The sequence below is a fragment of the Phascolarctos cinereus genome, unplaced genomic scaffold, assembly GCF_003287225.1.
Source record: "Phascolarctos cinereus isolate Bilbo 61053 unplaced genomic scaffold, phaCin_HiC Scaffold_2;HRSCAF=192, whole genome shotgun sequence".
Classification (NCBI taxonomy): Eukaryota; Metazoa; Chordata; class Mammalia; order Diprotodontia; family Phascolarctidae; genus Phascolarctos; species Phascolarctos cinereus.
The window spans coordinates 44,667,613-44,920,661 of NW_027555625.1; the positions used below are offsets into that span (position 1 = coordinate 44,667,613).

Below are 253,049 nucleotides of genomic sequence, written 5' to 3' on the forward strand. Positions count from 1 at the left end.
TAAGTGACTGGACCAGAGTCATACAGTCAATATGTGTCAGAGGTGAGACTTGAACCCAGAACTTTCTGGTTTCTAGGCCACCTTTTTTTTAATATAATATTTTATTTCCCATCCAATTACATGTTAAAACAATTTTCCCCTTTTTTTAGACCAGCTCTTATCCACTATGTCTCACTGTTATTATCATTAATGATAATGCTTCACTTTTTTTTACTGCTTTGTATGGTTTGCTCTAATGACCCTATGAGGCACATAGTTAAAGTATTATTATTTCCATTTTGCAGATGAGTAAACTGAAGCTTAGAAGGTTAAGTGACATACTTGTCCAGTCACACAGCTAATGATGGTAGAACCAAGACTCAGGGTTAGGTCTCCCACTCCAAGTCCAGTGTTCTTTGTAATTCACCACCTTTCTTTTCCCCCGAAGATGTGGGAATATACAATCTCCGAGGCCAACATCGATCCAAATCCAATCCAACAAGCATTTATTTAAATTTTCATGAGTGCAAGACTTTGTGCTAGGTACTAGGCATTAGGCATGCAAAGACAAAAAGAAAAATATTACATGCCCTCAAGGAGTTTCAGCTCTCTTTGTGTGGGGGAAGGAATAAAAGAGGGAAGGACATGGCCTACATGGGAGCAGATTGATCAGCTGCTGAGCTTCCAATGGGCTTGAGTGGGATGAAAACTATAGAGTAAGAGGTCAATTCCATGTAGATGGAAGCACACTATTTGCTATTTTTTTCCTTCTGTTTTGTTTTGTTTTCTCTTTCTGGTGGTTCCTCCTATTGGTTCTAATTCATACTTACAACATCACTAATGTGAAAATATGTTTAATAGGAATGTATATGTATAGCCTATATCAGATTGTGTGCCATCTTGGGGAGGGTGGTGGGAGAAAAATTTTAAACTCAAAAGCATATGGAAGTGATTGTTGATAAATCAAAATAAATTAATAAAAAAAAAAAGAGGTCAATTCCAGATGGAAACTGTCTATAGGGGAAGAGAAAGAAAAACAATGAGTAGTGATGAGAAAGAATAAACAGGAAAGCTAATATGGATGGCAATTAACAGCCATTCCTTGGTGATCATTTATATACAAAGGACTTATGCTGAATAACTATTACCTGTATGTCAGGCATATATAAGTTGTAGATTGCTTCTATACAGTATATGCATATATACCTATGTGTATTTATAACTGAATATTTCCTCATGAGAAAACAATTCTATAAAAGTCATGATCCTTAAATGATCATCCTAAAGTACTGGTGGTGCCACATTAAGGAAAATGATTATGTCCTTCCAAAATATTTGCCTGAGTAACTTGGTTGAGACAGAACATGGTATTATACAGACTCTGCTTGGACCCACAAAGCAATCCTTGGGTTATGTCTGGGATGTAGCTTAGCCTCACCACCCCTGCCCCCCCAAAGGACAGGGTTTCAGTGTCCTAGGAGAAAATCCTAGTTGAAGTCCATTCTTTCTCTCTGTGGGCAGTCAGCTGACTCGAGGCGCAATGCATTTCAAGCTGGCTGTGGCACATCCTTTGCTCACACAGCTAGAGACCTGGCAAACTGTGGCACACTGGCTGACTCTCCTTTCTGTCTACAAGCTTGTATGAGAAGAGATGGAGCTGATGGGTTAGAGAGAAGATGGGTTTTCAGGGCAAGGGGTTACAATGCTACGGATGCTGTCCAGGAAGCTGTTGCAATCATCGATGCACAGAGCTTGTTCTGACAGTAATGTTAGATGTCTGGCTTGGATTGGGTCTCCTCCAATTTGCAAAGCAACCTGGTTGACACGAATATTAACTCAGTTTGAGTGTGAACGTGTGTGTGTATGTGTGCCTGCATGTACGTGTGTGTGTGTGTGTGTGTGTATATGTGTACATGTCTTACCATCTGCTGCCATTCTGGCAGCAAAACAACTCTATTTATCTGTGTTTGTTGGGATTTTTGTCATCATCGTTGCTGCTGTTTTAATTTCTCGCTTGCATCCCAGGCCTTAGTTATTTTGCTGTTCTTAGCACCAACTTGAAGGACATTCCAGCTAAGCTTTTTCTTGGAAGGTACACAGACTGTTGGAGGCTGAGACCAAGGGCCTGTTAAGAGACATTCAGCTACCTCTGCTTAAGGACAGAAGCAATTAGAACAGCTGAACTAGTTTTGAATCCAAATGCTTGTTAACTGACTGGCTAATTGACTTGCTCACTGTACTGGTCAAATGTTCCAGGGTTGGGTGGCCAGCAGAATAAAGTCCCCTGTTCCTCCTGGGTTGGAGGAATCTATGGATGATACCAAAAGTAAATGAAAGAAAATTTTTTTTCTAAATACACAAAAAGAGGAGAGATTTAGAGGTGAGTGATAGTAGTGGCATATAACGACTATTTTTTTGTGTATGTGTGAAAAAGCTGCATTAAAGAGTTTTCCTACAACAAAACAGGCCTTGGCCTTTGGATGAAGGCAACTGACACCACCCAGGAAACTTCCAGTGATTGGCTGAGAGAATCAGTCAGGCCCCTTGGGCTTGTATGAAAGAAAAACCAAAACAACTCAGCCAGGGGAGTCAGGTCTGGTAGTTTAGGCAGGAGACAGTCGTCGCTGAAGAACCCAGCTCTTTACCTCTTGGAGGGGAGGAGGAGGATATCCCATTGGACATGGCATATAGCAAAGGAGCTACTCCTCCAGAGCAGGACACCCCATCCAGCAGGGGAAGAACCAGTTTAAGAGAGTTTAAGGCACAGTTAAGGGAGTAGAAGCATCCACTCTAGACATATAGATTTGAAGAAGCAGTTAATTAAGGAAACTTCAAGGAGCATGATCTCTGAAAGCAAAGAACAGAGCTGACTATGGATGAGAGAGAGAGAGAGAGAGCCCTGGCAATCAAGAATTGAGCTATGGAAAGGAGCAGATCCTTGAAGGCTAGATGAGAAAACCACCCAGCAGAGAAACTGAGTTCAGGGGGAGCTTTGTGAGAACTCTCTAGGAGAGAAAGTATTTCTAGTCATGGTGGGTTGCTTTGACACATATATGTCTCTCTAACACTATACTTGAATTTATATCCACTCCTCTTATAGACTCTGTATATTGATAGAGGAGTGCACCTCAAGTTTATGAAGGAAATGTTTTATAGCTGCTGTTTTTACTATGCCATCTCAGTAAATACTTTTGCTAAGAGTTTATCATGTCTACTGACTGTTAATGTGAAGCATACCAGTGGGGGCTCATGAGCTACGTAGCTTTAGGAGTGAGTACCATAGGGTGGCAGCTAGGTGGCTTGAAGTCAGAAAAACTTATCTTTGTGAGTTTGAAACTAGCCTCAGATGCTTACTAGCTATGTGACCCCAGGCAAGTCACTTTGCCTCAGTTTCCTCATCTGTCAAATAAGCTGAGAAGGAAATGGCAAACCACTCTAGTATCTAGTGACCCAAATGGGGTCACAAAGAATCAGAAGTGACTGAATAACAACACACCGTAGGGCACCCTCAACAGCTACCCTCTGGGAATCCAGTCCCTTTATAGTGAAAGTGAAAGTTGGGGAGAATACCCTGGAGGGGGTACTATACCAGTAAAGTATCTTTTAAAGTCCCACAATGAAAGAGAAATTAACTGATACTATATAATAATCATGTAATACATATTTATATGTGTACAATATATAACATATAAGGGATTACCACCACTATATATTATAGACAAACAATATATTATCATACATCATATATGATGTATAAATTATATAATAAAATGAATTATATAATCTTCTATTTGTATTCCATATAAACATATAACATATAATATTATTTACATAACAATATACTAAGCTCAAATGTCCTACTATATCCCTATAAAGCTTATCACCATATGTGCCAAAGCTCCCATGTTAACAAAAAACTCATCCCTCTATTAAACTTCCCTATTTCTTTTGAGGTACCACTGTATTTCTAGCCATGCTGGTTTAGAACTAAGGCGTCATCCTTGACTCTTTCCTCTTCCATAGCTCCTCATATCCACTTAGTTGTCAACTTTTGATTCTGCCTCCACAGCCTTTCTTGTGCTGTCCCCTCATCACCCATGAACCACTTCTTTAGTTCAGAGCCTGGACTACTGAAATCACTTCCTAATTGGTCTCCCTTCTTCTGGTCGCTCTCTTCTCTAATCCATTCTCCCCATAGCTACCAAACTGTTATTCCTGCAAACAAAGCTCTGACTGATGTCACTGCTTCTACTTCCTCACTCAAAATCCTCACTGGGTCCCTATTGCCTCTGGTTAGCCATTCCTTGTATTTTGTTGTTCAGTCATTTTCAGTTGTGTCTGACTCTTAGTGACCCCATTTGGGGTTTTTTTGGCAAAAATACTGGAGTGGTTTACCATTTCCCTTTCCAGCTTGTTTTACAGATGAGGAAACAGAGGCAAACAGGGTGAAGCCCAGGGCAGTCATCTTCTACATGAGGCATTTTCCTCAAATTCCTTAAGTTATTTTGCATATTTTGATTCTATTCTAATAACATTTACGTGTGTATGTGTGTGTGTATGTGTGTGTGTGTTGTGTTTTCCCCACAGAGTGCAAGTTTCATGATGGCAGGGACTGTTTTGATTTTGTCTTTTCATCTCCAGCACTTAGCACAGTTCTTAGTAGGTTTTTATTTTTTTGTTAAATGGCATCTTTTGTTTTCACATTACCTTTATTTCCACATTCAAAAACCCTTGTAACAAAGAATTGAAAAGAGGAAAAAAATGAGCTCAGAAAAACTAACGGCCACACCAATCAAATCTGATAGTATATGCGGCATTCCAAACCCAGAGTCCCTGACCTGGGTTCATCTCTTCTCTGGGTGGCCCCAGAGCTTGGGCCATTATAATTACATATTGTTCAACTTCATTTTCTTGTTCTATTTACGTTATTGTCATTGTGTCTACTATTTTCCTGGTTCTGCCTACTTTATTCTTCATCAGTTTATATAAGTCTTCTTTCTCATGCTTCTCTGAATTTTTCATATTCATTGTTTTTTCTGGTCCAGTAGTAGTCCATTGCACTCATATATTACAATATATATGGCTAGCCCCTGATTATATGGGACTAAACTATATGCCCTAGAGCACCCTGTGCATGGGACTTTCAGGAAGCCAAGCCTGCAGTTCCTGAGAAGTTGATCAGTTTAACTCTGAACTCTCACCCCAGGCTGAGTCATCCTAAATGCATACAAACTTGCCTGGGTCATTATACTTAGCTGCCCCCAGACTAGTCCAGACTATGCTTCACATCCTGTCTAGCTGTTTATCCAGGCCATCTTGTCATCTGTCCCATCTCTATCTCCCTTTCTGACTCATGCTCTGGGTACAGTAATTAAGTTAACAGTACCATTTTTTGAGGGGACAGGGAGAAAGGTGTGTCAATGGATTGCTCCATGGATCAATTTACATCCCTTTGACTCCTCCTACTAAAACTCCTTTCCCTGTCCTCTACTCCCTTAAGTATCTCCCCCCCCCCCAGAGTGCAAGCCCCTTAAGGGAAGGGACTGTCTCACTTCTTATATCTGTAAACCCAGTGCCTGAGGGCATGCTGCCTAGCACTTAATGCTGAATATTTTTTTTTTCCATTCATTCACTCACATTCCCCACTGGGCTTAGTTCCTATTTCTTTGTTAACCAAAAACGTATCTATAGGCCCTTTCTGTTTTTGACCTTTGGGTATGTGCCTAGCAGTGGACTCTTTTGGGTCAAAGGGTATGGACACTTTATTATTTTTTTTAGTATAATTTCAAACTGCTTTCCAGAATGGTTGGACCAATTCTAATAATATTATTTTAGAAAAAAAATATTCTTAATGCCACATAATTACTTTTTTTCCCACGGCACACAGGGTATTTATGTTGTGATAAGTTACAGTAAAGACTCAAACCCTGGTGGAAAAGTAATACGCAGAGCGCAATTTAAAAAAGTTTTGCCTAATGCATACAAACTCCTGGCACTGCCTGTTCACTAATAGACTTACTCCTCTGAGTTAAAGGATCTCCAGAGGGCTCTTATTAAAAATGCAAATTGGTCTTCTAGGAGAGGCAATGTGTTAGGCCGTTAGAAAGACTGGTCAACCCAGAAGTCGGCGCTCTTGGGGAACAAAGGAGAGAGAAGCAGGGAAGGGGCAGTGGGGGCTGAGTGCACCTGGAGGCACAGGACCCCAAATCAATCTACACTCATTTCTTAGTTTTGTCTTCGGCTGCTCCTTCATCAAGGACAGCTCACTGGGAACTGAGATGTAGCTAAACAGGCAACAGAAAAGCGATCACTCGATGACTGGGTACATTTCTATCTCCTCCACCATATTGCCCTAACATCCGGGGGAGTTGATACAGTGAGAGTGCAGGCTTCTACAGACACCGCGCTCAATGGCCAGAAGGGAAATATGGTCACCAGCTGCAGCTCCTCTTCAGAGTGAATCCAAAGATACTTAATTCAAAGATCTACAAACCAAACGAACCATTATTTGTTTTGGCATCTTCAAATTTCAGGCTCACTGAACCAGGTTGATCATCATTTATTTTGCATCTAACAAGTCGGTTATTGCGGAGGCATCGATGAACATATGGTATGTGAGTGTACCGTCTCTGGGCATCTGCTGAGGGAGAGCCAGTGAGGGGAAGCGAGACGCATCAGGGTTCACGCCATCAGCTGGAGGTGGGCAGGCTGCCCAAGACAAACACTCCTGCTCCCCCAACATCAGTCAAATCAGAATCCTCCTGGAAGTGGCTGCCTTCCTGGTCAGTCTCTCTCCTTGTCCTCTACTTGGGTGAGAAGGTGTAACCTGGCTCCTGGGAAGACCTCAGGGGCCTTTCTTGAAAAGCCTGTGACCTGAATTCAGCCGCATAATAAGCAACGGCTGTGACCTCCTTTGTACCAGCAGACACTACCCACCCCTACCACTCCACCCACTATCAGAGTTTCTTACCCTAGAGCCTGTGAACTAATACTAAAACTTTTTTTTGATAACTGTATTTCAATATAATTGGTTTCCTTTGCAATCCTTACTTTATTTAATCATTTAAAAACATGACTCTGAGAAGGGATCTAGGCTTCACCCTACTGCTGAAGGGGCCCAGGACACAAAAAAGGTTGAGCTCCAGCCATAGAGGGAATGATGCATTCAAACACCTCAACTTTCCAGGAAGCAAGTGTTATCAGTCAATCAATCAACATTTATTAAGTGCCTACTATGCACCAGGCACAGTGTAAGCACTGAGGATACGGATACAAAATGAGGTAAAAGACAGTCCATGCCCTCGAGGAGCTTACAATCTACAGGGGAGAAAATGTGCCAACAAATATATACAAAGCGCGAAATACACAGGATAAACAGGAAACAATTAACAGAGGGGAGAAACTAGAAGGAAGAGGGGTTAGGGAAGGCCTCTTGAAGGAGGGATTTTATCTGGGAACTGAAGCCAGAGAGGTCTAAAAGGAGACCTAGACTTGGAAGTCAGAAGTCATGGGTTTAAGTCCTGGCTCCAGTAATTACTAGTATGTCCCTAGGCAATTTAGTTAAAGGGACCCAGCCTGTTCCTTGTAAATTTGTTCAGTCATGTCCAGCTCTTCGTGACCCCATTTGGGGTTTTCTTGGCAGTGATACTGGAGGAGTTTGCCATTTCCTTTTCAAGCTCATTTGACAGATGAGAAACTGAGGCAAACAGGATTAAGTGACTTGCCCAGGGTCACACAGCTAGGAAGTGTCTGAGGCTAGATTTGAACTCAGGTCTTCCTGACTCCAAGGCCCCATGCTCCATCCACTGCACCACTTAGCTGCCTTATAAATACACTAGGGTTAAAAATCACTCCCACCCACAGTGGTGAGGTACACAGGTACTTTATACACCATCTGGTGCAAAGGAAGCTGCTATTACTCCTTTGGAGAGGCATAATTAGAATTCTCAGGGATAGAGCTTTTCTGCTTCATCTTTGTGCGTTAACCCCTCCACCCTTTGACAACCAGATAATGAATGCTCCAAGGCATGGAAAGGAAACATTTTCCTGTAATACGGAGAATATGGAGTTCAGAAAGGGTTTTAGGATTTAAAAAAAAATTGTCCTTATACACATAAAGAACAGCTTATCAATGACTCTATATTCCTTTCTGACCCCTAAGAAAGGCATCTAGGTGGAGAGAGTCTGGGTCCACAGTCAGAAAGACATAAACTCAAATCCTGCCTCAAATGCTTACTAGCTATGTGACCTTGGGCAAGTCTCTTAACCTCAGTTTCCTCATCTGTAAAATGGGGATAATAATAGCACCCACCTCCCAGGTTTGTGGTAAGGATGAAATATTTGTAAAGCGCTTAGCACAGTGTGGGACACATAACAGCTGCTAGCCATTATTATTATTAACTATTAAGATCTAATAAGTCTTTTGCTCAACATATGAGTCACCCTCTACCGGCTTCTTACCCTGATGCCTCATTGTGGCATGGAGGTGACCCTGTGCTCAATGAAGCAATGTCAGCAAGGCACAAGCCCTGGAGGGTCCTCCCAAGCTGGAAAGGCTCAAAGTGTGGCCTCAGAAATGGAGTCACATGTCTGTCACCTAAGGACCAGCTTTCCTCAGTTCAGAAAGGCTTATTAACTAAAGGTTAGCTACAGGATAATCACATTTTTTTTTCAGCCATAGCAGCTCACAAACACCTACCAGAGGGAGAAGTTGCAACTTGCACCATAGGAAGGTCCCGCCCTGATTTAATCCTGGATCCTATATGCGACTGCCTCAGTCCTGTTCATATTATGTTTACTTTTCATTATCTCATTCACATGCAACAAGGGCCGAACTGCAGCTAAGCATGACATCTTGTTTTGCTTATAAATCAGTGGTTTTTAACTTGGGGTCCATGAGCTTGTTGTAAAATATATATTTGATTATGATAGGTTTCCTTGGTAATCCTATGTATCTTAATTTATGCATTTAAAAATATTCAAAGGGGGCCATAGGTTTCACCAGACTGTGAAAGGGGTCTCTGGTATAAAAAATGAAGGACCCCTCCTTATAAATATTGATCATCCCCAAGCTACATCCTCCTTTCAGCCCAGGTTGAGATGGCGGCTCAAGAAAGCTTGAGTGGGTTCTCCTGGAGCCCTGTTGCTCTTCAGACAGGAACCCTTCTCCCTCTTAGAATGGGCAGATCCCCTGGCTTCCTTACTCCTGGACATCAATCCCTATAAACATTTTACCTTCCTTCCTATACTTTGATCACCTGGCACTTAAATCTTTTCTTCAATTAGGAATCAACAAATAGGTCTTGTGATGGATGAGGCAATGGGGAAAAAGAGAACAGGGCCAAAAATGACTCACAAAGTCCTGCCTTGATTTCTGGTGCAAAGCTATCCTCCATATGCATTTTCTGCTTCCAGTTAAGAATGTCCTAAATTAGGGAATGGGTACCTAATGTGGATCTAGAATTCCATCGCACTGGTAGCTTGGGCTTCCAATTCTGGGAGTATCTTCCTTCGACATAATAATCTGTGTTGGTAGGAGTCGTCTTCTATTCTGTAGTTAAAATTTTTATGCTATCCTTATTAAACACCTTTGAACTAGACTGAACAATTCCTGGCTTGGCTCGGTGTTGCCACCGTTGAGGCAGCTAGGAGGTAGAGTGGATAGAGGTAAGAAGACTGACCTAAAACACTTACTAGCTGTGCGACCCTGGGCAAGTCACTTAATCTTTGCCTGCCTCAGTCTCCTTATTAATAAAATGAGGATAACTGTACCTACTTCTTGGGATTGTTGTGAGGATAAAATGGAATTATATTTGTAAAGCCTTAAAATGCTATATAGATGCTATACCCTGATGCCTCATTGTGGCATGGAGGTGACCCTGTGTGTTATTATTTTTATTATTGCTTTTCAGTTATCATAAAAAACTGCCATCCTGGATCAAAGCTATGTTCCATTTAGGGAAGGAAATAAGCATTTATTAAATACCGACTATATACTGGTACTGTGCACTTTACTGTACTGTACACTTTACAAATATTATCTCATTTGATTCTCATAACAACCCTTTGAAGTAGGTGCTATTATTATCCCCATTTTAAAGTTGAGAAAACTGAAGCAGAGGGTAATTGGTCACACAGTTAATAATGTCCCAGGCTGGATATGAACTTGGGTCTTCCTGATTCCAGACCCACTGCTCTATCTGCTGTATCACCTAACTGCCCAATTCTTTCTTTCGTATGGCAAAAGCAAGCAATATGTGAAGAAGCAGAGTAATCCTCCATGCCATCACCTTAAAAAATCAGAATCATGGCTTTATCTTCTATAGCAAAGGTTCTTTGCCTGGGGTCCAGACCTCCCTCCCACCCAAGGGGTCAGAAGATAGATCTCAAGGGGTTCACGAACTTGGATGGGAACAAAATGACATCTTTTCTTTTCTCTAACTTCTAATCGAAATCCTTCAATTACTTAAGAATATAATTCTGAAAAGGACCATCTATAGGTTTCACTGAACTGCCAGAGAGGACCATGGCACACCAAAGGTTAAGAAGACCTGGTGTACCGTAAGTCAGACTAGCTCTCCCTGAGCAGATCCTTAACTGTATCCTTGGCACCAACAGTCCTGAATCTGAATTCCACCTCCACTGGAGTTTCAACAAAGAGATGCTAAAAAGGCAGACGGCTTTCCCTCTCTGTAAGGATGACATAATTATCAGAGGATCTTTACTTTGCTAATATCAAATGGTGCATGCAACTTTCAGACAGCCTGCTGGATATGAACGAATTTTTTGCTTTCTTGCCCTTTATCAAGACATTGCTTGGACCCGCTCCTCAACTTTCTAAAGGGAACCTTATGTGCTTGCTATGGAATTCATTTTGGCCTTATTTGGCTAACTGGGGGCATAAAATTAGACTCTCATTATGCCTGTGAGATCCTGTAGCTAACGGGAAAGAGTGACTTTTTTCCTTCCCCTCAGAAGGCCCCCTAATTCATTCCACAACTAGCAATGCAGTTGCAACACAAATGCCCACCTTTTGGAGGAGAAAGCCATCCAGGTAAATGACCTCAATCAGTCAGCTCTATTAGCATAGTTACAGTTCCCTCTTTACAGCTGGGACAAACTAGTGCTCACTTAATACTTTGTCCTTATCAGGCACTTTTCATCTCCCTAGGGCCGTATGCAGATTTTCTAATTTAACCACCCAGCTCCTCAGGAAATAGGCTAGTGGGCCAGACAAAAGTGCCTATTTTACTATCTGACCTTGAACTGGTCGGGTATTGTTTATTCTCCAGAAGGAAGAAAGGAAGGGACTGGATGGAGGAGAGATGGAGGAGAGATGGGAGAGAAACGAAGTTAGCTATTCATCTCCAAAGTGGTATTGAACAGAGAAAATATTCATGCCTTTGGGATTAATAAAGAAGACCCAATTTTCAAGGATTCTAGTCTAGATCACATCAGGCAGCAAACATTAACATGTCCTTAGGGCACCTATTCTCAGTCATCCTTACTATAGCCAGAAATCCTCAGCTGCCGAACAGGAATCTATAGAGGAGTGGGCAGGGTTGCTTTGATCACTGGACACAAGCACTTGATTAGAAGAGGAAATCTTCAATCTCCTCTAAGCCCCTTTCCATTCCCCCTCCCAGCCTCCCTTACCTGGACAATTACTATTAGAAAAAGGAATGTTATTATTATTATTTTTTTTTTTTGGAGAGTTACGCCGTTAGCGTTCACTGCCTAAACCACAGTTTGATAACCCAGGGTTTGTCCAAGTGGTCACTTGTTATTTGTAAATGGTGGGCAGAATACTGGTTCAAAAGGAAAACAAGAAACTGAGTCATTGGTTAGGGGGCAGATGAATACACTGAGGGAAAAGGGAGTTTGGGTAGGTCAAGAGCCATCTCTAGGGGCAGAAATTGGAAGGCATGATGGTTGGAGTTGTCTGACAGGAGGATAACCAGGGAAGACAAATGCAATATGGGTCAGGTCCCAAGAATGGGAAGAAAGAAGGTTCACTGGTTAGTCCATTTCTGCCTTGGTCACTTTCAGGGGCTACCTGTCAATGACTCACTGAATTTCATTATTCATTGAATTCTATTGGCCAAGTTTCTCAGTCATCCCCTATTCCCCTTTCAATTCACTTGTTATTTTCACTTATTCTGCACTTTGCACTGTGTTTTCTGCTATTGACCTAATTTGATACTACTCTTAAAAACCTAAGGGGCTCCCCAAATCACTATCTGATTAGAGATCAAAAATCATCAAGTGTGCCTTGGGAACTAATTGGTTTGTGTTTAAGAGAAACAGTTTGTTTAAATTTGATGAGACCATTTACACATACCTGGAAATGCTTTAAAATGACGGGTGAAATAGTGGGAAGGTGTAATAAGCGAGAAGGTACAAAAAGAGCAGCAAATCACTTTTAAATGATTGAAAAACGAATTTACAAAAACCCCTTTGACTTGAAAAGCCCTTTAGAAGTTTAGTTTCATACTCTCCCTAACATAAGTATCTCCTCTGCAACACCTTTGGCAAACCTGGCTTAAATGCCCCCAGTGATAAAGAACTGATTCCTTTGTGAGGCTATCCCACTGTTGGGCAGATCCAATGGTGAGAAACTCCTTCTTTACACTGAGTTGAAATCTGCATCCTAATAGTAATTTTAAAGAATGAGAAAGCCAGAATCTGTTTTACCTGATCATTTATTTATTTATTTATCTATTTATTTATTCATTTATTTGTTTATTTATTTTTTAGGCAATTGCATGAAGTGACTTGCCCAGGGTCACACAGCTAGTAAGTATCAAGTGTTTGATCTGAGTCCGCATTTGAACTCAGGTCCTCCTGATTTCAGGGCCGTTGCTCTATCCACTGTACCACCTAACTGCCCCCTGATAATGTAGTTATTACAAGAGCTTTTTCCCTTTTTTTTCCCTCCCCACTGGAGGGCAGGGAAAGGAGGTAGGGTAGGAATGGAAGAAAGGAAGGAAGGAAGAAAAAAAGAAAGGAGGAAAGAGAAAAAGAAAAGCAGGCCATTGAGGCATTTATTTTAAAATGTAAAGAGAGTAGAAGGTCAGAAAACATGGACAAGCAGAACAGCTCGGGAAAGCTACAAGTGGAATTTACTACCAACTTGAAAAGCGATCTATAAATATTAGACACCTGCAGTTTCATGTACAAGCCCCCTTTTCTGTTCTACTGTGTATATAGCAATGCCACAGCAGACAGTGTTGGATTTGGGATCAGAAAGACCTGAGTTTGAATCTGGCCTCAGACATTAACTGTGATTCTGGGCAAGTTATTTAACCAGTCTCAGCCTCAGTGTTCTTGTCTGTAAGGAGCAGCACCTACTTTCCAAGATCAAATAAGATAGGTGAAGCACTTCGCAAACCTTAAAGTGTTAAATAAATGCTATATATTATAATCTTATTTGGTGTTAAATTCAGAATAAAAAAAAATTAAAAAAAAAAGAAAAACGCTTAGCTAGTTTGCTTTGAAATCTGGGGCTGGGTGTGAAACTGAAGGAAAAGTGACAAGGACTAATTTTTCCCTAATGGCCCAGAAATGACACTGAATCCTTTCAAAAAACAAATCAAGAACATCCAGTAAATGGTCATAGCTCCCTCAAACAACAGAAACCCAAGGGAAGACCTAGGGGTGAGGGGAATGAGAGAAGAGAAGAATATATATATATATATATATATATATATATATATACATATATATACATATATATATATTTACACATTGTGTGTGTGTGTGTGTGTGTGTGTGTGTGCGTGTGTGTGAACACATGCTACTTTTCTCCTGGGAATCTTGTATCTCAAATTTCCTAAGGGTAATTGAGGGGAGCTTTTAAAAATATTTTTAAAAATCACATGACTTCTATTAAAATGACTAACATTCCGCTGGGTAGCAGATGGCACAGGGCACTAAGAGTTGAATTTCCCTGACATATACATGAAGGAGAGAAGCCTTTTCATGTAATGCTTAGGCAGGAGCCCTGTCTTCTTCCTCTGGAATTCCTCAGTATTCAAGATGCTATGTATCCCAATGCTTCTGGTCATCTTGGGTAAAAGATCACATCTGTCTCTTTTTCCTATTGCTGACATCAAGTCTGGTGTTGAGAACTGCATAAGAAAGTTTATAACTGAAGATGGGGAATGACTCCTCCAAGTTTTGCACTCCCAGTATTTGGGATGTTAACAACCATTCAAAGTGACTTAGCTTTTCCTTAAGCTGGTGCTGTGAAGCATGACGGCTTGATGGCTGACAGGTCACTTACATGAGTGAGAATCTTCCCAGTGTGACCACTTTCCTCTTTAGGGGCCAAAATTATCTGAGAATTCCTGAAAACTGGCTGCCACATGAACAGGTGGGGGTGAGAGGGTGGACTCTTCTTCTTTTGTCTAAGTGGCTTGGGTCTTTCACCTGGGCAGGAGGCCCTGGGAGCCCGAAAGGAAGCTGGCTGAGAAGGGCCACATGCCACAGCTGCTTTGAGATGGAGATGTAATCAGGCAGATGATTTAAAACATTAATAACGAACTAGGTCCTAGAAAGATCAGAAGGGCAAAATCTTTCCTTCTTTTGGTATGTTGGGTAAGGATCGGGCCTTCTTCCTTTTGCCTATGATTTCAATCTTTTCAGGATGACTGCCAACTCCAGAGAGGACAAGTCAACTTTCCTTGACTTTGTCCAAACACCATCATTATGCGAGTCTCTGAAGTAAGAAAAGATCACAATTAATCATTTCGACTCAATTGTACAAGTCCCTCGAATTTCTTGGACTGCAGAGTGCTATCCTGCTGTTTGACAGTCTCATAAGATACTTCTCAGGGCATCTGTATATGGAGTAGCCAGAGGAAGTCGCTCATCGCCCTAGTGAGTAAAAATGAAAAGCTTAATCTGATCCAGGGGTGGTCTTTAAAGTGGTAACATATGGATCGAGCTGATCTGAGAGTAGGTGGATGCTGAAGCAGAGGGTCATGAAATATATCAGAATGCAAAGTCTAGGGAACACCAGGTCACGATGTTGGAAGGGAGCGCATCTGTGACAGGCAAGAGGCGAATCGCCACACGAAGCTCCCCGACGGGCCGCTAGAAAGATCAGCAGCAGCAGGGACACCAAGAGTTTTTAAAAATACTTGACAAATGTGTTAGGAGGCAATGAATGGGATCAGAATTGTGCTGCAAAGATGCCAGGAAAGGGAGTCACCGAATGAAAGAATAGAGCTTCGTGCTGCAACATTAATCTATTACAAAGAGGGTGTACTGTGGAGGGCTCTCAAATGGTGGGTACTAAACACCCAACAGGGCTCTGATCTGCACAGTAAACATATGGGATATTCAATGAGTTTATTAGTTCCTTCTCCTTCCCTTGGAAGAAATTGGGATAATGTGCCCTACTGAGCAAAAAACCAAGAGATCTCTTGAACCTGATGATCAGTCCCTTAGGGGCCAAAGTTGCCTGTGGACAGTGGGTGAAAATCTACTGAAAAAGAAAAAGCCACAACTTATATGGAGCTCAGCAGCTTCCATTCGGAAGGCCTCCAAGCCATGTCACAAAAATGGCAGTTGTGAGACAACATTCTCCAGCAGGAGTGGACTGCGTGATCAAACCCAATGCTATTGGAAGCTGCAAAGGGAAAGTGAAGTGACCAAAAGATGAGCCTGCTCTGTGCAGGGTCATGACGTCAGCTGGAGCCAAGCGGCATTCTTGGGGCCTTATGTCAACTCCTGCCAGCACACAAGCTCCTTGCTCCTCTGCTACTGCACTCAGGACTAGGCCATGAAATAAGGCCAGAACAGCACCTTGCTTCAAATGGGACAACTTTAGTTGTGGCCATCTTTTATTTATTTATTTGGACTGATACCCTACACTGTAGAAGTAAAGAGAGAAACATGCTCCTTTATCTCAAAAGGAACGGTCAGTGTAGACCACAGGAGGGACTATACCTCCCCCCTCCCAGCAGAGGAAAGGGACAACAGGAAAGAACTCTGTCAGATAAAGTACTAGGCTTTTGTTGATTTTTTGTTTTGTCTCAAGGAAAGGTTCAATTGCAGGATTGGGAAGGGGGAAAGGGTGCAGTTGGGGAAGAAAGGGAAGGGGATTATCTTTAAAAGTGACTATGTTGTAAAAATAAAAAGCATCAACAGAATTTTTAAAAATTGTCAAGGATGACTACAGCAGTTCAGATCATAGTACTGCAGCCTAAAGGTTTCCTTAAGTCAGCTTGTCCCCCTTTATCAAAGAACAAATGAGAACAGACAAGCCTGTATTAAAAGATGATTAAAAAAACCAGGACTTCATAGCTCTGAAGGCCACTAAAAAGCGGGACGATGCCTACCCAACACAATTTTATGGGAAACAATAACAGGAGAAACACAGACCTTGGCCGCTACTGGCTACAACAGCTCTGTAGGTGGATGATAAGCCATCCGGTCAATGTAGAACCTCCAGGAGCATTAGCAGGCACACTCGTTACATATGAAAACAAGGACACGTGGGAGGTCTAGGCTTTAATGCTTTTATTATTGCAAATGGTTTGGCCCCAGCTCCCTGTTCCCATCCCACCATTGGCCTATTACTGATACTGTTCCTTCTGGCTGCTCTCAAGAGAAATCCTGAAGCTGACCTGGGTTTGGGTGTCTTCACTGCCCATGAGGGATGGGAAAGAAAGTCTGAGGACATTCTCCGGCAAATGAATGTGACAAGAGATTTGGTGGTGGGGTTGAGTCTAGAAAAATTGGCTTTTACTTTGGAAAGAAGAAAATGCTAAAGGAAAACCAATTTTCAATCGAGCAACAATATATCCATAATTTCAGTTTCACATTATGCTAAAAGGAGTCCCATCCTGGAAGAGGGAGATGGGGGTGAGAGTTAGGGGGTGGGGGAAGAGACAGAGAGGAGGGAGATAAGGAGAGACACAGAGACAGAGAGAGTAAGAGAACACAGGAGAAAGCTGAATACAAAACTGTCCAGCGATCTGGCATCTGGCCAGCAGAAGTGGGCCTGTTTTTTTTCTTCTCAGCATTGGTATCAGAGCAAAGGATGTGCTCCAAGAGAGTCACGATAATTTCAGCAAACCTAGGCTAAGTGTCCATGTCAAGGTTGAGGTCTTCTCTCCACCACAGGCAGAATGAAGTTGGGAAAAAATCCCTGCCACCCGTTTGATCTGGATGAGACCACACACACACTCTCTGCCGTAAAGAAGGTGCCATCCTCTTCACCAGTCCCAGAACAGTTTCCCACAGAAACAACTTATAAAAATAAAATAAATGATACCATGTGAGATCAAGATATACAGACTGAGCTTCAACATGGAAAACAGAGCATTGGACTATCCTTTCCATGAAACAGTCGGGGAGCAGAACAGGAGAGATTTCACAGACACACAAGAGTTGAGCTCACACCATAAGCGGGGGTACGCTGCCAGAGCACCTTTCCAATGCCATCAAGGCTTCATTTTGCTCAGCCTGAGGTCCCGCTCAATTTCAAACTGCCTGTGATCCACTCGCTCCAGAAAAGCTTTCCTTTCAATGTACCTGCAAGGGGATAAGAAACAGTTGTGTCAACACAACCAAGGAGCCATATATGCTTGGATGAGAGAAAATTTGACTTAGAATTCAGCAATAAATAAGCATTTATTAAGCATCTAGTAGTCCCAGGCACTGAGGATACAGACAAAAACATAAAAGACATACAAAATAATGTCAGGGGACAGAGAGAGCCCTAACTCTTGGTGGGGGTGAGGAGAGACCCTCATCTAAGAGGAGGCACTTGTGCTGACTTTTAAAGGGGAGTGGAGGGATTCCAAGAGGAAGCATTGCAAGACCAAGTAAAGACATGGATGTGGAGGATGCAACGTCCTATACAGGGACAAGGAGTCCAGCTGGTCTGGAAGGTGGAATTCCTGAGGTGAAATCATCTAGAAATCCACTGCAGTCAGATTGGCTTTAATTATAATTAGACTTTAAGGGAACACACAGCTCCTACTTTCCTCACCTTCTCTGACAAAAATTCCTTTACATTTCAGAATGTGCTCCTGCTAACCTGAAACAGCTGGCTGGCCCACACTCTAACAACCTTTTAGAGAAATGGGTCCAACGCCAGTGTTCCCCTCCTCTGCCCCAGCTAAAAGGCTGGGGACTTTGGTTTCCCCAACCGGGGGGCAGTCCTGACAGTGTTTTTCTTCATTGTTCCAGGAAAGAGGGCAAGGCAGTCCTGGGACTGCGGCTGGCATGGTGAAGAAGTAGGCGTGTGTGCACACAAAATGCTAGGCTGGCTGCTTAATGAGATACAGCTGCATTATAATGTAGCTCCCTGTTGCAAAGTGTACCACGGCTGGCCTGGGGAAGGGGGGGAGGGGACGGCTATGCTACTAATTAACCTATTGAGAAAGCAAAATTGCCATTGAAAAAGGGAGATGTAATTGAATCATCTCACTAATTTTTCCTTTGTTCCACTGAAGAAAATGTGCATCTTTCATTATGAGGTCATCACATTTATGCTGAGAACAGTTGTACTATGCTCAGTAACCCAGATTCCTCTACTGAATTCACAGCCTTGGGTTCCATATATTGTAAAATCCAATCCCTAACATTTGTTTCCCTGCCAGACTTATTTCTACTAAACTTAAATGAAATAAAATTAAACAAAATAAATCCTGCCTACCCCAGGGAGCCTGCTCTCCTCAGGACAGCACAAACTGTCACCCACCCGCGTGGTCAGTGAAGGGGGAGCCTGCACCTCTCGGCTGCCCCAGTGCCACTTTCTGTGGGGCAAGGTCCAAGTCACTACTCCACTCTGAGAGCGGGGAAAGGCTGGTTTTGAAAAATAAGAAAATCTTTTTCCATTGAATGAGAGGATGAGATATGAGGCTGGGATGGAAACACATTGCATTGCTGTTTCTGGGCTGCTTCATCTGCAGAGAGGAAGTCTGTGGATGAGAACTTCTATGGACTACCAATGGAAAACGCTGGATCCTCTTCCACAACCGCTGGTTTGGAGGGCTTACAGACCACGGCCTTGGCAAAATTACTCTGCAAGTGACAAAGCTTCCATCTTTCTCTTGAGGGACCACACTGTTGTAGGTGTCTTTATTTCTTGGAATAGGACAACTCAAGGATGTTCCTTAGACAGGGCAGAAGAAGTCCACTGTCTTGAATGCTAGAGTTTCCACAGTGGGGAATGCTCATTCTTGACTTTGAAAGTGATCTAATTTTACCTTAGGTGATAACAGCCCACAACTTTACTCTAAGGGCTTTTTGGGAATACTTCCCCTACTGGCAGTCCTTCTCAGGAATAAGAACGTGTGTTTGTGTTGGGGAAGGACTTAGGGTGGTGGTGATGGGTAGAGAACAGCTCCCTGAGAGAATCTTAAAAGTGCTTCCCCAATGCAAACTAATTCATTTTCATTTACAATATCTTCTGAGGGACAGGGAAAGACTGGACAGCATGGTACAGTGGAAAGGGCATTGGTCAGAGGTCTGAGATTCAAATTCTAACTCTGCTCACTAGACGTGTTACTGTTGTTCAGCCATTTCAGTCATGTCTAACTCTTCATGACTCCATTTGGGGTTTTCTTGGCAAAGATACTGGAATGGTCTGCCATTTCTTTTTCCAACTCATTTTAGAGATGAAGAAACTAAGGCAAAAAAGGTTAAGTGACTTCCCCAGGGTCACATGGCTAATAAATGTTTGAGGTCAGATTTGAACTCAGGAAGATGAGTCTTCCTGACTCCAGGCCCGGCACTGTACCGCCTACCTAGATGTATAACCTTGGGTAAATAATTTAATTTCTCTGGCCCTCACTTTCCTCACTTGTAAAATTGAAGAGGCTGGGGGCAGCTAGGTAGTGCAGTGGATAGAGCACCAGCCCTGGATTCAGGAGGACCTGAGTTCAAATCTGGCCTCAGACACATAACACTTACTAGCTGCGTGACCCTGGGCAAGTCATTTAACCCCCACTGCCCAACCAAAAAAAAAAATTGAAGAGGCTGGACAAAGGTCCTTTCCTAATCTAGAGCTATGAGTCTGGCACCCTATGAGTAAAGTTAAAGTCCTCTCCTCCCCTTTAAGAATTTGTTTTACTGATAGCTTTTTAATACCACAATCATTCCTGGAAATTCCATACTCCCCCTCCCCTAAAAATGAGAACAACCCTCTATAATAAAGAAAATGTTATTAATTCACTTTCCAATTCTCTCTTCTATAGCTCAAATTTCTTTTCCAGTTTTTTCAAGTGCTCTCATTTTGTTTATAAAATATATTTTAAAACTTGTTTTTAAAAATCTTCTCTCTTAAAAAAACCCCAAACTTCTTTCTTCACCTCTCCCAGGAATTCTAGGTGAGTTTGTGCCCAAGCTGTGTTTTTCTCAGTCATTTTCTTCTGCATTTGTGTCTTGAGCATCCTTACCTCCATCAGAGCTCAGTAGTGGGGTTCTTTTGTTGTTTGCCCATTCTTCCAGCCTCCTTCCTGATTTCAGACTTGATGTTAAGGAGGGAAGGCTGGGCTGGCCTAGTGCTGCTTTCTTGGGGTACTGAAAGCCATGTTATTCTAAGGTCTTGGGGACAGGCTGGACACCGGTAAGCTTTCAAGTGCTCTCAAAGTCTGTTTTGCTGCCGCACTGCTCTGAGCTCTGAAGTTTCTCATCTGGGTTTGGGTCTGAGCAACAGCAGAGTGTTGCTAGAGTTAGCCCCAGTCAGCAGCTAGAAAGCTCTGTTAGGCCAGAATGACAGAATTGTAGGCTTCTCTTGGGTCATGTCTGGAATCAAACAGAGTTGAGAGAGTTCTTCTTTATGGTTAAATGTCAGGTCAGTCTGTGCCCTTAAGGGGACAAGTCTTGGCACTGTTATGACTATGTCCCTCCTTTTCCTTTCACAGCAAGTTTCTATAATCAGGGCAGGTGAGCAGCAGAAGTTTTGTAAGTACAATACTAAATCTATTAATTAATAGACTGATACTAGACTATCTCTGAATTACTATAATAGGATGCAAGTATGAAAAGTCTTACAATTTTAATCTGTATTTGTGGTCAAATTATAAGGAGGATAGCTTTCAAAAAGGGGGATTAGACAAAGCGATAATGCAAAGATGTGATGTAAAAGTTTTCTAAATAATTGGAATAGTAAATTTTGAGAAAGTAACCATATTTGTTTTTTTTTCTCTGTGAACTATATACACACGTATGTGACTGGCTTCCAAATGTATCTAGCAAGAAAATTCAGGTTTTTAGTAATAAGTTCTCAAAATTGGATTAAGGAGTTTACATATAAAATTATATTGATAATTGTAAAGAAAGTGAAATTATTTTCCCATTTTAAAAATATTTGTTTGAGAATATTAAAAATCAGAACAGTTCATTTTACAAGTTAGACTCATGAATTTTTTAAAAGATTCTTATATCAGGTAGAGGATTTAGGTAAAAATAACATCAAGTGATATATGAAAACTGAAAATCTCTGAAGTTTCAGGTGAATTATGGGTTCCTAATTTGATGTTATTCTTGTATCTCTGTTGTTAATAGGATTAGTTTCATAAGATTTGAGCTTGTTTTATCAGATGAACTAGTTATTGGAAAATGAAATTTAAGAGGTTGTACTAAATTGTGTTAAGTCTTGTTACTATCAGATTTTATCAGAATTGTCTAGGAATCTCTACAGTGATTTGGAACCAGAGAAGCAGAGCCTCCTTCAGAGCAGCCCTAAGAATGAAGCCTATTCCAGAATGTCTAAAAGAAGACATGCAAGGACTACATGACTACCTAGGACATCTGGGACTCAAAAGGTGCTGATTAAATGGACATTGTGAGTGGGTTACTGGGATACAAGGAGACCTCATGTTAGTCACTGTATTGCTTTGGCCTTTTGTTTCATGGTGTTTACGTTTATATTTTTCTTAGTTACCTTGGTGGCATGCAAATCCCTCTTGTCAAAATTAGTCCATTGTGAGCTCTGTAACCGGACTTATGTAATCCTGATTAAGAATATATGAAAAACTTAATAGATTTATCTTATAGATAAGTGATCCATGAATCAAAAGGGGCAACTGAGGTAAACTGAAGGAACTGAGGAGATGAGAACACCAAGTGACAGTGGGAATTGAATGAACCACACTGACTCCATCTGGTGACTCAATTCTGGAGCTAGCTCAGTTCCCTTTTTATTCAATTATAGGTCTAGTCCAATTTCTGTCTTGTGAAAAACACTTTCTTCAATGGTCAGAATTGTCGAGAGGACTTTGTTGCACTGTTTGAACCTAGCCCTTCATGGCTGGGAAGCTGGATCACCTCTCAGAGATCCTTAACTAAGGATCTTGGTCATGCTGACCAGAAACTCAGTCAGATCCAAAGACCAATGCAACAAGTTTTCTCACAATTGTACATCTCAAGCAACCCCTAAGTCTTATCTGAAAACTGGCCCCATACTGATCAATCAGTTATTGTTTCCACTTCCTTTGTTCACAGACACCTGGGGGAAGCGAGACACCTCTTCTTCTGATTTCAGGGACTTGTACCTGTTCAGTCTCCCCTTCCCAACTTAGAAAATCCCTAGTCTTTCCTCAATTAGAAATCAGATTCTCTAATGCTCTTTTCTTGGTTGTTTTCTTTTAATTAACTGGTCTTATCTGATTGCTTTTAACGTATAAAAATTTGTCTCCCCCTGTATTCTGGGTCCAGTGCCAAAGGTGAAGAAGCTGACTGGTCCAGATTTGCTATGCAATTAGCATGCACTATTTAATACATCGATGTGCTTGGAAGCTTGGACCTTTGTTTCCTCAGTCATTTCATCTTTCACTCACCACACTTTCTGAATTTCCCCGTTAGGATTTGGCCTGGTGCATCTTCTAGATCTGGGTGGAGTTTACGGACTATAGCTCACACACTGCTTCCTACCACTCTACTATTTTGACTCTGCCCTCGTCAGGAGGTATGATTCGATATCTGTTTTTGACACCCTGCACTGGTTTCTTAGAAATCCAGAGTTCATTCTTCTTCTGATGAGTCCTTCATGTACTCCAGTCTCTGATGATGAGGTGGCCCTTTAAGGTTCCCCTTTTATAAATGGGGAAGTTAAGTCAAAAAAGGGAAATTATCTTATCTATGATTATACAGCAAACCAAGGACCTGAGTCACCTCATTGCCAATCCACTGTTCTGCCTACTGGACCATATTGTGTCTTCTGCATTTACCCAGAGACAAAATATGTGGCTTGGAAAAGAAATGCAGTGGTGTGTTTCGAAAGAGTGCTTTGAACAACACGCCCCTTCCCTGCCACCCGTCTGGTGGTGGTAGGAGCGTGTAGGAGTAAGTGGTCTTGAGTGCTCTGTGGTTTGTACTCCTGGATCTCACTTAAGGAAAAGGAAGTGGCGCCTGAATTAGGATGCTCCATTGGGCAAGAATAACCTTGCTGCAGGTTTGTGAAGCAATGCTAAATCAGGCTGACCTTGGGAATACTAAGGGCAAAGTCTATGCCCTGGGGGCATTAAGGCAGCAAGAAGAAGGAGAAACCAGTCTCATTAGCTAGCTCAGGAGGCTTCAAAGAAACACCTTGAATGGAGTGGTATTTCAAAGGGCAACCCAGATAAACAGTGAGGCAGGGGTGAGGTGCCCACAGCCTGAAGAGTTCATTTATATCCTTGACACTTAGCTGGAAACAAATGCTGTGGTTAATAGGATCTTTGTGATGGCTCCAGTTTGGTGCCAAGAGTCAACCATCAACAAAACCACTATTGAGTGAGGAGGTCTCAGACTCAAAGACTGCAGACAGCACTGACTGGCCTGACAGAAGAGACTCTATTACTGGCTTACGGGTTCCTCCATCAGCTGATTATAACACATACGCAGCCTCACAATTTGGTGCAGGGACCTTGAAGCAGAATGTACTTGGGAGCCTACGAAGATGTGACAAAACAAGTCCTAAATGGGATAGGGTTTAATGTGCAGGGTAACAGTTCAGAAGGGAACTTCACACATAAGCTTGGCTCACGTGAATCGGCCATTTAAAATGGGCCTTGAGAGTTTTCAAAGGCATGAGTATAATCGTGTTGCCCTATAAGGTAGTACGAGTATACTATAGACAGTGCACTGGAAGAGTTTATTTTACATTTGTCTTCTATGTTGCTGATTTCCCACACTGTTTCAGTTATTCAATGACTCAGCAAGACACTTCCAGACATGTGGAATGCTAAAGGATTCTCAATGCAAAATCTCCAAGAGTGCCTATTCCTTCCTCACTAAAACTGACTATAAAATGCATCCCAGTTAAAAGACGGCTACTCATCCAGGCTGCATTTGATAAAGTATGTCAACCAGAACCATAGTATGTATCAAAAACTAAAGTGATTTATTTAGCATCTCCATTCAAAATCAGGACAGATCCACTAGGATCTGACATTATTTTGAATTCTAAACCCAAATAAGAATCTTGAAGTTAAAAAAAAAAGCCAGTTTTTCTGAGATCTAAGCCAAAAGTTTTTTTCCCCAGTAGTTTTCACGTGTGTCCAACTCTTCATGGCTCTATTTGTTTTATTTTGTTTTTTGGGTTTTCTTCGCAAAGATACTGGAGGGGTTTGCCGTTTCCTTCTCCAGCTCATTTGACAGAAGAAGAAACTGAGGCAAACAGGGTTAAATGACTCGCCCAGGGTCACACTGCTAGTGGATGTCTGAGGCCACATTTGAACTCGGGAAGATGAGTCTCCCTGACTCCAAGTCTGGAGCTCTGTGCACTGTGGTGCCACCTAGCTGCCCTCACAAAACCTAGACAACAACAGGTCATAGCAACATTGTAGGTCCAGAGCAAGGTTGCTGTAATAGCTCCCTTCATGCTAATCAGAATGGGATCAAACAAGACAACATGGAAGGACGTTAAAGGCCTAGGTAAATTGCAGCCATATCACTGCTGTTGCTGTACTTTCTTTATGCGATGAGTTTCAGATGAATGTGATATGGCAAACACTGGCTGAGGGTGGGGGTTTGGGGAAGGGAGAAAGGTGCTGCCATTGTCCCCTTCACAGCCTACACCACCTCCCCCCCCCCCGCAGAGGCTCACACCAGGTCTGTACCATGACGATGCCACCCACAGAGTCTGAAGCTGAGTGAATGGAATTTTAAATTTCATTTGCTCTCCATCGCTCTCCCCGCCACATCTTCCCTGAGTCTGGTTGTGTCTTGGGTTACTGTGGTAGAAACTTCAGAGTGAGAACAGTTCTTCTTTAGTTCTCACGTTTCCCCTTCCTCTGAACCAAAGGAAACAGTCACCTGCTCAGCAGTCACTGATCTCCACAAGCCTCCACTCTGACTGTACCTCAGCATCCAGACCCAAGGGAGCTTGTGGATGGTCTTCACACATCAGTCTGTTTTGAATCTGCTCAACGCAGTAATTCCTTCTTCTAACCTTCCTGCATTCTACATGAGTATTGCTGGAAAGACTTGTGTTTGATGATTAAAACCTCTGGGAAATTCACTTTAACTGAATTAGAGGGCTAGACAAAGTGTCCAAGAGCACAGTCTTCTCACACTGACATTTCAATAAGAAAGCAGAGCAACGCAAGGTTCTCCGGCACCAAGGACATTATACTTAGAACAAGTGTCAGTACTGTCAAGACACTATTTAGGAGACATCCCGTTTTCCAGCGCTAAGGCCCAGCAAGCAAGCTGTGCTCTGAGCTTGGCCTAACAACACTCCCTGGCACTCACTCTCTGGAACTGACAGTCCCTGAGCTCGGACAGGCACCGACAGGTCCGCACACGAGGCCCTGCTATGAACGGACTTTCAGGCGCTAGACAACCTCGCCTCACTGTTGCTGCTGTGCCCCACCACTGCTGCTATACTACACCGTGGGACTCTTGGTCTAGCTATAAGCGTGTAAATCAAGGCTTAGCTGCACTGAGGCGGATCCCCCCACTAGGGGTGGGGCCCCGGCACACATGTCTAATCTGCCTCCTTGTTTGCAAACTGTTTCCTTCACTTTGAAATTAAACTTCTGTTTGATTCCTGATTTTCCTGTCTCTAGCCTGCTCTGTTTGGCTCCAACCATCCACAGGCTAGAGGTTGGTTTGGTCCAGTTGACAGTACCAACTTTACTGATTGGGATTTGACTTTGAGATGAGGGTGATGGTTCCCCAAAGTTATATCCTTCATCTCTAGATGGCTAAATTCTAGAGGAACCAAAATTCCTAGCTGCCAGTTAGTGCGATAAAGGTTTAGCAATGTCAGTCTAGTCAGTTATGACAAGACGGCCCCACGTGGTGAACGCCACCATCATGGCAAATGTCACAATGATTGGTACGTTCCAGCAGGACAAGAAAAAACTACTAGCTTGTTAAGTCTTTTGGAGAAACCCTTTAATTCAGGCATAAGGCAGTTGGTAGCAGGAAGTGAGTGAGAACAAACATGAAGGAAAAACATTACTCTTTGACAGAGGCCCGCTCTGAAAATAATCAGTGGTGCCTTCAGAATCTCCAACTGCTCCTGTGACTCTGCCCCACCAGCCTGAGCCCTACCCTTCCAGGACAGGAGTCAGAAGCAATAGTTCTCACGGAAGTGTCAAAAAGCCCTTTTCTTCCTCCGCTCTGCAGAATCACAACAAAGATAAGACAAAAATCTGGTGCCGTAAGTACCTACTGAGTGAACACAAAACCAAAAAGTACAGAGTCCCTGCTCCTCAGGACGTTCAACTCTACCGGGGAATATATGCACACTGGCACATGCAGAGCAAGGAAAACTGAAAAGGGAAAGTTTATGGAAGATAGGGCAACTAAACGGGCCCTGGAAGAAAGATGGTGATTCTGAGAGGCAGAAATTGGAAAGCAGAGCATTCCAAAGATGAGGAATAGCTTCTCTGAATGCATGGAGGTGGCAGAAAGGGAGGGATACAGTATGAAATTAAGCTGGAAAGGTAGGTGAGAGCTAGATCATGGAGGGCCTTAAATGGTAGGCTAAGGAGTTTGCCTTTTATCCTCCAAGCAATGGGAAGTCACATGGTTAGGCTTGTGCCTTAGGAATAGTCTGTCAGCTCTGTGGGGATGGACTGGAGACAGAAGAGAGTAAAAGCAGAGAGACCAATAAAGAGGATCTTACAGTAGACTAGGTGAGCAGGAAGCACTAAAAGTGATGGCTGTGTGAATGGAGGGGACATAGGTGAGAGATCTTCCCAACAAGATTTGGGAACTGAGTGCCTATGATAGGTTGAGGAAAGGAAAGACTTCAGAAGGCATCTGAGGTTACAGACTGGGAAAGTGTGTTTGTTTTTCAGTGATTCAATATGCCCCCATTCAGGACTGTGTGTATCCTCTCCACAGATCACATCTGGCTATGTCTTCTTGTCCTTTGTGATCACTGCCCATGTTCTCCCAAGGATCTGTGACTTTTAAAAATTATAACTAAATGAAATGTGAACAACCATGGTCTTTCTCTTTACATAACGGATGCTCTAGGTACCAGATGATGGAATGTGGCTGTTAAGAACTAAGTTCTCCTTTCAAAATCCTCAACAAACACTTATGGTTGGATGAAAATAACTCTGTTCTGAGGCCCCAGGGCCAAGTTCTTTTCCCAGTGAGAACACGGAGATAGAGAGGTTATGTAATTGTTCTAAGTCACCAAAAGATCTTGGAAACAAAGGCTCTAGACAATCTGATGTTGGTGACCTTGCTGAGAGCTCCTGGTGCTGAGTCTGAGATCCTGACCCCTGTGGGACACTCCCTTGCATTGATTTCCTGGGGAGTCTAAGATATGTTCTGTGCTGGGACCCGGGCTCTTAGTCAGTGCTCTTGCCCGCAAATGGCTCAGTGGCCTGTGGCTGAGTCCCAGATCCTCTCTGGGGTGCCCCAGGCTGCTGGCCTAAGCTGTACATTGAGTTTGGGATCCTCGGTGTACTCTTGCTCCTTCCTATCCTGGTCACTTTCCTTTAGGCAGAATTTGTGATCTTGGGCTAGAAAGATGACCCACTATAATTTCTCCTTTGATTGCCTATCACTGCTGTATCCAACAAGCTTCTTCAGATTGCTGCTGGGGTAGCTGAACTGTACTGCTTCCTCTTCCTCTACCATCTTGGTTAATCTGCCCGGCCTCACAGTGTTTTTAGGGAGATCAAGCAAGATAACTCACAGTAAAGGACTTTGTCATTGTTTTTACTGCTGCTATTATTGTTATTCTCATTGTAATTAAGAGGCCTGCAGGGCTGATACGTCAAATTTAGATTTTTATAAGGTCTCTTCTTTCCTTCTTCTGCCATGACCCTATTGTCTTTCCCCCATCTGTGAGAGGATTCCTTCTAATCTCTAGTAGGTGTAGCTCCTAGAATGCTTTAAGAGCAAACTAAGGCTGCAGAACTACTCTAAAGCTCAATGGGAAATGGGCATGGAAGGCAGGTAAAGGCCACAGAAACTGGAGGTCATCAGATCTGCATCTGAAACAGATGATCAGATCTACTGGATAGAGGAGGAAGAAGAGCAGAGCATTGAAGGTCTATTTTATTAGCTGTTCACTAGTTGAGTTATGTTTTTTTCCAATGCTTAAAGAACTCTCTATGGCACGCAAGTCCCTTCTAATCTTGTTTTCTCCTTCCAGCCTACATTTTACTCATTATTCTTTGCTCCTTACTTTTGTGAGGCCTCTATTAATTCTGGCATCCTGAACAAGGCTCACTGGACAAGCTCAATACCTTAGCGGAGAGTGATAAAGCGGAGCCTGCTCTGTGTCTGAGACACTGGGAAAGAGAAGGAAGTGCCTGGGGCCCAAGACAGCAGTGGGGTGGGTTTGGGAAGTGAGGTCCAGAAGGCCCCGAATACGTCTACACTGCTACGGCTACGGGGTAGGCTTTTTGTCAATGCCCCTTGTTTTCACACTGCCTGAATCTTCCTTGATATTCCCACCTCATCTCCTTCCCAGAGAGCATCTCTTAGCACAAACAATTCTTTTTAAAAAAAAGAAAAAGAGGGAAAAAAACCTCATTAAAATCAATCCACATACCAACAAAAAAAGATCTGGTGTGACGTGCAGTGCTGCTTGCCCATTCCAGCCCTGCTTCCCCTGGCATGGGGGTAGGAATCTTCTCGGCTCTCTGCTTTGGGGCCAGGCCTGCTCATGTTGGACCGTTCTGCGTCTGCTGCAGTCATCATGTGTGCTGTTTTCTGGCTCTGCTTAGCTCACTGTGCACCAGCTTGTTTGTGCTCATGTGCTCATCATCTCTAATAGCATACTGAGATTCCTTGACCCTCACGTGCCACAATTTATTGAGCTACTCCCCAACTGTTGGGCACCCACTTTGTTCCTTCCAGTGAGGTGCATGTAGGTGCTCATTTCTATGACTATCTGATGACCCTGACTGTCACGCTCTCCTTGGGGAGAGCACAGAGCACTCTGAGGGCCCTTCCCCCGGTCAGTTATATTACCACACTTCTGGAAAGATGGCCTATTTTTCGTGAGTTAAATGTACGCTGTCAGCTGGGTGTGGCGGCACAGGTTTGTAATCCTTGCTGCTGGGAGAGGCATCCTGGACCTCCAGGCCTTTGCACAAGTTGTGTTCCCTATGCCTAGACTGATCTCATTCCTAGCTCCCTTGGAGACTCAGCTCCAACCCACATCCTTCATGAGGCCTTTCCTGATTCCTACTCCCACCCCCACCAAAACACTCTCTTTATATTTTGGATTAATGATCTGTGTATGTGTTTTTACCTCCAGAAGAATGCAAGTTCCTTGAAGGCAGGGATTATATGGTTTCCCCCTTTGTACTGCTACTCATTTCCTTGTACCATACTAGTCCTAGAATGGTGCCCAGCACACAGCAGGTGGTCACGGCCATCCCCTGCAAGATCTCTCTTCTGCTCATCTCACAACCCTCTGACAGCATCCTCCACTATCTCCTTCTTTATTCTGGGCCCTTTGTGCCAACCCTTCTACAAGTAGCCTTTATCTCATCCCCTCTGGTCTCTCTAGCAGACTGCCCTGGCACTCCTTTTTTAATCTTCCATCTGCTGCCTGGTTCCTTCCCTTCTGCCTACAAACACATTCAGAGCTTCCTCACAAGATCTTACTACTAATTACCATCTTACATCTCTCTGCTCTTTCTTAGCTAAAATCCTTGAAAAAGCCATCTATACTCATCGCCTTCCCTTCCTCTCCTCTCACTCTCTTCTAAACACTTTGCAATCTGGCTTCCAACCTCATCATGAAATGCACACTGCTCTCCCGTGACGGTCCCACGTAGTCTCCTAGGACTACTCGACTGGAATCAAACTTACCACCCAGACTAACTACTAATTGCTCCTAAATTAAGCACATTGTGGATCCTCCCCTAGCAAAAATGGAAAAGCTTCTTTGCATATGAGGTGGGGAAGAAATAGTACAATTATAGCCCTCTCCCTCCATTCCTCCTCTTTCACGGAGGTATCATCTAAAGATTCATCAAACTTCATTTCTTCACCTATTTTCAATGACAAGGAGAGGAATATGGAAAAGAAGTGACCCCTCCCTCCTTCTGACAAGTCGAGCAACCATACTGTGGCAGGTTTATACCCAGCCACAAAGAAGAAAGCGCTGCAGCTGATGACACAGGAGTGTTTTGTGATACCCCACAAAGCTGAAACCAAAGGGTTAGAAGAGTGCATCCATGAGGGCTGAGCTGCAGCCCAACCTGGGACCACAATGGCACAGATGAAAGAGGCTATGATTATGTGGCAACTCCTGTTTAAGTTACCTGTTCTAACTTTTAGGGTGGGGAGAAGCCATGACAGCAGCACAGAGGCAGCCACCCTGCTGAACTCTCTCAATATTCCCCTCTAAACAACGTTAACGTAATGCCTCAAATAAAATTTTGGAGCAGCAGAGCCAGCAAAAGGTTGAGGTGAGACATTTTCCTGGCCTAAGAAGACTTAACAGGTCATGAGAAGTCTGTGACACTAGGTGGAAACCTGTCTGTGACCACACAGGAGACTGAAGCAAGAGCAGCAGCAGTAGCAGCTTCAGGAGCTCTTAGCACAGAGATGGTAAGGTGTCAGACAACTGGTTAGAAAGGGATTACAGGTGACCCTTTGCTGGCACTCATCAGCAAACCTATTGCCCATAAGTAGTTCTAGGTCACAGTTCTGGGGCAAAAAAGGAATGCCAACGCTTATGGCTGCAGGGGAGCAGGGGCTCTTCTATGGTAAAGACCAGGAGAGCAGGAACCACACCTCACCCAGGATCACACCACTTTGGAGGCACTAAAAACTTGAGACCCCCAAAACTAGCTCTGAAAACAGCAGCACAAAAAAGCCTAAAGCTTGGGACAGTGGCTCGCCACCTTCAAGTGTGCACAGTCCAACTTTAAAATAAAACTGAAAGTCAAGAAATAGGCTTGAAAAATAAGCAAACAACAAAAAAAGAATCTGACCATAAAAAGCTACTACAGTGTCAGAGAAGACCAAGACATAAACTCAGAAGAAAACAACTATGTGAAAACAGCTAACAAAAAAAAAAAAGCTTTGAAGAATAATGGTATTTGGACCCAAGACCAATAAGAATTCCTGGAAGAGTTAAAGAAAGAGATGAATGGCAGAGGGAAAATTGGGAAAAGAAATGAATGGTACAAGAAAATTATGAAAAGAGAATTAACAGCTTGGTAAAAGAGGCACAAAAAATATTGAAGAGAATATGAACTTAAAAAACAGAATTGGCCTAATAGTAAAAGAGGCACAAAAATCCACTGAAGAGAAGAGCTCCTCAAAAAGCAGAACAGGCCAAATGGAAAAAGGAGTACAAAAATCTCACTGAAGAAAACAATTCCTTAAAAATTAGAACTGGGCAAGTGGACGCTTACGATTGCATGAGATATAAAGAAATAATAAAACAAAGTCAAAAGAATGAAAAAAAAAGTAGAAGAAAATGTGAACTATCTCATCAAAAAAACCAACCGATCTAGAAAACAGATCGAGGAGAGATAATTTAAGAATTATTGGACTACCTGAAAATCACGATCAAGGAAAGAGCCTGGACATTGTATTTCAAGAAATTATCAAGGAAAATTGCCCCAATATCTTAGATCCAGAGGGTAAAATAAAAATTGAAAGAATCTATCAATCACCTCCTCAAAGAGATACCAAAATGAAAACTCTTAGGAATAGTATAGCCAAATCCCAGAACTCCTAGGTCAAAGTAAAAAAAATGCTACAAGCAGTCAAAAAGAAACAATTCAAATAATATGAGGCCATAGTCAGGATTGCACAAGATTAAGTAGCTTCTGTGTTAAAGGAGCAAAAGGCTTGGAATACGACATTCTAGAAGGCAAAGAAACTAGAATTACAAGCAAGAATAATCTACCCAACAAAATGGAGTGTAATCCTTTAGGGGGAAAAATGGATATTTAATGAAATAGAGGACTTTGAAGTATTCCTGATGAAAAGACCAGAGCTGAATAGAAAATCTGACATTCAAATGCAAGACTGAAGAGAATTATAAAAAGGCAAACGTGAAAGAGTAACAATTAGAGACTCAATAAAGTTAATCCCTATATGAGAAGATGATACATATAACTCCTAAGTACTTTATCATTATTAGGGCAGTTAAAAGCAGTTTACATAGATAGAGGACATGGGTGTGAGTTGATTATGATTGGATGATCTAAAAAAAAAATGAAGAGCTAAGAAAAAGGGAAGGGGGAAGGGAGAGGAAGAATGGGGAAAATTTTCTCACATAAAAAGAAGCTTACAAGGAAGAGCTTTTACATTGGAGGGAAAAATGTGGGGGTGGGTGGAGTGGCAGGCCCTCTCTACTCTCATCAGAATTGATTTAAAGATATATACACATTTAGTTGTATATAGAAATGCAACTTACCCAATAGGGAAATAGGAGGGGAGGGGGATAAGAGAAAGGAGAGGGGCTGATAAAAGGGAGGACAGATTAAAGGAGGCAGTAGTTAGAAGTAAAATAGACTTTTTAGGAGAGACAGATAAAAAGACAGGGGAAGAAAAAGATGAAAATGGGATGGAGGAAAATACAGTTAATGATTACAACTGTGATTGTGCATGGGATGCGTTCACACATAAAATGGAAGCAGACAGCAGAACAGATTAGGAAACAGAATCCACCAACATGTTGTTTATAATATGTTTACATGCTTGATACAGAAAGACACACACAGAGTTAAAATAAAGGGCTGGAGCAGAATTTAATATGCTTCAGCTACAGTAAAAAAGAAAGAGGTAGCAATCATGATCTCAGACAAAGCAAAAGCAAAAACAAACCTAATTTAAAGAGATAATTAGGAAAACTACATTATGCTAAAAAGTACCATAGACAGTAAAGTAATACAAAAAAAATTTACAGCAAGTTTCTCTGATAAAGGCCTCATTTCCGAAATATATACTGAGTTTAGAACTGAGCCAAATTTATAAAAAATTTATCCAATTGATAAATGGTCAAAGGATATAAACAAGCAGTTTTCAGAAGAAGAAATCAAAGCCACAGTCAGATGAGAAAAATGCTCTAAATTACTATTGATTAGAGAAACACAAATTAAAACAAGCCTGAAGTACCACCTCACGCATGTCAGAAATGACAAATGCTGGAAGGGATGAGGTAAAAATAGGTACACCAATGACCTACTGTTGGAGTAGTGAACTTATCCACCCATTCTGGAGAACAATTTGGAACTATGCCCAAAGGGCTATAAAAACGTGCATACCCTTTGACCCAGCAATACCACTTCTAGGTCTGTATCCCAAAGAGATCAAAGTAAAAGGAAAAGGACTTATGTGTACAAAAATATTTATAGCAGCTCTTTTTGTGGTGGTAAAGAATTGAAAATTGAGGGGATGGCCATCAATTGGGGAATGGCTGAACAAGCTGTGGTACATGATTGTGATGGAGTACTACCGTGCTACAAGAAATGAGGAGGGGGATGGTTTCAGAAAAACATGGGAAGACCTCTATGCTTTCTTTCTTTCTTTTTTCTTTCTTTCTTTTTTTTTAATTTTTAGGCAGTTGGGATTAAGTGACTTGCCCAGGGTCACACAGCTAGTAAGTGTTAAGTGTTTTGGTCTGAGGCCAGATTTGAACTCAGGCCCTCCTGACTTCAGGGCTAGTGCTCTATCCACTGCACCACCTAGGTGCCCCTGGGAAGACCTCTATGAACTGATGCAAAATGAAGTTAGAAGAACCAAGAGATCACTGTGCACTGTAACAGCAATGTTGTAATGATGATCAACTGGGAAAGACTTCACTACTGTCATCCATACAGAGGTGCAAGACTGTTCCAGAGGACTCAAGATTAAAGAACTCTCTCCCCCTCTGGAGAGAGAGCACGGATGAACTGCATGCAAACTTGAGTGTCGCTTTCTCATTCTCTTTGTCTTGCCTTTTTTTTTTTAAACTATGGTTAATGGAAGAACGAAAGGTCCAGAATATCAAAGGAACTAATGAAAAGAAATGCAGGGGAAGGTGGCCTAGCCATTCCAGATCTTAAATTGTATTATAAAGCAGCAATCATCAAAACTGCTTGGTACTGGCTAAGAAATAGAGTGGTGGATCAGTGGAATAGGTTAAATATGCAAGACACAGTAGTCAATGACTATAGTAATCTATTATTTGATAAACCCAAAGACCCCAGCTTCTGGGACAAGAACCCACTCTTTGAAAAAAACTGCTGGGAAAACTGGAAAAGAGTATGGCAGAAACTAGGCATAAACCAAAATCTCACACCATATACCAAAATAAAGTCAAAATGGGTTCATGGCTTAGATATAAAGGCTGATACTATAAGTAAACTGGGAGAACAAGGAATAGTTTACCTATCAGATCTATGGAGAACAGAAGAATTCATGACCAAACAGGAGATAGAGAACATTACAAAAAGCAAAATAGATAATTTTGATTACATTAAATTGAAAAGTTTTTGCACAAACAAAGCCAATGCAACTAAGATTAGAAGGAAGGTAGAAAATTGGGAAAGAATTTTTACAACCAGTCTCTCTGATAAGGCCTCATTTCTAAAATATATAGAGAATTAAGACAAATTTATAAGACTACAAGCCATTGCCCAATTGATAAATGGTCAAAGGATATGAACAGTTCTCAGATGAAGAAATTAAAGCCATCTATAGTCATATGAAAAAATGCTCTAAATCATTATTGATTAGAGAAATGCAAATCAAAACAACTCTGAGGTACCACATCACACCTATCAGATTGGCCAACATGACAAAACAGGAAAATGATAAATGTTGGAGAAGATGTGGGAAAATTGGAACACTAATGCATTGTTGGTGGAGTTGTGAAATGATCCAACCATTTTGGAGAACAATTTGGAACTATGCCCAAAGGGCTATAAAAATGTGCATACCCTTTGACACAGCAATAGCACTTCTAGGGCTGTATCCCAAAGAGATCATACAAATGGGAAAAGGACCCACATGTACAAAAATATTCATAGCAGCTCTTTTTGTGGTGGCAAAGAATTGGAAATTGAGAGGATGCCCATCAATTGGGGAATGGCTGAGCAAGTTGTGGTATATGAATGTAATGGAATACTATTGTGCTATAAGAAATGATGAACAGGCTGACTTCAGAAAAACCTGGAAAGACTTGTATGGTCTGATGCTGAGTGAAGTGAGCAGAACCAAGAGAAGCTTGTACACAATAACAGCCACATTGTGTGATGACTAATATTGATAAACTCAACCCTTCTCAGCAGCACAAGGATCTAAGACACCTCCAGAGGCCTCGTGATGGAAAGTGCTGTCCACATCCAAAGAAAGAACTATGGAAGTTGAATCACTATCATTTTTTTCTCTTCTGTTGAGTTTTGTTTCCTCTTTCTAATGGTTCCTCCTATTGGTTTTAATTTTTACTTACAACTTCACTAATGTGAAAATATGTTTAATAGGAATGTAAATGTATAGCCTATATCAGATTGTGCGCCATCTTGGGGAGGGTGGTAGGGAGGAAGGGGGAGAAAAATTTTAAGCTTTTTTTTTAAAATTTAAAGCATATGGAAGTGACTGTTGATAAATCAAAATGAATTAATAAAATTTAAAAAAAACTATTGTTAATATGGAAATATAGTTGTATGATTCCACATGTATAATTGATGTCATATTGTTCACCTTCTCAATGGGTAAGGGAGGAGGAGGAAGGTAAGGAGAGAATTTGGAACTCAAATTTTAAGAATAAAAGAATGCTAAAAATAAATAGTAAATTGAAATATTTTTTAAAAAATCTTTCCTCTACTTTTGCCAGAACAACAGATACTAAAGGACTAGATTCTGCCAGATAAGTAAATGATGCTCTTTAGGAGATGCTATTTATTTTACTGGGTCTATAATTATAGTCTGAGCAAAACAAACAGCACTCTAGTACCTTGAGAGAGCTTGTGTGTCTCCTATCCACCCCCACCTCCCAACCCTGACAACCTCTTAAAATAGCCTATTCTCCCAACAGAATCTGGCCCAGGGCTTCATTAAGAAACAAAAAGCAGGGGCAGCTAGCTGGTGCAGTGGATAGAGCACTAGCCCTGAATTCAGGAGGACCTGAGTTCAAATCCCACCTCAGATATATACCACTTACTAGCTGTGTGACCTTGGGCAAGCCACTTAATCCCACTGCCTAACCAAATTTAAACAAACAAACAGAAATAAAAAGCAATCGCTGATTTTCTTATCACGCTCTGAGCCAAGTACAGCAGTCTCTTACCCCTCTTTTCCTCGATTATGGATAGCCAGCTCTTCACCAATGCCCTCCTCTTCCTTGAAGCTCTCCCAGTCCAGTTTGGATTTCTCTAGGGTGCTCATCTTCTGCTTCTTGGCTCCAATTTTCCCCAAAAGGCTGCTCATGCCACTTGGTCTCTTCAGCCTAAAGAAAAAGCCAACACAAAGAAGGTCCCAGTGAAGAAGCGAAGTCTCCTTCTTAACTCAACTCAAACACTTGTACAGATATTTGATCATGGACAGAGAATGGCATCTTGATGGGAACCACATTCACATTCTCTCCTAGGGTAGAAGAGATGAAAAGTAAATCTAGAATTCCAACAAGGTTTTCTTTTTTACAACTGTGACTAACTCTGACAAGCTGGGGAAAGGAAATCACTTTTTCTTAAAAGCAATGTGCTGGAATGTTCTTTGTAGCACCAGAGCTTGTATCAGTTGTAGCTATGAATGAGGACTGGGGGTCACAGGGGATACTTTTAGATACAAACAATGCCAAATCACAACATTAAGGAATATTTGCAATTATTTTTAAAAAGGTTCTTGAAATAATTTTCCCCCGAGTTTTCCCTTTAGGTGAAAGATATTCCTAATTCTGAAAGCAGAGAATGCTCAGCTTCTGTTCTGCATACTGATGATGCTATCATTTGCTGTAGGAGAAACACCAAATACTTTCATTTGAGTACTGGCAGGCAGGATGTTTTCTAGTCAAGTACAGCTGAAGCAAGGAAAAGAACCTATAATGCAATTAGATGGTAAAAATGGGAGAAATTCTGTACGGTCCTTGACTTTGCAATGTCAGCATATGAGTCACTTTTGTTCTGCATGAGCTTAAAATGACATGCACCCAGAATTTAAGAATAAGAGAAAAGTAAAAGTTGTTCTATGAAAGTGCTTCATAGGAAGAACCAAGAAAAAAATGTAAAGGGCACGGGGAAGATCTCCAAGGGCTTTGGATAAAGGTTCAGCCCCACTCCTGCAGGAAGCCTTTCTAGTCAATCCTGTTGTTCCACCCTGGTCACTCTTCTTATCTGTACCCCTCATTTGAATTAGATCTGGAAATTGGAGCAGACGGAGCTATTGTCCATTTCTGCGGCTGCCTCTCCTCTACTTCTAACCTCTACCCTCATTTTTCCTGTTACACTTCTTTTCCTCATGGGCCTCCCAGCCAGACTCACATAACTGCCTTAGTTCCCTCTTGCATACTACATATTTTCTAAAATTAAATTTTATTTTTTCAATGAATACAAATCTATTTTCTCTCCCTTCCATCCTTAATTGGAGGGGAGAAAAAAAGAAAAACAAAACCCTAATCTTACTACTTCTTTATCAGTTTCACTTCCAGTAGTTCAAAGGCAACTTCTGAGCTGCATGACCTTGGGTATGTCACTTAACCGCTTCAGTTTCCTTAACTGTAAAATGGGAATGATAACAGGGTTGTTACAGGATCAAATGAGATACTACTTGTAAAGCACTTAGCACAGTGCCTGCCACATAGTAGGTACTTAATAAAGGCTTATTTCTTTCCTTCCTTGCCTGGATGAAGCAGAGTCCTTAAAGAATGGGGAACAAGAGTGTCTTATATGTCATGCTCTGCTGACCACCGGTCCCCCCAACGTTTGCTTCATTCCTGTGATTTCATCAGTGTCAGGAACTTCCAGTCTACAAACACACCACCCCTCCCAAGCCCTCACACCGCTGCCCAGAGATGCAGATCCCCTGTAAGTAATACCGAAGAGCTGCCTGCTGAACTCAGGGGTTGAGTCACGAGGCTAGCTCATGGCACCACAGTTAGAATATCCCACAGGCAGGGCTTGGACACAGGGGTCTCTAACTCCAAACCTGGTTCTCTATCTATGAGGCCATGACACCTCAATCAGAAAGCACTTTTTACATGCTTCCCCTTCTGCCAATTCATTCAGATTTCAACATGGCTACTACACTCAGTCACGCCCACACACAGCCTGTAGTTTCCCCAAAATCCTTATACTATTATTGCACCTGCTAAGGAAACGACTTTTCAACAAATCACTGTGAAAAGCCCAGGAGAAAGTGATTTTGCTACAGAGCAGTGAGAAGGCTCCCAAGAAAGGGGAAAAAAATAACCCTCCTCCATTCACCCTACAAACTTCACCTTTTGGGGAAGGCTTCCAGATCTGTTTTCACTCGGTCATTAACATGGTTTATGCTTCCTTAATTTGCGAGTCTCCAAAGAAAAATAATCTGCCATTTATTTGAAGCTAAATCAAGGAAGATGACATGTTTATAGGATCAGCCAGGAAACTTACAACACGAATATCTCATCGTGACAAAGAGCTCAGCAGCTTCCTCTTAGAACATGGCACAGTGGTCCCTTGCAGGTTTTTGTGCACTCTTTCCCTTAAAGGTGAGTCCCAGATATTAGGTTCCAGCTCATATAATTTCCCACCTTAAGTTTTCAGGGGGATGCAGAATCAAGTTTTACATATTTTACGTTCTGGCTGCCTCAGTCTAGTAAGAGGATAGTTGTGACAAAGACATACATCTATTCCATCACATGTGGTGACAGTCATTTAAAGGGTATACGTTAAACATATCTCCCCCTCTGAGGCATCCCGCCTAAAGAACAGGCTCAGGGATAGGATCTCATTCGTTCAACAGTCGTGAGTGAACGGAAGGGGATAAATCATCATTGTTCTAACACAGATGGCAGACTCTCTGCTTCCAGCATCATTTACTAGCAGGAGAAACAAATGGTAATTGTGCTCAGGACATTAAGAGTCTGAGCAAGGAACGAGGGCTCAGACTTTGAGTTCCCGCTAGTCAGAACCCAAGCCGTGCCATGGCATCGCACCGACAAGACTGCTGACGTTTACTCGGTGATCGCCTCAGAAAAAATGGATTCTGTCCATTGAGAGCTGCTTCTGCTCCCGACCCTACACCTGGAATGACCTCAGCATCACTCCCAGCCCTCTCCTCCTCTGCTTCACTCTCCAAGGATGTGGCGGTCCTTCTTCCTGCGTAGCCCAGGTGCTCTTCTGGTGCTCTAAAACTGCTCTGGATTTGTCTGTTTTTGCTTTTTGGTGAGGCGATGGGGTTAAGTGACTTGCCCAGGGTCACACTGCTAGTAAGTGTTAAGTGTCTGAGGTCGGATACGAACTCAGGCCCTACTGGCTCCAAGGCTGGAGCTCTATCCACTGTGCCACCTAGCTGCCCCTACAACTGTTCTTGAATTCACCCCTTCCTGGCTCTCCTAGGAGTCTGTCCCTTTAATCAACCCTCTTAGTCTTTACATTTCAATCTCTTCTTATCCACTGCTGCTTTACCCGATGCCTATAAACATGCCCAGATCTTCCTCATCCTTAAAAAAAATCTTCACTCGACCCTTCCATCACTTCGGGTTATTATGATCTATATTCCATTTTTTCAAAGTGAAACTACTAGAAAAAGCTGTTTAAGCAATATTGTAATGATGACCAACTGTGAAAAACTTAGCTACTTTGATTAATACAATGATCTAAGACAATTCCAAAGGACTCATGATGAAAAATACCATCTATCTTCAGAGAGAGAGAGAACTGATGAAATGAGTGCAAACTGAAGTATAATTTTTCACTTTTTATTTTTCTTGCTTTTTTGTAACATGTTAATATAGAAATATGTTTTACATGATTTCATATACATAAATGATATATTGCTTTCTCAATAGGTGGGGGAGGGGTTGGAGGGAAGGAGAGAATTTGGAACTCAAAATTTAAAAAAAATGCTAAAAATAACTAATACATTTAAAAAAAGAGAAGAAAAAGGTCTCTATACTTGCCCCCACTTTCTCACCCTCGACTTACTTCTCAGCCCCTCGCAATCTGGCTTCCACTGCTACCACTTGACTGAAATTGTTCTCTCCAAAGCTACCACTGATCTTTTTTTCTTGAATTTTTCTTGATAGTTTTTGTAGTTACATCACATTGATTTCCAAGAATAGCCTTCCTTCCTCCACTCTATTTCTTTATTGAGTAATTCCTTCTGACAAAGAACTTAGAGGCTGACAGTGCGTGCAACGCTGCACACTCACAGTTCCAAACCCCTGTCTGGCCTTCTTTAGCCTTCCTGAAGAATGCCAACCACCAAAATAAAACAAACATGAGCTCCCAAACCACAAACAAGCAAAACCCACCCAACACTCCTAACAGATTTAGGAATTAAGAACAAGGTGCTAGTATCCCTTAATTGGTTAGGGCAAAGCCTGCTATTTCGCTAGTCTGGTCTATTTCTTTTTAAGTCCTGTAGGCAAGGAAAATGATTTGTAGCAACATATTTATTTTAAATAAATGCCATCATAACGAAAAACAAACCAAAAAAATTAACAGTTGTAGGTTGTAAGGGAGTTTTCCCCTGTTTGTTTACTTTACTGTCTACTGATTTGCAGCATTACCCAGACCCCACATTCCAACACAGTTATTTGCTGAAACAGCTCTATATTGCTCCATGGTCCTGAGAGATGTTCTGGCTCCTACTGTTTATACTATAGGGGGCACGAGACTGAGGAAAACAGTAATGATGTCAGGTGCTAAAAACCAATAATTTTACCGGTACAATATGGGGTAGCTAGGTGGTGCAGTGGATAGAGAGTGGATAGGGCCTGGAGTCAGGAAGATCTGAGTTCAAATCTAGTCTCTGACGATTACTAGCTGGGCAAGTCATTTAACCTCTATCTGCTTCCGTTCCCCAGTTGTAAAATGGGAAAACACTGGAGAAGGAAATGGCAAGCCATCAGAGTAACTGCTAAGAAAACCCCATGGAAAAAAGTCCATGGAGTTGGATTCGACTGAACTACACAACAACTCACTATAAGGATGCTGAAAGTGGCTGTTGACGAAGGGAAGGTTATGGAATTTCCTTTTCCTAATGTTTTTTAAAATGAAAGGAGACCTGTTTTAGATCCTAGACACACAGAGTATCCTAGTCAGAAGGATGAGAAGACTAGTGACCAGAGGCTAAGTGACTTGTCCAAATTCACAAGGCCAGTTAATGGCAGAGTCAACGCTAGAGCCCAGTCTTCCTGACTCCGTGTCTGACGTGTTCTTTTCCCTGTACAACACCACCTCCCCAGGCCTGCCTGATGCCATGAGGGGAAGGAGATGACCTCTGAGGGTCCCTTCTGGGCCTAAGATTCTATAGTAAGATGGTAACAGTGGGCTTGGCCCACTAAGGTGGAGTCTTCCTGACAAAAAAAGCTACCGTAATACAGACAAATAGTACTCAAAGATTATTTCTAAGAGCAGGCTAACAAGGATAGATATGAGTCATGGATGGACATATAGGCTAGATCATGAGACATTTTATTCAGCACTTATACTGTGCCTTCCTCAAGCACATGACATCAGACATATCAGTAGATGAATTGATAGACAGATAAAGAATTTATTAAGCACTTACTACATGTCAGGCAATATGCTAAAACTACAAATATTAGCAAAAAGTATGTTGGTCCCTAATCTCAAGGAGCTTACATTCTAATGGGAGAGCCAAAAGGGAGGGTGGGGAGGTACTTGTGTTGAGACAAGTTCCAGAAGCAGTCATGGGCTGAACCAGGTTTGAAGTAAGCATGTCCATAGTACGTGCTTCTTCAAATGGAGTTTCAGTGGCAAATTCACTGCTACTGGACAAGACCGTGGGGGTGGAGGAATTGCCAGTGTGAAGATGACCACAGGAGAATGGGCCCAGAAGCAGTCCCAAGAATCACAGGCTGAATCAGGTCTGGGGTCACATAACTGCTGTGACCACTACAATGTATGTATTTGGAACAAAAGTCCTTCGGCAAAGCAATGCAATCACCTTAGTATTTGTCCTGTTTGTGTGGCAGAGTGGTCCCTTTTTTGTAGCACAAGATTCAAAGAACCTTCCTTGAGAGTCAATGTTAGGGACTAGTCAGTACTATTGTCCTCTCAAGATATTTCTCTGTACAGCTTTATCTAGGAGAATAAAGAGTGAAACCCAAGCCAAAGCCTCTGTCCCACTCTGAGAAAGTTCTTACGTAATTCATTAAAGGCCCAAAGACTCTAGGGAGTGGATTGCCAATCAATCAATTAACCAATCAACAAGAATTTTTTAAGTGCCTTTTAAGGGCCAGGTGCTGTTATACAAATACAAAGGTTTGGCAGCCTCTGCCTTGTGAAAGTCAGCCCAGGAGTAACGGGAAATTCTTAATACTGAAATTCCAAAGATACAAAGGGAAACAATTCTAATGATGAGGAAGAATGGGATTTATGTGAAGAGAACAATGTAGATGCACAGTAAACTCATCAACCAATCTAGACCAAAAAAACCAAAAGCCAAACACATGTACAAAGGAAGAACAGAACAAAAGTGACTAATGGGGAGCTGACACCCAAGATAAGGAAGGGGAGAAAAGCATCCAGTTGCTCTTAATGAATTCAAGTCACTTGGCCCAGGTGACGACATCCTCAATTCCTGAAAGAGCTGGCAGATACTATTACAGCCACTGTGATATTTGAAAGGTGCAGAAAAGGGGAGAGGTCCCCCATAAGATCCAAGAAGGGCAAATGGACCAATTTTTAACTAAAGGAGAAGAGTGCCAGTAATGTGCTGCAGGTTTGACTTTGATTAGTGCTAAACTCTAGAATGATGAACACTGAGCAAAGGAAGCAGTTATGACAAAAAGCCAGCAGGTTTCACCAAGAAGAGCTCATGCCAGATTCACCTCATTACCTTTTTTGACAGGATTAATAAACTAGGTAGATGGGAGAAATGCTGTGGATATAGCTGACCTAGATTTTAGAAAAGCTTTTGACACAATACTTCTTATTCTTCTTGTGAAGAAGATGGAGAGACAGGGATCAGACAATCGTCCTATCGGACGGATTCAGAACCAGGCTTGAAGAGCAGCTGGTCAGGGTTTGAGGTCAATGTGGCACAACGCCTCTTAGATCTGTGACCTGGGGGTCTGTGCTTGGCCTGATGCTGTTTAACACTTATTTCTTTACCGACTTGCATAAAGGCATGGTTGGCCTGCTCATCAGATGTGCAGATGACTCCCAAGATGGATGGAATCGCTAACAGAATGGGTGACAGAGTCAGGGTCCAAAATATCTTGACTTCCAAAAGTAAAGCAGGGTGTCTTGGGAGGTGGTGGGTCCCTTCCTTTGGTAACCAGCAGGGGCCAGATGAGCCCTTGTCGGTGGGTAATAGCAGACGGGCCTGAACTCAGACATGAGGACAGCCATTTCGGTTCCAAAGTATTCCTCTTTAGAGATGAGGGAGTGTGGGTTCAGAACATCGCACACGTCATGAGACAGCAGCTGTGTCAGTTGATTTTGTCTGACTGTCTTTCCTGGTTATAAATGGGGGTATTTGGGAAGTTCTGAGGAACACAGAGGCATGGGGGGGGGCGGCGCATCTCTGCATTCCTGGAAGCCATGGCCCTCTAAATGCAGCCCGAGGTCATGTCAGCTCTTTGGGCTGCCAGGTCTCACTGCTAATGACTGTCCAGCTTGCAAACCACTCAGACCCCCAGATCTTTGGCAGAAACAACTGCTCTCTAACCATGCCTCCCCCATCTAAAGCTTGTGCCCAAGTGCAAGACTTTACATTTCTCCCTACTGAATTTCTTCCTTTCTTCAAGCCTGGTTCTGAATCCATTTGATGGGATGATCACCCTGATCCCTGTCTTTCCATCTTCTTCACGTGAAGAATAGGAAGTATTTTGTCAAAAACTCCTCTACAATCTAGGTCAACTATATCCACAGTATCTTTCTCATCTACTAATTTAGTAATCCCATTAAAAAAATTTATTTGGTTCTTGTATATACCATTATCCTATGCCTCTTCCTTCACTCTGCATCAATTACATATTTCCAGGTCCATAGATTTCTTCAATCAGCCAATCAATATGCCTTTATTAAGCACTTTTTATGTGCCAGGTCCAGTGCTAGGCTTTGGAGATCCAAAGGACAAAACGAGACAGTCTCTACCCTCGTTCAAGGAGCTCATAATCTATCAGTGAAGATGACAGGTACACAGATATTTGAAGTAAATAAAAGGTGATGTGGTGTGTGCTAGCGGCTGAAAGAATGAGGAAAGGCCCCATGTATGGCAGGGTGCTGGGGCTGAGCTCCTCAGAAGCTAGAGATTCTAGGAGATATAGCAAAAAGGGAGTGAATTCCAGGTAAGAGGAAGTGGGGTGGGGGATGGGGCAGGAGAGGAGGGATCTGCTTGAAGGAAGGCACAGACACAAAAGACAGGAAGTTACTCATGAGAAATAGCCAGGCCAGCCTCTGGCACCAGGGCTGCAAGTGCTGAACATGATAGAGCCCGGCCTAGTCAGGCCCCACACCATCAAAAAAGCACCACCTATGAATCTGGCCAACTCAGACCTGAGGAGACAATGATGGGTCATCCGGACCACCGTGTCCAGAGGAGCCAGTGATACCATGCCAAAGTGCTCTGAGTCTGGAGTGGGGGCCTGAATGCAAGTCCCTGCTCAGCTGTTCATGCACGTTTGACCTCAGGCAAGCTGACTGACAAGCTCTGAGGCTGCTTCCTCATCTGTAAAACGTGGGGTTAGACTAAATGACTCTGAGGACCTTCTGGCTCTAGACCCATGAAGAGAAGGCCTCTAGCACATCCTACATTTACTCCTCCAGCAATGATTAAGCACATAAGAGGGGAAATGCACACACAGCTTCAGAAACGCTTGCACTCATATACAAAATGGACTGAGAAACACTTCAGGAAAAAGATGAGCAATGGAGATATTATGAGTTGGGGAGGTGACAACAAGCATGCTTCAGGCCACGAGAAAGTTCTGTTCCTGAAGGATGTGATCTGATGAAACACATCTCAGTTCCACAGAAAGTAAGACCCCATTAGGACTGTCTTCTCCTCTTCTGTATCTGACATCTGAATTTTGATTTTCTTAAAATAAATTTCTGGGAGAAAATCAAGTAAAGGTGCAGAGTCACTGAGCATGCACTAAATGACAGCAAACAAAGGACATTAAAATTTAATCAGTGAACTCTTTGGAATTATATGTCTTCTCTATTTGAGTAACAAGAAAATAGCAAGAAAGGGAGATGAATTAATTGCATTTAATGTCAACAAGACAACTTATCACTTTGTTGGTAGTCATTAAATATCCTCACCTAGTCTATCTTTTATCATTCACCAACATAACAGATGATTTCAGAGCAAAAGTATATTCCAGCAATTAACAAGAGTGCCTTACGCGTCAGCTTCTGGATGGCTAATCTGGAGGGAAAGTCCACCTGCATCTAGATACACTAATGTAATAATCCCCTATATATGTGGATGTGAAAATCAGGATTGAATAACTGATTATTCACGAGGTAGCATTCTGACCCTAAGCACAGAAACTTGAGAACCAATTGGGTCATTCTGGAAGAATATGGGAATCAGATTCAAGGAACTGAAAATTATAGGGGGTTACCATGAATATGGGTTACTGTGTGGCTGTGAGATAGGGACAAAACGGCAACTAAAGAACTAAAAATGAATATCATTGAAAGGGCAAGGCAGAGGAGGATGATGGGTATAAACAGGATACACCCTATAACCAATGAGAACCTATGAAAAACAGGAATCAAAGATGCCATTAGAGAAATGAATGATACAGAAAAAAATAAGCTGGTCATCTGGCAAGGCCAAGGTATGCATTATGGTCCCTATCAATGGAGGTAAAATCCTATGGGATGAAGTCACAGATCCAGTGGAGTATTTGAGTATTACAACGAATATTTTAAAATAGTTTAGAAAGAGAACTCTTTTTCCTCCATCATATACAGCCAGATGAGATTCCATCCACTCATTTGTTGCCTCTGTTCTGTCCATCTGTTACTTATCAAGGACAGTCTGACCTGCCTGGGGGAAGTGAGTTAAATTAAAAGAGTCTTGGATATGACCAAAGTACAAATGCCTGGAAGGTCCTCATGTTGGAGGTGCAACTCTAGACCTCCAGAGCCTGAAGAACAGTGACAAGAGAAGAGATAAGGTCATGAGAACTTAGGCTTTGAGATGTATATCATGTGGAATACCTCTGAAATACACATCCTTTGCACAGCTCCAAAAGCAGACTTAGCAACACATGTATTTGTGAAAGGTCTGAGGAGATGCCCAGCATCTGTATCAAATTAAAGTCGTTTCCCACCCAATAGACCTGCAGGAAATGAAACTTGTTCATGATCCATTCTCTGCCCTCATCCCATTCAGTCTGGCTTTGACATACCCTGGGAAAGGGGAAACATCACATCACGATCTGCCCTTGCTCTACTTTCTTTGTTCACTCTATTCCTCCCTCTGCAAGAAGGGAAGCGTTGGTTTTCCCTTCCAAACTATGAAGCAAGAGTGGGCCTCATGAGCAGAAATTATTTAATAAGAAGAGTGACTGTCTCAAAAAAAAAAAAAAGAGGTGCCCTCCCCTCCGTGGCCAGTTTAGTTTGGGAATCAATGTGATCAGATTCAGCTGAAGGAAACAACTTATTACCCTACAAAACAAGACGTTTACATTTCTGAGACTAGATTTTAAAAGAATTATTAAATACAGCTTCTAACACAGCCCACAATGCCATTTTTCTCATGCAAAGCACATGAGTAAGGAGCTCACAAGAGGCCCTGCCTATTAGCCTTTGTACCACTGGTCCCATCCGGGATTCCCAAGATCCCAGAGAGTGCTTATAGCAGCAGCCTAGAGCAGATGAGAAGGGACTAGGACCCCAACAACCCAAGGACCTTCTTTATAGGAGAAATGTGGTGTGCTGTCCACTGCGCTGTCTACTAAAAAGCCTGCAAATGTGAGCATGCCACTTACAAAGAAAAATTTACAACTATATCGAATTAAATTCTGCCTAGAGGAAACCCCCTGCACCAGCTATAATCCTGAGCAATGAGCAAAATCTTTCAACTGGAAACTAAGTTGGGAAGCAATGCATGTGGCAGAGAAAATCACCCTGAAAGCTTTTCCAGTCCATCTGGCTAACTGTGGATTAAGGAGCTGGCATGTTTTCTTTAACCTCCTGCTCTCGGCTATCTCTGACCCTGGGTTAGAATTCTATCATCTCATTGAAAAGTCAGAGAACGTAAACATAAAGCAAATGTACGATCCCTGAGGGTTTGGCCCAGACAGTACGCAGGGGTCTCAAGTCACATCAGAAAATACTATTTTGCTTTGTCCTGGCAGGGCTGCTCTCTAGCCACAGTCACCATCTCCCTGTCCCTGGAACCTTACGCTCTGCCGCGGGGCCTCCACACCCCTTTTCAGTCGCATCCTCACTTCCTTCCCAACAGAACTCTGCACTCCTTTTCCTTGGTCCCTTGGCTGAGCTGCGATGTCTTGCTTGAAGCCAGGTCTCCAGGGCCACGCCTGGCCCTCTACTCAGCAAGTGGGCCTTAGGCCCCACCCCTTTATGTGCAGTCTTCCCCAGTACAATATTAGCTCCTTGAGGACAGGAATGATTTCACTGCCCATATTTGTATGCCTAGTGATTAACATGGTGCTAATGTGAGTGCTTAATAAATGCTTATTTGCTTGCTGTAAGTATGTATATATGCATGTATGTAGGTGTATGTATGTACGTAAGTGTGTGTGCATGCTCTCCTTTGTGGAAAGGAGTAAGTAAATCCCCCTCAATGAGATCCACTGGAACTGGCCAGCATTCCTCTTTTAAAATTCAATTTCATTTTATTTTTTTAATTTTCCTTTCTGAATTCTCTTTCACCTTCTCCTTTCCCACTCATTAAGAAGGCAAGAAAAATGACATATAATCAAGCAAAACAAATTCCCACATTAGAGATGCTCTCCCCACCTAGACCCCCCCCAAAAAAAAATGGGAAGAAGAGAAAAGGAAACATGCTTCAATGTGCACTTTGAGCCTGTCCGTTAGCTCTCTCTCTGAAGGTGGGGAGCATGTTTGATCATAAGTTCCTTGGAAGTGAGGTCAGTCGTTGTGTTAATCAGAGTTCCTAAATCATTCGAAATTGTTTATCTTTACGATACTGCTGTACTTTGTATCAGTGCATACAAGTCTTCCCAGATTTCTTGGAAACCCTGCCCTGCATCATTTTTACAGCATCGTAGTATCCCATCACTTGTTCAGCCATTCTCCAATGGATGGGCATCCTGTCTGTTTCCAGATCTTTGCTACCAGAAAAAGAGCACTAGCATCTATTGTGCAAAGCTGACAGTGTTACCTCCTCACCTTTGCTGCCCACATAAAGTCCCAAGCAGAGGACAGAAGGGGACACAGCTGCAGCCTCTGGTCTCTAAGGTGGAACGTGCTTCTCCTTCCCTCTATCAGATGGAGCTGAAGTGGCAGTGAAGTCATTTTCCAGCACTTGCAGCTCTTGCTGGACTTCTGACACTAAGCCCCATTTGTGCTGGCATCTGTGGTATCAGTAATTTGCTGTGCAGCGAGGGCAGCTGGGCCCTTGGCCTCTCAACAGCTACAACTCTGCCAACACCAAGGAGCAGCTTAATGAGGCTCTGACACTAGCTCGCTCCTCCCCAACAGAAGCTAGAGTGAACCAGCAGCAGGAATTTCCTTTCGACATGGTGTCCACATAACCCAGGTCTGGGGGGGCCACTTGGAAGGGAATTCATGGCACAAAAAGGACAAAAGAAATAATCACTTTGTCAGAACTGTGTAGGACTTTGACAAACAGAAATATTTGTTCTTATACAGCCTGGTACAGAAAGCAGAAGACTTCTTTTTACTGCAGGAAATGGCTTTCATAGAAGCTAACCACAACGGGGCAATCTGTGCAGCCACCACACAGTTTCTCTTCAATTTAAATGGACAATTTTTGCCTATTGCATCACAGACCACCAAAAAGCCCTTCCACTCCTTGTCCTTAAGCACAAAAAGAATGAGAGTCTGTGTATGCCTCGGAATCAGACTGTCCTTCCCCAAAGCACCCCAAAGAGAGGGATTTTCTGGACAGCACAGGTAATCTGGCTGCTGGCCCAGGAAGGGGAAGTAGTGCTCATTCAAGCTTCCAGTACTGGTTACCTTTCCAACAAACGTAGGATGGTAGCCAAGGCTTTCTCTCACCTTGAGAAAAGCCACGTTTCGGAAAACACAAACAGGACACTTGGTTCTGGGAAGAGCTGGTGCTCTGTGAGGGGACAAAAGAGTGGAGGAGAACCTAGCTGGTTCAGAGTTTCCTCCATCATTCAGGTGGTTTCTTCCACTGGAATTATGGGTGGGTGAACGGAACTTTGGAAGGCGAAGCAGATTTGTGGATGATGAAAAAGCTGCTTTAGCAATCACTGGCCAAGAGATGAAAGTGATGAAATGGAGCTGGCGGGCCCTGCTGTGTCTTGGAGTGCCTTGTTGGAATAAAAATTACAAGCAAGACCACTAAAAGATGTGAGGAATGGACGATTCAGTTTTTCCTTAAAAACTGGCCATTTATATGGGAAAAAATAACAGGCATCCATGTTTGCCTCCATTCTTGCTCAGGGAGTGAGGGGAGGTCAAACAGCTTAGGAAAGTAGACCTAGGCCTTTCACCTGTTCCTCACTGCCTCAAAGTCAACCAGAAGAGGAAATAAAAGTTTAATGTGCTTTTGGGACCCCTCGCACTGTGGGGAAGGAAGGGAAGGTGGCCACCACCAAATCATTTGGCTTCATAAATGCTTCTGCTAGTTTCACCACCACCCTGGCCCAGATGGAACAAAGCTATGGGTTGAAATACTGCTGTCGTTTCAGCTAAATTCCAAATCAAAGAGGAAATGAGCACCTAAGCAAGAATGGAATCGAGACAGCCACACCAAGGGATAATTCCCCCTGAAAGAGTTATGACAATGAAAATCTGAATTTAAATTTAAAATGTGATGAACCATTACATGCAGAGTTGCACATTTATCTTCTAACCTCTACTGCTGAAAGAATGCAAGAAAAATATCATAAATAAGGCCACTGGACAACCAGTGGCTTCTCAACCCGAGTTAATGATTTTCGTCTGAATAGGAAATTTAGGGCTGGACAGTAAGTTCAGATTTGCTTCATCTTCCATATAACTTCTAATATGCACTCATTCGATGATTATATTTCTTTCCGACAGGAAATAACCACTCTTAACTTGTTTTCTATATTAGTAGGAAAACAGCCACCATTACTAGGTTGGAGCTTTATTTTTCTTCTCTCTTGAAACTTACAACTTGAAAACATGATCTTTAGGATGGATGGAAAAATAAAAGTTTTGTCTTTACTAAGATTAATTAACCCACTAGTGGTTTACAATAATAGCTGACATTTGTAGTTCTAAAAAGTTTACAAAGTGCTTTATGTACATATATTCATTTGGTCCTCAGAACATCCCTGTCAGCAAGGCACTAAGGATATTCTTTCCAAGGTTTAGGAAAGATAAATAATTTGCTAATGATCATACAGTTACTGGTACTGGATGCCAAACTGGAACCAAGATCCCTCTTACCTCCAGATCTAGCACTCAATCCACTACATAACAGTGGAGGCAGCTTGGCGATGCCACAGTGCTCAGAGTGCTGGGCCCGACATCAGGAAGACCTCAGCTCAAATCCGACCTCAGAAATGTACTAGTGTGTGACCCTGGGAAGGTCATGTCACCTCTGTTTGCCTCAGTTTCCTCCTCTGTAAAATACAGATAATAATAACATCTGTCTCCCAAGGTCGCTGTGAGGACCAAATGAGGTAGTAATTGTAAACCGCTCAGCCCAGCAGCTGGCACACAGAAGGCACTACAGGAAGGCTTATTTCCTCCCTTCTTCCCTATACCAGCAGTGGGGAACCTGCCCTATACCATGCTGCCTAATCTATGTTTTATTTAATCCATTTTAGCCTCTTGCTTGTTTTTCTAGGGAAAATTAATCTTTGCTAGCACCTACCCTTTAATTTCAGGTTTTAAAAAAATGTTTCTTGAAAGACAACTCAAAGGTTGTTTTCTATGAAGTTTTAAGGAATGTTAAGTAGCAACAATCTCCTATCTGTTGTGAATCAATCTCTTGGTTGCTTCTCGCTGCCTACGCTTAGTCAAGTTCCCAATAGCAGCTCAAGTACACAGTATTCTGTGCCTCAGAGCCAGCGTGGTGAGAGCTTTGGCTCATCTGCTCAGCTGGTGGAGGTCCAAAGAAACCATGTCATTATCCAGGACACCATCCCCTATAAGACTGTCCAACACTCGCCAAACTCACTCTGAACAGAAACTGGGGACACCAGGGTTAAGAGCTCTTATCTATACAGATGTTCTGGGCAGGATTACTAGGGACATCAGGATCTGCCTTTTTATCAACAGCAAACACAGATGTGTTGCCTTTAAGCAAAGACAAAGCCTTATGTAGAAGGAAGAAGCATTACGGCGTGGACACAGGTGATGTTATGCTCTGTATGAGGAACAGAAAGAAGGTCAAATGTGTGGAAGGGTACGTTGGGACCAGGTTGGGAAAAGCTTGAAATGGCAACTTAGGCTTTCTATTTGATCCTGGTAGGGACAGGGAGTCACCGGAGGTGACTGGGTAGGGAAGTGAACAGCCCAGTCTGTATCTTATGGAAATCAGTTTGGCAGCAGTGTAAAGAGCTGGGGGCGAGGGGGCACACCAGGAAGGGAGAATAATGACCATAGCCTGGATGAGAAGTGATGAGGACCTAAGATGGCGGGAGTGGAGAGAACGGTGCAGATTTCAGAGGTGTGGTAAAGTATAAACAGGATCTAAGTGAGAGGAAAGAGTCAAGGATGAAATGGATGTTCTGGACCTGTGTGACTGGAAAAACGCAATGCTCTTGACATAACCCCTGAATGGGAATGGGGTTTTGGGTGGAGACAATCATCTGCTTTAGGTTTGTTAAATTTGAGAACCCTTTGAGACATCTAGTTTGAAAAACCTCGTAGTAGAGGGCTGTATCCCAAAGAGATCCAAGAAAAGGGAAAAGGACCCACACATACACAAATATTTATAGCAGCTCTTTCTGTGGTGGCCAAGAATTGGAAATGGAGGGGGTGCCCATCAGGTAGGGAATGGCTAAACAAGTTGTGGTATATGAATGTAATGGAATATTATTGTGCTATAAGAAATGAGGAGCAGGACAGTTTCAGAAAAATCTGGGAAGACTTACATGAACTGATGCTAAGTATCAAATGTTGCAGAGAGGTGGAGAAGTCTAAGAATCTTAGATTTGGCAATTAAGAATCTCTGGTCATTCTGGAAAGGATGGTCTTAGTGATGAGGCTGGAAATGAGACTGTAGATGATTTGAAGAGAGTGAGAGAAAGTGATGGTAATGAGCATAGGCAGTTTTTTCAAGGAGTTTTGCTGATAAAGGGAGAAGACATATAGGATGACAGCTTACAGGAGCTCTAGGATCTAGTGAGGGCTTTTTAAGAAAGGACAGATAAGTCTCCCGGTAGGTAGCAGGGAAAGAACTAGCAGGTGAGAAAAGAGTGAAAATGGGATAAAGTGGAGAAAACCCTATGAAGATAGGAGGTGGTCAGATCACAGGGACACGTAGAGGGCCTGGCCCTGGTAAAGCTTAAAGCTACCTCTTCATTAGGGCCTACGGTAACAGAAAAGAATAGGGGCCAACGCTATGGCGTAGGGGGATGAGAATGGGCAAAGAGGGAGTTCATGGCAAAGTGCCTCTGTTTTCTCAGAAAAGTATGAGCCAGCTGAGGCCTTTATGTTTTATACGAGGAAGGGGGCAGAGTGGGAGATTTCAGGAAAAGAAGAGGTCTTATCAATTGTTGTGGGAAGTGAGATAGAGAATCAATTAGGGATGAGTAAAAGGACTGCCTTGCAGCAGTAAGGGAAAGGTTGAGATTGGACAATAAATTTAGTAGAATCAGTCAGAACAAGTGTAGAATAGATAACTAGTGGGAGTTAGGGCTGGGTTTTAGGTGGTCAATAGGCATTTATTAATTAAGCTCTTACTATGTGCCAGGCACAGGGCAGCTACAGCGCATAGAACAAAGGGCTTGAAGTCAAGAAGACTCATCTTCGTAAGTTCAAATTCAGTCTCAGACACTTGCTAGCTGTATGATAATGGGCAAGTCACTTAACCCTGTTTGCCTCAGTTTCTTCATCTGTCATATGAGTCAGAGAAGGAGATGGCAAACCACTCCAGTATCTTTGCCAAGAATACCCCCAAATGGGGTCACAAAGAGTTGGACAATATTGACCCCCCCCCCAATGACTCAACAACAACAAAAGAGAACGACTGGACTGATGGCAGACAACAGCTATCCAGATCTGGACTGGGGGATCAATTTGCATAGAGTGAAATTCTAATGAGTAGATGTGGCTGAGTGATGATGGCACCGGGACAGGGAAATGGCAACACGGAGCAAGGCATAGTCTGATTTCCCTTCTCGGAGCAGTGAGTCAGGGTATGAGAGAAAGTAAGGCCAGTAATAGACACGGTAGATAGGGAGGTGGTGCCACAGGTCTCTGTAAAGGCTAAACAACGGAAGGAACATGACAAGAAGTGGTCTAAACTGAAGAGAAGTTTGTTGAACCTCCCTTCCTTTAAAGGATAAAGGGATGGTGTGCTGGACACAGCATCAGGGAGAACAGTGAAAAGCCTTCTTCACACACTACCTAGCTGTAACCTGGGCAAGCCACTGAAGTCCCGGGGGCTTGGTTTCCTAACCACACCTAAGTAAGGTGTGGTTCAGTGGAAAAGAATGCTGACATTTCCTACCTGTGTGACCCTGGGTAAATCATTTATCTTTTCTGGGTCTCAGTTTCCTCATCAGTAAAATGAGACAGTGATAAACTATCAATAATTAGGAAAATACAAACTAAAACAACTCTGAGATTACCACCTCACAGCCATCAAACTGGCTAATCCAACAAAAAAAGGAAAAGGTCAAAGACTGGAAGGGCTGTGGGAAAACAGCTGTCAGGCTATGAGGTGGCTCAGGGGACAGAAACCTGGGCTTGCAGCAGGAACACCTGGGTTTACACGGGACTTCAGACTCTTACTAGCCCTGTGACTTAACCTCTGACTGCCTCAGTTTCCTCATCTATGAAATGGGGATAATAATAGCCCCTACCTCCCAGGACTGTTGTGAGGCTCTAATGAGATAACAGTGGTAGAGGGATTAGCACGGTGCCTGGTACTTGGTAGGCAGCATATAAATGCTAGCAATTATTATTTTTATTATGAAAACAGGTACTTTAATGCACTGTCAGAGGAGCTGTGAACTGGCAATTGTGAATGATGCCCAACAAGCTACCAGACCCAGTGCTTTTGCTACTAAGTCTATATCCTAAAGAATCAAAGAAAGAAGAAAAGGACTCACATGGAAAAAAATATTCATAGCAGCTCTTTCTGTGGTAGTAAAGAACTGGAAACTAAGGGGATGGCCGTCAACTGCAGAATGGCTGAACAAGTAGTCGGTAGTATGTGAAGATGACAGAATACTATCGTGCTGCAAGAAATGAAGGGCATGGCTTCAGAAAGCCCAGAGAAGACTTGTATGAACTGAAGAAGAGCAAAGTGAACAGAACCAGGAGAACAATTTAGACAATAATACTGGACTCCACTTTGAAAGACTCAGGAATTCTGATCAACACAATTCCCAAGGATTCATGAGGAAACATGCTCCCCACCTCCAGACAGAGAGCTGAGGGACTCCGAGTGCACCCAGAAGCACCTCTTCTTTTACACTTAATTCAGGAACTTGTTTTGCCTAACTAACCATACTTATAATGGGCTTTGTGTTTCTTGCTTTCTCAATGGGTAGGGGAGAGAATCTGGAACAGAAAATAAAATGAAAGGCTGGGCCTAGATGGCCTTGGAGGTCCCTTCCAGCTCTCAATCCCATGATCCTAAGTTGTGGAGCCCAAATTCCAGAGGGCCTGGTAGGAGAGTCAGGCAGAGCTAGAGCGTAGAGGGCAGGGATGAGGACGAAGGGTGAGAATGGCTGGTACAGAATGGGGGGGAGGGGGTGTTTGTGCCTGGGCATTCAGAGATTCTGTATCATTGGGACTGGGAGAGTAACAGGGAGTGGGAGGTTGCTAACCATTGGGAAAGGGTGGAGAAATGGTGACAACTCGCTGACTATTACTAAGGATGCTCCCAACCATCAGAACACTGGTTTAAACAACAAACAAAACAACTTGAAACAGAAAGGGTTTCTCAGAGGGGACCTTCAGTCCTTTCCAATTCGGAACAATTATTTTTTACTATTGCTGCTATTTTTCTTTTAGAAAGTTTAATTAATTTTTTTTTGTTTCTATATTACCTTTATTTCTAAACCCTGGTATAACTTTGTAACAAAGAATAAGAAAGGAAAAAACCGACAACAGTTCTGCAAAATCAGCCAACACAGCAACTAAGTCTGACAATACTCCACATCCTCAGTCTCCTCCTGCTGGGAAGAAATGAAGGAAATGCATTTTCTCACACTTGGTTCTTGTACAACTCAGAGTTGCTATTGTTTTTACAGTTTTTCACATTGCTAATTCTAATTAAACTTTTTCTATACATCTGAGTTCTGGAAGGATAGCAGGTGTGTCTGATGGAGTTTCATTTATAACACCCAGTGCAATGCTTTTAATTCCATCGATGCCTAACTAATGCTAATTCTACTAGCTGGCATGGCTGTAGCGCTTTAAGGCTGGCAAAGCACCTTTACAGATATCATCTCATAGAATCTTATTATAATACGGTGGTTATTTTTTTCTTTTCCAAGTAGCATCTGAATTCTCTTCCTTGCCTCTCCTATGGTCACAGGTTTTGGCCTGACACCTTGGGTCTACAACGGCCTACGATGATCCAAATCCAGAGTGGGGGATGCTCAGCACTATATCCCCAGGCTAACGTGGCCCAAATGTAAACAGTCACCATAAGGTACTCAGCCTCCACACCTGTCTTTTTCTAAAAGCAATCACAAATAAATTAAAAAATTCAAAGCTTCCAGACTAGTAAAGTCAGAAATAAGGCCAGGAATGGGAGGTGTGGGATTCTTACCCCAATTCTGATCTACTCAGTGAGTAAATCACTTAATTTTTTGGAACTTCTCCATCTGAAAAATTGGGAAACGAATTTGTTCTCCAGCGACCTGATTGTTGAAAAGATGAATGAAATAGTGACTGTGGGATATTTATAGACTCTAACACAAAAGACTTCAGTAAAGCATTTTTATTTTTCAACTTTGTATTCTGTTAAGTAAAATCTGTTTCAAGAATGAACTACAATGTTCATACTCAAAACACTGCCACCTAAACACAGGCCTGCATGTAAGAGAATGCAACTTTTTTTCCCTAATATCAATGTAGTTCTAAAGTACAATGAGTTCCTGCAGTAGAATTTTGCATTCTACTATCTGGGGTACTGTTCCTGAGTGTTGAAAGATCAGCTCCTATGATTACAGAATATAGCAAGAATTCCTTCATTAAGACAGGAAAAAAACAAAGTGTGCCTTATTCAGTGTTGTCCCAGTTATCAGTGGTCCTCATTCAGCTGCTAGTTGGGACATACCTCCTCTTCCATAATGCAGGGATACACTGGTGCTCTAGAAAGCCTGCTAGCCTTGACTGACCCGGTGCATTACAAAGAAACATTAAAACAGCAGCTCTCTTCATCCAATCTTAGTCACCACCAAATCAAGTTTGTTTTTTCCCCTTGATTACCACGTGAAACTGTTCTACAAATTGCCAATAAGCAAGAAGGATAAATCCCTTCTGTTTTTCCCACAAGGCATTTATTTAAGGAAAAGAAATGGTTATGGCTGGAAATGAACCACGAAATATGTTTGTGAAGCCAGGCCCGAAAATCAGCATGTTTTTAAAGAAAGATAACTAGATATACCCAGAAAGTCTGCATAAATCAGAGGACCCAAAGTCTTGCCCAGAGAGTAGGGTCCCACCTGGAGCAGAGGTGCTAAAACCCCTCACTTGTCTGTGTCTGGAGAAGTGATCTGCCAGATACAACATTTCTGCCATGTTTAATGCTTGCAACTCAAGTAAGAGCAGGTGCTAAATGGTATAATGGAAAAACAAACAGGGGCCAATCTCATTCTCAAAATCAAGGTGGTGATTTGGTCTTATCTCAAAAACTATGTCAGAGAGAGCCCAGAAATTATTGAGAGGAGTTGGGTGGATGGAAGATGGAGAATCAGACAGACAGGAATTACTCTCTCCAGAATAACCCTACTTTACCAACTGACAATCAGTCAACAAGTATTGGCTGGGTACTTGACAGGTGCCAAGCACCAGGCTAATAAACTCTGGAGACGTAAGTAAAGAATGAAAACAATCCACACCTGTGAGAGCTTGCGTCCTGACGCGGGAGACAACAAGTGTAGGTAAAACTACACACAGTGTAAACGTAAAGTGAAGAAAGACACATATGTACCAAACAATTCAGGAGGGAGGGAGGGCACTAGCAGCTGGGGGGACCAGGAGAGGTCTGGGCAGGAGATGGTGTTTGAGCTGCATCTACAAAGAAGGAGAGAGGCAGCCAGGTGGCGCAGTGGATAGAGCACCGGCCCCGGAGTCAGGAGGACCCGAGTTCAAATCCGGCCTCAGACCAAACACTTGATACTTAATAGCTGTGTGACCCTGGGCAAGTCACTTAACCCCACTGCCTAGCCAAAAAAAATAATAATGATAATAAAAAATTTTTGAAGTACATATATATACATATATATATATATATATATCTACATATATAGATAGATATAGATAGATAGATGTATGTGTGTGTCAAAAAAAAAAAAAGGAGAGACCATCACAGGCAGAGGAAGGACGCACAACCAGACCATGACGTGACGCTTCCATGTTGTAGGCAGGGGCTGAAAAGTCGACTCACCATGCATTATCACCCACCAGAGTTCCTGAACCTTTATTGAGACTTCTGGGATCACAAAGTACCATGGAAAGCAGAACATTCTGGTACTAGGAATATGTGCACATGGTTGCACATGTATAACCTATATCAAATTGCTTACCATCTCAGTGAGGGGACAGGGGAAGGGGAGAAGGAAGGAGAGAATTTGGAACTCAAAAATTTTTTTAAAAAATGTCAAAAACTGCCTTTACATATAATCAGGGGGAAAATTATTAAAAAAAAATACACGCACAAAGAAACACACAGACACTCTTGCACTCGTGACAATGCTGACTGTACTGACCTGTGGAACACTGCAAGGCCTCTTTTATAAAATCCACCTAGCCATAATAACTAACGTTTACGTAGTGCTTTGGGGATCACAAATGGCTTTCCTTATGAGAAAGGGTGAAGTCGGCAGGCTCAGGGACATGAAATTACTTCCCAAATGTCATCGTTGTCCTAAGTATCCAAGTCTGGATTGGAACCCACATCTCCCAGCTCCAAACCCAAGACTCTTAGTACCATACGATCCACACTACTGAGTGACCTACATGGAGAGGTCACGCAGATGAAGAATGTATATTGTCCAGATCACAGCGCAATGCTGGAGGGGCAGCCCACTGAGCTCGTCAGGGCATATATCTCGGGCAAGAAATGCGGAGGAACAATTGAACTGGGTGAGGAAAATGGGCTAGATTGTAATGATGAGTCCATCTGAGAAACTGCACATCATTTTCAATGATCCCTAGCTGCTTCCCATTACAGAATCCTAGAATATTCTCCTGGGGTTGTTATATGGCTGCAAATTATGGAACACTAAGATCATGTGTGTGTCCCAAAGGGCAAAAGAAAGATGAATGGTAGGTATCAGTAAACTGCAGCTTATTATCAATGACAACTTGTCACCTCTGTAGCCTCCTCAGGTGAGAAGAAAATACAAAGGTTCCTCTAGTGGTATACCTTGTGCCTTCCACCTCCTGCTGGGCACAGCATGTCCTCCGAGGGAAGGCAGCAAGGCGCATAGCAGAGTATCTTCCACTGGCCCCAAAGCAACCACTTCCATCTATGCCAACACCAGGCAAATCCTACCTCCTCCCACCAGCCCAACCTTCCCTCCAACCTTAGGCTTCCCCTCTCCTGCTGCACCCTTCCCTTGAGGGAAGAGGAAGAGCAAAGTTGATGGGAAATAGGACTTCTTTCTCCTGCTGCGCCATTTCCTGCTTAATCTCCAGCCTTCGGAGGGAAAAGCAGTGAAATAGGTAGGGCCTCTCATCTGACCATCTGACCATGCTCCAGCCTTCTCGGGAAGAGTGGTGTCTTCCTCTCGATGACGAATATTCTCACACCTTGTGTGTGCCCTTCGAATCTCAGTAATTCTGAAGCCTTGTAAGTTATCATCCAAACCCCACTGTTTCACACCCTTTACCACCTGATTCGTCATTTCCATCCCCCTTAACCCTCCACTCAAAACACCAAGCACCACCCAGCCCTTCCACTGTGTGCTGTGGAATGCCTGTTCCAGAGGCAACAAACTTCGCTTCCTCCTAAATCTTTTCCTCTCTTACTCCATCTATGAGCTGAAACCTGACCCCCCCCCTTTCCCCCTGCCTGACACACCCTCCCTGCCCACCCCTTCCAGTACTGGCTGCATCTTCACTCATTTTCCTTGGCTCAACAGTCAAGGTGGGAAAGTTTGAATACGCCTTGCTCCCCACTGCCACTTTCAGATTCTCCCATCACCCGGTAACCTTTTCTCCTTTGAGGTTCATGCTATTCATATCTACCACCATTAGCTGTTGTATATAAACACCACAGGTCACCCTTTCCTTCCTCATTGAATTCTATACATGGCTCACAATTTTTCTCTCCTCAGCTCCTGCCCTCATACTAAGGGACTTCCACAGATACTCAGGCTCTCCCTCAAACACCATTCAGGTCCTCAACGTACCCACTTTCTATGAGCTCCTCTTCATCTGCATCTCAGTCACACACAAAGATGACCATACCCTGGATCCTGCCATTGCCTGCAAGTGAACCATCTTTGTGTTCAAGAATTCTGAAATTCTCTTATCCAACTAGAATCTAATGGCTTTTCAGCTCTGCCTCCGCCTTCTCATGCCAAACCATGACCTCTCTATTGTTTCCCAGGCCATCTCTCCTGCACTAGCCATTCTCTCCTCTTTTCCTTATCTTCATCCCTTGGTAAACCAATTCAATTCTACACTTGTCTTCTCTCTCGAATCTCTAGCCCCTGCATCATATTACCCATTACGTCTAGTCAAGTCTCAGCATTGCCTTCATTCCTATAGACTGCTGAACAAAAGTGGAGAAAAATCACATGACTATCCTGATTGGGTCCACTACAAATTTATGTTAAATAACTTCATCTGGGTCCTCATTGCTCCTAGGCAACCCTTCTATACCTGCCCTATGAACTCATTATCCCACTCTCCACAGAGGCTCTTTCAAATCTTCCATGGCTCCCTTACTCCTCCCTTCTCAGCTGAGAACCTTGCCTCATTTTACAGAAAAAGTTGAGGCTATTGGCTGTGATCTTCCTTTTCTCCCCTCTTCCTCATCTCATATCACTAAGATGCCTTCCCTTCACTGCTGTCTCACATGATGAGGTGGATTTACTCCTTAACAAGGCAAACGCCTTTATCTGCTCAAGCAATCCCATTCTGTCCCATCTTCTCCTAAGATTGCCTCTCTGTCATCCCCACCCATTCATTTATTTTCAAGCTCTCCCTGTTCAATGACTTATTCCCTTATGCCTATAAACATGCCTATGTCTCTCAGATCATAAAAAAACCCTCACTTGATCCTTCTATCCCCAGTAACAAATATCTCTTCTGCTTGTTGTAGCTAAACTCCTTGGAAAGGCTATCTATGGTCCCTCCTGGCTGTTTCATGACCAAAAGGTTCCATCTCTTGGCTCTGGCCATTTTCTCTGGCTGTCCCCCCCCCATGCTTGGCTCTCCCCTTACAACTCTGCCCGTTAACCATTCTGGCTTCCTTTAAGTCTCAACTAAAATCTCCTCTTTTACAGGAAGTCTTCCCTCACCCCTCTTCATCTAGTACTTTGCTTCTTCCTATTAGTTAGTCACTTCCTATTTATCCTGAATATCGCTTGCTTAGCCTAGATTTCTTTACACACTCTCTCCTCCATTAGACTGTGAGCTCCCTGATGGCAAGGACTGTTTTTTGCTCCTTTGTGCATCCCTATTACTTAGTATGATGCCTGGCATGTTGACATAGAACTGGAAAAATGAGGTGGCCTACTCCAGTAGGGAAGGATTGATTCACCTGAGTGATGCAGGGATATTTATACATTAGTAAAAGAGTTACAGGAACATCTCTGGTGCAGAGCGGAAAATCCTTTATTAAGAATTTATGTTAGGAGGGGACAAAGGGAAGGGGAAGGTAATAAGAATTTATATAGCATCTACTATGTGCCAGGCACAGTGCTAAGGACTTTAAAAAAGCATTACCTCATTTGATCCTCACAAAGGTCAGTGCTGTTATTGCCTCCATTTTATGATGGAAGGCACTGAGGCAAGCAGAGGTAAAGTGACTTGCCCAAGGTTACACAGCTATTTTGTGTCTGAGGCTGGATTTGAAAGCAGGACTTCCGGACTTCAGGTCCCATGCTCTATCCATGGCACCACCAGATGAGCACAAGATCAGAAGCAATGGATGTGCTGTGCACTGTGCCAGTAGAGGAAGCGTCCAAATGGAAGAGATCACAGATTCACAGAGACATAACATGTAGAAGGGTTCCCTGACATGTACCTGATGCACTCTGTGCTTGTATGGCTTTCTACATTGGCTTTCCCTGGTCCTAGCTCTGAGCAAGATAGCTGACCCCTTGTCTTCTTCCTCATCCTCCAAGCTCACGAATTAAAGTCTACAAGTGTGCTGTAAAGTGGCAAGCCAGTATTCCTGTTCTGTGTTGTCTGTTTTAATGACATCTTCCATACCTCAGTGGATATAAAAGCTTTAAACTGATTAGAAAGCTAAAAGTGAGCTAAAGGTATGGAAGACACAAATTGCTGAAGGCTGGCCCTGCTGATGAGAGCTGGGCTGAGTTATCAGAAGTCATTCAACTGAGAGGCCAAGGAACATCCAAATAAGAATTTGAAAGCATCTTCAGAAACTCAGGAGGAAAGGCTGCAGAAATCCTTCCATGGAGGCCAAGATTTATGACTCAATCAGGAAACTGTGGAGGTTTGTTTTTTTTTAAATAAGAAAAAAAGAGGATTAAAGGCAAACCATCAAGCCTCCCATAACACAATCTGGTTCTTCAGAGCGTCCATTTGTTCCTGCTTTCCTCCCACAAGCAGATTAACAAACACTGGAAGAAACAAATGCTAGTTTACTGGGAGCAGGATGAGAGAATTTCTGAATTTCATTATCTTTTAAAGCAAGCGGGTAGAGAAACAACCTCAGGCAAATCATTACTTCCTTCCACCTTCCATCTTGGCACCTAAGGCACAAGAGAGACCAATCTGGCTCAGTCCCTCACAGTCAGCCTTTATTAAGACGTAAAGTCTGGTAAGAGCCTCGTGGGTAAAAGGTTCCCTTTCACTACTTCATTCCAATTTAATAGGGCCAATGACTACGCCCACCAGACACAAGTATCCTGGGTCGTCTTCTTCCCGTACTCCTTTAACCAGGGAGGAGATTTCTCTTTCATAGTGAAAACAGGAAAGGTGAAGCAGACCCCTCCAAATCAGGCAAGGTGGGGAGGGTGTGGGGAGGAGACACTGATGAAAGGGCAGCAGGTGGACCATTCTGCTCGGTCAGTGCCCCCGGAGCAGAGCACCGGGCTGCTCTAGGGGACAGGGCAGCTGGCGGCAGTGGCGTGGCCTGCTCTTGGCCCTGGGGAGGCTGCTGAGGTTCAGGTTAAAAATAAAAGGAGGCTGTGAGGGGGGAGGAGCAGAACTGCGGAAACCCAACTCAAGGGAGGGGGAGGGACAGGAGGTCACTCAAGCATCAGAGAATAAGGCACAAATAAGAAGCCTGTGTTCCAGTTTTTTACTCTTCTCTTAATTTAAGCTGACAAAACACGGATAGGAGAAACAGAGAAAGTAGACTACTTCTAGCACTGTTTAACTTTATCAAACAAAAGAAAGTATGGAGTAAATACAACAATCCCCAGCAAGCAGGTCAGAGAATAGAATAAGCTTCCCAGTGGGAGGCTGGAAAATGACTAAGCCCCCAGCCAACCCCCTTCAGTTGGTTTCTGGAGGGAATAAGGGTGCATGCTTAGAGAATCCACGTGGTAGAGCGGTAACTAAGAGCTCCTGAAAGCCGGCTAGTGGTCTCTTCCAGAGGGGCCCCGCAAGTCTAGTGACCGTCCATTCAGCCTGTCCTTGGCTCCTGCTACAGATGCTGCTACCAAGCGCCACAACAAAACCCGTACTCCTGGGTGAAAACTCGCCCACGATTTCCTCAGTAATTAAGTCCAGCCAAATGAAATCCGAGATAAAATTTCTGGATGTTTTTTTCTACACAGAACACACCAAAATGTTCCCAATGGTCCCTGAACCACAGGTGATCCCCTTGGAGATCCACGAAATTTCCTCTGGGTCCTTACAACAAAAGGCATCGAAAATTTCCCCTAATGGATCCCTACCACTACAAAGGCAAACCAAATAGAGGTAACTTGCTCCTCACTAGGATAAGACTGATTTAAAGCTAAGCAGGGAAACCTTATAATCCATAAGGATCTCAGACAAGTCTCAGATAAGGCGAGCAGTGTAGGTCTGCTAAAAAACAAAACAAGAACATCTGAACATTTATGAGTTATGATAGTGTGCTGCTAGGCGAACTTCTAGGCATCAGTATTTGCAAGTATGACAAAACCACCACACTTCTCGAATCATTCTCAATATTTGTAAGGGTGCAGCAACATGATAGATATTGACATATAAGCATATAAATAAATAACAGATTATTTCAAAATAACTGGACTGACTTAAGAAACACACTGGAAAACTGACTGTTACACAAACTGAAGTTTAAAACTGAAGAGAAAAAAAATTAGTCAATTTTTCTCAATTAGATTGCCAAAATGAAGGTATCCAACAATGAACATCCTGGATGGAGACTCTCTTCCACACAAATCTATTCCCCACGTATACAGAAGGTCACCACATGTATCCTGAATCAACCTTTCACATAGATGAGTTGAGTACCCAGGGCAAGGCTGTTGTACGCCATTAAGTCTCTAGGGAAGCCTGAGAAGCCTTGATGGGGGAAGAAGGGAGAGATCCTACTAATTTGCTTAATGACATGACTGTCAGTTGATTATCAATTAGTCAGCCAGACACAGTTACCTTTTGGAAAGGAGATATTTATTAAAGTGGTATAGTGAGAACAACTGTTACAAAATATCCCCCTAAAAGTCAATGGCATCCTCTCCCACAGGGCAGAGTGGGCTCCAGCTTAGAGAATACATATGGAGGACGAGTGGTTCTCATCTCCTAGCTGCTGAGGTCCTTTTTCCCCCTTCATATGGTCTTAATAAATACCACTTAGGCATGGGATAGGGTGGGGCAAGGCTGTGAAGGGCTTCACATACTAAATAGAGAGCTTTATATTTGATCCTGGGGATAATGGAGACCATTGGGGTACACAGAGTAGGGAGCTAACATGGCCAGTCAATGAGCATTTACTAAGCATCTAGTATGTGCCACGTAACTGTGCTAAGCACTGGATACAAAGAACAGCAAAAGAGAGGCCCTGTTCTCAAGAAGCTTACAATCTAATGAGGAAGAACACACGCAAACATATACATAGAAACAAGCTACATGCAGGATAAAAGAGAAATAATCAACTAAGGGAAGGCACTAGAATTAAGTAGGGTTGGGACAGGCTTCCTGTAGAAGATAGGATTTTGGTTAGGACTTAAAGGAAACCAGGGAGGTCAGGAGGTAGAGATGAGGAGGGAAAGCATTCCAGGCATTGGGGACAGCCAGAGAAAATGCCTAGACCTGAGAGATGGAGGGTCTTGTTTGGGAAATAGCAAGGAGGCCAGTGTTACAGGACTGAAGAGTACAGGGGAAGATATACAGTGTAAGAGGACTGGAAGGTAAGGCAGGGGGCCAGGATGGTCAAATATATCCTTAAGGAAAGTCTCTTTGGCAGCTGAATGGAGAACAGACGAGGGAAGAGAGGCTTGAAGAAGGCTCTTACGATAGTACAGGCAATAAGTGATGAGAGCCTGCACTTGTGTGAATGGAAAGAAAGGAATGCACTTGAGAGATCTCATGGAGTTAGTAAAGTCAAGACCTGACAACAGACTGGATGCATGTAATAAATGTGAGAAAGGACTTGAGGATGATAATGAGGCTCAAGTCTAGGTGACGAGGAGGGACAGTCACAGGGACCTTGAAAAGAAAAGAGGGTTCTGGACATGTGAAGTTTGAGATGTCTGTGGAACACCCAGACTGAGACATGGAAAAGGCAGCCGTCTCATCTTTGCCTACCCAGCCGCAGGGCGTCTTCATGCCCTCCCGGCTTCAACTTCTTTTTGGGGTCATCTTCCCCCACTCTTTTGCCTCTGTATCCCCACACTCAGCATAAGTGCCTGGCACATAGTGGATGCTTAATAAAAATTTGATGACTGACTGCATCGCCAATAGATAGACAGAGGAAGAAAGGATGATAGAGAAATGATATGAGATAGAAAAAATGATAGAGAAAGAAAGGAAGAGGCCCAGGAGAGATCCCTGGAGGATATCCATGGTTTGTGGGTGTGACCTGAATAGCAAAGGAGACTGAGAAGGAGTGGTCAGATAGGAAGAGAACCAAGAGAAAAAAGTAAGTATTGAGAAACCTTGATAAGGGTAAGTAACAAGAAGAGAAAAGAAAAAGAGAAGAAAATGATCAAATGTGTCAAACAGAGGTCAGAAAGGATGAGGATTAAGGAAAGGACATTAGCTTTGGCAATTAAGAGATCATTAAGTGATTTTAGAGAAAGCAGTTTCTTTCCAATAATGATTTCAGAAGCCAGAATGCAGAGCCAGATGATCTTGGCAGAACCTGTGATGTGGAACCCTATGGGGATTTCAAGGTAAGAAACAGGTATTTTCCTCAGACATTACTGAGATCCCTTGATTTTGTATTTGAGCATTTTGTATTTGTATAGTGAGCACCCTCTTCTCCTGGCAATCAATCAACAAGGATGAACATCTGGTCCCACTAAAATGCAATCCTGCTCATGTGGCAACATCATTTACAATGCCTAGCATTTTGGGTGTCAGTGATGGCCAAACTGTCTGCACACACCAGGATGTTAACTTTGCTACTGTACAATACATACCTTAAACCTGTCCTTGTCAGGGCAAGTATCATCAGAAATGAGTGAGGGTCGAGTTTAGCTGAGAAGAGGAGGACAAATACAGATCAACAGTTATCAAGAATCGTAGCATCAAGTTTTTCTGAGGATAAAGGATGACTTGGTTGTATTTGTAGACATCAGGGAGGGAGTCAGTAGATAGGGAGAAACTGAAGATTAGAGAGTGGGGATGATAGAGGAGGCCATCTGTTGGAGAAGATGGGATGAGATGAAACAAGCACCTGAGAGGTTTGCCTTGGCAAGGAGAAGGGTAATTTCTTCATGTGAGACAAGAGTAAAGGAGATCATGGGTGAAGGAAGGAGTGAGGAGGCCACAGAGGCACAGTGAACTTTGAGTATGAGAAAGCTGTGGAAGTATAGAGGAGAAAGTCTGGGGAGTCCAGAGTGGGGCTCAGAGAGGAATGAAGCAAGGCATGATTGGTAATGAGACAAGGGGCCAAGTACGGAGGATAGCGTAGATTTGAAATGGGTTGAGATGAGGAAGAGAGGAGAGAGAGAGTACAGCTAGTGAAGGGGGAATAGCCTGAGAAAGAACTGAGGTGTGAAGGGATTGGAGGTCATGGTAAGGATGAAGAACAAGATTTGGGGCTGTAAAGCAGATGGAAAGATGAAATGATAAAAGGTTATGATCAGAAAAGGGAATTTAGAAATCATTAACATGAAACTGGGTGATGATAAATGAAGAAGCAGGACCATCTTTGTGGGTAGCTGACATGGAATGGAGTACTAAGTCATGGGAATTGAGTAGACTAAGGAACTGAGAAGTCAGGATATTTAAGGAAGTTTCAATATGTACACTGAAGCTAAATAATCTAAAGACAGGAATTAGGGAGGAGAAAAGACTGTGACCCGGACAGCGAACTCAAGAAGGAAAGACATGCCCTAGTGGCTGATAGATAGGGCTACCGGGATGCAGAATGGGTGATAAATCTGAACTGTGTAAACCTTAAAGAAAAGGGGCTGCGAGGGATGGGGTGAGAGGGCAGGTCTAGAAGTGGTAACGGGGAGCAAGGAGTATTGTGACTTTTTCACCACGACCTGTAAGCTGCAGAGGCGTGAGTGAAAATGCAATTCGTACAGGAAAGGTCAGCAGAGATGAAGTGTCATTAGAACTTCACTGCTTTACTCAATCAGGCTCCATCTGTATACTTTATTTCACCATTTTCTAGGTACCAGGCAAAAGAGCAAGCTAAGCTAATCATGACTCCCGGTTATTTCACTAGCAACTATAAATGAAGAAACTGCCATTCTGGTCTCTAAAGGATATGACTGTGGCAGCTAGGCGGCGCAGTGGATAGAGCACTGGCCCTGAATTCAGGAGGACCTGAGTTCAAATCCCGGCCTCAGCCACATAACACTTAACTAGCTGTGTCACTTAACCCCATTGCCTAGCCAAAAAAAAAAAAAAAAGAAGAATATGACTGGTATGAATCGATTCTGCATGGTTTGGTTAATCTTGGGTGAACTGGAAAAATTATGTTTCTGGACATGCAAGACTAAGACATGCCTCCTGAACTGAGGTAACAGCAGCAGCGGGATGAGTCAGAGGACCTGAACGGCAACACCACTTCTTCCATCTACTCCTGGGGTGACTTTGAGTAAGGGGGCTGGACTAGGTGACCTGAGATCGCTTCCAGCTGTGGGGCTCAGATCTTGTGAACCACAAGACGCTTGTCTAGCAGTCATCATCAAAATCAATCCCTAACAGAAAGAGAACGGATTAGGAAGAAGAAATAAAGTCTTTCTGAATACTTGAAGACTGCCGAATAAAATCAAGCTGCTTCTTTACACGGTTAAAAAAACATGTCCACTTCCTTTCACAAATGGGTTTGCTTATAATCTCAATGAACATGTTAAAATCCCAGTTTAAAAGAAATCTGCCATTGTTTTTATCTTCAATAGATAGTTATGCAAATCTGAAGCGGAAACAATAAAGCATAAAGGCCTCAGCCTCTATTAGGAGGCTTCCTTTCAGTGTGTTGGATAAAGTGAGTGCTCTAAACGAAATGTCACTGCTTAAGTTACAATCTCAAGACACATGTTGGAACAAGGTTCAGCAGGGATGGCAAATGATGTTCTTTTGATGAGTTAGAGCTCTTTCTCTCTCTCTCTTCTGAGCCAAGTCCATGTCCGTGGCAAGTGCTAAAAGATGAGTCCTTCTGGCATAGCCCACTGTTACTTTTCCATTCGAAAGCTCCATCGGAATCTGTTATTAACTTCTCTTAGCTGAGGAAGAAAGAGTTAATGCCCAAGTTGGACTAATGTGACTTCTTTGCAGAAGCTTTTCGGGATAGGGTCACTGCACGGCCCAGGTTCTTCATTAACTCATTAACCAAGACAGTAACCCTGGTCATGGGGTTCATTTATCAGCAGGAAAACCCCAGTTGGCAATGGCTAGATGTTTCCTGCCCACCTCAGCACCCAGAGTGGAGCAGGAGACTCCATTGTGAGGCTGTTTCCTGACTTAGGGAGGAAAGAAAATACTTTCCTGATGACTATTCCTTTTTCAGGCTGATGTTTAGTTTGGCCCAAAGGCAGGCTAGGGAAAGCACAGGGGGCCTTGGGTCCAGTGGCAGGACTTCCTTATGCCTTCTTGCTCTCTGGCTAATTATATTTTAATGATACAGTGTGCATGTACCTCATTGGGTTTTACAAAAAGGCAAAATGAGTTTCTATGTGAATGCTAATAGCTGTAAATTAGGCAAGTTGAAAAGTATTTTCTTGGTATACCTTCCTGCATTACCGCTGCCTTTCTTAACTTCTGCCTCATCCAACGTAAGACTCAAAGCTATTAAATAATAACTGATTTTACTATAAATGTTCAGTTGCCCTTTTTTTTGGTAATGCCTAATAACTCTGAGGAGGAAAATGATGGAAAACTTTTTTTAAAAGTTTAGCAAAAAGATAGTAGCTTCTCCTAGAAACAAGTTCTACACTGGATTACCAGAAGAGATGCAAGAGAGAATTACCAGGGAGAGAGTCAGGAGAGCCTGCAAAGAAACTGTACATTTGTTTTTTTTTTAAAACAACAACAACAATAATAGTATTTATAACAGCTAACATTTATATAGCTCCTACTATGTGCCAGGTACCACGTTAAGGTCTTTACAATTGCTTTTTCATTAATCCTTACAACTCTGGGAGGCAGGTACTAGAATGATCCTTATTTTATGGATGAGAAAATTGAGACAGACATTAAGTAACTTGCTAGCAAGTATCTGAGATTGGATTTGAACTCGGGTCTTTCTGACTTCAGGCCTGGCATTCTCTCAACAGAGGATGAGGTTTACCCAGAATTCCTGTGGTGCTTGGTACCTGGAACTTGACCTGGCCACCCTGGAGGACGCTTCTCTGGCCTCAGCACATGGACAGCGACAGGCCCTGGTAAGGTTATCAAAAGGTGATGCAGACCATCCCTCCTCCCCAACCCTGAAGTGTCATACCTGACTTGCCTCAGTAAGGGTATGGGGAGAAAAGGGACAGTATCTGCACACAATTTTCTTTCCTTCTTTCCCTTTCCTTTGGGGGTTACTCTTCTTTGTCAGATCTACCTCGATTTCTTTTACTAGTTTGCTGCTGTTGCCAGGGAGACTAAAGGGGAAAAAGCACTGAATTGGGAGAGTTGGGCTTTGGTCCCTTTCTCTGTAACTAAACAGCTTCGTGACTTGGGACAAGTCATGAAATACAGTAACCCCATGCTAGCTCAGGCCTGCCTCCCCCTGCACCTGGACCACAGCCATAGCCTCCTCCTCCTTGGTGCTCCCTGCCTCTGTCCTCCACAGAGCTGCCAAGGGGAGAAGCCGACTGTAGTCACTACTGCTCAAGAAAATCTAGTGGGTCCCTCTTGCCTCTAGCATCAACTACAAACTCCTGTATTTAACATATAAAAGACCTTCACCATGTATTACAATTTAGTGCCCAGGTGACTTTAAGGATGCGCTAGTTCAGCCCACTGGCCTTTTTGCTGTTCCTCACCCACGGATGTCTCCTCTCCTGTCTCTGTCCTTCCTGCTAAGAAGGTCCTAGATTCCTTCAAAGCTCAGCTCAAGTACCATCTCCTCATGAAGCTATTCCTGACTACCACCACTCCACCCCCAAGCCCTTAACTGCTTGGACTTTTTGTTACCTTTTATTTACTGCGGGCAGCTAGGTGGCACAGTGGATAGAGTGCTGGGCCTGGAGACAAGAAGTTTCATCTTCTCTCTATTTTTTAAAAAATAATATTTTACTTTTCCCTAATTGCATGTAAAAACAATTTTTAACAATTATTTTAAAAAATCTTTAGTTCCAAATTCTCTCCTCCCTCCCTAAGATAGTAAGCAATTTGATATAGGCTATACATGTACAATTATGGAAAACATTTCTACATTAATCATGTTGTGAAAGACAGACCAAAAAAAGCCGTGAAAAAAAAAGAAAAATAGTATGCTTCCATCTGCATTCAGACTCCATCAATTCTTTCTCTGGAGATGGACAGCATTTTTCATCAGAAGTCCTTTGGAATTATCATGCATCATCATATTGCTGAGAATAACCAAGTCATTTACAGTTGAACATCTTGCAATATTTCTGTTACTATAATACAATGTTCTCCTGGCTCTGCTCATTTCACTCTGTATCAGTTCATGTAAGTCTTTCCAGATTTTTCGAAAGCCTCCTATTCCTCATTTCTAATAGCACAATAGTCGTCCATCACAACCATATACTATGACTCGTTCAGCCACTCCCCAACTGATGGAGATCCTCTCAATTCCCAATTCTTTGCCACCGTAAAAAGAGCTGCTATAAATATTTTTGTACAAATAGGTCCTTTCCCCTTTTTACCGATCTTTTTTGGATACAGACCTAGTGGTGGTATTTCTGGGCAGAAGGGTATGCATAGTTTTATAGCCCTTTGGGCATAGTTCCAAATTGCTCTCCAGAATGGTTCAATCAGTTCATAACTCCACCAACAGTGCATTAGTGTCCCACTTTTCCCACATCCCCTCCAACATTTATCATTTTCATTTTCTGTCATATTAGCCAATCTGATAGGTATGAGGCAGTACCTCAGGGTTGGTTCAATTTGCATTTTTCTAATCAATAATCTCTAATCAATTTAAAGCATTTTTTCATGACTACAGATATCTTTGATCTATTTGTCTGAAAACCTGTCTGTTCATATATCCTTTGATCATTTATCAACTGGAGAATGACTTGTGTTATAAATTTGACTCAGTTACTCTATGTATTTGAGAAACGAGGCCTGTATCAGAGACATTTGTAAAAAAATTTTCCCCCAGCTTTTCGCTTGCCTTCTAATCTTGGCTGCAATGATTTCGTTCATGCACAAATTTTTAAAAAATATTTATTTATTCATTTATTTTTAGTTTTCAACATTCACTTATATAGTATTTTGAGTTTTAAATTTTCTCTCCCTCCCTCCCATCCCCCTTCCCCAAGGCAGTGTGCAATCTGATATAGGCTATACATATACATTCATATTAAACATATTTCCACATTAGTCATGTTGTAAAGAAGAATTAGAACCAAAGGGAAAAACCACGAGAAAGAAGAAACAAAAAACCAAAAAAACTCCCCCAAAAACAAACAAAAAAAGAAAATAGTACGCTTCAATCCGCATTCAGACTCCAGAGTTCTTTCTCTGGATGTGGACAGCATTTTCCAGTCTTTTGGAATTGTCTTAGATCTTTGTTGTGCAAAAACTTTTAAATCTGATATAATCAAAATTATCCATTTTATATCTCATAATGCTCTCTCTTGATTGGTGATAAATTTTCCCCTTATCCATAGCTCTGACAGGTGAACTATTCCATGCTCCCCTGACTAAGACTCATCTTCCTTAGTTCAAATCTGGCCTCAGACACCTACTAGCTGTGTGACCCTGGACAAGTCACTTAACCCTGTTTGCCTCATTTTCCTCATCTGTAAAATGACTTGGAGAAGGAAATGGCTAACCACTCCAGTATCTTTGCCAAGAAAACCCCAAATGGAATCATGAAGAATCAGACATAACTGAGCAACAACAAATTTACTTTGTATTCAGTTCGTATATATGTACGTGTTGTCTCTCCCTTTAGAATGCAAGCACCCTGAAGGCAAAGGCTGTACTATTTCTGTCTCTATACTTCCAGCACCTACAACAATGCCAGCCACACAAGAGGTATCTAAATTAATGCCTATTGATTGACTGATGTAACCTCTGTTTATTCTTCTGCAAAACAAGTCTCTCAGCTCTAAAATTTTATGATTCCATGACATTATCTCAGGATTGGAACAGTAAACATACACAGAGCTAAACAGTGTACAAACCAACTCAGAAATCTAATTTCCTTAGGTTGCACCAGTGAAGTCCTTAGTTACAGAGCAGAACTTAGGAGGATGCCACAAATCCTAATTCTGGTATCAAACCATCAAGCCTGCTCTGATCACAGCATTTTCCAGCCTTACAGTTTTCATGTTGCTGCTGCTGAGTCATTTCAGTTGTATCTGACTCTCTGCGACTCCATTTGGGCTTTTCTTGGCAGAGGTACCAGACTGAGACAAACAGGGTTAAGTGACTTGACACAGCTAGGAAATGTCTGAGATCAGATTTGAACTCAGGTCCTCCTGACTCCAGGACTGGTGCTCTATCCACTGGGCCACTTAGCTGCCTGTGGTTTTCACAGAAACCATTCTGGAGAGTAATTTGGAACTATGCCCAAAAGGCTATAAAACTGTGCATATCCTATGACCCAGCAATATCATTTCTAGGTCTGTATCCCAAAGACATCATACAAATGGAAAAACGACCCACATGTACAAAAATACTTACAATAGCTCTTTTCATGGTGGCCAAGAATTGGAAATTGAGGGGATGCCCATCAATTGGGGATTGGTTGAATAAGTTGTGGTTTATGAATGAAATGGAACACTATTGTGCTATAAGAAATAATGAGCAGGCAGACTTCAGAAAAACCTGGAAAGACTTGTATGAACTGATGCTGAGTGAAGTGAGCAGAACCAGGAGAACACTGTAACGGCCACATTGTACAATAACTAACTTTGATAGACTTTGCTCTTCTCAGCAATGCAAGGATCTAAGACAATTCCAAAAGACTTTTGATGGAAAATGCTCTCCACATCCAGAGAAAGAACTCTGGAGTCTGAATGCAGATGGAAGCAGACTATTTGCTCTCCTTTTCTTTTGTTATTTTGTTTTGTTTTTTCTTTGTTGTGGTTCCTCCCATTGGCTCTAATTCTTCTTTACAAGATGACTAATGTGAAAATGTTTAATATGAATGCGTATGTAGACCCTACATCAGATTGCATGCCTTCTTGGTGAGGGGGAGAAAATTTAAAACTCAAAATCTCATGGAAGTGAATGCTGAAAACTAAAAATAAGTTAATTAAAAAAAGAAACATGGATTATTACACGTTACTCTTTAATTTCTTTAAAACAGCATGTGTCGTTTCAGTCATTCAGTTGTGCCCAACTCTTCGTGACCCCATGAACCATAGCACACCAGACCCTTCTATCATTCACTATCTCTCAGAGTCTAAGTTCATGTTTGTTGCTTCCATGGTACTATCTATCCATCTCATCCTCTGCCATCCCCTTTTTCTTTTGCCCTCAATCATTCTCAACCTCAAGGCTTTTTTCCAACAAGTCCTGTCTTCTCATTACATGGGCAAAATATTTAAGCTTCAACTTCAGTATCTGATCTTCCAGTGAATAGTCTGAATTAATTTCTTTTGAGTATTGACTGATTTGCTCTCCTGGCTGTCTAAAGGACTCTCCAAAGTCTTCTCTAGCACCACAGTTTGGAAGTGCTCAGCCTTCCTTATAGTCCAACTCCCACAGCCATACATTACTACTGGAAAAACCACAGCTTTGTATGTGGACCTTTGTTGGCAAGGCGATATCCCTGCTTTTTAGTACGCTGCCAAAAAGGCATGTACTTTAATTTTAATAAGTTAGTACCAACATTGTCCATTAAATTTCATCAGAATTTTATTGCCGTTTAAAGTTGTCTGAATTTATATAGTTGTAGTCATTGTTCTTTTTACACAGTAATAAATTGCTTTAAAAAAACAATTTGACAAATTTCTTGTTCTGCCAGCAGTAAGTTAGAGTTACAATGCTGGATTTGAAAAATAATTTAATCCCAACCTACTTTTATCAAGCTTTTTCTTCCTCATTTCATTGTTTGCCTTTTGCAGGAAGATGCAAGGGGTTTACCCTAACTGAGTATAGAAGCATGATAGTATTAATGGAGAGCTCTGGGCTCTTTCTAGGCCTGATTCACCCCTCACCCCAATAATCTGCTGTATGCCCTTCAGCAAATAAGGCCACTTCACTGAGCCTTGGTTTCCTTATTAATAAAATGGGGATAATACCTGTTGTTTTCTTTTTAAAACCACACAGGGCTACTGTAAGGAAAACACTTTATAACCCTTAAAATGTTGCATAAATATAATGCATTCTTTCCCCCGAATATCCTTCATCTCTACTCTCTTTTAGGCCTCTTAAACTTCTGGTGGCTTTCCCAATTTCATTAGTACCTTTAACTCTCTGTCTTACTCCCCAGGGGAAAAGTGCCCCAAGAACAGAGGATGGTATGCACAAAACGACTCCTTGCCTCAGCATGTTTCTTCCAAACACACCAGCAAAGCAGGCCTGTCATCTTTCCCTGCTGACTCACTAAGGGCAGGCAAGGCTGTCAGGGGCTGCTGAGGATAATGAGCTGGTTTCCTCAGCTCTTCTGTCACCTCCTGGCTTCTGGGTTTCCTCCCATTTCTATTACAGGTTACTGAAGACAAATAAATGACCAGCAGGGACAGTTTCCACCTGGTTCTTTTAGTGGAAAACTTTATAGCTGTGAAAGGATTCATGAGGGTTTAAAGCCTGGGAGTGGGGGCGGGGGAGGGGAAAGGGGGCATAGAGTTAAATCGTCTCAAATCAGGTCTCTAGCTTAAGAATCAGGAATGTTACTGCTGCTGTTGTTGAATTATTTCAGTCACATCCAACTCTTTGTGACCCCATTTTGGGTCTTCTTGGCAATGATACTGGTGCCGTTTGCCATTTCCTTCTTTAGCTCATTTGACAGAGGAGGAAACTGAGGCAAACAGGTTAAGTAACTTGCCCAGGGTCCCACAGCCAGTTAGTGTCTGAAGCCACATTTGAATTCAGGTCCTCCTGACTCCAGAGCCAGCACTTTATCCACTGCACCATCTAGCTGCCAACAGGAACCAGAAAATCTGTATTTCATTCCAGATCCTGCCACTGTGTTTGGATTTCAGATTAGGCAAAATGCTTCTCCAACCATGAAGTGAATAATACCTCCCTTCTGCCCCTCCCAGAACTGCTGTGAGAATTAGTGAAACTTCCCTGAGTAAGCACTCTGAACTCCTTATAAGAAAGGGACTAGCCAGAAGGAAGCCAAGCAGCCTGGCTACCATCTTTTCATTATTAGTCTAGGCAAAAATAAAAATGTATTTCAGCCACAGCCACTGCAAATGATGGGGAAAATAAAGGGTTGTCTTTACAGACTCCACTATGTTACTTTTCCAGAAAAGAAAAAAATAACCACCACTACCTTAACTGCTTTTGGTTATACTATTCCTGTCATGGCTGCTTACTGAGTTTTAAAGTGCTGGCAGCCCTAGAAACTCTTCCTCTTGCTTTTCCTAAGCATTCATTTCATTCTCCTCCTTTGTCTAAGGGCAGGTCCTTTGTTTGGAATTTCACTTCTGAGCAGCCTTGAAGTACTCTGGGAACAGTGTGACTATGATTCCTTCAGACTGTGATGTGTTGACTCAATTTTCTCCAGCAGAAAAAGCTGCTCCAGATCATGAAGAAGAGGGACAAATGCTAATGGAATTGTTCCAAGATGAAAGGGATTTTTTAAAGTGAATGAATGGAGAGGGCATACCAGCTGGGGTGATTCCCACAGTCCTTCAGGGAACACAGGGCAGCAGAGCACATCAGAGAATCTTGGGAATTTATAACTTTCTGATGAGCCCAACTCAATTTTTAAAACCCCACCAAACCCAAACCTTTCAAACATAAACTGATCTGGGGATCTACATTAGCTAACAGGATAAAAATTGTTAAAGGCTGCCTGGATAAATGAAAAAGAGATGCTTAGTTTCCCAAAAATAATGAGCCTTAATCTATTTACTTTCACGTTATTTTAATTCAACTGATTAACTAAGGTTGAGTTCCTAAGACGGATGCATAGAAAAATGGGAATATATGATGAATTGATCGTCTAGTGTGATAGACTGGATTGTGTACAAACGTTCCATATTCTGTCGTTGAATTTTCTTTTTTCTTTAAGGTTCATGTTTTGTTGGGATAGAGCAAGAATCCTTGACACGAACACTGCTCCCACCAAAAAAAAAAATTTCAAAACTCCTATTTGGTGTAATTGTGCTATGACAATGGACCATACGTAACCAGGTGCAGTTACCTGGACCCTAACAGAGTAGCTGCTCTGCTGCCATCACTGCTTGGAAGAAGCTGCACTCCCTGGGCGGCACATCAGCTGTGAGGTCACAGAAGAGCCTTTGGGGGCCTGCAAGTATGTTTTCACTGCCGTACATTGATATAAAAAGGAATTAGAAGTCAAGCCCATTAAATGCTTTGGAAAACAAAACTGCTAATACTAAGTATGCTCACCAGAAAAAATTATCTATATACAAGTGGTTCAATTCAAAATCAAAGAACTATTCTGGGGTAGATTATATTTGTGGGCAGCTAGGTGGCGAAATGGATAGAGTAATGGGCCTGAAGTCAGGAAGATTCATCTTCCTGAGTTCAAATCCAGCCTCAGACACCTCCTAGCTGTGCGACCTTGGGCAAATCACTTAACCCTGTTTGTCTCAGTTTCCTCATCTGTAAAATGATCTGGAGAAGGAGATGGCAAACTGCTCCAGTATCTTTGCCAAGAAAACCCTAAATGGGGTCGTGGAGAGTTGGACACGACTGAAAAAGACTAAACAACAAGAACATTATACCTGGTGAGAGGGAAAGACAGAAAGAGAAGAAGACAGACTTTTTAAAAAAGTGATCCTTTGTTATCTCAACAATAATTCCCACAGAAACAATATGGCTTAGAGAGAATGTCTTAAATGTGTTGACCAGAGAGGTGAATTTCCCTTCCATGGCTGATGAAGAAGCCTCAAAGTCTTCAGAAACTGAAATGTAAGGAATGTGAAATTGACTTACAAAAAAAATAAGTTGCAAGAAAAAGGCCAGGAAAAGATTGGTCTTAATTACAAGCCATGTGTGATTCGGTCTCCAGAGGAAGCTTAGTTGCTGTGTCGCCTCGTCATACCCTGAGGGAATAATCAAGAGTCTTCTCGCTAAGAAGCTGTCTGAAAGCTTCCACAACTCCACCCAAGAAGAAGTGTTGGAAGGCCAAGAACAACATCTGCGGATGGGAGATTGAGGAACGCTGAGCAGCGGCTTATGAGTTCAAGGTTAGCGCTCAGAATAAGTCTACCGTGAGAACTTTAGCCATTGCACAGTGCTTCTGAGAACTGAATACTGAGGGCAGGAAAATGGGTTTACGTCTGGGGCTCTGTCGGGTTTGCAGGACACATCGCTTTCAGGTCTGCTAGGTGTTTACACTGCTGTAAATGAACTGCTTCAACCTACAGCTATGGGATGTCGCCATCTTAAAATCTGTATGATGAACAGTATCTGGGAAGGTTATCTGTAGGTGAGGCAGAAATGAGGAACACTGGGGCAGGGACATGTTAATATGCCAAGATTTCCTTGGTAAAACTCACTTCTGAACATATATTTAAAAAGAGCAGACTGATTCAAAAACAAAAAGATGAAGTAAGATGGAGTCAACAGCAACCAGGGACTGTTGTTAACAGGCAGCCAGACTGGAAGGACTTCAGTGTACAAGGCAGTGGGGTGGGCCATTGAATAGAGAGCTGGGTCTGCAGTCAGGAAGGTGTTGTTCAGTTGTTTCTGTCACGTCCCACCCTTCGCGACCCCATCTAGGGTTTTCTTGACAAAGACACAGAAGTCGTTTGCCATTTCCTTCTCCAGCTAATCTGACAGATGAGGAAACTGAGGTAAAAAGGGTGCAATGACCTGCTCAGGGTCATACAGCTAATAAGTGTTCAAAGCCAGATTTGAACTCAGGAAAAGGAGTCTTTCTTACTCCAGGCCCAGCGCTACCCACTGAGCCACCTACATGCCCAAAGTCAGAAACATCCTCAGATACTTACTTAGCTATGTGACCCTAGGTAAATCATTTAACCCATCTGTCTCAGTTTTCTCAACTGTAACATTGGCATGGTAACACCTACCTCCGAGGGTTGTTGGGAAGATCAAATGAGATAATACTTGTAAAGCACTTGGCACAGTGCTTGGCCCAGAGTAAACATTATATAAATGCTTATTTCCTTCCTAACCAGAGTAGGCATGTAGGTTTTTGCCCCCATGGTACCAAAATTTAGAGGGCATTCAAAGCACTCACACTACTACCAGCAGAAATTACTGAATAAGCCTGGCTCTTAAAAAGGGTGATGAATTAAAACAGAAAGCTACCAGATGATACGTTTCCTACCTACCCACCCAACCCCTACACAGAAGGTGAGCTCCTCCCTGGCCAGGCTACACCCAGCTGCCGGTCCCAGGGGCAGCTTCTCTAGCAGTGGCCTTGTGGCACACCGGGGATTTCTCTCCAGATGGGATACTGCGTCCCAAGAGGTACAAGGAAGCCCAAGGTTTCTCCCCCACGCCTTTGAAAAGTGCCTTGCCTTGGTCCTGGGCGTGCTTTTCGGCACTTGCCTTCGAGCGTGAGAACTGCTGGTGACAGCTCAGGTGCTGGCAATATCCCACCACACGACAGTGAATCTGTGCTGAAGCTACACTGCAGCTTGTGCTTTCTTGGTTTTCTGGCTTTTTTGCAGCCTGGGGCACAAGGTTATGAATGCAAACCTGGGTTAGACTCCTGGCAATGGAAGGGAGAGGAAATGTTGCATTTAACTCGACAAATTGCAAAACTTTAGCAAACTGCAAGCCGTCTCTAATTAAATGTTGTAGTTTATTAAAAATTACTACAGACATTTAATTGGAGACAAATGTGAGTAGAGTACAACCTTAAGTTACATTAAAATACCTGCCGGTTGACTCATATTCAGGAATTCTGGTTTGTCATTTTAAAAAACTGTTTCCCCCTCCCCTGCTCCGGATAGGAGAGGCTATTTTTAATTGCGATACGATGCTCAAGCAGCTTTGCTGGAATTAATGGCTTTTCATTCATGCGAAGGGTAAGGAAACAAACCCAACCCGCATAAATTCACTCACAAACATTCAACACAAACATCTCGCTATACAGTGGACTCAATTACAACGCTATGTAGTACGTGCTAACGATGTGCAGTGGCCTCCCTTCACCAAGCCTCAGAAGCTGATGACGTATCAGCACCACAAAAGGTTTTTGCTTTATTTTACAATAGAAGGCGGCCTAAATGATGAACGCTTCTGTAGTTCATTTGATGAGTGCACGATGGTTTTCACCAAGAAACATATTAACAGATAGTAAGACCACATGTGGATCGCTCTTCAATAATCCCATTTCTCAGAATTTCTATCCACAGAAAATGACTGCCCTCTTCTGCAAACAGGACAAAAAGCAAGCCTAAAGGATGAGCTACCTATCCCTGTCTGTGTCTTCTTTCATTGACATCTTTAAGGAACATGTAAGGAACATCTCCTTTGGTCAAGACACCTTCCATGGAAGAATATGAAGATGCCACCATTTTCCAGCTGGCTACCTGACTAGGAATCTTCAGTAACACAATCACATGTTAGTAATCATTACGCACTCTCACCAAAGTACCAATGTCCCCTTGGTTACTACGGTCTATAAGGAAATTCAAATACAATTAATTTTAAGCTGTCTTGCTGAGTTAATTGCTCTTAAAACATACCAAGTACTAGTCTTCTTGGTAGACTGGTTTTGTTATCTAATGTGAGTTATAGCTAAATTCATCCAAAGAGGGCCATAGACAAAAACTGAGGCTCATTTCCTTCCTTTCCAGTCCTAAGAAACTGGCTCTCTACCTGTTTCAATACAGATAGCTACTTGGCTATTGTCTCCCCCTACCCATTTCCAGGGACAGACAGGACATCGTTTTATCCATTTGATAGTCTTTTTGTAAGTTCAAACAAAAGCGAAATCTCTTTTGCTTTAATTTAAACACATTTTTATTTTATTTGATTCTCCAAAGACAGAGAAAAGACTCCATAGCAACTTCCTCACAAAAGCCATTCAAATCCCTAAAGGCAGTAATAAAGTCATTCCTAAGCTTTCTCTTTTGCAGGCCAAACAATCATTCCCTCATATTTCCTCAGGGGATAAAAGCTTCACTTGGAAAGGGAGAACTTTATTTGTCTTTGACTCTGCCACCACCTAGCATAGTGGCTGGTACATAGCAGGGGCTTAAATGCTTACTGAATGAATGTAAATTTTAAGAATCTTTCATTCCTAAAATATTCATCACTTTAATTCAACCAATTATTTAAATCATGTCTGAAAATGGGCTCCTCCTAAGCACAGCTCCTAAAAGCACATTGCTCCAGACTGTCCTATCTTCCTCTTTAAGTGCTGGTGACAAAGGGAAAGTGCAGAGTGAGCAAGTCATCACTGGAAGGGAGGGGACAGGGAATCTGAGCTCAGTCATCTAAAGGCAGTGACCTGAGTGTATTTCTGAAGTAAGGGCTCCGGGTGGTTGGTTGGTATGGATCAAAGATCAGACCAGTTATCTGAAGCTCAACCATAGTTCCACTTGACTGCCAGGATGGAGACACAGATGGTCTTGTTTTAGTGGCTAAAAAGGGCAAATATTCCATTCCTGTCAAGTTCAGGGAGGTAGGGATCTAGTATTATTGTCCTCAATTCAACTCAGACCTATTATCTGGAGTTAAAACTGCTATCTCTTGGAGAAATGACAAGAGGGAAGGGATAAGTCTCCTGCTTTTTGCCATTACTGGTGCTGTTGGCACCATCAAACACAGGCTGAAATGAAATTGGCCTTTGTCAGAAGTCAAGAGTAGGATTAGTTTATGGGGGAATTCTCCACAACATACATATCTTAGTCTGTTTGTAGACAGCTAGGGAAATTGAGTGCTGCACTTGGATTACCAATAACTATTCTGTTAAGTACCTAAAATTAAAACAAACACACAAATACATTTTAAAGATTTCAGTGAAGTGTATAGTAAGAGCCAACAGGCTTCTAAGAAATAAAGATCCCTGCAGATGAGAGCAGGAAGACGTCATCTCTTCTTATCTGTTCTTTACATTGAGGCAATGGATCTGCCCGACCACTTGCTGATTCCCAAAGAAAACTGACCCAGAAGCTTATCCAAAAGCATCAAGTAGGAGCTGCTAATGTAACTTCTATGGAAATAATATAATTAACATACTAAAGATTTTAAAAGCTGAACATTACTTAAACTTTAGGAAAAAAATTTCATCTTCTGAAGTCAAAGTGATAAATTTAGAAAGCGTCAAGAAAACCCTCTCCAAAGCAACCTTTCCTAAATTTTTTAAAATCTAGACCTTCCTTTTTGCCTCTGACTTTACAATGGAGTAACTTCCTTGTAATGATAACCAAAACAATAATAAAAATAGATAACATTTATATAGCACTTCAAGGTTGACAAAATGCTTTACATTTGTTATCTCCTTTGATTCTTACAACAACCCTATGAAGTACATACTATTATCATCATCCATATTTTATAGATAAGGAAACTGAGGTCAGAAGGTGATTCGTCACACAGCTGTGACGAATGTGTCACACAGCCAATAAACATCTGAGACAGGATTTGAATTCAGTTCTTCCTGACTCCATGTCTAGCATTCTATTCACTATGCCATCTGCCTACCTCATTAAATCTCTTTCCACCTAAGAGAGAAAGACTGAGGAAGTAAAAAGCAAGTCACAGTTATCTCGTGCTGTACTTACATAAAGGGGTCTTCTGTACAAAATTTGCTAATTCAGAAAACTAGACCGAGTCAGACACTATGAATTCTACTCTGGGCTTTGACAGGAATTCTCTGTGTGACCTCAAACCAATCCCTTAATCTTTCTAAATCTCATTTACTTTATTTATAAAATGAAGGACTTGAACCTTACAATTCCTTGTAATTACAAAACTGTATGATTCTAGTTTCTGAGTAATTGCAATGATGCTTTAGGTCACCTAAAACATAACATTTTCTCCAGCCTTTCATTTAACAGTGTGTGAATCTTTATGTTTCAAGTGTTTTTTATAAACAACATATTATTAGATTCTGCTTTTTAATAAAATTTTACTATCCTTTTCCATTTCATGAGAGAATTCTTCCATTAACATCAATACTTAAATGTTAATTGGTCATTTCCTTCCATTGTGTCTTATACTTCTTTCCTCTTTCTCTTTTCATACTTAAATACTTCCTACTACATCTTTGCATATTAAAATAAAGTGATGAAAGAATATAATAAACAATAGTGATCTGTAATTGAAGCCATCTGCTTGCACTCCAATACTCTTCCTCTCTTCCCCTAGTCTAAACCCTATCATTGCTTCATATACATTCTTTTTCTCCTTTCAACCCTCTAAAGCTAAAGTTTGTTTTGCTTTTGACTATTTCCACCTCTTAAAACCCCTCTCATCCCGTTTTCCATCCTTGCATTAGTCCTTGTTGAGTTTAACATAATACCTTAAGAAATTATATGTACAAGTACAAGCACACATATTCAACCATTCTTTGTTCAGTTTAGATAAGAATGAGATTTTTGTGCTGCATCTTCTTCCCTTCCCTTTCCTCCATGTTTATATATTTATCTCATGTACCCCAAGTATGAGAAATATTTATTTATAATCCCTTCTTCATTTCCTCCCTAGTGTATTCCTTCCCTCATTTTCCCCCTGCCTAACATCATCAACACAGAACAAAACTACCCCTAGGCCCTCTGTTTCTCATATTTAATTCCCTGTTTAACTCTCTAAGACATTAAGATTTTGAAGAGCTACTTCTTTCTTTTCCTCTTATTAAAATGTAAGCATATAATTATCATTTAACTCCTTCCAGTTGCTCAAATGCATTTTACCTGTCTAGGTGTCTACTGACTCTTACTTTGAATTTCAAAGTTTCTATTCAACTCTAGCCTTTTCATTAAGAATGCTTGAAAGTCCTCTACCCTATTAAAGGCCCATTTCCCCCCCAATAAAAAAATACTCAGAATTGTGGTTTAAGTTTCTTTTGTTATGTCTTTAGGAATATCTTGTTTCAATTTTTTTTCTCCTTTACAGTGGCAGTTGCCAAGTCTTATGTGATCCTGGCTGTGGTTCCCTGGTATTTCTACTCTTTCTTTCTGGATCCTCTGCAGTATCTTTCTTTGACTAGAAAGCTCTGGATTTTGGCTACAACATTAGTGGAGAGTTTTCATTTTGAGGTTTTTTCCAGGAAGCGATTAATGGATTTTTCCTTATTTCCATTTTGCTTTCTGGTTCTATTAAATCTGGCAGTTTTCATTTATGACCTCTTAAAACAGGATAATCAGGCTTTTTTTTTTTTTGGCCATGGTTCTTTGGGTACCCTTGGATGTTGTCCATATAGGCCCAGTGACTTGATTAGTCACATGAGTTCAGGCCCTCTTCACCTCTTGCCTGAATTACTGAAATAGCTTCCTAATTAGTCTCCCTGCTTACAGTTCAACTCCTCTGGGAAAAGAAATGGAGAGCAAGTAAAATTGTTTCTAAAGATGGAATCAAAGCATTCTAGAGCTGAAAGAGACTTTTAAGATCATCTAATTAATGCTTTCTCCCTCTTGAAATCATCTTCTGTTATTTTATAGAAACTTTGTCTTTTCTTATCTATGTTTTCCTCTCTCCCAACTTCCTACTCTCAGAACAATGTAAGCACCTCTGAGCAGGGCAGGGGGTTTTGCTTTTGCCACTATATCCCAAAATCTAACATAGTGTCTTTCATATAACAGGCATAATTTTGTTTTGTTTTTGCAAGGCAATTGGGGTTAAGTGACTTGCCCAGAGTCACACAGTAAATGTTATGTTGTCTGAGGCTGAATTTGAACTCAGGTCCTCCTGAATTCAGGGCCAGTGCTCTCCCCACTGCACCACCTAGCTGCCCCCAACAGGCATAATTTTTTAAAAACTGAATTGGCTGAAATTACCTCCATGCTATAACAGAATATATAAGGTCTTTGGTCAAATTGGAGTACATTATATTTTTGTTGTTGTTCAACAGTTTCAGTTGTGTCCAACTCTTTATGACCTCATTTGAGGTTATCTTGGCAGAGACAGAGTGATTTGCTATTTCCTTTTCTAGATCACTTTACAGATGAGGAAACTGAGGCAAATAAGGTTAACTGACGTGCCCAGGGTCACGCAACTAGTGTCTGAGGCCAGATATGAACTCAGGTATTTCTGACTTAAGGCCCGGTGCTCTATCCACTGCACCATCTAGAATTATACTGCACTACTAAAAATTAAGATGTTCCTATTGAGGAGAGATGATCAAACGTGTCTAGTGTTTTGTTGTGGGATAACATTATTCAAATAAGCCAATAATTATTTATTTAAGATATATGGAAAGAATTTAACAAACAAGTTCACGCTGGAGAAAAAAATAACCAGGTTTTACTACGTGGTAAAAGTTATCTCCTATTTGAGGACCAAAAATTTGAATGCAAAGCAATTTTTAATCACATTCCCCATTAGATTGTGAACTCCTCAAGAGCAGGAACTGTTTTTGCCTTGATTTGTATTCCTCCTGCTTAGCACTTAGTAGGTACTTAATAAATATTTATTGACTTTTTATAAAGAATCTGTTTTCAAATAAGTGTTTCAGATAAAGGAATGCAGGCTTCAACATGCAACAAGAAAAAGCCACTGTTATTTTAGGTGATGCTGATTAACAAAGAATAATTCACACTGCCAGCTCGAAAATGACAGATTCCTATCCACTTTTTTGTCAGCAAAACTGTGAAATGTGTAAAGTGTTGTATTGGTTAGTCCTTGTGATTCTTCTCTCAGTTTCAAGTTAAACCTACTAAACCAGCCCTGAGTTTGTCTTGGAACTTTGTTTCATGTAGTGAGTGCTTCTTGTAAAGACATATAGAAGGGCAGCGCCTTAATATTAAGCGTTTACTATTTTTCAAGCACAGTGCTAATAGTGGCAGGCACAAACAAGAGACACTGTCCCTGACCTCAAGGAACTTACCTTCTACTGGGGGAAGAAAACACATCAAGGGTTGCTGAGGCGGAAGGAGAATATGAACAAGGAATGGTAAGGAAATGGCTAGGAAGCGGTAGGCTCGCAGCAAAATAAGATCAAAACTCACCTATCAGAGTTGGCGGCATCCAAGGGTTGCTGTGAGAGAGGAGTAAAAGAGGACGAAGGCCAGACTGAAGTGGGCATGGTGATAAAATGGCCAGGAAATTCAAAGAGGAGTGCTTCTGGACACAATGAGGTGCAGGAAAGTCCGCCCATCAGAACAGGGGATCAGAAGGGTAGAATCCAAAGTTGCAGTAGGGGGAGAAGGGGAAAGAGAGAGAGATAGAAGTATGACGGCTGAAGTGCGGGCAACACGGCGAAAATGATCAGCTTTTACTATCTTAATGCTAGGTACACTAAGAAGAATTCACCTCATCACTACCCCTAATAGTCATCTCAAGACCCAGAATTAGAGTGGTGCTGTCCTAGATGCTATCAACTTAGGCCCATCCGCTGGCTTACAGTGATTAGAACTATTTCTTCTTTTTTTTCATTTGGGCTTGCTTAAATTCAGGAAAATAACCAAAGATCTTAACCTTTTTTTTGGTCTCATGGTTTCCCTCTGACAGTTTGGTGAAGCCTATGGTCCCCTTTCTCTGAATAATGTTTTTAAATGCACAAAATAAAGACATATGGGAGTATAAAGGAAAGGTACTATTAAAGATTAATAAGTTCATGGATCCCAGGTCAAAAGCCCCTGGTTCAAAGTCAGTAAGACTTTGGACTCTGGTATTAGATAAACAAGAGAAGTACTAGCCCAAAGAGGTTTCAGTTGCACCATTCAAGCAAGCCAAGTAATTAAAGTACTTTCTAATGAGTTCCACTGTTCCGTTAAATTCTGCTATCAGAACTTTGTAACTGTATCACTCATAGGCCTTTTTCAGAGTGAGTTGTATGAGGAGGGAAGTAAGGGAAGAGGGAGACAATCTGGAACTAAAAAATTTAAAAGAAACAAATATAACTGGGGAAAAATAAAATATTAAATAAACAATTTTTTAAAAAGACCAAAGTAAGTTGTAGCCTGTGTGCAAAGGGGTTCACTCGTTTCTCCAAAGTAGAATACCTAAATAACCCTATCTTAAATAAAGAAGGGGGCGGAGCCAAGAGAGGGAAGTAAAGGCAGGGATCCGACTTTGTTCTCTCTCCAAACAGCTATAAAATAACATGGCAAACTGAATCTTGGGGCAGCAAAGCCAACAAAAAGTCAGCACAAAACAATCTTCCTGCCTAAGACAACTTTCACCAAGGCGGCAGTCAGGCCCGGAGGCTGCACTAGCTACTGCTTCGGGAGCTCTCAGCCCGCTGATAGCAAGGGCGTCAAACAACTGGTCTAAATGAGATTCCAGGGAACACACTGCTGATACTAAGTGCAGAACCCTGCTGTATTGTTCATACCCAGTTCCGAGTTTCAGTCCCAGAGTGATAAGGAGCTCTGGCACACTAGCACTTGGAGCTGAAGGGGCACCAAGTTACAGTTCCAGGGTGATAAGGAGCTACAGCAGAAGCCCTGGTCACAGTTCCAGGGCACAGAAGAGTGCTTGTGGTCTCTACAGATCAGAGCACAGGCCAAGAAAGCAGTGACCACATCTCTCCTTAGATCAAACCACCTTGGAAGAACCAAAAACTTACAGAGCTCCAGCACACTCTCTGAAAACAGCAGCATAAAAACCCCTCAAACTTGGGACACTGCCTCCTCTGCCCTGGAAGCAGAGCTCAACTTCAACAAAGTGAAAAGTCAAGAAACAGGCTGGAAAATGAGCAAACAACAAAAAAAGAACCTGACCATAGAAAGTTAATATGGCGACAGGGGAGAGCAGGATGCAGACTTAGAAGAAGACAATGAAATCAAAACAGCTACATGCAAAACTTCAAAGAAAAATGTGAATTGGCCATAGGTCCCAAAAGAGCTGGGAGAGGTCAAAAAGGATTTTTAAAAATCAAATAGAAATGAGAGTGGCTTAAGAAAACTATGAAAACAAAAAGAAATTAAAAATTAAATTCAAGAAGCCAAAAACGAACTTCCTAAAGAACACCACCCCTCTTGCCCCCAGATTAGCTGGATTTACAAGTGAATCCTATAATTTAAAGAACAATTCCAACACTATACATATTATACAAAAAAAATAGGTAAAGGAATCCTACCAAATTCCTTCTATGACACAAATATGGTCTTCATACCTAAACCAGAAAGAGCCAAAAACAGAGAAAGAAAACTATGACTAATTTTTCTAATGAATACTGATGCAAAATTTTAAATAAAATGCCAGCAAGGAGAGGACAATAATATTTCTCTAAGATCATACACTATGACCAGGCTAGATTTATGCCAGGAATTCAGGGCTGTTTCAAAATTAGAAAAACTATATGCAAAACTGACCCTATCATTAATAAAAACAAAAATCACATGATTATTTCAACAGTTGCAGAAAAAGCTTCTGATAAAATACACCACCAACTCTTGTTAAAAAAAAAAAACAACACTAAAAAGTATAGGAATAAATGGAGCTTTTCTTAAAATGAGCCAATATAATAAAAATGACAATACTATCTAAATTAATTTATTCATTCAGCAACATACCAATCAAACTATTAAAGAAAGAATTACTTTAAGTAGATAGAAAAAAAATAAATCATAAAGGTCAAAAACATCAAAGGAACCAATGGGGAAAAAAATATGAAGGGAGAGGGTTTAGTAGTTAACAATTCAAACTGTGCTACAAAGCTGTCATCATCAAAACAATTTGGTACTGCATAAAAAATAGAGGGGTTGATCAATGGAACAGAATAGTTACACAATATATAGAAGCAAATGAACACAGTAACCTAGTATTTGATAAGCCCAAAGATCCCAGCTACTGGGGCAAGAATTCACTGTAGGACAAAACCAGCTGCAAAAACTAGAAAGTAGTCTGGCAGAGACTGGGCACAGACAAACACCTCATACCACGTGAACTGACTGATTGTATGTCAACATAAACTCAAAATGAGTAGTATCTCAAGCAAATTAGTGAAGCATGGAAGACTGTCAAATCTAAGGACAGAGAAAGAGTTCATGACAAAACGAGAGATAGAAAAGTACATGGAAGGTAAAATGGATCATTTTGATGATATAAAATTTTAAAAGTCTTTTCATTAATAAAACCAGTACAGCTAAAAGTGGAAAAAAAGCAGGAAACTGGGAGAAAAAAAATCTTTGTAGTAAGCTTCTCCGATAAAGGTCTCATTTCTAAAATACGTAGGGAACGGAACTAAATTTATAAGAATAACAGTCATTCCCCAACTGATAAATGGTCATGGCATGTGAACAGGCAGTTTCAGAAGAAGAAATCAAAGTTATCAAGTCATATGAAAAAAAAAATTGCCCTAAATCATTAATAATTAGAGAAATGCAAATTAGGATAACTCTGAGATACCACCATGCATCCATCAGATTGACTAAAATGACTGAAAAGAGAAATGACAAATGCTGGAGGGGATATGTGAAAATAGGTAACTAATGCACTGTTGGTGGAGCCCTGAAGTAGTCCAACTATTCTGGAAAACAAATACGGTCCTAATACCTAAACCAGGGAGAATCAAAACAGAAAAAAACAAACAAAACTCTTGATCAATTTCCCTAATGAATACTGATGCAAAAATTTTAAATAAAATGGTAGCTAGGTGGTGCAGTAGATAGAGTCCTCGGCTTAGAGTCAGGAAGATTTGAGTTCAAACCCAGCTAAGACACTTACTAGCTATATGACCCTGTGCAGGTCATGTAATGTTTGTTTGCCTCATTTCCTCATCTGTAAAATGGGGATAATAACAGCACCTACCTCCGAGGGTTGTTGTGTGAGGATCATAGGAGATCATAATAATAAAGTGCTTAGCACTGTGCCTGGCACATAGTAAACACTGTATATACTGTTGTTGTTGTTGTTGTTGTTATAGCAAGGACACATGCTATGACCATGATGGATTTATACTGGGAGTGCAAGACTGGTTCAACATTAGGAAAATTATAAATGTAATTAGTCATATTGCTAACTTGATTTGATTCATCAGGCTGATGTTGAGGCCAGCAATTGTGACGGAAGGGTGGACAGGGGCTGGGAGTACTCAGTGGATGGCACAGGGTCTGAGCAGTCGGTGGGTCAGGGTTAAGTGGCCCTCAGACCAGATGACAAAGCTAAGATGGAAACTAAGGTAGGGAAAATGGTGTGAGGAAGGGAAGACAGAGTCATAAAAGTAAACTCTACTTGAACTGTCAAATACATAGTTGATTAAAACTAAATTTTTTTTAAAATTTTTTTATTTTTTCCATATGCTTTTGAGTTGAAAATTTTTCTCCCTTTTCCTCCCCTCCACCCTCCCCAAGACGGCCGCACAATCTGATATAGGCTTTACATTTACATACCCATTAAACATATTTTCACATTAGTGAAGTTGTAAGTAAAAATTAAAACCAATACAAGGAACAATCGGAAAGATGCAACAAAACTCAACAGAAAGTAAAAATAAGTGATAGCAATTCGACTTCCATAGTTCTTTCTTTGAATGTGAACAGCACTATCCATCCCGAGGACTCTGGAAATGTCTTAGATCCTCATAATGCTGAGAAACGTTCAGTTTAACAATCTTAAAACTAAATTTTTTTTAAAAAAGAAAACTTGAGGGGCAGCTAGATGGCACAGTGGATAGAGCACTGGCCCTGGATTCAGAAAGATCTGAGTTCAAATCTGACTTCAGACACTTGAAACTTACTAGCTGTGTGACCCTGGGCAAGTCACTTTACTCCGTTGCCTCGAAATACTTGAAAACTCATAATGTAACAAGCTGCCCAACTCCTGACAGAGAGGTGACGGACTCAGAATTTTTTCATTATGATCTGCCTTCTTACTGTCCCACCGCAATCCCCACGTTGGGGTGTATTTTCAAAAAAAAATCACTTTTTTCTAAGTGAGGACAAATCATGAAGGTATAAAGGCTCCAAATTCTGCAACTTACCACTCTTTGCCAAAGATTTCATAATAACCCAGACATGTGATAGGACATATATCTTCATCAAGAATGTTTGAATAAACACCCTTATTCCTGTAAAGGGTGTCACCAAAAAAAAAAAAAAAAGGATTCCCTAAGGCATTCCCTTCACTTAATCATGAACAATAATTGTCAGTTCTATTTACTGCGAAGAACAACAAGTAAATATTGCAGTGTGATACACAGTAAGATGGTTAGATCTGGAGCCAGAGCTCCCATGTTCTAATACTGGCTTGGCCATTTACACCGCATATGACCTTGGACAAGCACCTCTCTAGGTCTCAATTTAAGTTACACTGGATGGCTTAGAAGCTACATTCTAGCTTTAAATCAATGTACGTTCTTTAATTGGAATTCTTTAGCAATTACAGTAAAAAATGAAACCTGCTTGCAGAATTTTAGAGGTAAAAGGAGCTTAGAATCAGCTCATTTTACAGATGAGGAAATTGATCTGCCTGAGGTCACACAGATCCAGGGACAGTGTCAGGACTGAAAGTTCTGTCTCCTTCGGCAACAGAGGAGATGGCTTTATAGTTGTCTTTACAGTTGGGAAGACGAACTTTTGAATCCTGCCTCAGACACTTACTAGATGTGTGACCCCGAGTAAGTCATTTACTCGGTTTGCCTCAGTGTCTTCATTTGTAAAATGAGCATAATAATAGCACCTACCTCACAAGGTCGTTATGACCATCAAATGCTTCGCAAATCTTTAGGTTATAGGAATGCTAGCCATCATTACCTACGCTATAGGAGTCTATAATGCCTCTAGAATTCTAGAGCGAAGAAATTTCTTGGATTGAAACCATTTCTGGCTATAGCATTTGAAGCATCTTTTTCTACTTCCTAACAATATATACTTTAGGTCCCTAATTCTCCCCCCTCCATTTCTCAAACTTTTAAAAGTTGGGGTCAAATTCTGTTTCTGAGCCAAAACTTCAGCTCTCTAACTTTACCTACCTCACTGACAACCTTCTCAAAATAGTACTGCTAAACGATTCCAAAACTTAATGCTTCAATCAGCTTTTGAAAAACAAGTATGTCCAAGAACTACAAATATCCTCCCTGAATGGTAACCATGGGTTGTAGTCCCAGATACTGTAAGTGGTTAGCTCATAAAGTAAAGGGGAGCTTAAGAGGTATATAATCCAGCTCCTTGGGTACCACCAGTCTAAGAATATATTACAGAAAATAACAGGACACAAGAGAAATGCTCCTTCCTTGTCTAGTTTCTTTCTGAATTTCACAGTATTCATTTCCTCCCTGGTTCCCATGGTTTCCGTGTATTTGTTTTCAAGCTCTTTGTTATTTCTTTACCCTCTTCCTTTGTCTATTCTACAGTGTGGAGCTATGGAATAGACGAGAAGCATAATGTGAGATAAAAACATGTAGGTTTGGGACTAGAGTTCAGACTAGCTTAATAATTCCCATGCCCACAGGAAGCCATTTGTATAAGATGAAGAACCCTGGGAAATTCCAAGCACTACAGTCATGAGATCAACATTTTCCATCAAATACTTGTTAGGCCCTACAAGTTACAAGCTGTCAAAATTTAGATAGGGCTAGTCAGACAAGCAGTACCTTATCTATAAAATGCAATCTCCTGATTTTTAAAAAATAAAATCTGTATTGATATCTTTTGTGTTTTCACCACATACGTTTCCCACTGCACCCCTCCTCCAAACCCTTCCCAAGAAGCCATCCCTTATAATAAAGAATAAAAAAAGAGAGGAAGAAAGAAAAAAAAGGTCAACAAAGCTAATGAATATAATTTTTAAAAGTCTGACATGATAGGCAATGCTCTATACCCATGAAGCTCAACTTCTGCAAAGAAGGGGGTTCTGTTCTCTCTTCCCTCACTTCCTTCAAGTCTCAACTAAAATTCTGCCTTCTGCAAGAAGCCTTCTTATTCCTCTTAGGAGGAATTAGGTTACTAAGTAGGTGGGAGCTTAGTAAATGCTCACTGACTGAGTGCCTGATGGATCTTCTTCAAGGTTAAGCTTGGTCATTATAATCTCACAGTATCCCATTCTGATTGCTGTGTTCTTGTTCTTTCCACTTGCACTGCTGTAGTCACTGTGCGTACTGTTCTCCAGTTTCCACTGGCTGTTGCCCAATGGCAACAGCAGCAGCTTGACCGGTTGCTTTATTTCAACAAACATTTATTGAGTACCTTCTATGTGCAAGGCACTATGCTGGGTAATAGAAATAAAAGTAACAGCTAACATTTATACAGCACTCTAAGGTTTGTATATATCATTTTATCTGCTAATACAAAGACAACAAACAACAGTTTCTGCCCTCAAGAAGCTTCTACTCTACTTTCATTTTGCCATAGCAATGACAGAGTCCATGTAGCATTTGATGGTCTTGTATGTGGGAGTCACTAAATCTGAAATCTAGTTACCTTAATATTCACTAGTAGTTGGCATGATTGCATGGATGGCAAAGACCACCGCAGGTAAATCAGAAAAATATGTAGGGATTTCTGCATGAATTCTGAACATTTGATAAAATGGACAACGTTGGGCTCCAGGGAAGTCGGTCATTATCCGTTATTATCAGCTAATAACATTTATGGAATGTCTACTATGTGCCAGGCACTGGGCTAAGTGATGGGGATACAAAAAGAGGCAGTTCCTAACCTCAGAGGGCTTACCATCTAATGGGGGTGACAACAAGCAAACAAACATGTACAAATAAAATAGAGACAGAATAAATAGGAAATAAATTAAAAGAAGGAAGGCGCTAAAATTAAAAGGAGTTGAGCAAGGCTTCCTGTAGAAGACAGGATTTCAGTGGGAACTGAAAGGAAGCCAGAATGTGGAAAGGAGAAGGGAGAGCATCCCAGGAAGGGAGGAGAACCAGAGAAAATGCCTGCAGCCAAGAGACGGCAAGGAGGCATGCGTCACCAGATTGAAGAGCTTGTGGCAGGCGCAAGAAGTCTGAAAAGGTAAGAGAGAGGGCAGACTGGGCTGTGAATCCAAACAGAGGATTTTATATGTGATCCTTGAGGTGAAAGGAAGCCACTGGAGTTTATTAGTGTGTCTGTGGGTGGGAGGGGGAAGGGAGTTAGAAGCGGGGGGGGGGGGGGGGAGAGTGACATGGCAGCTAAACAGAATGGCAGGCAGACCCATGAGGTGTGAGGAGAGGAAAGGCCTGCACTAGAGTGGTGGTCGTATCAGAGGAGACGAGGGGGCATATCAGAGAGAGGCTGCAAAGTTGAAACTGACAGCCTTAGCAACAGATTGAACATGAGAGGTGAGAGATAGTGAGGAGTTGAGAATGACACAAGGCTGTCAGCCTCGGGGACTGGGAGAATGGTGGTACCTTCAATAGTAATAAGGGTTTAGAAGGGGTACAGTATGGGGAGAAAGATAATGAGCTCAGTTTTGGACAAGTTGGGTTTAAGATGTCTACTGGACATCCCATTTGAGAAGTCTGAAAAGCAGCTGGATGGGTGAGACTGGAGGCTGGCAAAGAGGTTACGGTAGAACAGGTAGATCTGAGAATCATTAGCATACAGATGATAACTAAACCATGGGAACTGGTAAGATCACTGAGTGAAGCTGTACAGAGGAAGAAGAGAAGAGGGGCCAGGGCAGAACTCTGAGGGACACCACAGTTAGAGGGTGGAATCTGATAAGGATCCATCAAAGGAGACTGAGAAGGAATAGTCAGATAGGTAGGAGGAGAACCAGGAGATAGTGCATCTAGAAAACTGAGTGAGACTGAGAAAACTTTATCTTAAAATTTTGAACTTATATTCATTAGAGATATTGGTCTATAATGTAAAAAAGAAAAAGAAAACTGAGTGAGAAGAGAGTATCAAGGAGAAGAGGATGATCAACAGTGTCAAAAGCTCCAGAGAGGTAAAAAAAGAATGAGAATTGAGAAAAGGCCACTGGATTTGGCAATTAGGAGATCACTGGTAACTCTGGAGAGAGAAATTTCAGTGGAACAGTAAGACTGGAAGCCAGATTGTAAGGGGTTAGAATGAGAGTGAGAGGAGAAAAAGGGGAGGCACCTATTGCAGATGAACTTCTCAAGCCACAAAGGTCAGAACCAATATGTGAGGGGCAACGGAAGGATCAAGGAAGAGTTTTTTGAGGATGGGACAAACATAGGCATGTTTGTGCAGTGGAAAGGAGTCAACAGACAGGGAAAGGTTGAAGAAAAGTGAGAGAGCAAGGCTGACAAAGTAGACAATCTACTGGAGGGGATGAGACGGAATGACAATGCTTGTGCAGAGAGAGGTGTTTGCCTTGGGAAGGAACAATGCTTTCACCTCTTGCACCGGAGTCATGCTGGCCCTTAAATGTAAAAGGCAAAGGCAAAAATTAAAATGGCAAACAACTAGAAACTAAGAAGATGCGTCTCAGTTGGGGAATGTCTGAACAAATTATGGTATCTGAGGGTAAGGAATACTAATTTGCTGTAAGGAACTATAAAGAGGATGGTTTTAGAGAAACCTGGAAAGACCTGGATTGACGCAACATGAGTGAAATGAGCAGAACCAGGAAAACAATTTATATTAAAGCCACAAAACTGTAAAAAAGAACAACTTTGAAAGATTTAAGAACTCTGATCAATGACCAACCATGATTCCAGAGGACTGATGATGAAGAATGTTACCACTTCCTCACAGAGAGGAGACGGACAAAATACAAAGAATGAGACATGCATTTTTGGACATGGAAGTTGTTTTGCTTGACTATGCATATATTGTTACAAGAGGTTTTTTTCCCCCTTTTCTTTTTTAACTTTCACTAGAGGTAGGGGATGGATGGGAGAGAAAAGAAATGCTTGTTAATCTAAAAAATATTAATTTTTTAAAATTAAAAGGAGAATCTACAGATTTCTACAGTTCAAACTGAACCCAAGTTTGATTCCATGGAAAACTCTATTGCTGAGTCAGCTTTGGGCTTACATTTCTCAGTATGTTCTGTATTCTTAAGATTTCTATGGCTTGGATGGGGAAAAGAGGGGCTGGGGGAGGGGAAGAGTAGCTTGAAAAACTCTGGGAAACCAGAAAGGAATGAATTTACAAGGGCCAAACTGGACTCCTGGAAAACTTCTGTTTTAATGAAAGTCAGCTGGGGAAAAAAACAACCACCACCACCTTAGAACAACTCAACAAATAGATTTTTTTTTTAAATGTGTAAAGGAGGTATAGTTGGGGGAAAATATGCCAAAGCTACAAGAAAAAAAACCTAGGATGTTCTCCTACTAAATGAGGTCCCAAGTATACACAAATCATAAAATTTGACCATTTTGTAGAATTTCATGACAGCAAGGTAAGACTTTTGTCATTTCAGAGAATTCGGAGGTGAAGGAGTAACAGAAATGGCAGGGTCTATTACCAACCCCAGCAGGCCCAAGTAAGTTTCTGAAGCTTCATTTTTCCTACATAAAAAGGTCAGTAACGGTACTCTCAGAATGGACCTCAAGGCAGGGAAAAGCAGCCAACAAGAGGGCCACTTGCAGAGATGTACAAGTGACATTTTAGAAAGTAACTTTTTATAAATTCATATTATTACAGCACATAATTCTGCTCACTATGAAATATTTTATGATGAATCAGACTTGTGAAATCTCAAAGCCTCCAGCGCACAATAATACCATTTAATAAGAATACCATTTATTAAGTGCCTATGACGGGCCAGGCACTGTGCTAAGCACTTTATAAATATTATCTTATCTGATCCTCACAACAGCTCGGTGAGATAGGCGGTATTATGACCTCCATTTACAGCTGAGGAAATTGAGGCAGACAGACATTAAGCAACTCGCTCAGGGTCACACAGCTAGTGAGTTTCTGAGGCCACATTTGAACTCAGGCTTTAAACTATTACTTAAAAAATGTACTTAAAAAAAAAGCTTGTTAGTTGAGTGATTAAGTCATTCCAGAAATCTGTTCATTCTCTACCAAAGTGAACCCTGTTTGGGTGTAAGATAAAAACATAATAGGAAAGAGGAAAAATGGTAGGTTTTTACTCTTCTTGGCCCTTGAGGTGTTATTAAAGAATTGCCATCACTTTATATAAGACATTATTTTATAAATCCTTACAACAGCCTCAGGAGGTTCCAAGCATACATTCTCATAAAATACACACAGGAGAAAAACGCTTTAAGGTAGATAGCCAGCTGGCTCCTTAGCCCTCAGTAATGAAGGGCAGCTTTGCAATGGAACCAAATGGTTCCAGGGTTGCTGGGCTAAGAGAGGAAGTGAATTCCAGAGCAGAGAGTCCTCCTGTTCCCACACATTCCAAATAACTTCTGCACTTCCTGTGCTGTCATCTAGTGGAGTGAAGGAAAAATGAATGTCCCCCAAGTGTGCATATACACACTACAGTGGGATGGTAGGTGTGGGAGTGAGCAGTATGAGATAAATCACTACATGCCAGGATCCTTCTCCCCTTGCCCTCCTCTATCAAGAATAAGTATGGTAATGGGCTGACATAGAATAATCACACAGCTGGGGGGTGAGCTGAGAGAGATATAGACAAAAATAAGTGACAGGTCTGAATTACAGATTTCTGAAAACAAGGTGCTCCACTGATATCTTAATCAAACTGTGAGAGCAGAGCTCAAGCGGGCTAGAATGGTTTTTGAATCCCTCCATGGACTTACACTTATTTCTAAAAAAGTTCTTCCTACTTTCTGCCTCTGGCTCCAATGAGTATTTTGAACGATGTATGTGTCTAATTCTGAATGATCACTATTTGATGCTTCAGGCAATAGAGACCCCTCTGCCTTTACTGCCAAGGAGATGTGGAGGAAGAAGGAAAAAGAAAAGGGATAATACTGCTGGACTGTTCAAATCGCTCTCCAGGTAGTGAGACTAAGTCCCTGGAACCATCACTGAGCTGCCAGCTGAGTTAAATGGTGAGTACCATTAGGGCCCTGATTCTACTCACCATCCAGCCAAGGGAAGTCTCCTAAAAGAAAGCAAATATTCTCAGCATTACTTAAGAATGATGCTTTAAAAAAAATCTGACGATACGAAGTATGAGAATCTTGACAGCCTTTCCCCGGGGGGTGCAGCACAAACCTTTTTACTTGAAATGACTAATTCTGGACTTCTGGTCCTGCTGCCACACAACTTTTGAAGTGGTATTCCCAAACTGCTAAAATTCTACATTTACCTGGTGAGGGATTTGCTATTCTCCCCACAGTGTTTCTGGTATTGTGAATAACAGAGATTATAGGGCACCATAACTTCTGGCAACCGTGTACAAGAATGACAAACTCGACATTTCTGGGAAAAGTGAAGGTAGACAAGGCAACAGAGAGAACTAACTGATATTGTAACAACATGAGGGGTATTCCTTGGCCCCGCGTCCTTGCCATCCTGGCCATTCTGTGACCTCCGAATTCCTTCTCAATCTATCACTCCCTTCACTGGCCACATTCTTCTCACTTCTCTAGGCTGACCTTTCGGTGAACTAGCTTGAACGCAGCAAATCCAATCAACGTTATTTAATAATGAACTTAAAAATAATGCTTAAAAAAAATCTGACAACATGAAGTACAGCGCCAACCCTTTTACTTGAAATGACTAATTTTGAACTTCTGGTCCTGCTGCCACACAACTTTTGAAGTAGCATTCAACTCTGTGGCGTCCTCTTCTCTTCAATCCCTCATCCTATCCCTGAACATGCCTTGCCAAACCCCAACCCTGCACTATCCCCAGCATTTGCTTCCTTCACTCGTATCATGTGATACTGAACAAAGTGAGAGAAAGTCTCCAAACCACTCCGACCATTTGGGTCTGGCCTTCGCTCCACTGCAGTAACCCTTTACACCTCCCTAACAGATTCACTATCCCACTCAGCACAGGGGCCATTCCAAAGTTTACCATCCCTCCTCACCTGTGGCCCTCTAGGGCCTCAAGTGGCCTCGAGGCCACAGGTTCCACACCCCTGCACCAACCACTCTACTGAGGAGTTCACCTTATACTTCAATGAAAAAATTAGGTCATTTGCCAATAGCTCCCTCTTCTACCCCGCTCCTCCACTTGCTCCTCCCATATCAAATAGACATCTTTCCTCACTATCTCATCCCTCTCAGCTGTTACACAGGAAGAGATGGCCCTTCTCCTTGTCAAGCTCAACCTTAATGCCATGCCAACAGACTGCCCTTACTTATCCCCATTCTTGCTCCCATCTTCAATATCTCTCTGTCTCCTGGTTTATTCCCTGCTGCCTTCAAATACTTCCATTTCTCCCCTAGCCTTTAAAAAAATTCCTTATTTGATCCAACTACCTGGCTACCATCTTATATCTCTTCTTGGCTAAATGCCTTGAGAAAGTCACTGATGTTACTAGGTGACTCCACTTCCTCTTCCTCTCTTCTCATTTACTTCTAAACCAGGGGTGGGGAAGGATCTGTTCTGTGAAGTTTGCACTCAGTCAAAGGCCATGGGGCCTCAAGGCTGCAGGGTTCCTCATCTCTGTTCTAAGCCCTTTTGCAATCCAGCTTTCAACCTCCTCACTCAATTGAAGCATTCCTCTCTAGAATTACTAATGAACCCTTAATTGCCAAACTGAATGCCTTTTCCCTCAGGCGTCATCCTTCTTTACCTCCCTGGAGCCTGACGTGATGCTCATCACCATCTCCTGCTATGCCCTTCACTTTAGCAGCTGAAGTGAATTTCCTAGAGTAGGTCAGAGCAGGCCACCTCCTGTTCAGCAAACTCCAGAGGCTCGCTCCCTGTTACCCACGGGATCAAATATCAAGTCGTCCGTCTATTATTTAAACCCTCGACCTGGCTAAGCCCTTCCCAGCTTTTCCGTCTTCTTCTGCTTTGTTCCCCACCATGCACTCTTAAGAGCCAGCCATGATCCTCCCACGTGCCATCTCCACCCCACACCTGTCTCTTTACCTTTGCACATCTGGCTGCCTTGCCTGGGCTCTTCACCTGCTTCACCTCCATCTTTCACTCTGCCTGGCTTCTTTCAAGGCTTAACCTTTTCCTGGAGACCTTTCTGGTCCTCACCCCATCCCCTCAAAGCCCGTCCCCTGAGACGCCCTTCTATCTGCTCTTTGTATATTTCACATCTCAGGGTTCTTCACGTGCTGTCTCCGCTATGAGAATGGGTGCTCTTTGAGGGGAGGAACCACATCTTTGCTTTTCTTGTGGGTAACAACCATCTAACGCTTGTCACTAGTTTATCTCCTCACTTAGCTGTTGGAGTCTGCCTGAACCATGGGGTTTCTAGATTGCTTTTGATCTAAACTCAGACTGTGTAGCAGATAACACTTCCCTCTAAATGACACCCTCAAAAATGAGGCTTTCCACATCCAGCTGAAAGTCACTAAGGGTAAAACAATCAATCTGGGCACTTAACAATTCTCCACTGCAGTAAAATTACACTCAACAGACGCCACAAAAAACAAGTGGCTATCCTTAACTAGCTCCAGCTGTTACACCCCAAAGAGTGCCCACGGCAATGACAACAGATGTAAAATGAGGGGGACTGTGAAAGACCAGCATCAAGCCACAGAGACCTCCAGAGACCGAGTTTTTCTGAAATGAAGGATTCCTTCCTCTTCACTGGCATAGTGTTTTAAAAGAAAGATTTCAAAGGTGGCTGGAAGTATTTTTAATATGAGTAAAAAGACTGCTTTTTATTGAGTGAATAAGAATGAAGGGGAATGGCTTAAAACACAATTTTAAAGAGCCAAAGCCAAAGCCAAAGCAGAAGCCTTACTTCTGCAAAGGGAAATACAGAATTAGTTTCTTGGTTCGTTAGTAGTAGGCAGTAGGTAGACTATCTTCTTCAAAGAGCCTGGCTATGAATTTCACATGTGAATCAGGGCACAAACTATTGCTGAGAACATGTGGCTGCACAAGCGGCCTAATGAAATAACAAAACAACCAACAACAACATGCCCACAGGACCAGAGAGGATGAGAAGAAAAGAGTGAAGATCACCACTGACGTCCAACTGTTCAGGACAAGTTACATATTCCTCAATCAACAAGCATTTATTAATCACTTACTATCTGGCAGCCACTGGCAGTACCAATAAAAAGCAAAACCAGGCTCTAGTCTGCCCTCAAGGAGATTAGGTTCAAATGGGGGAGACAGGTTATAACGGTCAGAACAGACAAGATAAACATAGACTAGATGGAAGATTGCCTTGGAAGGGTGGGCAGCAACTGCTAGGGGGACCAGGAAAGACCTCCTGGAGGAGGTGGTGATGGAGCTGAGTCTGAGAGAAGGCCAGGGATTCTAAGAGTCAATGTGGAGGTGCTTGATGTAAGTCTGAAAGATGGAAACATAATGGTTCCTGCCTTTCTTAGAGTATGTTGGCTACAGAGAATTACCTCGAGGGCAGGAAATCAGTTCTTTATTTGAAGAGTTATCTATAGGAATTTGTTTTAAATCTAATGACCAATCACAACGGCAGACCTCCTCATTTTGGTCTACCATCACCAGCTGTTGACTGGACAGGCCTCAAACAGAACTCCTTCTTCTGAGGGTCCTAATTACTGCCAATGGCACCACCACCTTCCCAGTCACCCAGGCTCACAACTTTGGAGTCACTTCCCATTTCTCATCTGACCCAGCACGCTGCTCTCTATCCTCATGCCCTGCAGCTGCCCACATACCCTCCCTTTTCTTCAACCCAACCCCTACTTTCCACCTCCCACTCTCAGAACCAGAACCAAATGAACATGCCTGTTCTGAGAAGGGCCACATCAATTAATTCTCTCCGGGCTCCAGCCCAATAACTTTGCAGGCCACCATTTCTCTACAGGTGCTGTCTTCCCCTATGAGAATGTAAGCTCCTTGAGAGCAGGGATAGTCTTCCTCTTTGGATTTGTGTTCCCAACAGCTAGTACAGAGACTTGTGGAATTAAAAATGTTTAATAAGTGTTTTTTTAAAATTCATTCATCTTCCACACGCCACTTTCCTTCGCCCCATACACCTAACTGGATGTCAAATCGACCTCCACAAAAAAACTCTATCACCCGGTCCCCTTCTCCGCATATATATGTGTACAGCACTGGTGCAGCCCTTCTCCCCTCTTCCCTGGAGTACCATTACTACTACTATTAATCGGTCTCCCTGCCTCAAGTCTTTCCTCTCTCCAACCTATCCTCTACTTACCTGCCATAGTGATCTTCTGAAAGGACAAGACTCTCTCGCTCAATAAACTCCAAAGGTTCTACATGTCCTGTAGGACAAATGTACACACATGCAAATTTGTCACACAAAGACACGCACACCCTTGGGTGGCAATAGGGTGTCATGTGTACAGGGCTGGGCTCTGAGTCAGGACAATTTGGGTTCAAGTCCCATTTCTGATACATAGTGTCTGTGTGACCCTACGCAAATCATTAAAACAGTCATTGTTCTTAAGCAACTCTCCTCTAAGAATTTGGATGCTATACCATTTGGTACATGTATGTTTAGTAACAATATTACTTCATTGTCTATGATGTCTTTTAGCAGGATGTAGTTTCCTTCCTTATTTCTTTTGATAAGATCTTTTTCTGCTTTTGCTTTGTCTGAGATCAGGATTGCTACCCCTGCTTTTTTTACTTCAGCTGAAGCATAATATATTCTGCTCCAGCCTTTTACCTTTACCCTGTATGTGTCACTCTTTTTCAAATGTGTTTCCTGTAAACAACATATTGTAGGATTATGGTTTTTAATCCATTCTGCAATCCGTTTCCGTTTTATGGGAGAGTTCATCCCATTCACATTCACAGTTATGATTACTATCTGTGTCTTTTTCTCCATCCTTTTCCCCCTTTTATGCTTTTTTCTCCTTTTTCTTTCCCCCTTCACTAGTGTTTTGCTTTTGACCACCGCCTCCTTCAGTCCTCTTCCCTTTTATTATCCCTTTCCCTTTTCTTCCCCTTTACTTACTGCTTCTTCCTCCCTTCTTTCCCTCCCTTTTCTTTCCCCTTTTCCCTCCTACTGCCTATAGGGCAAGTTAGATTTCTATACCTAACTGATTATGTTATGCCCTTCTTGAGCCAAATCTGATGAGAGTAAGGTTCAAACAATGCTCCCCCCCTCCCTTCTTTCCCTCTGCTGTAATAGGATTTTGTGTCTTTTCCTGTAATGTAATTTACCCTTGTCTGCCTCCTCCTTTCTCAGTACATTTTCTAAGATCAGATTGATCCACTTATTTGGATCCATTTAACCCACTTGATTAGATTTTTTTTTTATCATTACATCAAAGTCAACTAATATCCACCCTCTTTATGTATACTTCTTTAACAAGGTGTAATAACAATACAGTTCTCAAGGGTTGCAATGTCATATTCCCTTGTAGGGGTAAACAGCCCCCCTTATTAACAACATATTGTATCTTTCTGTCCCATTTACCTTTTTAAGTCCTTCTTGAGTCCTGTACTTGAAGATCAAATTTTTTGTTGAGCTCTGGTCTTTTTATCAGGAAAGTTTGGAAGTCTCCTATTTCATTGAATATCCTCCTCCCTTGAAAATGATGCTCATTTTCTGGGTAATTGATCCTTGGCTGCATTCCAAGCTCCTTTGCCTTACAGAACATCATGTTCTACTCCCTGCAGTCTTTCAATGTAGAAGCTGCAAGGTCCTGTGTAATCCTGACTGTGGTTCCGTGATATTTAAGTTGTTTTTTTTCTGGCTGATTGCAGCACCTTTTTTTTCATCTGGTAATTTTGGAATTTTGCTATTATATTTCTTGGTGTTTCAATTTGGGATCTCTTTCAGGTGGTGATCGTGGATTCTTTCTATGGTTATTTTCCCTTCTGGTTCTAGGACTTCAGGGCAGTTTTCCTTTATGATTTCCTGAAATATACTGTCCAGGCTCTTTTTTTCATCATGATTTTCAGGTAGTCCAATAATTTTTAAATTGTCTCTCCTGAGTCGATTTTCCAGGTCGTTGTTTTACTGATGAGGTATTTTACATTTTCATCTATTTTTTCATTTTTTTGTTTCTGTTTGACTGATTCTTGCTCTCTCATAGAGACATTAGTTTCCATTTGTCCAATTCTAGTTTTTAACAGATTGTTTTCTTCTGTTAGTTTTTTACTTCCTTCTTCAATTGGCCAATTGTGTTTTTTAGGGACTTGTTTTCTTCAGTGTACTTTTTTCTTGGCCAATTGTGTTTTTAGGGACTTGTTTTCTTCAGTTACTTTTTTCCAATTGGCCAATTGTGTTTTTTAGGGACTTGTTTTCTTCAGTGTATTTTTTTTCCAATTGGCCAATTGTATTTTTGAAGGACTCTCTACCTCTCTCATTTGACTATTAAAATCCTTCTTGAGCTCTTCTAAGAAGGCTTTTTGGGCTTCAGACCAGTTCATATTCCCTTTTGTTGTTGCAGATGTGTGTTTGTTGTCCTCTTCAGAATTTCTGTCTTGATCTTCACTCTTCTCATAATATGAATCTATGGTATTTTCTTTTTACTCATGGTGTTTCTTTATTCCCTGGCCTTTAAAGAGATTGAGCTCTCCTGCTGGGGAACAGAGGGCACTGACCCAAGCTTCTTGTGTTGGGAGCCTAGGTCTTGGTCACTGGCTTTGTGTGCTGGGGCCTCTTATGTGGCAATTGGAGGCTGTAGGTTTGGCAGCTTACCTGTGTTGGGCTGGAATCAGCAAGGCTGGAACTTTCAGGCAATTAGGTTGCCTGCTTTTCCTTTCCTTTAGCTTTCTTCAGCTCCTTTTAGATGGGTGCTGCAGGGTGTTTATCTGCCTGGGGCCCCTTGCAGTGCTGCCTCCCTCATTTGTGCTATTGCACTGGGAGATTCCTTTGCTGTAGAGTTCTGAGGCACCTGGTGGTTTTCTGAGCTGGTTTCCACCGGTTCCCCGCCCTCACGGAGGCACTCAGAGGTCCAGGTCTTGGTGTTTGCCTGCTCTACCACCTGGGCTTCAGGATCTCTTCTTGGTTGGCTGTTGCAGGCTGTAGGGTTCTGACAGCTCACCTGGTGTTGGGCTGGAATCAGCAAGGCTGGGACTTTAGGGCGACTCTAGATTGCTTTCTTCACTCCTTTCAGATGAATGCTGCAGGGTGTTTATGCACCTGGGGCCCTTTGTAATGCTGCTTCCTTTATTTTTGCTGAGGCACTGGGAGACCAGTTTGCTGTAGAATGCTGAGGCACCAGGATCTCCTTCTGGTGTGCTAAAGTAAGGCTTTCCGCTAGCTGCCTGGGATGCCTCCCGTTCCATACTGCTCCCCTTCCCCCAGGATAAGAGGGGCTTTTCCCTTTAATCCCTCAAGCTACCTGGGCTACTGCTCTGCTGCTCCCCATCTTTCTTCTGGTTCAGCTGTTCCAGGGTTTTTTCTGGGGTGATATTTTCTGGGTTTTCAGCGGTTGATAAGGGAGGGTGAAAACAACCACCTTTTCACTCCGCCACCTTGGCTCCCAGAAGTGGAAGTCTTAAACAACTCTCTACAATTATAAATCACAGAAAAGCTGCTGAGCTGCATTGGTCTATACAGATAAAATCACAGGTCTAGACCCTAACCCCCTCCTCCATATCCAAAACACAAACACATACAATATGCATATAGGTGAATATGGATGAGCCTTGCACATGCATGTATGTGTGGTGTGTGTGTAAGAGAATAGATCAGGAACTGGGGACCATTTTGATGGTTCTTCAATCAACCTGACTAATATTACAAGGCAGTAGAGACATCTGAGTGGCAAGTCCCCATGTACTGTGGGATTGACATTAGCCCCTGCAGACACAAAGAACTCAAGCTGACTTCAGTTGTGGCCCAAGAAGGATGATCAAGAGGAATCGGCCTTCTCCTATGTAGTTTAAGCAAGCTGTGACACAGTCCAGAAGTTCTCATTCAAACTTTGAGAAGATAGGTCCCATGGCTTAGCAAATCTTAATTCTTAGGGTCAAGGGAACTTGGCCCTTATGTAGCTTCCACCCCCAAGGAACAGTAAGTAGTGACTTGCAGCAGAAGCCCAAGGCAAAAGCAGACACACACTTGCACTCTGCCCAAGAGGGTAATATTCATGAGTGCCAATTCCCATGCAAAGGTAGGAAGGCTGATTTTGAATTCCCTGGAGAGCATAATAACAACTAGTCAGAGAAGGGAAATTTCCAGGGCATCATTTTAGGGGTAATGGAGAGAGAGACAGAGAGACAGAGAAACAGAGAGAGAGACTGATTTTGTGCTCCTTAGAAAAAGAAGAGAATAGCTTACGTAGTTCCTTTGTAATGTGAAATCCAATTCACTTGCAAGTCATGACATCATCTTCCTGATGTCATGGCCCTCTCTGAGAATGAAGGACAAACCTCCATCCCTCCCTCCCTTCCTTCTTTCCTCCTTCCTTTCTTCCCTCCTTCCCTTCTCACCCTCTGTCCACATAGGGAATCATACCCTTAACTGTGGGTACTCTGCCCAAAGGAATATAAATTTTGATCACTGAAACCTCACAAGATATCTTGGGGTTTACAGGCTACATTTCTTTTTTAAGGACCATGCCTTAAACCCAAATCACTATGGTTCTCATTGACTAGCCAACAATAGGTCCTAGCCAAGCCACACTGGATGATTGTTTGGGCTCCGGAAGGCTCTGAGTGTAAATAGCAATTGTTTCTGTTTTGTCCAGAAACCCCAAGGGTCTTCCCCTCCCAGAATGAGATTTTGTTTTGGTTTGGTTTTTCTGACTAGGTAAAAGAGGTCAGTCTTTGCCTTATTTCTAATCTAGCCTTAATCACTGAATGGGCATTGCTTCAGTCAAACTTCGACCTTAGCTTACAAAGGCCAAAGCCTCCCACTGCATGGGGCAATCTCCAGACACCCTGATCTGTATCTTGCCACTGGACCCAGATAGCTCCAGAAAAGACAGCAAGGTGGTAACTCTACACAGCCCTGCTTCACTTAAATCCAATTCACTTGCAAGTCATGACATCACCTTCTCGATGACACGGTCCTCTTCAAGAGCGAAGGACAAGCAATGACTTGGAGAACAAAGCCCGTCAGTTAAACAGACAGTAGCAAGACTACTTGTTCAGGGAATCTTATTTACCTTACCAGTGAGTCTAAAGTCTCCACAAAGGAGCTGGGGGCAACGGGATCCACCAGAATGTCCAAAGGTTGCCCTGACAGCAACCCCAATTCAGCTCCATTCTGTGCATATGTATTTGATTTTTTAAAAAATCTATTTCTGGGATCCTGTGGGCCTTTTATATCTTACGTTACCACCTTCTGAGAGGGGAAATTACAGGCTCTCTTGTACCTGATGTACATCTGAAAACCTGCTTGAATAGAAGGGGAGCATTCTATTACCCACATTTGAAGAATGCTAGACATGAGCAATCATGAATACACTAGCAGATTTTCCTAGCACCTTCAGGTGGAGGCAAAGAGCAAAAATTACCTTTTGGGGAGTTAGGACTCAGCTCTGAACCTGGATGATGTGAACTTAGACTCTTTGAGGGGCTCTGAGCATGAAGGCATCCCATATATTAACATGTAATATTAACACATATATACTGTTTTAGCTTGATATTCACTCAATATTTACTAAGCAACTATATGCAAGAACTATATGAGGTGCTAGAGTAGGAGTGGGGAACCTGCGGCCTCGAGGCCAGATGTGGCCCTCTAGACCCTCAAGTGCGACCCTCTGACTGAATCCAAACTTCGCAGAACAAATCCCCTTCATAAAAGGACTTGTTCTGTCACACCTGGACTCAGTCAAAAGGCCACCCCAAGGACCTAGGAGGCCCCAGGCTCCCCACCTCGGTGCTAGAGGAAGAGTCAAAGATTAAAGAGCACCTTACTTCACAAGGGCTTAATGCCTTTTCACTCATTCTAATACAAGCCTGCACAACACAGAGCCCGCCAAAGGATTCTGGGCAGCTGTCACATGACCCGTGTCACCAGAGACAGACTGAGGACAGTTGGTTACTGCAGGCCGTATGTTGTGCAGGCCCGGTCCTCATTCTCAGGGGTTTTCCAAAATCACATAGTGGTATGTGCACACAAAGCAGCGCATGCTATGTGTTTGGGGGGAGAGGGACAAAGAACTCTGGGAAGTGTGAAGAAGGGAAAGGCCTCGGTGGCAGGAGAGATCCAGAAAGGCTTCCTGGTGGACGCAGCACCTGAGCCCTGGGGTGTAAAGGGTCTCTCTGCTCTCTCCTCCAGCACCTGCCCAGCACAGTCCCCAACACGGGAAGCCTTTGTGGACTATCTCGTGTCACTGGAATACCAGCTCCAAAAGATGCTGTCCAAGTGTGGATGTTCTCACTAATGTGAAAATATGTTTAACAGGAATGTAAATGTATAGCCTATATCAGATTGTGTGCTGTCTTGGGGAGGGTGATGCGAAGGGGGAGAAAAATTTAAAACTCAAAAGTTTATGGAAGTGATTACTGATAAATCAAAATAAATTAATTTAAAAAAATACAACAAGTGTGGACGTTCAAGTCCACATATGGGGACTGTAGCTACAGAGAGGCTTCTCTACTATAGAAACAGATGAGTACAGCGGCACAATGCTGGGTTCAAAACAAAGGTAATAACAGTTTTTGGTCAAAACGAGTGAAAATTCCTCAAACCGTTCAGGAGGTTTAACACAATCTGCTGCTAACCCAATTCAGACTGCCTATAAAGGGCGAGGCCCCAGCCTGGTATGGTACAGATGGGGTGGAAGGGAGACACGCTGGGCTGGGGGCTGGGCTGGGGACGGCAGAACTTTCTGAGGCTCCAGAAAAACAATGACCCCTGCTCCACAATGTAGTTCTAGAATCCAACCCCAATGAGAAACAAATCCTTCCATATTAGGCTTGGAGCTTCATCCAATATCCTACAAGTAAAATGATCACCAAGAAGGAAAAGAAGAAAGTTGATCTGCACTTGAACCTCAGGCGACCTATCCCCTAACATGACACAAAAGCTTTGTATCTGCCCTCTGGTTGACATAGTTGACTCCAGGCTTCTTCCAGTATTCTGTTTCTCAAACTTCAATAGCTATCTTGGAAAAGGAGTCTTCAAAAAAAATTTTTTTCTATAAATTCTCACACAGATGAACAATTTACTCACTCTGCATTTCCTGCCCTCCCCACAAAAAGCCACAAACAAACCAACCCACCTACAAAACCAGCAGCCCTAATTCCAATGCACTTGTTGGGAGGGAAAAAAAGTGATTCAGGAAGGAGATCGCTTTCAGTTCTAACTTTTCAAAGATAGTACTAACAGAGAAAAAAAACAAACCGACTTTACTAAAAGTACAAGAAAAATCATGACTTGCTAGCTTAGAACAACTCCAAAGAAGAACTGGATCTTAGCTTTAACCCCAAATTTAGGGGACTGAGGATGAAATAGCGGCTGTTCACTTGACACACGCCTCCTAGAGCAGCTGCTTCCATCTGTCCTGCTTCCCTTCTTCCTTTAAAAGCCACCTCTATTTGTGAATGTATCCAGCTCCATGTGTTCTAATTGAAAAGGAGGCACATTTCCCAGGCTACATTTAAGGACACAGCATAAACACTCACTTCAAAACTTTCACAAACAGATGTTAATCTTGCTAAAATACATTTGAATAATCTTATTTATTTTCTTACAAATCATTCCTTTACAAGGCTTTTCTTCATTTTTTAAAATGGCAGAAAATACTGTAAGAGGCAGACAACTAGAGAAGCAGCTCTTCTAGAAGCTGTAATTCTCATAGGATGATCACTGCAAGCTGAAACATAAAGCATCACTTGCTTTCTGTTTTTAACTAGAGCCAAATATTCAACTCATTGTGCAGCCTGACTATCAACAAAACAGCTTTCTCAGGAGCACACACAGAGGGTTGTCTTCTAGTTGTGGCTGTGAAATTACTATTCCCCTGGATCACTGGTAAGCCTGGCTACTGCTCTAATTCTGGCTGCATCTACCATTTCAATTAGGGAAGAAAATGAAATATGAACTTAATCACCTTCCTAAGAAATACGTTAATAATTTCCAGGCATCAAGACACAAGACGCCATCTCCATCCCTGGCAGATCATCTATTTCATACCTTCCCAAAAGCAGATTAATTAGATTTGAGAGACTTATCTGAGGATGAACTGTCAAATTTGGCCTACCAGGTAGGCCAAATGCTGTGGGAACCAAAGTAGAGAACACAGATTGATGGTTATTTGGAACCTTTTCCACTGTAAAAGCTTCTGGAATACAAGGTGGAATACCCACTCCACCCCCCCCCCAAAAAAAGGAAGGAAATTTACGTAATTCAAATATGCTGGATTATAGCATTCTCTCTAGCACAAACTTGTATACGGTGCTGGATAAATTTCTTTAGCTCTTTCTATTTTAGTTCTCTCTCCTATAAAGGGGACACAGGAATACCAAATTATCAGGATCAAATTCTCATTTCTTTCTCAAAAATTCCTCCCATGACTACAAGCGGCTTCAATGAACATTTTTTAGTGACTGTCTATACACCAAGGCTTTAAGCCAAGGGGACACAAAGAGAAGGAAGAACTAGCCAGAAAAAAAGAGGTGAACAGGTGAAAGAAGGCGAACAGAGCTAGCCAGTCAAAAGGCACTTAAATACCTACAATATCACACACACACACACACACATATCTATCTATCTATCTATCTATCAACAGATATTTATTAAGAAATTGCTGTGTGCTAGGCACTTAGCTCTAAGCACTGGAGACAGAAAAAAAAGCAAAAACATTGTCACTGCCTAATGGGAGGACAACACAAAATTAACAGTGTGCAAACAATATACGTACAAGATAAACTAGAGATAATAAACCAAGGGAAGGCATTAGCGTTTAGGGGAATCAGGAAAGACTTTGTAGAGGTAGAATTTTAGCTGGGATTTGAAGGAAGCCAGGGAAGCCAACAGGCAGAGGTAAGAACAGAGAATTCCAGGTATGGAGGACAGCCAGAGAAAATGTCCAGACTCTGGAGATGCAGTGTTTTGTTCAACAAATAGCCAGAGAAAGGGCAGCAAGGTGCTGCAGTTGACAGAGCACCAGCCCTGGCGTCAGGAGGACCTGAGTTCAAATCCAGCCTCAGACACATAACACTCACTAGCTGTGTAACTCCGGGCAAGTCACTTAACCCCAATTGCCCACACACACACACACACACACACACACACAAAGAAAAGAAATAGCCAGAGGCCCCTGTCACTGGATCAAAGAGGTCAAGAAGGATGTGGTGGAAGGGGGGAGGAGTAAGATGCCCGAAGACTGGAAAGGTAGAAAGGGGATAAGCTATAAAGGGCTTTGAATGCCAAATAAAGGACTTTATATTTGATCCTGGAGGTGATAGGGAGCCATGGGAGTTTACTGAACAGGGGGTGATATGGTCAGATCTCAGCTTTAAGAAGATTAAGTTGGGGCAGCTAGGTGGCGCAGTGGTCCTCCTGGAGTCAGGAGGACCTGAATTCAAATCTGGCCTCAGGCACTTGATACTCACTAGCTGTATACCCTGGGCAAGTCATTTAACCCCAACTGTTTTGCAAAAAGAGGAAGAAGAAGAAGAAGAAGAAAGAAGAAGAAGAAGAAGAAGAAGAAGAAAGAAAGAAGAAGAAGAAGAAGAAAAGAAGAAGAAGAAGAAGAAGAAGAAGAAGAAGAAGAAGAAGAAGAAGAAGAAGGAGAAAATTAAGTTGACGGCTGAACGGAGGATGAACTGGAGTGGGGAGAAACCCACCAACAGATTATCAAGTTGTCCAGGTTTGAATTGATGAGGACCTACTCTAGAGGAATGCTAATGTCAGAATAGAGAGCAGGGCTTATACAAAAGATGTTGTGCAGGTAAAATCAACAGGATCTGGCAAGAGACCGGATTTGGAGGGTGAAAGACAGTGAGGAGTCAAGGATGACACCTAGGTGGTAAGCCAGGTAACTGGGAGGATGGCAGTGCCCTCGACAATAACAGGAAAGGGAAGAGCTTGACAGGGAAAGATGATGAGCTCAGTTTTGAAGCTGCTGAGTTGAGATGTCTGCAGGACATTTAGTTCGAGATGTCTAAAAGGCAGTCCAAATGTCAAGCGGTTAGGAGACAGGTAAGGGCTGGATAAGGAGATCTAAGAATCATCTGCATAGCAATATTAATTTAATCCATGGGCGCTGATGAGATCAACGAGTGAAACAGTATAAAGGGAGAATGTAAAAGAGCTTACAACAGAGCCCTGGACGATATCCACGGTTGGAGGGTGTGACCCAATGAAGATCTAGTAAAGGAGACTGGGAAGGATTACTCAGACAGGTAGAAGGAAAGGCAGGAGTGAGTAGCATCACCAAAACCTAAAAAGAAAAGGGTACCAAGGAGAAGAGGGTAATTGATGGTGTCAAAGGCTGAAGAGAGGTCAAGAAGGATGAGAGTCACTAGATTTGTCAAGAAGAGATCACTGGTAACTGTCAGTTGAATAATGAGGTCAGAAGCCAGGCTGTAGAGAATTAAGAAGAGAGAGGAAAGGAAGTGGAAACATGGATTATAGAAGGCCTTCTCCAGGATTTTAGCCACAAAAGGAAGAAGAGATATGGAGTCAAGTGGGGTTTCTCTGAGGATCAGAGAGACATGGGCATATTTGTAGACAGGAGGGAAGCAGTCAGTGGATAAAGAGAGGTTGAAGATTAGTTAGAGTAGGAATGGGGGATGATGGGAGGGGACAATCTGTTGGAGAAGCCAGAAGAGAAGGGGATCGCACAGGAGTCTGCATTTGATCCCCAAGGTAATGGGGGACCATTGGAGCTTCTTGGGAGTGACATGTTTTAGGAAAATTACTTTGGCAGCTGTGTGCAGGATGGCCTGAAGGGAGGAGAGGCTCGAGCAAGCAGGAAGTGAAGAGAATTTGAACAAATCCATTACCATTTTTTCATTCAGATTCCAGTGGTTATATTCAGTTCACAAAGAGCTAACCTACACAATCCAAAATGCAGAGAAATAAATCACTCAGGGAAACCAAGCTAAGTGTGCCACTGTTTGGCTCCTCAGTTTTGGGAAGGCCTGAGGAAAATTCCAAAAAACAATGATGGCAGGCTTCATCATATGAGTCTGCTTTCATTCACTGGAGTTACATTCCCTTTAGTAAGGACACACATCTGGGCAGGTGGCAAAATTCCTGGAATGCCTATCTGCATCACATTCTGCACCCAAAACCTTTGGGCACCCTGTAATCCTGCACCTATGGCAGGTGAGTAGGAAACATTTAACATGATCTCCTTCTACGTAAGGCAACAAAAAGTAAACACAAGAAAAGCAGATTGTACTCTAGCTTCTGGGACAAGAACCCACTCTTGGAAAAAAGCTGCTGGGAAAACTGGGAAAGAGTATGGCAGAAACTAGGCATAAACCAAAATCTCACACCATACACCAAAATAAAGTCAAAATGGGTTCAGGTTATAAAGGCTGATACTATAAGCAAACTGGGAGAACAAGGAATAGTTTACCTTTCAGATCTATGGAGAACAGAAGAATTCATGACCAAAGAGCAGATAGAGAGAACATTACAAAAAGCAAAATAGATAATTTTGATTACATTAAATTGAAAAGTATTTGCACAAACAAAGCCAAGGCAACTAAGATTAGAAGGAAGGTAGAAAATTGGGAAAGAATTTTTACAACCAGTCTCTCTGATAAGGGCCTCATTTCCAAAATATAGAGAGAATTAAGACAAATTTATAAGAACACAAGCCATTCCCCAATTGATAAATGGTCAAAGGATATGAACAGACAGTTCTCAGATGAAGAAATTAAAGCCATCCATAGTCATATGAAAAAACTGCTCTAAATCGTTATTGATTAGAGAAATGCAAATCAAAACAACTCTGAGGTACCACATCACACCTATCAGATTGGCCAACATGACAAAACAGGAAAATGATAAATGTTGGAGAAGATGTGGGAAAATTGGAACACTAATGCATTGTTGGTGGAGTTGTGAAATGATCCAACCATTTTGGAGAACAATTTGGAACTATGCCCAAAGGGCTATAAAAATGTGCATACCCTTTGACCCAGCAATAGCACTTCTAGGGCTATATCCCAAAGAGATATACAAATGGGAAAAGGACCCACATGTACAAAAATATTCATAGCAGCTCTTTTTGTGGTGGCAAAGAATTGGAAATTGAGAGGATGCCCATCAATTGGGGAATGGCTGAGCAAGTTGTGATATATGAATGTAATGGAATACTATTGTGCTATAAGAAATGATGAACAGGCTGACTTCAGAAAAACCTGGGAAGACTTATATGGTCTGATGCTGAGTGAAGTGAGTAGAACCAAAAGAACATTGTACACAATAACAGCCATGTCGTGTGATGACTAATATTGATAAACTTAACCCTTCCCAGAAATACAAGGATCTAAGACATCTCCAGAGGCCTTGTGATGGAAAATGCTATCCCCATCCAAAGAAAGAACTATAGAAGTTGAACTGTTATTTTTTTTTTCTCTTCTGTTGCATTTTGTTTCCTCTTTCTGAGGGTTGCTCCTCTTGGTTTTAACGGAATGTAAATGTATAGCCTATATCAGATTGCGGGCCATCTTGGAGAGGGTGGTGGGAAGGAAGGGGGAGAAAAATTTTAAACTCAAAAGCATATGGAAGTGATTATCGATAAATCAAAATAAATTAATAAAATTTAAAAAAAAAAGCAGACTGCACTTCTTGCCTGGGAAACCGGCCTCCTGAGCACATAGCAACATCATGTGCACTCTCTGCTGAGGGAGGTGCCATGAGATTTATTGCTGTGGAAAGACTTCTGAAACTGGAGGGCAAGGCAACCCATAATAAGGAAAGAGCAGGAACTATAAAATGACTTATGGAATGAAGAGCCAATTTCTTACATGTCTGCACTTGAACTGCAGCAAGATCAAGACAAAAATAAAGGACATTCCAATCACATAAAACACACCCTGGTGCTGTTACTCTGGTCAGTACTGTTTGTTGAGCACTGGTAATGTGTCAACCCTTGTCCCCTAAACCCTATGAGGGCTAACTGTGAGCGGAATATATAGAAAAATACCCTTGAGAGGAGAAAGGGGCTATTAATTCTCAAAAGTACTTTTGCATAATTTTTTAAAACCTAGGTTTTCAAAGGTGACAATGGATAAAAAGCTTAGGAAAAGACGAAATTAGAAGTTTTTAATAAGGACTTTAAAAGAGAAGTAAAGAGGCCAAATGCACATAAGAACTAAATAAACTAAATAAGCTTTTGGGGACGAGAAAGAATTTCTGCTATAAATACTCCAACATGTAAGTATGTTGGAGTGGATCATCATCATCATCATTACAGTGAGCACTTACATAGTACTTTCAGGTTTGCAAAGCACTTTACAAATATTATCTCATTTGATCTTTGCAATAACCCTGGGAAGTAGGTGCTATTAATCACCGTTATTTTACAGATGAGGAAACCTCATTGAGAGGTTAGGTGACTTGCCCAGGGTCACACAGTAGTAAGTTATCTGAAGCAGAATTCAAACTCAGACCTTCCAACTCCAAGTCAAGCACTCGATCCATTATACCAACTAGACTCAAGAGAAAGGGAAAGGAAACAAAAAAAAATGACAACCCACATCCACGAATGAATGAAGCATTTATCAGGCACTTGGTAAAGCACAGTGCAAAGTGCTGGGGCTACAAATAGAAAAGCAAGATAGTGTCTACTCTCAAGGAGCTCCAAGTCGCATGGAAATGTCCCACGGTCCTTAGGGCCCAGCACTAAGCAGATGGCATTGCCTCTTATTTGATGTCATCTCCACTCATAAAATGCTATCAGATGTAGATACAGAACTTTAAAGAACCCTGACATGGAACCACGGACTTAAGACAGAAAACAGAAGAGAGCGAAAATTTGGGTGGAGTGTGAAATCAACCATCTTCAATGAAAAAAAAAATCTTTATCTGATGTTAAGAAGTTCAAGACATCAGGTATATTGCTATGGTCAGAAGAAGAAAGGAAAATGATTCCATTTAATTTAGTAGAGTCAGGCACTATTATAACTGAAAAGAAAAAAAGGTGATATATTCATTCATCCAACATCTATGAAGTAGACAGAAAGCACTGTTCTAGATTAAGCTGGAGGAGACTGAAAGACAGCTAAGACACAGTCCCTCTCCTTCATGGCATTTATAGTAGAACAGGGGTGAAAGACTATGTACAAACCATGAGATCAGATGAAGAAGAGAACACTTCAGCTGTAGTTATCAGAGAAGATTTCATGAGTTCAAGATGGACCTGGAAGGATGAGCTGGATGTCAAAAAGCAGAACAGGACTTGACTTGTCTGTTGCCCATAAATAGCTAATTTCCTTAACCATTACGAAAATTATATAATAGGTGAAATTTAATTAAAATGAAAGCCTGAGTCATGGGCCTTCTGCTTGCTGGGTCAGGAAACAGAGCACCATAGCTTTTAGCACGGAGTGAACCAAAGCCTTATTTCACACAGCTTTTAAACACTATCATACCAATTTTATAAAGACAGATGCTTTACAGAGTCTAAGTTTTCACATAGCTGAGATTCCATCCAGCTCAGCTTGCACGACACTGGCAAACAAACAGCTGACTCCAGTTAGTGCAACAGGAGAGCTGGCTTTACCACATCAAGGCTGAGAAATGGAGGCCCAGACTGGTCCGGCCTGGGCTAAATCAGAATGGCTTTCTGAAATAGCACCAGAAACCAGGACTAAGTTAACTGCAGCATAACCCAGAAATATGCCTGGGAAGCAGACATTTTGTTTGTGGTTACTGTTCTGAAAGGAAATTGCCTTCTGTCTTTGCCTTAAACACTGAGTACGCCCAACAAAGACTAAGACCAAGAGTGCTTCAAACAAGGCAGTATTCAGTGCTTTTTAACTCCCAGTTCTAGTCTAGACAAACTATCATTAATATCTAGCTCTTGGGGCAGCTAGGTGGTGCAGTGGATAGAGCACCGGCTCTGAAGTCAGGAGGACCTGAGTTCAAATCCAGCCTCAGAACTTACTAGCTGTGTGACCCTGGGCAAGTCACTCAACTCCAACTGCCTTAAAAAAATCTATCTATCTATCTATATCTATCTATCTAGCTCTGAAAAAAAAAGGGGGGGGACCCTCTCATTCTTGTGTTTTCACCTTCTGGATCATCCTCCCCAAAGCAACTGGAAATAAAGCTTATGTGAGGATTAGTTCAAAGCAGAAAACTAACGTAAGGCCTAGTTTGTACTGCTCCCTCTCAAATGAGCAGCTGTTGAAATTATACTCTAATTCCAATTCAAGTGAAAGCGTTGTTTCTCAGAAAGATGTGCTATTTTATGGTTCAGAACAACTGGCTAGAACAGAATGCTTGATACTGCTGGAAGGAGCAGAGCCTCCTCTGTTTTTCCCAATTGCAGAGAATCATGATGGTGCCTGACTCTCGCGGTCTGGGAGACATTTCAGCTTAAATTCACCATGGACTGACTCTTTGCAGGGCCACGCAAAGCAAGAAACGCAAAGTAAGGAGTGAGGACATGGGACCGGCCTGATTTCCCATCCTGCCTAAAATAACGAGTGCACGGCTGCCCACCCGCTCCCATAAAAAAATCTCAGCTCCAAATGAAGACATGTATCTGGATGAATGGCTTCATTTCCTCATCACTTTGTCCTCAGATCAGACATCACCCGTGGCGTTGGGTGGGATGTCGCTAGCGCCACTTGGTGGCTGTCGTGAGGAACGACCCACACCGAAGCACGGACAGAGGAGTAACAATTTCCAACAGAGAGAAATGTGATAGAAAATAAACGCATCATCAAATGTAAATATTTTCTTCAAAGAATTTATAAATTAGATTGGCATCCAATTTCTCTTAATAATCTGTTAAATTCACACTCACTGATTACTTCGACGTATAAGTCAGTGGAAAATTACGTTGTCTGGAACATTGGTTTTGTATGAACTATTTCGTATGACAAAAATGCAATACAGTTAAGTTTAATGTCTGGAGAAAAAATGTATTTTCGGTGCAGGCTTTTTTTAAAGTCTGCCTGGGGGAATGAAGGAAGGAATTCAGAAATCTCAGCCTCTGCTCCAGTCATGGACAGAATGATCATTATTGAGACTGCTCAGAGGGGAAGCCTAGCACTTTTATTTGTGCTGCAAAATGGCAGTGTTTAGAATATGCGACCTCAGCAAAGCATGTTTTCATTAACAGGGAATATGTAAAAACTGTGCTCCACATACAAGTTTCACACCAAGATATAATCTACTTATGCAAAGAAAAATGCATACAATCTATCACTGAAGCAATTTGGAAAATGCTTCTTGATTCCAGGAGTTCTCCACAGAATGAGTCTCATGGGGGGGGGGGCTCTGCCCTCTAGAGCACCATCAAGGAACTTAGGAAACTCAATCCAATCCAATCATTCGTACAATCTAAAACTAAACTAGTTCTACTTCACTCCCATGGAAAAATGATTATTATGTAGTATACCAATTTCTTGTTTAAATACAGGCCTTTATGTCTTTGGACAAACTATCTGTGATTATGGTTATTTTAAATTCAGCATGCTTCCCAAAGCAAATCCTTCTCTCTCTTTCAAAGACACTTCCAGTCTCTTGGTTATGCAGGATTAAAGGTCTGGGGTCACTCCAGACATTTCCTTGCTCTTAGTTCCCACATATAATCAGCTGCCAAGTCCTGCTGATTTTCTAGCCACAGCATCTCAGGGTATTCTTCCCCTTCTACCCATTTCCATTATCTATTGCCACTCCAGTTCAAGCCTTCATTACACCTTTCACCTAAACCAGTAGCTCTCCCAAAACTATTTTCATAATAACTCTAAGACATTATATACCTATTAAAATCTCCTTTGTTTTGTTTTTCTTTAAATTTATTTTATTAATTTATTTTGATTTATCAACAATCACTTCCATATGCTTTTGAGTTTAAAATTTTTCTTCCTCTTATTCCCTACCACCCTCCCCACAACGGCGCACAATCTGATACAGGCTATATATTTACATTCCTATTAAACATATTTTCACATGAGTGAAGCTGTAAGTAAAAATTAAAACCAATAGAAGGAACCATCAGAAAGAGGAAACAAAATTCAACAGAAGAAGAAAAAAAAAGATAGCAATTCAACTTCCATAGTTCTCTCTTTGGATGTGGATAGCATTCTCCATCACGAGGCCTCTGGAGATGTCTTAGATCCTTGTATTGCTGAGAAGGGTTAAGTTTATCAATATTAGTCATCACACAACATGGCTGTTATTGTGTACAATGTCCTCTTGGTTCTGCTCACTTCACTCAGCATAAAATCTCTTTTCTAACTACATATCTGGGTAAGGCCACATTTTCTTTATATATACTTCAACCATATAGAAGCAGATAGAAGAACTAAAAGAGATTTGTAAAAATATGTAAGACAATTCCAGTCTTCTCATCAAATTTTTGTTAGAAAATATATTTATTTTGCATGAAAAATATTATTTAAAATATCAATATGTAATGAATTTGTTAGTGTTATTTAAAATGAGTTAACATTTTAAAATTTTATCCATGTTTATTTCTAATACAGCAAATATCAATAGGTATAACCCATATAAACAAAAAACTTTTAAGGTCCTCAATAACTTTTTTTTGGGGGGGGGGGCAATTGGGATTAAGTGACTTGCCCAGGGTCACACAGCTAATGTTATGTGTCTGAGGTCGCATCTGAACTCAGGTCCTCTTGAATCCAGGACTCTATCCACTGCGCCACCTAGCTGCCCCCTCAATAACTTTTTTAAAGTAATATTTTATTTCTTCCTGAATTACAGGTAGAGATAATTTTTAACATTTATTTTTTAAAGTTTTGAATTCCAAATTCTTCCCCTTCTTCCCTCTGAAACGGTAAACAGTTTGATATAGGTTATACACATGCAATCACGCAAAACATATTTCTACAATGTTCATTCTGTGAAAGAAGACACAGAAAAAAATTTAAGTGAAAAAACAATATGCTTTGATTTGCATTCAGATTTCATCAGTTCTTTCTCTGAAGATGGACAGCATTTTTCATCATGAGTTCTTTGGAACTAAAATGGATCGCCGTATTGCTGAGAATAGCTAAGTCATTCACAGTTCTTCATTGTACAATATTGCTGCTACTGTGTACAGTGTTCTCCCCCCAGTAACTTTAAAGAGTATAAAGGGGTCTTGTGGCCAAAAGCTCTGAGAAACAGTGACTTCGACTGCTAGCCAATTTTCTCACCATCAAGAGTCTCCTTCCAGTTTATTCTTCTACATACTGAACTGCTTCCTAAAGCAGAGCTCTAAACACATTTCTTCCCTGATAAAAATCTGCAATGGATACTCACTCTACCACACCCCCAAACCAAATAATGTCCAGACTTCGTGGTACGATATCCAAGGCCTTCTACAAGATGACCCTAACCTATCATTCCAGGCTTCTCTCCCATGACTTGTGTGTGTGCGTGTGCCACACTGATTACTCATCAGTCCTGAACAAGGCTCTGCCTTCGTGTCTGTAATCTCTTCTCTAGGCACGTCAAAACCTTATCTATCCTCAGATCCAGCTCCAGCTCAAACGTCATCTTCTCTGTGAAGCCTTCCCTAATTCGCTGACAAAAAGTGATCCCTCTCTCAGAATTTCTCTGAATCTCAGAAGCTTTTTGTACCTCTTGAGCATATATTATATTTTATCTTATTGTGTACTTATCCTATCTACTTTGTATTAGATATTACATATTATCCTGCATTATTTCCATGTCTTATTCATCCCTGTATCCCAAAAAAAGGCCTTGACCAGTGTCTTAGACACAGTAGGTCCTTAATAATTACTGAATTGAATTAGCCACCTGTAAAGAATACATGCTTCCTACCCTTGCTCCTAATCAGCATGGCACTCAGACCCAAGGAGATTCTGACTCTTTTCTCAGCTTTAAAAGAGCATCAAAGGAACCTACTATGATGGAGGCAGCTATTGACCTACAGGTGAATTAGAACTCTAAGTGTTTGGAAACTGTAGTATCCATAACTTGGAGCCATACAGAATGACCAAGAAAATATTGTTTTAAAGAGATGGGCATTTATTTCAGGAAGAAATAGACCTAAAGGTCTATATACCAGATGGCAGAATAAGCATTGCACCCTAAACCCATAGATTTTTAAATATCGTAATGTTTCTAGGAGCAAAGAAGAGGATAAGGGAAAAGCTAGTCTGTATCTAAAGCATGTAATTTCATCGGAAAATTCCAAAGAATATAACCTGGTAGGGAAAACTCCTCTTTCCTTCTTTGGGTATATACCTTTGCTACTTATATAATCTACAACAGGGTTGTAAGATATTAAAATAATTAAAGTAATTTCCCTCTGAAATCTCCAGCTATCTTCCAGACAAGTCAATATTTATTTCTCTATCCTAACCCTGAGTGACACCACACACCTCTAGAAGCAATTCAGAGTAGATCACAGTACTTACTGGCAGTATTTAGACTGTATTGACAGAAGCCAGGTGGCAATACAAAGCATTTAACTGCCATGGCAACAGTCTTCTTCCACTGAGGGTTTATCATTTGATCTACTTTATTAGCCCTGATGAGACTTCATCTGTGTTCTGAGGGACAGTAAAGTTTCAGGCACAATTTCTCTTTCCCCTTTAGGTCAGGAGAGGAAAGACCATTGTAGAAAACCAACAATTCTTTGGAACTATCCTCACCTCCTCTCCTGTCATATCTTGGTCTCTTGTCAACATCTCTCTCTGAAAAAATGAAATTCGCATCTCCTCTCCCGATTCCTCCAGTGCACTGGCTCAGCCATTGCTCATGATACAGAATGTGAATTTGAAGACGCCTTCTACATCTATCAGATCCCAGCCTTCTTTTAGCAAATTAAGTAGTATTCATCCTTCCTAGGGAAGGAGAGGGGATCTTTTTAAATTTTTAAAAAATTTTCATTCTATTTCAAATTCATTTAATTTTCAGGTACAACTACTCCAAAAGGATACTAAAAAGGTTGGAAACAAGGCAAGCAGACTAATATATCTATCACTATCACATCATCATGGAACTTAGACCCTCACATTCCCATCGGGAAGCTCACAGTTTCGTAATAGAGAATTAAGTTAACAGTAATACAGTTGAGGTTTCATTTCATTTGTCCTACAAGTACCTAAAACATCCAAGTACTCTATAAATAAGATTTCTAGAGACCCTCATTAGGTAGACTCACAGAATCTCAAGAGTTGGAAAAGACCTCAGAACTTAACTTTATCTGAACAGAAATTCCCTCTACATTACCCTTGACAAGTGGTCCTCCAGCTTCTGCTTGGAGACCCTCCAAGTGATGGAGAACCAGTTATCCCCAAAGCAGCCCATTCCACTTCTGGCCAGTTCTCTAAGGAAGATTTTCCTGAAATCCAGTTGAAACCTGCCTTCATAATTTCAACCCGCTGCTCATATCTGCCCTCTGGGGCCAAGGACAGCAAAACTCTTCCATGCCTGAAAATAACTACTCTGTCTCCTTTCAGTCTTCTTTTCTCCAGGCTAAGCATTCCATTCATGGTCTCCAATTCTTTCACTAGAGCTCCTAAATGATCCTCTGGAAGCAATCCTGTTTGTCAACGTCTTTACTAAACTATGGTCCCCAGAACTCAATACAACATTACAGACACAGTGTGATCACAGTGGCATAGAATGAATGGGACACGGTTCACCACCTCCCTTGCTTTGGACACTTAAATGGATCTGTGATCTCATCAATGTAGACGGTCTCTCTCAGTAAAGTCAACCACCCACTCACACTGTCTCATTCTGTGCCATGTCCTCCTGCCCAAGAGGCTGGCCTTGGGATGGTGAGGGGGGCTTCTTCTCTATCTCTTGACATTGCACAGATACAGAAAGAGAAAGGGGTTGTCCATTTGTTATAGCTTTACTGGCCCACTTCCTTTTCTGGTCTTCAATCCCTCTTTCTGATGATACACTTTATGTCACTTTTCTCATGAAATCCTTCACTTATAAAATAATACATTGAAGCCTGCTCATATTTACCATGTGCCACCTATGAGTGAATTAGAACTTTAAGTATTTTGAAACTGGTATCTATACCTTGGAGCCAAACAGCATGACAAGGAAAATATTTTTTGTGTTAAAAAGATGGGCCTTTATTTCAGGAAGAAATTTGATGTCTGAAACATTTTGTTGATATGGTTATTTGTTGTAAACAACAAAGGGACATTTTCTTCTTTTTTTGTGAAAACTGAAACAATGTGACAGAATTTAAGTTTAAACTTCATATTTTTCCTTATTTCAAAAACTCCTCTGAGAGGGCTTTAAAAAGTTCACATATTGTAACTGTCTGATTGTCAGGATTAGAGTTAGGAGACCGAACAAAAGGTGAGATCTTTCTCCTACCAATGTGATTGGGACTGATTTTTGTTATATAAGTGGAAAACTCAATAATAACCCAATAGCTTGAGCAATGATAATTTTACATTTTAAAAACTATACAAAGTTCGTGTTAAGTCTAAAGTCCTGGGGAACAAGGCTTGTTAACTTCACTAACAGAAGGGTGATCCTCTCTCTGTAAGTTAGAGGTCCCTAAAGGCTGTTCCAACATACAAAGCATTGAGCTGATAAACTAAAATGCTCATCGGTCAAGGCTGGTTTTTTTCAGCTATTAGGCCATATTTAATTTCCCTATTTGAAATTTTCTCTCCAGTTTTGGAATAACAGTTGCCTAACTGACACTGCCCCATGACAAATGCTTTTTTCTCAGGTACATACAAAGATTCAAGGCAAAGGCAAGGAGTGGAGGAGGGGGAGGGGCAGAAAAAGAGGGGGGGAGGTGCCACTTTTCACCTTGAATTTTTTGTGGTTTATCCTTGTCAATTTTCATGGAGCCAGCTAAACACTGAACCCTTAATTAAAACAATTCAAAGCCCACAGCTAAGATCTTAAGTCTTAACAAGGGATACCAATACAGTAGCCCAATGGTGGAATAAGAGAAATGCTGGACTGATGCCTATGGCCACTTAAGACTCCCAGAAATGCTGTAAGAAGCTACTGAGCAATTGGCTAATAATACTTATGGGGCACATCCTCACAAGCACAGCTAGCTTATACCTGTAGCCACATTTCATAGATCAGTTCAAACATATGCTTCTCATCTACCCGAGAGGTGGCTTCTGGACTGATTCCAATATTTCAGGTTATCTATAGCATTTGTCTATACCCAGCACTTTTCCATCTAAAAACTCAGCACTTTATAGCTAGTACCAGACTAGACCATGCTTCCCTAGACCATCCCAAACTCTCAGTGAGTCAGAACCCATGGTAAGTGAGCATCTGGGAGCCACAGGATCATGGGAACCCAGAGACAAACCAGAGTGTTGCCAAATGCAGAGAGAGAACATTATTACTGCCTTTGACTCCTGCCTCTAATTAGAGTCGGGTGTTTGGCTCACTCCATTCCCAAGCATAAACCTTGGCTTTTTATAGCCCAACTTGTGTTCTATGCTAAATGTGCAGAGGAAATGCATTTTCAGCTACAAACATTTGCTCTTCTGAAACTGCTGCCCTTGTTCACTAGCAAAAAATGAAGAACAGGATGTTTTATTCCCCATTCTGCCTTTACTGTATTGCTTAAATCTGCTTAGAGAGACAAAAAGTAAACAAATACAGTGCTTTCACTGGCCAATTTTGAAAACTGAAGTGTTTCCTAAAGTGAAGATGCTAAAAGCCTGTAGAGAATTTATTTTGCTGCATCAGAATAATTTCTGCCTAATAAATGGTATTACTCATGAAGAGTCTTCCTCTGAAAAGCTATGCCATGCCCTGCACATTAATAGCCAGGCACAGATGCTATTTTTTGCAATAAGAGAACATGCCCGTTTGGACACCCCAGCAAACTTCAAGTGAGGTCAAACTTCCCTCAGCCCTGGACCTTTCCCAAACACAGCTACACGTGTAGGATCTCAGAGTTCAATTCAAACATATGCTGCTTAGCCCCTCAGTGTCAGCCTCTGGGCTAATTTCAAAATTCTATGTTATCTAGAGCACTCTCACTTGGTATCCATCCAAACACCTGGCACGCTCCAGTGAGTCCAGCCTAGGCCATGCTTCATGTCCCATGCTGCCATCTACCTGGGTCATCTCACCATAGCCCTGATCTTGCCCCACATCTGGAAGCAGAGCTCAAGAAACCATGGCCCCAGTAACCAAGTCCACCCATTCAGCTTGAAATTTCCACCCTGGGGCTGAGTTGTCCTAGCAGCTGAGTGCAAATTCCCCTAGTCCACTATATCTAGCTGGCTCCAGCCCAGATTCTACTTCATAACCCATCCAGCCATGTTGCTCTATCTGGAAAAGCACCTAGTATCCTCCTAACTAGATCTCCGGAAATCATGCCCAGTCCTTTAGGCAGGTAATCCACTCAGTTTTGGAACTCCCACTCTGATGCTGAATTGTTTTCATTGAACCATCTTGCCAACTATTCTTCTGACCTGAGGACCCTTCTTCTCCTCCTCCTTGTTATCCCCTGGGCTTTCTCTTCCTGTTCCAGGTACAGGAACCAAATTAATACTACCATTGCTTCTGAAAAAGACACGTCAGTCAGCTGTCCTGTGGATCACCTCACCGTCCCTGCATCACACTCCTCAAAGTCATGAGCAAGCATTTCCTAAGCGTGCCAGGTGGCGGGGCTAGAAAGGCAATGAATGGAACAATCTATTCTCCAGAAGTTTACAGTCTACTGGGGAGACAACATATACATGTGTAAGTACATACAGAATAAGTACAAGGTGGTCAGGGAGGGCACTGACAGTTGGGGAGATCAGAAAAGGCTTCATTCATGTAGAAGTGATGAGAGCTGCACCTTAGAAGAAGAGAGAGGTTTTATGAGGTGGGGGCAATGGAAGAGTGCAGCCAAGACATGGCAAACAGCCAGTGGCAAGTCCGGAGACCGAAGAGTGTACAAAGAACAGAGTGTGGGGAGGAGAGTAACTACGAGGTATAAAGACAGGATCACAGCATCAGATTCAGCGACACACGGAAACGCAGCAGCTCTCAAATCCAACCCCTTCATGTTACAGATGAAGAAACAGCTAGAGAGGCTAAGTAAGTTGGCATTTTTAGGAATCTTTGGCTCAGGATCACATAATAAAAAAGCTAATAAGTGTCTGAGCTGGACCTTAAACCCAGCTCTGCCTAGCCCCAAGTCTCAGGCCCTACTCAAGTTGTGGATTGGGGCTAGATTGTGAAGGGCATTAAGAGCCAAACAGGGGCCTTTATATGTTATCCTAAAAGCATTAGAGAGCCATGGGAGTTTATTGAGTAAGGGGTGTTAAAGCCAGACTTGTGCTTAAAAAAATCACTTTGTATGAATAGGCAGTTTTCAGACAAAGAAATCAAAGCTATCTATGGTCATATAAAAAATGCTCTAAAGCACTACTGATTATTGATATACACACATATCTATATATACATATATAAACACATGTGTATGTATATATGCACACATACACACGTACACAGTTAGATCAATAGATAAATAGATAAGAGCATCTCCTTTTATGGACATTGTGGTCATCTGAGCAGCAATGGCTCAGATCTTTTTATCTCTGAAACTTCTTTACAGCCATTACATAGTGGGAATATCCCAGACAAGGACTGCCACCGATGAGGCTGCACAATCTCTTTCTAGAAACAGAATTAAGACTTCTATCTTATCAGACTGAGACCACTGCTACAGTATTTAAGCTCTATCTGCTACCTGACAAGTTGTTAAAGTGACTATACCCAAAGCAAACACCACCCAAACCTGGGATAATTCTTCCCCGAAAGGAGGTGACACTTTCTTTAAGCACTGAATTATCATCCATGGTACCTAGAAGTTTGCAAGTCAAAGAACTGGGCAGCATAACTGCTGAAAATCGTTTTTTCTTTACTTCATCTGTCATGACAACTGGGATTTCTGATTTGCCCAGAACCATCAAATATATCATTAATGCCTAACTCTTTGCAAGATAGGGCCATGGGTTTCTCGGATGGTACTGTGGCTAGCTCCTTCTTACAAAGGAAGCAGAACTCTGAACTGACAAGTAAATGGAAGGAGAAGAGATTTTCCATTTCTTTTGAAGAAACAGTATTCATACTTACAGGCAGAAATAAATCTAGTGTTCATGAAAACCAGAGGGGAGAAAAACATTAGATTCTTGAAAACAACATATCTGGCATTGTTTCTCAATGGATTTTTATTCTTCCTAGCTTGCCATGAGGTTGCTGTGGACCAAATGCACTCGGATCTTTACAGTCAAGAGAAAGGGAAGCCTAATGAATACCTATTTTAGATGAACAAATATTAATTGAGCATTTACTGTGCGTTGTGCCAGGTAATGAAAACCAGGCACTTTCTTCGAGCCAAAAGAGAACTAGAAACCCACCTCAGCTTTTTTTTCCATCTTCTATTTGTCAACATTTCAGGCTCCAGACATCATTAGAGTCACTCACACAGAATGACAACATTCTAAGCGTCACAACACCTATGATGAGCCAGGTAACTACTACGAGGACCACTCTGCTTCCTTCACCCTCCAAGAATTCAAGGTCCTCATCTGAAATTCAAACCCAGGTTTAAAACTCACCCTGAGCCTGTTGGGAGTGCCGATGGTGCTGATGGGACACCAGTCTGTGGCTTTTCTTTCTCATTCTGCTTGAAAAAGGATTTGGCTTCTTTCGATGCTACATCCACTTCCTTAGTCACCCTGTTTCACAGAAAGAAGGAGAAACATAAGCCAAAGGTTAGAATATGGATAATGCTAGAGGAAACAGCACCTCCAAATGGGGAAAGATGAAATAGAAAAGAGTCAAAGGATGTTAAAAATGGAGCCTCAAAAATCTTTTTTTTTCATTCAAATTCCTCATTGACAGATGAGAAAACTGAGATCCAAATAATGAAAAGACTTGGCCAAGTCTATACAGTAGCCAGACCTTGGCAGAACCAGAACTAAAACCCGGGTTTCCTGACTCCATCTTATTTTCTTCTTACTACATAAGACTGCATCTTTAGGATAAAAATGTTCCATTCAATTTTAAATTCTCAACCTGCTCCCAAGGAAGCTTAGGCTTACATGTTCAACTATAAGATACTTCCGGTTCCATAAGGCTAAAATGGCTTACAAGTACACAGACCTGCCATGTCACCAAAAAATATCCCAGGCACTTACTGTAAATTCTATCCCAATTTGTAGCCAAGACACAAAAGGCATTTAGCAAGTTAAAAATAATAACATAACTATTTAGCTTGCTTAAATGCCAATTTCAAATCTCCCCTGTTCTCTATTACTCACTGGATCAAGTCTAAAACCTTCAGCCTGCCACACATTTTGCATCTGATGCTCTTCCTGGTTCCAGCTCCACAGAACAGGACGCCCTTCTCATCACCAAGCTGCCAATTCAAGCCTCGACACCACCTCCCTCTGACTGGAGGGCTGGAGTGTAAAGCACGAAACTCCTCCCGAAACCTTCCTTGATCATAGTAGAAACTGGGCATCCAGCTCACTCCACTTTGCATCTGCAGCTCTGCCTGGTTTTAACTCTATGGAATAAGATGCTCCCGTGCCCTTCTGTCTCTTCTGTGTGTTGTCGTCTCCTGTTAGATTGTAAGCTCTTTGAGGACAGCAACTATCTTTTTTTTTCTTACTGGTATCCCCAGTGCTTAGCACAGTGCCTGGCACATAGTAGGCACTTAATCAATGCTTACTGAATTGAACCGATATCCAATCTCATTTGCATCTACTCCTCAACAAGAACCTTCTATTTCAGTTATCCTATACATTCAGAAACCCATCTTACAATGGGCCTATGCCCATGCCGCTCCCTTCAAATGGAATGCATTCTGCTAACTCTTCTTTCCCTACACAAATTTTGTTTACCCTTCAAGGCCTGATTCAAGTCTTATCTTCTCCATTAAACTTCCCTGCCTATTTCATCCCACAGTGATCTGTCCCTTCTCTGAGTTCTTTATAGCATTTGCTGCCTTTATCACACAATTTAGCATTAAAATATATACTGCATTGTATTTTCCTCTGACCATTTTATACATGTATCTTTCATTTCTATTAGCAAATGACAAAATGCCTGAAAAGCTGACATTATCTTGTATACTTCTTATATATCGCGTACAGAGACAATGTACTACGTATATCACAAATATTCAATATATAATTGCACACAGAGCAAGGTAAAGAAAAAAAACACATTTCTTTCTACTGACAAGAAGTCTTCAAAATTGGAGGAAGCAGACTTCTGTCTAAAAGGTTGTATGGGCACCCAGCTCTGCCTACATACAACAAAAAAAGGCACCAGATTGGGTAAGGACCAAGAAATCTAAAGAAAACATCATCCTCTCATTTCCCCTTCATGTAACTAGGACTACATAAGAAGACAGCCTGAAGCCTGTGTGAACCCCTCCACCAGGAAAGCCAGTGCAAGGACTGGTAAACAATACTAATAACAATAATAATATTTTAAATTTATAATAATAGCGTATATAGCACCAAAAGGTTTATAAAGTGCTTTTTATATATATATATATTATGTCCTCTGATCCTTACAACAAGGAGGCAAGTACTATTATCATTCCCATTTTATTGATGAGGAAACTGAGGTAGACAAAATTTAAGTGACTTGTCCTGGGTCACACAGCCAGTACGTGTCCAAGGCCAGGTGTGAACTCTGATTTTCCTGACTGCAAGCCTGATGCTCCATTCACTGTGCCACTGAGCTGCCTCTCACAAGACAGACCACTGACTCTGCAGGGGACTAATCTGTAGCACTCTCTTCCCAAGGGGTAGAAGCCCTGACAGCAAAGTTCCAAGGGAGTCGGACCTGCAGCACTGACTCACCCTGAGCTTACAGTCCACCTCGAGTCTAGATCCTGAAGTTAAACCCCCAAAGGAGCCTGTTTTATCATAAAAAGCCAATATTCATGCCTTGGTTCAGTGTTAACTTTAAAAAACTTCTCCAGAGCCAACATTTATGAAATAGATCTTTTGAATTAAATAGCTCATTTCCCTGTCCCCATAGCTACATTCCGAGAGTACCCTCAAGCCTAAACCCCAAAAAGCTGTTCACTCTGCTGTCTACACACCTGGCATCAGCTTAGTAGTGCTTTCTATCCATCGAAGGGCAGCTCCATTCCTCTCTATCAAGTAAAATCCTCTGCCTTTGCGATAACGATTTTCTTCTCTGCTTAGAGGCTGTTTTCCACTTATTCCTTCTGCATTTATCTCTATATTCCTGGTTACTAAGGTTACTAGAAGTCTGACTGACAGGTAAGGGAGGCCTCACTGAAAATGATCACGAGCTTTTGAGTTGTTCTTCTAATGCTGGCCATGACGGATTTGTACTGGAGCAGTCAGATTCTTTTTTTTTAAACAATCATTTTTTAAAAATTTGCGCTCCAAATTCTGTTCCCTCCTTCCCACCCCACTCCCCTTGAGAAAGCATGCAATTTGATAGCAATTACATATGTGAGGTCATACAAAACACATTTTCATATTAGCAAAAGAAAAAATAAAAACAAAATAAAACAACAAAACCAAAAAGAGTAAAAAGGAGTGTGCTCTAATTTGCACTGAGTCACAGTTCATCAGTTCCTTCTCTGGAGGGGGAGAGCACTTTTCATCACAGCTCCTCTGGAATTATCTAGGATCACTATCTTGATCAGAGTAGCTAAGTCTTTCACAGTTGATCAGTGTGGTTGTTACTGTGTACAATATTCCCCTGGTTCTGCTCACTTCACTTTGCAGAGTTCATGTAAGTCTTCTCAGGCTTTTCTGAAGCCATCTAAGCAGTCAGATTCTTAGCTGGTTTCCTCCAGTGACCAATGTGTCTGCAAGATGGCTCCTCGAAGATGAGGACTGAGGGCCCACTGCCACAGATCACAACACAGGGAACTTTGTGGCAGTTCTCAAACTTCTTGGTTTTAAGACCCTTTTAGACCTCAAAAATTATTGAGGGCCACAAAGAGCATTTGTTTATGTGAGTTCTATCTACTATTATTTACCACAGTGGAAATGAAAACTGACAAATTTTTAAATATTTACTAATTTAAAATGAAAATAATAAAACCATCACATGTTAACATAAATAACATATCTTTATGGAAAATTAACTGTTTTCCACAAAAAAAATAAGAAGAATGGCACTGTTTTACATATTGCTATAAATTTCTTTAACGTCTGGCATAATAGAAGGTAGCTGGATTTTCATATCTTTCTGCCTTAAACATGTTGAAATATGTTGTTTTGGTTGGAGTATCTGAAAAAATCTGGCCTCATGGAAGGAAGGAAAGAAGGAAGCAAGGAAGGAAGGAAGGAAGGAAAAAAGCATTTTAAAAGCTACTAAGTGCTAGGTACTGGCTAAGTGCTTTACAAATATTATCCCATTTTAACCTCACAACAATCCTGGAAGCTATTACTATCCTCATTTTACAGTTGAGGAAAGTGAGGCAGACAGAGATTAAGTGACGTGCCCAGGGTCACAGAGCTAATAAATATCTGAGGCAGAATTTGAACTCAGGTCTTCCTGATTCCAGGCCCAGCCATTTATCTACTGTACACCTAGCTGCCTAGATATATAGTATGATGCTAGAATTATGAAAACAAACTTGACCTTTCACATCCTTTGAAAGGGTCTGAGGCACCCTCAGAGGGTCCTCAGACCACACTTTGAAAACCACTGGGCTAGTTTTCATACATACATTCATTTGGCCAACAATTATTGAGTGCCTACTACTAAACCTTAGCTTTATTACCATCATGCTCTAAGCACGAAGTGCTTTGTATGTAAGTATGAAAACAGGACTCACAAAAATAAACAGACCAAAGGTCACTAAAGGTCACACAAGTCATTGATGGAAATGGGATCAGAATTCAAGAATCTTTGTCTTTATTAGATTCAGCAATTTAACATACAGAACTGGAGCCCAGGGTTAAGAAGACCTAGTTTTAAGCACTGCCTCGGCCACAAATTGACTGTGTGACCTTGGACAAATGACTTGGTTGGCAATTCTCTAAGGCTTTAAGTAGACAGGAAGGTACTCATCTGTGTTGGCAGAAGTTCACTAGGCACTCCATACACCAATGAAAATTCTAAGACCAAAAAAAAAAATCCCCAAATATACTCTAATAGTTAATTTTGATAAACAGATAAATTGTTGTAAGTACAAGTTATCTGCCTCTAGGAGGAATGTGCGTTCTGGGTAAGTGGGTGTTAGGGCTGAAATTGAGAGACAAGGTAAAGCTAGGGAAGGCACCACTGGAACACAGACCATGACAGCGTGTGGGTAGGGGAGACAATCAATCAAAACCTGAAAACACTGGCAGAGTACAGACCATGAGACCACACACAAGGCAAGAGAGCAATCCCAGCTCACGGTAAGTGAGGGTAAGGAGCTGGGACCGGGAAGAGATCCTTCAGCCTTTTTCTCTTGCTCCCAACCCGTTACCCTGAATCTGCTCTCACTCATGGCAAAAACACTAAAGCTTTGGAAGCTGTTATCACTAACATACTGTCCTTCATTTAAGACCCTTCTCTCACATTCCTTTCATCACACATTCAAAGAGTTCAGGACTCGGCTCAGTCTTCCTTTTCACTCCAACCCCAGGCCTTACTTGGGGCCCTTACATATGTGGATATCATCTCAGATACTCGAGCTCACCAGTCGATCAGCCTTCTCATGTGCTCCCTGCTACAGAAGAAGCCTTTCCTCCTTTCCTTGGTCAGTAGAGCCCCCCTCGATTTTCATATGATCAATTTACATGTTCTATTGCCTTAGCAGGATGTGAGCTCCTTGAGCAGAGATACTCTTTATCACGGCATCTTGGTACCCACCCCGTGTAAATTTTGGAGGTGGGGTAGGGAAGACCTAGACCTAAGTGATTGGTATAGGAAACACCCAGTGAGGAAACTTACACCAACAATGTAATTGTTCTGCAATTTACTGAATAATCTTGCAGCAAGCATTAATTAAGCGCCTGTGTGCCAGGCTTGTGCACGGGGCTGGGAATGCACAAACCAAAAGGAAGCAGTCTCAGCCCTCGGGGGACTCGTACTGTATTGGGGAGACATGTAAATAAGTATACGCAAAATAAATACAAGGTAAATTTTGGGGGGGGGCACTAGCAGCAGGGGGTGGGGGGTGGGGGGGAGGAGATAAGGAAAAGACATGTCAATTGACCTAACATGCCCAATGTCACAAGAAGCAGATTAAAATGTGATTGGGAAATATTAACAAAATAAATTAAAAAACCCCAACAAAACATTAAAATATTACTTTAAAAACTGAGTCAACATGCGAAGTCCTCATGCACATTTAGAGGCCCCTGTCTCTCACCGAGTTTGGCTCCACTGAGCTAGAAGAGGGGACTGGAGCTAAGCGCTGAAGCAAACAAGGGATTCTCCGGGGTCTAGAGGAAGATTCTACGCGTGACGGACAAAGAGGGCAAAGGCATGGCAATGAGAGATGCGTGTGCAGGAGGATCAGTGGGGAGGCCACTTGGGTTGAAATGTAGAGCGTACGAAGGGAAGATACATACAATAAGCAAAGAAGGCAAATGCCCAGATTGTAAAGAGATTTAGGTGCCCAACAGAGGAGTTTCTACGTGAACCTGGAGATAACAGGGAAGTACTGGCATCTGGTGGGTTGGGGAGTAACGCAGTCAGACCTCACTGTCTCTGGGAGATGCCTGGGGTAACTGAAAGGCTAAGGCCAGCCAACAGGTAACAGAGACGGAACACCCAGACAGCAGGTGTCACAGTTAGATCTTCCTGACTTGAGCCACTGGACTGCCTCTCACCGTGGGCACAGCATAAACACCTGCTGAAGCAGACTGAATGTCTAAGAGGAAAAGGGACAAAAATTGTCCTACCACTAAAAGCTCTGGCCACTCTGGGTGCCATGCTTTGTTCAGAACCATTCCTTCCCGCTCTCAGCCTCATGACAGTTGTTACAATCCACTTGAAAAATCATTACCCATCACGGCACGAACTGCCCATGCTGCCTACAACCTGTTTTACCAGAGTCACACAGCTGGTGACAGACATCTATGTAAGGAGCTACTGATTAACTTCGGCCTAGGGTAAAGATCCTAGCTTCCACAGGACTCACTGCCATTCTGCAGCCATCAAAGAAACTTTGCAGCAAGTACATTTCAGGGCTGATCTCTACCACCCTCCTATCATGTCCATCATGCTCTTAAACGGCTGGTCTGAATCCTACAAGACCTCTGCAAGGTGAGCCAATGGACTGATGTGCAAACAGCAAAAAGGTTTTCTGTACCTCATCGCCAAATGAATGAATGAATGAATGAATAAGTAAATAAGTAAATAAGCAAATAAAATTAATAGATAAATAGATAGATAAATTAATTAATTAATAAGTAGACAAATGATTAAATAAATAAATGTGGGGGTGTGTACGTACATACATACATACACCCACATACACATCAATGGACCTGTAATTTCATTAATGTGGACACTTTATGAACAGTGAAGACTGAAGCTCATCTACCTCCTTGTCCACACCCTTCCCTAAAACCTCTATCAAGGACCTACTCAAGGTGCTAGAGGCCTCGGGCAAGGTCTGCTCACAGGTCATGGGCAGCACTGAAACTGTTCATCTTTGACTCTCTGTCCCTAATCAGCAGTACACCTTTTCTGATCATGCATTTCCTGAATATATTCCTTGGCCATGGTAACCCAGGAAATAACTATAAAACCAACCGAAAATTTAAAAAAAACACCTCTTTATTTGAATTAATAATAAAGTGACTAACTGCCCACTGTTTAGCACCTCACAGTGCTTTGTATATAGCAGACTTTTCGATGAATGTTTTTTGAGTAACTTCATGCTATTACTTAACAGTTTGCTCCTGGACTCTCAATTTTCTTTCTTTCTTTTTTAAAATTTGTGTTGATTTTTTGTTGTTGTTTTTGCATACCTTAATTTCCCAATATATCTCTTCACTACCTAGAGACCCATCCCTTATAATGAAGAAGAAAAAGGAGAAGAAAGTAAAATTCAGCAAACCTCGCCAACAACATACTAACCAAGTCCAATAGGATACGCAGCATCTATACTCCCAATTTTCAAAGAACTTCACTGCAATGCGTTATATTTGGAACATGTGGGGAAAGTATTAAATGGATGAGACAAAGACATCAATGAGTAAAAACGATTCTAAAGTCAGAATTTGGATCCTATGTTTAAGGGGCTCAAATGACCACTTCTAGTATGAACATAATAAACTTGAAATTCAATGCTCCATCAAATGTTGAAACAATCAGATGAAAGACTGAATGCTATACTTCTCTTTGGAGCATAGTACTCAGATTGGTTTAAGAACAAGCAAAAGGACTGATAAAACTTTTAAAAAAATAAACAAAGGAAAAAAGAAGAATAAAAGGGAAGAGCAAACATAAAGCACCAAATGTACCCTCCATGTAAAAAAAAGTTTTACCAATATGTTTGCTTTTATATCTTAGTCATTTCTGGAAATACAACCTCCTCACTTTTCCAAGCTAGACAGCTAGGTGGTACAGTGGAGAGAGTGCTGAGCCTAGAGTCAAGAAAACCCTTCTTCCTGGGTTTAAATCTGGCCTCAGATACTTACTAGCTGTGTGACCCTGGAGAAGTCACTTAACCTGTTTGCCTCACTCATTAAATGAGTTGGAGAAGGCAATGGCACACCACTCCACTATCTTTGCCAAGAAAACCCAAATGGAGGCATAAAGCGTTGAACATGGCTTATCCAAACTCCTCCGAACTTATCCAAAACAAAACCTCTAGTATAATAAAGAAAAATCATTAAGTAAAAAACACCTCCTGTGATGCCTAGCCAAAGCACTGTGTCTTGTTGGGATTTTATCACGTTGCTTCCCTAGACAAAATTTTGCTCTCGTATTCCCTGCAACCATCATCGTTTTGTTTTTCCGAATGTTCAGGTTAGTTTAGTGGTCTTTTGCTTTAATATTTTTCCCATCATTGTTTACACTTTGGTTTTGGTTCTGCTTATTTCCCTCCAATCAGTTCATACAAGTCTTCTCATGCTTCTCTGAATGCCTCATCTTCAGATTTTTTCTGCACTTACAACATTTCAGTGTGTTCATACGGCACAGCTTGTTCAGCTATTTCCCAGACCCACTCTTGGAAAAAAAAAACTGCTGGGAAAACTGGAAAAGAGTACAGCAGAAACTAGGCATAGACCAAAGTCTCACACCAAATACCAAGATAAAGTCAAAACGGGTTCAGGACTTAGATATAAAGGCTGATATTACAAGCAAACTGGGAGAACAAGGAATAGTTTACCTATCAGATCTATGGAGAACAGAAGAATTCATGACCAAACAGGAGATAGAGAACATTACGAAAAGCAAAATGGATAATTTTGATTACATTAAATCGAAAAGTTTTCGCACAAACAAAGCCAATGCAACTAAGATTAGAAGGAAAGTAGAAAATTGGGAAAGAATTTTTACAACCAGTCTCTCTGATAAGGGCCTCATTTCTAAAATATAGAGAATTAAGTCAAATTTATAAGAATACAAGCCATTCCCCAATTGATAAATGGTCAAAGGATATGAACAGACAGTTTTCAGATGAAAAAATTAAAGCCATCTATAGTCACTCACTTTGCTTCCAGTCCTTCGCTATTCCAATAAATGCTACAAATATTTTGTTATAATTTGGAATTGTTTCTCTCTCTGACCTCCTTGGGGGCATATGCCCAGCTGTAGGACCCTTGTTTTGACCCTCATGTTATACATTCACAAAATGATTCCAGCATTGTTGGGCCAATTCACAGTTCCACCAACAGCATCTTAGCGTGTCTATCTTCTCAACATCTAACAGACTATTCATATTTTTTTCTACACTTTGTCAATTTGAAAAGCAGGAGGTGAGATCTCAGTTGTTTTTTAATTTGCATTTCTTTTAGTGATTTGAAATACATTTTTATATGGTCAATTGTAGCTTTTAATTCTTTTAAAGAAAGACTAGGTGGCATAATGAATAAAATGATAAATTTAGAGAGAGGAAGTTAATCCTGCCCAAGGTACTTCTAGCTGTGTGACCCTGGACAAATCATTTAACCTTACTCAGCTTCAGTTTCCTCCTCAGTAAAATATAATAATAGCACCGATCCCAAAGGATTGTTGTGAGGCTCAAACAAGGTAATGTATAGAAAACACTCTGCAAACCTCAAAGTACTTATACAAATGTCAGCTATCATGATGATCCTTTAAATTTATCTATTGATTAATAAAAAATACCGATTAATTTGTTAAAGTTTTCTTCTTTACTAAATTATAGACTTATAACACAGAGAGGTACCTTTTGTTTTCCTTTTTTCTCATGGAGCCTATATGGTTTTAGATAACCAGTACATTAATAAATATATACTGAATGAAAGCATGCACGCATGAACCATCCAATCGACTAGCTTGCATACTCCTTACGAGTATTTTGATCTGGCCCACACCAGATCCTGTTTCCTTTACCATTGGGGTTGTACTAAGGCCCCTTGTTTCCCCAGGGAACCAGCTGTGCAGGGCAAAGAGAGAGGATTCAGATGCTGACCATCACCAGAGTCTATTGATTAACAGCTTCTGGTCTCATGTATCTGTGCAATTCTCCCTCCTCTATTACTTAAAAATTAAAATTTGACAACTCAGGTTAAACATTTAGACAAGTTTAAAGGCAGCGGAAGAAATTTAATGACTGTTACATTCTACCAAACACAGAATAATATCGAATGGCTTTCTGAAATCTTCATGGGCCTCCAATCTCAACAAGCTTCTCCCTCATCTTCCTTCATATTTTTTCGCTCTTTTTCCAGCACAGACTTAACAACAGCAATTCACCTGAACTGAATACTGGCCTCTCTGGCGAAACCCCACTCTAAATGGAGAGCAGCTCTCTGCCAGCAGGTAAGAAGCTTCGAGCAAACTGAGAAGCGTCGCCCTTTATTTAACCTTCATGTTCTCTTGGATGAGAGCTGCAGGAGCTATAATCTCTTCAACAGGGCAAAGAATAATAGGATCTTCAGAGCAAGCACACTATTTAGACCATTAACAGAAGTGCCAATTTCCTGAATGCTTTCTACCCATCTGGGCAACGCTGATGGAGAAATCCTGCATAACTGATACGTACAGAGGAGCTGGCACTGAATGACCTCAGTCTTGCTCAGTGGTTCTATCGGTCATTATTAACCACTGTTAGACTCTCTGGTGAATTCTCCCAGGTTTCCACTTCCTGGTGTCCTAAGAAATGTTAGCTATGCCAGTCTATGCAGGATGTCTTTTGTCAACCATATTACATTTTCTCCTAGTCAGAAAAATCAATTGCTACTTTTCAGATGGGAAAAAGCTCCCATAAACATGACACAACACGACAAATGAGCTTTTGACCTCAACCAGTAGGGAACACAACAGACAAAACAACACAGAAGCAGCAACTCATAATCTATTTATATATACTGATCAGTGCTGTGTATCTCTGCTGTCCTTTCTCACCAGGACACAAGGGGCCATTAACCAACTTGCCATCCTCAAATCAAACCAATCAGGAAGCAGTGTACTTTTTTATTCCAGAACGCCCCTGGTAGAGGACATCGTCTCACTAAAACAGATGTAACCCTTCCTGCGGAATGTCTTTGAAGCAAAAGAAATGGGCAATTTGTCAGCATCTGAATCCTCTCTCTTTGCCCTGCATAGCCGGTTCTCTGGGGAAACAAGGGGCCTTAGCACAACCCTAACAGTAAAGGAAACAGATCTGGCGTGGGCCAGATCAACATACTCATAAGGAGCATGCAGGTTACTTGACTGGTTGGTTCATGCATGCATGCTTTCATTCAATATACATTTATTAATCATCTACTGGTTACCTAAAATCACATCAGACTCTGTGGGTAAAATAGAAATAAAAGGTACATCTCTGTGCTGTGAGTTTATAACTAGTCAAGAAGAAAACTTTTTTTAATACTTTTTTTTTGGCCATTGATTAATGCTTTAGTTTTAAAGCAGTATTTTTTTTTAAGTAAACTAAAGTAAGATACAATGGGGAAAAAAGATACAACGGTGGAGAATTTTGGAAAAAATGTCACATCAAATAGAAAACGTTTAATTTAGCAGCACAAAATTACTGGAAACAAAGCATACTTTATGACTGAATAAAAATGAAATGACTAAATAAAATGTGGCAAAGTATATGAATGTAACAGACCTACACTTCAAGAAATGATGACTATGAAGAACACAGAAAAGCACAGAAAAACTTATGTGAACTGATACAAAGTGAAACAGAAAGAACCAGGAAAACAAGAACACAATACCTGCAACTAGCTACGGAAAGAACAAAAAACCCAAACAAAAACTGAATGTTCTGTAACTAGATGAGGAAGCTTGGCGCTGCAGAAAACAGCAGGCCTGGCTCCTCTCTGCCTTCGTCGCAGAGGCAGGGAACTACACACGTGGAATGCTGCACGTATTTGTTTGCTTGTTGTCTCTCCCGTTAGACTGTGAGCTCCTTGAGGGCAGCGACTGTCTTTTGCTTTTTTGTAGCTGCCTTCAAGAGAAACAGGGAAATCTGTAAGAGGAGAAGGTTTCTGGGGAAAGATGAGTTTATTTTTAGACACATTAAGTACAGAGATCAGCATCCAGCTAGGAAGAAGAAAAGAGGAAAGGAACATTGGTAGGAAGATTGGGGCAAAGGGTTCCCCACAAAGCCTTCTCCACTAGACTCTCTGACACCCAATGGGATCTAGGCAGCCAGACTGGGGTGAGGATGGGAAAAATGACCCAGTGGGTACTCAACTGCCAGGGCCTGACTAGGATGATCAGGTTACCAACCTCATAATGGCTTGTGGTGCCATCCTAAGAGTCCATACTTTCAGAAAATAATTTTAATTTACTTCCATGATTGGAAGGTGGCAGGTGCTCTGTGCAGATGAAAGCTATCTATTTTTTGTCATTTACTATCAAAGGAATCGGATAGCAATCACTGCCTAAGTCCAACTCTGAAAACCACTGTCTGCCCAACAGGATCCTGAGCATCCCGATTTCTTAGCACTGTATGCTGATCTCTCGAGAAGGCCCTTCATTCTCTTTTTTTACATCTCCTGTAGCTTCTCTCCAACCATGACAGGAAAACTGACATCTGCAAACTGATAGTTCAAACTGCCATGTCATCACCATTTCATCAACACCACCAGGTGCCCAAGGGCCTTGTGGAGCAGGCTCTGAGCGAAGCTCATCCCCACCACCTTCCTGCCAATGTTCCTTTCCTCTTTTCAAAACTTTCCTTGCTGCGTGCTGACTTCCCCACTGAACATACCCAAAAATGAACTCATTAGCTTTCCCTCTGAAATTCAAGTAACAGTAACCATAGCATAGGCTCAGCTGAAGCTTTTGAAGCAAATGCATTACGTAAGTTTAAGGGAGAAAAAGAGGATGGGGCAAAGTCAGTATCTCCCTACTCCCCTCTCCTCACCTACTCTACAATCCAGGGACACTGGTCTTCCTGCTTTCCTTGCACAAGAGACTCCATCTCCTGGCTCTGGGCATTCTTACTGCCTGACTCCCATGCCTGGAATTCTCTCCTTCTTCATTCCTGTCGCCTACTGTCTTCTCTCTGTTGGTTATTTCTAATTTTTCCTGTCTAGAGCTTGTTTGTACACAAGTGTTTGCATGTGGCCTCCCCCATCAGACTGAGAACTCCTGCTCTCAGGAAGTGTCATCTGCCTTTCTTTGTATTCCCAACACTTACCACGGGGCCTGGCACATAGTAGGAGCTTTAACAAGTAATTGTTGACTTAAATTCATTCACAGATCATCCAAAAACATGGACAATTCTGGAAAGATTTAAAGTGAATAATGCAGTGTTTCTTTACGTTCATTGTTATTAAGTTCAAGCTAGAATGCTGATGTACCCTAAGTAGTTTTCTAATTCCAAGGAAAAACTGTTTCCAACGAAGGCAGAGCTAGGAAGACTTTTGTAAATGGAAAAATAATTTTTAAAAATTATTTGATTAACCTGTAATTTTAAAACTGGTGAAGGAAATGGCAAACCACTCTAGTATCTTTACCAAATGGGGGTCATGAAAAGTCAGACATGATGGAAAAAACAACCGAACAATAACAAATTTTAAAACATTTTCCCCTAGACTCCTTGCCCCAATACATCTTCTAGACACCTGCAACCTGTCTTGATCATATACCAACCACATTTGTTCTCTGAGCCACCTACTGGTCTTACCATAACTATTTTAATCTTCCAGATCATCTATTTTCTCATTTAGGTAGAAGAAAGACAAAGAGGAGCTTCAGATCTTTGAAGCTCAAAGGGCTGGTGCAACCAATGAGAAATAGCTCAACTTAGCTTCCAACTGCAGAAAATACAGAAATAAGACTTCCATTCTGTTCCTCTTGATCCAGGCAAGTACTCTGTGAATGGAGAAAAGATGTGGCACAAGGAGTCCAAGACACTTGTATAAACTAGTGTGAATGTGGCAGAAGTGACAAGTGACAAAGCTAACAATTCTCATGAGGAACATTCTCCTCAGGACCATGATTAACGCTTACTGAGCATCCCTACTTTCCTTCCTTCCTTGGGCCCACAATCCCAACGCAAACAAAACTGGTTCTGGCTGAAGGTAACAGGGCAAAGGATGAAGTGGTGTCAAGAACAGATCCCTCCTGAGGAAGAAAAACCAACAAACAAACGAGAGCTCAGTGCCAGTCGCTCCAAGGAGATGGTGCTTACGAATGCACTACCACCTGCTGCCTCTGGAAGCAAAGACCCGAGAAGGGGCTGCATCTCCACAACACCTGACCCAGCTTTCATCGAGGTGGCAAGGCTGTCAGCGACTTAAGAGACAGCAGCAGTAATCTACAGAGAACTGGACAGAGGGAGCTCCCTCCTGCTGCCAATGAACTACGGGGCAAAGAACTGTGCCTCAGCTGCCACTAAGAACGGGGATCAGGAACTCAAGGCAGGGCGATCAAGACCTCGTGAGGATAAAATGAAGGGACCTATGAAGCGCTCTGCAAACCTTAAAGCACTCTTTACATGCTTGCCTTTTCTGCTCTACTGCCCCAGCTCTTCTACCTAATAGTTATTTGATCACAGATGAGTCATTAACCTCTCTAGGGTCGCTTCTAACTCAAAAATCCTCTGTTATTCTTTAGAATCACGATGAGAATGCATCAGACACGAAGAGGCCTCCTGTGCCAAGTCTAAATAAAACAGGGACCTCCTCTCGGTGGCGAGGCACACCGGATGCTGTTTGTGCATGACGCTGTGCTGACTGCATCGGCTTCCTTAAAGATCTTCGTGGTCATTTAAGAGAGAACTTCCCCAGTAAGAAGAAAGGCCTCATATCCTCCAACAGCACTTTTTTTGACAGCTAAGACTTGGAAACCACGTCGCTGCCCCTCACTTGGGGAATGGCCAAACAAGCTGCAGCACATGAATGTAGGGGAATTCTGCTGCGCTGAGAGAAATGACAAACGTGATGAATACAAAGAAGCCTGCAAAGATCTCTATGAACTGATGCAAAGTGAAGTAAGCAGAGCCAATACATACAGTAACTACAAGACAAAACAAACAAAAAGAGTAAATGCAGCAAAATTATAAAGATCAAGCAGGATTCCAAAGGAGAGAGATGAGAGGACACCCCCGATCCATCTGCTCCACAGGTGTTTTCAGACTTTCTCAATGTATCAATCAGTTATACTCACTTTCTTTCCTCTCTAAAAATAGACTATTTGCCATAAGGGATTGCTCTCAGGGGAAGCAGAGAGAGAGGGATAAACGAGATACCATGGTGAAGTAAGAAACAAAACACACACACAAAAAAACTTATTTAAAAAAGAAAGAGAGAAAGAACGGCCTAGAAACCCATACAGGGAAAAAAAAAGAGAGAAAGAACTGCCCAGATGATAACATGGCAGGGAAATGGGTCACCTGCTATCTGTCCATGAGTACATATATTTCGGACAGGCAGTGGCGATATACAATTGGCTGGTCCCAGAACAGAATAAGGAGGATAATATCAGACTAGACTGAATCTGGGAATTACCCAGTCCCAGACACAAAAGCTCATCTTTTTTAACACCAAGAATCTCTTGGTAATAGCCTACGGCCATGTGGTCCACCATATGCATCACGGTGTGAGGGCAAGTGACCCAAGAGCAATGGAAATACACGTGGAAGCGCAAGCAGGCTGCAGCGCACTGGCCGCGTCACCTGGGCTCACAAAGCGGAGCTGGCGGAGGTCACTCTGGGTATGCAGCGCAAGAAAAGGAGAGGGCAGGATATGCCGCAAGAGTGACAAGCTAAGAATGAACTGAGTGCTGCACTGGTGCTTACCAGGCGTGAGAAGAAGCAGAGAAAAGCCTCCCGGGTCCTCGATAAGAACTGCACAGGATGAGAGAGCCAGAGTGCGCTAAGATCTACATCAGAAAGAGCGTCCCATCAGACATTTCCAATCCAATGGGGTGTAAGTTTATGTGACTAACTGTGCTGCTGTAAATCCCTTCAATTCAAGGTTCTGAGCAGTTGCTCGGGGCCAAATGTGGTAAACATACTTTCTAATGTTGCAAAGTACAGGATCTCTTCAGGCGCTTGGCCCAGAAATGCAGGTTGGGATTCCACCGTGCAAGGATTCCATCCTTCATGCAACAGGGTGGTAGAGCAAGCCTGCACTTGTCTTACATCTGTCCATCTTCTGAAACATGTAAAATTGGGTTGGAGATATATCAAACCAAGAATTTAACAGGCAAAAGGACAAAGAATCTTGTCTTAATCTACATAAATTTCAGTTTTCATTAGTTCATAAAGATGAAAAAAGTGATGGATTTGAAATAAAAGCAACTTCTGACGGTGAAAGCTCAGAAATGATCCTGGGACTGTTTGGGCAAGATTTCAAACAGGAAAAGTTGTATCCAGTGCATTTTTCTTCTTTTATCCCAACTCCTTTTCCTACTAAGATTAGAAAACTCTAACTCCAAAAATGTGTATGCTACTTGCAGTTTAATTTTTTTTGTCTATTTTCAGAAAGTAGAAAAACCCAAGATACACTAGATTTCTTTTTTCTTCTTTTAGGCAATTGGTGTTAAGTGGCTTGCCCAGGGTCACACAGCTAGTAAATGTGTCAAGTGTTTGGTCTGAGGCCGCATTTGAACTCAGGTCCTCCTGACATCAGGGCCGGTGCTCTATCCACTGCGCCACCTAGCTGCCCCCTACACTAGATTTCTTAAACAGCTAGTAGCTCCTACTGTAACAAAATTTTTTTAAACTTTAAAGTAAATTCAATCAATAAATTTGTAATTATTTAACACTAGTTAATATCATGAAAGGAAGCACGGCCACGTGCAGGGGTGGGGAACCTGTGACCTCTAGGCCACATATGGCCTTGTGAAGTTTGGATTCACTTGAGGACCTAGAGGGCCACCTGTGGCCTGGAGGCCGCAGGTTCCCCAGCCCTGCACTAGCAGTTAGAGGCTGACTGCAAAACTGAGAAGGCCTGGGTTCACAGTCCACCTCTGACCCATGCTGGCTGGGTGACCTGGAACAAGTCACTAAGCCTCACATGGCTTCAGGAAGCTCCAGAGAAGGTACCAATGGGCATTGGTAGAAGAATGTTCCTCACCTCTAAGTTCCCCACACCAATGAAATCACAAGGCCAGTCTTAATCTCTAGAGTCACCACATGTCTAACGAGGTTAGACCAGTTTTACATAAGCTACATATATAGTTCCTTTAGATTTATGAAGAATAATACATAGACAAAATAAATATTTCACATATTTTCATTCCTACCCCACCCCAAGTTTCCCAATTGTTCTCAGGCCCTTTTTCATGGCTTAAAATCTTTCTGGAGGTGTTTATTTTCTCCTCAAAAGCAAAAACATCAGGGTTCCATGATAAAGTTCCAAAGGCACAGTGAATCCAGGGCAAGGGACAGACATATAAAGTAGCAAGCAGGCAGGTGAGCTGCCCCTCTGAGTAACTGACATTGCTCCACCTGCAAGCCAATGAAGAAGACATTCTCATCTTCCTTTGGTAGTTCTCCCAGTCCAGTTACCTTTGACAATATTCACACTCCTTCCCCTCAGTCCTCTGGCCATCAGTAACCCACGGAAGCTCTCTGAACATCAGCATTATACAAGAACCTGCTTTCTAGCAGAAATACCTTTAGGTCCACAGAGGCCTGAGCATGAATGAAGACAGAAGGGGGAAAGGAACTTCTAACATTCAGCCCTAAAATGCCCAATGTGGATAAGGAAGATTTCAAGGTCTTGACTATGTAATAAATAGTAAAAAATATATTGAAGAGTAAGACATTCAAGAACCCTGAGATAAAGGCACCCCAGACACCAACCACTTTGTAAAATAAGGAACTTGGTTAAAACAAAAAGTGAAAAAAACAACTGAATTGTGCTCAGGTCCCAGGAACCTGATGATTACAACCATCATCATGTGGTCTGTTCAAGCCCCAAATTTTGCTCTGATTTTTTTCTGTGTCCTGACTTGCTGTCTAGATTACAAATAGGCCAGATCACAATTAGTCCAAAAATGCAGATGTCTGCCATAACAAGTCCCTGCCACTCACCGAAAGCTGCTTCTAAGCTGTTTTAAAAGGAGAAACCAACTGGCTAAATTTCATTTCTTCTTCATTACTGGCTCCCAAAATTACAGGATTTTTATGGAGCTCAAGTGAGGATTACCTCATGCAAAACTGCTTTGTAAGGTATACAGTGCTATATAACTGCAAAACGTTATAATCGCTAGAAATCACTAGCTCACATATGTAACACAGGGATAGGGACAGGGACAGAAACGCACCTGTGATCTTACTGGTATAGGGAACTTCCCTGGGTGAGGACATACGCTTTACAATGCAGAGTGGTACCTTCTTAGACCGCGGCCTAGACCACTAAAAGGTGATCCTGGGTCACACGGCCAGGATGTGGCCAAGCTGGCTTCCAGGCCAGCTCCGATCCAATGGGCCATGCTGACTCTACACTTACACACACACAAGGTAAATTGGTATTACCTCTGGCTTTGAATCCATTCAATCAAGGCTTCCTTTTACTTCTTCTCTCTAGGAATACAGAATACGGTCATGCCTTTATACAAAGCACAGACAGAGCAGGCCCACAGTGCACCATATTGCCTAAAAACACAGCTATAGCTCGCCAGCCCTCCCTGGGATTTTGAGGAGAATCCACTGGTCACTTTCCCCAGTGTGTTTTTAATTTTCTATTTCAAGTAAGGCATCTCCCAAGGAAAGTTCTAAAGAAGTCTTCCCTACTATAAAAATGTGCATACCCTTTGACCTAGCAATAGTACTTCTAGGGCTGTATCCTAAAGAGATCATTAAAATGGGAAAAGGACTCACATGTACAAAAATATTTATAGCAGCTCTTTCTGTGGTGGCAAAGAATTGGAAATTGAAGGAATGCCTATCAACTGGGGAATGGCTGAACAAGTTGTGATATATGAATGTAATGGAATACTATTGTGCTATAAGAAATGATGAACAAGGGGGGCAGCTAGATGGCACAGTGGACAGAACACTGGCCCTGGAGTCAGGAGGACCTGAGTTCAAATCCGGCCTCAGACATGTAACACTCGCTAGCTGTGTGACCCTGGGCAAGTCACTTAACCCCAACTGCCCTCACCCAAAAAAAAAAATCCTTTAAGGGGCAGCTAGGTGGCTCAGTGAATAGAGCTCTGGCCTTGGAATTGGGAGAACCTGAGTTCAAATCCAGTCCCAGATACTTAATACTTACCAGCTGTGTGACCCTGGGCAAGTCACTTAACCTGACCACCTCACCAAAAAAAAAAAAAATGATGAGCAAGCCAACTTGAGAAAAACGTGGAAAGACTTATATGAACTGAGGTTAAGCGAAATGACCAGAATCGGGCCACGTTGTGCAATGACTAACTTGACAGATTTAGCTCTTCTCAGCAATGCAAGGATCTAAGACATCTGCAAGGGTCTCTTAATGGAGAATGCTGTCCATAACCAGAGAAGGAACTGTGGAGTTTGAATGTGGGTCAGAGCATACTGCTTGCTCTTTTTTTTCCTTCTTCTTCTTCTTCTGCTTTGTTTTGTTTCTTCTTTCTTGTAGTTCCTCCTATTGATTTTAATTCTTACTTACAACATCTCTAATGTGAAAATATGTTTAGTAGGAATGTATACGTATAGCCTATATCGGATTGCATCTTATGGAAGGGGGCAGGGAGGGAGGGGGAGAAAATCTGTTTATGGAAGTGGTTGCTGAACACTAAAAATAATTAATTTAAAAATAAAATAAAATTTCCTTTAAAAAAAAAAGAGAAGCCTGCCCTATAGCACAGGATGGAGGCTTCCCTATGAAACAAGGTGGGGAAGCGTGCTGGGTCCCAATGTGGCCTGGAGCAGTTTTACCAGAGTGGCTAAGGGGTGGGTCGGGGAAAGCAGCCCAGGGCCCTCTTTTCTTTCTCTTGACACCCTCCTCGGCATCCATGGGTCTAAGAATCAGCTCTACGCAGACACCTTCCAGGTCTGCATTATACGATGGTTTTCTTCCTGTGTTCCTGGCCTATCTCACTAACTACCTATGGAACATTTCAAACTGGATATCCTGTAGGCATCGAAAACTCAACACGTACCAGGGAAAACTCATCACCTCCCTGACTACACTCACCCCTCTAGGAGTACAGGTTTGTAACTGCAGAATCCTCTTCCCTATCGCCCACACTCAGCCAGCAGCTCAATCTCATTGACCGGTGCTCCTCTGTCCTCATGGAAGTGCTCCAGCAGTCTGCTCCTCCCCTCTCCAATGAATGCACCCTTCACACGGCTACCGAAGGGAGATCCCCAAAGCACAGCGCCGCCCACAGCCCTCCCCTGCTCAAGAAGCTCCAGGGGCTTCCTCCTGCCTCGAGGCTCAAATATAAACTCATTCTGTTGTGCACTTAAAGCCTTTCACCACCTGGCCCCAATCCATCTCCCGAGGCCTGTTATCCTTCATTCCCCTTCCCACAGTGCATGGTCTGGCCAAAGTGGCCTTAGTGCTGCCCATCGTCCTATCTCCCATGCCTGACACTACCCACGTCTCCCTTCTCATCCAGCCTGGTCCTCCCCCTCCCTCCCAGCTGTTTCGGGGCCTTTGGGCAGGTCTGCACCCTTCTTTTGTATCTCGTCATTGTCTATACTGTTTCCCCACACAGAATGTAAGCTCCCGGAGGGCAGAGACTGCCATTTTGTCGTTGGTATTCCCAGTATCTACCTAGCATAGTGCCTAGTCCATGGGAGGGGCTCAGTCAACACCAACCCAGTTCTGACATTTATTACTTAGACGAGCTTGGGTAAATGATGTAACCTTTCTGGGCCTGGTCTCTTCATCCTGTTTTACAGATGAAGAATTAGATCAGATGACCTCAAGGTCTCTTCTAGCTTTAAGGCTGAGACCCTTCCAGCTTATTTTTCATTCAAAGAGTGAGAGCAGATTCAGCTCTAAAAATATCCACGTCCTGGGGTACGGGTCGGTTCTCGTTCAAACGCCTGCCCATGAGACAACATTAATGCAAAAAGTCCCACCAATCAAAGCTGTTCCTCCATGTGCTTTCCGCAGAAATTCTATTTTAATCTCATCTCCACTTGCTCAGAACTTCCTGCAAAGTCATGATTTAGGACAGCAACTCTCCACGCCTGGCCTGTGCCAAAAAGGTGAATCATTTTGGAAAGTATGTGTGTGCTAACAAACTCGATCGCTTTAAAATAGGGAAAGATAAAACTACTGGTTTTCTGAGTCCTTCAATAAAATGTTTGGAAATGATATTTTTCAAGAACAACAACAACAACAACAAACAGGGAAAAGTCAAAGTTTAGCATTTAAAATATGAGATAGGACTTAAAAGACATGCTAAGCTTAATTACTAAACCACTTATGATTAGTTGCTACTACCTTTTTCCTTACAATCTCTGGGAAGAGACCCAAATGCTCCCACCTTGTTTCACAAATTGAAAAATAAAAGAAATTGATACCAAGAGAACAAGAAATATGCCCAAATTCAGGCAAGTCAGGATTTGAGTCCTGATTGAAACTCAGTGCTCCTTTGTGTTGACTGGATTTGGGTTTTGCCTTTTTACCTTTCTTTGTATTTCCATAGCTAGCACATAGAAGGCACTTAATAAATGTTTGACTTGACTTTTTTTTTCTCTTGACTGATTTTTTTTCTCTTATTCTACTTTTTCTTTCCTCTTTCAAAAAAACCTCTTTATTATAAGGGATAACTCTGAAAGAGGGAAGAATACAAATTGAAATCTAAGTCATACAAAAACAAAATATATCAATAAAAACAGATTTTTATAAAATTCAGTGTTGTTAATTTCTAGGAAAGCACTTACCAATAGTCTACATTCAACCTGAATTGAAGCTCTAAAAACTCAAGACAAAAATTTAAAAAAAAATTTTTTTTGCCATGTTCTCAAATACTTTTGGATGGCTGGAGGGACATATGCTGCCCCCTCCTGGCTGAACATATATTACACAGATACTAGATGACGCCTGGAACTAGCCTTATTTAATTGTATAAGAATAAAATTGGTTTCTTTTTTAATTCTATGTATTTTATCTTATTGCATTTTAAAACATTATTCCAAGAAGGGGTCCACAACACAGAAAAGGTTAAGAGCCCTTGTTCTAGATGCCGACTCTGTCTTTAAGAAAAGAAAAAGAAGGGCCAACATGGTTTTTAAGTAAATGATGTAGGAAATCGGTGGCAGAAAAACCACAGTAACACAAATAAGAAGGTCAACATACTGAAGATGCAGGAAATTCAGTGTTTTCTAACAGCAACATGAATTTGCCATGCTCCATCTTCTGTATGAATGGTTTTCAGTCCCTGGTAAAGTTACCCAGAGGCCTCTCTTAGTGACCATGGAGGCCACGTGAGCCATGACTTCAGAGGCAGGTGTCCTTGAAAACCTGGGCTGTCTTCATGTAATAGAACAGAACGCAACGCTCTATTAATGTAACTCATTTCACTCAGACCTTCACTTACATTACCATTGATTGCTGGTGTTGTGTTGGTCTCTATGGGTCAATTCGATAATCCAAACCAACAAAATTCAAACTTGCTTACTGATCATCAAAAATACTGCTCTTCATGAAGACCGCTCTAACAGACTAATGAAATTTGCTCGAGCTGCAAACAACCTCGGGAAATCACAAGCACACGGCTCTTACCAACATCTAACCCGAGTCCAGTCAATTTGACACGTATGACACCTAGAGTACATTTGAGTTACATTAAATAATTCCTATCCATCAACTCAAAACCGACAGTTAGACTGAATTCCCTCTTGCGAACCAGAGGCCTTTTTGGGAGTCCAAGGCTTCTCAGGCTGTTTGCTTTCTCAGATGAATATACTGAAGAAGAAGGAAATGACTTACCCAAGGCCAGAAAGGCACAGCAATGAAAAAATGACTGGCAGGCTACTCCACCATGCCTACCTGCCTAGCCTGTTTTCTCTGAGGATGCTCTTATGTGTCACTGCTGACCTCTTCAATTTAAATACAAGTTGCCTCGCACTATGAGGATGCTCTCATGTGTCACTGCTGACCTCTTCAATTTAAATGCAAGTTGCCTTGCACTACGAGGATGCTCTCATGTGTCACTGCTGACCTCTTCAATTTAAATGCAAGTTGCCTCGCACTATGAGGATGCTCTCATGTGTCACTGCTGACCTCTTCAATTTAAATGCAAGTCGCCTCGCACTACACGGATGCTCTCATGTGTCACTGCTGACCTCTTCAATTTAAATACAAGTCACCTCGCACTACGAGGATGCTCTCATGTGTCACTGCTGACCTCTTCAATTTAAATACAAGTCGCCTTGCACTACAAGGATGCTCTCATGTATCACTGCTGACCTCTTCAATTTAAATACAAGTCGCCTTGCACTACAAGGATGCTCTCATGTGTCATTGCTGACCTCTTCAATTTAAATACAAGTCGCCTCGCACTACAAGGATGCTCTCATGTGTCACTGCTGACCTCTTCAATTTAAATACAAGTCGCCTCGCACTACACAGGTTTTAGCCAGGAGGATGGACTTCTAACTCTCGTCTGTCTGTAAGGCCCCAAACTTCTGAGAAAATTGCTTTCAAATATAGTGAAGGTCATCTTACCTGACCTCTTCACCGGCAAAATCAAACACCTTGGTGATTTTAACTTTTTCTCTTTCGCTAGGTTTCTCTGACTCTTTCGCTGTCACGAGGGATTTGTTTGCACTCTTCTCTTGGCCTTCTCCCTCTGTCTATGAAACACAGCAAAAAGTCCAATCAGTTCCACCAGGTGGTGAGAGTCCCAACAGATGGATCCCAGCAGGGGCTCACAGCTGGTTCACCTCTCACATAAATAAAACCTCATAAAGGAATTTTGTTCCTACAAAGAAGATGCCTCTTCAACAAGAACAACAGAGAGAGTGCTGTGACCCCACCCAGATTCTGAGCTTTGTCATGTGGAGGGGATGCTTTACTTCCCACCTGTAGCAAGACTAGAGACAACACGGGCAACCTGATTTTTACCATCAATTTTAAACCCCAGGTTGGGGGTAACATTCTCTTTGGCGCTCTCTGCACTCACCTTTGCTTGGCTTCTAGGAGGCCGCGCTTGTGATTTTGGTCCCACGTCGCTGAGGAAGCTCGCCCAGAGGGCATCATCTTGTCTTTTTCTTTCCTCCTCCGATGGAATGCCTTCTTCCGGTTCTACTGATTTCTCTTTCTCTTCCTCTTCACCACTATTTTCCTCTGTTTCTGCTTCTACCTTGTCCTCTGTCTCCTTGTCTTCCATTAGCAGCCCACCTTTTTTTCTCTTCCTGGGTACCGAGAGAGTCAGAAAAGGAAAAGAGAGGCAATATAGGGTAATGGAGCAAAACTTTGATCATTCTAATTCTTACAGTTATCTTAAAGAATTCTGTGCTATGCAAGTTTGGGGAAAACTGATCATCACAAAGTTGTTTTGAAGATTCTAAGTTCAGACTAAAAGGATTAGAGGAGGTGGTGATCTTATTTTTAGTATTAACCAGTCAACAAGCATTTCTTAAATACATAATCCTAATGATGGTAACTAGTATTTAAGTAGCACTTTATTTATGTTACCTCATCTCATGCTCAAAACAACCCTGAGAAGAGGGTGCTATCCCCCTCAAAGTGAAATGACTTGCCCCTGCTGGTCACAATCTAAGTAAGGATGTGAACTCGGGTCTTCCTGACTCCAAGCCCAACACTCCATCCACAGCACCATTCAGCCACTTCTGGTGCCTTCCTATACTCCAGACCAGGGTGGGGAACCCGCAGCTTTAAGGCCACATGTGGCCCTCTAGGTCTTCAAGTGCAGCCCTTTGAAGTTTGGATTCAGTGAAAGGGCTGCACTTGAGGACCTAGCGGGCCACACGTGGCCTCGAGACCGCAGCTTCCCCAGTCCTGCTCCAGACGCTGTGCTGAGTACCTGAGACACAAATACAAAAGCAGGTGCTACCTTCAGGGTGCTTACAATCTAGTTAGGAAGATAACACAGTTCTAAGCCGGTAATAAAAGACAGAGAGGGGGGAAACACAAGTAGATGTGGAGACCCAGCAAAGCCCTCCTTCCTGCAGGGGCTAGTGCTCCAGCTGAATCTTACAGGAAGCTAAGGATTCTACACAAGGGGAGAAGGCATCCCAGGCAGGGGAGAACACCAGGGAAAAGGCAAGGAGTGAAGAGATGGGGTGTCATATATGAAAAAAAGCCAGTGGGCCAGGATGGCTGGATGGCAGAGGACATGGAGGGAGTAACGTGTTAAAAGACCAGAAAGATGAAAAAGGACCAGACAGGAAGACGAATTGACATTTGATCCTAGGGGTACTAGGGAGCCGCTGGAGTTTACTGAGAAAATGGGGTAATTTGGTTGAATGTGTACTCCAGAAAAATCACTGGGTGATCTCATCAGCCCCATGAGTTCAATCCTCACATCCATGCAGACAGTTCTCAGCTCTATTTATCTATCCCTGGTCCCTACTGAGAGTCAGCTCTGTACCAACATCTATCTCCTGAACATTTCAGATACACAGGTCCAAAATGGAAGCCATTGTGTCTTCTCCCAAACCCGCCCCTCCCCTACATTTACTACAGAGGGCACCATCCTCCTTCCTGTCCCTCATGTCCATGGCTTTGGCATCATCCTCACTTCCTCTCTCTCCTTTTATGGATTCAATCAGTTGCCAAATCTTTTGCAATTTGTTTTTCTGCAGTATCTCTTGCTTACCTCTTCTCTCTACTTACACAGCTACCACCCTAATTCAGACCCTTATCACCTCCACCCTCAACTACTACAATAACCTTAAATTTTTTTTAACTTTCTAAAATGTAATTTTTGTTGCTATCTCTTATTTTTACATCAACTAATTACCTCTGTGCATTTTCTCCCCTCCCTCTCCCAGACAGCCATCCCATACAACAAAGAATATTTTTAAAAGGAAAAAGAAAAGAAAAATAGGAAAAGAAAAGAGAGCAGCACTAGGGCAAAGCCTTGGGCACACTTTCAGCTAGCAGGCAAGACATGGATGAAGACCCAGCAAAGAAGACTGAGAAGGAGTGGTCAGACAGGCAGGCTAATTCATGCTAACCTATCCTGATCTGCTCTAGCCCTGAACATTTTCAAATGAAAGGGAATAAATGGGTATAATCTTGCTGTAGACTGAAAAGGAAGGAAGCAGAAAAGTACTGAAATTTTATGAACTGAAAGAGGTTAATTTAAACGTAAACAGTTATTAGACAAGTATAGTTGTTTGTGTGGATTATTATTATATAACAAATATAAATCATCATCATAATAAATATATCATAAAAATAAAATTCATTCTTTCATTTCACTGCCTCTGTTTTGAGGAAAACGTACATTACTGAACCATGAGAATGGGTAATAAAAATTATATCTCAAAGTATATTGTCTTCATATCACAGGCATTGGTGGGGTGGGCAAACCAACACCTCCCCCTCACTTCCAGACAGAAGCATCTCTTGTGACCTGATATGATGCTTGCAATCTTTCTTAGAGGGGCAGCTAGGTGGCACAGTGGAGAGAGCACCAGCCCTGGAGTCAGAAGGACCTGAGTTCAAATCCACCCTCAGACACATGATACTCACTAGCTGTGTGACCCTGGGCAAGTCACCTAACCCCAATTGCCTTGCCAGAAAAAAAAATCCTTCTTAGTGGTCCCCATAACGACTGATCCTTTCAGAATGGAGTCACTATTCATATAAATCACCCCTATTCCCCTAGATTCTGGGTCTATTTCTCCCTCCTTCCCCTGGCCTTAAGTCTTTTCTTTCATATCATCTCAGAGAAGCAGTTTGTCAGGCACTAATTTTTTTTTTTTAATCCAAGCAGGACAGAAGGGTCTGAGCTTGTAAACTCATCCCTTAGCAATGCATGAGAGAGCAGAAAGAGTACCAGGCTTGGAACCAAGTGAAACCTGTGTTTGAAAACTGTGCCAGGCACTCAGACAAGCTTGGCCAACCTTAAGCAAGTCACTCCATCCCCTCTCTGGGCTCCTGGTTCTTCTTCAGCATGGCCCACTTTACAGGGCCAGAAGGATCAAATAAGATCCACAGAAAAGTTGGGGACTAAAGGTATACAATATATTCATAGTAAAGGAAGGATCAGACCAAGGGTCTCGTATAAGTACAATGGTTTAAGCCATCTTCATTTCAGACCAGGAATTCATTAATACTTGAAATCTTATTTTCCTTTCCATTAACTAAATTTGTTCTTTTGCTCCACACAATCTAAGAGAAAGCAAAAGGATGGCTGTTTTCTAGTTGAGCTCAAGCCCCCAACACGGAGCAACTGAAAAGCTGGAAGCCTTCAAGGGCCATCATTGGTGTCACCCAGAAGAGTCACTACTAAAAGCACACATGAATGTGGGAGGGACCAAATGCCAGGAGCTCACCACAGAGTACGAGGCATGGAGGAAGCCAGGTTACCTGGGAATGATTCCCGGAGACTTCTTTTTGTTGTCTTTAGAACTCCTTTTTTTGCCTTTGTCTTTCTGTGCCTCCTCTTCATCTTGTACTTCATCTTCCTTCACTAATTCACTCACATCATCTTCACTATATTCTCCACCTGAAACCACACAATGTAATTAAAACAGTAACCAACTTGGCCCAAGGATGGGCCAAATAAGAAACCACCCACCAAATAAGAAACTTTCCCAGTAAGAAATGATCAGTGGCGATCAAAGATGACAGAACAGAGGAAGCAAGACAGCCTAGATCTTTCATACAACTACTCCAGCAAACATTGAGGAAGATGAGCATCACACCAAGTGGTTATTGCGAAATCCAAAGGAAACAACAGCAAGTACCTTTTTGCAGCCCAGGATGGCACAAGAGAAAGCCAGAGACCTGTAGACACTAGAGAAGAAGACAGGCAGGAAAATTCAAGGTTCCCAGCATGCTGACTGGGGCTGAGGCCCAGCACACAAGACCAAGGGGAAACAGTAGCTAGGAAGCCTGGATGCCTGACTGTGAACATGGAGCCTTTCCAGTCCAGGAAAGGTCTTGAGCCTGTAATTCTAGAAAAAAAAGTCTGTAGTATTTTGGATCTAAGCTGGTGGAGCCTTAAAGTATACTCACAGGAGATGGGCAGGAGCTGTTTACTTGAGTTCCAATCAGGTATTAGTCTGTAAGTAGGTCATTCAGACCCTGAACTGGGGTTAGGAGTGTGAAGAACTAAAACTGGAAAAGCAGCCAGCAGAATGCACCCCGAATCAAACTATACAGGGCATTAAAAATCTGCAGCGACCTAAATATCCCAAAACAGCAGAAGCACCTCAGATAATATTGAGCCAAGACCAAAAACGGCCCCACCATTCCCACCAAAAGTGCACAGGGTCTGGCCATGAGCCAAAGTCCCAATTCAGAAAGACCAGAAAAAAGAATAAACAAAAGATGCCAACACAAAAGAAAGAATATAGGAATAGCCAAGATATAACACCAGAAGAAGAAAATAGCTAATTATTCGTCTACTTTATTGGTTTTTCAAAAACCAGATTCAAATTTTTTTGTTGATTCAACGGGGGTGTTTTTGCTTTCAATTTTTAATCTCTTGTTTGATTTTCAGACTTTCTATTTTGATGTTTAGTTGGGGTTTTCTGATTTGTTATTTTTCTAGCTTTTTTTTTTAATAGAACGTCCAATTCATTGCTCTTTCTCTCCTTCATGGTTGATTATGTTGAGATATATACATTTTCCCTAAAGCACTGCTTTGGCTACATTCCCAAAATTTCCATTTTTCTCATTTTCTTTGATCAAAATTAATTCAAAGTTAGAGGAGTTGGTCAACTGGGAAAAAGTCTTTTTATCAAGTTTCTCTGATAAAGGCCTTATATCCAAGATATATAAGGAACTGACAGGACATATACACAAATACATATATTACCCATATGCATGCACATATAAAACACATCTCTCTATATATACATACACATGTAAGTATGTATGTATATAAATGCACCATTCCCCAATAGATAAATAAATGATCAAAAGATATAAACAGGAAGAAATCCATGCTATCAACAGATATATGAAGAAAATGCTCCAAATAATTAATAATTAGAGAAATGCAAATTCAGGTAACTCTGTGGTTCCATCCATCACACTGGCAAATAAGACCCAAATAAAAAGGAAAATTATTATTGTTGGAGGAACTGTAGGAAACAGGCACATTAATGTATAGTTGCTGAGAAAAGCAAAATCATCGTGGGGGCATGTTGGGATGAAATTGGAAGGAGAATCAAACAGAAGAAAGATGGAAAAGATCTGTAGAGATTTTTGTAACAAACTCTTTTCATACTGAAGATGAGTAGAGCCACCACATTTGGATTATAATATCTCAGTTGTAGAAATGGCACTAAGTGGGAAAACAGAAAGAATATAAACTCCTACAGAGCAGGTTCTGTTTCTTTTTTTTAACCTTTGACTCCCCAGCACTTAGCACAGAGTCTGATACATAGCAGGTTCTTAGTAATTTTCTGCTGGTTCACTGAACAGCAACTGGATTTGACCAAAAATACAGAGGAGAAATTTACGGGAGGCACCCAATTGTAAGAACGCTAATGGATTGATTCACAAAGTATCCAATGGAGAAGACCATACCTTAAAATATCCCAAAAAGACAATCAACAGAACATTGAGCATCTGCCAACCTAGATGACAACTTTCCCATCTACATAATTTTTTGAGAATAACACTGGGAACATCCTTGGTGAAGGTATCAGTAGGAAATACACAGGTTTTGACAACTGGTATTCCACAATTGATCATATCTTTACCATCCACAATTGACTGTAGATGTAAAGAATACAAAATATCATTGTACTCATTTTTTGACTACAGAAGCACCAGATTGCAAAACTCAGTTTTAAAAACTTTCTAATAAGGTGCCCCTCCACATAAATAGAGCTTACACAAGATTCTCTTGTAGAACAGTGGAAAGAGTCCTGACTCTGCCCACTTAGTACTTGTGTGACTTTGACCAATTTACTCCTCTTCTCTGGGCCTGTTTCCTCACTTTACAAAATGATGGGTTGGCTAAATGATCTCTGAAGTCACTAAATCTTATTTATCTTAATTACTGTCCCTGTTCCCCCTGGAGGTAGCAGAGCATAATGGAAAGAGCACTGAACATGGCGATAAAAGACCTGGGTTCAAATGACCACACAGGTCATTCCATCTCCTCCCCTCAGCCTCCTGAATTCCCTCTAGGCTACCTGGTTGCCTTTAAAACTGAGCTCAAGTACCACCTCAGGAGGCATTTCCTCCATCTCCTCCCCCTCCCCCCATCCCTGGTTTACTTTGTATTTATTCTGCACATATTTTACATTTGGTTATCTGTGTCCATGTTGCTCTCCTCTTCTCCAGTAGAATGTACATTATGATAAACGCTTGTTAAAACGGAAGTTGTTGACATGCTAGCTCTGCTTATTAAGAGTAACAGTAATAATAATATAATAACAAACATAAAAATAATAATACATAACACTTTAATGATAATAATAGCACTTTAAGGTTTGCAGAGTACTTTACAAATATTACGTCATTTTAAGCAAATCACTACCTTTGGTGGGCCTCAGTTTTCTTATCCTACTTATCCAGGGCTTAACAGCGCCCAGAACAAAGTTGACTTGTCTTGATTTATTAACTGTACAGTAAGGGAGTTGATTTGAGCTCAATTTCCATCTCTAAATTTGATGATCCTTCTGTTAAATACTAGAAGGCACAGGCACTATATGCAAAAATGTTATAAATTTTACTTGGAAATAAAAATTTTATCCTCTATTTTCTTTGCTTTATGGATTTAAAAAATGTACTGCATCAGCTGACGCAGCTGAACAAGTCCTTCGGCCTTAAATTCCAGTCTTTCTAGGGTCGGAATGCTGCAGCAGGAATTCCTACAATGAATGAATGAGTGAATGAATGAATGAATGGGTGAGTGACCTCGGGCATCTCTCCCAGCTTCTTTTCAGACTCAGCCCTGCCTAGATTTCCGTCAGGCTCGCGCGGCGTGGGAATGCAGGGATGCGCTCAGGAATGCTGGGAGTGGTCCTCCCTCCGCCCCCGGGCCGCCGCTCGGGATGTGCAGGTGAGGAGCGCCCAGCTCCGGGCACGCGTCTCCCCGGAGACCGGCCAGAGAGGAAAGAAACACACTCCCACGGGAGGGGCGGGAGGGAGTCCGGAGGGCAGAGCGCGCGAGCGACTGGGGGTGGGGAGGGGGGAAAAGGGGGAGGCCGCGCGTGCGCGGGGGGAACCGGGCGCGCGCTCCGGGCGGGGCGGGAGCACAGGGGAGGGGGAGGCGGCGAGAGAGGCGGCCGAAGCCCGAGGGGGCGGAGCGGTGCCGGACCGGGCCGCCGCTCTCTTTCTCTCTTCGTGTCGCGCGCAGACCGGCGGCGATCCCTCACCGGAGGGCACGTAGTCTTCGTCTTCCTCGGATGACGAGAAATCCTCTGAGTCGTAACCGTCCATGGTGTCGCAACCTGGAGCCTGCCTGCAGGACCGAAGGCGCCGCCACCGAGAGGCCAAATCCCGAGGGAAGAACCATAGAGAGGAGGGAAGGCGTGGGTAGAGAGGCCCGGAGGGCTCTGCGCGTGCGCAGTAAGAGCCGGAACCGGCCTGATGCGTCACTTCCTGGCCGGAAGTCAGCGAGACTGGAGGATCTCAATAGCAATGTTGGGGCTTTGTGAGCACGCGCTGGTGCTGGAAATTGCAGCAGTGTGTGTGAGGAAGGAAGGAAGGGGAAAGTTGTCAGGAGAGCACGTGTTTCTCCATCGGTAGGCAACGTGCGCCATCTCCTTGGGCTTGACCTAGGTTGGTGCCTTATTCTGGGCAACTTATGGAGCGTGCCATAGCCCGAGTTAATTGGTTATGAATAGCTGGAGGTGAAACTGGGCAAACAATAGGGGCTAGGGAATGGATCTGTGATTTTATTAGTAAAGGGAGCTTCCAGATGTAGACGCTCCTCCTAGAATGCGCCTCCAGCATTTCCTGAATTAGTTTGTAAGTAGTAGTTCTGACTTTTTATGCGGTTTATAGGCTTAGAGGCTTTCCTAGGGCACTGGTTAGTGATTTGCCCAGTCATGCAGCTAACATTTATTAACTGCCAGCAGTGTACCAGGCGCTGTGGAGAACAAAGGAAGACAGAAAACAGCCCCTGCTCTCCTTCGGGAGCTCTCAGTCTCGTGGGGGAGACAGCATGCAAACAACTGTACTTAAACGAGCGAGAGAGTGCATAAATTGGGTGTATTCTCAGAGGGAAGGCAGTAAGATTAAGGGAGACTGGGAAAGGATTGAGCCAGAGGTGGACTCCGACCCAGGTTTTCCTGGTCCCAGAGCTGGCTCTCTATCCACTATACCTCACTGACTTTGATCACAAAAGGTAGTTGAAATTTGAAATTAAAAAAAAAAATTAAGCCCAGGTCCATGATTTCAAACTGATAAGGCTTGCCTACAATCGCAAAGAAAGGTTGTGCTAGAGGCAGGACGTGTACCAAAGCTTCTGTGACTTCAAGGCTGGACTTTTATCCACGCCTCCTGGCTTCCTTATGACACTGCACAGTCCCCACCCTGTGTCTTTTCTTTGGCTGGAGCTCATACCTGGCACGCTGTCCCTCAACTCAAGCCTTTTGACTTCTTTCAAGATACACCCAGGTCCCATCCATCTCAGGAGGTCTTTCTTGATCCCTTCCCTATCTTCCCTCTGAGATTACTTTCCATTTACAGCATATATCTTGTATATACATTATTTGTCCATTGTCTTCCCCATTAAGATGTGAGGTCCTTTAGGGTAGACTTTTTGCCTTTCTTTGTGTCTCTTGCAGAGAGCTTAATAAATGCTTGTTGACTGACTGCACCCTGCACATCATTTTAAGATTGAGAAGAAAGTATCCTTTGCTTTTTAAAATGTTTTAAGTGGTATGATATGCCTTTAATCTGGGCATGCTTTTTTTTGTATTGATGTTTATCTCTTGGTACGGTAGTCTTCCCTTTAAAAACTCTCCTTCGGGAACCTTTCTCAACTGCACGGAGCAGCCCTCCCATCCCCCTACAGGGACTAGCACCAGCAGTCAAACAGCACCTTGTCTGTGTTCTGTGTCCCAACTAGATTGTAACTGGAGAACAGGGATTGTCTACATCTCACGTAGTCAGTATTCCTTGATACTTCGCATTATTTAGCTGGCAGACAATGATTTTTACCAGCATTTGTTGACGTTAATACTTCTTAACAAAGATAAAGTTTTCTGGTTATCTTTTCTCAGATTTTGTTACCAGTAGTAGAAAATAACACAGGATAGGATAATGTAGATGGGATGATATAGAATAAGTGTACATTTCCTAATGCCAGTTAAGGTGAGTTTCTACCAGAATATTTGAAATAGTTAAAATGTGCCAGAACACACCAGCACAAGGGATAAAGTGAAGATTTTAAATCATTGAACTTGGGTTCAAATCCTCTCACCCTAGGCAAGTCAATTTATGTCTGGGCCTGTTTCTTCATCTATAAAATGAAGGGGTTGGACCATTCAGCTTCTAAGTTCTCTCCCAGATCTAAAATCTATGAGAGGCAATGTGGGATAGTAGAGTGCTAGGCCTGGAATCAGGAAAAAGGGTTTGAATCCTGCCTTACTTAGTAGCTGTGTGAGCCTGGGCAATTCAATTCACTTTCATAACCTCAGTTACCTCATCTGTAAAATGAGGTGGGTTTCAATGACCTCTTAGGTCATCCTAACTCTTTGATCCTTTCACAGTTCTAAATCTATGATCCTATGAACTATAAATCTGTGATCTATGGACAAATATTAAGTGCTTCCTATGTGCCGGGCACTGCTATAAGTACTGGATATGCAGAAACAACTTCTGTCCTCAGGGAGCTTACATTCTAACAGGGGAGAACAACATATATAAGGCCGAGGGTTGTTTTGGTGTGGAACATCACAGGGCTGGTGAATGGAGTCACCATTTCACATGGCCTTTGGAAAAATAGTTAGGAGTTTATTTGATTACTGTACTCAGAGCTAGAAATGGAAAGGGTTAGGGATGGAGTTGGAGGGTATAGCTGTCCTGCAGCACAGCAGGAAAAGAAGTGCTTTGTCATGTCAGACTCTCCATGGCCCTATTTGGGATTTTCTTGGCACAGATGCTAGAGTGGTTTGCCACATCCTTCTCTAGCTCATTTTACAGATGAGGAAACTGAGGCAGACAGGGTTAAGTGACTTGCCCAAAGTCACACAGCTAATAAATGTCAAGTATCTGAGGCCAGATTTGAACTTAGGTCCTCCTGATTCCAGGGTTGTTGCTCTATCCCCTGCACCACTTAGCTGCCCCAAAGCAAATAATAGCAATAAGAATTTTCTAATTGGGGGCTACCTTGGAGAAAACAAGGTGAGTTTTAAGCTCATTGCTTAACCTCTGTGAGCCTTCCACTTCCTTTTTTGTAAGATGGAAATAACCTCTACTTCATGGGCTTATTATGGGCTCAAATGAAATAACATTAAGTAAAGCAATCTGCAAAGCTTAAAGGTCTAAACGAATAAACCGTCTCTGAATATTTTTACATATCCATTTTAGTGCCCTGTGATGTAGATTAATTACTTCCAAATCGAGCCATTCTAAAATTCAGAAATGTATATTTTCCATTTCTATCTTGGCTATTAGAGTACTGGACTTGGAATCAGGGCACTAATGCATGTCAAGCAATTTGCAAACTTTTCAAGTCTTAGAGAAATGGGACTGATTATTATTATTGACCATCCAGCATCACTGAAGCCTTCCATACCTAGCAGTTTGTCTCACCATTAATACTGCTAAAACAAATTTCAGAAAAGGATCAATAATTGGTTTGAGTTGAGGCAAACAAATCCTGTATGACAGCCGTATGACAACAGTGTCTGTTGACATTTCATCTCACATTTAGTATTCAGTCACATCTTTGAACAACAGCTCAAAAGCCAAGAAATTCACTTAAAGAGATAGAAAATACAACACAAGATAGTACAAGGGTGATAGTCTTGTAAGTTAAGTAGAAAAACCATATGAGAGAGTCATTGTCTGGGGTGAAGTCTGCACGGATCTGGTCACCTTGTAGCAATCTTAAAAACATTCAGCAATATAGTCATTCCCTATCGGCACCAAAGAAATAAAGCTCCAGCCAGAAATAAAGTAATTTTTATTGGTAAACGTTGACACCAGCATTAGAAATGTCAGTAGAAAAATAAAATTTCAGTTGTTTTCTCTCATACAAAGATTTGATCTTATTGACTGTAGCAGTTGGTGAAATAATCTTAATACAAAAGGGTAAACTGATTTGAATTACAACCAGCATACACCGTGTGTGCACAAGAGTGAAGAGCCTTCTGAATGTGGACAGTCAATGGCACCAGTGCTTTACATTCAACAAAACTGTTCCTTGGTGGGTTTTTTTTTTAATTAAGCTTTATAACATAAGACTGTAACTTAAGCCATAGCAATGAGGAAATAAGGTTAGACTGAAAAGTTTTTAAAAGCTTGGCAGGTGAATAAGTTTAAACATATAAGAGGAAAATTTAGAAGGTAATTCTATGCATAAACAAAACTTATCTCACTGGCTCCACATTTCATAAAAGGTTAAGTTTTTGTTGCTTAAAAAAAATAGCAGAAGGCTGTGCTGATGAAGCTGGAATAAAAATATATTTTGATCCCATGATCTCCTTTAGACTCTGGAATTCATTTTTGTACATTTAGAAACATTTCCACAAAGGCTTATTTTCCATTACAAAGTGCCACAAGAAAGACCTGAAAAATCAGCTTTGGTGGTTTATGAGGAAAAAAAACCCAAGGAAGAGGCACAACGTTGGTTTTATCGGCTTCTTTTTGACATAGAAGAAAAGAAACAGAGGGAATTATCATCTGTCCTTAGGAAGTTCAGTTTTTTGGGGGGAAATAAACTGTTCCAAAAGCCATATAATATATTAAAAGTGTTGTTCAAACCAAGCATCAGTTTCTTTTCTACCTAAATAACTGCATATCTGATAGCAGAATAAAAGATAGAAGCTCCATTGTTTATCTTTACATAAAGAATTAATTGCTCCCTGAAAACTTAATTCAAGCTACATACATTTCACATAAAATCTATCTACAGCATTCAACAGACCACATCACATATTGGGGCTGACCACATAAACACTGAATATCCAATAATCTGAGGATACGTATGCTATATGCTGATAAAAGAGCAGCTGAACTAAAAAAAGATGAAAGCAGATGGAAACTAGAAGGCCTTTCCAGATGCCTTATTCTTTGTACTTTGGCTCGATCATAACAACAACTAAACCCCAGAATCATAACAGTAATTATATACAGCAAGATATACATACATATATACACACATATATACATTTATGTGCATATATGATATACATATATATGCCTTTGGATGTAACAACTGTCATGGATTTATCTATCCTATGGAACAACGGAAACAAAATAATCTCTTACAACCCTGTTAAATGAGTCCAGTATTGTGCTGCAACGTAGCTAAAATTTCTCAGCCTGAAATTTCCAATTATAAGTATTTTTGCCAGTTGCAGTCCTCTGAAATGGACTAATGCACTCAACCAAAAAGCTCCTTGAGAGAAAAGCCTAAAGATTAAATATCTTTGTGATCTAAAGGAAGGCCCCAAGCACGCTGGGATTTATGAGATGTCATGGTCAAGAGTCCCACAGGATGAGATGGCATGGATGGGCTGCAATCTGCATCCCTGGATGGAACACCCACATCTTTGATATCACAGATCCACTGAAGTAGTAGTGTCAGAATAACTATTAAAATATTCTTTTTAGTGCCACCATCATCTCTAACATGGTAGAAATTATTTTTTATGTTGATGGTACCAGTGATGATCAGAACAGTAAGAAAGAAATAAGGTAGCCCCAATCTTAGGACAAAATGATTTTGAGACTAGTTTTACACAAAGTACTGATAGCTTTTCTCGCTTAAGGTCTATAGCCCCCTCAACTTGTAAAGCCCAAACTAGGAGTTGATTGATTATATGAAGAAAACCTGGGATTCAATCCTGATTCAAAACCTTAAAGGCAGCACTTTGGCTCAAGTTTAAACTTAAACATGAACAAACTCTACACTATGATATGGATACTAACTATATGAGAATAGAAAAGGGAAAAAAAAATCAAAATATATTCAGAAGCTTGGGAACCTTACTTAGCTGAGCATAAGAAAATGGTTACTATTCACCATTCCTGCCCATTCCAAGGCCCACTGAAACCTTCCAAAGGTAGGGTCTAGCAGGGTACCACCTGAATTGGCAGCTGTTACATGGCAACTTCTGTCTAAAGAAAAGCAGTTGCATGACTTCCAGAAGGCCCCCTAACATCTGTGTATCTGAGATGTGGGATGGTTTCCTAAATTAAATTCAAATTTGCTACCTTTAAATGTGCTTACTTTCCTTCAGTGAATCTAAACAAAAGCTTAAGTGGTCAAATTACTATTCTCTCTCTGCAATAAATATAGCAACTATTGGATAGTTATGTGGGAGGTGTGGGGAAATTTACCTGCTGAATAACACTACCTACCACAAGAATTTAATAATGGCTATAAATTGTGTTGGGGAATTCAAAATTGTCAGATTAGAACACTACTTGTTTTCACTTCTCCCAGATATAGGGCATTTATGATTTGGGCAAGTTCTGCTAGTGATAAATTAGTTTTTATTCTGTATGTAATTCCTTCATGATTTTTCTGTATAGTTCTCTTAGATTAGTCTTATCTGTTCGTATTTAATTAGAGGCATAAGTATGTCGTTTTAAACAGAATGCATTATTATCATATGTGGATTATTATTTAGTAATAATAATAATAATAATACCCTAACTTTAATTCTTTTTTCATTTAAGGATCAAGATTTAGTTACCTTAAGCAATCTAAATTATTCCAGAACCAGATCAAAAGAGCCTAAAATTGACTGCATTCTGTGCTATGACAAATTAGGTAATAAAGATCAACCTGGATGTAATTTCTATAAATCTTATAATTAATCCTCTCACCTTTAAGGTCACAGTTTTCAGGCCTACAATGAATGAAAATAAATCTAATTTACATTTAATGAACAAGCAATAAGAGGACAAAAACTTAGTTAAAATAATTCTGAGGTTTATTCCTAGCATAGTAAAATATAAATTTTCTTGAGGGAAATCTGTGATTTAATTTAAAGGGCAGAATGTGAGAAAGGAGAGAAGGAAGAATAAACGAGTTAACTTTAGGCACTTTCTGTAATAAAAGAGCTCTGATCCAACTAGGTAATGTCTTTACAATGTAAAAATTTAAGACTAACAGTCAAGAGCACCAGCCTTACTTGAAGCTGAACTTCTCCCCAAGCCAAGATCTCATAAGGAGCACCTTGAGAGCAGACCCGGAGAAGAATCCCCTGCTTTCTCCCTTAATGACTAAGGTGCATTCTGGCTAGGCAAGCTAAAAAAAATGTTCAATTCAAGTTACTTTCTACTGGGCACCTTGTCGATAAAATCAAATAAAACTAACAGAATGAGAAGGAAGGCGCCGATGACAGGCATTCAGAAAAAAAAGTCTGAATTAGCGTATTTTGATAATACAAAACTGCATTTTCACATTAAAAAAAATCTTTGAAGTTCGCATTAGCTCATTACAAAATATTAAATAGTCAGAGGTCAAAATATTGAACTCACTTGTTATCATCATTCAGTAGTTGTTACTTTTTTCCCTTTAAAGGGTGGAACTGATGCTATTCCCATTGTCACATTTTACACAGATTTCCCTGCTACAGTATTTCACCACATTTGTTCTCAGTTATAATCCTCAAACAAAAACCTACTTGGCACTTAACTGTCACAAAAATGTAACAAAATAAAAGTTGGAAAAGCTAACTTCAATAAAGCCTAGTCCCCTCAGACATCAGTCTCTGAGCACAGTATATTCTGCTTTACACTTTTTGTGCAGATCTTCTAAAACACTCAACACTGCATTTTCTTATAGGTCCTAGAGAATACTGGCACAAGAGATGACCGACCCAAATGCACAGCTGTGTAGGTTTGTGTACAGTTACAAAAGAGCTCAAATGGTTGACATTTCTTCGAAGAGCAAAGCTTATAAACCCTACGATTTTTTTAAAATAAGAAATCTGGAAGTCACCAAAAAGGTCTTTGGCTCAGGGAGCTCTGTCTTGAAACTGAAGAAGGGATCAAGACAGCAGAACTTCACACACTCTTTTTCAAGCTGTTTCCATTTTAAAAACTTTAAATAAATTACCACTTTTAGCAATGCCCTTCCTTAATAAATATTCTGAAATCGTCCGTTCATGATCTGTTCTATCACAGTCTGTAAGCAGATGCTATAGAGTTGCTAAAATCCGTAAAAAGGAAACCACCACTACACAAAATGTCTGGCCAACACCGAGGGTGAGGGCTTCAAAAGGGATCATTTCTTTGCCTGCTGCTCGGTACACTCCAGCAATGGCTGCACCTGTTTAAAAATATAAGGGGGGGGGGAGGTTAATGCAAGAAGGAGAGAACAGGATTTGAGATTCTACTATAATTATAATTCAGATTTTGCTTTTTTTTTTGCACATGAAAGAGTAAATTTTGTAAAGATGACCTTTCTTCCCTCTTCCTTCCCCTATCTGGTCAGCAAGGTTTTGACTATTATGCACATGGTTTACAAATCACTAACTTTTGTATAAGATTTTTAGAAGATGCTTCTTGAAACTAGATTTTGCTGTGATTTAGTCAATCTTTCTGGAAGCAACCAACAAAGTCCTCCTCATGACCTCTCCTTGGCTTAGCAACTATTTCTAGGCCTCCTGGGCAGAAGCCTAGAAAATTTTATTGAAGACAGGATGGTTTCGCTCCCCCCACCTTTATTTGTCCATTAATCCTTGCAACATCCTGAAGAATGCAAGACAATCTCCACTCACGTGAAGCTGCTGCAGACAAACAGGGTTTCAGGCTTCCTTGATTTATGCGGTTTTCTTTTCATTAACCATCTCCTGTTAAAGGGAGATGGATCCAAGATTCTTCCTAATTCCCATTAAACATCAAAATAGGATTCAGGGCTCACAGAGCTAGGATTGCCCTGGCCCCAGATTGTTTATTTGTAAAATAGTTATGGCTCTCTACTATGTGCAAAGCAGTCTACAAATATAAATCATGGCTTCTGCTCACAACTTATAATCTAGCTAAAATAATGGCACAAACTCACATGGAAACTTTCAGACAATTATACGATTAAGTGTTAAGATGAATAGTATAGTCAATAACTATTATAAAAAAGCAGAAAACAGAAGTTCAATATGGGCTTAGTGATGAAAGGAAATTTGCATGTACTTGGGAGATGCTACATAGGAGAATCACATATCAAGAAAGGTGTTAGGCCAGATGACCTTTGGGGTGCCTTCCAATTCAAAGACCTTAAGTCTCCATATGAGGTTAGGAAAATAAGGTGGAAACAGACTCAAGCCTCTTGAATCCCTAACTGGGGATCTTTCTTCCTTGGGCAATAGAGAATCAAACATTCATGATATGGAGGGGAGAACCAGCCAGCTTAGGCCTCTTTGATGTAACATTAGTCTTCAGGGGTCTGGCACAGGCATAACTACCACAAGAACCTCATTCATTGTTTGGAGATTCATAAAAGAAAAGGACACCCCACCGACCATGGCTAGGTTGTTTCTGGTGAAGGAGGGAAAAGACTGGCCAAGGCCTGACTTTGCCATAGGTCCACAAATTTAATTTATTATTAGTCCTGCATCAGGAGCCCTGGGCCATAGATGTGGAACTGGAAGGCACCTGAGAAGTCATCCAGTCCGAGTCCTCATTAAAAGATAAGACAGCTGCAGCCCAAAGAGGTCCCAGGCCCCAGCGCTAAGGCCTCAACGTCAGAGACAGGACTCTACCCAGGTCTGCCTGGCTCACAATGCAGCCTTCTCATCACTGTGGCAGTCCTACTGACTCACAAATCCAGGGTACTTACCATTTCAACAGGCTCTCACATACACTATTCTCAGCTATCCTCACAGAACTACTGTGAGAGGCAAATCAATACATCTATTTTTAAAGATAAGGATACTCTGTCAAGTTAAGTAGCCTGCCCAAGGTCACACAGCTAGGAAAGGACAGAGATGAGACCTGGACCAGTGTCTTCTGGCACAGAAGCCCAGAATACTTCCATTTAAACAGGCTGCCTTTTAAAAGGAATATTCACAAATAGCAAGTAAATTTAAAAGATGACTATTCCTAATGAAACTCTATTTCCTAAGAAACTCCTAAATACAAAACCAAAAACACCCAACAACACCAGAAACAAAAATCTTTGTGTGAATAATTGTGTGAAGAGTTCTTGACTTTGTGATTAGCCTTCCCATCTTAACATTTCCTTCAGCAGGAGCAGCTGGGTGGCTCAGTAGCGCACCGGCCCTGAAGTCAGGAGGACCTGAGTTCAGATCCGGCCTCAGACCAAACACCTGACACTTACTAGCTGTGTGACCCTAGGCGAGTCACTTAACCCCAATTGCCTAAAAGAAGAATGTGAAAAAAATAATTTCTTCAGCAACAGGACAACATGTAGAAGTAATCAATTACTGTGCAATGCACAGAGTAGAGAATTAGTGGCACAGTGGATGGGGCACTGGGCCTGGAGTCAGGAAGGTTTGTGTTTAAATCCAGTCCCAGGCACTTTACTAGTTATGTGACTCTGGGCAAATCACTTAACCTCTGCCTCATTTTCTTCAACTGTAAAATGGGGATACCAGTGCCTACCTCCCAGGGTTATTATGAAGATCAAAAGAGATAATAATTACAAAAAGCACTTAGCCCTGGGCCTTGGACATAGTAGGCACAATATAAATGCTTATGCTCTTTCCCAATGCCAGTAGGCAAATAATACAGAAACAGTAGCTAACTGTAGTAGAAAGAAGTGATGACTTCCATTATCTTCCTTTCCAAAAGGCACTTTAATTCACAAGTTGGGAGGTGGGGGAGTTCATGGGTGTGGGGTGGGGGTGGGGGACTTTCAGAAAAAGTTCACTGCAGTGCAAAGACAAAATCTAAGCCAGGTAACAGGAAATAAGAGATCAAATCAGGGAATCTCTTTAAATTTTATTCTTTTTTGTTAGTCCCACTCAAGCAAGTTTCTCAAATAATCCTTAAAGTTAGTTGATTAGACATATCAAACTTGTTCAACCAATACTTTTTAATGTCTAACATACTTGTCAAGATTCCAGCAGTAATTGGTCCCACGATGCCCATCAACAGGATGCTTACAGACATGAACCTACCATATTTGTGATGCCTGAGGGTGAACAGGGCCAATAATCCAGCAGGGGCATGGAAGGAGAGAGAGGATACGAGTGCCCACAGGAACACACCATACCACATTTCTAGACAGGAAAATGAAAAGTCTTAAGTTGAGTTTCTCCCTATGATAACTGGAAAAAATAGTCTTTATAAAACCCCCAAACCAAATTTGAAAACCATTTAAATGCAGCAGTGTTTGCACACATCAACCATTTATATAAAAGTACTGCTAATGCCATACCAATCAAACTACCAAAAAATTATTTTATAGAGCTAGAAAAAAATAACAAAATTCATCTGGAAGAACACAATGTCCAGAAATCTTAACGGAATGAATGGAAAGAAATGCAAGGTAAGGTGGTCTAGCTATACTAGATCTTAAATTGTATTATAAAGCAGCAATCATCAAAACTACTTGGTACTGGCTGAGAAACAGAGTGGTGGATCAGTGAAATAGGTTAGGTACACAGGATGCAATAGTCAATAACTAGAGTAATCTACTGTTTGATAAATCCAAAGACTCCAGCTTCTGGGATAAGAACTCACTGTTTGACAACAACTGCTGGGAAGACTTGAAAATAGTATGCCAAAAACTAGGCATAGACCAACATCTTACATCTTATACCAAAATAAAGTCAAAATGGGTTCATGATCTAGATATAAAGGCTGACACTACAAGCAAACTAGGAGAGCAAGGAATAGTTCGCCTGTCAGATCTATGGAGAGGTGAAAAATTTATGACCAAACAAGAGATAGAGATTATGAAATGCAAAAGGGATTCTTTTGATTACATTAAATTGAAAAGTTTTTGCACAAATTAGAAGGGAAGCAGAAACCCAGGAAACAATTTTTACAACCAATGTCTCTGATGAAGGCATTTCTAAAATATATACACAACTGAGTCAAATTTATAAGAATACAAGTCATTCCTCAATTGATAAATGGTCAAAGGATATAAGTAGGTAGTTTTCAGATGAAGAAATTAAATGATAAAGTCATTAATTCACTAGAAATCACTATTGATTAGAGAAATGCAAATCAAAACAATGCTGAGGTACCACATCACACCTATCAGATTGGCCAACATGACAAAACAGGAAAATGATAAATACTGGAGGAGAGGTGGGAAAATTGAAACACTAATACATTGTTGGTGGAGTTGTATTTGGAACCATGCCCAAAGGGCTGTAAAATTGTGTATGCCCAGCAATAGCACTTCTAGGGCTGTATCCCAAAGAGATCGCAAACATGGGAAAAAGTCCTACATGTACAAAAATATTTACAGCAACTCTTTTTGTGGTAGCCAAAAATTGGAAATTGAGGGAATGCCCATCAATTAGGGAATGGCTAAACAAGTTGTGGTATATGAATGTAATGGAATCCTATTGTGCTCTAAGAAATGATGAGCAGGTGGACTTCAGAAAAACCTGGAAAGACTTGTATGGTCTGATGCTGAGTGAAGTGAGCAGAACCAGGAGAACGTTGTACACAGTAACAGCCACCTTGTGCGATGATGACTAACTTTGATACGCTTAGCTCTTCTCAGCAATGCAAGGATCTAAGACAACTCCAAAAGACTCATGATGGAAAATGCTATCCACATCTAGAGAAAGAACTATGGAGTCTGAAATCAGATTGAAGCATGCTATTTTTGCTCTCTTTTTCTTGCTGGTGTTTTGTTTCTTCTTTCTTGTGGTTCCTCCCATTGGTTCTAATTATTCTTTACAAGATAACTAATGTGAAAATACATTTAATATGAATGTATATGTACAGCCTATATCAGATTGCATGCAGTCTGGGGGGGGGAGGGGAGGGGAAGGAGAGTGGGGGGAGAAAATTTAAAACTCAAAAGCTCATTGAAGCGAATGTTGATAACTAAAAACAAATTAATTAATTAAATAAAAAGTACTGCTACACTTGGTGAAGTACCATGTAACTGTCCCCAATTCAAACTCTAAGGAAGAGAGTCAATTCCACACCTGGCTCAATGTGAGAAACATACCCACCTCCCCAGAGCAGAGGGTACAATGGAAGCTCCTCATTCTGAATTCTGCACTACAGTGAATAATTCGGCTGTGTGGGACCTGCCCAAATACAGAAACCAAAACCAAAAAACCCTTGATTCAGGGCTTAAAAAAACAATTTGACTTTTGAAAAATCAAAAATATCTTTGTTGGGTAAAAAATCATGACTCATTTTAAAGTAACTGTCCATAAACTCCCTAAGTCTTGATTTTCACAAACTTCATTAAGGATTGGTCCAATTTTCTCTTTGCTCTTGGGCAGTTCTCTACCCATTTGTGCTTTACCATGGCACCTGGCTCATAATAGGCACTTAATAAATGCAGGTTTATTTCCTTCCTGTCTCAGCAAAGAGTTGATGGACAATCACTCCATAAGCACGTACTAGGCTCCAACGTGTACCAGGCATGGCACTAAGAGGGAAGCCGGGGGGGGGGGGGGGAGATACAAAGACAAAAGTGAAGCAGTATCTACCCTCAAGAAACTTACATGTTAACAGGGAGGCAACAGGAACAAAGATCAGCATACACAGAATAGTCACAAAATGAATTCATAGTAGTTTTGTGAAGTGGAAAAAGACTGCCCCGCCTACAAGTAGCTCACAGTCTAATGGGAGAGTCAATATGCAAAAAATATTTACAAAGCAAGTTACATACAGGCTATATAGGAAATGATTAATAGAGGCAAGGCACTAGAATTAAGAAAAGTTAGGAAAAGATTCCTGTAAAAGGTGGGATTTTTCATGATGGAAAATGCTAGCCACATCCAAAGAAAGAACTATGGAGTCTGAATGCAGATCGAAGTACACTATTTGCTATTTTTTTTCTTCTGTTGTGTTCTGTTTCCTCTTTCTGGTGGTTCCTCCTATTGGTTCTAATTCTTACCTACAATATCACTAATGTGAAAATATGTTTAATAGGAATATATATGTTTAGCCTATATCAGATTGCTCACCATCTTGGGGAGGGAGGTGGGGAGGGAGGGGGAGAAAAATTTAAAACTCAAAAGCTTATGGAAGTGATTGTTGATAATTCAAAATAAATTAATTACAATTTTTTCTTAAAAAGTGGGATTTTAGTTGGGACATAAAGGAAGTCAGTAGGAGAGATGAGGAGGGATGCATTCCAGGCATGGGGGACAGTCAAAGAAAATGCCTGGAGCCAAAAGTGTCTTGTACATAGAAGAGCCAGGAGGCTACAGGGAGTAAGGTGTTAAGAAGCCTGGAAAGATACAAGGGGGGGCTAGGTTGTAGAAGGCTTTGAATGTCAAACAGAGCATTTGGTATTTGAGCCTGGAAGCAACAGGAAGCCATAGGAATTTACTGAGTGTGCTTAGGAGGGTGGGGTGTATATGACATGATCAGACTTGTGCTTTAAGAAGATCATTTTGGTGGCTAAATGGAGGCTGGATCAGAGTGGGGAGACACTTGAGGCAGGCAGACTCACCTCCAAGCTACTGCAATAGTCGGGGTGTTCGGTGATGAGAGTCTGCAGGGGCAGGGGGGCCCCGAAGCGTCAGGGCAGAGAAGGGGGCATACTGGAGAGGTGATACAAAGGGGAAATAGATAGGCCTTGGAAAGAGATTGGTGGAAACCAGACTGACTTGTAGGTTTTGAGACTGAGGGACAGAGAGGATGGTGTTGCTCACCACAGTAACAGGGAAGGTATCATTTTTCCTGTACTCAGGAATTCACTAGAATTAGATTCATACATATTCATACACAAAGCTTATCAAAAATGGTTTAATCAGGAAGCCACTACACCCTCTCAAAGAAGCAGAATTTTAACCAATCATTAAAATAAAACCTTGAAATATTTATCAAGGGGTCTGATAACAAAAAATAGCCACATGGCATACCTACACCCCCTTCTTACCCACTGAAGACACCAGGAAGAAGAATCAACCAAGAAGGCTTGTAACATCACTTCTGATTAGAATTTCAAATCCTCCCAACAATCACCCATCAGTAGTATGACGGGTGAATCATAAATGAAAACAAAGTGAAGAAAATTAAGGATTTGTAGGGTTAACAGTGAATTTCATTTAGACCTTTTCTAGCTTTAAAATTAGACATTAAATTACTACATGCAGGAAAAATTACATCTATAGTGCTTCCTCCAAAAGTTACAATCACTTAAAAAAAATTTTTCAAGGTAGAGTTTGGGATGGGTTTTTTTTTTTGAGGGGAAGGGGGAGGTCTGAAATAACTTAGGTAGCTTCATATATAAATGTGTATACACACACATGTAAGCCTTAAGATAGGAGGACTTGAGACTTTTAAATTTAATTAGTTAAGATTTTAATCAACACAACTAGGAAAAAAATTTTATTACAAAATGAAAGATTCACAGTATAGTATATATACATTTTTTTTAATCAACAGGACTATTATAGGCTCTCCATGGCAAAAAATAAACGCCATTCTATAGGGCACTTCTGCAAAGCCAAGCAATTTCCCTTCAATCTCTTGTACATTAATGTGCCATCTATTTCAGAGCTTTTTATTGATTGCTGTAGAATTCAAATCCTGTCAGCATCGTTCCCCATCCTCTGGCCTCCCTTGCTTTAGCCTCCAAGGATAAGGTGGCTCTTCCCTCGGCCACTGAAAACCTCTCTACTTGTGTCCTTGATCCCAAGAGGACCTTGGTACACATTCTGTATTAACGTATATATGCATGTGGTGTTGTCCTTCTGCCAACACAGAATATAAGCTCTTCTAGGTCAAGGGCTGCTCTGTTTTGCCTTTGTATCTATCCCCAGCCCCAAGCATAATTCTGGATTCACAGGAGAAGGTTAATAAATGCTTGTCGAATAAAATAAGGCTTAATACTAAGAGTTTTATGTGTGATAAAACACTCCTAGGCATGATTTTTCCAAACTGACAGCAAATTTTGGCTAAAGAAAAGTAGGGTGGTGGGATATGTCTTATTGGAGGGAATGCCTGCATTTAGAAAACATAAGTATAAATGAAGTGTTTTTTAAAGGCAGCTGCAATTTCTAAATCTGTGATCCCAGATTTGTCCTCAATACTTCTCTCCCTCATCTCCCCATACCCAATCAGTTTCCAAGTCTTACTGATATTATCTCTACAACACTTTTGGATCACAAAGCAACCAGGCTAGGTCAAGTCCTCCTTACCTCCAGCCTAGACTACAATCTATCTTCTTAACTGGTCTCCCAATGTGTACTCTCCACCTTCTCCAACCCATCTGTGTGGGGACACAAATGATGAACTGCTATTCCGGAGGAACAGGCCTGACCATCTCACCCCCATTCACCAACATTCTGTGATTTTCCATTGCTTAGAGAAGCAAGTACAAATCCTCAGACTGGCATTTTACATAGGCTCCCACCTACCCTGTCAGCCTAATTTTATACTACTCCCCTTTGGGAACTCTTTCCTTAACTCAAGCCAAATTGGCCCAATCGCCATTCCCCAACTGGATGCCCTACCTGACACCTCCATAACTGAATGATTCAGGTGGATTTGGAGTCAGAAGGGAATTCAAACATTCAGCATCCGACACTATTTGGGCGATTGGGTCATATCATTTCACCTATCCAGGCCTCAGTTCCTTCAACTGTTAGATAAGGGTTTGGGCTCAATGGTTTCTAAAATCCCTTCTAGCCCAAAATCTATGATTCAAAAATAATCCAGAGTAGAATGTCCTCTATAAAAGAACCAAAAAAATACATTTAGTCAACAAAATATATATTGCACATGATAATTATATAGCCTTTCTAATCCCTCACAACACAGCTCAACTCGACTTCAGAAGGAAACCTTCCCTTGTTCCCAACCCCTCCCCCTGGAAGAAATTATTTTTCCTGCCTAAAACCTCACATTCCTTTCTTGTTCAATTCCATAAGCATTGATTAAATGCCTACTATAAAGGCATCATGCTAGGGATATAAAGGTAAAAACTAAATATTCTCTGCTTCCAAGAAGCTCACATTCTAAGGCACGATATATACAGATAAGTAAATACAAAGCATATACAAATTAATTTTAGGACAGTAAGAGCTAAAAGGAATCACACAGGTAATTTGCACTCGGGCTATATTCTGCTTTTTTATTTATCTCATATGAATTGATTTCTCACTTCCTTATCTTACCAAAGTCCTGTTATTTTTCCCTGGTTCTCTATCATACTCCCTATCCTCTAGCCCAAATCCTCCATACTCCTATATTCCACTCCAAGCTTTCTCTTCTCACCTCAATGCCTCTCACAATGCTTCCATCCCCCTCCCTTTCACCAGAGGACCTCGGTCTCATTCACAGAGAAAACTGAGCTCCATGCTAAGTTCCCACTTTCCCTAATTCTACGCCTCACTCTCCTCAACATCATGCTCCAGTCTCTCCTCGTTTGCCTCTATCTCATTCTCCTGGCAAGGGTGACCTCTCTATCCTTGCCTTTCGTCTATCCCCTGCGTTCTCTTACCCATTCAGTTACCCACCACCACATACACATTCTTCGGTCTCTACATAGCTCCTTCCTGGTTTCCTACGAATGTCTTCCACCCCTTACCTTAAAAAAAAAAATCCCTTCATTTGACCTTGTCATTCCGTCAAGCTATACTTTTCCCTTTCATACCAAAACTCCTAGAAATGGCCCATCATCTAGTGGCTCAATTTGATCGGCCACTCCCAATCTGGCTTCTGACAACCCTCTACAATCCTCTCCCCTCCTCCAACCCAAATAGTTCTCTCCAAGGTTACCAATTTTCTTCTCCAGCTAATTCCAATGGCCTTTTCTCAGTCCTTAGGCTTCTAGACTCAGCCCTCCTCCTGAATACTCGATTCTAGGTTTCTTTAACATTGCTAACCCCGGTTTTTCTCCCACCTGTTTCTCAATCTCTTTTGCTGGATTATCATCCAAGTCCAGTCTCCTAACCTTGGGTAGGTCCCAGAGCTCTGCCTTGAACTTTCATTTCTCTCTCCACACACTCAGTGAGCTCATTAGCTCACAGCTATCCCCTCTATGCAGATGACTCCTAATCTACATATCTGGCACCCACCTCTCTCCCCAGTCCCAAATCACCAAATGCTTGCCACCTAAATATCTCACAGGCACCTAACATGCAAACCTAAACCCATCCCTCTTCCCAACTTCCGTCCCTATTTCTGTTGTGCACACCATCATCCTTAGAATCAATCAGCTACCGAGTCAATTCTACTTCCAAAACATATCTCCCATCTATCTCCTCTCTACTCCCAGGACAACCACCAAAGTTCAAGCCACCATTACCTCTTGCCTGGATATTACAATAAGCTTCCTAATCAGTCTCTCCCCTTTCCAATCCATCCTTTTCCGATCCATCTTCCTGGCCTGACTGTCACTCCCCTTCTCTCTGTTGCCCCTGAGACAAATACAAACACTTTTCTTTGACATTTAAAGCCCTTCCAAATCCATCTCATTGATCTTTCCAGACTGATGCCACATTACTCCCCTCATAAACTCTAGTAAAAGCCCAATTGGCCTACTTGTGGCCCTCCCCATGCTATTCCAGGCTGTTTGGCCTGTAGCTCCAGGCATCATCTCCCTTCCTCCAGCTCAAGGGTCCCTGACTCCAACAGGTCTTTCCAATCATCATCTTTCCACACCTGTAATTACCCTGGTTTTGTATATATTTTGTATTATCTATGTATGCAGTAGAATTAAGTCCTTAATAGCAGGGTGGTTTTCATATGTCTGGCATCCTCAACATCTAGCACAACACCGGGCACTACTGGGTGATTAATAACTACTTGCTGAATTGGATTTGAAGGCAACTAGGAATTCTAAGAAGTCTCAATGAGGAAGAAGTTCATTACCAGTACAGTGGACGGTCTGTACAAAGATATAGTAGTAGGAGATAGAATTCTACCTACAGGGAAAAGCTACCAGGCTGATCTGGGTAGGATTCACGTATACACAGTGAAGTAATGGGGGAGATGGGAAGGAGAAGAAAATAAGCATTTATGTAACACCTACTGTATGCCAGGTACTATGCTAAGGATTAATTTTTAAATAAATATTATCTCATTTCACTTGATCTTGTGAAACAAGTTCTGGAAAAGAAGAGTGAAGCCAAGTGATCTTACATGATAAAAAGAAGACATTTATGCTTTACAATATATAATATATATCCCCTGATAAAATCAAGGTCCCTTGAAGGCAGCATATTTAATATTTTTTCTTTCTTACCAGCACAGAGCATCTGTGCTTGGAACATTGCAGACACTTAATAACAGTCAGACACATGCTGATTGATGGATTTATGCTAAATTTATCCTAAAGCAACTAAGAAATCTTAAGCAAGAGAGTGATATGATCTGGCCTGTACTTTAAGCATGTATTCCGGCAGCTATGTGGAGAATGGGCTGGAGAAGTGAGACTTTGGGCAAGGAAACCAATCAAGCTGCTTCTTCGGCAAGTAGGAGGTGATGGGGCCTAATCCCTCCTAGGTGGTCACCCGGGAGTGAGAAAAAGGGGGTGACAGATCAGAGAGACGGCGTGGAGGCAGAATCAACAAGGATGGCCAACTGACTAGATATGAGGAGCGAGGGAGATCTCAGGGCGACGCCACGGACGGCAGCGTGTCCGCAGAAACAGGGAGAAGGCGGGCCAGCTTGATGGGAAACAGAGCAAATTCCACTTGGGGGCACGCTGAATATGAGATGCCTCTGGGACATCCAAGTGGAACATCCAGCAGCCAGGCCAGTGGAAAAGCACTGGAGCTCAGGAGACGAATGAAGATTGGATATGTAGATACCCAACAAAGCAGAACCAGGAGAAAGTGTCAGGAGAAGAACCCGAAGAGACTGGTCATTATCAAAGGGAGAATACTAAGAGAGTGGTCAGTCTGCCAGTGAACTAACGTTTATTAGACACCTACGATATGCCAGGTACTGTGATAAACACTAGTGATACAAAGAGAGGCAACAAATGAACAAAACAGTCCCTGCTTTCAAGGGACTCTCAGAATCTCAGGGGAGAGACAAGAGGCAAACAACCATGTACAAACAAGTTACAGACAGGATGAACGGGGGGGGGGGGGGGGGCAAACTCAAAAGGAAGAGACAAAGATTAAAGAGGGCTGGGAGGGGCTCCTTGCAAAAGGAGAGGCTTGAAGGTGGCAAGGGAAGCCAGGGGGCAGAGACGAGAAGGAAGAGAATTCCAGTGAAAAGGCTCAGAATGGGAGACGGAGTGTCAATGTGAGGAACAGCAAGGAGGCCACATCCCTAGATCAAAGAGTCACATAGAGGGGAGTGAGGCGTAAGAAGACCAGAGAGGTAGGAAGGAGCTGGGCCACAAAAGGCTTTAAAAACCAGATGTTATACTTGAGTTCTCCTAGAGGTGATGGGGAGCCACTGGAGTTTACTGAACTGGGCGTGTGTATGTGAGACATGGTCAGAACTATGCTTTAAGAAGATCAACTTGACAGCTGAATGGAGGATGAATTAGAATGGGCAAGAGTCTTGAGACAGGCTAGTGCAACAATCCTGGTGTCAAATAATGAGGGCCTGTCCAAAGGCAGTGACAGTGGCGGGGGAGGGGATGGAGCAGATGCTGCTACTGTACCTCCCTCATCACATCTCCACAGTGACACTTCCACACCTTCTCATCCTTCCTGAAACCCCCAACAATGACTCCCCCTCCCCCTCTTCTTCCACAGAAAAAACGGAGGCCATTCTCCATGAGCTCCCTCTTCCTCATCTCCTATCACTCTGGTGCCCTCTTCCACTCTCCTCCTTCATCCCTGTTTCACATGATGAAGTGGCCTTACTCCTTTACCAGGTTCAAGTGATCCCATTCTATCCTGTCTCCTCCAACAGACTGCCCCCTCTGTCATCCCTACTCTTTCACTTATTTTCAATTTATCTCCCTGTCTGCTGCCTAGAAACATGCCCATGTCTCCCCTGTACTGAAAAACTCCTCACTTGATCCTTCCTAACTATGATCTTATTTCTCTTCTGACTTCCGCAGTTAAATTGCTGAAAGCGCTGCCTCCACTTTCTCTCATCTCACTCTCTTTTTACTCCCCTTACCATCTGGCTTCCAACTTATCATTCCACCAAAACTGCTCTCTCCAAAGTTACTAATGGTCTCTTAGTTGCCAAATCCAGTGGCCTTTTCTCAATCTTCATTCTCCTTGGCTTCTCTGCAGCCTTTGACACTGCTGATCACTCTCTTCTCCTGGACAGTCTCTTCTCTCTAGTTTTTTTTTTTGGGGGGGGCCACCCCTCTCCCCTGTCTGACAGCTCCTTCTATCTCCTTTGCTGGGTCTTCTGCCAGATCACGTCCTCTAACTCTAAGTGTCCCTCAGGGCTCTGTCCTGGGCCTTCTTCTCCTCTCCCACTATACTATACTTGTGATTTCAGGCTCCCATGGATTTCATTACTATCTTTATGCTGACTCTCAAATCTACCTATCCTGTCTCAAATTCTCTGTTGACCAACAATCAAGTACCTGGGAGGTAACTGCTATTATAATAGCCATTTTACAGATGACAAAACTGAGGGAGACAATGGTTAAGTGACCTGCCCATAATCACACAGTTAGTAAGTGTCTAAAGTTTGATTGGAACTCATGTCTTCCTGAATCAGGCCAGACACTCGATCCACCGTACAACCCTAGCTCTTCTAACGAGTTGTTCCAGGAGGTCGTGAGTCTTAAACAGAGACTCAATGAACAATAGGCAGCTCAATGTGAAGACTTCTTTCAGATCAGGAATAGACTAGAGGGACACTGAAGGCCCTTCCAACTACACAATTTGAAAATGCTGTGACATAACGTTTCATCCCTTACAGACTCACAGGGTGGTACCGGACAAGAGGAAAGAATCAAAGTTGTTTTCTTAAAGTGATTCAGTGTAAAGAGAGCTATGCTAAAGACCCGGAGCCAAATATAAATGCAAGGAGAAAAAAAATAACTTCATAATTTCCTGAGTGATAAGCCTCACAATATTCAAAGCAATGACTTTCCAGGCTGAGTAGACAATAAGATCCAAGTAACCTTTTCACTGGGACCAAAATGGGAGCTACGTGCATTCAGGATACCTGGTCTAGGCTAAATTGAAATAGATTTTGGAATCTCAACCAAGATCAAATTTGAAAGGCCATCACCATACTTACTGTATTTACAACTACCCAAAAACCAATATAATGACTTGCTAGAAATGCTTCTTAAGGTATAAGGCACACAGGAGAAAATCTTCTGTGTCCAGAATGATGACACCTTTCAGTACTAAAAGTAGACCAGGACAGCCACAGCTTCTTTTGCCTATGATTTCCTCCATCTGGGGAACTCCCCGTATGGAAATGTCTATATGCAAATAGAGTTGCTTGGGGAACCCTTTAGATACTTGTACATGGTCACTCAGCCAGTGTGCTATCAGACGAAGATCTAGAACTCACATCTCCTTGACAACCCTCTACATCCACAAAGACCTGCTTTCTTTCCCCTTCTTTCCACTATATCACAGTTGGATTAGCAAAAGTACTGGACTCGGAAGCTTATGTGTGTTCAAGTCATGCTGTGTCCACTTAATATTTGAAATTTTGTGTCAAGACCATTAACCAATTTGATCAAATTGCCTTATCTTAGAAGTGGGCATGATACAAGTGGGAAATAAGAAATATGGGAAAAGGGGTACAGAAATCTATCCTGCCCTACAGGAAAGTAGAAGGGGAAGGGGATAAGAGAAGGGGGGGAGAGATGGAAGGGAGGGCAGAGTAGGGGAAGGGGTATTCAGAATGCATGCCCACTTAGGGTGGGGGGAGGGGCGAGATGGGGTGAAAATTTGGAACTCAAAATCTTGTGGAAGTAAATGTTGAAAACTAAAAATAAATACATTTTTAAAAAAAATAAAAGTGGGCATGATAACTGTACTTCCTAAGACCCAGGGCTGATAAAAGGGTCAAACACCATTCCTTCGATGTCCCAACTCAGATAGGGTCTCCTCCAGGAAGCCTTCCTTGATACTCCATCTGGAAATTTTAGCTTTCCCATTCCTCAGATCTCTTGAACCACTGGTGCTCTATTCTATATTCTAACTTGTATTACAGCTATCTAGACACACATTTTATCCTCGCCTAGAACTGTGAGCTCCTTGAAACCAGAATTTCTGTCTTACTCTGTGTTTGTATTTCCAAAGCCTAGTCCACAGCCTTGCAGTAGTAGACATGTGATATTTTTTTTAAACTGAATCAAATGAGAATGTATGAAAAGTAAGCATTCAGTCAGAAAACATTAGAACCAAAATGGACCTAAACCATCTAGTGTAACCCTCTCTTTTACAGGTGAGGAAACTGAGGCTCTTAAGTGGCAGCCCCAGGACTAGAACCCAGACCTCCTCAGATCAATGCTCTTCATCTAGCGCTTCCCAAAATTATCTAGCACTGCCTCTTCATATCCATTTTCCTCAGTCCACACAAACATAAGAAAAGAAGTAACATCTTTTTAAAAAAAGAAAATCTGAGTCCAGCTCCACTAAGGCTGCGGGGCACATACGAATTTCTGACTTTTAAAAAAATTACACTTTCTGTACTCAACTTACTTTGGAGTACTACGCTGTCAAAAATGTTTCTAACCATGATTACAAATTACAACGGGCGGCATCTATTCCAACTTGGTTATTAATTCTGCCACAGATATTTCACAAACTAGTCAGAAAACCTGCACGGCAGGTGGTGCACACCCATCCGTACTGGACAGGGGCAGACCACAACCACCCAACGTTCCTGGTTTAAGGGAGGCTAGGCCGGGGCGGACCACTCAGCAGCCCCGTTCTGTCCTGCTATTTCCTAGGACCCTTAATACGCGTTCGCTGAGGACGATCGCGGTCCCTTCAAACCCTGCCTCAGACACCTGCCAGCTGTGTGACCCTGGGCATTTGCTTCACCTCCGCCTGCCTCAGTTTCCCCGTGGGTAAGACAGAAAGCCCTAACCTTGCAGGGTTCTGGTAAGGAACAAAAGAGATGATATTTGTAACGTGCTCTGTAAACCTTAAGAGCGACACAGACGCGAGCTATTACCATTATTAGAACTGGTCGGGATGTTTTTGAAAAGAGCCAGTCCCGCCCTCCTCCCTCGCCCCGTCTAACCAAGGACCTGAGAGGCCCCAACCGTGGCCTGAGGTCCAGCGACCGGACACTCGCCCCGGCCAGGAAACTCGGGAAAGCGACGCCGCTCCGCCCTCGTCTACGCAAGCACACAAGTGGCTCAAAGGAAGCCGGCCAGCCTGGGGCCCGAGTCGCCCTCTCTCCCCGGCAGCCGCCGCCGCAGGTCCCGGGTCAGGGGGCGGTGGCCCGAGGGGCTCGCCCTGGAGAGGGGCGGCTCCCGGAGGCCATCACGTGACGGTACGGGGCGGGGCACCACTCCCCGCCCCCCCGGGGGGGGTCCTCGCGTAGACGCAGGCGCCGCCGGTACCTGGAAAGGAGCAGAGGGAGGTGGAGTTGGGGCACAGCGTTCCGTTGCCCACCCGCGGCACCAGCTTCAGGCTCAGGATCTGCTGCAGGAGTCCGGCCGAGCCCCCGCTCCCGCCGCTCCCCTCGCTTTCCATCCCGCAGCCATTCACCTGCGCGAGAGGACAGCAAGAAGATACGACGGGGCCGCCGCCGCCGCTGCTGCCGCCACCGTCTTGGCGTCACCCGCTCCACTCCCCTCCCCGGACACAGCCCTCTTCCTCCCTTCGCCAACAGGCGCTGTTAAGCGATGACTGCCCGCCAATCGCTACACGCTCTGGACGAACGGGGGCGTGGCGAGGGTAGCCCCGCCTCTGACGTCGCGCACGCCCCGCCCCCGACAGAATGAGCCTTAGCCATACCTGCTGGGTCCCCACCTCAATGCAAATGCCCCTACTCTGCACCGCCCTCTACAGGAGAAAAAGGGAACTGCACGCACGAGCACTGGTCCGGGACTCTTGCAGCGTGTCCCAAAAGTCTTAGTACGGTTTTAAGCTTTACTATATTTGGGGGTCACTTTATATGCATTAAAAAATATTTTTGTGAGACCTCTTTTCATTTTACACTGAAAGCAAACGGCCCATTCTCTTGAGAGCCTTTCTGGTTACCAAATCACTGCCCCAAAGGAGGCCATCACCTAATTGGAAACTTGAAAGGTCTCTTCTAGGTTGGCCTGTCCCCAGAAGGTAGAAAAAGGCATTCCTGAGGATAACCACAAGGTCTGACCTCCAAGAGTGAATTCACCTTCCAGATTTTCATATGCAAAATATGGAAGCTCAGAAGCATTTACAATTGTCTGGTGAGTGTGCTTGTTCTGGGGTGAATTTGCTTCCTAGCAAATGTATTCAAAGTCATCAAAGACCTTAGAGATGGAAGGCACCCTAGAGCAGAGTTTCTTAAACCTTGTCTCCTGTACCCCTCTGGCTGACTAGTATGAGCTATATAGACTGCCTCTCAGAATAATGTGTTTAGGTCCAAAGAAGTGGAATGGCTCAGTGCTTTTCCCACTACACTGGACAGATCTGACAAGGAATAAATGTTAATGAAAGAGATGAGTGTTTGTTTGTTGGTTTGAACATGACAAAGTAAAGAACCAGGTTCAGAGATTTATCGTCAGGTTCACAAGTAACTGGACTTCAAGAAGTCAGGCAAGCTGCCCCTGATGGTGGGATGGTTAGCAGATACTTAGGTGTAAGTAAGCTCTATCTCTCCTACTAGATTGTGGTATCAGGAGAGCAGGGACTGGTGCTGCTGTTTCTTTCCTATGCTTCCAAACACAGTATTCTTAGTTTTATTACTAACTTGCTGTGTTAGTAAACCACTGGCTTCCTTTCTTGATCTGTGAAACAGGGACAATAAAAACCCTCCACAATAAAACCTGTACGATCAAATGACATTGTATAGGTGAAAGTAGTTTGAAAAGTATAGACTATTAAGAGGGAATGAGTGAATCTTATTCTCATAGGATTTGGCTTAAGGAAGGAATAACATACCCTACAGGAAAATAAGGGGGGAAGGGGACAAGAGAGCAGGAGGTTGATAGAGGGGAGGGGATAATCAAAAGCAAACACTTCTGAGGAGGGACAGGGTCAAAAGAGAGAATAGCATAAATGGGGGGTGGGATAGGATGAAGGGAAATAAACTTAGTTTTTCACAACAGGATTACTATGAAAGTGTTTTGCATAACTACACATCTATAACCTGTATCAAGATGCTAGCGTTTTCAGTAAGGGTGGGTGGGGAAGGAGGAAGGGAAAAAATTTGTAACCCAAAGTTTTAAAAACACATGTTAAAAATAAAAAATAAAAAAAAGAAAGTATAGAGTATTATTATTAACAGTTACTTTAATGTTGACCCCTCCCCAAAAAACAAACAAACAGCCCTTCTCCTTTAAAAAAGGCTCATCTTCTTCAACAAGATTTTTCCAGTGCATGATACTATATGGAATATTAGGGTCTACAGATAATTAGACTTTAGGATCACCCAATGGGCAATGGAGAGGTATGTTGTAGATGCAGGTACCACTACATGGACAACCAAGAACTGAGCAAGTGAAACCGTATAAAAGGATACCATCAGAGAGACATTTGACTGGAAAAGAGAAGAGCGCTGTCACTTGGCATGAGCCAGAGAGCACCGATGGACAACACAACGTGTCAAAAGAACTAAAGGAACACCCAATGTAGTGGAGGAACCCCTTCTGGAGGTTTTATGAGAGATGGTGCACAAGAGTTACACAAGATGAAAGGGCCATGGATGCCTTGAGATGTGCATCATAGGAAAAAAGTACCCCCATTGATAAGGTCACAGACTCATGGAAGTGTCGTTGAAGTTTGATGGTTGTTCACTCATTTCAGTCATGTCTGACTCCATTTGGGGTTTTCTAAGCAAAAATACTAGAATATCTTGCCATTTCCTTCTCCAACTCATTTTACAGATGAGGAAACTTAGGCAAACAGGGTGAAGTGACTTGTTCAGGGTCACACTAAAGTATAGTAAGTGTCTGAGGCCAGATTTAAACTCAGGTCTTCCACAATCCCAAAAGATTCATGATGGAAAATGCTATCCACATGCGGAGAAAGAACCATGGAGTCTGAATGTAGATCGAAGCAGACTATTTTCTCTTTTTTGTTGTTACTTTTTCTTTCTTGTGGTTTTTCCCTTTTGTTCTGATTCCTCTTTCATAACATGACCAATGTGGAAATATGTTTAATATTACTGTATGTGTATAACCTATATCAGATTGCTTGCCATCTTGGGGATGGGGGAAAGAGGGAGGGGGAAAACATTTGGAACTCAAAATCTTATAAAAGTGAATGTTGAGGGGCAAAGTAGATAGAGCTCCAGCCTTGGAGTCAGGAGGACCTGAGTTCAAATTTGACCTCAGATGCTTGACATTTATTAGCTGTGTGACCCTGGGCAAGTCACTTAACCCCAACTGCCTCACCAAAAAGAAAAAAAAAGGTAAATGTTGAAAACTATCTTTACATGTAATTGGAAAAAATAAAATACGATTAAGTGGGAGGGGGGAATAAAGTGAACCCAAGCTTCCCATGAAAAATAAATAAATAGACTCAGGTCTTCCAGATTCCAGGTCCAGAGCTCTACCTACTGCACCACTTAGCTGCCCCAAAATATTTATATAGCACCTACTATGTGGCAGGAACGTAGCTGAGCACTTAACAAATATTGTCTCATTTGATCATTGAAGTATCATTGAAACAATAATAACCATAGCAAATAGTGTGTATTGACTAAATTGGGGGTCATTATGAATAAATAGAGGACAACCTTGATTTTCCTGAGCAATGATATTTTCAGCTTGTGTACATTATAAATCTCTCCCTTGACAGGTCTTCCAGTTCCTCCATATAGCCACATGCACTCAAATGCATTAGGCTCTGACTCCTGCTGCCTCAGCAGGTCTGTGCTGCCAAGGCTTTGGTTGATCCCATCCATTTTGGCTGCCCACAAAAAATAAGATGGCCTTGCACTCTGTAAGTGCTATGTGGCACTGTGGATAGAGCAGTGGGCCTGGAGTCCGGAAGACTGGCCTCAGATGCTTACTAATTCTGTGACCCTGGGCAAGTCACTTCACCACAGTTTCCTCATCAGTAAAATGAGATTAATAATAGCACCAGCCTCTCAGGGTTGCTGTGAGGCTCAAATGAGATAACATTTGGAAAGTACCTTGCAAACCCCAAAGCGCTGTAAGTTGCTATTTTAATGATGTATGTTGGGGTGAGTTGGGATTTGAGCATTTCATAACCTAAAAATGAGGAAAGTATCCACTCCCAGAAAAGTGGCCTTCTTGCACTGAGGACTAGAAAAGATCCGTAGACCATACAACTGGGATATTTAACTTCAGCTTTTATTTTGAGTCAACAGGAATAATGCCTTTACTTTGACACTAGAGGGCATGAAGAACATTATGATAAAAGACCTCTACTCTTTCTATAAGAAAAGTTTTTATTTTGGGTTCACAGAATTATGCTCCTTTAGTGTGTAATATGTGATAATATAAATGTTTGGACATTCCTAAGTCATCTTATTTACTACACTATTTACAGGTCACATGGCCTAAAAAAATCAACCAGGTGGTGCCCATTTAAGGGTTTGCAAACCCCTTGGGGAGTGATGGTCCAGGAATTTGAGGCTAAAGATTCATTAATGATGCCTTAAGCAATAAATAGTAGCAAAATATTATAAGTAGTATAGGAAATGACCTGAGGGTTCAAGCACATTTTTTTGTTGTTGTTGAAACATTGGAACCCACTGGACTGGATGATAGACTTCAGGCCAGGTGTAGCTCCCAGGACAGCACCATCAATTCAGAGCTGAAGAGGACCTTAGAGACCACTCACTGTTCTGAGGAGAAAGGGAACAGGGAAATTGCCTTCTTAGAGAGTACACAGCCAGGCGGAGTAAAGGGGATAGCCTGCCTTTTCTCCCATCCTCAAGCCAAAGTCCAAGGGGACTTCCCTCTTGATCCTCCAACCCCAGACTAGCCTAAGTCTAACCCCCCAAAGAAGAAGGGAAGTGGATGTCGTCACCTACAGTCTTGGGCCATCTTCCCATTATCTTCCCCCTCCACACACACACATAGATGGGAGAAAAAAGCCCAGTGGAAGGTGAAAATGTCGCCTCTGGTGACAGGTGCCCTTGATGCTCCTGGGCCAAAGGTAACAAAACAAATTGCTTATCCAACTCCTATGTCATAGTCTGAGCATTAGGCATTTTTCATCCACTTGGTTCTTCCTGCATGGATTGTTAGTGTGGTTCCTGAAGTAGCCAGGGAGTTAACTGAGAAGAAAGTTCTTAAGGCATTCTGGAAATTTAAATCAAAATAACCTGCAAGCAGAAGCATTTGGTAGACCTCATCACTGATAGTGAATCCCTCTTCTATTTGAATCCTACTTAGAATATTTTCTGTGACAGCGGCAAACACTGTTGGCAAGTGTATTTTCCTCCATTTTATACCTCACTTGACATTGATAATCAGTAGCCCATTTCAAAAAGTTATCACTGTGGCTGAGTCTATCAAGGAATATTATATGATCTTAATATGTACATAGGAAGCACTTGGTTGTAGAAGAGCCTTTAGGCAGCTTTTTGCTCCATCAAATAAAATATTTTTTTGTTGTAGTCAATAAACAATAAACATAACAGGACCTTGTCTTCACTACACCTTTCGGTCAATTGTGTGATAGTGAAGATGTAATCTGTTGTAGAGAATCATCTGAGAAAGTCTACCTGTTCCAGTCTCAGATTTTTATCAAGGATGCCCTTAATACCTGTATAAATGAGGATTTTATAAAGAAGAAAAAGTGATATGACATTGGAGTGATATGATATCTTCTTAGTCTTTGGGGATAATAATTTTATTTTTGACACTCAGTAGTATCCAACTCTTCATGACCCCATTTAAGATTTTTTTGGCAAAGATACTGGAGTGGTTTGCCATTTCCTCTCCAGCTCATTTTACAGATGAGAAAACTGAGGCAAACAGGGTGAAGTGACTTGCCCATGGTCATACAGCTAGTAAGTATCTGAGGCCAGATTTGAACTCGGGAAGAAGTGTCTTCCTGACTCTAGACCCGGTGCTCTATCTACTGCACCACCTAATAATATGATTTTCCCCTATTCATTTAATATGGGCTAAACAATGGTACAGTTAGGTAGCTTCAGAACTTGTCCAACTAGGTATCATCTCATAAAATGAAATGTAATAGAAATCAATGTAAAGTTCTCTATTTGGAATAAAAAAATCAACTTGATAAGTACAAGATGGAGAAGATGTGGCTAAATAGCTATTTAACTGAAAAAAATCTAAAAGTTTTAATGAGTTGCAAATCCTGTATTAGTCAACAGTGTAATGTAATAAAATAATAATAAATATATACAATCCCTATAAAATATAAAATAATAATAAACAAAATAAAATAAGAGCTGGCATTTATATAGTGATTTCAGGTTTGCAAATCCCCTTACACATAGGTCTCATTTATTTCTCACAACTCTGTAACATAGGTACAGTTGTTAATGCAGCTAGGTGGCGCTGCCGTGAATAGAGATCTGGCCCTGACGTCAGGAAGACCTGAGTTTAAATATGGCCTCAGACAGGCTTACTACCTGCATTATCACTTAACCTCTGCCTACTTCAGGTTAGTCTCATCTGTAAAAAGTGGGTAATAATAGCACCTGCTTTCCAGGGTTGTTGTGAGAATCGAGTGAGATATTATTTGTAAAGTACTTTGCAAACCTCAAAGTGCTATACAAAGGCTAGTTATTATCTCCATTGTACAGATGAGGAAACTGAGAATGAGAAAGGATAATTTACTAGTCCAGCATCACACAGCCAGTAAATGTATTAGGCAGAATTTGGACTCAGGTCTTCCTGAGAAGTCCAGCTCTTTGTGTACTGAAACGTCTAGCAAAAGGCACCTAAATAGGGGCAGCTAGGTGGCACAGTGAATAGAGCACTGGCCCTGGATTCAGGAGGATCTGAGTTCAAATATGGCCTCAGACACATAACGCTTACTACCTGTGGGACCCTGGGCAAGTCACTTAACCCCATTGCCTAGCCAAAAGAAAAAAAAAACTTAATACAATCTTAGTCTGCATTAAAAAAAAGTATAATGCCCTGCTACATGGGAGGGGTGGAGGGATGGAGGGGTGTCATAGTCCCACTTTACTATGCTTTGGTCAGATCCCATCTCTGGATGCCATATTTAAGAAAGGGCATTTCAGTCAGAATAAGCCTAAAGAAGGATAGGCCAAGATCATGATTGACCTTGAGATCCTCCCATACAAGGATTGGTTGAAGAAATTAGAGATGGTTAAACTGGAAGACAGGAGACTTTTTGGAAGATATAACTGTCTTCAAGTATTTGAAGTTCTGGCACATCAAAGATGAATTAGACTTATTCTGCCTTGCCCTTACAGGAGAAGTAGGAGCAGTGGCTGGAGTTGCATAGAAGCACTTGTAGACCCAACATTAAGGGAAAATTTCCTTACCAATTACAGCTATACAAATGGAATGCCTCAGAAAATGGTAGGTTTCCCATCACTGGATGTCTTCCAGTGCAGAATGGCCACTTACTGAAGGGAAACAGGATTCTCATTCAGATGCGAATTAGAGTAAATAGACTGGGTGGCCTTTTAACTCAGAGATGCTACGATGATGGGATAGTTCCTCTTCTGTGACACATATTGAAAGCTGGTCTCTTGATACTTTTGAAATTATGTCCCCTCCAGCATGGTTCCCTTTGTCTACTGGGTCTGGTCCAGCAGTTCTTACTGATTGTATCTCCTTAAGTGTTATTTTTGCTTCCTCATATAATATTGTGTAGCATGTCCAGATGCAGTTCTTCTGCTAATCTCAGGGTAGGGCCAACTGGTTCCTTTTTCTATAGTTTTTGTTCTTTTTCCTTCTGGCTTAGCTGGACTTTCACCCATAGCTTTCTGCAGACTCACTTCTTCCTCCACTGTTTATTTTTTATTTTTTGTGAAGTGATACCACTCATGACCTTCCATCATTCTCTTCCATAACATTTTGCAAGTGAGTATTTTCTAAACCAGAGTCCATGAGTGTGTTGTTTTTTAAATTTCTCAATCTCTCTGAATCCTAGTGCCTTCCCTCTGCAAAATATCTCCAGTTTTTTTATATTCTATTATTCTATATATGTGTGTATGTATGTATGTAGACACACACACATACATACACATATATATACATATATATATGTATATATATATGTATATATATATATATATATGATATACAGAGAGAGAGAGTTTGTGCATTTGCTTGCATATTATCTCACCCAATAGACTGTGAGCTCCTTGAGAGCAAGGCTATTTTTGGCTTTTTCCATGTATCTACAATACCTAGCACAGTGCAAAACTATAGGAGGTACTTAATAAATGTTGTTGACTTGACTATCAACTTTTAACATAATCTGTTTCATCTGTAATCCTATGTATTTTATTTTATGTGTTTAAAACCATTATTCTGAGAATGGATCCATAGGCTTCATCAGATCGCCAAAGGGCTTCATAACACAAAAAATGTTAAGAACCCCTTCTCTAAGCTATTGTTGCCCTTAGCTGCCACATCTCTTTGCTTGATAAATGAGATCAAGTGTTTGATGGCATGGCAGTTTCCAGGTTCTTTTGGCCTCTTTATCATCACTGCTTACATTAACAGAACTTCCATAGAATGGTGGTAGTCAGAATCAATATATTTCCTTCATCCATTTCCTATTTTTCAGCACCAACAGTTTTGTTGAGATTGACTGGAGATATTGTCATGGCACAAAGTTTTTCTTCTTCTTATCTTTTTACTTACTTTTAATTTGGTATTGATTTTGACCTTTGCTGTAACTAGTCAATAGTCTAAGAGTGCACAGCTGATCCAAATATAACTCTCATATCAGTAATCAGACACTATCTTTAAATTATTGTCAAAATCAATTTTTTAATGATATTTTTGGTGCTCACCCTATCCAGTGCCTTACAAATTATTTCCTTTTAAAAATGCATTTATTATTTATTTATTTTTAACATTAAAAACTTTTTTGAGTCCCAAATTCTCTCTCTCCTTCCCACTCCTACCCTACATATTGAAAAAACAAGTGCAGGCATCTAGGTTGCACAGTGGATAGAGCACAGGCCCGGAGTCAGGAGGAACTGAGTTCAAATTCAGCCTCAGACACTTGACACTTAACTAGCTGTATGACGGTGGGCAAGTCACTTACCCCCTTGCCTAGGGAAAAAAAGTAGAAAAAAAAGAAAAGACAAGCAATGTGTTATCAATTATACATGTGAAATCATGCAAAACATATTTCCATATTAGCTACATTGCAAAAAAGAAAAGCAAGAAAAATAAAGTGAAAAAAATATACTTCAGTCTGCATTCAGACTTCATCAGTTCTCTCTCTGGAGGTAAACAGCATTTTTCATTATGGGTCCTTCAGAATTGTCTTTTTCCAAATTATTTCTTAAAGAAAGTGTTCGTGATGTATAGGCATGAGACTTCTAAGAAATCTAAACACCCTTTATAGTTTACATTTATTGATCCCAAACTATATATTTTCCAGTATTTTTTCACTCTCCTTCTCTTTGCCCACTCTCACATTAAAATCACTGCCATTTGTTGACTTGGTTTGGAGGATATTGTGAAGTCCTTCGTACAATTATTCTACTTCTTCATTTGTTCATCCATTTTAGTCGTGTTCAATTCTTCATGACCCCATTTGGGGTTTTCTTGGCAAAGATACTGAAGCACTTGGTCGTTTCTTTCTTTAGCTCATTTTACAGATGAGGAAACTGAGGCAAACAGGATTAAGTGATGTGTCCTGAGTCACACAGCTGATAAGTAGGTGTCTGAGGTCAAATTAGAACTCAGGAAGAGGAGTCTTCCTGACTATAGGCCCTAGCTCTATCCACTGAGCCACCTAGTTGCCCCATAGAATTGAATATCTCAGTATGAATGAGTTTATCAGACCTTTTCTAAGACGCTAGCTGAAAGCTAGGAAAGGATCTGAGATCTTTGAAAAGAGGAATAAAAGTATTAGGTAAGTTTAGGAGTGGAAAAGGGGAAGAAGAAGGGGAAGGGGGCTAAAAGGAGAGACTGAAAGAAGGAAGAAATTTGGGGCTGTAATTTTGTCTCAGATCAGCCCTATAGTGATGAGTGAAGGTGGGGAGAGGAAAAAGGAGGGGGAGAGACAGAGAGAGAGAGAGAGACAGACAGACAGACAGATGCATAGAAGTTTACAGAATAATTTGGGTGTGAGATTGTGTTATTAAGAATGTGTATGGGGATACTGAAACCAATAAAGAAAAGTTTCTTCATACAGCACCTAAGTCACAGGCTTAAGCAAGTGAACAATAATGTTTGCATACACTTCTAAATTATATGGCTGGAGAAAAAATCAATCAGTGGACCAGAATAGAAATTCTAGAAAGAGCACCAAAGGTATATTAAAAATTCATGTTTGATAAACCTCTATATATTAAAAACTGGGGAAAAGAATCATTATGCAATTATGCTATTGGGAAAAATTAGTTCTCTCTCTCTCTCTCTCTCTCTCTCTCTCTCTCTCTCACACACACACACACACACACACACACACACACACACACACACAAATTTGGGTCCATACATCATACCATAAGTCACAAAATAAATTTCAGCAAGATCCAAAATTAATTATTTTTAAACCACAGATCAGAAGAAAATGGAATAATATATTTTTCTCAGTTTTAGAAGGCAGATAAATTCTTGTCCAAACAAATATTAGGGATTATCAGGGACAAGGTAAATGGATTTGATTATATACATATAAAAATGATTCTGTACAATGAGAAATAATATAGCCAAGATAAAAGAAAAGCAATTATTTGGGGGGAAAATCTTTTTTTTTAATCAGATAAAAACCTGACATCCAGAACACAGGAATATATAAGAGCTTGCCTTATTTCCAATAGTAAAAGAATACGAATAGAAAATTTACAAAAGAAGACATATGAACTACAAATAATTGCTTGAAAAAACCTACTTTCACTAATTTAAAAAGAGTGAATTAAAACAAAGTACTATTTTATATCTAGAAAAATAGATACAAATAACAAAATTCAATGCTGGTGGGGATGTGAAGAAAGATATATTCAAACATCGTTGGCGACACTGAAAAAATAACAGTCTTTTGGGTGAGCAATCTAACTACAGAAAAAGAGTATAAAACTGATCATACTTTCAATTTAATAATCTCATTACTAGGAATTTGCCTCAAGAATACAATTAAAAAGAAAAAAAATATTGTATTTGTAAAGATATTCATAGCTATATGTATATTCATAGCTATATGTATGATGACAATTTAAAAAGTAAAATATTCAATGATTGAGAAGTAGCTAAACCAGCTGTGGTATATTAATATAAAGAAATACTATGTGTTAATGACCTGCAAATTCATCAGTATGAGAACTCGGGACATAGGAATTCCCTACATCTACGAAGATCACAACTCACCTATAATTTATAGTGAAGGTGTTGCCTAAGACTCAGTGAGCTTAAGTGACTTACCCATGGTCTACAGCTGTGTTGTGGTTGAGTTGTTTTTCAGTCATGTCTGATTCTTTGTGACCCTATTTGGGGTTTTCTGGGCAAAGATACTGGAGTGGTTTGCCATTTCCTTCTCCAGCTAATTTTACAGATTGAGAAACTAAGGCAAACAGGGTTAAATGACTTGTCCATGGTCACACAGCTAGTAAGCTTCTGAGGCCAGATTAGAACTGACAAAGAGTAGTATTTCCTGACTCCAGGCTTGGAACTTCATCTACTGGGCCACTTTGCTGGTCTCACAGCTTGTATCAAACCTTGGTCTTCCTGACACCAAGGCTAGCAATCTATCCACTACCCCACAGTACAGATAGGATAATTCTAACATCATTAAAATGACAAATAAAAAATAATACAAAGTAATATGAGAAGATAAGAAATAATTAAATGGGAAGAAGTTAGAACTAGAAATACAACACATACATTGATTAAGACTACATAAAATATATTCATTGAGACATATGCTAATGTATGAAGAGATGGTGAGGGGATAGAGAGGAAATGACTGAATAAATACTTTCATAGAGACAGCTAGGTGGTGCAGTCCATAGAGTGCCAGACTTGGAGCTAGAAAGATCTGAGTTCAAATCCTGTCTCTGACACTTACTAACTGCATGGCTGTGAAAGAACCACTTAACTTTTAATAGTCTCAGTTTCTTCATCTGTAAAATGGTGATGATAATAGCACCTACCTGCCAGGATTTGGGGATTGAATGAACTAACATATGAAAAGCCCTTTATAAACCTTGAAGCTCTATATGATTGCCAATTACTATTATTATTTATTTGGACATGAAAATGTGTTCTTTATTGAAATGGTTTCAAATATGTGTTCAATTTTTTTTATTAATCAAAGTTAAATTCATAATTAAAATAAGTCATATGACTCAATTTCTCTAACAGGATGCTATGGGCAGATAAGTAGTACTCCGGGATCAAAAGGAAACAGGAGAATGGGCTAGGTGCTGGGGGAAAGGAAATGAAAGGTTTAGTCAACTGAAAAGGAGCCAAAGAAAAATTATAGCTAAGAGGGAAAAAAATCAGTGGTGCTTTGGAACATTTTTAAAAAATCCATTCAGTTATAAAATAGGTATTATCTGCATAAAACTGTTCCCAGCATCAGCAAATCTGAGTTAGTGGAGAAATTCCCATCCTCTGTCGAGATCATCCAAGCTTTTCTCTCGGAGACAGCCTCTCCTTCCCTTTAGGGGAGGTAGGGAAGGATTCAGGTAGATGATGGCCGTACAATGTCCATAAATAAAAGCTTCACAAGTGCCCAGGAAGTGTGAACAGGCTTTGGGCCCTACTTCTGTCGAGCATACGAAGATGCAGATGAGGTCCAGCTGAACTTGCTCCTTCCCTGGGGCAGCACTAAATCCAACGTGAGGTCCTTCTGTTCCTTCTCAGAGTCAACTGGCCGGTAGCCCAGCACCCGGAGGGCGCCCGCGCACAGCTCTTGTACCCTGTGGATCTTTGGGAAGGGGAGAGCGTGGCGCCAGGCCTGGGACACGTTGAGGGCATCTCGAGAGGTGATCTTGAAGGCCTCTTTAAGCTGGCCAGGCCCCTGGCCGTGCGTAATGTTATAGATCCAGCCCTCCAGCTGTGGGGTGAGGCGGAGCCCAGCGAAGTCGTACATGCCCTGGATCTCGGCCAGTGGGTTTCGCACCAAGTCCTCAAAGCGCACCAGGCGATAGCGGCCCTGCAGAAAGGGCGGTGGCTTCTGCATGGCCACCTCGGTGATGCGCACGTGGCTGCGGCACACCTCCTGCACTACCCGTAGCCCGGGGTCGGCTTCCACCCACGTGCCATTGGTGCCCAGCACGATGCCATTGTCCCGCGCCAAGGCCTTGGCCGACTGCTCGCGGGACTTGAGCACGGCTCGGGGATCCCGGACCAAGTGGATAATGTGCAGGTTGAGGGAAGGGTCGGTCAGCAGCGGGTAGAGGACCTGCAGGTTGAAGAAGCGCACCTCCTTGAGCACCACGTGGCTGTAGGAGCGGCAGGCCTTTGCCACGGCCCTGAAGGGCTGCTGCCCGCACTGGCTCTTGCAGGCAGCCTCACTAGTGATGTCCTCTCTCCGGAAGGCGCTGCAGGCGGGCGGGGAGCACAGGGCTCGACTGACGGCCCACTGGAAGAGGTCGGACAGGGTTCGGTACCAGGGCAGGTAGGCACTGAAGACGTTCATGTCACAGAGGAAGACAGAGCGCACCAGGTCCCGCACAGCCATGTGCAGCACCTCAGCATTGCTCTGGGAGAGGGTCACCCACACGTGCCAGGCTGGTTCCATCAGGTAAAAGACGTCCGGGTGCTGGCTGAACAGCTGCCCCACAAAGGAGGAGCCAGAGCGCCAGGAGGACAGGATCAGCACGTGGACGTGGGCTGGCTTCTCCTTGAGGGAGGGCAGCAGATGGTTGTGCTGCGTGTACAAGTAGAGCAGGAGGCCTGTCTGTACCATGAAGAGGACAGCCATGCCAGTGCTGGAAATTCGCAGCCAGGCCATGGTGGCACAGGGGGCCTACAGAAGAAGTAAACGCCAGTCAACCTCCATAGTCATCCCATGCCCCGCTCATCCCTGATCCAGCCCTTTCAGGAAGTTTAGGAACAGTCCATCATCTCCAGTGTTGCCTGGCACATCATAATCCTTTCCTAGCCTTTGCTTCTGTTTCCCCTTCTATAATTCAGAGAGAAACTAACTTAACCTAATGGTCCAGGGGTACTGGAAAATATGATCTATACTGTTAGTATAGATATTATTACATTATGTTATATTGCTATATTATCTATACTGTTAGTAAAGAAAACCAATCTATGTAAAGAGCCTAATAATTCATAACTGCATTTAAATAATAATGAAGAAAGTAAATGCCTTTTTAAGAGGAGAGAGTAAGGCCCAGAAAAGCACCCTGAGAAGGTGCTTCCTAAGGAAGCACTAGGGATAAGATCACCATATGAACTCCCTTCCTCAACTAAAGTGTAAATTGCATAAGATCAGGGAAATGTGTTTTCTTCTCTACCTCAGAGGGGTCCTGGGCATACAAATGATACTCAACAAACTTGATTAATTTAGGTGAATAGAATTCATCAATTCTACAAAATGAATAAATCAATGAACGAGTTGGGAAAACGGGAGTGAGTACCTTGCCTAATTTCAACTCCCTGAGCAAAGAGGTAAGGGATTACTGAACTTAGCATGGAAGGGAAACACTGTGACCATGTCCTACCAGTAGAATTACTGGATCTCTATCCCTGGTCTGTCTTAGGTCTTTGCCCTTTCTATCAGATTACCTAATGCAGAATTTCAGTTGTTTGTTATAAGGCTATGCGCCTCTGTGAAATAGAGTATTGGGCCTGGTGTCAGGAAGACCTGAATTCAAATCCAGCCTCAGGTACTTGCTAGCTGTGTGCTCCCGGGCATGCCACGTAACCTTAAGCCTGGGTTTCTTCATCTGTAAAACAGGGAGAATAATAGCACCTATTCCAAGGTTGCTGTAAGAATAAAACGAGATATTTGTAAAGCTCTTTGTGGGGTGTCTGAGAAGTCAGTGCAGTTTTAAGCCTGCATAGCCCTGTATTTTAGTTGGGATTCAAACTCAGGTCTTCCTGACTCCAATTTCCAGTGCTTTATTCACTGTGGAACACCACACTGGATTTGGAGTCAGATGATATGAATTCAAATGCTGATTTAGTTACTTGTTACATATGTAACCTTTAAGCAAATTACTAAAACCCCATGGGACAGTTTCTGAATCTATAAAATAAGTCACTGGATGAAGTCATCTCTAAAGTCCCTAGCTGCTCTGGAAATTCAGGGTGTACTTAAGCATATATTTTGATTAACATTGGATCAAATGCAATAACACATGCCAGGCTTTTTGTAAACCTTAAATCGCTACACAGATGCCAGCTACTTTGTCGTTATTATAGTAGGGCTCCTGTATCTTAAAAGTCTTCCAAACATGCCATGCTCATTCCAGAGTCCTAGCTTTCATACTACTCCTGTCCTCTGTCCTCTCCAAATTCTATCTGTCCTTCAGGGACCAGTTCATGTCTCACCTCCACGAAACCCTCCCAGATCATTAGATTCATAATATGAAGTATTATTTCCCCCTTCTTACATAGCTCTCCTTTTGGGACATAATCTTATTATCTTACATTGTTTATTTAACCATTTCGTATGTGTATGTTTAGCCTTTCTAACTAGCTAGTAAACTTGGAGGTAGGCACTGTCTTCTTTCACATCTCCCAAAGTACTTAGCACAGTACATGGTATGAAGTAGGTGTTCAATAAATATTCGCTTCTTCTTCATTCCACCAAAACTTCTCTTTCCAACATTACTAATGACCTACTAATTGCTAAATCCAATGACCTTTTTTCAGTCCTCATTCTCCTTGACCTCTCTACAACCTTTGATCCTGCTGATCACCCTCTTCTCCTTGATACTGTCTTCTCTCAAGGTTTTTGGGACACCACTCTCTTGCTTCTCCTCTTATCTATCTGTCTGCTCTTTCTGTCTCCTTTGCTAGATCCTCTTCTAGGGCATGTCCATTAACTGTAGGTATCTCACAGAGTTCTATCCTGGGCCCTCTTCTCCCTTTATACAACTTCACTTGGTGATCTTACTAGTTCCCATGGATTTAATCACCATCTCTATGCTGATGATTCTCAAATCTACCTATCCTGCCCCAATCTTTCTGCTGACCTGCAATCTCACATCTCCAACTGCCTTTCAGACATCTCAAACTGGATGCTCAGTAGACATTTTAAAGTTAACAAATCTAAAATTAAACTCATGCTCTTTCCCCCTAAATCCTCCCTAGCTCCTACTTTCCCTGTGACTTTAGAAAGCAGCAGGATCTTCCCAATCCCTCAGGATCACAACCTAGGAGTCACCCTCACTATCTCTCAACCCCCATATCCAAACTGTTGCCAAGGCCTGTCTATTTCATCTTTGCAGTATCTCTTGAATATGCTCCCTTCTCTCCTGTGACACTGCCACCACTCTGGTTCATGCCCTCATCACCTCATATCTGGAGTATTGTAGTAGCCTGCTGGTGGGTTGGCCTGCCTCTGGTCTCTTCCCTACTCTGATCTATCCTCTATTCAGCCACCAAAGTAATCTTCCTAAATCATAGGTCTGATCATGCCAGCCCCCTACGCAATATACTCCAGTGACTTCCTGCCAAGTCTAGGATCAAATATAAAATCCTTTGTTTGGCCTGAAAAGCCCTTCAGAAACCTTACTTCTCAACACATATTCTTTGATCCAATGATATTGGTCTCCTGGCTGCTCCATAAATAAGATACTCCATCTCTCGGCTGTGGGCATTTTCTCTGGCTGTCTCTCATGGCTGGAATGCTCTACCTCCTCTTTTCCATCTATTGGCTTCCCTGGCCTCCTTTAAGACCCAACTAAAATCCCATCTTATACCAGAAGCCTTTCCCAACCCCTCTTAATTCTAGTGCCTTCCCTCTCTTAGTTATTTCCTGTTTGTCTTGCACATAGCTTGTTTGTACATGTGTTTGCTTGTTATCTTCCCCACTAGACTGTGAGCTCCTTGAGGGCAGGGACTGTCTTTAACCTCTTTTTATACTCCTAGTGTCTAGCACAGTACCTGGCACACAGGAGGTGCTGAATAAATAAATGTTGGACCAATTTATCTCTATGCTCCCTTACAACTATAAATCTATAATCCTAGGAAGCCAAAGATACTACACTTGGTAGGTTAGAGGGTGAGAAATACAAAGGGGAAATGGTCCTTCTTTGATTTAGCAGCAAAAGGATTCCTATTTAGACAGACGTATTCCAAACAACATTCATTGCCCCTATCTGACAGGGTAGCAGCGAGATACTGTTCTTTCTGTTTTATCGAAGGGGAATTTGAGGCATGGAGAGAAGGTTGAGTTTTGATCAGCAACAGCTGGAGTGCAGACCTATGGATTCTTCATTTACCTGTATGCTTCCTAAGACTTGAGTCAGCTAGATGGTAAAGTAGAAAGAGTTTCAGTCCTGGAATCAAGAAGACCTGAGCTCAAATCCACCCTCAGATGGTTACTAGCATTGTGACCCTGGGCAAGTCACTTAACCCCTGCCTGCCTCAAGTTCTTCACCTGTAAAATGGTGATAATGATAGCACCCACATCTCAGGGTTGTTGTAAAGGTAAAATGAGATATTTGTAAAGCACTTTGCAAACCTTGAAGTATCATATAAAGGCTAGCTATTATTATATTAAAGACTCTCTTGTTCCTCAGTAGACCTCTGCTCTTACTGGTCTTGTCAGTGTCTACAGTTCTTCCTCTTACAGCCCAAGCATAGAATCTGAGGGGGTGGAAAGCAACACCAGGTACAAATGCTGGACTCAGATTCCTCTCATCTTGATGTCAACGGGCAGGTAGGCCTCCCAGTTTGGGAATTCGGAAGCTTAGAGAGATCTGATTGTAGCTAGAAGCCCCAGCCTCCGAAGGTCATAGCAGGGGTAAATCATTGTCCAGGAGGACTATGCCATAAGATTAGGGAACAAATAAGCCTGGGAGAAGAAAAAAAGAGGAGAAGAAAAGGGGTAGAAGAGGGGGAAGAAAAGGAAGAAAGAATAGCAGCAGGAAGTCAAGGAGGGATGAAGCAGGAGAAAAAGTCTCTTGAGGTGAGGTATGATAAAGTGTCATCAACCACGGCTTCTGAGAGCCACCCAACCTTTGTCTCTAATGATCTAATGGAAAGATTTGTCTGTGCCTGTGCTAGGAAGCTGGGGGGAATCAGAGCTCTTGAAGGGTTAGCCAGGAAGTAGGGGTCCAGGAAAGAGAAAAGGATACTCCAGCAGCTCTGAGTTAAAGACCTGTTGAAAAGAAAATGTAAAGGAGCAGCTAGGTGATACAGTGAAGAGTGGAGTCAGGAGGACCTGAGTTAAAATTTGACCTCAGATACATGACACTTACTAGCTGTATGACCCTGGGCAAGTCACTTGACCCCAACTGCCTCACCAAAAGGCAAAAAAAAAAAAAGAGAGAGAGAGAGAGAATGTAAAAAAAGCCTCAGGTAGGACAGCCTTTGGGCTTTGGTTAGGAGTGCTGCCTCCTTCCCCTTCTTGAATCATTTCTTTACAGACCTTATCTAGGGCAACTGGACATAGGTGGATCTGCCTTCTATCTAATCCTCCTAATAGGAATAATAGGGATACTCATTTAGGGCCTGAGAAATGAATCTTCAGCCACCAGGAATCCTAGAGAGGGGGATAGCTTGGGCTAAACAGCAATGCTCACACTGGGCCCCACCCTTCTCCCCACAACACACCCATACACACACAACACATGCAATACACAAAAGCAAGTCAGTGCCCAGAACTCTTGATCCAGTGTACACAGATGCAGACAATGTAGTACTAGATTTGGAAGTCAAGATACCAGGCTTCTCCTTCCTAGCCCTGGCACTTGCCTTAGTGGCTTGAGGTAAGACAAGCCCCCTCCCCTTTCTGGGTCTCAATTTTCCCATTAATGGGAATCTTTATTTTTTTTTTTTTGCTGAGGCAAACGGGGTTAAGTGACTTGCCCAGGGTCATACAGCTAGTAAATGTCAAGTATCTGAGGCCAGATTTGAACTCAGGTCCTCCTGACTCCAAGACCAGAGCTCTATCCATTGTGCCACCTAGCTGCCCCGAATCTTTACTTTCTTTACTTATCTCTATTCCCTCACTATCTTTCCCAACCTAACTTTACAGGTTTTTTTGAGGATTCCAGTCAATATTTGCAAAAATCTCTTTAAAGTTTGTATGAGTATAAACTATATTGATTTGAAGTTCCATTTCCAGTGAAAATTGGAAGACAGAAACATCAAGAAAGGCTCTTTAACCCATTAATTGGGGAAAGGCTGAACAAGTTGTGGTATATGAGTGTAATGGAATACTATAGTGCTATAAGAAATGATGAACAGGCTGACTTTAGAAAAACCTGGAAAGACTTCTATGCTCTGATGCTGAGGGAAATGAGCAGAACCAGGAGAACATTGTACACAATAACAGCCACATTGTACGATGACTAATATTAATAGGCTTAACCCTTCTCAGCAATATAAGGATCCAAGACATCCCCAAAGGCCTCATGATGGAAAATGCTATCCACATCCAAAGAAAGAACTATGGAGTTTGAATGCAGATCGAAGTATACTATTTGCTATTTTTTTCCTCTTCTGTTGTGTTTTGTTTCCTCTTTCTGGTGGTTCCTCCTATTGGTTCTAATTCTTACTTACAACATCACTAATGTGAAAATATGTTTAATAGGAATGTATATGTATAGCCTATATCATGATGATTTCAAGTTGTCTTGGGGAGGGAGGTGGAGAAGGAGGGGGAGAAAAATTTTAAATTCAAAAGCTTATAGAAGTGATTGTTGATAATTAAAAATAAATTAATTAAAACTAAAAAAGAGAAAGGCTCTTTAAGTGTCCACAATGCTCTCTGCTCTGTATGACACAGCTCCCAAGATAAGCTTTTCTCAGGAACTGATCAACCTCCCAGGACCACAATTCTTGAGCTCTCTCCTATCTAACTTCACACTTCCTGGGTTGATTCTCTTCATATAACATGGCAACCTGGAAGAAAGTGCTCACTATGTATCTCACTGCTTCAAACTATAGAGAGAGTACATGGGACTTGCATACAGCATAGTGCACCAGTATTCAGTTCTGGGCATCCAGATGGCCCCAAGAAGAGGGAAAACCAACCTTCTCTGTGTAACATGCCCAGGGGGAAGTTACAGTCTTGTCCTGCTTTGGAAGTGGAGGGGAGAAGACTGTTACTCGATAGTATAAATAGGAACAGCCTCAGTCATACTCTTAGACGGAATCTAATTAGCCTAGTCTGGGGGCTAGTTCTCATCTGTGATTTGTCCTCCTGGCAACCTGACCAGTTCAGGCCAGTTCTCATTTCTACATAGAGTAGTGGGCCCCTACACAGATACTCCCACTCTCCTTGAAACATATTAAAAAGGACTCATTTACCTTGTGCCAGTTATGAATGAGCTCACACACAAAAGGCTGGTGGGAAAGGGATCCTTGATTCTAAAGGAGATGACTTTCTTAGTTCAGAAGTTCTGCCCTGGCTTGCCAGCTGTGCCTAGCACAGAGCTCCTATTCTTATAGGTTCAGACCTGGATTCTTATCCTGTATATACACTAACTAGTAGTGTGTTGGGGGGGGGTGGCAGGGAAGAAACTCACCTCATTTTCCTGGGGTTCAGTTTTCCCACCTGTAAAATGATGGGAATGGACTAAATGATTTCCAAGATTCCTTTCAGTAGAAAGTAAAGTCTTCATGGGCAAATACCTCTTGTAATTTGTCTTTGTATTTCCAGTGTCTAATTCTGAATAGGCACTCTACTATTGATTTGGAAGCCAGTTCTAACATCTTATGGTTCTATAATTCTAACAACTAGAAGGCAGGGCTGGGTCCTAGCATTAAATACTAGAATTCTCCTTCTTTATATATGCACGGGAGTTGGCGGCTCTTTCCCCAACTGAAATAGCTACAGAATGGCTACCCACTTCACCTCATCCCAGGGTCTGCCCCTTCCCCCTCAGTCACGGATGTCCAAAGGTACTGCCCTGTCATCCTGAGGCCCCGGCAGGATAAAAGGACTCCAGGAACGAGGGATTAGGAGGAAAGACTGGGGCATTCTCCAGATATAGCGAGAGGTGAGAACTCCAGAGCTTAGGGATAGAGGGGATTCTGGAGACACGGGGGAACAGGGAGAAGGGAGAGGATCTTAGTGGAACAGGGAATGAGGAGGTCTAGAGAATGAAGAGGAGCAAGGAGAGAAGTGAAATAAATGACCCTGGGTGCCCAGGGAGGAGACAGCTCCTCGTACTTAGAGGGGAGCAGAAAGAGACATCAGAAGATCCCAGAAGCACAAGAAGAGAAGCGATCTTGGCACTATAAGGGGAGTAAAGCGAAGAGGAAGAGGAGAGGCTGTCCTGGGACTATCGAGAGAAGGAAGAGGCACCCGGGGAACAGGTACGTGAGGGTGCTGGAGACTGGCACTTAATACGTGGTGAACTGAATCTGGAGGAGGGGTGACAGCATTCTGGGACGCAGCGGGATCCCGGAGAGCCGAAAGAACCCCGCCCCTGCCGCCTGGAGGAAGGAGGCTGCCGCTCTTGCTGGGTGATGATGGGCGCTCGGTACCGGGAGACCCCTCCGCCCCTAGCTCCCTAGCCCCAGGACTGAAGCCCCTCCGCTGCCCGCCTGGTCCCACCATACCTGCTTTCAGCTCGCGGTGCCCCGAGCCCCGGGCTGCACCGCTCTGCTCTGTCCTGCCCTCCCCTGTCCGGGGGCCGTGGCGCCTTCTCTGCTGCAGAGCTAGCACAATGAGTGGTTTTCAGACGTGGCCACAGGACCGGCCGGGAGAGGAGGGGGCAGGAGGGAAGGGAAGCCCGAACCCCTCCCCGCTCCCCGCTGCGAAGTGGGGGTGGTACTCAATCCCGGGCAGGGAGGGGAGAAGGGCGCCGCCGTGCTGTTCTGCCCTACAATGTAGTCTGCCCACCTCCTTCTTCTTAGGATCCAAGAACGGCAGTGCCGGACTTTAGCGGTCACCTAGTCCAGATTTGTGTATTTGAAGAAACTGAGGCCGAGAGAGGAAAAAGTGATTTCGCTACTGCAGCAAATAGCAGAGCCCAACCTTCTGGGTCAAAATCCAAGGCTTTTGGCACTATGAAACTGCCTCTCCATATTCTAATATGGAGAGCTGGATGAGAGTCACCTGGGATTTCTTTCCTCCCATTCACTGTGCTACAGTAAAGCTGCCTCACTGAAAACGAGAGATGTTTTCTAGACTAATTCTGCTATTCACCTGCTGTAACACCGTAGGTCAGTTACCCTCGGTCAGTAAAATGGGGGAGTTAGCCTGGATGTTGTTCTGAAATCCCGTTCCTCCTTTGACATTCTGTGCCCCCAGGGGACGGGAGCACTGGATTTTAGAGCTTTAAGGGCCTTTAGAGACAATCTAATACAATCATCTCATTTTACAAATAAGGAAATTGAGGCACAGAAAGATTTAAGTCACCTGCCTCCGATGGCACTGGTAGTATTTGAATCCAGATCTTTCAGTCCAAATATAGTGCTCAATAGGCCGTCTCCCTGTTCCAGACACTTCTCCATTCATTCAGCAAGTATACTGAGTGCCTATTTTGTGAAAGGGATTGTTCTCTTTTACCATTCTCTGGGAGAACCAGGTGGGTATGGGGGAGCACGATCACCCCCACACACACCTTGGACTAAGCAAGGGAAGGGAGAGCTGTGGAAAGGTTATGAAGTCAGCTGGAGAGCACAAAAGGCCCTTGTGAATGAAATAGGAACCCAAAGCAGTCATTGCAAAGCCCTGAGCCAAGGTGACCCGGAATACTAGCTACCTTCCAAATCCAAATCCACACTTCAAAACAGAACAAACGGTTCAAGCAAAAAAAAAAAAAAAGAAAAATCTTGTTTGCGATTCCTATCCCCTCCCCCTTCACCCTGTCTAGGCTTCTTCCCTCATTTCTTGAGGGAAAAAAATGGGCAAACAAAACAGGAAACCAAACATGATTGGTCCCCAAAAGGCATCTTCCGGTAGAACAAGGCTAGCCGAGGCAAGGAAGGATGAAGGGAGCTACCTAGCACCTGGGTGCTCCTGCTGAAGGGGTCAGCTCAGTCACTGACCTCTCACTCTGGCACATGCTCCAAGTGTGCCAAGAACTGTGTCTTACCCGCACCACCCCACATTTCTTAGCACAATGCTTAATGCAACTAGGTGCCAAATGCATCCTTGTATTTGGTGGAATCAGAGAAATTCCTTTCCCCGTGAATAAAAGGGCAGGCCCCCCCTCCCTTACTAGGATGCAGAATTTGAGTTTCTTGTAAGAAGAAATCATTTCCTCTCCCACTACTTTTAGGACTATGCCACAGCCAAAGTTGAAGGCAGGATGCTATAATTAGTGGAAGAGCCAGAGATGCAGACACTGGGATCCCACCCACTGTACTACTGACTAGCTTATGACTTAGGGCAAGACACTTCCCCTAGCCTGAAAATAGAGGGGTTCATGTTTATATTACCTACCTCACAAAGGATGTTGTGAAGGACAAATGAAATAAAGTATGTAAAGTACTTGTAACCAGAAAGTACTTAATAGATGCCTTAAGAAGAAGGCAACTGCTTAGGTAAATTTGATCAGAACCTATGCCTCTGAATTGTGGAGGTAATTTAAACAAAATCAGGTTGGTTGGTTTAGTTTCTCCTAAATTATCAAGCAGCCGCCTTAAATCTGTGGAGACCCAGTTTTTGAAGTCAATTTAATTTCCCCCCCTCTCAACTCTGTAAGTCTACCATGTTTCAGAACCAGAGTTCTTCCTGTCTTTAAATAATGAACGCTTCCAAAACAAAGTTGTAATTTTCCAGGCTGTGGCTAGAACAGGCCATCAAGTGGGATTTAGCTGAAAACTCCCATGTTTGTTTGGGGTTGTACCTGACTGACTCTGTTACAGAGCCAATGCATGAACTTCATGGGCTCTGACAAATGAATGCCTTAACAAAGGAAGCTTACACAGAACTTAAGACCGCAGAAAAAAAATATTCCACAAGTCTTGACATGTATATTTTGAACATTTTATTCATAAAGATACAAAATTAAGGAATTTTACATAGTTCTTTATATATACAAATTTTGCATTAAATGTATTTAACAAAATTTTAAGTAAGGTTCATAATACGTCACTCCTCTCTCCCCCTCCTCTCCCAATGTCTTATTGCCTTTTTTTCTTATTTGGTTTGAATCCCAGAAGTTATTTTTAGATTGCATGTCAAGAAAATCTATTCGGGCATTTTTACATTCCTAGATGTTGAAAGAAAGAAGAAAAGAACAAATTTCCAACATTAATAAAGTTGGTCAGGCATTTCTGTGCTTGAATGAATGGAAACAGCTTTGTTTCCCCAGACTGCCATGTTGGCCAGGTCAGAATCCTGAAAAGACGGCTTCTGAAATGAGAGCCCTTAGCCTTTCCCATAAAGTACCAAGCATTGAACAGGCGGCACTTCGAAGCAGGGGCCTCAGGAACAGTGGGGGCATCAATTACAAGTGGAGGATGTCTTTCCAGCTCCAACCATCTCGTCAATGCCACAAGGCAAACTTCTTTACCCTTCGAAGCGTCTGCCTGTTCTCCTCAGGATGACTGGGCAGCAGCCAGCCCAACAACCCAGTCTCCCTCCTCGTCTGTTTCCATGCCAACATGTTGAAGGGAAAGTTCGTTTTTTCTCTTGTCATTGGGCAATGGGCGACCAGAGCCGACAACAATGACTCTTCTGTCTTTTACTGTATCATCGAGAAGCGGGATCTACATTCCAGAGAGCGCCTGCATCTGGTAACAGCTTCTCCTTGACTGAGGTTCACAGGATTATAAACTCACAACTAAAAAATACCCAGCCTTCTCCTCAGAGACACATTTACCAGTGAGGAAACTGAGGCACAGAGAGATTAAGTGATTAGTTGAGTCTAGATTTGAACCCAGGTCTTTGACTCCCACCCAGCCCTCCTTCCACTCTACTATGTTGTTCTGTTTTCTTGTTCTGCCCTATTCTGTGTTCCTGTCTGTGCTCTCAAGATCCCCCTGAAATCCCACACCTCCAAGAGTCTCTTCCTTCTAGGCCCAACTCAGAATCTATCTTCTTCAGGTAAGCTTCCCTTCTCTCTGCCTCCTCCAATTTCTCATAGCACATTGCCTGGACTTCTCCTATGCACTTATCATATTCTCCCTTGAATCACAGTTATTTGTGTATTTGTCCTTCTCCAGTTAGATCAAGTTCCTTGAAAGCAAGGGCTGTGTTGTATTTTGTCTTTGTACCCAGTGCCTTGTGCTGAGCAAGCCTTAAAAAAAATGTTTCATTAAATTCAATTGAGATCAGACCCTCTCATAGGAGGCCAGAGAAGACAGGTGGTGGTCAGTCAGTATGCAAGCTGTATTATCAGCTGGAAAGAAAAGAAGCAGTCGTCAAAATACCAGTCCCCACAGCAACATCTTATGGATTCGGAATAGAATGGGCCAAAGTATCTGTCTTCAATCCCGAGTTTCAAAGAGAGACAGAACAGTGAACAGAGAGGACATGAATAAAAGTGTGGTCAGACTAGCCGATAAGAGGCACTTAGCTGCTTGCTGAACCAAGGGCAGGTAGGTGCCATTCCTGTCCCCAAATCTCTTACATACATCTAGACATCTACTTCTAGTTAAAAGTTAAAGTTCTAAATGGCATATGTATACAAGAAAATGAGTGTCGATGATTTGCATGCCTATCACAGGACAGCTTTATGGTGATAAAGGGTTTGGGACAGGGAAAAATGCATAATGTGTAGCCTCCAGATACAAAGAGAAAACATCTTTGAGTCATCAAAGATGGAACACTTTCCAAGATATCAAAGTGCTATGTTCTTCCTCATATCTGTGACTACTACAAAATGGTGGCAGAGCTCCTTCCAAAAAGGGACCATGCACAGACAGTTTTCTAAAGCTGACAGTGAGGTAAGCATGGCTGCACCCAGTCATTTTTAGAGAGGCTGCTTCTTAAGATAAGTGCTCCTTATAATTTTCCACTGGGGTCATTGATCTCACAGGAATTGTGGTCACCACTTGGTTCTGAAACACAAACATCTTGATTTTTTCAAATATCCAAAGGAAGACAAGCAGAATACTGATGTACTGGATCCAGGCAAACTTGATTGCCTCCCAGAAACCTGGCATATAGGTACCAACTGTTAAGGAACCATCAATTGTCACGCATCAATAACAGGGAGCTAAGGCTTTGTTCCAACAGGAAATAGCCAAAATGTTTCAAATATCCTTATTAAAAAGGGTAAGAAAGGGATGGTCAAGATATAAATATGGATGATTCCGGCCTGAAAAACTAACTGCTAAGGGGGAAAAAAATGAGGAAATTAAGTTTTTTTTTCCTCCCCTTAGGGAAAAGTTGGTAGAAACCAAGTTATTTTACCGGGACTATAAAAACATGCAGCTCAACAGGATTCCAACATTTTGAGCATCTGCCCCCACTTAATATAACTTAGGTATTTCTTCCTTTCCTTTATTATCAAAATAGAAAGTCATGGTCACTGCTGACCACTGTTATCTCATCAGGTAACCATCAAAGGATATGAAATGACCTCGACAGGATATCGAATGACAGCATTAACTATAAATGGTGCTTCTGCAGCCCTTCCCACCAGCCAAATAGGGTTGGGATCAGCCAAGAACGTGGTTACTGCAATGATACCAGGAAGACATTCTTTAAAATGGAATATCCCCCAAAGCCCAAATCCGTTCTCATAGAGGACTTCACTCCATGTCTGTGTGTAATGCTTGCTGTGTCTGGAAGCCATGGTAACAGCAGAAACACCACTGGAAAAAACATCAGCCCCTCAGTAAGGCTCCATGTGCTGAGCTAAACAAAAAGGAATGGTCCCACGAGCCATCCTCTATAACTAATGACAACATCTTGAAGGCCTGCCATAGTGGAGAGGTTTTACATTATTCCATTAATGCTATTAATACTAGAAGACCCTGGGTATGTATCTTATGCTCCCTTTATCCATCTGTGAAATACAAAGAGTAGATCCTATTTCCTTCCTTTATTTCATATAAAGTTTCTAGGATGAATTCAGAATGCTCAGTGTCCACTGAAGTCTTGATTCCCACTGCCCACCTCCACATTTGCTGCTTCTCCTCAAGTTCCCCCCTCTCTTGCTGGCACTCCCAGTCTCTCCTAGTCACTTGAGCCTGCCTAATCTCTCCCTGGTCTTCATCTGCTACTCCCTCCCTTCGCCCTCTGATCCAAGCAACCCTCACAGCTTGTTTATTCTACCTTGATACAATATTTCATGGTCATCCCTGTTGACATCGCCCTAGTTCAGGACCTCATTACCTTACTTAGATTACTTCAATAGCCTCCCATCTCTCCCCTCACTTTTATTCAATACACTTGATTAAGTGCCCACTATGTGAAAGGATTGCCATGTTAATCTGCCTCATACACGGCCCAGCACATATCACACACCCCTGATCAAAAGCCTTCCATTGCCCCTCACTGCCTATCCAACCTTTCCAGTCTTTGCTTACACGATCCCCCTCCATATACTCTACATATATATATATTCTTGCCAAATTGAATTATGTACCTCTCCCTAATTATATCTCCTGATTTTCCCTCTCCTGCTGTTCCCTGTGCTTAGAACCAAAACCCCTGAACTTTTTTCTGTGGAAATCTTATCCGTCCTTCAAGAGAATGCTCACCAGTTCCTTCTTAAAGTCTTCCCTGGTACTCCCAAAATGATGTGTCCCTCTTTTGAACTCCTGTAGTGTTTTATCAGTCAGTCAGTAAGTCAAGAAGCATTTGTTAAGCCCCCACTATGTGTGCAAAGTACCGGGAATACCAAGAAAGGCAAACACATCCGAGATACACACTGCGCCAATGGAAGGCGACCTTACATTACTTTCTTATGTACTCAAAACATTCTGGTCTTGTATTCCAGCTGTAGATGTGTCTGGACCCCTTCACCACCTGACTCTTTCCTGGTTTTCTCATTGGTTCATACTCTGCTCCTTTCTATCCACTCGACAGTTCAGCAATACTGACCTACCTGCTGCTTTTTATATCCTATCTTTTATCTCCCCACACCGAGCATTTGCACAGGCCCTTCCTCATGCCTAGAGTGCTCTTCCTCTTGACCTATGCCTGTTTCCCTGGATTCCTTTAAGGCTCAGCTCAAATCCCATCTTTTTCTGTCAGCCAGGCCCCTCAGCTAAGTGCTCTGTCTTTTCAGATTACCTTTCATTTTCTCCATTTATACTACATATGTGTACGTATAAATGTATAAATATATACAAATACATAAACATGTGTATCAATATATACATGTATATATAACTATATACACACACATGTTGTTTCCTCTACTAAAATGTAAGTTCCCAGAGGGCAGGAACTGGTTTTGTTTTGGGGGTTTTTTTGCCTTTCTTTGGACCCCAAGTGCTTAGCACAGTGTAAGTACTTAATAAATGCTGATTAACTGACTGACTAAACTCCTTTAGAGCAGGAAACACCTCCTATTCACTTTGTATCATCCTCCATATCTAACACAGTGCCTCTAACGTAGCAGGTGGCAGAGAATTGCTTGTTAAATGAATAAAAACACTTAAAGTTAGTAATCAAATAGATGTAGGGACTTATGATCATGAACTCAAGTGAGCCATTGATCTTGGAGCTGTGGTGACAACTCAGAGATCAGGCTAGGAAGAAGAGATAGGGGAGGAAAACAAGTGCCTCATTTGTGTTCTCTGGGCCTGCCCCCTCCAGCTGCCCTATACTCATTTCCACCAGAATCCACACTGTCATTTTCTTCTTGACCTGTGAACAAACCCCTCTGAAGGGTGCCAGACCTTTCCAAAACCCTGGAATGACACTCATGACTCACCATTCCTTTCATGGTATGCAGCAACAATTTTCTTGAATCTATAGTCACTTGCAAAAATGCTTGTCCCATTGATCACTGATACCTGTGATACAACAGGTAATATAAATATGAGTGCCAGTCTTTGTCCCAACCTCCTCCCCTTTTCCCTTCTCCTTCTCTAGGCTTTAAGTGACAGAGAGTGGCTCCTGGTCGATGTGCAACAATGATGTCTAATATATAGCTCACTATGTGTGGTAGGCTGAGGACCTTCTTTCTCTTCATTCTTACTGCATATTCTAAGGATGAAATCTACCGAGAAAGCAAAACTCCCTGGCTGAGGTTTCTTCATTCTGGAAGAAACATGGAACCCTTGAACTGAAAGGGGTCAGGAGTCATATGACTGAACACTCTCTCACAGCATGTGTCTGGCCACCCTATTTTGGAAGGCCTCCAATGATGGAGATTCTACAATGGCCCATCATGGCCTATTAGGGAATTTAATTATGCTAACTGTCAAGAAGCTTTTTAAGTGAACTCTTACTATCATTTACACCCCCTTTCTTTCAGTCTTTTCTTTCCGGAGACAAGAAAAAAACTGATCACCTGCTCTACTGATCTACTTTAAATCGTGGGATCACAGATTTTTTAGCTGCAAGGAGCCTTAGAAATCAACAAGTCCAATTCTGTCTTTTTGCAGATAGAGAAAGTAAGGCCCAGAGAGGGTGCCTTGCCCAGGCTAGAAATTGAGTAAGGTAGGAGAGAAGGTCAAGTTTTTCTGACTCTAACCTCAGTAACCTACCCACTGATCCATCTTACTTCCTGTAATGCCTCTCTATCTTTTCTTTTCTTTATTTCCTTTTTTTTGGGGGGGGAAGGGGGCGAGGCAATTGAGGTTAAGTGACTTGCCCAGGGTCACACAGCTAGTAAGTGTCAAGGGTCTGGTCTGTGACTGGATGTGAACTCAGGTCCTCCTGACTCCAGGGCCAGTGCTGTATCCACTGCGCCATCTAGCTGCCCCTTCTAATGCCTCTCTAAACAAAATCAATTCTTTAACTTTTCTTATTATATTTATTTCCCACAGCCTGGCTCATTTTTCTTGCTCTTCCCTGGACACTTCTCAATTTCTTCATATCACCTTTAAAATGAAAAGATCAAAACTTTCTAATAATTGGACATAGAATTTTTGAGCTGGCAAGGACCTCAAAAAGTATCTTGTCTGATCCCCTCATTTTAAAGATTCAGAATGTACAGCCCACAGTGCTGGTGACTAGGCCTGGAACAGGCCTTGCATGGTTTATGAGGCTGTCTCTCTCCCATGGGAGGGTTCCCCCATCTCACCTCCCAGAGTTGTTTTCAGGCTGAGTGTACACCCTGACTTCCCCCCAGCCAGTACCTGTAACACCTCACTGCCCAACACCCTCCAGGGCCCAGAGTACACAAAGGGTAGGGAAGGGGGAGGGCATCATTTTGAGGGAAGTTGAGGCAGCCATGAGAGATTGTTGCTTAGAATACTCTTGAGAGTATTTGCTTTTTCCTATTTTCAAACTGGAAAATTCTTTTCTACTAAAGGTAAATGCAAATTTAAAAAAACCCTGCAGGCTAGATGGAAGATAACACTTGCCTAAGGTTACACAAGCAGCCAGGGGCGGCACAAGATTAGAAGGCTGGTCTGTTGATGCCCAGGCCACTGTGCTACACTGTCTTCCACAGGCAGACGATACCATGCTGGGCGGGGAAAGGATCGCTTGACTTTACTGCCATGTCACGTTACATCAGTCCTGTGACAACTGAGCTTTTTAAATGCAATGATTAGATGCTGTTCACCCATATTTCTGCTTGTGGTCCACAATGACCTAGAGTTTCTCCACATCCAGTGTCAGTGCTGCCCGGCTTAAGGTGCCCATACAGCCTCCCTGCACTTGTCCTTCCTGACCTGTGTTAGCTAGAATTCCTCTTCACCATTTCAGCATCACTCTGAATGCACCCAGTTTTTACAGTACCCTTTTCAGTGCATAGGTATCCCGCTGCACCCCCCACCCCTTGTCTAGTCATTCTATACACGGCAATTGCTGGTGAGTATTCCAGGCTGCCCCCCCCCATCACCCAAAGGAAAGTATCTGCAGCATTCATTTTCTCAATAAACAGTAACTAATAAAGGCAGCAGAACTCCGAAAGAAAGAGAAAGTGCTTACATTGTATCTGTTATCTAGCCCACGATATTTCAAAGGCTGCCTCTGTTGCAGCCTCAGGTCTCCATTCACAGACACTTGGGCACCTGGGATAGGGAAGGATGACTGGAGAAAAGCCATGCTCTGCATCACAAATCTTGACATCCTCTGAAAGAAGGATTGATGAGAGACAACTAAGTTGGGCCAAATCTTCAAGGGCTCCAGTTCTAGAAGCCAGTGACCACGGCTGCTCTGTTCCTCTTCCTACAGAAGCACCTGGCCAATGAATGCTCCCAGCTCAGACGACCCCGTTTTTGGCAGGGTTTGTTAGCCGCTGAGTGTGCGTGCTGTGTGTTCAGAAGCAGGCTGCAGTGAAGTTGTGCAATGCAACTGGGCAAGCACTGCTAGAAACACCTTGGATTCATTATGCATTTGATTCTGAATTAATTCTTGGCCATTGTGTATTCAGAAACCTTTCACTGTTGCCCATATGGGGTCTAGACCCATGGTTTAAGAAGCTCTGGTCTACAGAACCAAATGGGACAAGTTCATTAAAGCCCAAACTAGGCCAGAAAAGAGGCTCAGAACAGCCAAGGTCCCAAGGAGGGAGGCCCTGGTCCCCCCAACCATAGACATTCTTTTTCCTTGCTCTATAGAGGGTGGGGCTGAAGTAGGAAATGCAGCAGGAATGGGATTCCCTAAAGACTTTCCCTTCCCTTCCCAAGGCAAAGGCTTCATAAGAAAGTCACTTACAGTCAGCTGGTAAGAAAAGGTCAGAATAAGCTGGACCCCAAGGACATGCTCAGTAGGCTTCAGTGGAAGCTCTAATTTGAAATGTAACACGTCCACTTTCCCGTCATAGTTCCTGTCTTCTTCTCTGGCCTGGAAGACATTACAATCCAGCCCTTAATCCCCTTAAAAAGAATCACAAACATATGTACCCAGATATGTCCAAAATCCACTTTGGTCCCTCTACTCACCACCTCTATCCCCAGCGCCCCATGAGAAAACAGAATCAAGTTGTACTTTTTCCTATATCAAAACACAAAAAGTACATAAAGTATATTGGCTACAGTATCCACCAAAAATACTGCCTCCTAGTAACCAAGAACTAGCAACAGTCAAAAGAGCTAACAAAAGGAGGATGATAGCTAGATTTCTGAAGTGGCCCTACAGAGCTGTCAGTGCCACCAAAAAGGCAGCGTTAAGCGGTGTGGGACTCTTATGTACTAAGTCCTTTGAGGACAGAGACTTGATTTGGACAGAACCCAGCTCACACCACTGGCAGACATGCACCAAATAAATCAGGATAATCAGGATATTTCTGTGTGATGCATAGATGCAGCTCCTCCTATGAGTGGCCAATCACGGAGCTGGACTCAAACCTTTACCTGGGGAGTCCACTGTCTCTCTAATTTATCACTGTTATTAAAAAACAAAAAAAAAGTTTTACACCAGAGTGTAGGAAATTGATTAAAGTTTCAGTTCCAACTGGTTCAAACCAAAGTGTAATAGCTGGAAAGACAAATATAGAAAGGCTATATGGCAGGGTGTCGGGGGCATGAATCCTTAACTCCAATAGGTAATTTGTGTTTCAGGGTACTCAGAAAAATCTAGTTTGCATCTTTCTTTGAATAAGAAATTGCTTTATGTGGTGGAAGAAGAACAAAACTCTAAGCACCAAAACATGGCCTAACAAGTGCCTTCATATCCATTCTCTCATTTGATTCTAACATAACATTTGATCCTGTGTGAAACATATAGAGACACTATCATGCCCATTTACAGATGACAAAACTGAAGTGTGGAGAGGTTAGAAAACTTGCCCATGGTCACACCATAAGGAAAAGGTCTGAGCTGAAACTAGAACCCAGATTTGGCTCCAGGACGCAGAGATTTTTTTCAGACATGAAAGGGCCTTAGTAATAAATTAGTCCAATTTCCTCATTTTACATAAGAGGAAACTGAGGAAGAGTTAGGTGGAGTGACTTTACCAAAGTCATAGTTGGTTTGAAACAGAGTTGGGACTAGGATTTGAATCTCCCAGCTCCTGTCACTGTTCTTTCCTCTATACTAGACGTGTAGCCAAGTTCTGGAGGAAATTGTTTAACTCCTTACAAGCAAACCACCATCTGCTTCTTTAACCCTGCACTATGCCTTCCAGAAACAAGACAAGGGGAAGCAGGCCATTTATCGAGATGGGTTACATGTGGTGAGAAGACATAAATTAATCTTGGACACAGGCCTGGAAAGAAGCACAGAACAGAAGAGAATAAAGCTTTGATTTGGTGTCCCTGTTGTGATGGAAAGTCCTGGCCCTGCTTGCAAATGCTTACCAACAACCTTTGAGGTTTGGTACCAAACATTAATAAGTCTGTGAACAGTGAATTCACTATAGAAAAAGGCCCTAGTGCATGTACACACCTGCACACACAAACACTTGTATCAGCACAGTAACAAGCAGAAAAAATAAGTGCATTGAAGGGGGAACCCTCTAAGCAACTGGTAACAGCTGCCCTCCAGGGGAGTGACCAGCCTTCTGAGGATGACCAAAAGAATGCATTTCCTTATGAATAATGTCATTAACATCCATGTTATTCCAGCTTGTCCCATTGCATTGTGTCTCAGACCGGCCTTTGCTGCGGACACATTGTGTACCCCCATGGAGAGGGGAGGGGGACTGGTGGACCCCACAGGACAAGCCTCTGTGCTTCTGTTCCCCCAGGGTGTCACTGCTCTTCTCCTCAAATGATCATATATTTGCTTATCTACATGCATGCTGGATTCCCCCTTTCCAAGCTTATGCAATGCCCCCTGCCCCCATGTACATTTCTTCTGGACACGGACTGGTTTTTGTCTTGCCTTTATATTATAAGAATGGAGCAGCATGCCTTGCACACAGCAAGTAAAACTCAATAAACACTTTCTGACCTGAATTCTTGGACTGAAATATTCAGAAAAGCCTGGGAGAGAGGGGGGCATACTAAACTATTTACCAAATTTTAAAAGAGAGGAAGCTAAATTCTCAGAGTTTTACTGAATCTCTGTTTCATGGCCAATTAATATGTTTCCCATGACAATTCTTCATAATTTTTTTTTTGCAGTTTTGCTGTAAATTAAGCATGCCATTGAAGAGCTTCTGAAGCATCTGTAGGCTTAAAATTGCAGCTGTCTGACTTGCTGCCATTATCTCAAGAGCACTGACAAGACCCTAATTTGGGAGAATAAAGTCAGAAAGTTGACATTTCCAACTTGACAGCAGGTAAGAGATAAGCCTGGAGGGGTCAGATGGCAAAAGAGGTAAGCAGTAGTGGCTGGTGACGCCTTCCTTTGAGGCATCAGGAGAGTCTAGTCTGCTGTTCTCCTGGATCATGAACACAAGGCCTGGCTGAGATCTCCCAAGACTAGTCAATCTTGATGACTGCTACCCAATCCTGATGATTCATATGCACACAAATAATACCATCAGAAGGAATCTAGAAAGCATGGCTAGAGATTATCAAGTTCTGGGCAAGGATTTGCAGACCTGAGGGGCACAGGTGGTGTTTTCATTGGCACTGCTGATCAAACACCAGAGCTACAGATGATTTGGGAAATGAACAGCTGGTCAAGAAGACAGTGGATGAGAATGGGATTTAGACGTCTGGAAAATACGGGAACGACAGACTCTTAGCCAAGGACAAGGGTAGCAATTAAGGGCTGGGATGAATGTATTTGACTGGAATTTTGCAATTGTGATCAAAAGGGCCTTAAAATGAAAAACAGAGAGGGAGGAAAACACCCATATATATCCAGCAAGCTGACACCACAGAGAATAGTTACAGGGAAGAAAGTACATCAGCAGAGATGCTGTTAAGTTCACAGAAGTCAAAATTTAAGAACTCAGGTCAGAAACGTCAAAGCCTCAGTTATCAATGCACAAATGCACCATGTATTTTTAATAATCAAGGTGACTCAAAGATCTAGCGCAAGCAGACAAAATTGATCCCTTGGAACATCACTGAGACTTAGTGGTGTGAGACTAAAGTGGTTCTGAGAGGGTTATTTATTTAAAAGCAATAGGATAAGTAAAGAGGTGGGAGGTGGAGGGAGGAGGCTGAATACAGGATGTGTTAAGAAGTTGTACTTGTAGGGGACAGCTAGGTGGCGCAGTGGATAGAGCACTAGCCCTCAGACCAAAACCTTGATTCTAGCTGTGTGACCTTGGGCAAGTCACTTAACCCCAACTGCCTTTAAAAAAAAAGTTTTACTTGTGAGAAAATCCAGGTAGATGAAGATAAAGGAGCAACACACATTGTAACTAGAGTACACTACAGACTGCCTGTACAGAAAGAAGAGAGAGATGAAGAGTTCAGAAAATAGTTCAGAGGCAAGAAATAGCAGTGAAAGGAGACTTATCTTTAACACTACCCATCACCTTCTTCTTGATACTTTATTCTCTCTAGATTTTCATGACACTGCTCTCTCCCGGTACTCCTACCCATGGGACTGCTCCTTCTCAAGTCTCCTTTGTTGGATCTACATCTACGTCATGCCCTATGACTGTTGGTGTCCCCCCAGGCCCTCTCTCTTCTTTCTCTATACTATTTCACTTGGTGATCTCATCAGCTGTCATGGATTCAATTATCATCTCTTATGTAGATAATTCTCAGATCTATTGATCTAGCCTCAGTTTCTCTCCTGACCTGTCTCACATCTCCATATGCCCATTGGATATCTCAAACTAAATGTTTCAGAGACATAAACTCAACATGTCCCAAACTAAACCCATTTTTTTCCTCCAAAGCCTCCCCTCCTCTCATTTTCCTTATTACCACTGAGGGTGCCACCTACCACCCACCATCCTCCCAGTCTCCCAGGCTGGCAACTAGGTGTTTTCCTTGACTCCTCCCTCTCTCTCATACCCCATATCTATCACCTGTCAAGTCTCGTCATTTCTGTCTCTTACATATGCCCCCCCTCCACCGACACTCCACCACCCTGGTGCAGGCCCTCATCATCTCATTCCTGCACTATTACAACAGCCTGCTGGTTGATCTTCCGGCCTCAAGTCCCACCCCAGTCAAATTCATCCTCCACTAAGCAGTCAAATTGATATTCCTGAAGAGTTTGGTTAGTCTGACCATGTCATCCTCCAATTCAATAATCTCCAGTGGTTCCCTATTCCCTCCAAGATCAGATATCAAATCCTGTTTGGATTTCAAAGCCCTTCACAACCTGATCCCATCTTCTCATACCTTACTCTCTCCCACATATGCTTTGATCCCACGACCCTGTCCTCCTTGCTGGTCCTAGAACCTGACTCTTCACGTCCTAAACATTTACATTGGCTGTTCTCCATGCCTGGTTCTCTCTCCCTCCTCATCCCCACCTCTAAGCTTCCCCAGCTTCCTTCAAGCCTCAGCTAAAGTCACAGCTTTGGCAAAATGCCTTTCCCAGTCTTTTTTTTTAAATCTTAGTCCCTGTCCCCTAAAACTATTCCAAATTTATCCTGTATATATCGTTTGCATATAATTATTTCATGTTCTCTCTCCCAGTAGACTGTGAATTCCTGAGAACAATGACTAGTTTTTGCCTTTCTTTCTACCCCTAGCACTTCCCCTCTGGGCTTAGCTCATGATCAATGCTTAAAGATTGCCTTCAATTTCCCGGGTCTCCTGGGAAAGGTCTTTCTCTGCCAAAAGCAGAGAAGCTAAAAACTTCCTAGCTTATCTTAATAATTTTATCCCTCCAAAAGATTCATGATGGAAAGTATTATCCACATCCAGAAAAAGAACCCTGGAGTCTGAATGCAGATCAAAACATACTATTTGCTGTCTTTTTTTTTGTTTTTTTCTTTCTCATGGTTCTTCCCATTGGTCCTAATTTTTCTTTACAGCATGACCAATGTGAAAACATGTTTAATATGAATATGTATGTAGAGCCTATATCAGATTGCATATCATCTTGGGGTAGTGAAAGGGGAGAAAGGGGGAGAAAATTTGAAGCTCAAAATCTTATGGAAGTAAATGATGAAAATGACAAATAAATAAATAATAATTTTATCCTTCTATGGTAGAGTAACCAACAAGACTAATTGCTATAATGGACCTAATCTCACTAATGGGAGAAATTGGCCGCTGAAATAGAAGTGACTGGAACCTTGGGGGACAAGTGGTCTCTTCTATTGGAATCTGTGATAACAGAAGAAGACAAAAGCTAGGCATGAACATTTCATTTTTGAAGGGCAGATTGCAAAGGTCTCAGAGAAAGGAAAAATTGGATACTATGAATTAAACTCTACAGAGAAAGTCAGTCCAGAAGAGATGGGAAGCTTTCAAGAAGGAAATTTTGAAGACACAAAGAGAAAAAATTCTCATGAGGGATATAAATACAGCTCTCTAAAGAGATTGATGTGGATGAACAGAGCATTCATAGATCAAATCAAAATTTTAAAAGACAGGTACAGAAGGAAGAAGCAGCTCTAAGTAATGAAAAAATGGCAACAGTTTTGTTAGAACAGTGTCAGTAATATTTATGCTCAGAATCAGCTAGGAAAGAAACCTAACTGTGAGGGAAAAAAATATAATTTTTATACGCTATACTGGGGAAAAGAGGAAAATCAAAGCAGGAAAAGAATGAAGATAATTGACAAAAGACACAAGACAGAGCTGCTTAACTCGTATTTAACTTTTGTTTTCACTTCCAAAGGCAATAATCATTAGACTGAACACAACAAAAATGGCTAAGCTGAAACAGAGTGTTCTTTGAAAGATCATTGAGAATGGAATAGATGCCTCAGGACTGAAGGACAAATATTACTGGAATTTGAGCCTGCAAGCTATAGGCCAGTGAACTTGATTTCTATTCCTGGCAAAATTTTTGATTTTATTATTAGAGGAAAGTTAGGGAACATTGATAAAAGGAAATGGTGATCACAAAGTGCCAGCAACATAACTTTTTTACAGCAGCAGTGTAAATGAAGTGTGCCCATCAATTAGAGAATGGCTAAGCAAATTTTGGCATAGGAATAAAACGGAATATTACTGCCCCAGAAGATACAATGAATATGAAGAAGAGAAGCATGGGAAGCCATGAACTGACGAAGAATGAAGTAAGTGGAATGAAGAACACATTTTACACAATGACTGCAACAATGTAAATGGAAAGCGCAAGAATGACACCCAAATGAAATGCTACACAATTACAAAGACCCTTCTTGGTCCTGGAGAAAGATTGAGAAAAAGGTACTGCCTCCCTTCCTGGAGATCTGGAACACTGCATATGTTTTTAGACTTGGTGCAAGAGGAATTGGCTAGCTTTAACACACTGCCATTTTCTTTCTTTCTTTTTTATTCATTGCTACCTTCAGAGATACCTCATTACTTGGGGGATGGGATATATTCAAAACAAATGAAAGTGAAGTAAAAAAAAAAGATATCAATAAGAATAAATAAGCTCACATGGTTAAATTGGCTTTATCAGGGACAAGCCATACTAGATTAACTTTTTTTTTTAAACAAGAGTTATCAGATGGCTAGATCAGGGAAATGCAACAGTACAGATTGTTCATGTGTACAAGATGGTGGTATGTGGGCTAGTTGATAGCAGACTTGGATGGACTCAGAATCTACAGAATAGTCAGACCCAAAGAACAATCATTAACAGTTTGATGTCAGCCTGAAAGGTCTCAAGTAAAATGTCCAGGAACCCAAGCTTACTGCCTTGTGCTATTCAAGATTTTTAGTAGCTAGCATTTTTTATCAACAAATCAGTTGATTCTAGTGGGATGAAATTTAACAGGAATTCAATTCAATTCAACTCAATAAGAATTTGTTAAGCAACTATTATGAGCAAGACACTGTGATAAATGCTAGAAATAGTCTCTGCCCTTAAGGAAGCTTACATTCTATTAGGAAAATACAATCTGTATGAAGGTAAATAAATACAAAATGATTTCAATGGGAAGAGCAGAACACCTGGAATGATCAGAGGCACCCAAGAGCCCTTGAAGTTCAAGTGCCAGGTTTTATAATTGGGTTCAAAATACTAATTTCTCAGGTTAAAAAAAAAGAGAGAGAGTGAGGCATGTTAGTAAAAATGTGAGTGTGGCAAAAATAATTAAAAGGAATCTCAATGCTGGTAAAGTTGTTGAGAAACAGGTAACTCATTCTTTGAGGATGGAATTGTCATGGAACTTTCTGAGACTGGGAAATAATTTGCATATAAATCAATGCAAAACATTTTTTAAAAAAGGCAGACCAGGCGGCAGGTAGGTGGCTCAGTGGATAGAGCAGCGGCCCTGGATTCAGGAACAACTGAGTTCAAATCCGGCCTCAGACACATAACACTTACTAGCTGTGTGACCCTAGGCAAGTCACTTAACCCAATTGCCTAGCCAAAAACAAAAACAAACAAACAAACAAAAAAAAAGGCAGACCAAAAAATAAAAATTAACTACCACCACATAAGAGGAAAAGGGAATGAGAATAAATTAACAAAGAATCATGATGGATAGAGAGAATGACTAAAAAGTTATGATATTTTGAATATTGAAATTAATTTAAATGTAAACAAAGTTATATAAAGTTACACAAAAATATAATTATGTATACTGGTACTCAATAGTAAATGTATAGCAAAAATCATTTTTGAAACAGATATCTGAGCATTTCAGTGAACTTTAAGCACTCTAGGGACAGCTAGGTGGTTCAGGAGCTACAGTGCTGGGCCTGGAGGCAGGAACACTTCAGTTCAAATCCAGCCAGTTTATAAGCTGTGTAACTGGGCAAATCCTGCACCCTGTTTGCTTCAGTTTCCTCATCTGTAAAATGAGGTGAAGAAGGAAACAGCAAACTCCTCCAGTATCTTTGCCAAGAAAACCCCAAATGGGGTCATGGAGAGTTGGCCAGGACTGAAAAATGCCTAAACAACAGCAAGTACTACTGGGAACCCAGATGATGAAAGGCTTTGAGAGCAGCCATATGTCAGCCTGAAGAGCCCAGAGATGTTCACGCTGGGCTGAGTGTGGTGGTGCATGCCTGTAATCACTGTGAAGGGGGAGGCGGAGGTTGGTGGATCTTTGGAGCTCAGGCGTTCTAAGCCACAACTAGGGCTAAAGCCTATTGTGTGTCTGGCACCAATCTGGAGGGGGCCACCAGGCTGTCTAAGAAGGTGTGAACTAGGCCAGGTCAGAAATGAAGCAGATCTTGGGAACGGCTGAACAAGTGGTGGTCTATGAATGTAATGGAATACTATTGTGCTATAAGAAATGATGAGCATGTGGACTTCAGGTAAACCTGGAAAGACTTATATGGACTGATGTTGAGTGAAGTGAGCAGAACCAAAAGAATGTCGTACACAGTAACAGCCACATTGTGTGATGACTAATGTTGACAGACTTAGCTTTTCTTAGCAATGCAAGGATCTAAGACATCTCCAAAGGCCTCATGATGGAAAATGCTATCCACATCCAAAAAAGAACTATGGAGTCTGAATAGAGATTGAAGCATACTATTTGCTTTTTTTTTTGTTTTGGTTTTTTCTTTCTCTTGGTTTTTCCCTTTTGTTCTGATTCTTCTTTCACAACATGACAAATGTGGAAATACGTTTACTATGATTGTATGTATATAGCCTACATTAAATTGCTTGCTGTCTTGGGGAGGAGGGAGGGAAGGAGAAAAAATTTTGGAACTCAAAATCTTATAAAAGTGAAAGTTGAAAACTATCTTTACATGTAATTGGAAAAAATAAAATACTTTTTAAGTGGGGAAAAAAGATTCTTGTTCAGGTATGGATTAGACTAGATGACTTCTAAGGTCTCATCCATCTGTGAAATTCTTGACTTCTCTCTGATTTCATCTGTATAAAATGAGGATTTTCTATTTGCCTTACTTACTTCCTCAGGCTTTTGTGACTATTAAATGAAAAAATGTAGGTAAAGCAGTTAGAAAAAAAAAAGAGGGGCAGCTAGGTGGCGCAGTGGATAGAGCACCCGCCCTGGATTCAGGAGGACCTGAGTTCAAATCCGGCCTCAGACAGGTAACACTTACTAGCTATGTGACTCTGGGCAAGTCACTTAACCCCATTGCCTAGCAAAAACAAAAAAGAAAAAGAAAAAAAAGACTAAATCCTTTATATAAATGCACAGTATAATTACTGCATAGTTATACTAATTAGGCAAAACCAAATTAAATTATAGGTGAGAAGTAGATTAGGATTAATTTTGGTCTTCTGTACTCCTGCACATGTTTTGAAACAGCCATGTCAGAACTCACTATTGAATTATATCTGCTTTCCCAATGAGCTAAATGTCTTCCACTCATCTTCACCTTTGTCCACACTTACTCCTCTCTCACTCATCACAGATTCTCCAACTCCAAATCACTGCTCTTTCCACTATACCATGATGTCTCCACTAATCCCCATTAGTTTATTTGTAGATTCTTTTGTTCCATCACTCATTCCTTATTAGTCTATGGGTTCTACCAGTTCCATATTCCAATATCTCCCTTTTAGTCTGTGGAAAACCCATGGCACAAAAACTCTAGAAGAAAATTTAAATGAAATGGTTTAATATCTACAAAATATAAAATATTTAATAAAATAGAGAATAGATATTCTAATACAAATTCATCTCACAAAGAAAAATCAAAGAAGCAATAAATGAATTTCCAAAAGAAAAAATTCCAACAATAAGAACCATCAAATATTTAAGGAATAATTAATCCCTATGCTACATAAATTATTCTCCAAAATGGAGGAAGAAATGCTCTTTGAAACTACTTATATTAGGACGTATGATTCCAATGCTTAAACCAAGGAGGGATAAAGTGAAGAAAGAAGGTATAGACTAACATCACTAATGGACAGTGACATGAAAATGTAAAAAATCATAAAGAACATATAAAAATATGTCTGTATTATTCATTATGACCAAGCTGGATTCACACTAGGGATGCTCAAGACTAGTTCAACATTAAGAACACAAATGGTATAATTAATCACGTAAATAACAAAAACAATATAATTATATTAATTGATGCATTCTTAAGATGTATTTTGTATTAAAAATACACACAAAAAAATATAGGTGTGGATTGTCTTTTCTGAGTATGATTAAAAGAACTTATCTTAAGCCAAGGGCTAGCATTTATCTGCACCTGAGAAACAATGGAATATTCCCAAATAACAGCAGGACTAAATTAGTAAGGATGCCCCCTGTCTCCACTATGATTTGACAAAATACTAGAAATGTACACTATAGCAATATTATTGGAAAAATAAATTATGGGAATAGGCATTGGCAAAAAGGAGGGCAAAATTATTCCTTTTTGTAGATGACTTGTTGGTTTTTTCAGAAAACTTTAGAGAATCAACGAAGAAGCTAATGGAGACTAGTGAGAGGTAGAGGACCTTGGCTCTACGCTTGTCTCTTCTCTTATTCTTGATAAAGCCTGGGTGAACTTGGGCAGGTCCCTTCACTTCCTTGGGCCCAAATTTCCTCATCTGTAAAACGGGTATAAAAGCATCCACCTCACAGCACTGGTGTGAGGACCAAATGAGTTACCACCTGTAAAGCACTTTGCCAAACCTTAAAGCCCTATACCATGTGCCAGCTATTATTACTACAAGGAAACAAGAACTGCCATATCTTGACAGAGACAAGACCAGACATATGGAATGAAATATACATGTTCAGAAATGGCCAATGTGTTCATGTGTTTAGCTTGACCACACAACCTGTGTTTCCTTACTAGGGAATTTCCTAAACCAGTGAAATCACAAGTCTAGCTCCTATTCTTATTTAGAGCTAAACTAAAGTGCAAAAAGGTACTTCCTAAAATCAGATAGATTTAATAGAATATAGAACAAAACTTACAGGAGCAAACAGTCAAGAATTTTAAGGGACATAATGAAAAAAGCCATGAATTAAGGGTGTCTGTAGCATCGCAGAATCTTAAAGATGATCATAAAGCACCAATTCTCAAAACCACTGGTACAGGTTCTCCAGAGAGCCTTTCTTGATCGCCCCAACTCCTGGTACCCTCTCTGCCAAACTCACTTGTATGTAACTGACGTATTCATTCTTGCTACACTAATTCTGCCTATACTTCTGTATGTGTCGGCATCCCCAGCATTTCAATGCTTGTTCTTCATGCCTGGAAAGCTCCGCCTCACAGGATCCCTCTTCCTCCATGACCCAATGTAAACACCATTTTCTACATCAAGTCTGTCCTGAACCTCTCAAACTACCTTGTTTCCTCTCCCCCCAGCCTCGGTAGAGGGAGTTCCTCATCCAAGATCTCCTCACATCAAACCCTCCCATTTGTACATGTCTTTATTGTCTCCCCCGTTAACATAGAAGCTCCTTGAGAGTTGGGATCATTTCTTTCATTGTCTTTGTATTATTCCCTGTGCCTAGCACAGTTCCTGGCATACAGCAGGCGCTTAGTAAATGCTTGTTGATTAAATGACTGTGTCACCTGCAAATTAGCAAAGTCACAAACAACACAAAGCCAAGCACAAAATCCCTGTATACTCAATCCATTAGAGACCTCTTTCCAAACTGACTCCAAACCATTTATGACTATTCTTTGGGTTAGGCCAGGTTCGATAGGTTTCATACAGGTTTTTACTGGTCACGTTTGCTAGAAGTGTTTCAACAAATCTGTTATTTTTTTTCAAGTTGTTACTTTCTTTTTTGTTGTGCAGAAAATTTTTAATTTTAGTTTAACCAAATATACTTATTTTGTCCCTAATTATTCTTATTTAATAAAAAGATATCTTTCCACCACGAGTGAGATAAGCATTTCATTTTCTTACTTTAATTTTTTTTAACATTTAAGTCTACTCAAGTCAAGTCAAGAAGCATTTATTAAGGGCCTACTATGTGTCTGCCACTGTACTAAGAAAAGCAAAAAGCAGTACTTGCTTTCTAGAAGCTCACAATGTAATGGAGGTCTATCATTCAGCTGGAATTCACTAATGTAAATGATGTGAGATGTGGGACTAAATTAATTTCCTACCCAATTGGTATTCAGTTTCCCCATGTTCCTTTATTAAATCATAAATTCTCTTTTTTGTTTGTTTGTTTGTTTTTGGCTAGGCAATGGGGGTAAGTGACTTGCCCAGGGTCTCACAGCTAGTTAGTGTTACGTGTCTGGGCCGCATCTGAACTCAGGTCCTCTTGAATCCAGGGCTGGTGCTCTATCCAGTGTGCCACCTAGCTGTCCTAAATCATAAATCCTTTTCTGGGGTTTTTATCTTCTATAAAAGTTTTAACCTTTTGTATACATTCAGTTCGATGTCTGGGTTTATTCTTCTTTTTCTTGTGCCTCATTCTGCTTTTGACCCAGCGCCAGATAATTTGGATGGCTGCTTTGTAGTAAGTCTGGGAGTTGTTGTTCAGTCATTTTTCTGTCTGTCTAACTCTTCATGACCCCACTTGGGGTTTTCTTGGCAAAGATACTGTAGAGGTTTGCCATTTCCTTCTCTAGCTCATTTTATAGATGAAGAAACTGAGGCAAACAAGATTAAGTGACTTGCCCAGGGTCACACAGCTAGTAAGTGTCTGAAGCTAAATTTGAACTCAAGAAGACCAGTCTTCCTGACTCTAGGCCTGGTGCTCTATCCACTGCACCACCTAGCTGCCCCAAGTCTAGGAGTACAAGACCGCATTTATAAGCATTTTAAATAGTGCTCCTATATAGTCCTGCCTCTTTATTTTTCTAGACATATTTCAATATTATTTTGTCCGGTTGTATTTAAACCTTGGTATTTTGATTGGTACTATATTAAGTATTTAAGTTAAGCTCAGGTGTACTGCCATTTTCACTATATTAACTTATACATCCGTGAACACCGTCCCTCTTATTATTTAGATCTTTCTTTATTTCAGTCCCTATAATTTTTTTCTTTCTTTTTTTTTTTGGGCTGGGCAATGGGGTTAAGTGACTTGTCCAGGGTCACACAGCTAATAAGTGTTACGTGGCTGAGGCCACATTTGAACTCAGATCCTCCTGAATCCAGGGCTGGTGCTCTATCCACTGCGCCACCTAGCTGCCCAGTCATTATAATTTTACAGTTGTCATTACATAGACCATGAATATTTCTAGGTAGGTTGATTCCCAAATATTTGGGAATATTCGTTACTATGGTAGATGGGGTTCTTGATCTCTTTTGCTAGCAAATAAGATGCAAATGATTTTGGTGAACTAATCTTGCATTCTATGACCTTCCCCAACTCATTTATTGTCACTATGAATTTTTGGTAGAAACCTTTGGCCTTTTTTTTTTTTTAGGCAATTGGGCTTAAGTGACTTGCCCAGGGTCACACAGCTAGTAAGTATTAAGTGTTTTGGTCTGAGGCCGGATTTGAACTCAGGTCCTCCTGACTTCAGGGCCAATGCTCTATCCACTGGGCCACCTAGCTGCCCCAACATTTGGATTTTCTAAGCACCCTATCATGTTAACTGCAAATAATATCTTGACCTCTTTGTTTTTAATGTTAATAACTCTATTTTCTTTTTTTGCCTTATTTGCAATTGCTAACTGCAAATGAAAATAATTCTAAGGTATGTGCCATTTCCCACTCATCAAACTGGGCAAAAATGGTAAAAGATGGAAAAAACAAATGTTGGTAGAGAGCTATGGGAAACCAGGCATATTAACTCACTGTTGGTGGAGCTATGAATTGATCCAACCATTCTGGAAAATAATTTGGGAATATGTTACAAAATTTACTAAACTGCTCAAACCCTTTGAGCCAGAAATCCCACCACTGGGCCTATATTCCAGGGAGGTCAATGACAGAAATAATGTTCCCATTTGTACTAAAACAGTCATAGCTGTCACAGCAAGAATTTGTAATGGCAAGAAACTAGAAACAAGCTATACACCTGATGACTGGAAATGCCTCAACAGAGAGTAGAGTATGAACAGAAGAAGAGCATGGCATGGTGGGGAGAGTGCTCAATTTGGAGTCAGAGGACCCAAGTTTGAGTCCTGGAGGTGCCACTTTTTCCTGTTGTGACCTTCAGCAAATAAGGAACCTCTCTGGGACCCACATTCTCTATCTGTGAAATGAGATGGCTGGACTGGGTGACCTCTGAGGACCTTTTTAACTCTGCTGCTATTATTGTAATATAATCTTATCTCTCCATCACAAATGACAAATAGGGAGAATTCAGAGACATGTGGAAGATTTGTATGAACTCATGTACAGTGAAAAAAGCAAAACCAAAGGAACAATATATACCGGAATACATTGAGTAAATGAAGTCAACACTGAAAAGCAAAAGAATTCAGGTCACATCCAATGGACTTTTGTGGGGAGGGGAGAGCTGAAATACTCTTCCTTTCTGTTAAGAAATGGTATACTATAAGAGTGGAAAAATCACATTTTATTTTGGTCCATGGCAATCATATTAGATGGTTTAGCTTATCTGATTTTTTTTTTCTATGGGAAGGTATTATGGGAGGTTATTTATTGGGAAATGACCAACAAACTGTCAACAGCAAATTCTGCTTTAGGAGGAGCACAGGAGCCACTTACCGACACCACTGGCACCCGAAGATTATCCCCTTGTAACCGGTTAAAAGTGGGGAATGTGCTCCAGGCTAGATACTCTCCAGAGGAGGAGGAGCCCAACAGAGCCACAAACAGAACCTCATGTTGGTACCGGACTGTTGGCTGCTCCTCATAGCTGCTACGCTTCAACCAAAAACCTAGACATAATATGGAAGTCAGAACCAAGGCATGGAAAACAAAGTCCTGAGCCCAGGGCGTGTTTAACACCAAGACGCAGATATGGGGGCCAAGGAAGCTATAATGGCAGATGAGAGCAGACACAAGATGCGGGGAGATGTGAAGAGGACTGAGAACAGGAGCTGGGAGAAGAAACGAGCAATGAGGGAAGGCCAAGAGGAAGGTTAGTGGTCCTAGCTTGGGGAGCCAAGTTTGGGAGATGACAAGGGCAGTTTCCAAATCCATGGGGAATTCATGGAGGCATAAAGAAGAGAATGAAAGAGGTCAAGTGTGGAGGGAGTACCTGGTACGTAGTGGGCTCTTAATAAATGGGTATTGCTTGACTATAACGAAGCCTAAGTCTGCAGGGCAATAAGTATGTCGGTCTGTAAGTATAAAAATGCTTTCTCTTTCCTGCTTTCTAATTGTAAATGTGCTCTTGCTATATGTATTCATATGTACACATACACACATATTCACATACATGTTACAATTATGATATGCTATCTATACATATAAATTTATATGCATACCTGTACATATAACATGTATGAAATAAGTCCAAAATGAAGGTGTACTCATATGTTTGCATGTTTGTTCACAGCTTTTTGAGGCCAGGCACTGTCTTTTGCCCCTTTTTGTATCCCCAGTATATGCCTGGCACATAGTAGGCACTTAATAAATGTTTATTGATTGATACACATCCTGTATGTGTGTGTGTGTATGAATGTGTATAAAAAAAATTCTGGAAAATGGGAAGTAGAGGAGATGGGTAGGGAAAAAAGTCAGATTCTTGGGTGAATGGTGCAGGTTGCATAAAAGAAGTTCTTCTGCAACCCTGCACGTGTTCTTAATTCTGGGGGACAAGATATCTACACCAAATGGGATGGTGCATAAAGTTGGTAGGCCAGGCAACAGGCATTTATAAAGCACCTAGTCCTATGGGCTAAGCACTGCTCTCAGTGATGAGAATATAAAGACAAAAGAACAGTGTCCCTGTCCTCTGGTGGCTCCTAATTTAAAACATGTGCTTCATTTGGGGTTATCTCATCTCAGAGATTAGAATGAATGTCTGTCATTTCACCAGGGTATAGGGCTAGAGGGCAGCCAAAGGATGTGTGTGGACACACTAGGAGGACAAGGCTAAGTGTTGCATCCCGGGGTTCTGGGGACACCATGATAGCCCCTTGATTCTGGGGTACAGAGGGCAGTGGATGAAGTTTGGGAGGGCCACAACATGAAGGTAGGTGTGTGGACTGCCTCAGTCTGCGGTGGGGGCTTCTGGACCACTTAGGTCTGGGTGGGGTTGGGAGGCACACCGAAGAGGGCATCTGGACGGCTTGGATCTGGGAGGGGCATCTGCACGGGCTGGGTCTGGGGGTTGGGGGGGCGTCTGGACGGGCTGGGTCTGGGAGTTGGAGGGGGTGCATCTGGACGGGCTGGGTCTGGGGTTGGGGGGGGCTCCTGGACGGGCTGGGTCTAGGGGTTGGAGGGGGGCATCTGGATGGGCTGGGTCTGGAGGTTGGGGGGGCGTCTGGACGGGCTGGGTCTGGGGGTTGCGGGGAACATCTGGACGGCCTCGGGCTGGGGCGGGGGTTGCACCCCCGGGGCCGGCCTCAGGCTGGGCCGGGCTCACCTTGACTCCGGAAGGCCACGAGCAGCGGCGGGATGTAGGTGAGGCTGGTGGCCAGCAGCAGGAAAATGGCGGCCTTGGAGCACAGCCCCGCGCGGTAGATGATCTCCGCCGGGTGCGAGTACAGATCATAGAGGGCCATGGCCGCCGTAGTGCTCCCCTAGGCTGGCCTCGGCTTTGGGAGCCCTGGGTGGAGGCCTGCGCTGCACGAGTCACCAACGCCTACAAGATTTGGCTTCTCCCGGTTGCCGTAGCCTTGGTCTCCATGGTAACCGTCCTACCTCGGTAAATAAGCCAATAGCAAGGCCGCTTTTGGATACCCTCTCTCTCAGCCAATCATATAGCGATGTGAGGGGGGCGGGGACCCGGGCTGGGCCAGAGGATGAGGTCTATGTGAGCCAAAGATACCTTGTATCTCCTTTCTCTGCGATTTAAGCTAAGAATGCGTTTCTGAAACATTATGTGCAAACAGAACAATCTTTTGTTTCTTCGGATAAACCGCATTGTGATTATATTTTTTTCAGATCCCCGAATAAGGCACCATCTCTAGCTATTCAAAAGGAAAGGAAATTCACGTGTATTTCCAACTCTGTTTATCATCAAATAAACAGTTGGTCTTCTGAAGTATTCAGGAACCAATCAAATGGAACACTGAATGCGTATATGCCACTTACTATCTTTAAAGCACTGGGTACACAACTCCCGAGGAGTCAGTCAATAAACATTTATTAAGCACCTATGTGCCAGACACTGTGCTAAGCAGTGTAGATACAAAAAGAGGCAAAAGACATTCCCTGGAGCTCACAGTCTAATGGGGAAAACAAAATAAAAAAGTGCTTTCAGAAAATGTTCGTAGCAGTACCATTTGTAACAGCACAAAGTTTCAGGTCCAGAAATAAAATTGTTTGGAAAACAACCCCTCAAGACTGTTTTCACTATGAATTCACAGTGCTACAGACAATGATTCCAGTTCTTAAGAACCCATCTTTTAAAGATGAGTTTACTCCAGAACAGAATGATGACAGTTTTATGTTTGCAAATCTTGATTTAAAACAATCTCCAAAGAGTAAAACTTGCCTGTGACCAGGCATAAATATTTTCAAAGATGATTAGTGTATAAAAAGTGGTGTAAGGGAATTCACTGAGTAAATGCATAATTAGAAAAGAAGGTAGCATGTGGCAAGAGCCACCGATGGATGATGACTCAAATGACGTACTGTTGTCAAAGAAATGTAAAAAGACCTAAGAACGGACATTTTTACTGATAGCAAACCTAAATTTACTTATTTATAACTTCCAAATGATGCAAATACAAACAGTGCCCTGAAAGCTAAAAAAAGAAAAAATAATAATTGAGGGTTGTTTTTCCAGTACCTTGTGAGGCCCCTCTTGAGCTTGAAGGCATCCTGGAGTCTCTTCCCCTTGTCTTGAGATATTATAAAACTTCCCCCCTATCCTGGACCATAAAAATTCCTTGTCTCCCTCATCTTGAGTCATAAAATTTCCCCTGTCTTCTTTATCCTGGGTCCCCTATTCTGTCATCCGTCTTCCTCATCCTGTGTCCTGAAAATTCCCCCTTATCTTGTAAGAAAAAACAGGCCCTGTGTCTCTGTAAGTTGCTGGTCCTCTTTCCAGGGCTAGCCCATGCTTTTTCATCAATAAAGCTCCCAATGGTAACCAAGATGTAAGTGAATTCTTTCAAACCTGAACCAGCTCTCTCAACTTGAAACCTCAACACATATATTTTTCCTGGTTTTGACCTCTGGGACCAAACTAGTGTAATCACAGTCCTTCAAGTATTTGAAGACAGCTGTCATATTCCCTCACTCCCACCTCCAATCTTCTACATCTCCAGGCTAAATATGCCCAGTTCTTTCCTCTTTCCTTCTTTCTTTCCTTCTTCTTTCTTTCTTTTCTTTTTTTCTTTCCTTCTTTCTTTCTTTCTCTTTCTTCTTTCTTTCTTTTCTTTCTTTCTTTCTTTCTTTCTTTCTTTCTTTCTTTCTTTCTTTCTTTCTTTCTTTCTTTCTTTCTTTCTCTTTTTTTTGAGGCAATTAGGGTTAAGTGACTTGCTCAGGGTCAGACAGCTAGTAAGTGACAAGTGTCTGGTCTGAGACTGGATTTGAACTCAGGTCCTCCTGACTCCAAGGCTAGTGCCCCTCCCAGTACTTTCAACTACCCCTCATATGTTCTAGAGTCAAAGCAGGCAACCATCCTCTTTATCTTCCTCTGACCCACCTAAAGAGCTAGGTGGCATAGTGAATAGAGCCCCGAGCTTAGTTAGGAAAGACTTGCTTCAAACACTTACTTATTAGCTGTGTAAACTTGGGCAAGTCACTTAACATGTTTGTCTTCCTTTCCTTATCTGTAAAATGGGAATCATAACAGCATAGGAAAAAATGAAATAATATTGATAAAGCACTTTGCAGACCTTAAGGCACTATATAAATTTTATTATTATTGAAGATAAATTTTGTCAAACTATGCTTTTTCTTTTGTTTTCTGAGGCAATCAGAATTAAGTGACTTGCCAAGGGTCACACAGCTAGTGTCTAAGGTCAAATTTGAACTCAAGTCCTCCTGACTCCAGGGTGCAAACTTTGGAATTAGGGGCAACTAAGTGTTGCAGTGGATAGAGCACAGGCCCTGGAGTCAGGAGGGCCTAAGTTCAAATTTGACCTCAGACATACAAGACTCACTAGCTGTATGACCCTGGGCAAGTCACTTAACCTCAATTGCCTCATTGTGAGAAATGGAGGAGTTAAGTTTCCCCTTAAGTAGATAAGAATCAGCACAGACAAGCTAACTTGTGGGGGGGGGAGTGACAACACAATTCTAGGCACACAATGTGTGTTAAGGGTGGGGCATATAAGGAAGATTGTAACCCAGAAGGATTAGGACCAATCCTGATCCAGGAGGGAGAGTTAGGCAATTACTAACTCTAAAGCTTTCTCTGGCTTCTTCACTCAGTGCAACTCTCCCCTTCAAAGGAGGTGTGCCCGCTTCTCTTGAGAACTGAAAGGGTGCACTTCAACCTCTTTTGTCTTTGAGACACCAGTCTTTGGAACTGAGTCTGGGGTTTTCTTTATGATACTCATAAAAAAAACACAAACAAAAAGAACTTTGGAATTGATTGTGTTGTTGAGGTTTAGGCGTTCTGGGACCCCAAAATCACAACACGGGGGTCCTGCCTTCAAGAATTCAACCTAAGCCTTCTTTCAGCCAAGGCAAGGTTTATTAGGACATCCCTCAAATTGGGCAGACTCTTAAGGAGTCTTTATGTTAGTGAGCTAATGGCTAGATTAAAAGAATCTAAACCCATGGCTAGATTTTTAAGAATCTAAGCATCTTAATGGAGACAAGGTGGACCTTATATACAGAAAGACTGTGGGAGGGACCCAGGAGTGGCCTGGGGCAACTGGAGGAGGGGTCTAAGAAAGATCTGAATGGGAGTGGCCAGTAAACTGGGATGAACAGAACACCTGGGACCTAACCTTGTGGCCAAGGGAGAATGGAGCCTAGCTAGGATTAAGGGTGGAAAATGGCCAGGGGCCATAGGGAGGTAACAGAATTGGGAGATTGGGTGTAGCCACAATAAAAGGCCAGTTGATGGGATTATAGCCTCAGGTAAAAGCCAGATATTTGGCCATGTAGGAAGGTCCAGAGTTTTTCCTTTTTGGAGTCTAGCTCCCATCCTCATCAGTGTGACATGGGAGACCCTGGCAAAGGACCGCTCAGCATGACATGCCCACATCCAAAAAGGTGCTGTGCTCTATAAGCTAAGCAGAATTGAGGTAGCTCAAGAGAAACACAAGATATAAAAATCCACCCCAAGGGTTCACACAGACTATTTGTGCCTGACCTGTGGTAGAATGTTCTGAGCTCATATTGGTCTGATCAGCCACAGTCTGACACACTAACACTTGACTCTGTCATAGAGTTGTCATTTTGGTCCTCTTCAAAAACAAAGGACAACACAATGACCATGTCACTCAATTGCCTCAGGGAAGGCCCCCAGGAAAAAAGACTCCTCTCAGCTTTAAGATCTATTTTTCTGTAAGCAGTTAAGTTTGAATGGTTTTTTGGAAATGACCTCACAGTAAACTACCAATTCTCAATCTTGTTGTACATGAACATAGCCAGCCATTGAGGAGAGGTATAAAAGATCCCAACCCAGAAAGAATGCAAACCAAGGCTGATACCTGGAAACTGAGATGTGGTGTTTTTTTTTAATTTAAGAGATTAACCAATTTTGCCAAAGGATTTCATTGAGATTCTTCGGTACAAGTCATTGGAGAGAACACTTAAAAATGATAATGCTAAAATTTCTCCAGGATCCCAGAAACATTTCTGGAATTAGGGATATGGGATATGGACAAATGTGCCAATTGTGCCCTCATTTAATTAGCTAAGAACAGGAAGGTATACTGCATGATTCTAAAAAGTTTCTACTCTTAACCGTGAACTATGCTGTAATTCTCTCTCCCTTTGGAACTTCCACTGAGGGGCTCCTCAAGAATATTTCCTCACCCTTGAGAAAATGGTTACATCCCATGCATTCACATGGGATGTAGATGACATGGTTTGGGGTTGCTGGGAACTCCAAAATGTAACGGTGCAGGGGAATGATGGGGTGATGGGACTTGGACCCCTAAAAGGAAAAGACAGTGTCTTTGAAAGCAACCTAATCCCTGGGTAACTGTGGAGGGCACTTATTGTATGAAACATTTGTTTATCATTGTTTTACTATCATCTCATTTGATATTCCCCAAAACCCTCGGAGGTAGACACTATTATTATTTCCCATTTTTGCTGTTCTTGTCCTTATGATGACTCACCTGTCTTCCATGATCTTTCATATATCACTAACCATAATTCAGCCATCATAGCTGCCAATTCATTTAGTACCTAAGCACCTAGTTAATCTGGATCAGGTAACTTAAATTCATCAAGAGCATGTAGGTGCCTTTTTACTGTCTCCTTGTTTGTTTTGGGTATCAATTTTTTGCTAGTCATTTTTGTTCTATTATTTCCAGTGCAAAGGGTCTCTTTGGCAGAGGAATCAGAAGTAAAATATGGACTGAACAATATATCCTTCTGTTTTCAGTTGTCCTTCCATGTACCTTAGACAAATACTTTTTTGATACACACACACACACACACACACACACACACCTGTAATCTCCTGGCTAGCATTTTATTTAAAATTTTTGTATTGGTATTCATTAGGGAAATTGGTCTATAGTTTTCTTTCTCTGTTTTGGCTCTTTCTGGCTTAGGTATCAGCACCATATTTGTGTCATAAAAGGAATTTGGTTGGACTACTTCTTTGCCTATTTTCCAAAATAGTTTATATAGTATTAGAATTAAATGTTCTTTAACTGTCTGGTAGAGTTCACTTGTGCATCTATCTGGCCCCGTGGATTTTTTCTTAGGGAGTTCATTGATGGCTTGTTCAATTTCTTTTTCTAAAATGGGGTTAAGTATTCACTTTCCTCTTATGTTAATCTGGGAAATTTATATTTTTGTGAATATTCATCCCTTTCACTTAAATTGTCAGATTTATTGGCATAGTATTGGGCAAAACAGCTCCTACTTATTGCTTTAATTTCTTCTTCACTTGGTGGTGAATTCACTCTTCTTTTTTTAAATTAAAAAAAATTTTTAATTTATTTTTTCATTTTTTTGATACTGGTAATTTGGTTTTCTTCTTTCTTCTTTCTTCTTTTTTTTTTCTTAACAAATTAACCAAAGGTTTATCTATTTTACTGTTTCTTTTTTCTTTTTTTTTCCCCACAAAATCAATGGTTTTCTTACTTTCAATTTTATTAATATCTTCTTTGATATTCAGGATTTCTAATTTGGTGTTTAATTGGGGGGTTTTACTTTGTACTTTTTCAAGCTTTTTAAAATTGCATGCCTAATTCATTAATCTGCTCTTTCTCTATTTTATTGCCATAAGCATTTAGAGATATAAAATTTCTCCTAAGTACTGCTTTGGCTGCATCCCATAAATTTTGTTATGTTGTTTCATTATTGTCATTCTCTTTAATGAAATTATTGATTGTTTCTATGATTTGTTCTTTGACCCATTCATCCATTAGGATTAGATTATTTAGTTTCCAATTAATTTTTAATCTATCTTTCCATGGTCTTTTATTAAATGTAATTTTTATTGCATCATGATCTGAAAAGGATGCATTTAATATTTCTGCCTTTCTGTATTTGATCGTGAGGAGTTTTTTTGTGCCCTAATATATGGCCAATTTTTGTGTAGGTGCCACATACCACTGAGAAAAGGTATATTCCTTTCTATCACCATTAAAATTTCTCCAAAGGTCAATCATATCTAACCTCCTAAAGTTCTATTCATCTTTCTCAACTTCTTTCTTGTGTATTTTGAGGTTAGATTTATCTAGTTCTGGGAGAGGAAAGTTGAGGTCCCCAACTAATACAGTTTTACTGTCTATTTCCTCCTGTAATTCATTTAACTTCTCCTTTAGAAATTTGGATGCTATACCATTTGGTACATATATATGTTTGCTATTGATATCACTTCATTGTCTATGGTATCTTTTAGCAAGATATAGTTTCCTTCCTTGTCTCTTCTAATTAGAGCTATTTTTGCTTTTCCTTTGTCTGAGATCATGATTGCCACCCCTGCTTTTTTTTTTACTTTAGCTGAAGCATTAAAAATTCTTCTCCAGCCTTTTACCTATTTTCTGTGTGTGTCTCTCTGCTTCAGATGTGTTTCTTGTAAACAACATATTGTAGGATTCTGGTTTTAATCCACTCTGCTATCCACTTCCATTTTATGGGAGAGTTCATCTCACTCACATTCACATTTATGATTACTGTGTATTTCCTTCCATTCTATTTCCCCCATGTTTATACTTTTCTCTCTCTCCTTTCACCCTGTCCCTCCTCACCAGTGTTTTGCTTCTGACTGATGAGGATGGGATCTAGACCCCAAAAAGGAAAAACCTTGGATTTTCCCACAGTTAATTAAACTGATTGGCTAATCCTAGATCCCAGCCCAAGCCTCACTTATTCGTTGTTTTGGTTTTGATGGCTCAAATAGTGCAAATAGTTGTTTTCTGCTCTGGCTAGAAACTCTGAGGGTCTTCCTCTCCCAGACTGATTTTTTTTTTGCTGGGGGGGGAGGCAAATTAAGCTATCTATTGTCTCAATTCTCACCTAGCCCTAAACTACTGAATGGGTGTTGCCTCAGACAAACTGAGACCTGGGAAAGGCCTTAGCTTAAAAAGGCCAATGTCTCCCACTGCATCCAGGGTGCCAGTTGTCTTTCTTGTCTTGCTACTGGACTCCCAATGACTCTGGAGGAGAGAATGAGGCTAATGACTTTGCATAGCTCTGCCTCACTTAAATCCAATTCATTTGCAAGTGAAGACATTCCCTTCCTGATGTCATTGGTCCTCTTGGAAAACAAACAACAACAAAATATGTGTGTGTGTATGTGTGTGTGTGTGTGTTTATTGTTGTTCTTACTTCTCAAAGAGGACCATGACATCAGGGAAGTGATGCCATGACAAGTAGATGAAGTGGATTTAAGAGGGAGGGCTGTGCAGTCACCAGCCTTACTCCTCTGGAGCTATCTGGTGCCAGTGGCAAAACATAAATCAGGATGACTGGAGATGGCCCTGAATGCAGTGGGAGACCTTGACCTTTTTAAAATTAATTTATTTTAATTTATCAACACTCACTTCCATAAGCTTTTGAGTTTTAAATTTTCCTCCCCCTCCCTCCCCACCTCCCTTCCCAAGACTGTGTGCAATCTCATATAGGCTCTACATATACATTCCTATTAAACATATTTACACTTAGTGATCTTGTGAGTAAAAATTAGAATCAATAGGAGGAACCACCAGAAAGAGGAAACAAAACAACAGAAAAAAAAAAGCAAATACTATGCTTCAATCTGCATTCAAACTCCATAGTTCTTTCTTTGGATGTGGATAGCCTTTTCCATCATAAGACCTCTGGCGATGTCTTAGATCCTTGCATTGTTGAGAAGGTCTAAATTTATCAATGTTAGTCATCATGCAATGTGGCTGTTACTGTATACAATGTTCTCCTGGTTCTGCTCACTTTACTTAGCATCAGTCCATACAAGTCTTTCCAGGTTTTTCTGAAGTCTGCCTACTCATCATTTCTTATAGCACAATAGTATTCCATTACATTAATATACCACAACTTGTTCAGCCATTCCCAATTGATAGGCATTCTCTCAATTTCCAATTCTTTGCCACCACAAAAAGAACTGCTATGAATATTTTTGTACATGTGGGTCCTTTTCCCATTTGTATGATCTCTTTGAGATACAGTCCTAGAAGTGCTATTGCTGTGTCAAAGGGTATGCACAGTTTTATAGCCCTTTGGGCATAGTTTCAAATTGTTCTCCAAAATGGTTGGATCATTTCACAACTCCACCACCAATGCATTAGTGTTCCAATTTTCCCACATCTTCTCCAACACTTATCATTTTCCTGTTTTGTCATGTTGCCCAATCTGACAGGTGTGATGTGGTACCTCAGAGTTGTTTTGATTTGCATTTCTCTAATCAAAGAGATCCCAAATTGAAAACCCCAAGAAATATAGTAGCCAAATTCCAAAATTACCAGGTCAAAGAGAAAATACTGGAAGCAGCCAGAAAAAAACAATTTAAATATCATGGAACCACAGTCAGGATTACACAGGAACTTGCAGCTTCTACATTAAAAGATCTTAGGGTGTGGAATACAATATTCCGTAAGGCAAAGGAGCTTGGATTGCAACCAAGGATAAACTACCCAGTGAAAATAAGCATAATCTTTCAGAGGAGGAGATGGGACATTCAACAAAATGGGGTACTTCCAAACCTTTCTGATAAAAAGATCAGAGCTCAACAGAAAATTTGATCTTCAAATACAAGACTCAAGAGAGACATAAAAAGGTAAAGGGATAGAAAGAAACAACATGTTATTAATAACAGCAAACTGTTTACATCCCTACCAGGGAAGATGACACTTGTAACTCTTGAGAACTATATTGCTATTACCCCATGTTAAAGGGATATACATAGAGGGGGTGGGTATAAGTTGACTTTGATGTAATGATAAAAAAAATCTAATCAAGTGGGTTAAATGGATCTAAACAAGTGGATTAATCTGATCTAACCAAGAAAATGTACTGAGAGAAAAGGAAAGGAGGAGGCAGGCAAGGGTAAATTACATTACAGGAAAAGGCACAAAAACCTATTACAGTAGAAAGAAAGAAGGCAGGGAGATGAGCATTATCTTACTTTCATCAGATTTGGCTCAAGGAGGGAATGACATAATCAGTTAGGTATAGAAATCTAACTTGCCCTGTAGGCAGTAGGAGGGAAAAGAGGAAAGAACAGGGAAGGGTGAGAGAAGGAGGGAAGAAGTAAGGGTAAAGGGGAAGAAAGGGGAGGGAGCTAATAGAAAGGAGGTGGGACTGAAGGAGGGAGTGGTCAAGAGCAAAACACTAGTGAGGAGGGAAAGGGAGAAAGGAGAAAGAAAGGTATGAACAAGGGAGAAATAGGATGGAAAAAAAGACACAGATACTAATCGTAACTGTGAATATGAATGGGATGAACTCTCCCATAAAACAGAAGTGGATGGCAGAGTGCATTAAAAACCATAATCCCACAATATGTTGTTTACAGGAAACACATTTGAAACAGAGCAACACACACAGGATAAAGGTAAAAGGCTGGAGTAGAATACATCATGCTTCAGCTGATGTAAAAAAAAAGCAGGGGCAGCAATCCTGATCTCAGAAAAGCAAAAATAGATCTAATTAAAAGAGACAAGGAATGAAACTACACCCTGCTAAAAGTTACCATAGACAATGAAGTTATATCAATACGAAACATATATACATCAAGTGGTATAGCATCCAAATTCTTAGAGAAGTTCAGGGAGTTACAGGAAGAAATAGACAGCAAAACTATGCTAGTAGGGAACCTCAACCTCCCCCTCTCTGAACTAGATAAATCCAACCACAAAATAAACAAGAAGAAGGAGATGAATAGAATGTTAGAAAAGTTAGGTATGGTAGACCTCTGGAGAAAACTGAATGGGGATAGAAGGAAATATATATTTTTTTCTCAGTGGTACATGGCACATACACAAAAACTGACCATGTATTAGGGCATAAAAACCTCACAATTCAATGCAGAAAGGCAGAAATATTAAATGCATCCTTTTCAGATCATGATGCAATAAAAATTATATGTAATAAAGATCCATGGAAAGATAGACTAAAAATTAATTAGAAACTAAATAACCTAATCCTAAAAACACCAAATCATAGAAACAATCAATCACTTCATTCAAGAGAATGACAATAATGAGGTAACATACCAAAACTTATGGGATGCAGTGAAAGCAGTACTTAGGGGAAGTTTTTTATCTCTAAATGCTTAAATGAATAAAATAGAAAAAGAAGAGATCAATGAATTGGGCATACAACTAAAAAAACTAGAAAAAGAACAAATTAAAAATCCTCAATTAAATACCAAATTAGAAATACTGAAAACCAAAGGAGAGATTAATAAAATTGAAATTAAGAAAACTACTGAACTAATAAATAAAACTAAGAGCTGGTTGGTTTTATTAAAAAACCAATAAAATAGATAAACCTTTGGTTAATTTAATTTTTAAAAAAAGAAAACCAAATTACCAGTATCAAAAATAAAAAGGATGAAACCACCACCAAGGAAGAGGAAATTAAAATAATAATTAGGAACTATTTGCCCAACCATATGCCAATAAATTTGACAATCTTAGTGAAATGGAAGAATATTTAAAAAATATAAATTGCCAAGATTAACAGAAGGAGAAGTAAAATACTTAAATAACCCCATCTCAGAAAAAGAAATTGAACAAGCCATTGATGAACTCCATAGGAAAAAATCTCCAGGGCCAAATGGATTTACAAGCGAATTCTATCAAATATTTAAAGAACAATTAATTCCAATACTATAGAGACCTTTTAAATCTAAAGTCTTTCCCAGGTCTCAGTTTGACTTAGGCAATGTCCATTCAGTGATTAAGGCTAGGTAAGAAAAGAGGCAGAGAATGGCTTCATTAACCTAGTTTAAAAAAAAATCTGTCTGGGGAGGGGAAGACCCTCAGGGTTTCTGGGCAAAATAGAAACAATCGCTATTTATATTCACTCTAAGCCAATCAGGGCCCAAACAATGACCAAGTGGGGCTTGGCCTGGGACCTCTTGTTGGCCAATCAATGAAAGCCACAGTGATTTGGATTTAAGGCATGGTCCTTAAGAAAAAAATCTAGCCCATAAACCCCAAGATATCTTTAGAGGTTTCAGTGAACAAAATTTACAAAAAAGGAATTTACAAAAATTCCTTTGGCTAGAGCACCACCAGGTAAGGTTATTATACACTATGAAGAAAGAAAAGAAAGGAAAGAGAAAGAAATATAAGAGAGGAAGGAAGAGGAGGGAGGAAGCAATCCCAAGTGTGACAGTTCTTTTACAGAAAGTATACACACACACACACCACACACACACACACACACACACACCACACACACACACACACACACACACACACACACCACACACACACACACACACACACACACAGAGTACAAAGCTTCCCAGGACTAGCTTATTCTGAGCAGTCCTGGAATTATTTTAATAGTACTGTGCTACACACTAACAATCATTCTAAGTTATCTGTCTTTGCTTTTATTGTCTGAACATTTCTTTTTAAAATTTAAGTTGACTGGAGAGTCCCCTATGCATCCACATTGGCTTCCAGAAAAATCTAATTTTTCCTTCTCAGTGAAATTACTTGTCTTTAGTTTATTCTTGAGCAGGTCTCATAACACATCTCCATCTATAAATAAACAACAACAACAAAAGTACTGAGCAAACATACTTGTGGAAGAACATAAAGTCAACAGCACTAGACTGGATATGGGATTGCTCCTGTAGAGTGGTCTCTCTTTTATATTTTATATAATCTCCATCCTCTGTCTTTGGGTAGCAACTTAGTTTTTACTATATGGAGTCAGGGCCCTTTTCAAAGGCAATATCATTTTTAGTTGGTAACAGAATGGCTCAAAACAAAACAAAACAAAATAAAACCAGTCATTCAGACTTAGCTGAAGCATGTTGAGTTCAGGAGCAGCTGAGGGAGAAATTACTTTGGTTTTCAGCCAGGTCTCAATGTTCTGATACATTCCTATAATAAGCAGACTCAGATCAACCTGGATTTCACTAAGAGCTAAGGGAAGGTGTAGTCAATGTTCCTGTTATTCCATGGAAGCTAGGAAGTACCTTTTGGATACAGAGTTCAGCTGAGATCCTGCTCTTCCCACTTAAGCAGTAAAAGTCATCAGATGTCTCCTACCAATTAGGAAAAATATTCTGGATTCCTCTACATATTCCAAAGGAATAATTAATTTCTTCCATAAAACACCTCTATTGTGCTAACCAGAATCCATAACTCTTCAGTTTTGCTTCTAAAGTTCTAGATGGTGATGCAATGTTATTAATATATATTAGTAAAATATGGGTAGCTAGGTGGGCCTGGAGTCAGAAAGACCAGAGTTTAAATGTGAACTCAGACATTTACTAGCTATATGACCCTAGGCAAGTCATTTTACCCCTGCTTCCATAAAACTGGAAAAAGAAATGGCAAACCACTTCAGCATTTTTGCCAAGAAAAACACATGTTCCATGGGGTCATGAAGAGTCTGACATGACTGAAAAAGTAAAATATATTAATAAAATGGAAATTAATATAAAAATATATTAATGCATAAATGGTGTGTTAATCAAAAGAAAAAGGGTATAAAGTAGAAAATTATCTGGCTGGATCAAATATAATAGCATAATTTTGGCAAATGTAGATAAGGAAGAGAGACTCAAATTGGATTTTGTGTCCTTATGTTTTTTCTTTTCAATCCATTCATGTAATATTTGAGAATCTTGAAGGGGATCTTAAAATGGAAAAGTCACAAGATTGAAAATCAGGAAATTTAGGAAACATGAGTTCTAGTCCAATAGCTACTGTATATAATCTTGAAAAGCCATTTGACTTGTTTGGTTCTCAGTTCTCTCATCTGTACAATGATGGGGTTGGAACAGATGACTTCTCTGGTCCGCTCCATTCTTGACATTCTATGATCAAATGTTGGATGTTAACTTTAACATGAGTCTAGGTGATTTTTTTCTAATCTCTACATCTCATGGAATGGGTTGAATTAAATTCAACAAACATATAAGGGCCTATTATGTGTAAGGCACTGTATTTCTTGAGTATATGAGCTCAAGAGACTGTCCTCAAAGAGTGAAGAAACTTGAACAGATGAAGGAGCTCCATAGCTGGTATCAGCCATATATACATATATATAGTATATACACATACATATCCACACATGACATATAACAATTATGTATACATCTGGTATCAGTCATATGTATGTGTGTTTGTATATTCTAAAGACAGAAGTGATTACTGAGGATTTGTTTGACAAGTATTTTTGCTCCTTCCAGAATAACATAAGCATTGCAAAGTCTTGTTCTTTATTTTTTTTAATTCTCTCTCTGTCTCTTTTTAAAATTTTTTTAATATAAATTTATTTATTTTTAGTTTTCAACATTCACTTCCACAAGTTTTTGAGTTCCAAATTTTCACCCCATCTCACCCCTCCCCCTACCCCAAGATGTCATGCATTCTGACCTTTCCCTAGTCTGTCCTCTCTTCTATCTCTCTCCGCTTCTCTTATTCCCTTCCCCTTCTGTTTTCCTGTAGGGCAGGATAGACTTCTGTACCCCACTTCCTATATTTCTTATTCCCCAGTAGTATGTGAAAACATTTATTTTTCAGTTATGCAAAACATGTCCATAGTAGACATGTCGTGAAAAACTAACTCTATTTCCCTTAATCCTATCCTGCCCTCCCATTTATTCTATTCTTAATTTTGACCCTGTCCCTCCTCAGAAGTATTTACTTCTGATTACCCCCTTTCCCAATCTGCCCTCCTCTCTATCATCCCCCTGCTCTCTTGTGCCCTTCTCCCCCTGTTTTCCTGTAGGGTAAGACAGATTTCCATCCAATTGAATGTGTATGTTATTCCCTGCTTAAGTCAAATCCTATGAGAATAAGATTCACTAATTCCCTCTCACCTTCCCCTGTTTCCCCTTCCACTGTAAGAGACTTTTCTTTTCTGTTTTTTTATGAGATAATTTGCCCTATTCTACCTCTCCCTTTCTTCTTCTCCGAGTATAATCCTCTCTCATCCCTCAATTTTATTCTCCAGATATGACCCCTTCATCTTCAACTCACCCTGTGCCCTCTATCTATCTACATATACACACGTATAATTTTTTTCCTCCAAATACCCTAATACTGACAAAGGTCTCATGAGTTATAAATATCATCTTTCCATGCAGGAATGTAAACAGTTCAATCTTAATAAGTCTCTTATGATTTCTCTTTCCTGTTTACCTCTTCATGTTCCACTGAGTCCTGTATTTGAAAGTCAAATTTTCTATTCAGCTCTGGTCTTTTCATCAGAATGCTTGAAAGTCCTCTATTTCACTGAATGACCATTTTTTCCCCTGAAGGATTATACTCAGTTTTGCTGGGTAGGTGATTCTTGGTTGTAATACTATCTCCTTTGCCCTCCAGAATATTATATTCCATGCCCTGCGGTCCTTTAATGTAGAAGCTGCTAAATCTTGTGTTGTCCTGATTGTGTTTCCACAGTACTTGAACTGTTTACTTCTGGAAGCTTGTAATATTTTCTCCTTGACCTGGGAACTCTGGAATTTGGCTACAATATTCCTAGGAGTTTTCCTTTGGGATCTCTTTCAGGAGGAGATCTGTGGATTCTTTCATTTCTATTTTGCCCTCTGGTTCTAAAATATCAGGGCAGTTTTCCTTGATAATTTCTTGAAAGATGATGTCTAGGCTCTTTTTTGATCATGGCTTTCAGATAGTCCAATAATTTTAAATTCTCTCTTGGATCTATTTTCCAGGTCAGTGTTTTTCCAATGAGATATTTCACATTGTTTTCTAATTTTTCATTCTTTTGGATTTGTTCTACTGTGTGATTTCTCATAAAGTCACTATCTTCCAATTGCTCTATTCTAATTTTTAAGGAAGTATTTCTTCAGTAAGCTTTTGGACTTCCTTTTCCATTTGGCCAATTTTTCTTTTTAGGGCATTTTCCTCTCATTGGCTTTTTGGACCTCTTTTGCCATTTGGGTTAGGCTATTTTTAAGGTGTTATTTTCTTCAGTATTTTTTGGGTCTCCTTTAGCAAGCTGTTGACTTTTTTTCATGATTTTCTTGCATCACTCTCAGTTTTTCTCTACTTCCCTTACTTGCTTCTCAAATCCCTTTTGAGCTCTTCCAAGGCCTGGACTGATTCATATTTTTCTTGGAGGCTTTGGATGTAGGAGCTTTGACTTTGTTGTCTTCTTCTGTATATTTTGATCTTCTTTTCACCAAAGTAAGATAATATAGTCTGACTCTTTTTGCCTGCTTGCTCATGATCCCGGCCAATTACTTGAGTTTTAAACTCTTTGTTAAGGTAAATCTGCTTCCAATGTGGAGAATGTACTGTCCCAAGCTTCGGGGGGTTTGTGTAGCTGTTTTCAGAGATACTTGTAGGGCCCTGTAAATTTTCAGTTCTTCCAAGGTGGTATGATAAGGGGTGAGGTGTTTACTCCTTTCCTGGCCTGCGACTACAAGTACTCCTTTCTGTCCTGTAACTGTGAGGAGGGTTTCCTCCACAGCCACTACAAGCTCCACCAGCCAGTGCTCCTCCTCACCCCAGCCCGCTCCAGAACTGTGCCCAGATCCAAACACAGGCAAAGGAAGGGATTCCTGCCTCAGCACTGGCAAAGAGATCCCTGCAGTCCCTCTCTAATCAGCCACTGGATTCCCCCTCAGTCTGTGGGCCGGAAGCTGGGGAAGCAGCTACTGCACCCCCCCCCCCCCCCAGGGCCACGCTTTTGGGGAATGCAGCTGAAACCCTGCCTTCCTTTCTCAGCACCGACAGAAACAGACTTTTCCCACTAATCTTCTAAGTTGTCTTTGGCATTGGTGGATTGAGGAGTCTGGAAACCTCCACAGCTGTGCGTAATTCAGTCCTCTGAGGCCTGCTCCAGGTTTGCTGCGGCCTGCCCGCCCACGCTGTTCTCCCAGCCCAGCACGATACACCTTTCTGATCAATCATCCAGGTTGTCTTGGGCTGGAAATTTGTTTCACTCTGTCTTTTTGTGGGTTCTGCTGCTTCAGAATTTGTTTAGAGCCATTTTTTATGAGTATTTGGAGGGGTTTGGAGGAGAGCTCAAGCAGGTCGCTGCTTTCACTCCGCCATCTTGGCTCCGCCCCCTGTTCTTTATTTTTTATCATTAATGGAAGCCAGTAGATGTGCTCAGCAGACTGAAGCAGCAGCTCTGGAACAATGGAAACAGTTAGAGACTTGTATTCAAATTCAGCTTCAGATATTTACTAGCTGTGTGACCATGAGCAAGTCACTTAACTTCTTTGACCCTCAGCTCCTTCCTCTGTAAAAATGGGCATAATATCTTCCAGTCCTACTTGAAACCTTGCAAGATATCTTGGGGTTTATGGGCTAGATTTTTTTCTTAAGGACCATGCCTTAAACTCAAATCACTCTGGCTCTCATTGATTGGGCAACAAGAGGCCAAGCCCTACTTGGTCATTGTTTGGGCCCTGATTGGCTTAGAGTGAATATAAATAGCGATTGTTTCTGTTTTGCCCAGACACCCTGAGGGTCTTCCCCTCCCAGACAGACTTTTTTTTTGAGTAGGTGAAAGAAGCCATTCTCTGCCTTTTTTCTTACCAAGCCTTAATCACTAAATGGACTTTGCCTCAGTCAAACTGAGACCTGGGAAAGACCTTAGCTTTGAAAGGTCAGGGTCTCCCACGGCATCCAGAGCCATCTCCAGTCATCCTGATCTATATCTGGCCACTGGCCCCAGGTGGCTCCAGAGGAGTGAGGCTGGTGACTCTGCACAGCCCTCCCTCACTTAAATCCAATTCACCTGCAAGTCATGGCATCACTTCCCTGATGTCATGGTCCTCTTTGAGAAGGAAGGACAAATAACAACAGGATTGAGAAGATCTAATAACATTGTGTGTATAAAGTGCTTTGCAAGTCTTATACATAGTACCCCCCTCAAGGGCTAATTCTCCAACTTTCAACAATAAGTGGGTGGACAGGGTCCCAAGTGGGCAGCTGACTACTTCTTCCCTCAGAGTTCTAGGGATAATCCTGGTTACCTGCTCTTAGAACCACATAGTATGTGGTGAGAAAGAGGCTTCTGATTGGCTGAAGAACTAGTAGGTTCATGGCTCATGAGTTACTGAAATAGAAATGAGTGTAAATTAAAGGAGTAACTTTACCTTCTGTGAGCTATATATTTTTTTCCTTCCCAGGGCAAGTAAAGCAAAACTTCCACAGTGTGGCAGGTAGGATCCAGGGCAGCCATCTTTCTCACATCTGGTTACCATGTGTTCACAAACACATGTTGCTTCTGTTTCCTTTATGTTTATTCATTCTTTCTTGATACTAGGTGAATAACTATTCCCAAAGGGGAGTGCCCTAGCAACCACAAGATAGATCAGAGCCACTCAAGGTCCCACTGGCAACCAGAGTCAGTAGCAGAGTCTACTCTAATAGTAGAGGCCAGTGAAGAAGGAAACACCTACAGATAAAAGTGGAAAACAGACCTCTAAGAATGACTGCAGCTTCAAGGTTTATAACCTTTTGGGACTAAGAAAAGTGCTGGTCATGGACTATAGAAAGGCACTGATTCTTGGAGTCCAGGAGATACACCTAAGAGGAACCTCATGAAAGGAAGAAAAGAACTTCCAGCACCAGGAATCAGGGAGTACCCCTTGGCCATATGTTCTCTATACATATGCCTCATTATCAGTGTATTTTAAGTTGATACACTGCACTCAGGGGAAGAGTATGCTACAAGCTTAAGGATAATGTTTTGTAACTACTGTTTTTGCTATACCTTCTTAGCAAATACCTTTTCTCAAAGCAGTAGAGTTCTACAGGTGGATTGATAATGGGGAGCACACCAGATTGGGGTTTGTGAGCAACAATACTAAAAACTTTACACCTTTGGGATGCTCATGGTTACACAGCAATAGGGTGGGGGATAAGACTGGCAGTCTTTTCCCTGCACTGAAGCTCATAGTAGTTCTGTTTTTGTTCTACTGGATTAGCATGAAGCAGGGGAGGATATCTATCATGTTCTGTAAAACCGAGTAGGAAGGTCAAATATCAGTTTGCTCTAAAGATTGGGTCCTCATTGGCTAGTTCCTCATTACACTCAACTTACTATATAAAGAAGTAGTCTCACTCAGCAAAAATGAGCATGATCTTTCAGGGGAGGGGATGGATATTCAATGAAATAGAGGACTTCCAAACCTTCCTGACAAGAAGACCAGGCCTCAACAGAAAATTTGATCTTTAAATACAAGACTCAAGAGAGACATAAAAAGGTAAAGGGGATAGAAAGAAACAACACATTATTAATAAGGGCAAACTGTTTACATCCCTACCAGGGAAGATGACACTTGTAACTCTTGAGAACTGTATTGCTATTACCCCATGTTAAAGGGATATACATAGAGGGGGGTGGGTATAAGTTGACTTTGATGTAATGATAAAAAAAACTAATCAACTGGGTTAAATGGATCTAAATAAGTGGGTTAATCTGATATAACTAAGAAAATGTACTGAGAGAAAAGGAAAGGAGGAGGCAGACAAGGGTAAATTACATTACAGGAAAAGGCACAAAAACTTATTACAGCAGAGGGAAAGAAAGGAGGGAGATGAGCATTGTTTGAACCTTATTCTCATCAGATTTGGCTCAAGGAGGGAATAACATAATCAGTTAGGTACTAATATTGAGAGACTTAAGCCTTCTCAGCAATACAAGAATCTTAAGACATCTTCAAAGGCCTCATGACGGAAAATGCTATCCATATCCAAAGAAGGAACTACAGAGTTTGAATGCAGATCGAAGCATACTATTTGTTATTTTTTTTCCTTCTGTTGTGTTTTGTTTCCTCTTTCTGATGGTTCTAGTTTTTTGTTTTTGTTTTGTTTTGTTTTTAGGCAGGTAGGGTTAAGTGACTTGCCCAGGGTCACACAGCTAGTAAGTGTCAAGTGTTTGGTCTGAGGCCGGATTTGAACTCAGGTACTCCTGACTTCAGGGCCGGTGCTCTATCCACTGCGCCACCTAGCTGCCCCTGGTTCTAATTCTTACTTACAACATCACTAATGTGAAAATATGTTTAATAGGAATGTATGTGTATAACCAATATCAGATTGTGCACCCTCTTGGGGAGGGAGGTGGGGAAAGAGGGAGAGAAAAATTTAAAACTCAAAAGCTTATGGAAGTGATTGTTGATAAATCAAAATGAATTAATTTTTAAAAAAGTAGTCTCCATCTTAAAGTAGCTTATACTCTATAGGGGGAAATATGTACAAATAGAAATATAAACAAAACAAACACATACTTTTTTTATTACTAAAGTGTGGCATCTAAAAGTGACACAATATTCCAGATATAGTTGGATCAGAGCAGACTAGGACAACTACTTTACCTTATTTTGGGCATTATGACTCTTGTAGTAATGCAGCCTTGAATAAAGGTTTACCATATTGATTCACTTTGAGCTAAATCCTCAAGGTTTTTTCCCTCATAAGTTGCCTATGTGTGTCCAGCTCATCCTGTACATATTTAGTGGATTTTTGGAACCCAAGTGTAGAACTGCATTTATCTTTATTGCATTTCACCTTATTAAATTAACCCACCATTTTAAGTTGTTGAGATATTTTTGGATCCTGACATTATCTTTCAATGTGTTAACTATTCTTCCTAGCTCCTTGCCATCTGCAGACTTGACAAGCATGTCATTTATGTCTTCATCCATGTCATTTGATCCACTGGGAATCTTTCCTTTCCTTCCTGGCTTGGAGCATTAACTTCTCCATCTGTTAATTCATGTCCATCCCTTCCTTCAAAACTCTTTCTGAGTCACTTCTACCATGAAGCTTTCCTGTACTAATTCTAGTTAACCTCTATTATTTGCAATTACTCACATATCCTTAGTATTCATAAATATAAACCTGTAATTCATTTTGCATTTAAAATTAATCTGTTTGTATTTTCACACAGAGTTATTATTCTACCTCCTCTATTAGGTTATAAACTTCTCCAGGACTGGATCTCTGTGTTTTACTTTCTTTTGTAACTACTTACCGTGTTTTGCTAGGCACAGAAGACCTTTCAAATATTGACTTAACTAGTAGGCAGGTAATTAAAATAGTCAAGATGGAATACAGGAAACAAAGAAAATTGCTAGGAAAGCTAATGGAAGCAAGATCATGAAAGATTACATAATTAGAATTTGAGCTGTGAAAAGATGAAGGGAAGATACGTGAAGATGCAAGATGGAAAAAAAATCACACATGATTGAGAGAGGTGAGAGGCAATGGTTCAGATAACTGTGAGTCCTTGTAACTCTTAAAACCAGAGAAGAATTACTTTTTAAGCAGACGTGGGCATAAATACACACTTAAGGCAACCTGGTTGGGATAGCAGAAAGGGATTCAAGATCATTGGGAACTCTACTGTTTTACAATAGTATTGAACAAATCTCCTTACCACTTAGTACTTCTATCTGTAAAACAGGAAAGCTCACAGCTTAGTCATCACTTTCTTAAGAAACGGGTTCTGAGAATAAGTACACTATCTGCAAAGAACACTCTGAGAAAGGTCTGGTAACATACAAAGTATTTTTACTTTCACTTTCAAAATATTTATGTTGCTCAGAGGTACAACCTGAAAATAACAAAACTATTTTTAGATGCAGTTAGGTTCTGTGACATGTCTCAGGAACTTTAATTGTTGGTAATGAAGGAAGAATAGCATTAAAAAAGAGGCCTTTCAGATACATCAGCATTGCCAGCGTGTGATATGCATTGTGCACATAATTTGGTCAACACTCCCTCTAAATATTCAATTGCTCATAAACAGACGACTGTCTGCTCTGTGATTCTGTTTTGAGGAAGGTAATTACATCACACCAGCTGGAGAACCTTTAAAGCATGCGGAAAGGCAGGTGACATGTACAACACAGACTTGTGACTTTTGAACCCTGCTCGGAATGGCAAACAGGAATGCTAGTCTTATGACCCTCTGTCAAGGGAATTCATCTATCCCTGATAGTCACCTCCAACTTCCCTCTCTCCCAGTAATTTAAGAATTCTCCTCTCCTTGTAATGAAACATGACCGAACCCATAGACGGAGGTCTTTTATTGGAATCTCATTTGTAATAAATGGGCTCCCAGTCATGGCAACTTCTCTGCTCCCATGGCGTTC

At 41.6% G+C, this 253,049-nt stretch overlaps 4 protein-coding genes and 1 long non-coding RNA gene across 12 annotated transcripts; 1 reads left to right on the forward strand and 4 right to left on the reverse strand.

Moving 5' to 3' along the window:
- Positions 1–16,491: 16,491 nt before the first annotated feature.
- Positions 16,492–159,201, reverse strand: CFDP1 (craniofacial development protein 1). 2 transcript variants are annotated; one of them, XM_020963556.2, is made up of 7 exons: positions 159,121–159,201; positions 155,147–155,285; positions 151,767–151,998; positions 151,310–151,437; positions 127,700–127,819; positions 36,650–36,808; positions 16,492–17,523 (listed from the first exon to the last, which is right to left on the reverse strand). In XM_020963556.2, exons 1-7 carry the CDS (start codon positions 159,182–159,184, stop codon positions 17,433–17,435), a joined length of 933 nt encoding a protein of 310 aa, XP_020819215.1. In that variant the 5' UTR covers positions 159,185–159,201; the 3' UTR covers positions 16,492–17,432. The 2 variants fall into 2 exon arrangements, with proteins under 2 accessions (XP_020819215.1, XP_078005485.1); XM_078149359.1 differs by lacking the exon at positions 16,492–17,523 and adding an exon at positions 70,974–71,050 and having other exon boundaries at positions 36,746–36,808.
- A 167-nt stretch (positions 159,202–159,368) lies between these two features.
- On the forward strand, positions 159,369–163,684 carry LOC110192413 (uncharacterized). 2 transcript variants are annotated; one of them, XR_002320150.2, is made up of 3 exons: positions 159,369–159,489; positions 160,537–160,599; positions 163,481–163,684. It is a non-coding gene; the product is annotated as an uncharacterized LOC110192413 (long non-coding RNA). The 2 variants fall into 2 exon arrangements; XR_013484505.1 differs by having other exon boundaries at positions 159,369–160,599.
- TMEM170A (transmembrane protein 170A) lies at positions 162,865–183,705 on the reverse strand. Of its 5 annotated transcripts, none has more exons than XM_020963561.2 (3): positions 183,616–183,705; positions 169,945–170,115; positions 162,865–167,204 (listed from the first exon to the last, which is right to left on the reverse strand). In XM_020963561.2, the coding sequence occupies exons 2-3, from the start codon at positions 170,111–170,113 to the stop codon at positions 167,074–167,076; spliced, it is 300 nt and encodes a 99-aa protein (XP_020819220.1). In that variant the 5' UTR covers positions 170,114–170,115; positions 183,616–183,705; the 3' UTR covers positions 162,865–167,073. The 5 variants fall into 5 exon arrangements, with proteins under 5 accessions (XP_020819220.1, XP_020819217.1, XP_020819216.1 ...); XM_020963558.2 differs by having other exon boundaries at positions 170,014–170,115; positions 183,468–183,705; XM_020963557.2 differs by having other exon boundaries at positions 183,468–183,705.
- Positions 183,706–193,902: 10,197 nt separating this feature from the next.
- Positions 193,903–205,018, reverse strand: CHST6 (carbohydrate sulfotransferase 6). The gene is made up of 2 exons (XM_020963657.2): positions 204,873–205,018; positions 193,903–197,142 (listed from the first exon to the last, which is right to left on the reverse strand). The coding sequence occupies exon 2, from the start codon at positions 197,125–197,127 to the stop codon at positions 195,931–195,933; it is 1,197 nt and encodes a 398-aa protein (XP_020819316.1). The 5' UTR covers positions 197,128–197,142; positions 204,873–205,018; the 3' UTR covers positions 193,903–195,930.
- Positions 205,019–207,235: 2,217 nt separating this feature from the next.
- Positions 207,236–231,865, reverse strand: TMEM231 (transmembrane protein 231). Of its 2 annotated transcripts, XM_020963667.2 has the most exons (7): positions 231,609–231,863; positions 229,781–229,953; positions 214,999–215,127; positions 214,270–214,413; positions 212,099–212,180; positions 209,784–209,889; positions 207,236–209,376 (listed from the first exon to the last, which is right to left on the reverse strand). In XM_020963667.2, the coding sequence occupies exons 1-7, from the start codon at positions 231,745–231,747 to the stop codon at positions 209,196–209,198; spliced, it is 954 nt and encodes a 317-aa protein (XP_020819326.1). In that variant the 5' UTR covers positions 231,748–231,863; the 3' UTR covers positions 207,236–209,195. The 2 variants fall into 2 exon arrangements, with proteins under 2 accessions (XP_020819326.1, XP_078005486.1); XM_078149360.1 differs by lacking the exon at positions 229,781–229,953 and having other exon boundaries at positions 231,609–231,865.
- Positions 231,866–253,049: the final 21,184 nt, after the last annotated feature.

Excerpts from the sequence above, each read along its gene's own strand:
- TMEM231 (XM_020963667.2), bottom strand. The coding sequence starts at position 231,747 with ATGGCCCTCTATGATCTGTACTCGCACCCGGCGGAGATCATCTACCGC. Across the intron at positions 214,414-214,998 it reads CCTTTTCTTACCAGCTGACT|AGGATGTCAAGATTTGTGAT; the intron begins GTAAGTGACTTT and ends TCCTTCTTTCAG. Across the intron at positions 212,181-214,269 it reads GGCTAGATAACAGATACAAT|GTATCAGTGATCAATGGGAC; the intron begins GTAAGCACTTTC and ends GTTGTATCACAG.
- TMEM170A (XM_020963557.2), bottom strand. The coding sequence starts at position 183,600 with ATGGAAAGCGAGGGGAGCGGCGGGAGCGGGGGCTCGGCCGGACTCCTG. Across the intron at positions 170,116-183,467 it reads CTCCCTCTGCTCCTTTCCAG|AAATGTGGTATGGTGTGTTC; the intron begins GTACCGGCGGCG and ends TTTCCTGTCTAG. Across the intron at positions 167,205-169,944 it reads TACTGCTGGAATCTTGACAA|GTGCAGCCATTGCTGGAGTG; the intron begins GTATGTTAGACA and ends ATTTTTAAACAG.
- CFDP1 (XM_020963556.2), bottom strand. The coding sequence starts at position 159,184 with ATGGACGGTTACGACTCAGAGGATTTCTCGTCATCCGAGGAAGACGAA. Across the intron at positions 151,999-155,146 it reads TCTCCGGGAATCATTCCCAG|GAAGAGAAAAAAAGGTGGGC; the intron begins GTAACCTGGCTT and ends CTCGGTACCCAG. Across the intron at positions 36,809-127,699 it reads GCACTCCCAACAGGCTCAGG|GCTGAAGAGACCAAGTGGCA; the intron begins GTGAGTTTTAAA and ends CTTTTTCTTTAG.
- CHST6 (XM_020963657.2), bottom strand. The coding sequence starts at position 197,127 with ATGGCCTGGCTGCGAATTTCCAGCACTGGCATGGCTGTCCTCTTCATG.